Source organism: Phyllostomus discolor, chromosome 4, assembly GCF_004126475.2.
Source record: "Phyllostomus discolor isolate MPI-MPIP mPhyDis1 chromosome 4, mPhyDis1.pri.v3, whole genome shotgun sequence".
NCBI lineage: Eukaryota > Metazoa > Chordata > Mammalia > Chiroptera > Phyllostomidae > Phyllostomus > Phyllostomus discolor.
Window position 1 is genome coordinate 85,785,043 of NC_040906.2, and position 288,358 is coordinate 86,073,400.

General features: G+C 36.6%; 1 long non-coding RNA gene across 1 annotated transcript; it reads right to left on the reverse strand.

Moving 5' to 3' along the window:
- Positions 1-126,743: 126,743 nt before the first annotated feature.
- LOC118499882 lies at positions 126,744-131,827 on the reverse strand. Its single transcript, XR_004902426.1, has 3 exons — positions 131,817-131,827; positions 131,462-131,466; positions 126,744-126,921 (listed from the first exon to the last, which is right to left on the reverse strand). It is a non-coding gene; the product is annotated as an uncharacterized LOC118499882 (long non-coding RNA).
- Between the last annotated feature and the right edge of the window lie 156,531 nt (positions 131,828-288,358).

The window sequence follows — 288,358 nt, forward strand, 5'->3', positions numbered from 1 at the left end:
GAAAGAATAATCTAAAAACAAAACTAGGAGAAGAAAGAAAAAATAAAGATTAGGGTAGAAGCAAATAAAATTGCAAATAGAAAATATGTAGAGAATAATAAGTAGAACCAAAAGTTAGTTCTTCAAAAAGATCAACAAAGTTAACAAGCATTTAGATTGGTTGACTAAGAAAATAAGAAGACACAAAAACCTAAAATAAAAAGCGAATGAAGGAGAATTCTACTCATTTTATTTTTATTTTTAATAATATTTTATTGATTAAGCTATTACAGTTATCTGAATTTCCCACTTTGCATGCCTCCACCCAGCACCCCAATGGCTATTCTGTAACTGTTTGTACTTCTTAATCCCCTCACCTCTTTAACATTTCGCCATACCCTCATTCTATCTAGCAACAATCAGAATGCTCTCCATATCCATGATGTTCTCTCTGTTCTTCTTGTTTGCTTTGTTTGTTTCTTTGATTCAATTATTGACAAGTGTGCATTAGTTATCATTTCATTATTCATAGTTTTATCTTCTTTTTCTTAAATAAGCCCCTTTAACATTTCATAAAATAATGGTTTGGTGATGATGAACTCCTTTAGCTTGTTCTTGTCTGGAAAGCTCTTACTCTGCCCTTTGATTATAAATGATATCTTTGCTGGATAGTGCAAACTTGGCTGTAGTTCCCTGCTATGATTTTGAAGATTTCTTGCCAATCTTTTCTGTCCTACAAAGCTTTTTTGAGAAATCAGCCAACTGTCTTATGAGAACTCCTCTGTAGGTAACATCTTTTCTCTTGCTGCTTTTAAGATTCTCTCTTTATCTTTAACTTTTGGCTTTTTAATTGTGATGTGCCTTGGAGTGGGCCTCTATGCACCCATCATAATTTGCTTCTCGGTATTGCATGTCTATTTCCTTCACAATATTAGGGAAGTTTTCTTTTATTATTTTTTGAAATAGATTTTCAGTTTCTTGCTGTATCTCTTCTCTTCCTGGCACCCCTATGATGCAAATGTTAGAATGCATGAAATAGTGCCAGAGCATTTTTTGGATTATTTTTCTTTTTGTTGCTCTGATTGGTTATTTTTTGCTTTTTTATTTTCCAAATATTGATTTTATTCTCAGCTTCATCCACTCTAGTGTTGTTTCCCTGTAAACTGTTTGCTTCAATTAGGGTATCCTTTGTTTCTGACAGGATCTTCTTTATGCTGTTGAGGTCCTCGCTAAGTTCCTTGAGCATCCTGATTACCAGTGTTTTGAACTCTGCATCTGACAGATTGCTTATCTTCATTTTGTTTAGTTTTTTTTTTTCTGGAGTTTTTATCTATTCTTTCATTTGAGCCATGTTTTATTGTCTCCTCATTTTGGCAACTTGCCTGTGTTTTTTTATATGTCTTAGGGAGACCTGCTACAATTCTCTGTCTTGGTAGTATAGCCTAATATGGTAGATGTTCTGTAGGGTCCAGTGGCTCAGCCTCCCCTATCACCCAAGCTGGGTACTTAGGGTGCACCCATAGTGTGGGATGAGTACACTTTCCTCTTTTAGTTGAGCCTTGGTTGCTGTTAGCAGATCAATGGGAGGGACTTACCCTTACTAGTCAGCTGCAAAAACTGACTCTGACCACTGACCACCAAATTCTGCCATCCATGGAGGATTAGCTGTGCAGGCAGGGGTAGGGTGGTGATGCTCTGACATAGTCTGTAGCTGCCCACTGAAGCTCTGTAGTTTCCCAGGTGGTGCAGGCCAAGTTCAACCTTCACCTGTGTTCTGCCCAGGGCCACCCTACATGAGATATAAAGCAATATGAGATAGCTGCCTCTTGTGCTGCGCTTGGAGATTCCCAAGCAAAGCCACGCTGTGAATCTAGGCTGGTGGCTGTTAGTGCCATGCCTGAGGCCACCTAAGAAGTGGTACAGGGGCTGAGGGTTTACTGAGTTGGGCTCTTCCTTGTTTGATAGAATTTAGGAATTTGTATAGCATGAGCCAAGACCAGCCATTCATATAGAAATCATTAAGTTTGGTAGGAAGGAGTCTCACAGGATCAAAACAGTGTTATCTAGGTTGATGGTTGATGGAGTGTCAGATATGGCATTAGCCTGCCAGCTCTGCAGTTCTGTGGGAGAAAGGCTCAGAAAGGGACAATGGCCTCTACCCACCTTTCTGTCTAAGAGAAAACTGTCCCCAGCTCTCACTTTGATGTCATGCACTTCAGTTCCTCCCTGTATGCCACTGGTGCCTTTCAACCTGCTACCATGGTGCTGTAGCTCAGAGGGTGTAAATCTGAGTAAGTCTGTGTATGGGTTCTATAGTGGGACTACTGGGGACTCCATAAGTTTCTTCCACCAACTCAATCCCTTCTAGTTTTTGTAGCCAGAGGTTATGGGGACTTATCTTCCTAGCACTGGATCCCTGGACTGGTAGGCCTGGTGTGGGGGTGATACTCCTCACTCCAAAGACATTGCTTCTGAATTTTACCCACCACACTTGGATGTGAGACCAGACCATTCTGTATGTCTGCTCCTCCTACCAGTCTGCATGAATGTGGTTTCTTTAATTTTGTAGTTGTCACACTTCCATTCATCTCAATTTATGATAATTCTGAGTGATGGTTGTTTGATATATTAGCTGTAATTTTTATTTTGTTGTACGAGGGTGTGAACCATGTTTGCCTATGCTACCATCTTGACCAGGATGACACACCAGATTTTTCACTACTCATATTAGAGACATAAAATGGATTGTAAAAGAGTAAAGTGAAAAATTACATGACAATAAAATGGATAACATAAGATGAGATGGACAAATTGCTAGAAACACACAACATACCAAGACTGAAACCTGAAGGAAAAGAAACAAATTTTGAACATAATTATAACATTTAAGGAGATTAAATCAGTAATGAAAAACCTCCCCCCAACGGGAAACCCAGTAGAATCTTGCTTCTTGTGAATTTTCCCAAATATATGAAGAAGACTTAATACATTCTTCATAATCTGTCTCACAATGTTGAAGAGAGAATACTTTCAAACTCATTCTGAGTCTAGCATGACTGTGACATAAATGGCAGGCACCACACACACACACACACACACACACACACACAAAGATAAACCATTACCCATTAAGAAATTTGATGCAAAAATCAACAAAGTGCTATTAAGCCAAATTTAGTAATTAAAATACATATTAAATGAGTATACATAATGACTAAGTGGGCTTTATTCCTGGAATCCAAGGATAGTTGAATAAATAAAAATCAATCTTTGTAATGTATTAATATTAACAGAATGAAAGAAAATACATATACGATCATCTTCATTGAATGAGAGAGTTTAAAATATTCAGCACTCTTTCATTTAAAAGAAAACACTTAATACACTAGCAATGCAAAAAATTATCTCAACATAATAAAGTCAATATGTGAAAAAAACAGCACCTAATTACTCAATGGTGAAAGACTGAAAGTTTTTTCCCCTAAGATCATGAAAAGACAAGAATACTGCTTTGATCACTTCTATTCAATGTATTCCTAACAAGAACAATTAGGTAAGAAAAAAAGGCATCCAATTTTGTAAAATCATTTATATAGAAAACCCTAATGATTTCAACACTGAAAAGTGTTATAACTAATAAATTAATTCAGTCATATTGTAGGATACATTATCAACACACAAATTCAGTTATGTTCTTATATACCAACAATGAACAGTCTGAAAGGGAATTTAAAATACAACTCTATTTTTCATATCTCAATTAGAAAAAATGCTTAGGAATAAACATAACTAATAAAGTGAAAGACTTATACACTGAATACTACAAAACATTAATAAAAGAAGCTAAAGGAGACCCAGGTAAATACAAAAACATCTGTGTTCATGAATTGAAGGACTCAATATTGTCAAAGATATAAATACAACCCAGAGTGATTTACAAATTTGGTGTAACTCATATTAAAAGCTTAATGCTTTGTCTTGAACAAATAGAAAAAGCAATCTGCAAACTTATACAGAGTCTCAATGAACCTTGAGTAGCCAAACTGAGCTTGAAAAAGAACAACAAAGTACTGTGAGATTTTTTTTTTTTATTTCAACTTGTAATTCTAAGCAACTGTAATCAAAACAATGTGGTCCTGGCATAGAGACAGAAAAAAAACAACAAATTTATTTATTAAAAATTATATATTTATCCTTACATATTTAAACTTCAGTCACCTTCAATGTACTCTCCATTTGATGCTATACACCTACTGAGACATTGTTTCTACTGCTCAAAACAGTTTTTTTTAAGTTTATTTAAATTAATTTATTGTTGTTCAATTACAATTGTCTTTACTTTTTCCCCACCACTCCTCCCACCCACTCGAAACCCACTTCCGTCCCTTGCTTCCACCACCCCCCTTGGTTTTGTCCATGTGTCCTTTATAGTAGTTCCTTAAAACCCCTCTCTCCACTATCCCCTCCCACCTCCCCTCCATCTATTGTTAGGTTGTTCTTAATTTCAATGACTCTGGTTATATTTTGTTTGTTTTTTTCTTAGGTTGATTGTGTTCCAGTTAAAGGTGAGATCATATGGTAGTTGTCCCTCAACATCTGGCTTATTTCACTAGAGCATAATGCTCTCCAGTTCCATCCATGCTGTTGCAAAGGGTATAAGCTCCTTCTTTCTCTCTGCTGTGTAGAATTCTACTGTGTAAATGTGCCAGAGTTATTTTGACCCACTCATTTGCTGATGGGCACTTAGGTTGCTTCCAGCACTTGGCTATTGTAAATTGTCCTGCTATGAACATTGGGGCACATATGTTGTTTTGGATTGGTGTTTCAGGACTCTTGAGGTATAATCCCAGCAGAGGAATTGCTGGGTCAAAAGGCAGACCCATTTTTAGTTTTCTGAGGAAATTCCATACTGTTTTCCACAGTGGCTGCACCAGTAACAGAAATCAGGGGGAAAAAATCTCATTTGATATAGCAACAAGAAAAATAAAGTACTTAGGAATAAAAGTAACCAAGGAGGTAAAAGACCTGTACTCAGAAAACTATACAACACTGAAGAAAGAAATTAAGGAAGACACAAACAAATGGAAGCATGCAACATGATCATGGATTGGAAGAATTAACATAATCAAAATGGCCATACTACCCAAACTGATTTATAGATTCAATGCAATCCTTATTAAAGTGCCCATGACGTGTTTCACAGATATAGAACAAACATTTCAGAAATTTATATGGAACCATAAACAACCCCGAATAGCTGCAGTAATTTCTTGTTTCCTGCATTTTTTATTGTTGTTCAAGTACAGTTGTCTCCATTTTCCTCCCACCAATCCCCCCAACCCTAGCTATCCCCATTTCCCACCTTTGACCCTACCCCCCTTTGGTTTTGTCCATGTGTCATTTATACATGTTCTTAGTAATTTCTTACAATCCTTTGTATTTCTGTGGTATCAGTTTTAACCTCTTCTCTTTCACTTCTGACTATGTTTATTTGGGCCTTCTCTCTTTTTTATTAATGAGTCTATTTAAAGACTTGTCATTTTTTTATCGTTTGAAAGAATGAACTCCTGAATTTATTGATCCTTTGGAATTTTCTTATTCTCTTGACATTTTATTCTGCTATGCTCTAGGTTATTTCCTTTCTTCCACTTTTTTTGGCCTTTGTTTGCTGTTGTTCCTCCACTTCCTGTAGCTGTAGGATTAGGTTCTTTATTTGAAATGTTTCTATCTTTTTTAGGTAGACCTCTATTGCTATGAACTTCCCTCTCATGACTGCTTTCCCTGTGTCCCATAAGTTTTAGACTGCTGTGTGTTTGTTTTCATTCTTTTCCAGAAACTCTTTGCTTTCTTATTTGATCTTGTTATTAACCTTTTCATTGTTTCTTATGGTGCTATTCAATCTCCATGAATTTGAGCGTTAGTTCCTTTCAGCTGGTTTCTACCTTCAGGCCCTTGTGGCCCAACAAAATGGTTAATATAATTTCAATTTTCTTGAATTTGCTGAGTCTTGTTTTGTGTCCCATTATGTGATCTATCTTTGAAAATGTCCCATGTGCATTTGAAAATAGTGTATGTTTTGTTTCTTTGGAATGAAAAGTTTTATATACATGTCAGTTAAATCCATTTGATCTAAGGCATTATTCAATGCCACAATATCCTTGTTGATATTTTGTTTATAATATCTATCCATTTTTGACTGAAGGGTGTTAAAACTCCCTAGTATAAGTTTGTTGCTGTCTATATATTTTTTGAAACCTTCCAAGATTTTCCTTATATATTTGGGTGCTCCTATGTTGGGTACATATATGTTTACAGTGTATTTGTCTTCTTGATGGATTCTTCCCTTACATATTATGAAGTAAACTTCAGTGTCTCTTTTTATGGCCTTTGTTTTGAAGTCTATTTTGTCTGATAAATGTATTGCTATCCCAGCTTTTTTCCCTGTCCATTTGCTTGGAATGTTTTCCCAACCCTTTCTTTTCAGTCTGTGTAGATCTTTTGTTCTTAGTTGAATCTCTTGTAGGCTGCATATGCACAGGTTATGAATTCTTATCCATTTATCTACCATATGCCTTTTGATTGGAGCATTTAATCCATTTACATTTAAGGTTATTATTGGTAGGTATTTGTACATTGACATTTTACTCCCTTCATACCACTGTTCCTCTCTCTCTCACTCTTTTTCTTCCTATTCTTAATGTAATTCCTTTATCATATCTTGCAGTGATGGCTTGATGGAGGTGTATCCTTTCATCCTTCTTTTTTCTTGGAAATTTCTTATTTCACTTTCCATTTTAATTTAGAGCCTTGCTGGGTAGAGTAGTCTTGGTTGCAGCTCTTTGCTTTTCATTCCTGGGAATTTTTCTTGCCATTCTCTCCTGGCTTATAGGCCGGGTTTCTGTTGACAAATCAATTGCTAGTCTTATGGGAACTCCTTTGTATGTTACTTCTTGTTTCTGCCTTGCTGGTTTTGCAATTCTCTCTTTGTTTGTAATTTGGCATTCTAATTATGATGTGCCTTAGAGTAGGCCTGTTGGGGTTCATCTTGACTGAGACCTTATGTGCTTCCTGAACTTGCATGGTATTTCCCTTCTCCAAGTTCAGAAAGTTTTCTGCCATTATTTTTTCAAACAGGGTTTCTACCCCTTGCTCCTTTTCTTTTCATTCTGGTATTCCTATGATTCAAATATTGTTGCATTTCATGTTGCCTTGCAGTTCTCTTAAGCTATCCTCATATTTTTTTAGTCCTTTTTCATGCATCTGCTCTACCTGGGTATTTCTTTGTACTTTGTCTTTCATGTGATCTTCAGTCCTCTGCTTCATCCAGCCTGCTTGTAATCCCTTCTAGTGTGTTTTTTATTTCATAAATTATATTCTTCATTTATTCCTGTTTTTTATTATAGTTCAATTTTCTTTTTCATACTGTTGTAGTTCTCACTGAGTTCTTTGTAGTTGTCTGTGAGTTACTTGAGTAACCTTACAACCATTCTTTTTTATTCTGAATCTGGTAGTTTGCTTGCCTCCATTTCATTTAGCTCTTTTAGTGGGGAGTCTTCCATTCCTTTTGGATGCAGATTCTTTCTTGCTCTCCCCATTATATGTGGCTCTTTTTGTTTGTTTCTTCAATTCCTGATGCTCTGCTTTGTTAGTTGTCTTTGGAGGATGAACTTCTATGGTAAGAGTTCTGTGAGATTAGGTGGTATGGTCTCTTTGACCCCTTTGTCTGGATGCTCTAGGGTTGCCCTTTTTTTCTATTTGAATGGGCTCTCTTGTTGTAGCTGGGTTTTACCCATTGGCAGCTCCATTGTTGCTGGTTTCTCTCTTCCAGGGAGTTTATTGGTATTTACAACTCCCACTTTATCCTGTATGTGATCTGGGGCAGTACAAAGTGGAGAGGATTATGATATTGGGAGAGTATTCTATGAGATTTTAAGTATCAACAAGTAGGAAAGAGATAGAAGATCCTTTGGAGAAGTACAACAATAACTGTGATATTTCAAAAATCTAGCCACTTTTTATGAAATATGAAAAAGAGATAAGACTCTTATTAGAGGGGAAAAGGGATGTGAGCTGACTCCAGAAAGCAGAGTGCTTATGCTAAGTTGGATGTTGAGATATAGTGAGAGTAAGGGATAGAAACTTGGCATAGTGTGCAAGAGAATGAAGTTAACCACAATAGTAATACAGCTCAGGAAGGTAGTAAAATGGACCAAGACCAGGATAGACCAAGACCAAGATAGTAAAATGGACGAGGGTTAGGATGCTGTGTGAGATGGGAACAACAATGATATGAAAAGACATATATGATCTGAATAAAAAGAATAAAAAGTAAGAGGCCAAGAGTAGTGTGTTTTTGAAATACAAGTGGAGTGAAGGAAATTAAAATTCAATATGGAAAGGAAAACAAAACTCATCAAACAATGAAATCAAACAAGCAAAACAAATAAAACTAAATGGGAAGAAGAGAAATAAAATAATAAAAATAATAACAAAAACAAAAATGAAAATAAAAAGTAAAAAATAAAATGCAAATTCTGTAGGGTAGCAAAGTAAATTTTGTCTCAGTTGTTGTTGTCAGCCTTCTGATCTCTCTCTAGATCTGTCTTTGATCCTTTCACAGCTTTAAGTCTTTTTTAAAAAGCCTCCTCCTGACTTTAAACCAGCCAAGTGGGTTCTGCTGATCTTCCTGGATGCTGCAGACAGAGGGGGCTAGGATTCCATTGTTTTCCCTTTTCTGTGTTTCTGAATTGGGGGCTCCATCTGGGCTCCAATATTCAGAAGTGCTCAGCCTCCAGCCAGAGAAAGCCCTTAGAGTGCTGTGCAATTCCCACTCTTCATACATGCCAGGCCAGTGCCTTTAATCCACCTCATTGTGCCACCCTTTGATTAGTCCATGAGGTGCACTGAGAGTAACTGGAACTTTTCCTCCCTCTTTGCTGGTCTGGGTGATGCCCAGGCACCAAGTCTTTTCAGGGTAGTTTAATTCCCGTATTTAGTGCTCTATGAGGACTGCTACTCCTCTGAGCTCCTGCTTCCCGACTTCGATCAGTCCATGAGGCACTCTGATTTGGAACAAATAGCACCCCTTCTCCTCCCTTTTTTGCTGGCCTAGCTGCAGCAGGTGAGAGTTCCTTAGACAGTGAAAAAGAACACATATTAACAGCTGATGAACACATGAAAAATTGCTCAACATCACTAGTCATTAGATAAAGTCAAGTTAAAATTGCAAAAAGTTAGGCTATTATTAAAAGAGAAAATAATAAGTATGAATGAAGATGTAAAGAAAGTAAATCTTTGTTCATTGTTGGTTTCAATGTAAAAGGATACAGCCACTATGGAAAACAGTACAGTTGTTATTCAAAGAAGTAAATGTAAAATTGCCATATTAATAAATATAAACAGAATTACCAGAAATTCCATTTTTCTTATGTATTCAAAGGAATTGAAAGCAGACTCAAACAGATATCTGCATACCCATGTTAATAGTAGCATTTTGCACAATATCCAAGAAATTAAAGCAACCCAACTCTCTAACAGTGAGTGAATAAAAAACAAAATTTAATAAATACATACACTGCAATATTATTCAGTCTTAAAAAAGAAATTCCGGCATATGCTGCAACATAAATCAGACTTGAAGACATTACATTAAATAGAATAAATCAGTCAGTAAATGGCAAAAACTGTGTAATTCCACTTATAGGATGAACAATCAGTAACCAAGAGTAAGTCTTCAGCAAGGCTACTTATTTTAGAAATGTTCTATGGTTTTAAGGTCAAAGGAGTGGGACTATGTCAGTTCCTGGTCACCTTGTGTTGGAGTTTTCTCAGGAGAGGCAGACAATTGAAGCCAGAACAAGTAAAAAAGTGGATAGAGCAAATAAATCCTTTCTCACCTCTGGGTGTATGACTATGTGCTTAGGTTTGGATAAAGAAATATGAGAAAACAATAATACATGTCAGTTGCATGCCAAAGCATTTTTCTGTGCTTAACTCTCCAGCTGTGAATGCTATCATGACTTTTCACCCTTATTCTGAGAAAATAACATGATAAGGATGGTGGTGCCTTTGTCTACCATTCTGAGGGTATTGGGAAGCAGTTTCCTTTGTCAACTTTTTTTGGACACTAAACATCAATAGGAATAATCCTATGATTTTGTTAAACTACTAAAATCTGGAGGTTTTATTTTATGGCAGTATAAGTTAGATGAATTTTAATAATACATAATCCACCATTACATTTCTTTTTTTTTAATTTTTAATCATTGTTCAAGTACAGTTTTCTCCCCCCTACTCCCATTCCAGCCCACCCACCCAACCCTCCCCCCTTCCCCCCCATTACCCCCCACCCCTAGTTTTTGTCCATGTGTCCTCCAAATTTGTTCCTGTAAACCCTACCCATTCCACCCTGAAATAGTTTACACTGTCATTACATTTCCATCACAAAAGAAACATTCACAGCAGTGCCTAGTCTCAGGTGCAGATTTTTTTCAGATAGATAATTTGTACTGTGCAATACATTTCACTTTCAATCTTAGAAAAAGAGACAAAGGAGATAGACCACCAATGGCTCCATAAAGATAGAGCTACTCAGCCCTCTGGAGTTCATGAATTTATTTTTTATTTTTTTTTAAGATTTCATTTATTTATTTTTAAAGAGAGAAGGGAGGGAGAAAGAGAGAGAGAGAGAGAAATATCAATGTGCAGTTGCTGGGGGTCATGGCCTGCAACCCAGGCATGTACCCTGACTGGGAATCAAACCTGCAACACTTTGGTTCACAGGCCATGCTCAGTCCACTGAGCTATGCCAGCCAGGGTGAGTTCATAAATTTGTAAAATGTCTCTTGTAAAATGCTCAGAGCTTAATTAACCCTTTTTATTCACAGAAATAGATTACTTTCTCATTTTAATTTATGTAATCATTATTGGATTTCTACCATAGAAATACAGCTCCTTGCATTTTAAGTAGAAGTAAAGGCAGATATGATAACTATGTCTTTGATTTAAAAAAATAACATGAAAAACATTGTTGTTCTGTTTGTAAGCTTATACAAAGCAAAAACTATGAAGATCACAAGAATGTGATTGTCATCTAGAATAACAATCTCCTTGCAGGGAGAATAATTTATTTTTCTGCTGAAGGTTTTATTAATTTGCCAAAGTTTTCTAGTAAGGAGCCAATTATTACATCATTGAAGTTTTACCTCAATGTTCACAGAGAAAATGATGACAAAAAGGTAATATCCTTAATAAATGGAGACTATCGACCAATCTCCAAGAAATTCTTTATGGCTTCATCATGTGTACATTGGGAAGCAAAGAAACTTACCCTACTATACTTCCATGTAGCCAATGGGAAGTTAGCAGAAGTCATTACTAGTTGGAACTTGAGGGACTTCTATAATGAGGCAAATTAACTTAGGCCTTTTGCCTTTCAAATATCACCCTACCCTCTTCTTTCTGAAATCCAGATGTATTTAGAGGAAGAAGCTCTGTGTTGGGACCAGTGGAGAGAAGATTGTAAGATGAGCATAGCAGATCAGGAAAATAGCAATAACCCGAGTCCATGAAGACATCACCAGAATGCTGATCTCAGTTGTGACTTGGGTAGACTAGCTCTCTAATTTAGTAATAACAAATGTGTACCCCTATACTTGTGAAACCACTTTTGGTCACATTTTGTTGCTTGCAGACAAGCACTACTCTAATTGCCCAAAACTTACCATGTAGCTTACTGCTCTAACTCTTTAACATATTTTTCACTTTTAACTTCAAACCACTTAAGACACAGGATGTAATTCACAGATGAGTAAACTGAAATTGAATGGTGAAACCGTTCTTCCACCACATCCATCAGATCACTTTTATAGCTCATTCTTCCCTCCCTGTATCTACCCAAAAGAATCTGGTTTACAGGTTTCCAATTTTCTTTTTCAGCAATGGGCATTTTATTTTTAAACCAGTAATATTATGCTGCCACATTATGGGTAACTTTTCACTAATTACTATTGCTTGTGTGATTTGGGGCAAGTAAATAAATGTCTCTAAGCCTTTGTTTTCTTACAGAGTTGTAATAAGGATGAAATCTAGTACTGTACTTATAGGTCCTGGCAAGTCATAACAGCTAAAACTGATATAGAACACTTACCTGTATACTAGGTACTGTTTTAAACACTTTATACAATGACTCATTTAATCCTGACAGCAGTCTTATGGAATAAATAATATTATAGTCCCAAATATAAAGATGAAAACAGTGACAGGTGGAATGTCAGTGATTTCTCTCAAGTTGTTCTGACGGTGATTAAGCAGAGCTTCGATCCTTGGCGGTTTGGGAACAGCATCCATGCTCAGTCATTTATGCCACACAGGCAAGTCTATTCCCATAGCTTTATCCTGCACTGTATTCTTTGTCATGAATGACTATATACTAATAAGAGACCACATCACCCTCCCATCCCAATGGAACATTCCCATGTGGCTCATTCACTCCTAGTGTTCACATAATCACATTCTGCATGTGTTTCCTATCAGTCTGGCTTCAGTATACATGGCAGCATGATGTCCCTACACCCAAACTAATTATGTTTTTGGTCACATCACTGGTTGTACACTCCAAGACAAATGTCTAATTGCACACTCTCAGCAAGGTATCTAATTACCTCCCCAGAAATTATCTCATTATGGCTTACCATCCAGGCATCTCATTATAGGGCCTAGATACATCTGATTTCCCACAGAAACACCCATCTCATTGAACATTTTTGAGAAACACAGATATGAACCAAAGACTTTAGAGATTCATATCATTAAACCTGTTCTGTCATAACCCATTTACATCAATACTCGACAACCATTCATGTGTGTTTCAGAGAGGCTGGTCTCATCCATTACTGAGTGCCTGGGGATAGAGGTAGAGAAATAATCAGAAGCATGTGTTGGAAATTCTTCATTTGCTAAACATGGAAAACCCATACATTTTTTTAGTTTTAAAAATGAAAATACACACAGGTAACATATTTACTTAACTAAAAATTAAAAATTAATGAACAGAAATCACCAATACTATCATCATTCAAATACAATAAGCTTCAGATTGTATATTGTTTTAGCTATATGTGATAACATGTGATAGGCAGAATTATGGCTCCCAAGAATATTCTGTACCCCAATTCTATGACAAAATACATTACCCTATGGCAAAAAGACCTTTGAAATGTAATTAAAAGTATTAATCAGTTGAATTTATGATGGGGCAATTGTCCTGAATTTTGGGGGTGAGCTCAATATAAACCATACAAGCCTTTTGAAGCAGCAAAAGAAGGAAGAATAGTAAATTCAGAGAGATTAGAAGCATTAGAATGACTTAACTGGTGATTAATATATTAAAGATAAAGGGAGCCATGCATTAAGAAAATGAAGACCTCGGTCCTAAAACCACAAATAATTGTATTCTGTCCAAAATGAAAATGAGTGCAGGAATGAGATCTTCAGAGCCTTCCTAAAATATATGCACATCTTTGAAACTTTGATTTTAGGCTTGTAAGACCTTAAGCAGAGAATCCAGTCACCTTGAGTTAAAATTCTGACCTATATGACTATAATATGATAAGTAGGTATCATTACATATGATAAAGTTCAGTTTATATGTTATACATTATTAATAAAAACTAATAAAATGTATATAGCTTTATAAATTGAAATTATACTATGGATTATATTTTGAAGTCCATTTATGTGAAAAGGTATCAAAAATGTTTTTCATATCAACAATGGACGTTGATACTCTGGCTGGTGTGGCTCAGTTGGTTGGAGCATGGTCCCATAAGCCAAAAGGTTGTGGGTTCAATTCTTGTTCAGGGCACATGCCAAAGTTGCAGGTTCTGTTTCTAGTCAGGGCATATGTGAGAGCCAACTGATTAATGTTTTTCTCTTGCATTGACATTTGTCTCCCTTCTTCTCCTCTTCCTCTCAGTCTAAAATCAATAAGCATATCCTCAGGTGAAGAAAGAAAAATGTATACATTGTATTTAATGTCTTCATATTTCTTTCATTACTGAATTATAACATATAAATAATCATGTATTTGTGTAAATATAGATGATTGTTATTTTGCTATTAAGAATCAACATTATTATTAGCATAAGTCACTAGATACCAATAAAGTAAGAAAACAAAGGTTATCAGACATTATTAGGCATAATCAACTAAGGAATATAGGCTTATACCCCTAGGAAGTTACACTTTTACACAGTCCTCAGGGAACCATTGGCCTGTTCCCTTCTGATCACTGCGGGAAGAAATAGAAAATAAAGGGAGAGGTAAGGACATGTACAGTAGGAGCCATATTGGCAACCACACTGGCCTGTCAGTCTAACCCAGGGAAAGGATCAGGTTGGATAAAAAACACCACCCCATAAGATCTAGCAAAGGGGTTAATTAGAAGGTGAACTCATCAGAAGTCCATAAAAGCCTGGGAAATTGATCGGTTAGTTTCAAAAAGGAACCTCATCCTTCTAGCCCAAGATAATATAATCACCTTAATAAAGATTTCTCTCTCTCTCTCTGTCCTTCCCTACTCCTTCCCTCTCTCACACACACACATCCTGTTTGTTCGTATGTTATCTATGTAGCAGCCATGTAGGACAAGCAGCTTCCTGTAGCTAAGATGGCCAATTGTAAGTAAGACCAGGTTGGACTAACCTTGGTATGGTGCAAAATGTCTGGACCCTGGCCCTATTTCTGGGCCTGATGAAGGCAAAATTGGTCTTTTTCCATGGTGGGACAGAAGATGAGACATTGGAAACCCAGGAGAATTCCTTTGATTTTGCATCTGGTTCCACAAAGAAATCTTATCACCAGACCTCATCATCCCTTTTGCACAACTGAAATGCTTTTCTTGTGACACCTCAAGGACTCTACTTCTACTGGCAACATTATGATTTATCAATTGTGTTCTTGTGGATTTTACAGGATACAAGTAACAGCATTTCCTTACCTGGTACAAGGTCACTTATCAATGAGCATACTATATAATTGCAAACAAAAAAAAATAGCAAACAAGAAGTAATTATGGATCAATTAGTTGCTAAATTTGGGGGTAAGTTAGACTGATAATCCTTACAACCACAGTTGAAAAATAATCAGAGGGTTATTATTTAGCAGCATAACACAAGAATTTTAATCATCCATTCTACAAATATCTACTAACACCTCTTCTCTGCTAGGCTCTGTGCTGGCTTTCAGAAATACAGGGATGATGAAACAGTTAAGATTGTGTCCAGTAGCCACAATTTGACTGAGGGATATAGGTAACAATCAAACTTTAACACTCTAGAAATTTATAGGTATCATTGGAAAATAATATTTTATACCTTAGTTTATTAATCTATTTTTTCAGAGATAAACTGTTTGAGACTCAAAATAAAAAAGAAATTAAAATATATATATGAGCCTGGTAGTGAATCCAAAAATGAACACTAAAGAATCTTCATAAACAAAGCCTGGGAATAGCAATGAATATTTTCTAATTGAAAAAATCTTGTCTCATTTTGTGGGTGAATGTTGTAAAGAAATGGTATAAAAACTTCAATATATCAGGATTGTTATTTGTTGCTCCTATTACCATGTAATTTTTGTCAGAAATATTTTTTTAAGATTTTATTTATTTATTTTTAGAGAGGGAAGGGAGGGAGAAAGAGAGAGAGAGAAACATCAATGTGCTGTTGCTGGGGGCCGTGGCCTGCAACCCAGGCATGTACCCTGACTGGGAATCGAACCTGCGACACTGGTTCGCAGCCTGTTGGAAATATTTTTATTGAAGTTCCTATAGTGCTATTATGTAAATTACAATTTAAATATATAAAATGAATATGCATGTACTATGAATATGATTATATATCTTAAAAGCTAAAGTAATGAGTAAAAAACCTACCCTATCTACGAAGTGTATGAGACATTTTTTCTATTGTTGTCCAAGTACAATTGTCTCTTTTCCCCCCACCACCCCCACCCACCCCTATCCACACCTCATAACCTCAATCCTACTCCCTTTATCTTTTCCATGTGACCTTTATATATGTTCCTTGATGGCCCTTCCCATTCTTTCCTCTGTATACCCTTCCTCCACTTCTGCCTACTGTCAGTTTTTTCTCTATTTCAATGCCTCTGGTCATATTCTGCTTGCTTGTTTGTTTGATTGATTAAGTTCCACTTATAGGTGAGATCAGGGAAGGGGACAATGAAGGGAGGGGTTTTCGGGGACTACTATAAAGGACACATAGACAAAACCAAGGGGGAGGATGGAAGCAAGGGAGGGAAATGGGTTTGGCTGGGGTTAGGGGGAGCAGTGGGAGGAAAATGCCGATGACTGTAATTGAATGACAATAAAATAAAATAAAATAAAATAAAATAAAATAAAATAAAATAAAATAAAATAAAATAAAATAAAATAAAATAAAATAATAAAATAAAATAAAATAAAAATTCCACTTATAAGTAGGATTGTATGATATTTCCGTTTCACCACCTGGCTTATTTCACTTAGCATAATGCTCTCCAGACCCATCCATACATTGTGAAGCATAGGAGCTCCTTTGTTTCTGCTGCATAGCATTTCATTGCATAAATGTACCATAGTTTTTTGATCTACTCATTTGCTGACAGGCACTTAGGTCGCTACCAACACTTGGCTGTTGTAAATTCTGCTGCTATGAACATTGGCATGGACAGGTTCTTTTGAACTGCTGTTTCAGGATTCTTAGGGTATAATCTCAGCAGTGGAATTAGCAGTCAGATCAAAAGGCAGTTCCATTTTTAGTTTTTTGAGGAAATTCCATACTGTTTTCCACAGTGACTGCACCAGTTTGCATTCCCACCAACAGTGTACTAGGGTTACCTTTTCTCCACAAACTCACCAGCACTTATTGTTTGTTGATTTGTTTATGATGGCCATTCTGAGTGGTGTGCAGTGGTACCTCATTGTGGTTTACAATTGCATCTATCAAATGGCTAGTGATGTTTAGCATGCTTTCATATGTTTCTGGGCTCTCTGTATGTCCTCCTTGGAGAAGCATCTGTTCAGGTCCTTTGCCCATTATTTAACTGCATTGTTTGTCTTCCTGGAGTGCTGTTCTGTAAGTTCACTATATATTTTGGAGATCAAACCCTTATCTAAGGTATCATTGGTAAATATATTTTCCCAAATGATTGATTCCTTTTTAATTTTGCTGATGTTTTCTTTAGCCAGGCAAAAGCTTTTTATTTTGATGAAGTCTCATTTGTTTATTCTTTTCTGTATGCCCCTTGTTTTAGGGGCATATCGGAGAAAATATTGCTGGGTGGAATATCTGAGATTTTCCTGCTTATGTTCTCTCCTAGGACTTTTATAGTTTCATGGTTTATATTAAAGTCTTGTATCCATCTTGAGTTTATTTTGGTGCATGGCATAAGTTGGTGGTTGAGTTTTATATTTTTTGCATGTAGCTGTCCAAATCCCCCAATGCCATTTGCTGAAGAGGCTACTTTTACTACATTTTATGCTTCTTCTCTTTTTTGTCAAATATTAATTGATCATGGAGACTTGGGCTTATTTCTGGGCTCTCTATCATTTTTCATTTATCTATGTGTCTGTTCTTATGCCAGTATCACAATTTTGATTACCATGCCTTATAATATAGTTTTATATCAGGTATGGTGATCCCTCCTACGTTTTCCTTCTTTCTCAAAATTGCTGAGGCTATTCAAGGTCATTTATGGTTCCATATAAATTTTTGAAGTGTTTGTTTTATATATGGGAAATATATCATTGGTATTTTATTTATTTATTTATTTTTAGGATTTTATTTATTTTTAGAGAGGGAAGGGAGGGAGAAAGAGAGAGAGAGAGAGAGAAACATCAATGTGCAGTTGCTGGGGGCCATGGCCTGCAATCCAGGCATGTGCCCTGACTGGGAATCAAACCTGTGATGCTTTGGTTCACAGCCCATGCTCAGTCCACTGAACTATACCAGCCAGGGTTGTTGGACATTTTTTGAGAGTACTAAAGAAGCCACTAATTATTTTGAAAATTGGAAATTAAAACAGAAGATTCAAGTGTTTGTCCAGCTTTTCCTGTTTCATCTGGACCTTATAGTAAATGAATAGCTGATGAGAAGTTTCTTAAGGGATTATTCTAGCTAAATAATGAAAAAAGAACATTAAAATTACAATATTACAACTTTCAACCTTAATCATATAAATGTCACTAATAATTGGCTAGTATAAAAAGTCAAACATGCATTATGCATTTCCTGAAAATATTATCAATAACTTTGCAGTAGTCTTACCAATGAATGAATAAATAAATCATTTAATTATATAATTAATCTGGCTACCTATATTCAGGAAATAAAGGAAGCAGAGGAATATATGAAACAGTGTTGTGAATACAAACCCTTCAATATCCTAACTTTTGGCAATCCTAAAAAAACAAATAAACTGGTTTCTTCAAAAAATATTACATTAAAGAAACTGTTAATGAGTGGGCATTTGTTACATTTATATGTAAAGGCACAAAGTTAACACTAAATATTTAATAATACAAAGCACACATTAATTTTGTTTTGTTTTGATAATACTATTGTGGTTTTATGTACAAAATAAATTCCTATCTACTAGAAATACATAGTTAAATATTTATGGGTAAAATAATATGTCTGGAATTTTTTTTCATAGTAATCCTGTGGACTGGAGTGAAACTATAGAAAAGTAAGATTGGTCATTATTGAATTGGTCCTTTTTGAAACTGGGTATGTGGAGAACCATTGGGTCATTTTATTTTCTTTTGCATGTTTGAAATTTCTGAACTAAATTTTTATCAGAAGTCTTTCAATGAATTAAAATACTCATTGTTTTAAAGGTTATGGTAAAACATAGTTGGATGTGCTGTTTGTTAAGGTATAAACCTTTGTATACATTTAGGAAATTATTTTGTTATTATAACTATGTTAGTTAAAAGTTTAAAAATGTATGCCATTGACCTAGTAATTTCAAAATCAGGAATCTAGTGTAAATATGTAGTTATAATACAAATAAGAGCATATGCCTAAAATTATTTACTAAAGTAAAATACGGTGGCAAGTGAGATATTTAATACTATAAATAAGTAAAATATACTTATACAGTTCAATATCACATATATATGCCTGATGTTTCTTTTTTATTGTTTATTCTATTACAGCTGTCCCATCTTTTCCTTTTGTCTCTCTCCACTCAGCCTGCTCCTCTCCATCCAACCCACCCCTCTTACCCACAGTCAATCCTTTCTCCACTGTCCATGTCCATTAGTCACTCAGAGTTTTAGTGTTAAGGGAAGCTCAAGACATGAGGTAATACAAATTGAAATAAGCTAGATTTAACATGATAGTGTGTGATTGCACCCATGTAGGAAATACATGCATATTCAATCATCCAGCCATGATAATTCAGCTCACATTTCTTAAGGTCTTCTATAAGCTGAAGACTAGAAAACCTGCCAGGATACCATGGTTTAAAAATTTCGTTTAGCCCTGGCTGGTGTGCCTCAGTGGATTGAGGACTGGCCTGTGAACCAAAGCATCACGGGTTCAATTCCTACTCAGGGAACATGCCTGGGTTGCTGCCAGGTCCCCAGCAAGGGGTGCATGAGAGGCAACCACACATCAATGTTTCTTTCCCTCTCTTTAACCCTTCCAACCTTTCTCTCTAAAAATTAAGAAATAAAATCTTTAAAAATTTTCTTGTTTAAAAATTAAAGATAGATATGGTCTGTACCCTCAAAGCTTTGACAGGTTTTGGTTGGGTTGTTACCTTAATTATGTGGCACAAGATTAGGTGTATTAACCAGTAATACACAGGCCTTTCAATTGAGGTATTCACAAATATTCACAAGTAATGGACAGAAGATTACAAATAATAAGTTCTATGAAAAGTTTTAGCTTTAAACAACCAAAGAAATATGAGAAATATGTTCTCAACTCTTCCAGAATGGCAGCAATGAGGTCTAATGTTGGGACTTAATAAATTAATACGATTAATAAACAGTATGGAATGTAGAGTGAGAAAAGAGGCAAAATACCTAGGAAAAAATTAGAATAAGCAAGAAGAATGGTGTCATGTCAACATAAGTGAAAACAATTTAATGTAGTAAGAATGTAGTTTGCAACCCAGTATTGGCAAAAAAAAAAAAAAGGCGAGCCTGGGAAGGCTATGTTATGATGTGTGATGAGAAGCATCTGACTGGCATCCTAGGGAAATGAAACCCATGGGATTAGGGATGTCTTGAAAATTTGGTGGATTCAAATTTTGCTCTTCATATTCTGCAGGTGGAAAACTTAAACAAAAATATAAGTGGAGAAATTTATAGGTTACAGGCATTGTGGATTACTCACTGGAGGTAACAAATAAGGAAAATAGCATTTAAGGAAGATTAAACAAACATTGGGGAAGGGACAGTAGCAGAGAAGAAAAATAAAGGCAGAAAAGGAAGCTTATAGTAGACAATTACCATAATTTAAACAAGAGTTATGCAGGCTCTGCATAAAGAAGCTTACTAGGAGGCAAAAGAATTGATGCATTTGAGACCCTTTGAAGAAAGATGTGACAAGACTAGAAAATAAAGTGTAAGTGAACAAAGAAGAATGATAGTTCCAAATGTGTAGGCTGAGACAAGGAGAGTATGATGCTGTCATTTTTTAGAAGTAGAGAACTGTTTTGACAATTAGCCACTTGGAAGTCACAAGCTTTATAGCTTATTTTTGAGCAGCATCAAAATGATTTTTGGCTCAAAACAAAGCCCCCACACACCTATAATGCTATATTTGTAATATATTTGTTCATTTACATATATGGTAAACATCAATGTGGGAGCCTAGCACTCCATAATTGTAAGGGCTTTCACATAGATGAAGAACTAGTAAAGCATATTATTTTGAGGATTGAAGTGTCCATTTCTAAAACAATGTGGCAAATAATTAAGTTATATGTGGTATTCTCAACGAATACTCATTCTGCAGCCATACACTTCTCTCAAAAACACAACACACAAAAACAGTTGTTAGTTGATATCATTCCAATGCATTTTATCTATAAAGCAGCTCCATTTAATAGTTAAAGTAGAACTCTTTATCATAAATGGAAATGCTATCATAATGAATTAGAATCATTATTGTTGTAAAGATAAAGGAGCTACATTATTCCAGAGCAGATATTGGTGGGTCTGGACATTAGTGCACTTAACTTATGTTCACCAGTCTTCTCCTACATTTTACATAGACAGGTGTCAAATTACTTGCTTATGCTGAACTCAAATGGTTGTACATTAGTTAGTGAATCAACAATTCAGGCCATTCCAGATTAGCACTCTATTGTCCACTGAGTAATTTGATGGTTATTTTCACATGTATTAGCACAGAACTGTTTTGTAAATGTTGTTGCATCCTGCCTTATAACTAAAAAAAAATGGAATCATAAAAGTGCTGATATAAGTGATAAGAACTTTGTGTCTCTTAAACTAATGCAATTGAAAGTAAAAATCATCTTTTATGCTGATCAAGCAATTCCTTGGCTTCTGTAAGTTCAACATCTGTAAACTTAGGCCATTAAAGGGGAAAAAAGACACAGAAAGGTGTAATAATAGCAATATTCAAAATTGATTTGTCCTTAAATGCATTATTGTCAGCTTCTTGTTACTGAAAGTCATGCATATAACAAATGACAGTAGTTCACACTTCTCCATTTGATGATTGTGCACCTTTACAGAAATGTATTTTTATGTAGTGAAGGATAGAATTGTATGTTCAGAATTTCAGGTTCTGAATATATTTTTATTCATTAATGAATTTTAGACTCGCAGCAGTACTGTGAGGGGATTATGGTCACCCCTATGTCATTGATGACTGGAACTTATCGAGATTATTAAATTGACCACATTAGATATTTTATGAATGGTAGAGGTGAGACTCAAATCGCTTACCAACTACATATCTAAATCCACATAAAAATTTAGCTGATCGAACTAAAAAGTTTCCTGAATACATGTATTTTAAAAAATCAGAAAATTCTTTTTATGGAAAATTGTAGTATAAAGAGGATTTATCTAACAAAATCTTCAATTGCTTTTCTCTATTGTGACCATTAGTAACTGTTTTAGTATAGGTTCCCCCCAAACCAGAGTATGTGACAATAGCACAGGTCTGATGGAAAATGTAATTCTCAGAAACAGAAGTGAGAAATAGAAAGTGATTGAGAGAGAACAAATATAAGAATGAATTACATACCAGTACCATGCTTTTTTTATTACTATGACCTTATATTATAATTTGATATTAGGTAACATGATTCCTCTAACTTGTTGTTTCTCAGGATCACTGTTGCTATGTGGGGGTTCTTTTGTGGTTCCACATAAATTTTTGAAATATTTGATATAGTTCTATGAGATGTGTCATTGGAATTTTAATAGGAATTGTATTGCACCTATAGATTGCTTTGGATAGTATGGACATTTTAATGATGTTAATTCTTTCTATCCATGAACACAGTATGTGCTTCCACTTGTTTGTATTTTCTTTGATTTCTTTCTTCAATAACTTATAATTTTCTGAGTACAGGTCTTTTACATCCTTGGTTAGGTTTATTCCTAGGTACTTCATTATTTTTGAAGCAATTGCAAATGTGATTGTTTTCTTAAACCCTTTTGCACTGTTGGTGGGAATGCATTTTGGTGCAACCACTTTGGAAAACAGTATAGAGATAGCTCAAAATATTAAAAATGGTTCTCACTTTTGACCTAGTGATCCCACTTCTAGAAATATATCTGAAGGAACTCAAAACACTAATTCAGAATAACATAAGCACCCCTACATTCATTGCAGTGCTATTTACAATTACCAAGATATGGAAACAGGCCAAGTGTCCATCAGTAGATGAATGAATAAAACAACTATGGGACATTTACACAAGGGAATACTATTTGGCTATAAAAAAGATGAAAATTTTACCTTTTGTGACTATGTGGATGGAACTGGAGGACATTATGCTAATTGTAACAAACCACTCGGAGAAAGAAAAATACCACATGATTTTACTCCTATGTGTAATCTAATGGATAAATGGAACTAAAAAGGAAAAACAGGATGACAGCTAGTGAGGGTTGGGGAAGTTAAGGGATAGAGGGATTGAGCAAAAAGAAAAAAAGGATTCATGGACATGAACAACAGAGTTTTGATTTCTGGGGGGCAGAGAAATGTAAAGGGGATAAATGGTAATGGAAAAAAGTACAATAAAGTATAAATGAAAAAAAAATGAGATAAAGGTATGACCAGCACTGCAGGCATCATGACCTTCAGAGAAGACACATGAAATGAAGTATAGGAGATAAATCCCAGATGCAGAAAAGGGACACATTTATCAATGGGATCCCATCCCCATTGGCCAAATATTTTTCCCTGTGAGGACTTAAGTTGCCCTCCCACTTCCAAGTAGTGGATGCACTGGTATAGGTGCCCAGCAGCTTCCACAGTATGAGACAAGAGTAGCTTAGCCAATCCTGAGGCAAGGACTTTGTAGATTGTTTCTGTCTGAAGTTACTCAGGGCCTCTCAGAAGTGCTATCTGCTGTGATGGCTGGAGTAACAGACAGGAGAAGCCAAGATGAGATGAACCAGTAGAGATTACTGATACATTCAGTTATATGCATGCACATAATATAATGTTTGTGTGTGAGTGGATACACATGATCATCCATTAACCCATTCATCCAAAAGCAATTTTTGAAAACCTACAGTATGACAAATTTTGTGCTAGAAAATGGGAAACATATGTACACACACATAGAGTCTCAGTCATTAAAAACATCATACACCCAAGAAAGGAGGCAGACACACAGAGGCCAGGGCTCAAGTGTTGCCAGTGCTCTATTATAATCACATGTGTGATCGTCAAGGCACAATGGAGGTTTATTTTCCCTGCAGGGACATTCAAGAAAAGAGAGCTGGTGTTTCCAGGCAAAGGAGACTTAACAAGAGTTCAGATTTGACATTACAACAAAGCTCTGTCTTGCTGATGTGAGAAACTGAACTGAACCCAAAACTCTGAACTGAAGTTTTTAGGTGAGCACATGAAATAATTTCTTTCTTTCTCTCTCTCTCTCTTTCTCTTTCTCTTTCTCTTTCTCTTTCTCTTTCCCTTTCCCTTTCCATTTCTCTTTCTCTTTCTCTTCACTGTGGTACAAAATAATTCTTACAGTAAGTGAGATGGTAGATAGGGAAACTATTAGGAAGTAATGATCATTTAGGCAAGATACAACATAGATCTGCAGTGAGATAGTGACTAAGGTTTTGTGTGGGATTTGAGAGGACGAGAGACTTCAAGAGATATTTCAGTCAATGAATAAACAGAAAATGGGACAGATAGAAAATGGGAGGAAGGCAGAGGGAGAAGTTAGGACTACTTGCCAGGTGTTTATCTTAGCTAACTACATAAATAGTGATACTATTCAACAAAGCTGGCACACAGTTAGAAGGTAAGGATGAGGGAATTAACAACTTTTATTTTTGTGTGTGGTGTTTGAGGTACTCTTCATATGTGGTGTGTGTGTGCGTGTGCATGTGTGAATGTGTGAATATTTCCCAAGTGCAGATAGTAGAGTAGCAATTGCACAATGTCCCCCAGATTCAAGTAACAAATCTGGGTCCATTGAAGCCTGAAACAAGATACATGAATGCAACAAAAAGACAGCAAAAATGATTAAAAATATGGGAAATCAGTACTTAGGGCAGAGAAATGGTCCTGTAGTGCCTTTAGAGAAGAATCAGAACCATGAGCACTCTTCCCTACATCTTTCTCTGAGAAGACTTAGGTAAGAGTGCTCATGGAAAATTAAGAATGACTTAAGATGAACATAATCAGCAGTCCCAGCAATGTCATATAGAGATCCAGAAAGAATATACAAATATGTTCTTGGCTTTTTGTTAATGACCACTGAGGACCATGAAATAGTAGTCAGGGATGTGACAGAGAATGGACCCAGTAACTTAGGTGTTGAGTGTGTGTCAGTAGGGGTGGAGTGGGAGAGAGTGAGCACAATGTAGAAGTAGAAAGCAGTGAGTTAAGGAAAAAACATTGATAGAATAGAGTTAGTGGGGAAGGATACAGGTGAAGGTTGTTTTTCTTAAAAAACATTTTAATATATAAGAATTCTGAACAGTTTTAAGCACAAAGGGAGACATTCACAAATTTTTAAAAATGAAACATTATTAACACAGCAAGTTTCCAAAATAAGTTTAAGGAAGTGTTGCTTGTGTTTTGTTAGTAGGTTGTTTATTTTTCTGTCTCATCTGGGTCATGAATTATCTGTGTGCATTTTGACTTGTCTACCAAATGTCTTTAATGTTTAATTATTTTTTATTGTTTTCAATTACAGCTGTCCCCATATTCACCATTACCCTCCCCAGCCCTACCCACCTTCCACCTACTACATACAATCCTTCCCTCCATTGTCTTTGTCCATAGGATTTTTATAAATGTTCCTTGACCTGACCGAATGTCTTTATAAAACAGAAGTCTGAATAATATTCTGGATCTGAATAAAGTTATATACTCTAAGCATGCAAGATTCTTACACCTCATGAGAAACTGTTCAGCTTTGCTCTAACTGGCATTTATATCCAGTCAATTGTGGTTGTTTTGATTGTGACATGGGCAGTGAGAGTCCACTAGGACCTTAATAAACTGCCTGAATTAAAAACAGCTGCCACATCCTGGATCTTTTTATCTTAATATTCATTCTCTGATGACCTCCCTTCCCATTCACTAGGAGACACATCCAGAAAATCACTTTTGTTGAAATTTAATAGAGAATGTATTGCTTCAAAACACACCCATCCTGTTTATAAAAGTGGAAAGGTGTTCATATTCTAAGGCAAGCAAGCATGTCCATTGCATAGGAAAAAAAAAGAACGCTCTCTGAAAGATTAAGTACAACACAAAATGGACTGTGGACAACTGCATGTGATCTATGGGCAGGAGGCTAATTAGTACAGAAGGGTTACAGAAGGTAATTATTTCCTCCATCTTCCCTTGGCACCTGCTGACAACTCAGTAGCAACACTTTGCTACTTTGCTCCTCTATCATCTGAGAATTTGCAGTCTCATATTTCCCCCTTCAAAAATATAGACTGGAGAGACAACTACCATGTTAGATCACTTTTAACAAGCTTTCATCAAAAACTTGCTGCAGAAATTCTAATGACTTCCCCATTGCATATGCTTAACAGAATGGATTTGAGTATGGCAGAGAAAGCAGTTTGAAAATTAAAATATTCACATTTTTAGTGCCTACATTTATTTTGTAGACCACATTAAGGGATATCTCACAAGTTATAATAAGATTGTGGTGATTTTATCAGTAGTGACATAGGGAATTCTTAGAACCATACTGTTCATCATATATACTTTGATTTAACCATCAGTGTGGTAAAGACAATGCTCCTTTAATTCTTTTTCTATTTCAGAAAAGTGTATAAGACAAGGCTCCAACCAAACTAACCACCTGGCCAGGGCATAAATAGCTAATTTTAGACTTTGAAATACTGAAAGCTAGAAACATAAGAATAAATGTATTTAATAAAATAGTATAATAGCCATGATACAGGTCCACACAGAAGGCTGTCCCGAGTATTCTGCTTGTTTTTAAAGAAACACAACTCAAACTAGCTTACTTTGGAAAAGGAAAATAACAAATTTGGAAAAGTCATGTAACAAAACATGAAAAGGAATAGACATTGGAGTCAAGGGCAAAAGTTGACTTGTGATTCTATCTGCATCTTTTCTCTGTTTCTTTCTCAGGAAGTTTCATTCCTTAACATCTACTTAATCCACAAATACTAGCTCCCAGCACATCCAACCCACATTATTCCAGATTCCCCTCAGTCACAGCTCTTATTTTAAAACAAAAATGTAGTAATAACACTGAACAGCAATGGTTCACCTACTGATTCACTGGACTAATGATTTTGGTCAACAAGAGGCAATAGTGCCTAGGCTATGAGGAGATCCTAAATCCCAGTACCCATTAGCAACAGCTAGTGTCATGGATTTGAAATGTCTCAATGAGGAAAGAGTGTACAGGACAAAAAAAAAAAGAATGATAAATGTCTATTGCAGAGGGTAAGGACAGGAGGGAAAGAGTAATTTTAATCAAGATATTTGGGAAATAACATCAGCAATTAAATGATACTTGTATTGAGCCTGGAAAGACAAGACAAGTATGGTCTGAGGAGGAAAATGTCCAATAGTCCTCCACACAGATTTTTTTTTAAAAGGCAGTCATGAAACTTTATGGGAAATACATCTAGTTCAGCACAATATTTATTAGGTTAGGTATAGGGGTAATTGGTTCCAGGCTGGAGAGAGAACCAGCACCCTGTCCTGGGACCCTTGCATGCCATGCTCAGGAATTTAGTGTCTTCCTCAGTGAGAAAACATTGAAGAAATTCATTCACATTGCCCCTTATATTTTTTCCTTTTTAAAATATATTTTATTGATTATATTATAGTTATCTTAATTTTTATCTCCTTTATCCCACTCTGCCTTGTATGCCCCCTCCCACTATCATTCCCTTACCTTAGGTTACATCCGTAGGTCATACATATAAGGTCTTTGGCTTCTCCATTTCCTATACTATGCTTAACCTCCCCCGGTCTATTTTGTATCTACCATTTATGCTTCTTAATCCCTGTACCTTTTCCTCCATTCTTCCCACTTCTCTTCCTTGCTGATAACCCTCCATATGATCTCTATTTCTGTGAATTGGTTCCTGTTCTAGTTGTTTGCTTAGTTCATTTCTGTTTTTGTTTTTCCAAGTCCAGTGATTGATAGTTGTGAGTTTGTTGTCATTTTACTGTTTGTGTTTTTTTCTTCTTTTTCTTAGATAAGTCCCTTTAACATTTCATATAATAAAGGCTTGGTGATGATCAACTCCTTTAACTTGACCTTACCTGGGAAGCACTTGATCTGCCCCACTAAATGATAGCTTTGCTGGATAGAGTAATCTTGAATGTACATCCTTGCTTTTCATGACTTTGAATGCTTATTTCCAGCCTCTTCTTGCCTGCAAGGTTTCTTCTGAGAAATCAACTAAGTCTTATGGGAATTCCTTTGTAGGTAACTGTCTCCTTTTCCCTTGTGGCTTTTAAGATTCTCTCTGCATCTTTAATCTTGGCTAACGTAATTGTGATGTGCCTTGGTGTGTGCTTCCTTGGGTCCAACTTTTTTAAGACTCTCTGAACACCCTGGACTTCCTGGAAGACTATTTCCTTTGCCAGATTAAGGAAGTTCTCCTTGATTATGTTTTCAAAAATGTTTTCAATTTCTTGCTCTCCCTCTTCTTCTGGCACCCCTATGATTCATATGTTGGGACCTTTAAAGTTGTCCTGGAGGTTCCTAAGCCTCTACTTAATTTTTTTTTGAATTCTTGTTTCTTCATTCTGTCCTGGTTGAATGTTTATTTCTACCTTCTGCTCCAAACAGTTGATGTGAGTCTTGGTTTCCTTCCGGTCACTGTTGGTTCCCTGTACATTTTCATTTATTTCACTTTTCGTAGCCTTCACTTTTTCCTCTATTTTACAACCACACTCAGTCATTTCTGTGAGCACCCTGATTACCAGTGTTTTGAACTGTGCATCTGATAGGTTGGCTATCTCTTCATTGCTTAGTTGTATTTTCTCTGGAGCTTTGATCTGTTCTTTCATTTGGGCCATATATTTTGGTGTCTGCCCACCTGTTGCATAGTAAGGGGAAGAGTTCTAAGCATTCATCAGGGCAGGCCAATCTACATCACTGTTTGGAGGAGCTGTATGTGGGAGAGGGGTCCAAAAGGGAACAAGGCTGCTTACTCAGTTCTCAGTAGGATTTCAGACACTTCCTTATCTACTCAGAAGAAAATTGTGCCCTTCTGGTGATGATTCCCAGGGATGGGGGAGTGGTTTTATGTGTGTTCTAGGACCCTGTGGGTCTCTCCAGTGAACTCTTCTGTGAGGATGGAGTTTTCTCTTGCTGCTTCAACCCCCCACAGATTTTTTCAGTCAGAGATTTTGAGGGTTTATTTCCCTGCACTAGAACCTTGGTTGTGCGGTCTGTCTCACTCCCCAGCTGTTCCTCCCAGTTTATCTGCACACAAATGTGGGACTGCCTGCTCTGCCAGCTGCCTCCTTGCTGTAAGTCCTCTCTGTCCTGGCTGCCTATGTCCACCCTTCCTACTGGTCTGGATGAATGTTTCTTCTTTAACTCTTTTTTAGCATATATTTTTTAAAGATTTTATGTATTTATTTTTAGAGAGAGGGGAAGGGAAGGAGAAAGAGAGGGAGGGGAACATCAATGTCTGGTTGCTGGTTGTCTCTGGTGTGCCTCATACTGGGGACCTGGCCCGCAACCCAGGCATGTGCTCTGACTGGGAATCGAACCAGCGACCCTTTGGTTTGCAGGCTCATACTCAGTCCACTGAACCACACCAGCCAGGGCTCTGCTTTAACTCTTTAGTTGTTGGACTTTCATACAGTTTGATCTTATGGAAGTTCTGGTTATTTTTTTGTTTTTAAATTTGTTGTCGTCCTTCTTTTGGATGTGTGAGGAAACAAATGTATCTACCTACACCTCCATCTTGTTCAGAAGTGCTTTTACTCTAGCAACTTCACTGTAAAATAACTGGAGTACTGGTAAAGGACAGTGGGACGTAGTAGGAAGGTTTTTGGAATTTGATTTCATCATCAAGTAATAGGGTTTTTTGTTTGTTTGTTTTGTATTTTTTTAATATTTTATTTATTTATTTTTAGAGAGGGAAGGGAGGGAGATAGAGGGAGAGAGAGAGAGAAACATCAATGTGCAGTTTCTGGGGGTTATGGCCTGCAACCCAGGAATGTACCCTAGCTGGGAATCGAACTTGGGACACTTTGGTTCCCAGCCCACGCTCAATCCACTGAGCTATGCCAGCCAGGGCTTAAGTAATAGTTTTTTAAATAAAAAATAATGTGATTAATTTAAAACATATATTTCATTGTATAACTTCTTTTGGCCAAATTGTTGTGAACCATGCAAAACACTTGTGTAGTTTAAGTGGTTTAAATTTTGTTTTCTGTTCAGATGTTTTTTATTAGGAGTGTTAATGATCATGGCCCTCTTAATGCCTTAAAAATTCAAACATTACCAGCAAGAATGTAAAGTTCAGAATATGGGCATCATCAAACTCTCCATGTTTAGGGGGGACCAACAGCATATCATAACAGAAGAAGTATATTAAAATTTAGCTTTTAGTAAGAATTTTAAATTAGCTCATCTAGGAGTCACAGTTAGACTCCCTTAAAAAAAAAAAAAAACACTATTGTGTAGTATCCCATTGTGTTAATGTACCACAATTTTTTTTTTTTTTACCAATCATTTACTGATGGGCACTTGGGCTGCTTCCAAGTCTTGGCTATATAAATACCACTCTAATTAACATAAGGGTGCATATACTCTTTTGAATTAGTGTTTTAGGTTTCTTCTGATATATCCCCAAAGTAGAATTGCTGAGTCAGACATAAACCATCTTTCTGCAAGCCCATTTTTTTTGAAAAAAAGCCTCATTCCAGATAGTGCCATTAATGAGATTATTTTAAGTATGTCAGCCTGCATTCTTTTTCCCTGCAAACTATAAGCTATTATTATATTTTGTGTTTGTTTTTTTTAGTTTGTTTCTAAATCATGGCTTTATTTCCAGTGTTTACTGAAGAAACCCTTAAAATGATACTATCTACAATTTTGTTGCTTCATCACTCAAACTCAGTGGATGGCTTTGTAGTAAATTTTCCTGCGTCACAAACTATTTTTCAAAAAACATAATAATAAGAAAGCTCAACATGCTTAAGCCAAACATATTGTTCAATAGGGGAAATGACCAGACAGACTATCACTATATTCTTCTCAGGTAAAAATCCCATATCCTTTCCATTTACAAGACCATATCAACTGTCCCACTCTGTGATTTCTGTTCAAATCCCAGATCCAATCTCCATTTACCATACAGTTCTCCCAGCAACATCTTCTGAAATTCAAACTGGTCAGATGCAATGTAACTTATAAGTAAAATAATTGCAAATTAAAATATAATAAATTTTATTTGTATATTTTGTATTAATCTTGGCATGTTTATTAATTGAGGCAATATATTTTGTGTTAATCTTGGCATGTTTATTCATCTCAGCAAAGGCTAATTTTGTGGATATAACTAGAAAAATAAACACCCTGCAGCACTATTTTTGTAACTGAAAATTACAACAATCTCTTTACAAGACTTGGCAATACATATTAATATTAATAAAAAATCTATGTGACTCATTAAAGTATATATATACATATATATGTATATATATATGTATATATACATATATATATGTCTGAAAGACACATTCAAATAAAAGAATATATATACACAGGTATAAGAAATAAAGGTATGAGGACAGTTTAAATGACCACCATTTGGTGGTTAGTAACATATTAAAATGCATTATTTAGATAAAATATTAAACACCTACTTTTTATTTTTTAAATCATCACTGAAGGATATATTTACTGATTTTAAACAAGTCTTTTTTTTTCAATTTACTAGATTTTTTTAAGATTTTATTTATTTATTTTTAGAGAGGGAAGGGAGAGAGATAGAGAGAGAGAAACATCAATGTGAGGTTGCTGGGGGTTATGGCCTGCAACCCAGGCATGTACCCTGGCTGGGAATCGAACCTGGGACACTTTAGTTCCCAGCCCGCGCTCCATCCACTGAGCTACGCCAGCCAGGGCTTATATTTACTGATTTTAGAGAGAGACGAAGGTAGAAAGTCGGGGGAGAGAGAGGAAGAGAGAGAAACATACATGCTGAGAAACATTGATATGTTGCCTCCTAAACACAACTAGCCCAGATAACAAACCAACAATTTTTTATCTTTTCTCTCTTTCCTTGCTTTCTCTCTTTCTCTCCCTTTCTTTCTTTCTTCTTTCTTTCTTTCTTTCTTTCTTTCTTTCTTTCTTTCTTTCTTTCTTTCTTTCTTTCTTTCTTTCTCTCTTTCTTTTCTCTCTTTCTTTTCTCTCTTTCTCTCTTTCTTTCCCTTTCTTCCTTTCTTCTTTCTTTTTCTTCTCTTCCCCCTCTCATACAGGAGCACCTCCAACCAACGGAGTCACTTGGCCAAGGGTAAACACCTACTTTTTAAATGAGGTAGATTTATATGTGCTATTTAGGAAACTTCTTTAAGATAAAATCCTGATGCAGAAAGCATGTATTTATTGCATTCTTTTATTGGGATAAATGGAGATAAATTATATATATATAATTTATATATATATAAATTATATTAAATTATATGTATAATATATATACACACACACACAATGCAATGTTTCCAATGCTTTACATGCTTAAACTCTCTCTCTAAAAGACTACAAGGAAAAACCGACAATGGAAGCCAACTCTGAAGAGTGGAACTAGGAGACTACAGGCACAAATAGGACTGTGTGTTTCTATTGTCTAAACTTTTGCTCAGTAAGGGTTTTTCTACAGGAAAATATTACTTTTGTCCCATAAAAACTCACTGTTCTTTAAAATAAAAACAAGATTAAAATAGAAATGGATGTCTCTTTGATCACAGTATCATTTTTGATAATCCTTACAATCTCACACTAGATTACAGTCATTTACAGTAGTGCCCAGAACCTGCCATGCATTTTTTCTTCTCTTTGTACCATCCTTATAGATAACTTTCTCTTGTTTATCAGAATCCAACATAGTCTCAGAGTCTTTATGTGTTTTGGTGCTCATTACTATGAGGATGCTATAGAGAACTTGCTCCATGTCCTTTCCCATTCCTTGTTCTCTGATATCTTTTGCTGCTTCAGAGAATGGGAAGTTAAAAAATGCATTTCTTAGATTTGTTACAGAACAAACAAGGGGGGGCTGGGATGATATACTATTATTGAAAAAAAAGCCCCCTGGTCCATCACGTCCACCGCCAGAAGAATGACATCTCTCAATGCCAGAGATTCGTGAAGAGGAAAGGAAATGTTTATTTAATGCTATACAAACTTAAAGTAGTGACCTAATGTCTTTACCAAAATCCTAAAGTCCCTTTTAAAACCCCCACAGACAGACACCGTCCTTCTTTCCTTCCCCCTTTGCCCAGTCTAGAGTACCGTATCTCAGGAAAGGAAATAGAAGTCCATGGCTCAGGCAGTCCTCTGGCTCTTCCCAGTTAGTACTCCATCTTGACTGGGAGACCTCCCTGGGTTCCCGGCACCCTCCGCTGAGTCACCAGGATCTCTGCTAAAACCAGGTGGTGGTTCCCCCTTCTAAAGCTGCGGGGGTCCCCACTCAGGCAAAGGCACGTTGTCCTCTCTCCCAAGGCTACGGGAGTCTCCACTCTGTCCAGGCTGCGTGGTTCTCCCTCAATGGCTGCTGTGTCTGGGTTTAAATTCCCGCACCAGTCTTCCTCTGCAGCCCCATTTCCAACTCCTCCTACACTCGGGCACAATCTGCTGTCTTCTCCAGCTTTTCTGGTCACCACCGTGGGTCTGGGCAGGTGTGACCCCATGTCCTGGAGCCAATCTTCTCCGAGCTCCCACGCAGGTGCTGTAACTCAGGGGACCTGCCCCCCAGTCACATCTTGGGGGGAGGTCCCTTTCCATCCCCCTGGCCTTGAGCATGGCCAGAGCTATTTAGCATATCTAAGTGACCAGCCAAAGGCTATAGGTATGCTAAATGAGCATGCCATGGATTAGCTGCAAAGCTGCCCTGCATGTTCTTGTTCTGTGTGCCCCTTCCCCCAACTCACACCTGTGAGGGAAGGGGTGAAGACACTTTAAAATCTCCTGGACACCTTGAGTTCTGGACCCCATTTCAAATGCCTATTTGGGTTCCCCCCACTGGGCTGCACCCTGTAACAGATTCTTTTTCCAGTTTCTTGATGTATAAGAGGTAGTGCTGATTAGGTACTCTTGTAAGAGGTTCTAAAGGTATTTTTTGTAACATGGCTGCAGTATTTCAGCATTAATTTTTTGGGAGGGTGTCCAAGAGGCATGGAGGCAGCAGTGATAGTGATCACAGTTTACTGATTTAGCCATATTAATTCCAGGATCACAGCTCCTGGAATTGGTTTTTGGACTCAGTGGTTTTTCCAGGCATACTGATAGCACCCCTCTTGTTTCAGTCTTGCAGCATTTGGGGAGACCTTAGTGAAAGATCTGCTACATGCAAAAACAAAGATGATCTAATAAACATAATGTTTAATGATTGTGCTCAGAAAAAAAGTAAGGGAAGGAGGATGGTGATGTGGTAGGAGGGAGCAGATTCCACATTCCCCTACACACTGTGGAATAATCTAGCTGACCTATGGAGGAACAGAGCAAATGGCCAACAGTACCACAGCATATATGAAAACAAGAGATCAAAAATTATAGTGGACACAAAAAAACTAGATGGTAAGGACACTGCTTCAGGATAATAAGGGCCCAGGGATCAGCCAGGGGACCAGGGAGGTTGCAGCCCCAGGCCCAGCACTCCCAGGTCTGCCTAAGGGCACTGGGGAGAGAGCTGGGTCAACCACTCCCTCCCCAGCCAAACAAGGACTGAAGAATAACCTGAGGAGGCCTGGTTGCTTGAGGGCACAGAGAGGGGAGTGAGGACTGAGTGACAGACACACAGCGGTTATGAGCACTCATGCATAGCCCTGGGAATAGTGTGCATGGGAGCCTGTGCTATCAAGGATGGCCTGGCTGCACGCCCGCAACCAGGGGAGAGTGTGTTTTGTGGAAGGCTCTGAGTCCACAGCCATGAACTGGAGAAGGTGCCAGTGCTCCATAGGATCACTGGAGCCCACAGCCATGAACTTGGGACAGTGTGCTTAGGAGGGCCCAGATCCCACACCCAGGGCCCTGCAGAGAGGCACCAGACTGGCTCTGGGAAGAGTGTGTGGCTAACCCTGGGGAGAGTACACAAGAGGCTGTCTGAGTGCTGAACAGGAAGGGACAAAAGTGATGCAAATCACCCCTCAGCCTGCTGAAGACAGCAAAATAAGAAAAACCTGTTTGGCCAGTTTTAAACCAACCAGAGATTTTTTTTGTTTGTTTGATTGTTTGATTTTTTTAAGTAAATTTTAATTTTTTAATTCTTATTATTTTTATATCTCTCAATTCCTTTTGCTTCTCTTTCCTTCTTTCTAGTGTTATTCCTTCTTCCTTTCTTTCCAATTTTATCTCTTCATCCTTGCATCTTCTGCTTTTTTCCTTCTTTTTTCTTTATTTTTTATTTTCTTTTTTTTGAACCTGCAAGTTATTGCATATTTGTATTATCATTTTGTCATTATTCTTACATTTTTTTTATTTCAATAGTATTTTGGTATTCCTCTTATTTATGTATACTCTTCTTTGCTTGGCTGGTTATATTGTATAGTTTGACAGGTTACCCTGTAATCTCATTCATGATGTGTTGCTAATTTACTGTCCTTCATTCGTGTTCCATTAGTACACTACTCAAAGTTCTATACTCCCTATTCTTGTTATCTAGATCTCATAGATTCTGTCATATGATTGTTGCTCTAGTATTACATTAAATAATAGCTATTCCATACAATTATAAATACCACGCAACACCACTCCCAGATTTTAGCCCACTTCACAGTTTCCTGAACTCTATTATTGTAGAGGTTAATTTTATTCTCTCACACACAACACCTGCTTACTATCCTTTACTCTCACCTTACCTCAGAATCTGACCTCCCACAATGTCACTGCTTTCTAGATCCAATTCACAATACTTCCCTCACCAACAAGAGTCTTCTTTCCATCCTTTCTAAAAAGAGGCTGGTTGGGTGGAAGATCAGAGTTAACACTCTACATAGCCAAAGGATCTCCTATCTCTTTTCTACTGCCCGCTAATGTAAATACCATAGAATACTTTCTTGCTGTCTTAAACCACTCTGCCTTTCCCCTCCAACCGATCACAGAAAAGAGTAGGATGAAGCTGTGAATACCAGGATAGCTGAAGGAGACTGCACCACTGAATCTCACAAGTATTCTACCACAGAAGTTCACACCATAAACCCAGGGAGCCAGAACAGATTAATTTAAGAAACAGAGGTTAATAAGAAAAGTCTCACAAACAATGAGAAAACAAAGAAATAATCCAAAAATGAAGGGAAATGAGGAAGACTCAGAATGCTAAATGAAATAGAGTCAACTCAACTATCAGATAGCGAGTACAAAGAAATGATTATAAGGAAGCTCAACAAGCTCACAATGAGCTACCAGAAACTACAGGGAAGCTACAATGAACACAACTCAAATTATATCAGCATGAAAAAGAAAACAGAAACTATCAACAGAAACTATCAACTAGTCAACAAGGGCCAAGAGGAAATGAAGAATACAATTTCTGAACTGAGGAACACAGTAGAGTCAATCAAAAGCAGGGTCATTGAAGCAGAATATTGGATCAGCAAATTGGAGGACAAAGTAGAGAAAAACAACCATAAGGAGCAAGAAAAGGAAAAGAGGCTCAGAAAGAATGAAGAGGGATTAAGAGAAATGCAAGACAATATGAAATGTAATAATATCCATATTACAGAGATACCAGAAGGAGAAGAAGAACAAAGTATACAAAACCTATTTGAAAAAGTAACGATGGAAAACTTCCCTAATTTGATGAGAGAAAAAGTCACACAAATCCAGGAAACACAGACAGCCCCAATCAAAAAGAACCCAAAGAGGCCCACCTCAAGACACATCATAATTAAAATGGAAAAATGTCAAGAAAAAGAGAGAGTCTTAAAGACAGCAAGGGAAAAACAAGACTAATGTACAAGGGAGCCCCAATAAGGCTAGCAACTGACTTCTCAATGGGAATGCTGCAGGCCACAAGCAAATCACAAGAGATATTCCAAGTAATGAGAACCAGACATCTGCAACCAAGGCTACTTTGCCCAGCAAGGCTCTCAATCAAGATACAAGGCCAAATAAGAAGCTCCACAGACAAAAGAAGTCTAAAGGAATACACCTCCACCAAACCAGGACTGCAACATACTAAAGAGACTGCTTTAAGGAAAGGGAGGAAAACAGAGAGAGAGAGAGAGAGAGAGAGAGAGAAACACAGGTATGAAAATAGCAATGAATAAGTACCTATCAATAATAACCTTAAGCATAAATGGATTAAATGTTCCAAGCAAAATACATAGAACAGCTGAATGGATAAGAAAGCATGACCCACACATATGTTGCCTACAGGAGACCCACATCAGGACAAAAGACCTACACAGGCTGAAACTGAAGCTCCCCAAACAAATTTTCCAAGCAAATGGACAGAAAAGTGAAGCCAAGGTAGCAATACCAGTATCAGACAAAAAAGACTTCTGAAAAAGGGCCATAAAGAGAGACCCAGAAGGTCACTTCATAATACTATTCAGGGGAAGAATCCAAGAAGACATCAATATTATAAACATATATGCACCCCACATAGGAGCACCCAAATACATAAAGAAAATCTTAGAGGACTTCAAGAAAAATATTGACAGCAACACAATCATAGTGGGGGATTTTAACACCCCACTGACAAAAATGGGCAAATCTTCCAAACGAAATATCAACAAAGATATGGTGGCATTGAACAATGCCCTAGATGAAATGGACTTAAGTGATATATACAGAGCCCTCTATCCCAAACAAGCTAAGTACAAATTCTTTTCAAATGCACATGGAACATTTTCAAAGATATATCACATGATAGGACACAAAGCAAGCCTCAACAATTTCAAGAAAATTGAAATCATACCAAGCATTTTCTCAGATCACAAGCAACTGAAACTAGAACCCAAACCAAAGGAAAAAAAAAAACCCTAAAATACCCAAAATCATGGAGATTGAATAGCATGCTATTAAACAATGAATGGGTCAAGAATTAAGTTAGATAATAAATCAAAAAGTTTCTGGAAACAAATGAAAATGAACTCACAATAACCCAAACTTATGGAACACACTGAAGTCAGGCATGAGAGGAAAATTCATAGTGATGCAGGCCTAGCTAAAAAAGATAGAAACATTTCAAACAAACAACCTAACCTTAAGCCTACAAGAACTGGAGGAACAACAACAAAGACAACTCAGAGCAAGTAGAAGGAAGGAAATAACCAAGATCAGAGAAGAATGAAATGACATAGAGAATAAAAGCACAATTCTCAGGATCAATGAATCCAGGACCTGGTTCTTTGAAAAGATAAACAAAATCGACAAGCCTTTAAGCAGGCTCATCAAAAAAAAAAAAAAAAAAAAATGAGATGACCAAAATAATCACAATCGGAAATGAAAGAGATTACAACTGATACTACAGAAATACAAAGGATTGTAAGAAATTACTATGAAGAACTGTATGCCCAGCAATTTGAAAACCTAGGTGAAATGGATGAATTTCTAGAAAAATATAATCTTCCAAAACTCAATGAAGAAGAAGCAGAAGCCTGAACAGACCAGTAACAGCAGATGAAATTGAAGCAGTAATCAAAAAACTCCCAACACACAAAAGCTCTGGACCAGATGGCATCACAGGAGAATTCTACAAAGCATTTAAGGAAGAGCTAACACCTATCCTTCACAGAGTATTCCAAAAAATCCAAAATGATGGAAGACTCCCAAACTCCTTTTTTGAGGCCAACATCATCCTAATCCCAAAACCAGATAAAAACACAACAAAGAAAGAAAACTGCAGGCCAATATTGCTGATGAACATAGACACCAAAATCCTCAACAAAATATTGGCAGACCACATCCAATAATACATTAAAAATCATAAACCATGACTAAATGAGATTCATCCCAGGGATGCAAGGATGGTTCAATATTCACAAATCAGTAAATGTAATGTCACATAAATAAAAGCAAAGACAAAAACCACATGATCATATTAATAGATGCGGAAAAAGCATCTGATAAGGTACAGACACCATTTATGATAGAAACTCTCAGCAAAGTAGGATAAAGGGGGCACTCCTCAACATAATAAAGGCCATATATGAGAGACATACACCCAACATCATACTCAATTGGAAAAAATAAAATCTTTTCCACTAATATGAGGAACAAGACAAGGTTGTTCCTTGTCTTTCACCACTTTCACCACTTCTGTTCAACATAGTATTGGAAGTTTTAGCCACAGTGATCAAACAAGAAAAGGAAATAAAAGGCATCCACATTGGAAAGGAGGAAACAAAACTCTCACTGTTTGCAAATGACATCATAGTGTACCTAAAAAGTCCTATAGATTCGGACAAAAAACTGCTCAACCTCATAAATGAATTTGGCAAAACAGCGGGATATAAAGTCAATATCCAGAAACCGAAGGCATTTTTGTGTACCAACAATGAAACAGCAGAAGCAGATATCAAGAAAAAAATTCCATTCGCTATATCAACAGGAAAAAGAAGATACCTGTGAATAAACCTAACCAAAGAGGTAAAAGGTCTGTATTCAGAAAACTACATAACGCTGAAGAAAGAAATCAAGGAAGACACAAACATATGGAAGCATAAACAGTGTTCATGGATTGGAAGAATTAACATCATCAAAATGTCCATACTACCCAAAGCAATTTACACGTTCAATGTAATATCTATTAAAGTTCCAATGGCATATTTCAAAGACATAGAAGGAACACTTCAAAAATTTATATGGAAGCATAAATGACCCCGAATAGCTCTTACAATTTTGAGAAAGAAGAGTAAAGTGGGAGGGATCAAAATACCTCATATTAAACCAAATTACGAGGCCACTGTAATCAAAACATCCTGGCACTGGCATAAAAAACAGGCACATGCATATCGACCAATGGAACAGAATAGAGAGGCCAGAAATAAACCCATGTCTCTAAGGTTAATTACTGTTTTACAAAGGGGGCAGCAACATAGAATGGAGTGAAAATTGCATCTTCAACAAATGGTGTTGGGAGAACTGGATAGCTACATGGAAAAAAATGAAACTCCATCACCTACTTACACCATAAACAAAAATAAATTCAAGCTGGAGAAAAGATTTAAATATAAACTGCGACACCATTAAAATCCTAGAGGAGAACATAGGCAGGAAAATCTCAGATATTTCATGCAGCAACATTTTTACTGATATATCCCCCAGAGCAAGGGACATAAAGGAAAGAATAAACAAATGGGATCTCATCATAGTAAAAAGCTTCTGCATGGGTAAAGAAAACAGTATTAAAAAGAGAACCAACTGTATGGGAAAACATATTTGCCAATGATACCTCAGACAAGGTTTTAATCTCCAAAATATATAAAGAACTTACATCACTCTACTCTAAGAAGACATGCAACCCAATTAGAAAATGGGCAAAGGACTTGAACAGACATTTCTCCAAGGAAGATACAGAGAGGGTCCAGAGACACATGAAAAGATGCCAATATTGCTAGCTATCAGAGAGATGCAAAGTAAAACCACACTTCACACCACTCAGAATGGCCATCATAAAGAAAGCTACAAACAAGTGTTGGAGAGGTTGTGGAGAAAAGGGAACCCTAGTGCACTGTTGGTGGGATTGAAGGCTGGTACAACTGCTATGGAAAACAGCATGGAATTTCCTTTAGAAAACTAAAAATGGATCTGCCTTTTTACCCAGCAATTCCAATGCTGAGATTATATCCTAAAAACCCTGAAACACCAATACAAGAAAACCTTTGCACCCCAATGTTCATAGCAGCACAACTTAAAATAGCTAAGTGCTGGAAGCAAGCTAGGTGCACATCAGTCAATAAATGGATCATAAAACTATGGTACATTTACACAATGGTATTCTCTGCAGCAGAAAGAAAGAAGGAGCTCCATCCTGTTTGCAACAGCATGGATGGAACTGGTAAGTATTATGCTAAGCAAAATAAGCCAAGCAGTGAAAGACAAATGCCATATGATCTCACCTTTACCAGGAACCTAAACAACAAAACAAACAAACAAGCAAAATATAGTCAAAGACACTGAAATAGAGAACAGGCTGACAGTGACCATAGGAGAGATGGGAGGAAATTTCAGAGGAGAATGGGAAGGGTTTACAGGAACAAATATAAAGGACACATGGACCAAAACTAGGGGGCTGGAAATGGGAGGGAAGTGGAAAGGGATGAGTGGGTGGTCTCGGATGGGAGCAAAGGACAGAAAACTGTACTTGAACAACAATTAAAATAAAAAAAGACAGAAAAAGGCAAAAAATAAGATTAAATATTGTATAATTTCATTGTAGAAAATTGAACGTAATTGAAGTCAGAATAATGTTCTGGACCCTGGGATGTAAGATACCTACTAAGATGGGCTCCTTGTGGCTAACGGGGCTCAAAAGAAAACAAAACAAAACAGAGCCTGGTAGCCATTTGTGCTAAGGATCTGTCATGCAAACTGAATTTCAGGGAGGAGCTTCTGTACTGAACTGTTTTCATGTGTTTCTGACCTCTGAGCCAGCCCTTATAAAGCAGTTCTTGGAATCAACCAATAAGAATGAGGCTTTCCCCATCCAATTGGAGCTGTGCAGCTGTGACCAACAAGATCTACTCTGTTTTGCCTAGTAAGCACAGTGTTTTTGGATTAAACTGAGAAGGACTTGCAGTACTTATTTGCATGAGGATGGACCAAATGGGGACCAGGGAGAGACAGTTCTACTCTGGTTCTGGAAGTGCACTTTCCTTTTCCCCCAGAGACTGAAGAATGCTGGCTGAGCTGAAACAAGGAAAATGACTTCCCAGAACAGAGCAAAGCAGTGAGGAGAAGAGTGGAGCAGAGCTGTCTGGCTAGAGATGGGTCTGGTCCCAGATTTCTGCTAAGGTAGGCATCTACCGTGTTGTTTCCACAGCCATGCTGTATCACGATTGAAATGTTTTACACTAAACAAAGTTTCCTTCTTTACTGCTCCCCAAATTGGGAATTCCCATTGGTGTTGAATTGGCACCAATGAACAACATGTGACAGTGGCTGACTCATGTGTGGGAAGAACATGCCTGGGTGGGTCATAAGGGAGACCACTGGTTTTACTGATGTTATTCCTTTTTTATAACAGAATGGATACTAAAATCAATAATGTGTTCACTAATAATTTAGATACTTTTCTGTAGCATAAATTACACTCCAATTTTAAAAAATTACTTGAAAGTGTAAATTTGATTTTAAAAAATCCCCAAACCCTTTGCTATTTATTTGACTTTACTTATATTGTGTATTGAATTATGTTCCCTTGAAAGATTTATTGAAGTCTTAATTCCTGGTAACTGAGAATCTGACCTTAATTATAAAAAAAAGGTCCTTGAAGATGTAATCATATTAAGTAACATGTAATTATACTGAATTAGTGTTAGCCCTAAATCTAATCATTGGTGTTCTTGCAAGGACAAATTGGAACACAGAGACAAGCAGGGAGGAAAGGTATGTGATGACAGAAGCAGAGATTGATCAGTGCATGTGCAAGAAAGAAAGGCCAAGAACTTCCAACAACCCCCAGAAGCTAGGAAGAGGCAAGGACAGATCCTTGCTTAGAACCTGAAGAGGGAATCAACACCTTAATTTCAGACTTTTACCTACCACAGCTGTGAGAGAATAAATTTCTGTTACCTACCGATTCTGGCTCACTCACTTTTCTACTCTGATGTAGGAAAGAAATGAAAGTCTATCTCTTTTGGAAAATAAAACCTCTTCATGTGTAAAGTACTTAGAGTAAGTTTGTTTCCTGCACTAAACCCAAAATAAGATCAACTCCTTTTGAGAAGGTGACCCCTTAACATACCTGTTGGGGACCACCCTGCCTGGTTTCAGGAAGCTGTAACCCCCCATGACTTAGGCTGAGTGAAAGACCTCCAGATCAGGAGCCACTAAGGAGATGAAACTTATTTCCCTGGCATGAACACTGTCTGTTATAATGCCTGGCTCTGTTTGCATGACTGGCAGTCAATGACAGGTAACAATTCTCTAGGAAAGAGAATAAATCTAAGACAGATGTGATCACATGGGAATGTCCTAAGAGAAGAGACTTGGGCTGTGGATATGAAGGGGTGATGGACATCAACCCCTGCCCCCTTAGCTTTGTCAAAGCCTGAGTCCTTGTTCTTAGAAGTGAGTAATCCAAGTCTCTTGGCTGCCTTTGTTTTCTCTGTTAACTCAGGCCTGCGGAAATAGAAGGGGCGGTGCATCCCAGACCAGAAATGGCAGACCCCTGGGGTAATCAGGCCTGGGACATAGAGTATGCAAGAACCTGTGAGATCTGTTTGCTGGAGGATGTTATTAGATTAGAATTTGAAGGCACAGGCAGGAAACCAAAACTAGCCCTTTAAGCAATATATTAAAACTCCAGCCCAGGCTGGAGTAGCTCAGTGGATTGAGGGTGGACTGAGAACCAAAGCATCGCAGGTTCAATTCCCAGTCAGAGCACATGCCCAGGTTGTAGGCCATGGCCCCCAGCAACCACACATAGGTGTTTCTCTCTCTCTCTCTCCCTCCCTACCCTCTCTAAAAATAAATAAATAAACTCTTTAAAAAATTAAAAACAAAAATTAAAAAACACAAAACTCCAATTTCTGCCCAGAATCACAGCGGGGTTTCTGTCTGCACCTTTGTAAATCACCTACTTCTTTTGATCTTTTCTTCCAGACTGTGAGTCCACAAACTAAGTCTGTATTCTCAATAAAAATCTGCTTGGGAATGGAGATGAGGTGATCCCCACTAGAGAGAGTGGCCATTCCATTCCTATTTCCCCACAGGACCTGGTTGTCTCTGTGTGTGTTTTTCCCGTGTTTTGATGAGCATCCGCAGCAGAGATGGATACTGCTGGCTGGTATCCACCTCACATACCCTCTCAGCTTACTCAGGAGGCCCACGGTGGCCACAAGGACAAGTCACACTGAGAGAGAAACCTGACCAGCCCCTGTGTTCAATGAGGACAACTTCATATGCCTCCAGACCCAGGTGCCATCTAACTTCAAGCAAAAACTGTCCAGCCAAAATCTAAAACTCAGAGGGGTAATAATTAACTGTTTTAAACCATTAAGTTCTGTGGCAGCTCACTATGAAGTAATAGAGATAACCTGAACATAGATGCAATATATTCTCCTTCCTATTTTACTATATTCCTTTTTTTTTTGTTACTGATAACTGTACTGTGTTTATTTACTCAAATTTCTGTTTTTTTCCCTACCAACAGTACATGTTGGAAATTTTTCTCATGTGTTTGGTAGTGCTTAGGTATTCATTTTGAATCCAGAGTGACACTGCAGAATCAGATAGGAACGTCCTCTGGATGGAAGGGGCTTGCTGGTGGATAGGATTTCCTATAAGAGGTTTTAGTAGCTCATCTTTGGTGCTCTGAGTTCACAGGTTTCCTGGTTTAAGGGTCTCTAGATGATAAGTCTTTGTTCCCTTCCATGGCAGAAAAAACCTGGGGCTCTAACTGCTTTCTATTCAGAATAAAATAAAAACAGTCTCCCTATTTTCAGCCTTATCACTATCCTTCCTAATTGCTTAGTGTCTCTGATTCAGGTGGCTCTGCAGGGTGTGTTCTGGAATGCTCCTTAATTCTCTTTAGCATTCTGCTCTTGTTCTTTTACATTTCCCCCCAAACAAGGATATCTTTCATCAGTTGTCATACATCCTATTCTCTTAGTTTATGTGCACTTACATCTTTTCTGTTCTCTTGCTATCATTTTAGCAGGATTTTGGGGGGCATAAATATCAATACATGCATTCTTTAAAATATCTTAGTTACATATGTTTACAGAAAAGTTGTGAGTAAAGTAGAAATAATTTTTCACTGACCTATTAAAATTCAGTTATATATATCATGCTCTATAACCTCTTATACTATCCTAAAATCACGTTCTTCCATATATTTATGACAAACATTAAAAGAAAATTAAATAGTGAGTATTACAATATGAGTCTTCAGATCCCACTGAACTTTCATTTAAATGTATCTATCATTATTATCTTTAATAGGAAAGGGTCCTGCTCAGAAACATGTTTTCTATTTAGTTATTATATCTTTATATTCTCCTTCAATCATCAACAGGGACTGAGTTTTTCATTGACTTTCATGAGCTTGAAAATTTTAACAGTTGCAGGCCAGCTACTTGATAGAAATTCTATTAATTTGCATTTATCTGACATTTTTCATAATTATATTTAAGTTGTCCCTTTTTGGCAGGTTTAACACACCACAGATACTGAGTGTATCCTATCAAATGACACATAATTTTGACCAAGTTGTTATCTGTCAGGCTTCTATACTGTATAATTACACTTTTTCCCCTTCATATTTAGTAAACATTTTATGGAGAGATACTTTTTTCTAGCTTTATTGAAATATAAATGACATTTAACTTTGCATAAGGTTAAGATGTACATGATGATTTAATAAATATTGTGAAATGATTACCACAGTATGGTTAGTTAACACCTTTATCACTTCACATAATTTGTTTTTCCTTTGGTGGTAGGAGCATTAACATCTATTCTCTTAGCAACTTTCAATTTTATGATACACTATACTGTATTTCTCAACCTGTACATTAAAGTTCCAGAAATTATTCATTTTATAAATATATGGTTGTGTCCTTGGACCAATATCTCTCCCTGCTCCCTATGCTGAGCCCTCTCATTTTATTGTGTCTCTGAGTTTTGTTTTTTAGATTCCACATATAAGTGAATGATGCAGTATTTGTCTTTAGCTGTCTGATTTATTTCACTTAGCATCATTCCCTCAAGGCCCATCCATGTTGTTGCCAATGGCAGGGTTTCCCTATTTTACATGGCTGAATAATATTCTACTATATGTACCACATTTTCTTCGCCCATTCTCCTGAGGTGAGGCACTTAGGTTGTTTCCATGTCTTGCCTATTGTAAAAAAAGTGCTGCAGTAAATATGGGAGTGTAGATATCTTTTCAAGATCCTGATTTCACTTCCTATAGGTAAATATCCAGGTGTGGGATTTGTGTATCATATTGTAGTTCTATTTAAGTTTTTGAAGAATTGGATTACTGTTTTCCCATAGAAACTGTTTTCCTGTTTGTTGTAACAATTCACTTCCCACCAACAATACACAAAGGTTTCTTTTTTTCCAGGTTAAGCCCAACATTTCCTTATTTATTTTCTGTGTAAATGGTTTATTGAAATCTGGGTGTTAATGTCTCTTAGTATTATTGTGTTTTATCTATATCTACCTGCAGGTCTGTTAGTATTTGTTTAACATAATCACTTGCTCTGATGTCAGTTGCATATATAGCTTTGATTATTATATTATCTTGAGAAATTGTAATATCCTTTGTAATATTTCTTTATTATCATATAATTATATTCATTGTTTCTTGTTATAACTTTTAAGTCTTTTTTGTCTAATATAGCAAAACTATAAAATAATAGTCATTAAAACTTTTCATCTAGTAAATGTAGGCTATCTGTCATGAATGATCTCATACTAGTAAATATTGTTGGCAGAAAGACCACTAGTGTCATTTCAAAGTTGTTGGACACCTCACTCTTGTTCTGAAAATACTACATGGATGTCACATAAGAGTTAACATCATTTAATTGTTCCTTTCAGAGTACAGAAGTTGGAGTATCCAGTATGAGAAATAAATCCTCATTACAAATGATGAGTACCACCCTGGCTGGCATAGCTCAGTGGACTGAGCATGGGCTGTGAACCAAAGTGTCACAGGTTCGATTCCCAGTCAGGGCACATGCCTGGGTTGCAGGCCATGACCCCCAGCAACCGTACATTGATGTCTCTCTCTCTCTCTGTCTCTCTCTCTCTTTCTCTCTCCCTTCCCTCTCTAAAAAATAAATAAATAAATATATATATATATATTTTAAATGATGAGTACCTCCATCTCTCCAAGTATATCCACCAATTGTGGGGTTTTTTTTTTTTTTTGAAATGAGGATATTGAATTAGAGGAATCAATAGTTTTAGGAAAATCAGTTATTGTTTTGCTTGTTTTGTTTTGGAAGACAGAGGCAAGTGGCTAATAAATCAATTCATCAGTTTTCTCTGTGAAAAATTGTTCAGAATTTCTTTGTTATCCTGGAAGGAACATTATACAAAGATACAGGTAATCAACTTTTGTCAACCTGTCCTTTTCAGTGATACATAATAGTGTGACATTAAGCAAGTTAGTTATCTCCATGGGATTTAAATTTCATTTCTGTAAGATAGAAAAGTCATTCTCTCCTCTTGCATGGAGGACTTTGCACAAGAGGAGCAACTGAAGCACTATTAAATTTCAGTAATTATTATTCCTACATCTGCCATGGCTGTTTCTTTCTGAGGACTTCAAAGAAAGTCTATATGGACATCAATGAAAACTTTCTTTACTTTTTTCTTTATATTTATGTTACATACCTGATAGTTTTATTTTGAAATAATATTTTAAATTTCAATAATACTCTATGAAAATGTTTTAGTACAGTTATTTATCTAAAATGAAAAATGCAGGATTTCTAAACAGAAAAATAAAAATACTGATAATACTTGAACTCAAAATAACTATTTAGAGAGTTCAAATTCTAAGTATTTTTATTCTTTTTAGGTTTTATTTATTTTTAGAGAGGGTAAGGAAGGGAGAAAGTGAGGGAGAGAAACATCAATGTGCAAAAGATACATTGGTCGGTTGCCTCATACCTCTCGCACACCTCCCAACTGGAGACCTGGCCCACAAACCGGTCATGTGCTCTGACTGGGAATTGAACCAATGGCCTTCAGTTCACAGGCTGGCACTCAGTCCACTGAGCCACACCAGCTAGGGTGAATTTCTAAATGTATTTCAATGCACATGTACAAATTATACTCTTACCAAATAATATTGCATCAATCTATCTCTTTTTAACATAACATTATTTTGAACATTATTTGATATCAATAAATTTAATTCTAAAATGGTGTTTTTGTTACATAACATTTCAGTACATGGATTATATCACACTACATGAAATGAATCTGCGATTGCTTGACATTAAAATTGTTCCTAGATTTTCATAATTATAAATGGTATTTTAACATCTTTATTGAGCTATAACTAACATAAAATCAACTACACACATGAAATTTATATAGGATGATAAGGTTCAGTATATGTATATACCTGTGAACATGTCATCACACTCAAGAAAATCAATATATCCATTACCTTTTGAGCTCTTCTCAGGACTCTGGAATTCCTCATCCATTTCTCAGCTCACCTTTCCTTAGTCACTGCAGACTCCTCTCTCTCAATACACAATAGTTTTAATGTGTTTGAGAGTTATGCAAATGGAATCTTATGTTATATATTCATTATTGTCTGGTTTACTTCACTCCACATGATTTATTTGAGATGCATTCACATGGTTAAGTGTAATAATAGTTCAGTTATTTTTATTGCTGAATAGTATCATTTGTAAGCATATACTACATTATATATATTTACACAATTTTAGGCTATTAAAATTTAAAGTGCAATGAATATCTCTGTAAAAGTCATTGTAAGGATATATGCATCTTTTACCTCAAGTAAGTAACTACAAGTGGAATAATTGGATAACATGGTACTTGTATATTTAACTTTAAAAAAAATTGTCAAACTTTTTTCCAAAAGTTGCACATTTGCATATTCCCACCAGGAATATACAAGTATTTGAGTAACTCCACATGCTTGCTGACATTTGATGTAGTCAGGCTTTTTATTTTTAGCAATACTAAGAGGTGTGTAGTGGTATCTCATTGAAGTTTTTTTCCTTTTTTAATTGTCATTCAATTACAGTTGTCCTCATGTTACCTCCATTACTCTCCCCGCCTTACCCACTTCACCTCCAACATTCAATCCAACCCTTCATTTTCTTTGTTCATGGGTCCTTTATACATGTTGCTTGATCACCTTTCCCTTTCTTTGCCCCATTATCTCCCTTCCCTCTGCTTACTGTCACCTTGTTCTTTGTATCCATGTTTCTAGTTACATTTTCTTTGATTGTTTGTTTTGTTCATTAGAAAAGGGAACCAAACATATGAAAAAAATATATTTGCCAATGATACTTCAGACAAGGGTTTGATGTAAAAAATGCATAAAGAACTCACATGACTCCACTCCAGGAAGAAAAAAAAACAATTAAAAAATTGGCAAAGCACCTGAACAAACATTTCTCCAAAAAGGACATACAGAGGTCCCAGAGACATATTAAAGCATGCTCAGGATCACTAACCACCAGAGAGATGCAATTGTAAACCACAGTGAGATACCACTTCACACCAGTTAGAATGACCATCATAAATAAATGAACAAACAACAAGTGTTGGCGAGGCTGTGGAGAGAAGGGAACCCTAGTACTCTGCTGGGGGAAATGTAGACTGATGCAGCCATTGTGGAAAATAAATGGAATTTCTTCAAAAAGCTACAAATGGAACTGCTTATGACCTGTCAATTCCACTGCTGGGATTATACCCTAAAAATCCTGGAACACTAATTCAAAAGAACCTGTGCACCCCAATGTTCATTGAAGTTTTAATTTGCATTTCTCTTTTGAACATTTTTCATGTGCTTATTTGCCATAAAGAGACTTCTTTCACTGTGCTGCATAGTATGCCATTGTGTAAGTGTGCCATAGTTTTTTAATCCACTCATTTACTGATGGGCACTTAGGTGGCTTCCAGAACTTAGCTATTGTAAATTGTGCTGCTATGAACATTAGGGTGCATAGATTCTTTTGAATTAGTGTTTCAGGATTCTTAGGATATAATACCAGCAGTGGAATTGCCTGATCAAAAGGTAGTTCCATTTTTAGTTTTCTGAAGAAACTGCATAGTTTTCCACAGTGACTGTGCCAGTCTGCAATCCCACCAACAGTTTACAAGGGTTCCCTTTTCTCCACATCCTCTCCAACACTTGTTGTTTGTTGCTTTGTTTATGATGGTCATTCTCACCAGGGTGAAGTGGTATCTCATTGTGATTTTAATTTGCATTTCTGTGATGGCTAGCAATGCTGAGCATGCTTTCATATGTCTCTGGGCCCTCTGTATGCCCTTCTTTGAGAAGTGTGTGTTCAAGTCTTTTGCCCATTTTTTTTTTTGTCTTCCTGGAGTGAAGTTGTGTGAGTTCTTTATATATTTCAGAGATCAAACCCTTGTCTTAAGTATCATTGGCAAATATGTGTTCCCATATAGTTGGTTCTGTTTTCATTTTAATGTCATTTTCTTTAGCCATGAAGAAGCTTTTTAATTTGATGAGGTCCCATTTGTTTATTTAGAGAGAAAGAAGGAGCTCCTACCCTTTGCAACAGCATGGCTGGAACTGGAAAGCATTATGCTAAGTGAAATAAGCCAGGCAGTGAGGAACAAATACCATATGATCTCACCTGTCACTGGAACATAATCAGCCAAAGAAAAAAAGCAAACAACATATAACCAGAGACATTGAAATGAAGAACAATCTGACAGTAAGCAGAGGGGAGGTGAGAGGGGACAATGAGGGGGAAGGTTTTTCAGGAACTACTGTAAAGGTCACATGGACAAAACCAAGGTGGAGGGTGGAAGCAAGGGGTGTACTTGAGTTTGGCTGGCTTGTGGGGGAGTGGTGATGAGGGGGAATGCAGACAACTGTAATTGAACAATAATAAAATATATTTTTAAAAGAGACTTCTTTCAATATTTCTTGTAGTGTAGGCATAATAGTATTGATTTTTTCAGCCCTTATTATGTCTGAAAGAGTCTATTGCCCTTAGGTTTTGAAAGATACCTTTCTTGAATAGAACTATAGGTTATCAAGGTTTTTTCATTGTTGTTTCACTAAGTACATAAAATGTACTGCTCTAATGTCTTCTCACTCTCATGATTTCTGGCCAGAAGAGTGCTGTCATGTATTTTCCCTGTGTATAATGTCTTGCCTTCCCAGTGACTCCTTTAAGATTTAGCACTCATCATGTTTATGAGCAGTCTGATTATGATATACCTTGTTGTGCTTTTACTCATATTTATTGAAATTGTAATTCATTTCACTTATTGAACCTTGGGTCTATAGTTTTCACCAAAATTGGAAAGGTTCATTCAATATTTCTTGGAAGTTCTTTTGCCATCTTCTCTATCTTAAATTCTAATTGCATGTGCATTAGAACACTTGAATTGTTATCCACAGGTCACTGATGCTTTCTTTTTTAATTATTTTCCCTTTTTGCTTTATCATATATTTTTAGAAAGTTCTTGAATTATAACTAAAATGAAAGTTTAACTATTTTTTTCATTTTAATTATATTTTATTGATTATGCTATTGCAGTTGTTCCAATTTCCCCTTTGCTTCCCTCTACCCAGTCCTGCCCCCACTCCCTCAGGCAATCTCCACACCATTGTCTGTGTCCATGGGTCATGAATGTATGTTCTTTAGCTACTCTATTCTCTATGCTGTACTTTATACCCCAATGACTATTAACTACCAATTTGTATTTCTTAATCTCTGCACTTTTTGCTCCCATCTCCCTGACTACCCCTCCCATCTGGCAATCATCAAAACATTCTCTGTATCTATGATTCCATTTCTATTCTCTGAGTTTTATTTTTAGATTCACTTGATGGCAGACATGTATTTATTGCCATTTTATTGTTAATATTTTTTATTTTTATCTTCTTAAAGGAGATCCTTTAATATTGTATTTCACAAAATACTGCAATGATGATGATGAAGCCCTTTAGCTTTTTCTTGTATGGGAAGCTCCTTTTCCTGTACTTTGATTCTAAACAGTAGCTTTGGTGGATAGAGCTATCTTGGTTGTAGGTCCTTGCTTTTCATCACTTTGAATATTTCTTGCCAATCCCTTCTAGCCTACAAAGTTTCTTTGGAAAAAGAGCTGGCAGTCTTATGGGGCTCCCATGTAGGTAAGTAACTGCTTTTCTCTGGCTGCTTTTAAGGTCCTCTCTTTGTCTTTAACCTTCAGTATTTTACTTATGATGTATCCTGGTGTAGGCCTCTTTGGGTTTATCTTGTTTGGGACTCTGTGTTTTTTGGAGTTGTATGCCTACTGTCTTCACCAGGTTAATGAAGTTTTCTGTCATTATTTTTTCAAATAGGTTTCCAATTTCGTGCTCCCTTCTCCTCTGGTACTACCATGATGTGAGGGTTGGTACTTTTTAAGTTGTCCCAGAGGCTCCTCACACTATGAGGACTTTTTTTCAATTTTTTTTCTTCTTATTGTTCTGACTGGGTTTTTTTTTTTTTTTGCCTCCTATGTTCCAAATTGTTGATTTGATTCTCAGCTTCATCCACTCTAATTTTGATTCACTGTAAATTGTTCTTTATTTTAATTAGCATATCCTTTTCTCTGACTGGAGGGATTTTTTTTTTTTTTTTTGGCTATTTAGGTTCTCACCAAGTTCTTTGAGCACCATTATAACCAGTTTTCTTTTTTTAAGATTGTATTTATTTATTTTTTAGAGAAGGAAGGGAAGGAGAAAGAGAGAAAGAAACATTAATGTGCAGTTGCCAGGGGTCATGGTCTGCAACCCATGCATGTACCCTGACTGGGAGTTGAACCTGCGACACTTTGGTTCACAGCCCAGGCTCAATCCACTGACCTACACCAGCCAGAGATAACCAGTGTTTTGAATTCTGTACATAACAGGCTGCTTTTCTTCATTTTCTGTAGATTTTATCTGGAATTTTGTTCTGTTCTTTTATTTGGGCAATGTTTCTTTGTCTCATCATTTTTGGAGCCTCCCTGTGTATTAGGTAGAGCTGCTACATTTCCCAGATTTGGTGGACTGGTCTAATGTAGTAGGTGTCCTGTAGGGTCCAGTAGCACAGCCTCCCCTATTGTCCAAGCCAGGTGCTCGAGGTTCACTCACTGTGTGGGCTATGTATGCCTTCTACTTATAGTAGAGACTTGATGACATGTTAGCACATTCAAGGTCAACCACCACTTGTATTTCATCCAGGGTCAGCCACCACTTGTGTTCACAGAATTAGTTACAAAGCAATGTGCTGATGGCTGCTAGTTTTGTGGGGCTTGGAGGTACCTAGGTGAGGTCAAGCTGTGAACCAAGGCTGGCTGCTGTTAGTGCTGGGCCTGGAGCAACTTAATGAGGTACACCAGAGTCTCTGAAGCCAGGTGCTGCTTGTTGAAGAAAAATTAGGAAAATTCAAAACATGAGCTAAATTTTAAGGAAAGCCATTCATAAGGAAAACCCACTGGAAGCAGCTTAGGTGGACCCAAATGTTGGGTGGGGCAGGCCTCAAGAAATCACCAGGGGTGGAGGGTGGCAGCATGAGCCAGGTGAGTGGAGTCTCAGACATAGTGCCCACCTGCCAGCTCTTTGTCTTTGTTGAGGGGAGTCTCAGAAAAGCAACAGTGACTTCTGCCATCATTTCTGTTTGGGAGAAAGCTACCTCCAGTTTTTGCCCTAATGCCGGACAATTTGGTTTCTCCAAGGATGTATCTGGTGTCTTTCAATTTGTTACCACCATGCTGTAGCTCAAAGGGAGTCACTCTGAATAAGTCTGGGCATGCCATTTACGAACTGCTAGAGAGTCCAGCAGTTTCTATCTTCCATAGCCTCAACCCCAACTAGTTATTACAACCAGGAGTTATGGATATTTATTCTCCTGGCATTGAAATCCTAGGCTGGTGGGGGATGGTTTGTGCCTGGACCCCCTCATTCCTAAGATATCTCTCCCTATTTTTTATCTGCCACAGGTAGGTGTGGGACCAGCCTGTTCTATGTCTCTGCCCCTCCTAGAAGTCTTGATGTGGTTTCTTCTTTAATTGTATAGTAGTAGGACTTCTATGCAGCTCAATTTCTGATGGTTCTGAATGATGGTTGTTTTATAGTTTAGTTGAAAATTTGATGTGGTTGTGTAAGGGGGCAAGCCATGTTTATCTATGCTGCCATCTTGACAAGGAGTTTTGTTGTTGTTGTTGCTGCTGCTGCTATTTTGAGTCTGTTTAAAAATATCTTCTTTGTCTCCAATTAACTTTGAAACATATGGAGTAAAATTATTATTGCTTTAATATCTTTGTCTGCTATTTTAACATTTGTGTCAGCTCTGGTTTGGTTTTACTCTTTAATATGAAGTATATTTTCCTGCTCCTTTGCATGTCAGTTTATATTTGAATACAAAATATTGTTACTTGTTGCATTTTTGTATGGGTATTGTCTTTTTTTGTATTTCTAGAAGTATTCTTGAGCTTTATTAAATTATTTGAAAACATTTTGATCTTCCTTTGAAGATGTTTTAGAAAGACCACAGATGTGTTTAATGTATAACAAATTATTCCTGTCTTCTGAGTAGTGCTGAGACATGGGTGAGGCAAGTGAAGCATCCATAGTGCAAACATAGGGAAGCATTCATGCTCTGGTTCCTGCATGCACCTTCCCTGGCATAAGTAGCTACTCATTAATAAGTTCCAGGTTGTAAAATGAAAACACAAAGTACTCACTCTTATGTGCCAGTCCTGTACTTGTAGGAACTTGAAAGTGTGTGCTTCTTTAAATTTGTTCCCTGGGTGCTTTATTTTTGTCACTCTAATTCCACCATGTTTCTATGAACCTTATGCCCCAATAATGGTATAATTTTTCATTTGACCTACTAGGAACCATCACTATTCCTAGAGCTCTTAAGCACTGGCCATTGTTATTTCTAACCTCTTAGATGACTATTTTGAAGTGCTTTACAGTTTCTCCATGAATGTACTAATCAGCATTCTGTTGAATACTGAACAGAGACCCACCAGTGGTTTTCTAGAGTTGTTTTCTGAGCAACCCTTTCCTCAGCTGCACTCTGTCTTATAAACTCTGGCCAATTAGATCTCCTAAACTGTTAGTTTCATCCCCTTAATTCAATTTATCATCTGAAGTTTGCTTCATTACCTTTTCTGAACCAAAGTATGGAGACCTTCTAAGCTGTGGCAATCATTCAGTTCACATTATTTGTTTCACAGACCTAAACAATTACTACCTGTCATTGCCTTATCTCTAATGTCTTAAAAATCATTTATATTTACCCACTATTTACTATTGTTTTCGTGTTGGAGGGAAAATATGGTTCCTGCTACTTCATTTAAGACAAAAGTAAAATATCCTATAAATAGTGTTCTGGGAAACAAATTATATATATATATATATTAAATATATATATATATATATATATATATAGAGAGAGAGAGAGAGAGAGAGAGCTATACACACACACACACACATATATAATTTATATATAAATATATTATATATATAATTATATAATCTGTTTATATATAGCGGTCATATATATATTGATAACCATTACATATATTGTTTTTTTTCTGGAGGGTATCTGTGCCACTGAGTGCTTGCCATGCATAGAACATTCTTCTGAAAAAAGTTTAATGTCTGTGCTATGTACTGGGAAGCCCTTGTGAAGCCTAGATGAGAGACTTGGTTAAATTAGGATTCTAACCCTTACCATTTAGCTAGGTTGATTGGGCATCATCCCACAAAGTGAAAGGCTGCTGGTTCAATTCCTAGTCATGGCACATGCCTGGGCTGCAGGTTAGGTTTCTGGTCAGGTACATATGACAGGCAACTGAGTGATGTTTCTCTCTCACATCAATGTTTCTCTCTCTCTCTCTTTTCCCTCCCCTCCTTTCTATCTAAAAATAAATAAATAAAATATTTTAAAAATAAAATTAGCGCTATAAAATAAATATTTAGTATAAGTTACTATTGTTCTTAGAAAAACACACCAACCTATTTCAGGCTGAATGATGTCAAGTGAACATGGTTCCATATGTCTATACAATTCCTTATGGGAAAGGAGGTTGTGCTGGTGCTGTTGGCCATAACCATCAGTAATTAAAGAAACCCCAAGGGAGATTTATAAAATGAATTTTATTTTTTACTATTTCACCCTGAATTACTAGCATAATTACCCTTTATGGTTTCACAATTAGCTTTAACATGCATGGTAGCACAACCATGCAAGGGTCAGAAATCTTTTTGTCCTTTACCATCAGCACCAATCTTTTCACGATGACCACAGATTATGCAGTAATGCCAAGGTGACAAATTATACAAGTGTAATCACAATGAAATTATGAAGTAATAGTGGATCTTTGGATGAAACCAATGAGTTCAATGTCAAGGACAGACAGAGCAGATGCTGCTGCTCATAAAAGACTAGTCCAAGAAACCAAACTTATCTGAATGGCCACCACATGGAAGAAGGGAGTGTTTATCTCACTGCTTGCTTGTCATGAGAAAATTGCTCAACACAACACAGATACCAAAGCAATGGGTCATGCCAATGAGATTCTTGCTTAGGACTTTGAATGTGATTCACACAGATTTGGCAGTTGCATAAATAAAGACAAAAACAAAGTAATGATCTTAGCCCAATGACCCATTGTGAGAACAGAAGCATAGGAGCCCAACTGATGAATAGACAGAGCAATGATTGGGAGACTAGAGCTAAAGGTATTGTAGATTCTATTCCTAGCTGGGCGAGGTTTGAACTATTTTCAGTAATGAAGAAATTTCTTACTTTTCTGCATATCTTTAATAAATGTATAATAAATGTAATGAATTGCCAATATTAATCATGGTGTGTTTACCTTGAAATATTTATAAGTTTAATGCCTGCTCTTTTCATTTAACTCTCTCATATGCAAGAGGTTGACCTCATTATAGTTCCTGCTTTATGGTGCACAGTCATCATAGGTCCATGTCACATCACATTCTTGAATTTTCTCAACTTCATCCTGACCTCCATTCCTATTTCTCTTGTGCTGCATAAAGACTTAATGTATGTTCTATATGTCTGTGAATACATATATAATTTTTAACCTCATTAGAATGGTCTTGTGAATTTATTTTTAATTTATCTAAATGATATTGACTATAGGACTCCTTCAGTTTATCACATTTTCACCTATCATGTATTTAAACCATACACATTTTGCACCATGTGCATTTAGATTATTGCTTCCAAGTGCTACGTACTATACTAAAATATTTATTATATCTTCTATAATTATCCCTACTCTAGGTTGTATTCAACCTTCACACAAATAAGTGAAGCTTTATTAATTTTGGAGCAGTTCCCTTTATAGATTTCTTATGCATAATTGGGATTTATTTTCAGAAATGGAATTGTTGAGTCGGGTTATAAGCATAGTTAACAAAATGAACTATATTGACTGTATCAAATTTCTTTCCCACCAGCATTGCACAAAATGCTCACATCCTCTGGAATCATTGGTTTACCTGATTATCACTAATACCAATTTAGTGATGTGGCATCTCATTGTATTAGTTATTAGTGTATTTTTCTCTCATTCTTAGCAAATTTATAAGAAAAAACTCACACTCTTATTGCTCTTTCTATACCCTTATTAAAAAGTGCTTGTTAAAGTGTTGTTTTAAAAAAGGACACTCTTATTCAAGATAGTCCTAGAAGTCCTAGTCAGAGCAATCAAGAAAGAAATAGAAATAAAAAAAAACATCTGAACTGAGAAAAAAGGAATAAAGTTGTCACATTTTACAGATGATATGATTCTGTATATAGAAACCCCCTAAAGACTCTACCAAAAATATATTGAAAACAATAAACAAATAAAGTTACAAGATACAAAATTAATGTACAAAAATCCACTGCTTTCCTACATACTAACAATGGGATTTCATAGAAATGAAAAAAAAAAAAAAAACTATTTCTTTTACAAAGGCAACCAAGAAAAGAAAATACCTAAGAATAAACTTTTAAAAGGATGTGGGGAAACTATATATACTGAAAACTACAAGTCATTGTAGAGACTGAAAGTAAAATAAAATGGAAAGATATTTCATGTTCATGTATAGGAAGAATCAACCATTAAAATGACTATATTACACAAAGCAATATGCAGATTAAATATAATCCTCATCAAAATCCCAATGTCCTTTTTTAAAGAAGTAGAACAACAAATCATCAGATTTGTATGGAACCTCAAGATACTCCTAATAGCCAAAGCAGTCCTCAGAAGAAAAAAAAATGAAGCCAAAGATATCATACTACCTGACTTAAAATTTTCCACAGAACTATGGTATTCAAAACAACATAATATTGGCAAAAAAACACAGACCAATGGAACAGAATTCAGAGGCCAGAAATAAAACCACATGTACATGGGCAAATAATTTTTGACAAAGTAGCCAAATCACAAAATGGAGAAAAGAAAGCTTCTTCAATAAATGGGACTGGGATAATTAGAATGCCACATACAAAAATAAAAATAGATTACAATTTTTCACCATGTACAAAATTAATTAAAAATGGATCAAAGACCTAAACATAAAAACTGATTCAATAAATAACATAGAAGAAAACATAGGAACTAAACTTATGGACCTTGATCATAGAGAACATTTTATGAATTTGACCCAAAAGGCAAGAGAAATAAAGATTAAAAAAAGAAGAGAGAAAAAGGAAACCAGAGCCATATCAAACTAAAAAAACTCCTACACAGGAAAAGAAAAGAACAACAAAAGAATCAACCAAATGGAAGAAGACATTTGCAAACAAAAGCGTCAACAAAGAATTATACCCAAAATGTATAAGGAACTTATATAACTCATCACCAAAAAAGTGTAATTTGAAAAATGGGCAGAAGACCTGAACAGACACTTCTCCCCAGAATAGCCAACAGATGCATGAAAAGATGTTCAACTTTACTAGCTGTTAGAGAAATGCAACTCAAAACTACAATAAGATACCACCTCATACCTATTAGAATGGCTACTATAAACAAGACAAATAATAATAAGTGTTGAAGAGGTTGTGGGGGTAAAAAAGGAACACTCATTCAAAGCTGACTGAAATGTAAACTGGTACAGCCACTATGGAAAACAGTATGGCAGTTCCTCAAAAAATTAAGAATAGAGTTACCATATGACCCAGGATTTCCTATTCAAAAATATTGAAAACACTTATTCACAGAGATATATCCACCCCTATGTTCACTGCATCAACATTCATGGTAGCCAACACATAGAGACAACCATAGTGTCTTTCAATAAAGAATTGGATAAAGATGCAGAACATATATGCAATGGAATACTACTCAGCCATAAAAAGATGCAATACCGTCACTTGTGACAACATGGAAGGACCTCGACAATATTATGTTAGGTAAAACAAATCACTCAAAAAAAGCCAAGAACCATATGATTTTAGTCATATGTAGGATAAAACACTGAGATTCACAGACAAAAACAATAGTATTTTAATTACCAGAAGGAAAAGGTTGTAGGGTAGCAAAGGATAATGGGGGCCAAGTATATGATGATAAAAGATGATTTTACTTTGTGTGATAGGAACATAAAGCAATATACAGATCATATATCATAGAAATGTGCACTTGAAACCTACATGATCTTATTAACCAATGTCAGCCCAATACATTTAATAAAAATAAAAACCACAGTGTTTCTACATTTTTTTTCTTACACAGAAAGGTATTACATGTTTTGGTTGTTAACTCATTTCAAAATTATTAATTTTAGTCAACATGGAATAAGAAATATAACTTCTGGCCCAGCTATTTGTTCAGTTACTTTCTGATATACACAATATACAAACACACATGTGATCTGTTTTTAAGTTACTTTTACCTGCTATATTTTTCTGCAACTGACCTATTATTTTGTTTGTTTTTTCCCTTACTTACTTTATTCCTATTAAAATGTTTAGCCTTCAATTGAAGCCATGATTTTCTTTATTCATGGGGAGAGTGGTTCTACTGAGAATTTATTCACTTTATACTTGTGTATTATTAAACTTTTCTAAATAAATATTAAGGCTGGACATATTCTTTCCATTTTGTGTGTCTATCCATGTGATGTAAAGATAATCATGCTAAATCATATGCAATTACAAAATAAAACTCGACTTCTGTGGAAACATAAAAATTTGTAGAAAAGCTGTTAAGAGCCAACCACACCTGGCTAGCAATATTTGTAGAACAGCACACATCCTTATCTAATCTTTGCAGTACATTTCTTGGGAATCTCCAATCCAGCCTCCCAACACTGGGCTTAAAATACCTCCCTGGGCTGAGATGGTGCCTGGCATATAGTTCTCATTCTATCAATATTTCTTGAATGAATGGATGAGGACAAATTCTCTCCTGATTCTTCATACTTAAAGCACTAAATGTATGAGCTGAAGCCATATATTTATTTCACTGTCTTTATGGGAGCATGCCCTTATTTTTTTAAAAGATTTTATTTATTTATTTTCAGAGAGGGAAGGGGGGGAGAAAGAGAAAGAGAGAGAAACATCAATGTGCGGTTGCTGGGGGCCATGGCCTGCAACCCAGGCATGTGCCCTGACAGGGAATCGAACCTGGGACACTTTGGCTCACAGCTTATGTTCAATCCACTGACCTACGCCAGCCAGGGTGGAGCATGCCCTTATTTATTCAATAACTTATTTACTCTTGTCTCACTAAAAGTCTATATAAGGTACTGCCAGTTCTTAGTTCCACATGTAAGAATCTTAGAAGCCTCCACTTGGTCCTAACATGTGAAAAAGTATATAATCTGAAAAATCAACAACTCTTCTGGAATCAGCAAGGAAAGTGAGAAATAGAGCAAATTCCTGCTCTATTCCCAAGACTGGAGAGAAAGGCAGACAGATACACTTAGCCATGTATCACCAGAGCAGAGACTTGCCAGCAGAAACATCTGTTAGAATAGCATTAGATCAGGAAATATGAACTGTGGCTGATGAACTGCTGAAGGCTCAGTGTGAACTCTTGAGAGTTAAAAACTACAGGGGGACTTGGTCATGGGGCCTCCCATAATTTTGTGATATTTGTATCCAAGAGCTCAAACAGAGTCTCACAATACATATCAGAGAAAAATCCTTCATGATTTTGAGAGGGAAAGGGAGGAAAGAACAATTTAAAATATGTCAAATATAATGTTCTTCTTAAGAAGACTTGGCCTCAAAAGAAACTAGTTAACCAGATCCAAACCAGCTGGGGTATTATCAGAGCCTAAGTGACGTGGAAGAAAGAAAATATCCAACTCTGGACACCTCTAGCCTTCCATATGGATAAAAGAAAATACATAGCTATATCCCACTTGAGCCAACCTCTTCCCTAAAAGGGGAAAACAAAGTGAGAAATACTTGTGAAGATTATAGTCTAGACACACAAGGTCACTAAAAGCCAAAAAAAATTATCATAAAAGTATGAACATTTCCCTCCTTTTATACCTCACCATAACATTATTAAAGTATATTTATAGCAGTTTCTGTTATTTGATATATTGTGTCTGACTATCAAAAACTGTTATAAGGGAAAAATCACAACTTGAAGAGAGAACAGCATCAGAAGTAGACAAGGTTTTATTGTAAGAGTTACCATACCAGAATTTCAAAACATCTATGACAAATATACTAAAAGCTTTAACAGATAAAATAGACAGCATGCAAAAACAGATGAATGATGTAAACAGAGAGTTAGACAACCTAAAAAAGAACCAATAATAAATGCTAGAGTTTGGAGATCAAAGATGAGGGTAGTGTACATGGAAGGTGCACACACCTCCTGCCAGGACTAAACTGGAATTACAATTCAAATATAAAACAACCAACCTGAAGAACCAACTGAAAACTAGCTGAAAAGAAGTCATATAACCAAGTGTCTACAGAAGAAACAACACTGAAACTGTTAGGAAGAGCAGAGAAGTAAAAAGGACTGACCCCACTCCCTCAGGCAGCACTTGAGATTCTGGAAGTATCTCAGCTACAAAGTTTCTCACAGAGGAGCGTTGAGTCTCAAACCCATATGAGCTCCCTATCCCAGAGCACCAGAGACAAGGAGAATCATTCATATAACATTTAGCTGTGGAAATTAGTGGGATTTTGTTCCAAGAAGATACAGACATCTGGTAGAGACACAGATTCCCTCTTAAAAGTTAAAAGCACAAAATCTCCTTCTAAGACATCCACCATGGGCTCTTGTGGAGGAAGAGTGGAGAGATAGTAGAGAAAGGGCAGAGATGACTAGAGTTATGTGAGGAAAGAGGGAGTTTCTGACTCTGGAGAAAGAGCTGAAGGGACAGCCACCAGGACCCTTGTGCTGAATTCCTCTCTAACACCACAGACATCATCTTTCTTAGGTGGAGCCACTCCCCTTCATACAGCATTATCCTGGGGGAATGCAACAGCCCCAACCTCTGGAATACCTGTCATCTCACCCTGCAGAGCTAGTTACCTACTAAAAAAGCTGCCTAGGGCAAGGTGTAGAGGTTCAGGAAGCCTCAGATATTGTCAGTGACTTAGTTGCATGGCTTTCATGTGGTGGCCATTCCCCCCATTTTTCAGTGAATCTGACCAGTGCTTTCTCCTCAAGGGATACCCAATAGCCCCACACTTCTAATTCCTGGTGGGGTCCCCAGGAAGCTTGGGCAAGATCCAAAACAGAATGCGTTGTGTGGCTCTGGAGAGGTGGTCACTCCCCGCATCTTTCCCCAAGCCTGATCCATGCTTCTTCCTTACAAGATACCCACTAATCCCACCTTTCAAGTCTAAAAGGCCCCACTCACTTAATAGGTAATGGATTTCCCAGGAGTTCTGGGCAGAATCCAAGAAAGACTGAGTTTTGTGACTCTGGGTTGAGGGTCACTTACCCCAATTCCTCCCAAGTTTGATGGATTCCTTCCCCTCATAGAACATCCACTAACTACACCCTCCCAACTCCTGGTGACATTATCTGAAATAGACTTTTTCTTAATTGTACTTTACTTATTTTAATTTTTATTATTTTCTTTTACCTTATTTAAATATTTTAATTGTATTCCCATCGCTATTTATTCCCTCTACACCCTCTTTTACTTCTACCCACCCAATTTCCCCATAATCACCACATTGTTGGATCAGTCTGAGTTGTGTGGCTTTAGGACTGGAGCCATTTTTTTCCCTTGCACAACCAACTGGTGCAGAGCCTTCCATTTCCACAAATATATAGTCATCTGTTTTGGCCTAATAACTCTACTGGCTTTACCTTGATGACTCCTTTGGGAAACCACTCCACCACTTAGGTCTGTGGGCACTGGGCAGGGGCAGCTAGACTTGGTATACAATAGGGCTTATTCTGAGTGGCCTTAGACACAGCAATGACACTAAATTTGAACCTGTATCCATCTGGTTAACATCATTATCCTTGTCTGGTGACTCACTGAGAACCTACCTCATACAAATCTAATGCCACCAGAAGGTGTTTCAGTGACTGAGCCTAACAGCAGCTGGCAAGTAGAGGAAGATGGCAGATCTCAGAGTGCCTTGGACCTTTTGCTGAATAGCTTTCTGTCTTGGTGTTGGTTAAAACTGGTTTTGGTATATAGCTTGGGACTCCCCTCGTACACACCAAGAACCAGCAGAGGCAGCCACCAACTGTGGATGGCTTCATAGTTCAAGACATTGCCCAGGGCCAGTCACAGGCAGTGTCTGATATTCACATCACCAGAGTTCTCCACAAGAAACTCCAGAATAGACACATCCAGTGGGCAGCTTCAGTTAACATCAGAGTAGAATCAAATTAGCTTCACAGGTGGCATATTCAAATTACGATCTTGGCAGGTATCAGAATCTCCTGAGACAGTCTGCTTTTTTTCAGCAAGCTCCTGAAACACAGCTCATACATGTGCTTCAATCTTCAGACTGAGGGTCAACTGCAAAAATGAATGGGTCAATAGCAACCAAAGATAAATTTCAACAGGAAGTCTCATGTAACCCACACAAGGCACATTCCTGGAGCACCTAGCTCAGGTCATCAACGGACTGTGTCACTGGGTCTCACAGGAAACCAATGATATAAGGCCGCCATACAAAGACTGGGAGACATAGTAGATCTACCTAATCTTCATAGAAAAAAAAAAAAACATAAAAAGGCAGCCAAAATGGGGAAACAAAGAAAAAAATCTCAAATAAAGAAGCAAGGGAAATCTCAAAAAAAAAAAAAAAAGAGCTAAATGAAATAGAAGGGAGCTATTTGCCAGATATAAAATAATGAAAAATGGTACAAGTATGCCGAAGGGACTTAGTGAGAACTTTACAGAACTTAGTGACACCTTAAAAAATTTGAAAAGGGATATAGAAACCATCAAATAGAATCAGTAAAAAATGAAGAACACAATATCTGAAATGAAGAACACACTAGATGGAATAAACAGCAAGCTGGATGAAGCAGAGGATAGAATCAGTGATTTGGAGGACAAGGTAGCAAAAACACTCAATCAGAGCAACAAAAAAATAATTTTAAAAATGTGGATAGTTTAAGGGACTTTGGGGACAATGTGAAGTGTAAAAGCACCCACATCCTAGGAGTAACATAAGAAGGAGAGAGAGAGCAAAGTTTTGAAACTCTCAGAAGAAAAAGTGATTGATAATTTCCCAAACCTGCTGAAGAAAATAGATGCAGAAATCCAGGAAGTGCAGAGAGTCCTAAACAAGATGAACCAAAAGAGGCCCACAACAAGACATATCATAAATAAAATGTCAATTGTTATGATAAAGAGGGAATTGTAAAAGAAGCAAAAAAAAAATGCAGTTAATAAAGGAGCTCCCATAAGACTCCCAGATGGTTTCTTAACAGAAACATTACAAACCAGATGGGAATGGCAAGAATATTCAAAGTGATAAAAAGCAAACACCTACAACCAAAGTATTTAACCCAGCAAGAAAATATTTTTTTTAAATTGAAGGAGATATAAAGATCTTCCCAGACAAGAAAAAGCTCAGGAAGTTCTATACGACCAGGCCAATATTATGAGAAATGTTAAAGGGTCTTCTAATGAAGAATAATGAGTAGAAGGGGAAGGGGAAGGAGAAGGGGAGAGGGAGAAGGAGAAGGAAGAAGAAGAAGAGAAGAAGGAGGAGGAGGAGAAGAAAGAAGGAAGAAGAGCAGGACAGGGAGAAGAAAAACAAGAAAGAAAGAATAAGAGAAAGATGGAAAAGAAGAACAACAGAGGAACATAGTTATAAATAACTAAATGGCAATAAATACATACCTATCAGTAATTGGTTTAAATGTAAATGACTCAAACCCTCCAATTAAAAGGCATAGAGTAACTAAATGGATAAGAAAAGAAGACCCATATATATGCTGTCTTAAAGAGACACATCTCACATCAAAAGATACAGAATAAAAGTAAAGGGATGGAAAAAAATAAATATTTCATGCAAATGGAACAGCAATATTTATATCAGGAAAATAGACTTTAAGACAAAGAATTAATAAAAAACAAAGAAAGGCACTGTATTATAATAAAGGGATCAATTCAACAAGTGTATATAACCTTTGTAAACATTTATGCACCCAACATAGGAGCTCTGTGGGAAACCATTTTGCATGCCATGGAAATGTAGTTCAACCCTTACGTGGAAAACCAGTGGGGTGCATGTCGGCACATAGGACCATGCTTGAGGATAGGTTTTCCTGTGGGGAATCAGGCCTCTATTGTACCTAGCCTGTTATGAGGCTTGCTTTTGCTAAAACCCCCTCAACCTGAATTGAGGCAGTAAGGGCTTACTGCAACTTCCTAAAACCTGAGCTAAACCTCTCAAGTATGGAGTGTTAACAATCCAACTGCTTTTCCCTTTACATTTGCAAATATTCTTCTTTGATGCAATTAGCAACATCCTCTCCTTTGTTGTCTGTAAAAGGTAACCACGTAATGCAAACCTGTGCATAGTATATGAAGACTACCCTTTTTGTAATGCACCCAGGACAACAATAAAAGCCTGTCCAGGCAGGGGTTGAAGCCCTCTCTCTCTGACTTAGAGTGCATCCATGCCATCCTTTTTTTCCCACAGGATTCCTGTAGTCCATGTGTATTTGTTCACGAGCAGTCACAACATACATGGATCCTTCTGGCCAGGATCCACCACAGAGCTCCTAAATATATAAAGAAAATATTGATGGAAATAAAGGGAGATATTGATAGTAATATAGTCATAGTAAGGGTACTAACACCTCATTTACACTAATGGATAGGTCTCGTGGACAACAAGGGAAAGCAGCTTTAAGTGACACATGAGAGCAGACAGATTTAATCAACTTCAGAGCTTTTCACCCCAAAGCAGCAGACTATATATTCTTTTTAAGTGGACATGGGACATTCTCTAGGAGAGACCATATGTTAGAACACATAAGTCTGAATAAGAACAAAGTAAGTCTAAATAAATGTAAGAAAACTGTAATCTTATGAAGCATCTTCCCTGAACATAATGTTATAAAACCATAATCAATCATAAGAAAAAAAATTAAAAACACACTGAGACATGTAGGCTAAATAACATCTTACTAAACAATAAATAGGTTAACAATGAGATCAAATAAATAATCAAACGATACCTTGAAACAAATGAAAATGAAAACACAATAATCCAAAATGTATGGGCATTGCACATTCAGTTTTAAGAGGAAAATTCATAGTGTTACAAACCTACTTCTAGAAACAGGAAAGATTTCAAACAATCTAACTTTACACATAAACTAGAAAAAAACAAAGCCCGAAGTGAGTAAAATAAAGGAAATAGTAAAGATAAGAGCAGACATATACAAAATAGAGTACAAAAACAGTACAAAATATAAATGAAATAAAAAGCTGGTGTTTGAAAAGATAAACAAGGTTGAGGAGAAATACAACTTCCCAGAAATACAAGAAATTCTAAGAAAATATTATTATAAAAAAACTAAATGACAACAAATAGGACAATCTAGATGAACTAGATATGTTCCTAGAAACATATAATCTTTTGAAACTGAATAAGGAAGACTAGCAAACTGCAAGTGATGCATGGTGGGTGGAGAATTGAGAAAGAAAAATAAAGAGGAAAAGAGAGACAGGGGGGGGAAGGAAGGAAGGAAGAAGGAAGGAAGGGAGGAAGGAAGGGAGGAAGGAGGGAAGGAAGGAGGGAAGGAAGGAAGAGGAGGGGGGGGGGGGGGGAAGGGAGGAAGGGAGGGAAGAAGAAAGAACTCATCGACACAGATAACTGTGGATGACTGTCAATGGATGGGGAGGATGGCTGGTGAAGTTTGAAGAAGGTACAAGGAGGATAAATGGTAATGAAGGCAAATACAATAAAATATAAACTATTAAAAAAAACTCTGAATAGATTGCAACTAATGAATTCGAAGCAGCAATTTAAAAACACCCAACAAATAAAAGCCCTGAACCAAATGGTTTCACAGGTCAAATTTTACCAAACATTTAAGGGAGAACTAACACCTCTCCTTCTCAAACTATTTCAAAACTTTTAAGAGAAGGGAAAACTCTCAACCTGATTTTATGAGTACAGAATTATCTTAATTCCAAAACTACATAAAGACATTACAAAAAATAATAGACCAATATCCCTGATGAACATAGATGCTAATATCTTTAACTAAGTAGTAGCAAACCATATTCAGAAATATGTTAGTTTATAAACCAAGCCCTGGCTGGTGTAGCTCAGTGGGTTGAGTGTGGGCTGCGAACCAAAGTGTCTCAGGTTCGACTCCCAGGCAGGGTATATGCCTGGGTTGCAGGCCATGACCCCCAGCAACTGCACATTGATGTTTCTCTCTCTCTCTCTCTTTCTCCCTCCCTTCCCTCTCTAAAATAAATAAATAAAATCTTAAAAAATGTTTATAAACCAAAATCAAGTGGGATTTATTGAGATGCAAGTTTAGTACAATATTTGCAAATCAATAAACATGATATATCACATAACAAAATTAAGGCTAACAGTCATATGATTATATGAATAGATGCAGAACAAATATTTAATTATATACAGCAGCCACTTGTTACATAAACTTTCAGCAAAGTTGAAACAAAAAAAACCTCAAAATAATAAAGGCAACATATGGTAGACTCTACACAAACTTAATAATCAGTAGAAAAATTAAGTTATTCCCTTAAGATCAAGAACAGGACAAGGATGTTTACTCTCCCCACTCTTATTCAATGTAGCAATGGTGATTTAGCCACAGAAATCAGACAAGTAAGAGTAATAAAAGTCATTCAAATTGGAAAGAAAGAAATAAAGCTGTCATAATTTGCAAAGACATGGTCCTGTATATAGAGAATCATAAAGATTTCACCAGTTATCTACTAGAACTGATAGATAAATTCAGGAAAGTAGCAGGATACAAAATAAATATCCAGAAATCAGTTGCATTTTTTTATATACAGAAAATGAACTATCAGAAAGGGAAACTAAGAAAATAATCTCAAATAATATTTTGTAATTATTTAACCAAGGATGTAAAGACCTGTACTAGGGATATTATAATACATACAAAAAAGAAGTTGAAGAATACACAGGGAAGTGGAAGTATATAGTATGTTCATGGATAGAAAAAAATAACATAATTAAAATATTCATACTACCCAAAGCAATGTATAGATTCACTTAAATTCCTACCAAAATACCAATGGCATATTTCACGGAACTAGAACAAATATTCCAAAAATTTATATGGAACTACAATAGGCTCCAAATAATGTCAGTAATCTTGAAAAAGAACAAAGTTGGAGTTATTATGCTATGTGATATCAAACTATGCTCCAAAGCCATAATAATGAAAACAACATGGTACTGGCACAAAAAAAAGACATATAGATAAAACAACACAGAGAGCCCAGAAATAAATGCATGCCTTTATGGTCAACTAATATTTGACAAAAGAGGCAAGAATATACAATTGTCTACAGACAGTCCATTAAGTAAATATTGTTGGGAAAATTGGACAGATACATTCACAAAATGGAACTTGACTACCTCTTTAAAACATGCAGAAAAATAAACTTAAAATGAATTACAGACTTAAATGTAAAACTTGAAACTGTAAAAATTCTAGAAGTAAAACATAGGCACTATAATCTTGGACGTTTTTCAAAGCAATATTTTCTTCTGATATAGCTCATAAGGCAAGGAAAACAAACAAACAAATAAGCAAATGGGAGTACATCATACTCAAAAGTTTTTGCACAACAAAGGAAACCATCAACAAAATGAAAAAGCAACCCACTGAATTTGAGGACATATTTTCCAATGTTATATCTGCTAAGGGGTTAATATCCAAAATTTATATAGAACTTTTATAACTCAATACCAAAGAAACAAACATTCCAATTAAAAAATGGGCAAAGGACATGAATAGGCACTTCTTTGAAGAGGACATACAGATTGCCAATGGACATATGAAAAATGCTCAATGTCACTAATCGCAGTAAATGCAAATTCAAACCATAATGATATACCATTTTATACCTGTTAGAAGGCTATTATAAATAAGTCCACAAACAAGTGCTAGAGAAGATATGAGAAAAGGGGACCATAGTGCATTGTTGGTGGGAATGCAGATTCGTGCAGCCACTGTTGAAAACAGTATGAAATGTCCTCAAAAAATTCAAAATGAAACTACATTCTGACCCAGTGATTCCACTTCTGGGAACATACCCAGAGAAACCCTAAATACTGAAATGAATGAATATATGAACACTTATGTTCATTTTAGCATTATTTACAATAAACAAGACTTGGAAGCAGCTCCAGGGCCCATCAGAAGATGAGATGGGATGGAATACTATTCAACTGCAAAAAGAAGGAAATTTTATATTTTGTATCAGTATGGATAAACCTGATGAGTATTATCCTAAGTGAAATAGTCCATAGAAAGACAAGTACATATGATTTCATTTATATGTGAAATCTAGTGAAGAAAATACACTGACAAAGAAAATGGAAACACTCATAGATAGAAAAGACTGACAGCTGTCAGATGACAGAGAGGTTGCAGGACTGGATGAGAAAGGTGAAGGAATTAAGCAAAGGAAAAAAATGTAATACACATAATATGGTGATTACCTGAGGTAAACAGATGGTGGGGAAGGTAGAAGAGGGTAAATGGGGGATAAATGGTGATGAAAGGAGTCTTGACTTGGGGTGGCCAACACACAATACAATTTACAGATGATGTGTTATAAAATTGTTTAACTGAAACTTATAATTTTATTAACCAATGATACTACAATAAATTCAATAAATCTTTTTAAATAAAAATAAAAACACTAGGAGATATGACAAATAAAAAAATAAATTCTTTAGATCTAAAACACTTTAAAAGAAGTGAAGGATACCTTTGATGTGATAGTTTACATAATGCACATGGCTAAGGAAACAATATATGATATTGAAGATATTTCAGTAGAAATCTCCAAAACAAACAAAAAAAATGAACACTGTTAAAAAATAACACATTATTGAAAGATTACAGTGCAACTACCAAAGATGTAAGATATACAAAATGAGAATACTAAAAAGAGAAGAAAGATATAAAGAAGCAAGTGATATTGTAAACAACAATGACTATTTCATGTCATACCTCAAACTAAAGATCCAGTGAATTCAGAGCTAATCTTCCCTATTAATTTCCTTTTCACCACTATTTCCCACCATGGTACTGGACATTCCAGCTAATTCAATACGTCATACAAAAAGAAGGAAGTAAAAAGAATATGAATTGGTAAGGAAGACATAAACTTTCTTTGTTACAGAAATATAATTGTCTATACAAGAAAAAAATCCAAAATACTCAACAAAAAACTCCTGGAACTAAGTCGTGATAGCCAGGTACTAGATTGAACAGTTAATGTACAAAAGTCAATGTATTTCCTGTATAAAAACAATGAAGAAGTGGAATTTGAAATTAAACACATATTATCATTTATATAAGCAGCACAAAAATAAATAGTTATAAATCTAACAAAATCAATTCACAATTTATATGAGAAAAACTACAAACTCTGATGAGTGAAATAAAAGAAGAACTAAGAAAGTGGAGATATACTCCATGTTCATGGATAATAAGATTCAACATTATCAGCTGTCAGTTCTTCTTAACTCAGTCTATATAGACTGAGTTGACCTTATCAAAATTCTAGCAAGCCACTTTATAGATAGCAGTAAACTAATTCTAAAGTTTATCTGGACAGACAAAATCCCCCAAAATGTCAATAACTTTTTAATTTTTTTATTTGTCAATTACAGTTGACACTATATTAGTTTCATGTGTACAGAATAATGGTTAGACATTTATATATTTATAAAGTAATTTCTCAATAAACCTAGTACCTACCTAGTAATAACATTGTAATATTATTGACTATATTCCTTGTGCTGCATTTTATAGCCTGTGACTATTTTGTAACTATCAATTTGCACTTTCTAATTTTTTAAAAGATTTCATTCATCTTTAAAGGGGAAGGAAAGGAGAGAGGGAGAGAAACATCAATGTATGGTTGCCTCTCACGCGCCCCCTGCTGGGAACCGGCCTGCAACCTAGGCACGTGCCCTGATTGGGAATTGAACTGAGGCCCTTTGGTTTGCAGGCCTGAGCTCAGTCCACTGAGCTACACCAGCCAGGGCTCAACTTGCACTTCTTAATTCCTTCAAATTTTCACCCATCCCCCCAACCTGTCTTTCATTTGACAACCATTAGTATGTTTTGTATATCTGAACCTGTTTCTGTTTTGTTTACTTGTATACTTTTATTTAGTTCTCACACAAAAGTGAAATAATGTAGCATTTGTGTTTTCTCTGTCTGATACTTCATTCAGCATAATATTCTATAGGTCCATTGGTGTTGTTACAAATAGTAAGATTTCATTTTATTTTTATGGCTGAATAAATACAATATTCCATTGTATGTATGTACCATTTCTTTATCCAATTATCTATCAAAGGACATTTAGTTTGCTGCCCAGCTTGCATATTGTAATACTGAAATGAACTTAAAAGTCATATATATTTTCTAATTAGTGTTTTGGGCTTCTCTGAATTAATACCTAGATGTGGAATTGCTGGGTTATAAGGTAGTTCTATTTTTAAGTTTTTGAGGAGCCTCCATATTGTTTTCTTTTTTGTTGTTTTTTTGTTTGTTTGTTTTCACAGTAGCTGCATCAATTTCCAATCTCATCAAGCATGCAAAAAGATTCTCTTTTCCCTATCTTCTCTAACAGTTGTTGTTTCTTGATTTAGTAATGATAGTCATTCTGGCACATGTAAGATGATATCTCATTGTGGTTTTAATCTGCATTTCTCTGATGATTAGTAATGAAGAGCATATCTTTTTATGTTTATTGGCCATCTTCTACTTTGCTGAATTTAGGAACAAAACACACATATTTGTTTTTCAAAAGCTTTACTTTCAAGGTACTATTTTATGGAAATCCTTCTTTTTCTATTATTCTTGTTTATTCTATTACAGTTGCCCAATTTTTCCCCCTTTTCCCTCAAAACCTAGAGGTCAAGTTTTGATGAAGCACTCATTTCTGAAGTCACAGTGTTTAGCTATTTTTTAAATTTTATTTATTGATTGATATTTAGAGAGAAAGAAGGGGAGAGAGAGGAAAGCAAACATTGATTTATTGTTCCACTTATTTATGCATTCATCGGTTGATTCTTATATGTGCCCCAATCAGAAATAAAACCTGCAACCTTAACATATGGGAATGACCCTCTAACCAACTGAGCTACCAGCCAGGGCAAGTGCCGCAGTTTTAATCCCCAAATCCTCTTCTGACTATATTGTACCTTAGAATATTTAATTATTTTATCTAGGCTTATATCATGGAAGTTATTGTCTTTTTATTTTTTATTTATTGATTGATTTGAGAGATAAAGATTGATTTGTTCCACTTATTCATTAATTCATTGGTTGATATCATATGTGCCCTTATCAGGAATGAAACCTGCAACTTTGAAATATAGAGACAACACTCTAGCTAACTGAGTTACCCACCCAGGGCCTTATTATTATTCTTGTTACTATTTCACTATTGCTATCATCATCATGTTCATCTTTCTCTCCAAAGAAAGAAAAAAAAACATTGACATTGGTTGAGGGCTGATATGCAAACCTCTCAAGTTCTCTGATGTTTTTGTTGCCCTACCTACACTCTCTCCCATAAACTCTAGACATGTAGTTGGTCATCTCTCTTCTTAGACAAACCAACAGGTTTCTCTGACATTTCTTTTTTTGTCGTTCATCCATTATAAATATATATAACATATATTTAATATATAAATGCATAATATATTATATATTTCTATAAATATATAAATATTTTATGTTGATGCAAAATGTTATATGAATATATAATGTTAATGTATATAATATATTATATATAAATATATATTCTTTTAAGTTGTTTTTTTTTTTTGCCTGCAAAGAGTGATTTGATGCCTGGCCCTGGAATTCTACTTCCATGGAAGGCTATGCAAATATGTGTTATCATAAAGTGAGAGTGCCTGCTCTGAATTAATTTCTGTTTATTTAGAGTCACTGTATGCAGAGAAACAACAATTTGGTACCTGAAAGGACAAATCAGAAAGCTACCTTGGAATTTACCATTGCTAAATCGAACATGCTTCAGGATAACTCATTCAAAAGCATTCTATGGCATCCACCAGTTTGACAGAAAGTTAAATGCTTGATCAGCAAGACCGAAAGCAATATTTGTTATTGGTACACCTTTATTTCACAGAAAGCAGTGGTAAACCAGAGATTGTTGTTTCTTTTCTATTTTTACTATTTTTTATTGTTCAAGTACAGTTTTATGCCTTTTCTCCCCACCCTACCCCACCACTCCAGCTCTGCCCACCTTCTTCCTCTGTTTCCACCACCCCCGTTGTTATTGTCCATACGTCCTTTATGATTATTCCTGCAAACCCGTCACCCTTTCCCCCCATCTTTCCTCTGGTCACTGTCAGCCTGTTCTCAATTTCAATATCTTTGGCTACACTTTGCTGGTTTGTTTTGTTGATTAGGTTCCTGTTAATGGTGAGATCATATGGTATTTGTCTGTCATCACCTGGCTTGTTTCACTAGAGCATAATGATCTCCAGTTCCATCCATGCTGTCACAAAGGGTAGGAGCTCCTTTTTTCTCTCTGCATCAGAGAATTCCATTGTGTAAATTCACCATAGTTTTCTGACCCATTCATTTATTGATGGGCACTTAGGTTGCTTCCAGCACTTCACTATTGTAAATTGTGCTGCTATGTACATTGGAGTCCATAGGTTCTTTTGGATTTGTGTTTCAGGGTTCTTAGGATATAATCCCAGCAGTGGAATTGGCAGATCAAAAGGCAGTTCCATTTTTAGTTTCCTGAGGAAATCTCATATTGTTTTCCATAGTGGTTGCACCAGTCTGCAATTCCACCAACAATGTACTAGAGATCCTTTTTCTCCACAACCTCTCCAATATCTGTTGTATGTTGCTTTGTTTATGATGGCCATTGTGAAGTGGTATTTCATTGTGGTTTTATTTGCATCTCTCTGATACCTAGCGATACTGAGCATCCTTTCACATATCTCTGGACCCTCTGTATATCCTCCTTGGAGAAGTGTCTGTTCAAGTACTCTGTCCATTTTTTAATTGGATTGCCTATCTTCCTGGAGTGGAGTCATTTGACTTCTCCATATAGTTGAAGACCAAACACTTGTGTGAGGTATCATTGGACAATATGTTTCCCCATAAGGTTTGTTCCCTTTTAATTTCAATGCTGTTTTCTTCAGCCATACAGAAGTTTTTATGTTGATGAGATCCCATGTGTTTATTCTTTCCTTTATGTCCCTTGCTCTAGGGGACATACCAGTAAAAATAATGCTGTGAGGAATATCTGAGATTTCCCTGCTTATGTTCTCCTCTAGGATTTTAATGGTGTCATGACTTATATTTAAACCTTTTAACCACCTTGAATTCATTTTTTTATGTATGGTGTAAGTTCGTGCTCAAGTTTCATTATTTTTCATGTAGCTGTCCAGATCTCCCAACACCATTTGTTGAAGAGGCTATTTTCACTGTATTTTATGCTGCTGACCACTTTGTCAAATATTAATTCATCATAGAGAATTGGGTTTATTTCTTGCCTATTTATTTTGTTCCATTGATCCATGTGTCTGTTCATATGCCAGTACCAGGCTGTTTTGATTACAGTGGCCTTGTAATTCATTTTGATATCAGATATTGTGATCCCTCCTACTATTCTCTTTTTTTCTCAAAATTGCTGCAGCTATTCAGGGTAGTTTATGGTTCCATTTAAGTTTTTGAAGTGTTTGTTCTATATCTGTGAAATAGATACTTTAATAAGTATTGTGTTGAATCTATAAATTTCTTTGGGTACTATGGACATTTTGATGATTTAATTCTTTAAATCCATGAGCATGATATATGCTTCCTTATGTTTGTGTCTTCTTTAATTTCTTCACTTTTGTGTAGTTTTCTGAGTATAAGTCTCTTACCTTCTTGGTTAGGTTTATTCCTAGGTATTTTATTTTTCTTGTTGCTATATCAAATGGGAATTTTTTCCTGATTTCTGTTTCTGATGTTTGATTGTTGGTATACAAAAATGCCTTTGATTTTTAGATATTGACTTTATATCCTGCTGTTTTGCAAAATTCTTTTATTGGGTCGCTTTTTTGTTGGAGTCTATAGGGTTTTCTATGTATACTTTCATGTCATCTGAAATGATAATAGTTTTATTTCCTCTTTTCCAATTTGGGGCCTTCATTTTCTTTTCTTGTCTGACTGCTGGGGCTAGGACTTCTAATACTATATTGAATAGCAGTGGTGAAAACAGACAGTCTTGTCTTGTTCCTGATTTTAGTGGGAAAATTTTCAGTTTTTTCCCATTGAGTATGATCTTCACTGTAGGTCTCTCATATATGGCCTTTATTATGTTGAGGGATGTCCCTCTATTGCCACTTTGTTGAGTGTTTTTATCATAAATGGGTGTTATATTTTATCAAATGCTTTTTCTGCATCATAGACACGATCATGTGATCTTTGTCTTTGCTTTTGTTTATGTGATGTATTACTTTTATTAATTTGCAAATATTGTACCACCCTTGCACCCCTGGGAAGATTCCCACTCGCTCATGGTATATGATCTTTTAAATGTATTGTTGGATGCAGTTTGCCAATATATTTTTGAGGATTTTAGTATCTATGTCTTCAGCAATATTGGCTTGAATTTTCCTTCTTTGTTATGTCTCTATCTGGTTCCGTGACTAGGATGATGCTGACTTCATAAAAAGTGTTTGGGAGTCCTCCATCTTCTTGGATTTTTTGGAATAGTCTGTGAAGGATAGGGGTTAGCTCTTCCTTAAATGCTTTGTAGAATTTTCCCATTAAGCTTGTTAGATCCAGGGGTTTTGTGTGTTGGGAGTTTTTTTATTACTCCTTCAATTTTGTCTGCTGTTATTGATCTGCTCAGGCTTTCTGCTTTTTCTTCATTCACTTTTGGAAGATTATATTTTCTACAAATTGGTCCATTTCACCCAGGTTTTCAAATTTCTTGGCACACTGTTTTTTGTAGTAATTTCTTACAATCCTTTGTATTTCTGTGGTGTCAGTTGTAATCTCTCCTCTTTCATTTCTGATTGTGTTTATTTGGGTCCTCTCTTTTTTTCTTGATGAGTCTGCTTAAAGGCTTGTCAATTTTGTTTATCTTTTCAAAGAACCAGCTCCTGGTTTCCTTGATCCTTAGAATTGTGCTTTTAGTCTCTATGTTATTGAATTCTGCTGTAATCTTGGTTATTTCCTTCCTTCTACTTGCTCTGGACTGTTTTTTGTTGTTGTTGTTGTTGTTGTTGTTGTTGTTTTGTTTTGTTTTTGTTCTTGCAGTTCCTGTAGGTGTAAGGTTAGGTTGTTTATTTGAAATAATTCTATCTTTTTTAGTTAGACCTGTATTGCTATGAACTCCCCTCTCAGGACTGCCTTTATTGTGTCCCATAAGTTTGGGGTTATTGTGAGTTAATTTTCATTTGTTGCCAGGAACTTTTTTATTTCCTCGATTGCCTTCTTGACCCATTCATTCTTTAATAGCATGTTATTCAATTTCCATGAGGTTGAGAGTTTTTTAGTTCTTTCCTGGTGTTTGGCTTCTAGTTTCAGTCCCTTCTGGTTAGAAAAAATGCTTGATATGATTTCAATTTTCTTGAATTTGTTGATACTTGTTTTGTGCCCTATCATGTGATCAATCTTTGAAAATGTTCTATGTGCATTTGCAAAGAATGTAGATTTTGCTTCTTTGGGATGAAAGGATTTATATATATATATATATATATATATATATATATATATATATATATATAATCAGTTAAGTTCATTTGATCTAGGACATTGTTCAGTGCCATAATATCTTTGTTGGTATTTTGTTTGGAATATTTGTCCATTCTTGACAATGGGGTGTTGAAATCCCCTACTGTAATTGTATTGCTGTCAATATTTTTCTGAAGTCCTCCAACATTTTCTTTATGTATTTGGGGGCTCCTATGTTGGGTGCATATATATTTACAATATTGATGTCTTCTTGGTGGATTCTCCCCTTGAGTATTATGATGTGACCTTTTGGGTCTCTTTTTATGGCTCTTTTTTTGAAGTCTCTTTTGTCCGATATGAGTAGTGCTACTCCAGCTTTTTTTCCCCGTTTGTTTGCTTGCAACATTTGTTTCCAGTTCTTCACTATCAGTCTGTGTAGGTCTTTTGTCCTCAGATGGGTCTCTTGTAGGCAGCATATGTGGTGGTCATGATTTCTTAACCATTCTGCTACTGTATGTCTTTTGATTGGAGCATTTAATCTGTTTATGTTTAAGGTTATTGTTGATATGTAATTATTCATTGCCATTTTATCATACCTGTGTTCCTGTCTCTCTCAGCCTTTTTCTTCTTTTTCATAAAGCAGTCCCTTTAGCATCTCTTGCAGAGCTTGTTTGGTGGAGGTGTATTCTTTTAGACTTCTTTTTTTCTGGGAAGCTCCTTATCTGGCCCTCCATTTTAATTGAGTGCCTTGCTGGGTAGAGTAATCTTGGTTGCAGGCTTTCGGTTTTCATTACTGGCAGTGTTTGTTGCCATCCTGTTCTGGCTTGGAGCATTTCCACTGAGAAATCAGCTGCTAGCCTTATTGGGACACATTTGTGTGTTACTTCCTGTTTCTTCCTTACCACCTTTAAGATTCTCTTTGTCTTGGTATTTGTTATTTTAATGGTGATGTGTCTTGAACTGGCTCTTTTTGGATTCCTCTTGATTGGGACTCTGTATTTCCTGGATTTGTGTGACTTTTTGTCTCATCAAATTAGGGACGTTTTACATCATTCCTTCTTTAAACAGGTTTTCTATCTCTTGCTCTTCTTCTGTTTCTGGTATCCTTATCATATGGGTATTATTATGTTTCATGTCAAGTTGCAGCTCCCTTACCACTTGCTCCTTCTGAGTCTCTTTTCTTTTTCTTACTCTATCTGGGTGTTTTTTCTACCTTGACTTCCAACTCACTGATTCAATCCTCTGCTTCAAGCCTGCTTGTAATTCCTTCTAATGTGTTTTTTATTTCTAAGATTTTATTATTCATTTTTTCCTGGTGTTTGTTTTTAGTTTGTATTTCCTTTTTCATGTTGATATAGTTTTCATTCAGTTCCTTGTAATTGTCTGTGAACTCCTTGAGCATCTTTATAAACATTGTTTTGAATTCTATATCAAGTAATTTTATTACCTCCATTTTGTTGAGCTTTTTTAGTGGGGATGCTTCTATTCTTTTTTATTGCATGTTTATTTTTTGTATTGCCATTTTAGGTGACTCTTTGTTTGTTTCTGTGCTTGCTGATATTTCACTTTGCTAGCTGTCTTTGTAGGGTAAATTTCTATGGTAGAATTTCTTTGGAGTTCAGTGGTGTGGTCTCTTTGATCTTTTTGCCTGGGCATTCTGGGTTTGCCCTTTCTTCTGTTTGTGTGGGCTCTCTTCTTGTACTTGGTTTTTTACCTTCTAGTGGTAGCTTTTTTGGTGGTTTCTCTCCCCTAGTAGGTATAGTGATGTTTGCAGCCCCCACCTATTCTTGTATGTGATCAGTGGCAGGGGATAGGCAAATGTTTGGAACCACCCTGCCTTGTTTCAGAAGCTGTAACCACTCCCATGGTTAAGGCTGAGTGAGCAACCTTTGGACCATAAGCCACTAAGGAGACAAAGTTTAGCTCCCTGACAGGAGTGCTTATGCTCCTTTTACTTCATTCATAACTGGCCGCCAAATTCTTGACCAGTTAGGCAATGATGGGTAAGATTCCCTAAGGGGGGAATGACCTAAGACAGGCACAATCATGGGGAAGCCCCAGGGAAGGACTTGGTGGGCTATAGCAAAAGGGGATGATGGGCCCTTACCCGTTGGCTTTGACATAGCCTGAGTCCTCATACTGTCTGCAACAAGTCCCCTAATCACTTGGCTCCCTTACTTCCCCTGCCTGACTTAGGCCTGAAACAATGACAGAGGGCAGTGGAGCCCTGTGCTGGAAAGTGCGGGTTCCCCGAGTGATCAGGCCCATGAAAGATAAATAAAATCCTGTAAAACCTGCTTTGCTAAGAATGCTCTAAAGTAAATGGTAAGGGTAAGAGCAGGAAATGAGTCTGTTTACCAAAGTTTTGTAGCCCTTTAGCTAACAGACCCTGACTCAGAATAAACCCTCATAGTTTTTTGTATGCTATCTATTGTTTGATCCTTACTGCCTGACAATGATTAATGAGATTTACCTGTATTCCTGTGCAAATTGAAAGCCAATAAAAACTTGTCAAGGCAAGGGTCAGGGCACTCTCCTCTAAGAGAGTAGCCGTGCCATCCCTTTTCCTCCACAGAACTCGGTAGTCTGTGTGAATGTATCTCGTCTTATGCAAAACACCTCGGACACTGCGGGCCAGTGTCTGTGACAGGCAAAATGGATTAAAACAGCAGGAGAGTAATTTTATGAGATTTAAAGTACTAGCAATTAAAAAGAAGAGATTGACTCTTTGGATAAGTATAGAGTTAACTGTGATATTTCACCCAACTAGCCACTTTTTATAAAAGGTGAAAGAGAGATAGAACTCTTGTTAGAGAGGAGGATGATTGTGAGCTGAATCCAGAAAACAGAGTGCTTATGCAAGGTTAGATGATGAAATATAGTGAGTTTAAATGGTAGAAAGTAGGCGTAGTGTGAGAGAGAATAGAGTTATCCACAACAAAAATAATGATAAGGATTAAAGTGAAGTGAGGAAGATCATGGAGGGCCGCTGTGTAGTATGTACAATTGTATGGAACAAAAATGATTTACTATAGTACTGGAACAACAAAAATATGACAAGAAATATATGATTTGGATAACCAGAAGATAGAGTACTCTATCAAGAGTTGTGTGATACTGGAACATGGATGAAGTGAAAGAAGGAAAATTAAAATACAATGAAGTGATAATATGGAAAACAAGTCAAACAATGCAATTAAACAGGGAAATAAAACGAGGAAAACTAAACATAAGAAAGGGAAATAAAAATACTAAAAATAAAAGTGGTAAAAAATAATGACAAGATAATAATAATACACATACACAATAAAATGCCACCTATGTGGGATAACAAAATGACATTTGTCTCAGTTTCTCAGTTTCAGGGGTCAGTCTTGTGCTCCCCCTTTTGATCTGTCTCTAGACCCTTTGTAACTCCATGTCTTATTGTCTCACTTGGGGGAAGAAAAAAAGGGAAAAAAAGAGAGAGAACTCAAAAAGAAAAAAAAACTATAATAATAAGCCTCCTGCTGACTTTAAACCTGTTCAACGAGTTTTGCTGGTCCTCCTAGATGCCACAGGAAGACAGGGGCTGGGCTTTGCTTTTCTCCTTTCATTGTGTTCTGAGAGGATAAGGGTCCAGGTCTGGGTGGCAATATTCATAGTTTCCTGGCCTCTGGCCCAGGTCTTCTGTGAGTTGCCAGGCTCAAATCAGCCACTCAGCTGCTTACAGCATGAGACAATCTCTGGCATGGAACCCAAGATAAGTGGGACACACAGTTCTGCACAGCCCCTCACTCTGTGGCACAGTGTGAGACAGTCAGGGCACACTGTTCTGCTCAACTATCGTCTCTGGGCCAGCAGTGCCAGATAATCAAGGGGCAAGGTTCTGCATAGCCACTCACTCTGGGTGCTCACAGCTGAAATCTCCCTTGGGGCATGCCAGCCACTACTGAGGGTTCCTTACAAAGCAGCTGCCCACAGTTCCCAATAAGTGCATGGCTTTTCACACAGCCCCACTTTCCAACCAGTCCGGAGACTATGAGAGTCAGGGCCCAACACAGCCCAACTGCTCCCTTCTCTAGGTGTTGCCTGGCTCCTCAGTTTCTCTGGTGCCGGCATCTACAGTCTCAGTGGATGTATACCACCTCTGTGAGTCTCACACTTTGTCTCTATTCCCCCCAGTGACTTCCAGCATCTAGGTCCCTCCTGGTGCGGCATGCCCTCCCTACCCTGGTAGGGGAGGGAGCTGGTGATCTAACTCCCCTCCCCATATCCTGCAACAGGCACCAGGCACGGGTTACAGCAGCCTTGGTCCCATGCGGATCCCAGAGACCTTATCATCCCATCAAAATTTCCTCACCATCTGTTTTTCAATGTCCTTTGCAATTTTTGGCGTCCAAACTTCATATAAGCTAGATTCCATGGGCTGTTTACTCTGTTCCTTGGAAGATTAGCTAGGTGTTCCAGCTGGGAAAAGAAAGAACTGGGCTCTGCTCCCACCTGCCTAGCCACCATCCTCCATTCTCTCTGTTTCTTTTAAATTTCAGTATTTTTAAATTTTATTTTTAAAAAGCTGTACCATGTAAACATGAGTGCAGTGGTAACTTAGATAATTAAAAATTCACTTATGAGAAAAAAATCAGATGTATTGGTATAATAATGTTAAGCCTAACTACTTAGTATTCCCCAAAGTCAGTGTGCTGATATGAATATAAGGACAAATATGATGGTAAACTATTAAGGATTATTAAGCATGGAAAGTGTAAAATTACTTCTGTAATGTATGTTTCCCTCAAAATCAGAGTTATCTTGAATGTTCAAGCATTAAGACACTAATAAAAATACATTTATCTTGAACATCAAACTGTCAAACACGACTGCCTCACACACACACACAAAAAAAACCCTTAACAAAGAGGATACTGCTGCCACCTGTCCATATTCTCTGTGCATATTCTTTGGAGTAAAACTCATATAGACCTAGCTGTCTTCCAGGTTTGAAGAAGGCCTTAGAGAGCTTCCAGAATGGTTGCTGAAGACAAGGCTGATCCTTCAAAGAGGATATGGAATTGCTTGTATACCCCATTGTGTGACCTGTATGTTGGTTATTATGAAGGGCAGTCAAAATGGCACTCTCTAAAAGTAGAATATAGTTGATTGCCAGACATTTACTGCTATCCTCATTTTCAAAGGATGCATACAAAAAAAGATTTCTATACTACAAGGATGAATTCGCAGAGGGGAAGTTGTTTCTAGGAGAATGAAAATTGAGGAGAAATTTAAGCCGAATGTCTTTTCTTCACCAATATTTGTGACCTAGTTCAACAATCTAACTTTTTATTACTACCCCATTTCTATTGTTTCTTAAGCTACTATAGTGCTAATAAGTGAAAAGGACAGAAAAACAGATTTTGCCTTGAGATAAGGAATGACTCTCTGGTGAAGATAACTGTTGCTCATTGAAATTTATACCTCAGAGCTAGAGATGTTATTAATCATTGGAAAAATACAAATTGGGCAAAGTTTATATAAAAAAGGAGTAACAGGATCAGGTACAATGTAACCAGAGATTTTAAATTTATCTCAAGTAAATGCCACAGCCACCCTGGGTGGTAGATATTATTATCCTCAGTTTATAAATGAGCAACCTGGGGTGCAGAGTAGTGAAATGATTGTCTCCAAATCCTACAGCTCATGATTGGGAAGAGTATTTGAGGCCAGCTCATCACATTCCAACATATATTTTGCCCCCACTGCACAAAGATGTTACATATTGGGGTTCTAATATCAAACAAGGCTATACATGACTAATGGGAACTTCTTGCAACTTATTAATGTAGGATTTATTTTGTGCTAGCCCTCAGTTCCAGTTTCTATATAATCTCAGAGCCCTCCACCCACCCATTTTACCTTTACACATTACATCCCATGCCTCCTTAGTTTCTTCTCTTGAAACTATGGCCTTTTTTGCTTCTCAATCACATCAAACAAGATGCAAAGATCTCCACTTTCTGTTTTCCAAAACACATCAGGCCAAATCTCACTCAGAGTTTGCTACTTAGCAGCTTTATTAAAGACCATGAAGAAAGCAGGGAGCACACTATTCTCTACCCTGTTCTCCCATTTTACCTGCTACTGTGTGCTTCTCCTACAGTTCTTTGGAATTTCAATTCAGCCTACCTCCCACCATTACCACTCTCTTACAAGATAGGATGTTGAAGTAGCATATATTCTTTAGACCCCTTGAAATCTAGGGATACAATAATTTTCTTTATCTCTTCATAAAAATTATCTCAATCAGAGGCTGAAGTTTTAAAGAGTTTGTGATGTGAACTCTGACAAAATATACTGTTTGCTATTTTACAACAATAATTCTGGCATCAGTTTGGCATAGGGAATAACATAGATATATCAAGTCAGGAAAACAAGTTAAGTTCATTTTAATAGTTCGGGGTGGGGAATGAAAAGCTTAAGTCAATTTATTGGTTGGGTTCTTAGTCCTCAAATAATTATGTGGGCCTACTTGATAGTCAGTGTTTTCTCTTCCCTTCATCTTGCCCTTCATCTTCCCCAGGGATACAGTGAGGTTTGGGAGAGGTTAATGAACTAATAGTCACAACCAAAATATGCCCTTGTAACAATAGAAATAGAAAAGATTGAAATCTGCCATAGAGATTATTGCTGGAAGAAAGGTAAGAAAAGGGAAGCAAGTTTAGATCCATAAAGAGAGATGAAGATTGAAAACAAGACAGTAGATGAAATGGAGAAATAGTACAAGATTGTGCAACAAAAGAGAGAATAAAATGACAGACAGTATGTGGCAAGTGCACCCACTTACAGTCCTAAAAACAGAACAAAAATTCATTAGGGATTTGAATTTAAAATATAGGTCTAAGGACTTTGATGTTCTAGTTGTCTTTTCGGGAATAAATAGAAAGGTACAAGCAATTAATAACAGTCTGTTCTATACTATAATCCATGTTTCTTGATAATAAAGGAGGTGTAGACTAAAGTGTTGGGAGCATCTAAAAAACAATGTTTTGTTAGGGAGATAAGCTACTTCATGAAATCCAAAGAATGTACACCACCAGGGCAGAAAAAAGTCCCAGCCATCAGTAGGTGAGAACAAAGTCAAAGAAGAAGAAATAGATATAAAATATGTGATGGGACCATAAAACTGAAGTCAAAGGAAATACATACATACACACACACACACACACACACACACCAAATTTCAAATTTCAAGGGCATGTGTATGCATGTATGTGTGTGTATATACATATATATTTCCTTTGAATATATATATATATATATAGAGAGAGAGAGAGAGAGAGAGAGAGAGAGAATGAGAGAGAGAGATTAATACATCAAAGACATGTAGGACAGGCCTAGGAAAAATATCCTAACATCAGAGCAATGACTTCACTGTATAGACAGAAAAGGAGATAAGGAAAATGTTGCAAAATCCTGTGGTATCACCTCTCATAAATATCTCTCCATTTACCTCCTCTCCATCCCCACTGCAACAGCTACCCTATTTTACTCCTAGATGATCACATCAAATTCCTCACTGTCACCCCTGTCTCTGCTTTCAGCCTCCTTTTGAAATTCACTCTATAGCTAGAGTGATCTCCCAAAGGCAAATAAAGCCAACATAAACAAGATGATAAACTGAGTTCACATATCTTCCTTGTTTGTTTTGCTATTATCTGAATACAACAGTAATAAAGAGGCACAAGTTGTTGTACTTATAAAAGCAAAGAAAATGGACCAAACCATCTACAAGAGAATTCTACAACTTTCTAACAGCTGGAAAGTAAATGGAAGAATACTGATTGATGAAACACCAGAGTCAGTCTCATTCTCAAATATTCCTAGAGGGATGGAAAGCTGAAATGAGTCAGACTTTAAATGGAACTGTGAGGAGGGATTTCAGTCTTGGTAAGTATAGACATCATAGAAAACAATAAGGAGAAATCGAGATTTGTTAAAACAGCGGTAATATTGAAGACCTTTATATCAAGGAATAAACTACACTGTTCTTCTGGGTAAACGAAGAGAAACATTTACTTTCTGAAAAAAAATAAAGTACTGATATTTTCAAATATTTAAATGAATTATTTAGATGCAACTAAAGCATATAATATAGAAAACAGTCTAGGCTGAAATCAACTTTTTGATATATCATTAATACATATATCAGGTAAATCAAGAAGCATCATATATCTGAGGGAAAATTGTACCAAGACAAATAATAAGAAAAAACTTACATTAATAAGTAGGTTGAATCATAATTATAATGTGTTGCTTTTAGCCTTGGCTGGTGTGGCTTAGTGAATTGAGCACCAGCCTGCGAAACAAAATGTCACAAATTCTATTCCCAGTTAAGGCAAATGCCTGGGTTGTGGGCCAGGTCTCCAGTTGGGGGCATGCAAGAGGCAACTAATCAAAGTATCTTCACACATTGATGTTTCTCTTACTCTCTTTCTCCATCCCTTCCAAACTTTTAAAAATAAATAAATAAAATCTTGAAAGAAAAAGACAAACTGAGAAACACGAGGGGCAGGGTTGGAGGAGCAAGAGACTGGCTGAAGCCTGTTTCATTATACCCACTCAGAAATGAAGGGATAGTGTGTTGAAAGGTAGAGAAAATTGGGATTGATATATATTATTCAAAGTTAAACAGTTAATTAAAGTAAACTAGAAACAGTGGCATGCCTTTCAAAAATTTAGAGCACAGTAGAGAGGTAAATGTGGAACTATCATTTACAGAACATGATTTCTAGTACACAAAGTTGACAAATCTTAATATAAATGTATAACCACATTATTTAGAGATAAGTAGGTAAACACCAGAGAGATCAAGAAAGAGGCAAGGAGGGGAAGAGAAAAGGAAAGAGAAAGGGAGAAGAGAGAGAGAAGAGAAAGGGAAAGGATGGAGGGAAGGAGAAAAGGAGAAGAAAGGAAAGAAGCCTAAATGCAGAACTAATTAAAACTTGTGTTTGGGTGTTATCTTGGGGGGATCAAAAGCCTGTCATCCTAATATCCTGGGGATAAATGGATGAAGAAATGTTTGAAACAATGAACTCTTGATTTGCATTTTAAACATACTTTTTCCAACTTATTTGAAAGGGTTAACATATAACATGAATAAAAATAAGATGAGTATTGATTTTTTGGCAGGTGTTGGAGAGAAGAGTGAGAGGAGGGACAGAGTAAGGAACCAGTTTGGATTTAAGTTAAATTTTCTATGCTAACGTAATGAATTAGTGCCACAAGTGATAGAGACCCAGTATTCAGATTCCTATTTCTGTTTTCTGTATATTCCATGCACTGCCTCCCATTGATTTAGAACTATATGATTTTGGAAAGTGGTCCAAGTACTTTTGATTAACATTTACAAATTCATTTTGTAAAAATGAATTTACAAAATTTATTTTGTAAGTCATAACCAAATGACACTTTCTTCCATACTGTGACCTGGTGGCTGAGGGATGTCAGTGTTTGTGGAGCTTTTGAATGAAGTTGCCATGGTCTCTTGTTCTGCATACAGAACTAGTGTCCATTAAGCTCATTAATCTCTGAACACTCTTTATATTAACACTTATAGGGCACCACAACATTTAGGTCACCTTTAGTTTCAAGCTGATATTTACCTCACACTGAAATTAACGAACATTCAAAGACAGTTCCGCAAATGCAAGAATCCCTTGAAAATGAAAAATGCTTTAGAGTCCAGAGAAGGGTTACATTATCTTTTACACAAAAGGTCTGGTTTATGCAATATGCATTCAATCAAATAAATAGCATACTGTCAAGGGATCATTGGGGAAGATTCTTTATTTGTGGTAGAACCTTCTTCGTTCCTGCTTAGTGGTCTTTTAGCAGATTATAGGGTTCAGGATCTATAGAATAACATCTCCCATCCTAACTAAGGAGCGATATTTATCTCTCACTTTCAAAATTCACAGAATATGTAGCAAAGAAAATTTTTGTAGAAGTTTTATGGTGATTGACACTGTTTTCTTTGTCAATAACTTAATTGGGTCCAAATTTGGCACAAGCAGAAATACAACCTCTTGTATTTCTTACACTTCCCAGAGCTTTTAACATCCAATGTTCAGGCTTGTACCAATACAGCAAGTTCATAAGGGAAGATATCCACCTCATTAAAAAAAAAGAAAAAAAACTGAAAAATAGTTGTAGGACTATGGTGAGCATTTCTATAAAATATTGCGATGTTTTCTTTCATTCTTTGAGATGAAACATAGGGCTGAGGAATCCCTTTGAGCAGTGTTTTCCTTATTTAGTGCTTGCTGTCTGGAAAGTAAACCATTGGGGTGTTTTTGGTCTTCTTCAGCTTATACTTAACAATATTTACTTACCTGATCTGCTTACCTAGGAGTGCATTTAGAATCACTGAGAACATTTACATTCAGTCATTCACTTGGGTCCAGGACTCCAGAGTCCTCATGAAACAGAGAATGTCTTTCTCTATCAGTGTAGAAGGAAAACAATGTTTGCTTTGATCAAAACACAACAAGAGCACATCTGAATCAGTACACAGTAAATTTAACACCACAGGCTGTCAAAATCACAAAGAAAATGTTAATGACAGAAGAAAAAAAAAGCATGTTTATTATGGAAAAGTTATAATGAAAGTCCTACTTAGCTCTCTAAGAAAAGGCAAAGGATAGCATTACCCATGATCTTAAGTTTTGTCATTGATTCTTTTCATAAAATTCTAAACCATAATATTTAGTACATCAAGTTTTGAAATCTGAAAGAGTATAGTCAAAAAAATATGACAAAGTCTACACATATCTAAAATATATTTTTAAAGTACACTTAAATATATACACATTTTTCAATGTATTTAAAAATATATGTAAAAATTGGCAAAAAACACGTAAGAGAAAAAATACAATGAATCTCAATTAATTTATCAACTAGATATAAAATAAAGATCATGATTTTAGTACTTTAACTTTATAGAGTATTTTGTTTTTCTACTTCCATTATTTTATTTTTGAGAAAGTATTTAAAACATAGGCATAAATCCATCACTACTAAATGTTTCAGTAAAAATATTTTTAAAAGCATAGACTCTTACAAAGTCGCAATGCCATTATTTTCCTGATATAATTAAGTATAATTTTCTGATGTCATGTCATATTTAGTACATAAAAAGCCTCAAATATATTCTTATTTTAATTATGTTTCAAAAATGATTATGCAAAAAGTTAAAATGATAAAATAACAAATGGTTTGAATAAAAACTCAAATAAAACAATATATTAAAATTTTAAAAGGTGTCATCAAATGATCAATTCCTGCAAATATTAATGTTTAATTAAAATAACATTAATGTAATATTAATGTTATTAATTTAAAGCTTATTTTATTGAGGTAACAAATTTTAATACTTGTTTGAAAACAAAATATTTATAGTATTTAACCTTGGTAAAGCTTGGGATAGTTAAATACAGTTTTGCATTGACAAAAGTGTAGTGAATCAGATCAACTGTCTTTGACACTGGAGTATTGTGAGGTAATAGAAGTCAAAAGACAAAGTTTTTAAGTCAGTTCCATTTTTAATTTTTTTTAGGAAACTCCATGCTCTTTTCCACAGAGGCTGCCCCAGTCTGCACTCCCATCAACAGTGCACAAGGGTTCCCTTTTCTCCACATCTTTGCTCACACGTGTTTGTTGCTTTATTGATAATAGCCATTCCAACAGGTGTGAGGTGATATTTTAGTGTAGTTTTAATTTGCATTTCTCTGTTTACTAAGGAATTCCACTTCTTGGAATATATTTAAATAAACCCAAAATACTAATTTAAAAAAATGCATGCACTTCTATGTTCATTTCAGTGTCATTTACACTTGCCAAAATTTGGAATCAGCCAAATGTCCATCAGTGATGAACTGAAAACTAAGCTGTGGTAAATTTACATAATGAAATACTACTCAGCCCCCCAAAAAGAAGGAAATCTTACCTTTTGTGAGAACATGTATATACCTGAAATGTATTATGCTAAGCAAAATAAGCCAGTCAGAGAAAGAAAAGTACCATATGATTTGACTCATATAATCTAATGAACAAAATAAACGAACATACAAAAGAGAAACAGACTCATAGATACAAAGAACAGATTGATAGATATCAGAGGGGAGAAGAGTTGTGAGACTGTGTGAAAAATATAAAAGTATTAACCAAAAAAAAACAACCAAACAAACAAACAAAACTCATAGACACAGGCAACAGTATGATGATTGCCAGAGGGAAAGAGGGAAGAAGGGGAGTAGATGAGGGTCAAATGGAATAAATGGCCATAAAAGGAGGCTCAACTTAGGTTGATGAGTATACAGTGCAATATATAGATGATGTATTATAGAATTTTATACCTGAAACATATAAAATTTTATTAACCAGTGTCAACCAAAAAAATCATATATATACATATATATATTTAAAGACAATGTTCTTTCATTTGAACGTCATTGAATCACTCTTGGAGATTTATCTAAGAACAGAATTCACACAAAGTGAAATAATTTGTATGTACATAGGTTTTTTCAGCAGTGTAATTTTTAAGGGCAAACATATAATGATAAAATGGGTAAACTTAGAGTATTATACATTAAGTCTTTATATAGGACTTAATAATACCCTATATTAAATTCAAGGTGGCATCATGTAGTCATAAAAGTGATAAATATATGGTTAAAATTCAACATGAAGAATGTAAAATATATATAGTAAGTGAAAAGCTCCCACAAAAGAGATATACTTTAATCATAACAAAACTATGTAGGAACATAGATTATTGAAAGAAAACACAAGGAAATGAAAAAAAGAGAGAGAGACATGATGGTGGAGGAATGAATGAGGTTAGTCTCACTAACCTCCCTAGAGGTTAGCCACACTAACCTCCTCCCAGGAACAATCTGAAATTACAATTAAATTGCAGAGAAATCACCTGGAACAAACAACTGAACAATAGCAAGAGCCTTATAACCTCGGACAGAGGAATCATCTTCATCACTAACTGATTGCTGCTTCCCCAGGGTTCCAGCAAAGGTGGAGGCAGAGTGGGCTAGAGGCACCTGAGGAAAGAATGAGGATGGAATCTTTGGGGAGAGAGCTAAGAGAATACACTAGGATCCAAGTTCTGAGTCATCCCCCATACCACAGCAGCCATAGTACTCAGGCAGACCACTCCCCTCTGAGCAGTAGCAGATTGAGGATAAACAACAGCCCCAACCCCAGGAGAGACCTTGTCCCAGCTCTATGATGCTTAACACTGATTTCTGAGTGCAAAGCAACCATATTAATAACTGAAAAAGACAGCCACAGACAGTAGATCCCTGGCAAAGGGTAGGGGCAAGTGAACTAGAGATGCTTGAGGAGAGACTGGGGATAGAGGCTTTGGGGAGAATACTGAGAGAGTAACTGCAAGGATCCTGGCACTGAGTCATACCCCATACAACAGCAGCCATCCTGCTCAGGCAGACCACTCCCCTTAGAGTGGCAGCAGCCTAAAGGGAAACAATAGTCCCAACCCCAGGAAGGATTCTGCCATGTGCTATAGAGCTTAAGCCAGACTGCTGCCAGAGTGTAGGGTGACTAGATTAACAACTGAAGGTGACTGCCACAGAAGGCAGATTTCTGGCAGTCTCAGAGCAGGCTGCCAAAGGTCAGATGGGGTCAACACCTGACATCACCAGAGGTAGATCTAGAAAAAAAGTAGTAAATACTAGAGGCTACCAAGATGAAATCAACTGTGGCCTTCTCAGTGATTAGCAATATTTTCCTTCCTACATAGCTTTTCAACGTTCATTTCCTGTCCAGCAGTTTTTTGCATATTAAGTCACTACATTTTATACTATAGTTTGTTTCTCTCTTTCCTTATAATAGCCTTAATCTTTTTACACCATTATTAATACTAATTAACTTGCTGTTGATAGTGGGATTGCAGGGGGAAGATATTTTTGCCGATGTGGGTTTGTTCCCTGAGCTTTGTGGTCTTGTTTTGGCAGCACCTGCAAAATAGCATATAAGATGTGGTATGTGGAGTAACCCTCAATCACCCAGCTGGAGGGAAGGATCCACCAAAGAACAACCCAACAAAAACCAATACCCAAATACATCCAGAGAGCCAACATAAATAGCATAACGGGAATCCCAAGAACATAAGTTCAGGACAACAAGGAGGCTGAACCACAGAATCTCACAGGTCTCCTACTGTAGAAGTTCACACCACAAACACAGGGAGTCAAAACAGATTAATTTAAGAAGCAGAGGCTAGCAAGAAAAGTCTTACAAACAATGGGAAGACAAAGAAACAAGCCCCAGATTAAAGGAAAGGAGGAAGCCTCAGAAAAAGTGCTAAATTAAATGCAGGTGAGTCAACTATCAGGTATTGAGTTCAAAACAATGGTTATAAGGAAGCTCAAAGAACACACTGGGAATTACCAAAACTTACAATGAAGCTAAAAGGAATTTACTCTGAATTACAACAGCATGAAAAAGGACATAGAAACTATTAACAGCAACCAAGAGGAGATGAGAATACAATTGAATCAAAAGCAGACTAGATGAAGTAGAGAAGCAAAACAGTCAGCTGGAGGACAAGGGAGAAAAAAATTCCCAAAAAAGAGAAAGGAAATGGAAAAAAGACACAAAAAGAATGAAGAAGGGTTAAGAGAAGTACAGGAAAATATGGAATGTAATAATATCCATATAATAGGGATACAAGAAGGAGAAGAAGAAGAGTAAGGGATAGAAAACCTATTTGAAAAAGTAATGATGGAAAACTTCCCTAATTTGATTAGTGAAAATGTCATACAAATTCAGGAAGTACAGAAGGTCCCAGTCAAGAGGAACCCAAAGAGGCCCACTCCAAGACATATCACAATTAAAATGGCAAAATTAAAAGACAAAGAGAAAATCTTAAAGCCAGCAAGGGAGAAAAAGGAAGTAACATACAAGGAAGCTACAACAACACCAGCAGCTGACATCTCAATAGAAACAGTATAAACAAAAAGGAAATGGCAAGAAACATTCCAAGTAAATGAAAAGCAAAGACCTGCAACCAAAACTACTCTATCTAGCAAGGATCTCAATTAAATTAGAAGGTGAAATAAGGAGTTTCCCAGACAAAAGAAGGCTGAAAGAATACAACTCTACCAATCTAGGACTGCAATATATACTAAAGGGACTGCTTTAAGAAAAGGAAGAAAAAGAATAAGATACAGAAAGAGGAACACGGATATGAAGGGAATAAAATGGCAATGTATAAGTATCTATCAATAATAACCTTAATTGCAAATGGATTAAATGCTCCAATCAAAAGACATAGGGTAGCTGAATGGATAAGAAAATACAACCTGCATATATGCTGCCTGCAAGACACATACCTCAGAACAAAAGACCTAAACAGACTGAAAAGGTAGAGTTGGAAAAAAATATTTCAAGGAAACAGATAGGAAAAAAAAGGCTGAGGTAGCAATACATAAATTAGACAAAATAGACTTCAAAACAAAGGCCATCAGGAAAGACACAGGGATACACTACATAATACTCAAGGGAGGAATTAATGAAAAAGACATAAATATTATAAACATATATGCACCCAACATAGGACCACCCAGATATATAAGGAAAATTGTGGAGGACTTCAAGAAAGATAAAGAGAACAACACACTTATACTAGGGGATTTTGACACTCCACTGTGAAAAATGGATAGATCTTCCAAACAAAATACCAACAAAGATATTGCAGTATTGAACAATCCCATATTCAAATGGGTTTAAAGCACATACGTAGAAAGTTTCATCCCAAAAAGGCAAAATGCACATCTTTTCAAATGTACATAGAACATTATCAAAGATAGACCACATGATAGGGCACTAAAAAAGTCTCATCAAATTCAAGAAAATTGAAATCATACTAACCATATTCTTGGACCACAATGGCCTGAAACTAGAAACTGACTTCAAGGAAAAAACTCAAAAACACTCTAATTTGTGGAGCTTGAATAACACACTATTAAACAATTAGTGTGTTAAGAATGATACAAGGGAGAAATAAAAAAGTTTCTGAAAACAAAAGAAAATGAACTCACAAAAGTCCAGGACTTATGAGACACAGTGAAGGTAGTCCTAAGAGGAAAGTTCATAGTGATACAGGCCTAACTAAAAAAGATTGAAACATTTCAGATAAACAGCTTAACCCTATATTGACAAGAACTGGAGGAACAACAACATCCAAAGTCCAAAATGAGTAGAGGAAGGAAATAACCAAGATCACAGCAGAATTAAATGTCATAGAGACTAAAAGAACAATTCAAAGGATCAATAAATCCAAGAGATGGTTCTTTGAACAGATAAACAAAATCAACAAGATTTTCAGAAGATTCATCTAGAAAAAGAAGCGACAGGGCCCAAATGAACAAAATCAGAAATGAAAGAGAGGAGAGGTTACAACTAATAATACAGAAATGCAAAGGATTATAAGAAATAACTACAGACAATTACAAGCCAAGAAATTTGAAAACCTGAGTGAAATGGACAAATTTATAGAAAAATGTAATCTTCCAAAACTGAATCAATAAGAAGCTGAAAGCCTGAACAGATCCATAAAATCTGAAGAAATCAAAGCAGTAATCAAAAAACTCCTGGCACACAAAAGCCATGGATTGGACAGTTTTACAAGAGAATTTTACAAAACATTTAATGATGAGCTAACCATATCCTTCACAGACTACTCCAAAAAATCCAAGAAGACAGAAGACTTTCAAACTCTTTGTATGAAGCCAACATCATCCTAATCCCAAAACCAGATAAAGACACAACAAAGAAAGAAAACTTCAGGCCAATATCACTGATGAACATAAACACTAAAATCCTCAACACAATATTGGCAAATCATGTTCAGCAATACATTAAAAAGATCACACACCATGATAAGCTGGTAGTCATCCCTCATCATCCCAGGGATGTGAGGATGGTACAATATTCACAAATCAGTAAATGTAATACATCACATACACTAAAGGAAAGACAAAAATCACATGATCATATCAATAGAGGCAGAAGAAACATTTGGTAAGGTACAGCACTCATTTATGATAAAAACACTTGGGGAAGTGGAAGTAAAGGGAGCACACCTCAACATTATAAAGGACATATATGGAAAATCTACAGCCAACATTATACTCAACAGACAAAAGCTAAAAGTTTTCCCACTGATATCAGGAACAAGAAAAAGACATCTGCTTTCACCACTTCTATTCAGTATAGTATTGGAAGTCCTAGCCACAGCAATCAGACAAGAAAAAAAAGGCATTCAAATTGGAAAGGAGGAAGTAAAACTGTCATCATGTGCAGATGACAGGATAGTGTATATAGAAAACCCTATAGACGCCACCAAAAAAACTACTTGACCTAATAAGTGAATTTGGCAAAGTAGTGGGATACAAAATCAATTCTCAGAAAACGAAGGCATTTTTGTACACTAACAATAAAATATCAGAAATGGACATCAGGAACAAAATCCTGTTTGATATAGCAACAAAAAAAGTATTTAGGAATTAGCCTAACCAAGGAAATAAAAGACCTGTACTCAGAAAACTGCATAACATTGAAGAAAGAAATTAAGGAAACACAAATAAATTAAAGCATATGCCATATTCATGGACTGGAAGAATAAACATCATCAAAATCCTCATACTACTCAAAGCAATTTATAGATTCAACAAAGTCCTTGTTAAAATATGAATGACATATTTTACAGATATAGAACAAATACTTTTATATTAGCAGTGATTTATATTTGTAGTAACTATTCTTACTGATACCATTATACATGCCATCTTCAATGACAAAACATGTATATTAGATCTAAACTATTTGAATTTTGGTTAATAGTACAATGGAGAGGTATGTGCTGTGTAATTGTAGGGAAGCAGTCAGATCTGGGTTCAAGCTCTGGTCAGCTTCAATCAGCAATAATAGATGCTAAGTGCCTGGCACAATGGAACCACTTAATAATTTCTTCTCCCATCTTTTTACAGTGGAAATGACATATTTGAATTAAATTAGCCATTTAAAATGTAAAATGAGCCATTAACAGTTAAGGAACTTTAAACTGAAGGATTCAAATATTATTCTAGTTACAGCTTCTAAAATATGTTTAAATATAAATTGCAGTTTAAATGCTAACCAATAGAAGCACTGGCACTACTAACAGTGATTTATTTTTCAGAATATTATTTACCTTAAATAGGAGACCTAATATTTACTGGAGACAAGAGAAGGTGTGAATTTTATCACAGTCAGAAAAGTGGTTTGTTTGATGCTATCAAAATGTTTAAATCTATAAAATTCACATTATTAATTAAGTAGTTTAGATTTTCTATAGTTCTTCTAACTTACTGGCTATTGAATCTCTCTTGGAGGATGTTTGAAAGCGTTCCATTGAGTTTTGATTCTGGTTGTTCTCTAATATTTTTTTATTTGTAAAAGCTGTTGCTGTGTTAATTGGATTCATAAATATGAATATGGTTATTACTTAATGGTAAATGTTTGATTTAAGCATTATGAAACACCCTTATTTTTTAATGCCCTGTGCTCTTAATTCTACAATAACAGATATCAATACTGATATTGTCTCTCCAGTTTTCTTTCTGTGTAAGACCTGTTATATCTTTCCTAGATTTTCTTTTTTTAAACCTTATAAATTTGTTTCTCCCCACTGCATATTGTTTATTTTGTAATTATGCAGGATGGGAAAAAGTAAACTTATAGTTGTAAGTATTCAAAATACAGTTTATTCTTATTTTATTAATTATTGTATTATTTTCCATATGACCAACTATAAACCTATCTTTGCCTACCCTGTAAGTGAATTGAAATCATTAACCATAGTCTAGCTTTCATTCTTTCAAAATTTTTATGTGATGTGAGGGATATGTAGATGCTATTTATATAGTTTTCCAAAATTCAGTCTATCAGTGTGTGATCATTTTGATTTAACACTCAATTTTTAAAATATCTCTTTTGTTTTATTTTGTGTTCTCAGTTACTTTGCATACAAAACTATAAATTAACCAAGGTTCTTTTATGGAGAAATGGCCTATATTCTATCGGCTGCCTACTATGAGAAAGAGTGAAATCAGCTAATAACTTCTATTTTCCATTTTTCTCTATTAACATCTAATTTAAAGTAACATTCTATATCTCCAGTTAATTCCTGTAATGCAATCTGGTACAACTTTACCTTTTTACTTTGCTACAAGTTACAACCATTAAAAGTCTTTAATCCATTGTAATTGCAATTTATCTAATTTACATACAAAGATATATATTTAATGCTAAGTGAAAGTCCTATTGTTAACATTACTACTGTCATTTTTGTTGGCCTTATTTTTTAGCAGATCCTTTAGAAGTGTTTCAACAAACATATTTTCAAAGTCCTTACATGTTCAAGGAGTTTTCTGTGCCCTTCAAGCATAATGATTCATTTACCAGATATATAAATGTTGGCTTTCATTTCCAGTTCCTGAATATTGTACACTATATTACTGCACTGTCTTAGAGAACAAAACATTGCTATGAAAATGTTACCAAAGAGCTTGGTGCTGCTGCCCAAGAACCAGAGGGGCCCTACACTTGTTACCCACAGGCAAAAAGTCTGGAGGCAGAAACCAGTGGAAAGGAAAATGAATACTTTATTTACAGTATATACAGTTTGAAATAATGGTAGGTTTCTGCCTCAAAGCCTGTTTCCTTTAAAACCCCTAAAAGAAAATCACCCTGCCACCCTCAGCAAGCTCAGTTCAAGGTTGTACCAGGAACCTCTCCTACAACCAAAGTGCCCCTGTTTTCATCTTCCGTAGTCCCTATGTCCAGGCATCCAGACATCCTACTCACAGTGTGCTGTCCTCTTCCTTCAGCAGTTGCCCCTCCAGTGGTCTGAGCCTGGTCCTGTAATGGATCCAAGATCCTGTCAGGGCTACAACTGGAGGAGTGGCAATAATGGCAGGAGCTGATGTTTTTGGGATCCCTGCTGGACGAACACGCAGGTAGCAGGCGGACAGTTGCTGTGGCAGCTTCTGGGCATTGAGGCTGCTATGCTGGAGCTGCTGCTGATGGTGGGAGAGTCACTGAGGAGCCCACTGCAACAGGCAGGTTGGTGGCTACTGAGGCAGCTTCCCATGGCTTCCTGTGCAGTGAAGGGGCATAAAGCTTGTCTTGAAGCCATGCTGGAGATGGCAGTTGGGCAGCAGCTACCACAGCTTCCTGTGTAGAGGAGGGACACGGGGCTTGCCACCCAGCCACACTTCCCTAACCCACCAGCCTGATCCCCCTCCTCTGCCCTCTACATGGAGCCTGCAGTGCTCCAGGCAGACCCAAGAATGCTCAGGGAAATGCCCTGGAATGTTACTGGAATTACCCAGTCCCCAAAGCTCAGGCCCCAGGGATTGCAGCTCCTGGAGGCCAGGAAAGAGGGGGAAATCCAAGGGAGTGGAATTTCCACACTCTCTTCTTTTAAAGGCTTCCCCAGAATGCCCTACATGGACAGCATGTGTCACTGTGGTTGCCAGTGTGACCTGTGCGGTTCCACAGTGTAGTGTCACAAGGAATGTCCCAAGCCCTCCCTGATTTCCAGGACTAGGGGGTGACCCCCTGTTACAAAAAGTCTGGTATTTTTTTTTCATTTTAGGCCCTAATAATTTTAGAAAAGTGTATCTTGGCTTTGAGTCATCTGGTTGAATTTCTAAGATATCAAATGTACCATTTTGTGTTATTTATTTTGTATGTATTTATTTTTTTATTATTTTTATTCATAATAGTCAATACAATATTATATTGGATATATTAATTTCAGCTACACAATACTGTGATTTGGCAATTATATCATTTACAATGTGATTACACCACTAATTCTAGTAATCACCTGCTACTGTGAAAACTTTTCACACTATTATTGACTCTATTCCTTATCACCAATCCTACACACAGCCTTCCTTCTAGTAATCATCCCTATATTCTCTTTCCATAACCCTTTGTTTTTTTTGTTATCTTATTTTTAGATTGCACATATAAGTGAAACCATATGGTGTTTTTCTCTCTCTGTCAGACTTATTTCACTTAGCATAATACCCTCTGGATCCATCTATATCTTCACAAGTGGCAACATTTTATTTTTATTTATTTAAATTATTTTTCATTGATTGATTCTAAGAAAAGGGAAGGGAGAGAGAAAGGAGAAATATCTCCCTTACATTGATATTTTGCTCACTTGTATGTTTTGTTGATTAGCTTCCACTTATAGGTGAGATCATATGGTATATGTCTTTCACCATCTGGCTTGTTTCAGTTAGCATAATGCTTTCCAGATCAATCCATGCCATTGTGAAGGGTAGGAGCTCCTCTTTTCTTTCTGTTACACAGTATTGCATTGTTTTAATGTGCCATACTTTTTTAATCCACTCATTTACTGGTGGGCACTTAAGATGCTTCCAGCACTAAGCTATTGTTAATTATGCTGCTATGAACATTGGGGTGCATAGGTTCTTTTGAATTGGTGTTTCAGGATTCTTAGGGTATAATCTCAGCAGTGTTATTGATGGGTCAAAAGCCAGTTCCAGTTTTAGTTTTTTGAGGAAATTCCATCCTATTTTTTTACAGTGACTGTACAAGTCTGCATTCCCACCAATAGTGCACTAAGGTTCCCTTTTCTCCACCATGTCTCCAGCACTTATGTGTCACTTTGTTTATGATGGCCATACTGACCAGTGTGAAGTCTTATATCATTGTGGTTTTCATTTGCATCTCTCCCATGGCAAATGCTGCTGAGCATCTGTTCATGTATTTCTGTGCCCTCTGTATAGCCTCCTTGGAGAAGTATCTGTTCAGGCCCTTTGCCCATTTTTTCTTGGGTTGTTTGTCTTCTTGGAGTAGAGTCATGTCAGTTCTTTATATATTTTTCTTGAATCTCATTGACCATCTGGAACCTCTTCCCTTTCAAAGGTGATTTTAGTTTTGGGAAAAGCCAAGTTATAGGGCACCAAATATAGGCTTATGTGGGCTGATTCACCTGGGTGATTTGATGTTCCACCAAGAAATTCTGCATGAGACATGAGTGGGCACATTGTCATGGTGAAGCAGCCTATCACCAGTTGCCCATAACTGCAGCCTTCTGAATCACCCAAAAATTTCTGCAGAGAAATGTTGAAGCTTAACACAAACTTTGATTCCAATTCATTGTTCTACTGGTTCAGTCATTTTCAAAGCAATGGCCACACTGCACACATGTTCACTCAAGGGTGGCTATGGCTGCCACTGACTGGCCCAGTGAAGTCATCATTGTTCATACCTGGGCATTCCAGTCCACCCTCCCTTGCTGCCAAGTTATATCTGTGTCATGTGAACCACTCATATATTAACAATGATTGGACTTTTTCTGGACAGGTGTTTTATAGCCTTTTGAATTAGTGTTTTCATTTTTTTTAAATATCCAGATTGCATTTGCTGTATTATAAGCTATGTCAATTTTTAGTTTTTGAGGAAACATTGTACTCTTTTCCACAGTGTCTGCATCAATGTTTGTTCCCACCAATAGTGCATGAGGGTTCCCTTTATTCCACATCCTTTCCAACACTTGTAGTTTGTTGATTTTTTGATGATTGACATTCTGCCTAGTATGAGGTGGTACCTCACTATGATTTTGATTTGCATTTCTCAGATGAAAATAAAGACATTTATTGGAGAAGATTAAAGATAAGAAACATTGTAAATAGGACAATGATGCTTCAGTCCTCTTCAAAGTAGGCACCTTGGGACCTCATACAGTTGTCCCAAATCACCATCAGCTGCCCTGTCATATTTTCCTGAATCTCATCAATGGTCTGAAATTTCTTCCCTTTCAAAGATGATTTTACTTTAGGGAAAAGCCAGAAGTTGCAGGGTGCCAAATCTGGGCTGTAGGATGCTGAGTCATTTGGTTGATTTGATGTTTTACTAAAAAATTCTGCATGGGACGTGATGCATGAGTGGGTATTGTTATGATGAAGATGCCAATCACCAGTTGCCCACAGTTGTGGCTCTTTTCATTGTATTTTATGTCTTAGCCTATGAAGAACATTGTGGTAGTACTCCTTATTAATTGTTTGGCCTGGAAGGGCATACTTATAATGGACAACACCCTTCCAACAAAAAATACAGTTAATATGGCCTTGATATTGCTAAGCCTTTGCCATGTCTTCTTCCCTACCATCTTTGAATCGTTTGAAACTTGTTTGCTCATTTTTTCATAATTGATATTCTCACTGGTTTGAGGTGGTATCTCAATGTGGTTATGATTTGTTTTTCTCCAATGACTAGTGATGTTGAACATATTTTATTTCTGTTGGTAATTTGTGTGTCTTCTTCGGAGAAATATATCCTATTAATTCATATTTTTATTAATCACTTTTAATCACCATAAAATATTCTTACATTATTGAAACACATATGCATATTACTTCATGTCTATTTTTCATTTATTTTTCATTTTAAAAAAGCTTTTTTCCTTTTTCTATTTCTTTTAAGATATTTTCTAAATTTATATGATACTTGCATTTTATTTTTTATTTCTGAACTTAAATTAATAATTATATTCCAACATATTTATCTTTCTTTTCAAATCCATATGATTTATGCTTTGAAAACATTTTTCTTTTAATTTTGATTTATTTTGTTGTTCTTTAGTTTCTATTATTTTCTTTATTCTATTTGGCTTGTTCTGAATTATTTGATTAAAGTTTTCAATTCTCTTTTTGAGTTACTTTCATAATCCATACTTGAGTTATTCTGCTTTTTGTTTATTTATAACTTAAATATAACTTGGAAGAATATTGTGTGATATTTATTTTAGGTAAAACAAATTTTGTTGTACCTTTAGGATGAAATGGGCCAAGAAAACTTTTATAATTTAACATTTTCTATCTAACTTTTCTGTCATTTTCAAAAATTATAACAGTTTAATTTTCCTTCGTTTCCTCCTCGCTTCCACCTTGTCTTCCTCTCCTTTTTATCTGTTGCCCTTTCCAAACCCATTTTATATTGGACAGCTAATTAGGAGGTTTTCAAGCCCTCTGGGCTGACATAAACTCTTGTACTTTCTCTCCTCCTTTCCACACAATTTATAATACCAGTTGTATTGCATGGCTATGCCTGTTCTGTCTTCATCCACTCATATTTTAGGCTTTATAAGAATATATTATATGCAGTTTTTTTTTTTTTTGCAAATTTTGTTCTGATTTTCTGGCCTCTAAATTAATTTGAAAAAGATGAAAATCAGGAAGAATCCACAACTACTATGCTTAGAATTCTTAGAAATCTTCTTAGAATTCTTTCATTTCATTATGTTAAGTGAAATAAACCAGGTGGTGAAAGACAAATACCATATGATCTCACTTATAAGAGGAACTTATGCCCTGGCTGGTTGGTGTAGCTCAGTGGATTGAGCACGGGCTGCGAACCAGGCATTGCAGGTTCGATTCTCAGTCAGGGCACATGCCTAGGTTGCAGGCCATGGCCCCCAGCAACCGTACATTGATGTTTCTCTCTCTCTCTCTTTCTCTCTCCCTTCCCTCTCTATAAATAAATAAATTAAATCTTAAAATAAAAAGATTCTCTCCTTATTTAAAAAAAAACAACAGGAACTTAACAAACAAGTAAAACCGAACCAGAGACATGGAAATAAAAAAATAAAACTGACAGTAACCAGAGAGGAGGTTGGAGGGTGATAACAGGGGAACGAATGGGAAGGGTAGTTAGGAACATATATAAGGGTCTATGAACAAAGACAATGGGGAGGGAATGATTGAATATGGGAGGTGAGGGTGGAGGTGGCAGGGGGTGAGTAATGCCAGGGAAATGGGGACAACTGTAATTGAACAACAATAAAAAATTTAAAACACCTCTAACATGCTCTTTTTGAAGTTAATATTTAAAGTAAAATTACAGGGTCTAAATAAAAACAAGCAAGTCAATGGCGTAATTCTTTTTTTCCTTTTTCTACTTAGGGTCTACCCTTAAATTAAAGATAGAGTCAAAACTTTTAATCTTCCTTGAACCACATGGATTGTGAGAATAGCTTGTGGAAACAAAGAAATACAAATTCTGTTAAGAAGACTAACAGATACATGAATATTGTGTGAAGTCCTTGGATGATCCTATAGCAGTATATAAATGGTGTGATTCTTTGCTATGTGATCATATTTCTTTGTTTTTACTAGGAAAGTGAGGTTTAGATTGTTCCTTTCCCTTAAAGCAATTTAAATACCTTAAAAATGTTTAAATAAGAGATACAGTGTTTTCTTCTATTTGTACTTCTTGTTCTTTGTAGTGATAATTATTCCATGACTGGTACTTTTTAGTATCTCAGTGTCTGTCAGTTCAAGAAATAAAAAAGAAAAAAATATATAATTACCAGTGACCACTGTTGATCATCTGTGGAGAAGCATCAAGCAGACCATACCAATAAATTTGCATGTATCTCTTTCAGTCACTCTTCCTGTGAGCCCTGACCAGAAGTCTGAGAATCATGTGTGAGTAATAAATATTTTAACGTTAGCTTGAAAAGATAATAGGAGATACTATCAGAAATAATCACTATATTGTATAGGTTTTATTTGATTTTTTTCATTGCCATTTAGTCCTCTTAGTCCCTTTGTACTCAATCTGTGTCCTGAAAAGGGGAAGGGAATTTCTTAACCTTTAACCAAAATTTTTTTCCTAAAACAAATATATATTACAAGACACAAATAATTAGGAAATACTTAGAAACTCCAATATGTATACAATAGTTATAAATAAAAAAGGACTCAGTCTATGAAGTAATACAGAATAATTTAAACAATAATATTAAATGACTTTCCAATGTGACTGCAGAGAAGGTGGAAGCTACCTCACCTATTCCCAATGCTAAACTAGATTTACAGATAAATTATAGATTAATCAACTTAAATAACCAACTGAGGGATAGCTGACCTAGAATATTATAACCAAGAATTTACATAAGAAGCTCTATAGAAACTGATAAAAAGGGTGGAGACACAGAGAGGCACACACAGTGGTTGAAGAGTTATAGGGTTATATCCCAGCTTCAAAAGTGCCCATAGGGAGTGTGAAGTCTCTGCTCCACACCAGGGTCTCCAATGAACAGTACTGGGGCTGGGAAAGAGCCAGAGTGGCATCAGGAAGAGAACATCAGTGGGGACTTTGTCCACTTGGAAGAGGTGGGATTCTGCTAGAAATCCAATGGCTCTCTTAAAGGGCCAACACACAGAATCTGGCTCTCAAGCACTCACCAAGAGTTATAGTATTGGGAAGGCAACTCAGGGCATACAAAAGTTATGAAAAAGAGATACAGGTGTCATGGCACCAAAGAGAGACATGGAGGGTCGTCCACTGAGGTTCCAGTCCTAAGTTAGTATCTCAAACAACCTTCAGGTTCCATCTTCCCAGGGCCAAGTATTCTTATTCTTACAGCACCAGCCTGGGGAATAAACTAACCTGAACCTCCAACTACTGGCAGCACCACTCTGCCAAGCTCAAGTCCTGAAAAAAGGGGCAGTTAGCTACATTTGGGTCATTTGTTGAACTCATTTTCTGGAGAAGCTTTAGGTAGTCCCTCTGTCATTTAGATGTATAGTTATAGAACAAGGGCAAGTCTTTCCTCTCATCTAAAGATTCAACCAACACCACCCTCAACAGGACTGATCTGTCCTCTCAAGCCCTGGTGGTCCCACCTTGCTGAGCTCAGTTCCATTGGGGGAGACAAAGTACTTCTTAGAGCTGTAAACTTTGGAGCATGACTCCCTCACAGTGTCTTTTATAGGACTTAGATGGGCACAGCTGTAAAGCTGGGGAGAGACTTAGTGATTTGCTCCCTTCCTGTGGGCTCTACCAGCATCACCACCAAAAGAAGTATCTTTTGATGTGCACTCCCAAGTCCTACAGCTTTTCCCTGAGCTTTCTCCTGCAGTAGGGATGGCTGGCTAAACACAGCTTGAACCATGTTACGATCCTCTTGGAGGAGCTAGACTTGGAGACTCCGGCAGAGAGTGAGTAATATTTCTCTGGAATATGAGTAAATATTCTTTCTATCGCATGCCTGACCACACTGTCCTAACGAGGATACACAGTAGCACTGTCCTCCTGATTCCAATAGCCTTGCCCTACTGATATTGTGTCTTGTGGAAGGGTCTGTGAGTTGTGGAAAACTTGAGCCCACTTTACAATGTTTCTTCAGAAGTCAACCTTAGGGATGGCAAAGTAGCTGATAGCTGGATGCCTACCTCAGGGAGCCTTGCATCTTTTATTGATCTGCTCCAGTTCAGAAATACAGGAAGCCAAACCTTGTATACAACTTGGCACTCCCACATACACCTAGCCCCAATAGACACAGACACAAACAGTGGATAATGTGGTAGCTCCAGAAAGGTAGCCCAAGACTGGTTACACACAATATCTGACATCAACCTGCAAGGGAACCCCACCCAAGTGAGAACAGAAACAACACAACCAGTGGTGGACTTCAGACCACACCAGAGCTCAATCTAATTAGTTACTCAAGTGGAACACACACAGAAGAGGATTATTCCTGCGGGCCTCAGACACTTGTGAACAACTCTGCCAAGGGGGAAACTACATCAGAGTGACACATACACGATGAAGGAGGTGTAACATTATAATCAGTAAGCCTGAGGATTAACTCTATCCGCAAACCAGCCAAGTCCTTCAAGACTCAACAACAACAGGAGGGAACACATGATCACACAGAAAACATTCACAGAGCACCTAGCTCAGGTGACCTGTAAGATTGTGCCACTAAGACCCACAAGACACCTACATCAGTAAGCCATCATCACAAGTTTGGAAATCATAGAAGATCAGTTTATTAACAGAGACAAACACTAAAAAAATTGAGCAAATGGGGGGACAAAGAAATATGCCCCAAATGAAAGACCAAGAGAAATTTCCAGAAAAGGGATTGTATGAAATGGAAGCAACCATGAAATCAGATGGAGAGTTTAAAACAATGTTTATAGGGATGCTCAAGGACCTTAAAAGAAGAATTAATGATCTCTGTGAAAACTTAAACACAGAGGAGGTACAAAAGAAAAAGGACATTGGTGCCATAAAAATGAAAAAGTCAGAAATGAAGAATACAGTTTCTCAAATAAAGGATACACTAGAAGAAATCAGCAGCAGGTTAGATGAATCAGATAATCAAATCAGATATTTAGAGAACAATATAACAGAAAACACCCAAGCAGAGCAACAAAAATAAGAAAGAATTTTTTTACTGCTTAACAAGGCTTTTTTAATATTATTTTAAACATTGTTCAAGTACAGTTTTCTACCTTTTATTCCCACTCCATCCCACCCACCCATCCCTCCCCACTTCCCTCCCATTACCACACCACCCCTAGTTTTTGTCCAAGTGTCCTTTAAATTTGTCCCTGTAAACCCTTCCCATTCTCCCCTGAAATTCCCTCTTCTCTCCCCTCTGGTCAATGTCAGCATGTTCTTTATTTCCGTGTCTTTGACTATATATTGCTTGTTTGTTTGTTTTGTGGTTTAGGTTCTTGTTAAAGGTGAGATCATATGGTATTTGTCTTTTACTGCTTGGCTTATTTTGCTTAGCATAATACTTTCCAGCTCCATGCATGCTGTTGCAAAGGGTAAGAGCTCTTTCTTTCTTTCTGCTGCATAGAATTCCATTGTGTAAATGTACCATAGTTTTTTGATCCATTCATTTACTGATGGGCACCTAGGTTACTTCCAGCACTTGGTTATTGTAAATTGTGCTGCTATGAATATTGGAGTGCATAGGTTCTTTTGGATTGGTGTTTCAGGGTTCTTAGGATATAATCCTAGTAGTGGAATTGCTGGGTCAAAAGGCAGATCCATTTTTAGTTTTCTGAGAAAATTCCGTACTGTTTTCCATAGAGGTTGTGTCAGTCTGCAGTCCCACCAAAAGTGCACTAGGGTCCCCTTTTCTCTACAACCTCTCCAACAGTTGTTGTTTGTTGCTTTATTAATGATGGTGATTCTGATGCGTGTGAAGGGGTATCTCGTTGTGGTTTTAACTTGCACCTTTCTGATAGCTAGCGATACTGAACATTGTTTCATGTGCTTTTGGATCCTCTATAGGTCTTCCTTAGAGAAGCGTCTGTTCAAGTCGTTTGCCCATTTTTAAATTGGGCTGCTTGTCTTCTTAGAGTGGAGTTGTGTAAGTTCTTTATATATTTTGGAGATTAGACCCTTGTCTGAGGTGTCATTGGCAAACATGTTTTCCCATACAGTTGGTTTTCTTTTTATTTTGATACTGTTTTCTTTAGCTGTGCAGAAACTTTTTATTTTGATGAGGTCCCATATATTTTTTGTTTTCTTTATGTCCCCTAATGGTCTAGCGGACATGTCAATAAAAAAGTTTTTATATGAAATATCTGAGATTTTTCTACCTACGTTCTCTTCTGGGACTTCAGTGGTGTCACGGTTTATAGTTAAGTCTTTTATCCACCTTGAATTTATTTTTGTGTAAGGTGTAAGCTGGTGCTCGAGTTTCATTTTTTTTTAAATGTAGCTGTCCAGTTTTCCCAACACCATTTGTTGAAGAGTCTATATTTACTCCATTTTATGTTTCTGCCCTCTTTCTCAAATATTAATTGACCATAGAGACTTGGGTTTATTTCTGGGCTGTCTGTTCTGTTCCATTGGTTCATGTGCCTTTTTTTATGCCAGTACCAGGCTGTTTGGATTACAGTGGCCTTGTAGTGTAGTTTAGTGTCAGGTATTGTGATCCCTCCTGCTTTACTCTTCTTTCACAAAATTGCAGCAACTATTGAGGGTCATTTATGGTTCCATATAAATTTTTGAAGTATTTGTTCTATGTCTGTGAAATATGCTATTGGTACCTTAATAAGTATTGCATTGAATGGTAAATTGTTTTGGGTAGTATGGACATTTTGATGATATTAATTCTTCCAATCCATGAACATGGTATATGTTTCCATTTGTTTGTGTCTTTCATGATTTATTTCCTCAGTGTTATGTAGTTTTCTGAATACAGGTCTTTTACTTCTTTGGTTAAATTTATTCTGAGGTATTTTAGTTTTCTTTTTGTTATTTCAAATGGGATTTTTTTCTTGATTTCTGCTTCTGCTGTTTCATTGTTGGTGTACAGAAATGCCTTTGATTTCTGGATATTGACTTTGTATCCCGCTGTTTTGCCAAATTCATTTATTAGGTAAATCGCCTTTTTGCCTGAGTCTATAGGGTATTCTGTGTACATTATCATGTCATCTGCAAACAGTGGCAGTTTTGTTTCCTCCTTTCTGACTTGGATGCCTTTATTTATTTTTCTAGTCTGATCACTGTACTTCCAGTGCTAATACTTCCAGTACTATATTGAATAGAAGTGGTGAAAGTGGATAGCCTTGTCTTGTCACTGATGTTAGTGGAAAGGATTTTAATTGTTGCCCATTGAGTATGAAGTAGGCTGTAGGTCTCTCATATATGGCCCTCATTATGTTGAGGGATGCTCCCTCTATTCCCACTTTGCAGAGTGTTTTTATCAAAAATGGGTGCTGTACCTTATCAAATGCTTTTTTCTGCATCTATTGATATGATCATGTGGTTTTTGTCTTTGCTTTTGTTTACGTGATGCATTACATGTTCTTATTTGTGAAGATTGTACCATCCTCGCATCCCTGGGATGAATCTCACCTGGTCATGGTGTATAATCTTTTTAATGTATTGTTGGATGCACTTTGCCAATATTTGGTTGAGCATTTTAGTGTCTATGTTTATCAACAACATTGGCCTGAAGTTTTCTTTCTTTGTTTTGTCTTTATCTGATTTTGGAATTAGGATGATGTTGGTCTCATAAAATGAGTATGGGAGTCTCCCATCTTCTCGAATTTTTTGGAACAGTCTGTGAAGAATAAAGGCTAACTCTTTCTTAAATGCTTTGTAGAATTCTCCTGTGAAACCATCTGGTCCAGAGCTTTTGTGTGTTGGGAGTTTTTTGATTACCGCTTCAATTTATTTTGCTGTTATGGGTCTGTTCAGGCTTTCTGCTTCTTTTTCATTGAGTTTTGGAAGATTATATTTTTATAGGAATTTGTCCATTTCATCTAGGTTTTCAAATCACTTGGCATACAGTTCTTTGTAGTAATTTCTTACAATCCTTAGTATTTCTGTGGTATCAGTTGTAATCTCTTCTCTTTCACTTCTGATTGTGTTTATTTGGATCCTTTCTCATTTTTCTTGATGAGTCTGCTTAAAGGTTTGTCAATTTTTTTTTATCTTTTCAAAGAACCAGCTCCTGGCTTCATTGATCCTTAGGATTGTGCTTTTATTCTCTATGTCATTTAATTCTACTCTGATATTGGTTATTCCCCTCCTTCTGCTTTCTCTGTGCTGTCTTTGTTGTCATTCCTCCAGTTCTTGTAGATGTAAGCTTAGGTTGTTTGTTTGAAACATTTATGTCTTTTTCTGGTATGCTTGTATTGCAATGAACTTCCCTCTCAGTGCTGTATTCACTGTGTCTTATCAGTTTTCGGTTGTTGTGAGTTCATTTTCATTTGTTTCCAGAAACCTTTTGATTTGTTCCCTAATATCATTCTTGGCGCACTCATTGTGTTTAATAGCATGCTATTTAATCTCCATGATTTTGAGTGTTTTGGATTTTTCCCCCCTTGGGGTTGGTTTCTAGTTTCAGTCCCTTGTGATGTGAGAAAACGCTTGGTATGATTTCAATTTTCTTGAAATTGTTGAGGCTTGATTTGAGATCTATCATGTGTTCTATCTTTGAAAATGTTCAATGTGAATTTGAAGAGAATGTGTATTTAGCTTCTTTGGGATAGAGGGCTCTGTATATACCACTTAAGTCCAATTGATCTAGGGTCTTGTTCAATGCCACAACGTCTTTGTTGATATTTTGTTTGGAAGATCTGTCCATTTTTGACAGTGTGGTGTTAAAATCCCCCAATACAAGTGTGTTGCTGTCAATATTTTTCTTGAAGTCCTCTAAGATTTTCTTTATGTATTTGGTTGCTACTGTGTTGGGTGCATTTATATTTACAATATTTATGTCTTCTTGGTGGATTCTTCCCTTGAGTATTATGAAGGGACCTTCTGGGTCTCTCTTTATGCCCCTTTTTTGGAAGTCTATTTTGTCTGATATGAGGATTGCTACCCCAGCTTTTTTTTTTTTCCTGTCTGTTTGCTTGGAAAATTTGTTTCCAGCCCTTCACTTTAAACCTGTGCAAGTCTTTTATCCTGAGGTGGGTCTCTTGTAGACAGCATATGTGTGGGTCATGTTTTCTTATCCAATCAGCTATTCTATGTCTTTTGATTGGAGCATTTAATCCATTTATGTTTAAGGTTATTATTGATAGGTACTTATTCATTGCCTTTTATGTACGTGTGATCCTCTCTCTCTCTCTCTTTTCCTTCTTTTCCTTAAAGCAATCCTTTTAGCATCCCTTGCAAAGCTGGTTTTGTGGAGGTGTATTCTTTCAGACTTCTTTTGTCTGGGAAGCTTCTTATTTGGTGTTCTATCTTGATTACGAGCCTGGCTGGGTAATGTAGCATTGATTTCAGACTTCTGGTTCTCATTACTTGAAATATTTCTTGCCATTCTCTTCTGGCTTGGAGTGTTTCCATTGAGAAGTCAGCTGTTAGCCTTATTTGGGCTCCCTTGTATGTTAATTCCTGTTTATCCCTTGCTGCCTTTAAGATTCTTTCTTTATCTTGGTATTTTGCCATTTTAATTTTGATGTTTCTTCAAGTGGCCTGTTTGGTTTCCTCTTGATTGGGACTCTCTGTGTTTCCTGGATTTGTGTGACATTTTCTCTCATCAAATTAGGGAAGTTTTCCATCATTGCATTTTCAAATAGGTTTTCTATCCCTTGCTCTTCTTCTTCTTTTTCTGGTATCCCTATTATACGGATATTATTACATTTCATATTGTCTTTCATTTCTCTTAATCCCTCTTCATTCTTTCTGAGCCTCTTTTCCTCTTCTTGCTCTTTCTGGGTGTTTTTTGCTACTTTGTCTTCCAATTTGCTGATCCAGTCTTCTGCTTCATCGATCCTGCTTTTCATTCCTTCTACTGTGTTCTTCAGTTCAGAAACTGTATTCTTCATTCCTCTTCTCCTTGTTGATAGTTTCTATTTCCTATTTCATGTTGAGATAGTTTGCAGTGAGTTCATTGCAGCTTCCCTGTAGTTTCTGGTAGCTCATTGTGAGTCCATTGAGCATCCTGATAATCATTTCTTTGATCTCAGTATCTGATAGTTGAGTTGCCTCTATTTCATTTAGCATTCTTTCTGAGGCTTCCTCCTTTCCCTTCATTTGGAGATAGTTTCTTTGTCTTCTCATTGTTTGCGAGACTCTTCTTGTTAGCCTCTGTTTCTTAAATTGATGTGTGTTGTTTCCCTGTGTTTATGGTGTGAAGTTCTGTGGTAGAATACCTGTAAGATTCATTGATGCAGTCTCCTTTGGGTATCCTGGTGTTCATAGCCTCCCCATACTCTTTTTTTTGTGATCAGTTGGAGGGGTAAGTTAAAATGGTTCAAGATAGAAAGACAGTATTTCATAATATTTACAGTAGCAGCCAGTAGAGAAGAAATTGCAGATCCTCTGGCAATGTATAGTGTTAGCCATGATCTTCCACCCCACTAGCCATGTTTTATAAAGGATGAGAAGAAGATAAGACTCTTTTGGGGGAGGAAAGGATTGTTAGTTGGATCTAGAAAGCTGTGAGGCTGTGGGAGGTCAGATTCTGAGGTAAGGTGGGAATAAAGAATAGTAAATAGGAGTAGTGTGTGAAAGAATAGAAATAACCCCTACAATAATATAGTTCAGGAAAATGCAAAGTCGGCTGAGATCTGGGAGACGTGTTGTGTAGTATTTGCAATTGTATGAAATAGGTGTTAATTACAGTAATATTAAAGCAACAATCATGTGGCAGAATCTATCATATCTAGATAACAAGAATAAGGAGTACAGAACCTTGAGAGGTGTACTAATGGAACACAAATGAAGGACAGTAAATTAGCAACACACTATTAATGAGATAACAGGGGGAACTTATCAAATGACAGTATAACCAGCAAAGCAAAGAAGATTATACAGAAAGAAAAAGAATACCAAAATACTATTAAAATTAAAAAATTTTGAAAAATGTAATACAAATTTTCAGTAACTTGCAGGCTCAAAAAAAAAGGGGAAAAAAAAGCAGAAGAGTGAATGCAGGAGAGATAAATTTGGAGTGAAAGGAATGACACTAGGATGAAAGGAAGAGAAACAAGGAATTGAGATATATAAAAATAATAAGAATTAAAAAGTAAAGTTACTTAAAAAACAAGATGAAATCAAACAAACAACAGCCAAAAATAAAAACAACAACAACAAAAAACAAAGAAGCAAACAATCAAACAAAAAACAAAAACCTCTTGTTCTTTCTAACTGGCCAAACCAAGACCATATTTTATGAAATGGTAAAGGGACTCATCTAAGAAAAAGAGAAAGATGAAAAGTATGAACAGTAAAATGACAACAAACTTACAATTATCAACACTTGAACCTAAAAAAAAAAACAAACAGAAAATAACTAAGCAAACTATTAGAAAAGGAAAGATTCTCAGAAATAGAGATCATATGGTGGGTTATCACTGGAGAAGTAGAGGGGAAATAATGGAAGAAAAGAAATAGAGAATAAGAAGAATAAATTGTAGGTATAAAATAGACATGGGGAGGTTAAAAATAGTGTGGGAAATGAAGAAGCCAAAGAACTTATATGTATGACCCATGGACATGAACTAAGGTGGGAGAATGATGGTGGGAAGGGCAGTGCATGGCACTGGGAAATAAAGTGAGGAAATAATGGGACAACTATAATGGCATTATTAAAATATGTTTAAAAGAAGAAGAGGAAGAAAAGCATGAGAGAGAGAGAGGAACACAGATAGAAAGGGAGTAAAATGACAATGAGTAAGTACCTATAAATAACAACCTTAAGTGTAAATGTACTAAATGCTCTAATCATAAGACATGGGGTAGCTGAATGGATAACAAAACATATCCCTCACACATAATGTGGCTACAAGATGGATACAAGAGCCATCTCAGAACTAAAGATCTACACAGACTGAAAGTGAAAGGTTGGAAAAAAAATATTACAAGCAAATGTGTAGGGAAGTATTACAAGCAAATGCCAGGGTAGCGATATTTATATCATACAAAATAGCTTTTGAAACAAAGGCCATAAGGAGACACAGAGGGGTACTTCATACTTCTCAAGGGAAGAATTCATCAAGAAGACATAAATATTGTAAACATATGTGCACCCAACATAGGTACACCCAAATATATAAAGGAAATCTTGGAGGACAACAAGAATGCTATAGACAGCAAAATAATAATAGTACGGGATTTTAAGACCCAACTGTGAACAATAGGAACACAAATGAAGGACAGTAAAGGAAAATGAATAGCATGCTCTTAAACAATGAATATGTTGATAATGAAATCAAGAAATGAATCAAAAAGTTTCTGGAAACAAATGAAAATGAACATGCAACAATCAAAAACCTATGGGACACAGCAAAGGCAATCTTGACAGGGAAATTCATAGCAATACAGTGCTAACTAAAAAATATTGAAACATTTCAAATAAACAACCTAACCCTACATCTACAAGAACTGTAGGAAAAACACCAAAGATGAGAGTGAATAGAAGGAAGGAAATAATCAAGATCAAAGCAGAATTATATGACATAAAGACTATACAATTCAAAGGATCAATAAACCTATGAGCTGGTTAGGTGAAAAGATAAACAAAATTGACAACCCTTTAACCAGACTCGCCAGGAAAAATAGGAAAGGACACAAATATGAAATCAGAAATGAAAGAGGACAAATTACAACTGATACCACAGAAATACAAAGAACTGCTAGAAATTGCTATGAACAACTATATGCAAGAAATTAGAAAACCTAGGGGAAACGGACAAATTTCTAGAAAAGTATAATCTTCCAAAACTGAATAAAGAAGAAGCAGAAAGCAGAAAGAGACCAATAACAGCTGGTGAAATAGAAGCAGTAATCAAAAAATTCCTGTCACACAAAAGTCCTGGAGCAGATGGTTTCACAGGAGAATTCTACAAAGGATTTAAGAAAGAGATAACTCCTATCCTTCTCAGGTTATTCAAAAAAAATCCAAAAAGGGGGAAGACTCCCAAACTCTTTTTATGAGGCCAGCATCATCCTAATCCCAAAACCAGACAGAGACACCACCACCACAACAACAACAAAATAGTAAAACTACAGGCTAATATTGCTGATGTGCATAGACGTTAAAATCTTCAACAAAATATTAGTAAACTACATCCAGCAATACATCAAAAGATCATACACCATGATAAAGTAGGATTCATCCCAGGAATGCAAGGATGGTACAATATTCACAAATCAATGAATGTACTACATCACATCAACAAAAGGAAAGACAAAAATCACATCATCACACCAATATATGCATTTGATAAGGTACAGCACTCATTTATGATAAAAACACTCAGAAAAGTGGAAGTAGAGGGAGCACACCTCAACATTATAAAGGACATATATGGAAAATCTACAGCCAACGTTATACTCAACAGACAAAAGCTAAACGTTTTCCCACTGATATCAGGAACAAGAAAAAGACATCTGCTTTCACCACTTCTATTCAGTATAGTATTGGAAGTCCTAGCCACAGCAATCAGACAAGAAAAAAAAAGGCATTCAAATTGGAAAGGAGGAAATAAAACTGTCATCATGTGCAGATGACAGGATTGTGTACATAGAAAACCCTATAGACTCCACCAAAAATCTGCTTGACCTAATAAGTGAATTTGGCAAAGTAGTGGTATACAAAGTCAATTCTCAGAAAACAAAGACATTTTTGTACACTAACAATGAAATATCAGAAATGGACATCAGGAACAAAATACCATTTGATACAGCAACAAAAAAAATAACGTATCTAGGAATAAACCTAAGAAGGAAATAAAAGACCTGTACTCAGAAAACTGCACAACACTGAAGAAAGAAATTAAGGAAACACAAATAAATTAAAGCACATGCCATATTCATGGACTGGAAGAATAAATATCATCAAAATCTTCATACTACTCAAAGCAATTTATAGATTCAACACAGTCCTTGTTAAAATACCAATGACATATTTCACAGACATAAAACAAACACTCCAGAAATTTATATGGAAACATAAATGACCACGAATAGCCTCAGCAATTTTGAGAAAGACTAACAAAGCAGGAGGGATCACCATAATTAACATAAAACTATATACAAGGCCATGGTAATCACATCTGCCTGGTATTGACATAAGAATAGACACATAGATCAACAGAACAGAATAGAGAGCCCAGAAATAAACCCAAGTCTCTGTGGTCAATTAATATTTGACCAAGGGTTCAGGGACATAAAATGCAATAAAGGTGGCCTCTTTAACAAATGGTGTTGGGATATCTGAACAGCTACATGCAAAAAAAAAAAAAAGGAAAAAACAAATTTGACCATCAACTTACACAACCATACACAAAAACAAACTCAACATGGATAAAAGATTTAAATATAAGTAGTGATACCATAAAAGTCCTAGAGGAGAACATCAGAAGAATAACTCCGATAGCCCACGCAGCAGTATTTTCACTGATATGTCCCCTAGAGAAAGGGACATATAGGAAAAAATAAACAAATGGGAGTTAATGAAAATTAAAAAAAAAATCTATCTGTCCATTAAAGAAAACATCACCAAAATGAAAGAGGAAATAACCATATGGGAAAAAAATATATTTCCAAATGATAACAACTCAGATAAGGGTTTGATCTCCAAAATATATAAAGTATTCACACAACTCTACTCCAGACAAACAACCCAATTAAAAAATGAGCAAAGGACTTGAATAGACACTTCTCCAAGGAGGACATACAGAGAGTCCAGAGACATATGAAAGGATATTAAACATCACTAGCTATCAGAGAGATGCAGATTAAAACCACAGTGAAATACCATTTCACAATGGTCAGAATAGACATAATAAACAAATAAACAATTAGTGCTGGGGACTCTGTGGAGAAAAGAGAACCTTAGTATACTGTAGGAGGGGATTCAGACTGGTGCAGCCACTGTGGAAAACAGTATGGAATTTCTTCAAAAAATAAAAATGGAACTGCCTTTTGACACATCAATTCCACTGTTGTGATTAGACCCTAAGAAACCTGTAACATTAATTCAAAAGAACCTGTGCACCCCAATGTTCATAGCAACACAATTCATATTAGCCAAGTGTTGGAAGCAACCTAGGTGCCTATCAGTGAATGAGAAAATCAAAGTATGATGGTACCATCAGTTTGTTCTTAATTTCAATGTCTCTGATTACATTTTGCTTACTTATTTGTTTTATTGATTAGATTCCACTTATAATTGAGTGGATGGGAAATGGAAGGGGATAATGGGAGGTGAAGGGAGAAGGGTTTTCAGGAATATGTATAAAGGATATATGGACAAAACCAAATGGGGGTAGTATCAAGGGTAGAAAGTGGGAATGGCTAGGGTGGGGGGAAATGGAGACAATGGTACTTGAACAACGATAAAAATATTCAGAAGAAAAAAAAAGGTGTTGTATTTATACAATGGAATATCACACAGCAGGAAGAAAGACGGTTCTCCTACCTTCACAACAACATAGATGGAACTGGAGGGCATTATGCTAAATGAAGTAATATAGGTGGTAAAAGACAAATACCATCTGATCTCACCTATTATCAGAACCTAATCAACAAAACAAACAAGCAAGCAAAATATAACTAGAGACATTGAAATTAAGGACAAACTGACAGTATCCTGAGGGGATGATGGAGGGGAATAATGGGGGAAAGAAGGGAAAGGGTCATCAAGGAACATGCATAAAGGACACCTGGACAAAGCCAAAGGGTGTTAGAATTGAGGGTGAGAGTTGAGGATAGCTGGGATGAGTGGGAGTGGTGGCAGAAAATGGAGACAACTGTACTTGAAAAACAGTGAAAGAAAAAAGAAAAAAACAAACAAAGCTTCCCTTAAGCAAAGCTCCCTTTTCCTGTAAACATCAGAACTTTTTTACTTGATTCTGGTGAGGATTGTTATGTTTTCTATTTATTTTCTTCACCTGAATATGAACTGGGTAATGTACACTTGGAAAGCACCACATCTTTCATAGGTACCACCATTGTTTTATGTGACATAGTAGTCCCTCATCAGATGTCACCGTTTTTTCATTCACTGGGTATCACAATATGGATTTAAAGCCACTGTCTCCTGCTTGAGTTACCATTATGTTTAATGGATACTTTCATCATCCTGCTAGGCATTATCCCTACTGCATTGGCATAATGGTCTAGTCTACGACTAAGAAACTTGGAATGGCACTGTGTAGATGAGTGGGTGTGCATGTGCACATATGTGTGTTGGTGTGTCAAATTCTGCTAGAAATATCTATTAGAAGTCCTTGATTCTTTGTAAATAATACTGATGCTAGCAAACAGTAATTTTTTTTTTTTTACTTTTTGCCTAATTACTTTATGTAGGACTCAGGTATGAGTATAGGCAGTTTCCATTAGGAAGCATAAATAAGAGAAAAATTGCTCTCCTCAAAATCTTTACTTCCCTTTGATCTCTGAGTTTGTTTATAGATCACACACCACCTTTCTCAAGATAAAACCTCCTTGTAGGACATTCTTCATAAATAGACTTTTGAGAGGTCACCACTCCACTTCCTTTCCACAACTTCCCAATTCCTCCAGAATCACACCAAAAGGGTTGTGAATAGTTGTGTAAAACTGCACTCATTTTAGGACCATGTTAAATAGGTCAGTTTCAATCACAGGGTCTAAAATCCAAAGCAACATTTGAAGTTGATTATTTTGACTAGTAAATAAATAAACTTTGTTCTTTAAAAATTTTTAACTGCTCATCACTATTTAACTCTATTTAAAATGTATTTTAAGAACAATTTTGATTATTATGTGGCACAACTTTAATACCTTCATCAATGATTACTAATCACTCTTTATGACATTCCTTTGAAAAAATGGTTTTGGAATAAATAGTTAGAAAACCACCATAAAATCCAAAACAATATTAACTGAATTAGTTGGAATCTGAAATTTACAATGTTAATGAATGTAATACCACTGTGGAGTCCTTTAATCACACTGAAACTCAATAATTTATTTACTCATATAAAAATATGCATTAGACAATTTTCTATTTGCCAGGCATTATTTGATGAACATGAGATACATCACTAAGAATAAATGAATACATAAGTAATTAAATCACATTCTTTCTTTGTGAATCTATGGAAGAAAAAATATATAAAGCAGGATAAGGGAGACTGTCAATTCCAAGTGATAGAAACGGGGGAAATTGTCAAGGTTGGTCTGTCTTAGAAAATCTTATCTAAACAGATACTTGCAGATGGGGATGACAGATGTGTGGCTCTAAAGAAAGAGTACTGCAAGCCTAGCATGTGTGAGGAACAACGAGAGTGGTATGGCAAAGATTCAATGAGCCAAGGAATGTATGAGAGAAGTAAATTTACAGAGAAGTCAAGAAAAACAACAGGGTCAGATGAAAAGTCGAATCATTATAGGGTTTAAACAGAAGAATGATGTCCTTCAACCTCCATTTTAAAAGGAAGTTTAGTTGACAATGACTGTAAGGGGAAGGATAAATGAAAGTAGAGACATAAGCTAGATAGCTTTTGCAATGATTTATGCAGGAAAAGGTGGCGTGGTGACTAAGAAATGCAGAAGATCCTGTCACCCATATCTGATATACTTACTTTATCCCTAACATTTAATACTTGATTTGATCATCTTCATGTCTGTCAGATACACAACCTAATTTTATTCTCATTTTGCCTTCTACTTTCTTGTTTAACATCATTTGTTTTTTTGAATGAACATAATTTACTAAATCCTTATTTCAGTTATTTCCAGTGTTTTGGTCTTGTAGACAATGCTGAAGTAAACAATTATATATACATACATATATATGTGTGTATATATATATATATATATATATATATATATATATTTGCAAACACTAGCATTTCTGTAAAACACACCTGTAAAAGTGAAATGTTGAAACAAAGTATATGTGACTTTGTGTTCTGTTTGTATGTTTGTTTTATTTCTGTCTCTTATTTTTACTTTTCTTAGAACAACAAATATTTTTTTATCTCACAATTTCTGTTGGATAGGAATTTTGGTATCTACTAGCTCAGGAACTCACATGAGGTTGCAGTAATGGTGTTGACCTGAAATGTAATTCCTTCATCTTCATCTGAAAGTTTGGCGAAGGCTAGATCTGCTTTCAATATAGTTTGCTCATTTGACTGTTGGTAGGAAATCGCAGTTCATCCACATGGGCTACATGGACTACATGAATTGAATTCTTCAGGGCAAGTGATTTAAAAGAGCAAGGCAGAGCCACTGTGTCATTTATAACATATGTAGACACTGTTTCTGATCATTTTTCTCTTTTTTTATGTAGATTCAGATTTCAATTTGGTTTTATTTTTCCATCTGCATAAAATATAGAGTCTGGCACAAATAACACCCCTTTGTATCACAAAGTCTTTTATTACAAAATCAGAAGCATATAATTCTGTAACATAACAATATCACACTCAAGCACACCATGTGATATTTTAGGTGAAATGTTCAAATTAAAACTATAAATTATTACACCCATATTATTACCCTACCAACCACACTAAAGCAGGCCTTACTTCTACTGGACCCTGTATGTTAAGGAACTTTTTTTTTAATACATTCATGAATATTTTTCAGTTTTTATGTGTCAGAGAAAGTCATTATTCTCTCTGTATGTTTTAAAGACATTATCACTGAGTATAGAATTCTGGGTTAACAGTATTTTCTTTCAGAACTTAAAAGATGGTGATCCACTATCATTTGCTTGCAGATTTATTTTTCTCTCTTTTTTTTATTGTTCAAGCACAGTTAAATGAGTGGATCAAAAAAATTATGGTATATTTACACAATGAAATACTATGTAGCAGAAAGAAAGGAGTTTCTACCCTTTGTGACAGCATAGATGGAACTGGAGAGTATTATGCTAAGTGAAATAAGCCAGGTGGTGAAAGACAAATACCATATGTTTGCAGGATTTTTAACAGAAATTGGCTGTTAATCTACCTTTGTTCTTCTTTATATAGCTTGTCTTTTTGTTTAAAATCTATTTGGTTTTGGTGCACTTTTCTTCATTTTTCTGAGCTTGTGGTTAATTGAGGTGCTTAACTTTATGAATATATGGAACACAATTATAGTAAATTTTTAAAATGTTGGTTAAACTTGATATCTGTGTCTGTTCTGTATTTTTGTCAGTTGATTGCTTCTTTCTTGATTGTGGGTCATATTTTCTTGCTTTGATGCATCCCTAATAATCTTTGATTGGGTACCAGAGAGTATGAATTTTTGCTTCCTGAATATCCAGTATTTTTGTGTTACTAAAAATCTTGATATTGGTCATGAGGTGCACTCGGTGTACTCAGAAACAATTAACACTTTCAGACCTTGCTTTATGTTATGATTTAGTGGGACTACAGCAGTGCTCATTGTAAGGGTAAATATTACCACGACTGAGATAAAACTGTTCCATGTGCTCTGCCCAGTGACCTAGGATTCATGAGAGTTTCTAGTCTAACTTTTGGAAACTGGCACTCTTTCTGATCCTGGGCCACATGAGATAGTTTTTTCCTCTATTCTATTCAGTTTGGTCTTGTTCTGGCCTCAAGTAGCCTCACATGTATGTGCTAAATGTTGCATAGCTAAATATGTAGTGAGGACTCTCCGTACATGTCTAGAAATTTCTCTTTATAAAAATTATTTTCTCAGTACTCTGTTCTGAAAACAGTTAATGCCTTGGTCTATGCATACTCTGAGATTCATACTCTCAACTCAGAGAGTCCACTGGACTTTTCCTAGCTGGGATCACCCAATCTGTGCCATGGCCTAGAATATCTCAAGGCAGCTAGCTGGGACAATCACAGAGTTTACCCCATTCGTTTCCCTTCTCTCATTGATCAGTGTCCTTCATTGACTGATGCACATTGTCTTTTTTTTTTCTTTCACATTTTTAATTGTATTTTTTAAATAATGTAGTTCCATATATATATATATATTTTTTTTTATTTGTGGTTGTTTCAATGAGAAGGATAAATTAGTTCTTATAACTGTATCTTGGACTGAAGCAAAATATTCATCACTTCTTATTTGAATTTTCAATTTCCTTCATTGATTTCCTTCTCTCCGCAACAATCTATTCCAAATTACTACAGGTGGGAATCACCTTCCTAAAGCACAGACCTTATCTATCACATTATATGTGAACCTGAAACTGTTCAAAGGCTCTCCTTTCTTTTAAAATAGAATTCAAACATTGGTATAAAATACACACTAGTGATTTGACTTCATCCACCTTCACAGGAACTTTAAACTGACCCCTCTACATGAGTCCCACTGAAATAATTGAAATATCAGCATACCAAGCTCTGAGAAACCCCTCTTCACTTTAGCTTCCCTAGCTTAGAAAGATCTTCTCTTTTCCCCTGTTCATACCTATGCATCCTTCCAATAGCATGGTGATCAATTTATCAATAACTTCACAGTCTAAATAGATAATTATTCACCCTGGCTGGTGTGGCTCAGTGGACTGAGTGCCGGGGTGTGAACCAAAGGGTTTCTGGTTCAATTCCCAGTTGGGACACATGACTGGGTCCCCAAAGGGGAAACTGGAGAGGCAACCACACATTTATGTTTCTCTCCCTTTCTTTCACCCTCTCTTTCCCTCTCTCTAAAAATAAATAAGTAAGTAAATAAATAAATAAATAAAATCTTTTTAAAAAATAGAGATTTTCTTGGTCTTCTCAGCAATGGCATAGTTTTTTCTCATAATGGATAATTCATAAATCTATAAGTATTTGCTGAATAAGTGAATAAATAATTAAATGGATGAATGAATAAAATGAGATTCGAGAAGTTTAATCATGAAATGTGTTATGTAAATTTGGCATAGAAAAGAATACAACCTAAGCTGTCAATGTCTTATGTGCTATATTGAATTCCAGCCATGTAGCATCTGTCATTTTTGTTTCAGAAAGAAAATATTTACCAGTGAAACCACTTCATTTTATCAGTGGTTTAACTTTGATGATTACTGTAGCAACATCTTTTAGTCAGAGAGCCACACTGACTAACTTTTTGCAAAATAAGGAGAGCATGTGATTTAATTGAGACTAGCTCATTTGAATGACGAGAAATTGTGTTGGTTTCATTTCCATAGTTTCAGTCAAATAGAAAATAGCAAAGACTAATGCTGTGCTGTAAGATCAGATAACCAAAGTTCAAATCCCCACTGCACACATAACTTTTTTATGACTTTGAACATTGCCTACCTATCTAAGTTTATTCCCTGCCAAAAACTACTTTGTACCTTACTTTCTAATTATTTAGAATGAGGGATACCATAGATGTCATCTCATAAAATTATTATTAACTTCAAATAAAACAATACTTGTAATGTACCTCACCCAGTACCAGCACCCTATAAATAATCAGTATGTATTATTTAGCATCATTTTGTTTCAACTTCATATGGAGTCACTGAGACAGCAATTTAAGCTATACATCACAAAGATTTAGTTTGCAACAGATATAAATTATAATCTCAAATTAGCAATATATAATAGAGTTTGATTTTTTGTAAAAGTTTTAAAAATCATATTATTGAGAATTCTAAGTGTAATAACCCTAAAGATACAAAATATACTTGGTGAAAGAAAGATACCAGGGAAGAAATAAAGTTGCTAGTTGTGTCATTTTAGTGTCTTGATGATATTTTTATCCATTGCCAACATTAGTGGAAGTCATTTTAGAGCTACAAAAATTCTGGTGGCTCTCTAGTTTGCACACTTCCCTTTCAAACATCAGATGGGATACATCCTAGAAGGTGAGGTGATCCTAGAAGGCTCTGGTGATCCTAGAAGGGGTGAGGTAAGGACCAGGAAAGTTCTTAAACCTCCCCCTCTCTTTCCTGCACAACAAAGTGGTGATGAACAGAAAAGGACATTTACCAAGGTAAATCAAAACCCTCTGGTAGCAAAGGAAATTAAGCAACTGAGACACAGACCGTTTTCTGCTGACTCTACGTGCTAATTTTTCTGGATGGTGTCTTGCATGGATATGAGACAAGATAGAGCTCTGGATGCACATCTATAGCCCTTCCACAGTCTCTCTCTAGTGGCAGGTGTCTATGTGCCCTTACATAGCAGGACCATACCCAGAAGATTCATGGGAGCCAGCCAGCAACTGCAGGCATCTCCTTTCAGGATTTATTCTGGGCTCACAGGACCCTTCAGGATTCTCACATCTGTCATACTAACATGAGGAAAAACAGCATCCCTTTTCTGAATAGCTCTGCCTTTCTTTCTCTCTCAGTTCCTCTCACCATGCAGTGGTAGCAGTGAGAAATAAGCACAAGGACTGCAGCTCAGCCCACCATCTGGCAAAGATCGAGATGCAGCCATCTCATTCTTGTAGAAATCTTGGTTTTCATAAGCAATTTTCCCTCCACCCAGACTTGAGAGAAACAAATGACTTATAATTTTACTACCATAGCCCTTTCATGAAAGAGGGAGGATTACATGTCATTCAAAGGCTCTACTATGCACCCAAATAATTATCTTCTCTCAACTCTTTTTTGTATGGACAATGAGATACTGGCTGTTACATGTTGTGTGTTTGTGTATGTGTTGTTCTTTTTTTAAATTACCCCACTTGCAGAAAAAAAACATATTTTTTTCTCCCAGCTCTTAACTGTTGACAACACTTTCTAGTATCATGTTTCATACATAAAAAATTTAAATCTTTTGAAAAAGTCATGAAGATTTGTTTTGAATACATATTCTTTACATTTAAACTTCATTCTCTCAGTATTCCACTCACCTCAATTTTCAGACTTTATTTTTTCTGTATTGTTTTCTATTCCACTACACTCTGAGCAGTTTTCCAGTGAATTCCACGTATTAAACTTTCCTTTCAATTATATTCACCTCTGATGACTTTTAAATACACCTACGATCTTATAGATCAAATTCCCTAAATATAAGGATAAAACATATTTTTAAATCTAGTCTATTGATAACAAATTTAATATAGAGGTTATCCAGTACAAAAATTGACTCAATATAAAGGAAATATTTTTTTAAGTTTAATCTATTCAAAGAAATAATGTGACATTATGTGAAATGAGTCCTTCCACTCTAAAGTGAGGTCTTAACTGAGAGATGGATAATCACTACTCAGACACCTTGTATCAGCAATGACTCCTGCACTGGGAGAAAGAAGGATGCCATATTAGCCTATACATTTACTTGTGCTTCACAATTAGGAAAGTATGGGCGTGTACTGTAGTCACAGATACTGAGGTTTTTGGTAGCTTTAACATAATCCATAAATTCTTTTAAGATGCTTACCTTTCAGAGTTGAACTTTAATTCCCCTCTCCTTGAGTGTGAACTAGAATCAGTAACCCAATTCTAAAGAGTAGAATCTAGTGGAATGATGGTGTATGACTGAAGACTAGGTGTGTCTTTGTTCTCTTTCTAGGACCACTTGTTCTGGGGGTAGCCAGCTGTCAAGTCATGAAGCACTCGGACACCATATGGAAGAGCTCTATTAAGGAATCATGGCTTTCATTTAATGGCCAGGAAGGAAGTGTCCATTGATGTCAAAGAGGTGTTAAAATCCCCAACAATGACTGTATTTCTGTTTACCTCTCTCTTTATGTCATCAAGATTTCAGTCAGGGGTCATATGAGCAAATGCCCTTGGAGTGGGTATCCAATCCAAACACACCTTTAGGTAATTAGCCGAGCTAACAAACTGACCAACCAGTTTAGCTTACCCACAGAGTAGACTGTAAGATAATAAAATTTATTGTTTTAAAATATAACTGTTGTGCAGTTATAGGTGTCCTCATTTTCCCCAATTACTCTCCCCAGAGTCTTGAGGTGGTCCTCTTTGGGTTCCTCTATATTGGGACTCTCTGTGTTTCCTGGATTTGTGTGACATTTTCTCTCATCAAATTAGGGAAGTTTTCCATCATTGCGTTTTCAAATAGGTTTTCTATCCCTTGCTCTTCTTCTTCTTTTTCTGGTATCCCTATTATACGGATATTATTACATTTCATATTGTCTTTCATTTCTCTTAATCCCTCTTCATTCTTTCTGAGCCTCTTTTCCTCTTCTTGCTCTTTCTGGGTGTTTTTTGCTACTTTGTCTTCCAATTTGCTGATCCAATCTTCTGCTTCATCGATCCTGCTTTTCATTCCTTCTACTGTGTTCTTCAGTTCAGAAACTGTATTCTTCATTCCTCTTCTCCTTGTTGATAGTTTCTATTTCTTATTTCATGTTGAGATAGTTTGCAGTGAGTTCATTGCAGCTTCCCTGTAGTTTCTGGTAGCTCATTGTGAGTCCATTGAGCTTTCTGATAACCATTTCTTTGATCTCAGTATCTGATAGTTGAGTTGCCTTTATTTCATTTAGCATTCTTTCTGAGGCTTCTTCCTTTCCCTTCATTTGGAGATAGTTTCTTTGTCTTCTCATTGTTTGTGAGATTCTTCTTGTTAGCCTCTGTTTCTTAAATTGATCTGTTCTGGTTCCCTGTGTTTGTGGTGTGAACTTCTGTGGTGGAATGCCTGTGAGATTCAATGGTGCTATCTCCTTTGGGTATCCTGGTGTTCACAGCTTCCCCATACTCTTTTTTTGTGATCAGTTGGAGGAGTAAGGCAACATTGTTAAAGACAGCAAGAGAGTATTCTATGATATTTACAGTAGTAGCCAGTGGAGAAGAGATAGGAGATCCTTTGGCTATGCATAATGTCAACTGTGATCTTTCACCCCACTAGCCAACTTTTAGAAAGAATGGAATGAATATAAGACTCTTGTTGTGGAGGGAAGGATTGTGAGTTGGATTTAGAAAGCAGTGAGGTTGTGGGAGGTCAGATTCTGAGGTACGGTGAAAGTAAAGAATAGTAAATAGGTGTAGTGTGTGAGAAAATAGAGTTAATAGAGTTCAGGAAACCATGAAATCGGCTAAGATCTGGGAGTGTTTTTGTGTAGTATTTATAATTATTTGGAATAGCTATTATTTATAGTAATATTACAGCAACAATCATGTGGCAGAATCTATGAGATCTAGATAACAAGAATAGGGAGTATTGAATCTTGAGTAGTGTATAATGGAACACAAATGAAGGATAGTAAATTAGCAATACACTATGAATGATATAACAGGGGAAACCTGTCAAACTATATAATATAACCAGACAAGCAAAGAAGATGATAGAGAAAAAAGAGGAATACCAAAATACTATTAAAATAAAAAATGTAAGAATAAAATTGTAATACAAATATACAATATCTTGCCGGTTCAAAAAAAAAAAAAAGCAGAAGATCAAAGGAAGAAGAGATAAATTTGGAAAGAGAGGAAGAAGGAATAACACTAGAAAGAAGAAAGAAGCATAAGGAGTTGACAGATATAAAAATAATAAGAATTAAAAAATAAAGAGTTACTTTAAAAAAAAGACAATATCAAACAATCAAACAAACAAACAAAAAAAACCCTTGTTGGTTTCAAAGTGGCCAGACGGGTTATTTTGGTCATGCTGGCTTCAGCAGGCTGAGGGACAATTTGTATCACTTTTCTCCCTTCCTGTTCAGCACTCAGACAGCCCCTTGTGTACTCTCCCAAGGGTTAGCCACACGCTCTCCCCAGAGCCAGTCTGGTGCCTCTCTGCAGGCCCTGGGTGTGGGATCTGAGCCCTCCTAACCATGCTCTGCAGAGCTCATGGCCATGAGCTCCCGGGATCCTGCGGAGTGTGTTTGCCTTCCCAGTGTTCATGGCTGTGAGCTCTGTGGCTCCTGCGGAGTGCCTGTGCCTTTTCCAGGTCCATGGGTGTGGTCTCTGGGATCCTGAGGGGCACACACATCCCCTGAGTTCATGTGTGTGGGTTCAGAGGTCCTGAGGGGCGCACACTTCCCCCGTGTTCACAGCTGTGGGCTCCAGGTCTTCCACAAAATCACACTCTCTCGGGTTTCCGGGCCCAGGCTCGCAGCCAGGCCACCCTTGGTGGCGCAGGCTGGGGCATACCCTCTTCCCAGAGGTATGTATCAGTGCTCACAGACCCTGTGTGATTGCCTCTCGGTCCCCACTCCCCTCTCTGTGTCTTCAAGCAACCAAGCCTCCCGAGGTGCTACTCAATCCCTGTTTGGCTGGGGAGGGAGCGGTTGACCCAGCTCTCTCCCGAGTGCCCTAGGCAGTCCCGGTAGTGCCAGGTCTGGGGCTGCAACCTCCCTGGTCCCCTGGCTGATCCCTGGACCCTTATTATCCCAAAGCACTCTCCTTACCATCTGGTTTTTCAATGTCTGCTATAATTTTTGATCTCCTATTTTCATATATGTTGTGATATTGTTGGCTGTTTTCTCTGTTCCTCTGTAGATTAGCTAGGTTTTTCTCCAGTATGTAGGGAAAAGTGGAATCTGCTTCCTCCTATCACACCACCATCTTCTCTTCTTTTTTTCTTGATGAATTTCCTTAAAGGCTTGTTGATTTTGTTTATCTTTTCAAAGAACCAGCTCCTGGATTCAATGATCCTTAGAATTGTGCTTTCAGTCTCTATGTGCTTTAATTCTGCACTGATCTTGCTTATTTCCTTCCTTTTACTTGCTCTGGGCTGTCTTTGTTGTTGTTACTCCCGTTTTTGTAGGTGTAGGGTTAGGTTGTTTATTTGAAATGTTTCTATATTTTTTAGATAGGCCTATGTCACTATGAACTTCCCTTTCAGGAATGCCTTCGCTGTGTCCCATAAGTTTTGGATTTCCAGAAACTTTTTATTTCTTCCTTGATCTTATTCTTGATCCATTCATTGTTTAACAGTGTGCTATTCAATCTTCGAGTCTGAGTGTGTTTGAGTTTTTTCCTTGGGCTTGGTTTCTAGTTTCAGTCCCTTGTGGTCATAGAAAATGCTTGATATAATTTTAATTTTCTTTTTTTATTGTTGTTTTGTTTGTTTTTTTATTTATTAAATTGTTCTTCAAGTACAATTTTCTGCCCTTTACCCCGATCCCAGCCCACAACCCCAGCCTTCCCTTCCTGCTTCTTGTCTCCACCCCCCTTGTTATTGTCCATGTGTCCTTTATACTAGTTCCTGCAAACCCTTCCCCGCTTCCCCTGAAATTCCCTTCCCTCTCCCCCTCCCCTCTGGTCACTGTCAGCCTGTTCTTGATTTCAGTGTCTTTGGTCATATTTTGCTTGTTTGTTTGTTTTGTTGATTTCAATTTTCTTGAATTTTTTGAGGCTTATTTTGTGTCCTATCTTGTGGTCCATCTTTGAAAATGCCCCATGTGCATTTGAAAAGAGTGTGTATTTTGCTTCTTTGGGATGAAAGTTTCGAGATTATATATATATATTTATAATGTATGTATCAGTTACTTCCATTTGTTTTTCCATGAATCAGAGCCTTTATATCCTTGTTGATATTTTATTTGGAAAATCTATCCATTGTTGACAGTAGGATGTTAAATTCTCCTACTAAATGTGTGTTGCTGTCTATATTTCCTTATAATCCTCCAAAATTTTCATGATGTATTTGGATGCTCCTAAGTTGAGTGCATATATGTTTACAATGTTTATGTACTCTTGATCGATTCTTCCTTTGTGTATTATGAAGTGTCCTCTGTGTCTCTTTTTATGGCCTTTGTTTTTAACTTTATTTTATGCGATAAAAGTATTGCCAACCCTCATTTCTTTCCTGTTCATTTGCTTGGAACAATTTTTTTTCCAACCCTTCACTTCAGTCTGTGTAGGTCTTTTGTTTTGGTGGGTCTCTTGCAGGCAGCATGTTTGTGGGTCATGTTTTTTTTTTTTAATACATTCAGCTACCATATATTTTTGATTGGAGCATTTAATCCATGTACATCTAGGGTCATTATTAATAGTTAATTATTCATCACCATTGTTCCCCTTTGCACCTGTATTCTGCACTTTCACACTCTTTTCCCCCATCTTCTTAAAGCAGTTTATTTAGCATATCTTGCAGTGCTGGATTGATAGAGGGTATTCTTTTAACCTTTTTTTGTCTTGGAAACTCCTTATTTTGTCTTCCATTTAAAATAATATCCTTCCTGGGTAGAATAGTCTTGGTTGCAGGCTTTTGCTTTTCACTACTTGACATATTTCCTGCCATTCCTTTCTGGCTTGTAGTGTTTCTGTTGAAAACTCAGCTGCTAGCCTTATTCAATCTCCCTCATATATTACTATCTGTTTTTCTTTGGCTGCTTTTAAGATTCTCTCTTTGTCTTTAAAATTTGGTATTTTAATTATGATGTGCCTTGGAGTGAGCCTTTGTGTGTTCATCTTCCTTGGTATCCTCTGGACTTTCTGCACTTGCATTGCTTTTGCCCCTCTGTGAGTTAGGGAAGCTTTCTGTCATTTTTTAAAATAGGTTTTCCTTCCCTTGCTTCTTTTCTTCTTCTGGTATTCCTGTTATTTGAATACTATTTGTTTTATGTTGTCCTGAATTTCCCTTAAACTCTCCTCATACTTTTTGAGCCCTTTTTCATGCTGATGCTGTTCCTGGGTATTTTTTTCCACCTTGTCTTCCAGTTTACTAATTCAGTCTTTTGCTTCATTCACCCTGCTTGTAATTCCTTCTAGTGTATTTTATTTCAGAAATTGTATTCTTTATTTTTTCCTAGTTCTTGTTTATATTTTCTATTTCCTTTTTCATATTGTTGCAGTTCCTACTCAGTTCCTTATAGTTATTTCTGAGTTCCTTAAGCTTCCTTATAACCATGTTTTTGAATTCTATGACTGATAGATTACTTGCCTCAAAATCATTTAGCTCTTTTACTGAGGATTCTTACATTACTTTCAGTGAGGGGTTCTTTCTTTATCTCCTCATTTTAGGTGGCTATTTTTTTTTTCTGTAACCCAGGATATTCTACTTTGTCAACTGTCTTCTTGCAGTGGTCTTCTGTGGTAGGAGTTCTGTGTGACTGGGTGGTGCAGTCTCTTTGATCTCCTTGTCTGGATATTATAGGGTTGCCCTTTCTTCTGTTTATGTGAATTTTCTTGGGCTTTACTTGCTAGTGGGATTCCCCTTTAGCAGGTTTACTACTATTTACAACTCCTGCTTTGTCTTATGTTTTGTTGTATAGGTGTTGGTTAACAAAGCAGTACTACCAGGCAACTGAACCTATGCCAGTAAATGGGACCACCCTACCATGTAAGCAATCTCAGCTACACTTGAGCAGATATTGAGAAATGTGATAAGAGATTACAGATATTAAAAGACATTACAAAGGGAATATGAGATTATTAAAAAAGGAGAAAATATTATTGAATAGTAAGAGGGAGGAGAATTGATAAGAGTGTGGATAGAACTGAGGTGGAGACAGGGAGAGAACAAAAATTTAAATGTAAGTAAAACATATATGGGCAATGGAAACAATGGGGTAAGAAAAAAGAAAAGTATAGTATGAGGTATGAGGTACAGTTAAAAAGTTATTGTACCAATAGGGGCAATATTAGTGAAAAAATGCAATAGGTCATTAGGAATGACAGCTGAAAGAAGTTTAATAAAGGTGGAATGGGAATAAGAATATTACACTAAAGTGAAAATTTAATATGAGGTGTCTTCCATATAGTAAATGATTTTAAGAGGATGAAGGGTACAAGATAATAAGAGTAAGCAGTAAAGCCCAGTTTGGGAAAGGGGGGAGCAAAACGAATATAAAAACATGAAATAGTTTTCCTCAATCCACTGATCAGGGTTAAGGGGAAGATGAAATGGAGTAAGACAGTGGGGTAGTTTTCTATGAGGTATAAAGAATCAACAAATAGTGAACACCTATGAATTCTGTTAGAGCAATATAGCAATAACTGTGGTCTTTTGCCTAACTAGCCACTGTTTATATAAGGAGGAAAAAAACAAGATTCTTATCAGAAGGGAAGAAGAATGTGTGCTGACTTAAGAAAGAGGAGCACTTATGTGAGGTTAGATGGAAGAGCAATAGTGAAAGAAGGCAACAGGAAGTCAGCATAGTGTGAAAGCAAATAAGTCCATCATGACAGTAATAAAGTTCACAAAGATGGTAAAATGAGTAAAGACGGGGGGGTGCTACATGGTCTTTAGAATAATAATAATATGATAAAAATATAATTTAAATTAAAAGAATAAAAAGTAAAAGGCCAAGATTAGTGAGTTATTTGGAATACAAGTGAAGTAAAAGAAGAAAAGATACAATATGACAGGGAGAAAAACAAGCCACAATAAAACAAAAAGAGAAAAAAATAACAATAACCTATATAAATAAAAAGAGGAAGAGAAATTAAATTTAAAAAAATGCAAGTTCCAATGAAAGGTAAAGTGAACTTTGTTTCAGGTGTTGCTTTTTGCCTTCTCACTTCTTTCTGGAACTCTCTCTTGTCTTCTCCCAGCTCACCATCCTACTGCTTGTTGCTGAGTGTGCCTGGCCAGTTTTGCAGATCCTTCAAGCTCCTGAAAGCAATGGGGCTCGGGGTCCATTTTTATTTTGTGGTGGTTCTTCTTGGAAGTGGGCTCACCTTGGGCTGCAATAATCACAGTTGCCCAGTTTCCACTCCATGCCCTTGGAGTGCCATGTGATCTGCTCTCCACTTTGCACCTTTGCATGTGTATAAATCACTTCACTTTTCACCCTGTTGATCAATCCATGAGGTAAGTCCAGAGTCTATCTCAGACACACCCAGTAGTGGCCCTCCTCTTTTTCCAGCTCCAGGTGCAGTGAGGTTCTCAACCACTCTCTGGCACTGTCCCAGATGACTGGCTACTACTGCCCCAATTTGGGTGCACTGTGTGTGTGCTTGTGAGCCTTTGGTTTCCACAGCAGTAACTTTGCATATTTAAGACTCCCTGAGCCTTCCCTGGTCTGGGCCTTGCTCTCCTGGGAGGGGTGGGAGCTGCTAGCCTACTATCACAGACCAGCTCTCCTCCAAAGTCCAATGTTATCTGTGTGGAAACTGTGCCCTAAGGCACCATGCTGGGGATTTTCCCCGTCTGCCTATAACACCCCCTTACCACATAGTTTAAAACTTCCTCTCCTTGCTTTGCTTTCCAGACTTCACATCAGCTCAGAGTCTGTTGGTGTTTCTCTTTGTTCTTCAGAAGGACAGCTAAAAGTCCCAATTGGGCTCAACTCTCACCTATTTCACCACCATCTTCCTTCCATCAAATTTATTGTTATAAGCAGCTAAGTGTTGGTGTAATTTGTTACACAGCATACTAATTGACACTAGTAGTAACTAATTAAAACTCATGTCTGGAATCTGTGACTCAATGGGCTTGAGGCAAAACTTAGAATATATATGAGGATCCAAGATGGCAGAGGAATAACTGGAAGCTACACTAACCTCATCCCAGGACCTATCTGGAATTACAACTGAATGGTGGAAAAATCGTCCCAAATAAGTAATTGAACATTAGCTGGGGAGAAACCTCATAACCACAGACAGACAAAATAAACCACTTCACCAGAACAAGACTGGTAGGTAGTGTGGAGAAGGTGCAAGAGGGCTTTCTGGGTTCCCACTGGCAGAAGCTGAAGTACCAGAAGGATATTTCTGAAGCTAGAGTGTTCCCCCTGAGAAGTGTGGAGTGTAACCCCAAGCTGAGCTCCCCAGCCTAAAGCACCAGAGCAGAGAAAGGAACCCAGAAAATATCCAGCTATAAAAAGTAGCAGGGTTTCTGTCTGCCAGGGTGAGATGGCTGAAGATGCAGAGAGCCTCTTAAAAGGACAACGTAGAAAATTTTGTTTGAAGTCCCTTTCCTTGGGCTATAGGAAAGGGAGGGCAGAGCAAACTAAAGATGCTTGAAAAGAGTTTTGGGCTGGTGGCTCTGAGGAGAGAACTGAAGGAACTCCGCCAATATCCCTTTGGCGAGTCATTCCCCATACTTCAGGAGACATCTTTCTCATATAGAGCAGCTCTCTCTGATTAGCATCAGCCTGTGAGGAAGCAATAGCCCCACCATCAGAAATTACTTAGCCCCACCCTGTGATGTTTAAGCTGAGATGCTGATTACAGCTTGAGCCTATATCACTGACTAGTTTAACCAGTAAGGCAGAAAATACAAAAAAAGCAGCCAAAATGTGAAGACAAAGAAACAGACACCAAGTTCAAGAACAAGAGAATTCTCCAGAAGAACTACGTGAAATGGAGGCAAACAATTTATCAGATAAAAACTTTAGAGTAGTGATTATAAGGATACTCAGCGTGAAAAAAGACATAGAAAACATAGAATAAGACCAGTCAGAAATAAAGAATGAAATATCTGAAATAACTAATGCACTAGAAGGAATAAACAGCAGGTTAGACAAAAAAGAGGATTGAATCAGTGATTTCATAGACAAGGTAGAAGAAAACACCCAAGCAGGGCAGCAAAAAATAATAATAATAATAAAAAATGAAGATCCTAAGAAACATTTTGGACAAAATGAAGTTGAACAACATCTGTACCATGAGAATACCAGATGAAGAAGAAAGAAGCAAGAGGCCCAGAAATTGTTTAAAAAAATAATGACTGAAAATGTCCATCTGTGAAGGAGAAAGACTCACAAGCCCAGGAAGGTCAGGGAGTCCCAAACAAGTTGGACCTAAAGTGGCTTATACTGAGGCACATCATATTTAAAATGACAAGGCTTAAAAACTAGGAGAGAATCCTAAAAGCTTCAAGAGAAAAGAAGTTAGTTACCTACAAGGGAGCACCAATTAGATTATCATCTGACTTCTCAACAGAAACAACTTTCAGGACAGAAGTGAATGGTGTGAAATAATCAAGGTAATAAAAAGCAAGGACCTACAACCAAGACTACTTTACCCAGCATGGCTATCATTTGCAAGCAAAGGAGAAATGAGGAGCTTCCCAGACAAGAAAAAGCTAAAGGAATTTGTTAACACCAAACTAGTACTGTAACAAATGTTAAAGGGCTTGCTTTAAGAATAAGAAGAAAAAAAGAGAGAGGAAAAAAAAAAAAACAGAGGAAAATAGCCTAACAGTAAAACAGGACTAAATATGTATCTATCAACAATCACCTTAAATGTAAATGGCTCAAATGCTCCAACATAAGGTAGCTGAATGGATAAGAGAACAAGACCCATACATATGCTGCCTCCAAGAGGCCCATCTCAGATAGAAAGATATACACAAACTAAAAGTAAATAAGAAAGGAAATTTTTTTTGGAAAAATATTTCATGTAAATACAAAAGGAAAAAAAGCTGGAATAACACTACTTATATCCAACAAAATAGACTTTAAAACTAAGGCTATGGTAAGAGATAAAGAAAGACACTACATAATGATAAAGGGAACAATCCAACAAGAGGATATAATCCTAGTAAACATTCATGCACCCAATATAGGAGCACCTAAATACATGAAGCAAACTTCAATGGACATAAAGGGAGAGGCTGACAGAAATACAGTCATATTTGGGTATTTAAACACCTCATTGACTTCATTGGATATGTCTTCCAGAAAGAAAATTAGCAAAGAGTCAGTGGCCTTAAATGACACACTAGATCAAATGCATTTGAAATCTTGAGAGCATTTCACCCCAAAACAGAATATACATACTTTTCAAATGTACATGTACTTTTTCTAGGTTAGATCACATTAGGACACAAAACAAATTTCAATAAATTTAAGATTAGAATCATATTAAGGATTTTATTTGACCATAATACTATGAAACTAGAAATCAATGACAAGAAGAACAAGGAAAAACACACAAAAACGTGGAAGCTAAATAACATATTATTAAATAATGAATGGGTCAACAAGAAGATCAAGGGAGAAATCAAAAGATACATTGAAACAAATGAAAATGAGGACAGAGCAATCCAAAAATCTGTGGGACCCTGTGAAATTAATCCTAACAGGAAATTTCATAGCATTATAGTCCTGCCAAAAAAAATAATAATAATAAAGCTCAAATAAGCAATCTAATCTCACACATAAAGGGACTTGAAGGAGAACAAGCAAGACTCAAAGTGAGTAAAGGGAAGGAAATTATAAAGGTACAAGCAGAAATAAAGGAAATAGAGTTAAGACATATATAAAATATCAAAGAATCCAAGAGCTGAATCTTTGGAAAGATAAGCAAGATTGACAAATCTTTAACCAGACTCATCAGGAATAACACAGAAAAGACCCAAATAAATAAAATCAGAAATGAAAGAAGAGAAATAACAACTGAAACCAAAGAAACACAAAGGATTCTAAGAAAATATTTTGAATAAATATAGGCCAACAAACTGGACAATCTGGACAAAATGGATAAATTCTTAGAAACATGTATTTTTCTAGACAAAATCAGGAAGAATCAGAGAATCTGAATAGAGAGGTTGCACCTAATGAAATGAAGCAGTAATCAAAAAACTCCCAACAGACCAAAGTCCTGGACCAGATGGCATCAGAGGTGAATTTTACCAAACATTCTGAGAAAAAACTAACACCTCTCCTCAAATTTCTTCATGCAGTTCAAGAGGAGAGAAGGCTAACAAACTCAATTTACAAAGCAAGCATTATGTTTAATTCCAAAACTAGATAAAGACACTACAAACAAAGGAAAGTATATACCCAAAGAACATCGATGCTAAAATTCTCAACAAAATATTAGCAAACCAAACACAGTAATGCATCAAAAAGATCATACACCATGATCAAGTGGGATTCATTCTAGGAATGCAAGATTGGCACATTCACAAATCAATAAATGTGATTCACCACATAAACAAAATGAAGGCTAAAAACCATGTGATCATATAAAGAGATGCAGACAAAGCATTTGATAAAACCAAGTACCCATTTATCATAAGAAACTCTCAGCAAAGTGGGAATAGAGGGACTGAAACTAAACATAATAAAGGTCATATATGGGAAACCCACTGCCAGCTCAATGAGCAAAAACTACAAGTGTTTCCCTTAAGATATGGAACAAGACAGGGATGTCTGTGCTCACCTCTTTTATTCAACATAATACTGTAAGTCCTAGCCACAACAAACAGATAAGAAGAAGAAATAAAAAGCATCAAAATTGGAAAGGAAAAAGTAAGACTCTCATTATTTTCAAATGACATGATACTGTACATATAGAACTCCAAAGATTCCACCAAGAAACTACTAGAACTGAAAAACTGAATTTATCAATGTACCAGGATATGAAATTAATATCCAGAAATCAGTTGCATTTTATGTGCCAAAAATGAACTAATAGGAGGGGAAATCAAGAAAACAATCTCATTCACAATTCCTACAAAAAGAATAAAATACCTAGGAATAAACCTAACTGAAGATGTAAAAGACCTGTACTTGGAAATTTTTAAGACACTGAAGAAAGAAATTGAAGAAGATACAAATAAGTGTAAGCACACACCATGTTCATGGATAGGAAGAAGTTAGTGTCCATGCTACCCAAAGCAATCTATAGATTCAGTGAAATTCCTATTAAGATTCCAATTATGTTTTTCACAAAACCAGAACAAATATTTCAAAAATGTGTATGGAACCACAAAAGACTCTGCATAGCAACAGTGATCCTGAGAAAGAAGAACAAAATTGGAGGAATCACAATACCTAATATGAAACTGCACTAATCAAAATATGGTTTGGCCATAGTAATAAAAATAGCATAGTACTGGCATAAGAATAGACACATAGATCAATGAAAAAGAATAAAGAGCCCAGATATAAATCTATACTTTTATAGTCAGTTAATATTTGACAGAGGAAACAAGCACATACAATGGGCTGCAGATAGGTTATTCAATAAATGTGTTTGCGAAAATTGGACAGAGACATTCAGAAAAGTGAAACTGGATGACCTTTCTTGCACCACACATAAGAATTAGCACAGAATGGATCAAAGGCTCAAATGTTAGATCCAACATCATAAAAACCACAGAAGAAAACATAGGCAGTAAACTTGCCAATATCTCATGGCAATATTTTATTGGATATTTTCCCCAGACAAGGGAAACAAAGGAAAACATAAACAAATGGGACATCATCAAACTAAAAGGTTATTGCACAGTAAAGGAAATCATAAGCAAAATAAAGAAGACAACCCACAGAATGAGAGAACATATTCTCTGATACATCTGATAAGGGGAAAATATAAAAAAAATGTATAACAACCTTACAAAACTCAACACAAACAAACAATAAAAAAATGAGGAAAGGATCTGAATAGACATTTCTCCAAAGAGCACATATAGGCATCCAACAGACATATGAAAAGATGCCCATTGTCACTGATCATCAGAGAAATGTAAATTAAAACCACAATAAGATATCATATCACACCTGTCAGAATGTCCATCAACAATAAATCAACAAACAATAGGTGGCAAGAATGTGGAGAAAGAGGAACACTTTAGCATTGTTGTAGATTGCTGCAGCCACTGCAGAAAATAGTATGGAGATACCTCAAAATATTAAACATGGATCTGCTTTTTGACTCAGCAATCCCACTTCTGGGAATATATCCAAATGAATGCAAAACACTAATTCAAAAGAATATAAGCACCCCTAAGTTCATTACAGTATTATTTACAACCACCAAGATATGGAAGCAACCTAAGTGTCCATCTGTAGATGAGTGGAAAAAAAAAACTCTCAAATATTTACCTAATGGAATACTACTTGACCATGAAAAAGAAGAAGGGGAAAAAAATCACCCTTTGCAACAGTGTGGATGGACCTGGAGAACAGTGCATTATGTTAAGTGAAATAAGCCAGTCAGATAAAAACAAATACCATATTATTTCACTTATATGTGGAATCTAATGAACAAACTGAATTAACAAGGAAAATGGGTTCAGACTCAAAGATGGAGAGCAGGATGACAGCTAGTAGGTGGGCAGAAGTAAGGAGGTGGAAAAATTGAGCAAAAAGGGAAAATGGACTTGTAGACCTGAACAACAGTGTGGGGATTGTTAGGGTGTGGGATATATATGGAAACTAAATGGTAAGAGAAAAAATACAATGAAGATTAAATTTTAAAAAACACAATATATATTTAATATAATCATCCTCTTGAGCCTGATGCAGTTATTCTATCACGAGGTATTTGGGAACTGTTACAAGTTTCCAATCCAGACATCTTAGCTTGATATTACCTACACTTGAGGCCCAGTCAATATTACTGTTATCATCCTAGCTACTGTTATCTCTTTCACTCTACCTGGACATCAAGAACATGGAGAAAAAGTTGTTACCTGCTAAGTACTGTACTTTTAAAACAAGTGGTTGACTTTTTTTTATTATAAAGGTAGTGCATACTTATTATAAAACATGCAATATTTTAGTTATTTATTTTTTAAAAGATTTTATTTATTTCTTTTTAGAGAGGGGAAGGGAGGGAGAAAGAGAGAGAGAGAAATATCAACGTGTGGTTGCCTCTCACATGGCCCCCACTGGCCTGCAACCCAGGGATGTGCCCCGATGGGGAATCGAACCTGTGATGCTTTGGTTCGCAGCCCGCACTCAATCCACTGAGCTACGCCAGCCAGGGCTTACGTGTAATATTTTTTAAAACATAAAGCATACTCATAGATTTTTCCAAAAATCTTTATCATTCTATTTTGAAATAGTTTCTTTATATTTAATTGCAAATAATTGTGACAATATTGTCATGCAATTTCTCATCAAACTTTCGCTTACCAAAGAAATGGTGCCTGGCATATAATGAAGCTCAATAAATATTTGTTGAATAACTATCTTTTAAGCATTTCCTAAAATATTTAAAATTCTCTAAGAGAAAAAAATAAGAAAACAATATTGCATTATGTGTATGTACAATTGTTAATTTAAAAATGACTAGATAAAATCATAAACATTATTAAGGCATCTTATGCATTTTGCTGCATTGCTTCCTCAGAAAGCAAAAACATTCTTATTTTGAAAGTGATTTTATTTATTTATGTATTTATTTATGTATTTATTTCATAAATTGAATCATACTGAGCTCATTGATAAATGAGTTAATTTTTTCCTTTTTATTGAATTTATTGGAGTGACACTGGTTAACAAAATTATGCAGGTTTCAGGCACACAATTCTACAACACATCATCTGTACACTGCATTGTGTGTTCATTACCCCAAAACAAGTCTCTATCACCATTTATTCCTCTATCCTCTTTTCTAAAGCTAATTTAAATGGCTAAAATGTTCTATGAGAAAGCACAAATTCCGTAATAAAATGAAACAAACATGAAAGAAGAAAGCCAGTGAATTGTGTGGGTTTTATATACAAAAGATCAAAACTATACACCAAAATCTGATGCTCTACTAATCTGACAATTTGGAAAAACAAAAACTTATTTTACAAGAGGATAGAAAAAGGGGAAATTGCAGAAAAGACAGGATGAGATGATGAAATGTGTGGCTTATAGATCACAGACTGAACCCAGACGTCTTCAGACTGAAATTGGAGAGCAACCAGGTCCAGGGCTTTTGCTGCCTGTCATCACTCAGCCAAAAAGCAGAAACAGGGACTGGATTAAAATTGTACTTTTATTAATATTAGAAGCCCTCAATTTGAGAAGATGGCAGGTTGAAACCTTAACACCCACCGTCCCTTGAACTTTGAGAAGTAAATTTATATAAGGGAAAAGTAGGGATTTGGGAGGAGGAGTATTCCTATGGGGAGTGGACACAGACATGCTATTTCTGAAAGGAGTTGTGCAGCTTCTTCCCAAGTTCATTCCTTTTGTTCCTGCATTATCTCTCCCTTGGTAATAGCATTCCCCTCTTCCCTGACAACTGTGGTTTATGGCCAAAGAAACTATGTATTCTCTGGTTAGGGAGAAGAGGTATAAACTATTTACCCTCAAATGTCTTTGGTTAGAGGAGATAAGGTCTTGCAATTTACCAGCTGGCTGTAAACTGCTCAAACTGTTTGACTTTTTTTTTAATTTTCTGGTCTCAATTTTTCCATTCCACTTGCTCAGGAATTTTTCTAGCTTGTTACTATCCTGTCACAAGACATCTAACCAATACTTATTGAACTCATAAGAAATAACACTTGGGAGAACAGAGCCTGGTAGCAGATTCTTCTCTCACACTATATCTCATTAGGATATGTCTTATTAGAACATGACTTTGAATAAAAGGATGATATGGTGAAACCTACAGTCAATGAGTCTAACTCAAGTAGGGCAGAAGAGCAACTATTATAAAAAATTTAGGACACACAATATTACCCTTAAGAGAATATTTATTTAAAGAAAAACAAGGGTTTAATCTCCAAAATATATAAAGAACTTACAAGACTGTACTCTAAGAAGACAAGTAACCCAATTAAAAAATGAGCAAAGGACTTGAACAGATACTTCTCCAAGGAAGACATACAGAAAATCCAAAGACACATGAAACGATGTTCAATGTCGCTAGCTATCAGAGAGATGCAAATTAAAACCACAATGAGATACCACTTCACACCAGTCAGAATGGCCATCATAAACAAAGCAACAAACAACAAGTGTTGGAGAGGTTGTGGAGAAAAGGGGACCCTAGTGCACTGCTGGTGGGACTGCAGACTGGTACAACCACTATGGAAAGCAGTATGGAACTTCCTCAGGAAAATAAAAATGGATCTGCCTTTTGACCCAGCAATTCCACTGCTGGGACTCTATCCTAAGAATACTAAAACACCAATTCAAAAGAACCTATGCATCCCAATGTTCATAGCAGCACAATTTACAATAGCTAGATGCTGGAAGCAACCAAGATGCCCATCAGTAAATGAATGGATCAAAAAGCTATGGTACATTTACACAATGGAATTCTATGCAGCAGAAAGAAAGAAGGAGCTCCTGCCCTTTGCAACAGCTTGGATGGAGCTGGAAAACATTATGCTTAGCGAAACAAGCCAGGCAGTGAAAGACAAATACCATATGACCTCACCTTTAACAGGAACCTAAATAACAAAACAAAGAAGCAAGCAAAATGCAACCAAAGACACTGAAATAGAGGACAGGCTCACGGTGACGGGAGGGGAGAGAAGAGGGAATTTAAGGGGTCAGTGGGAAGGGTTCACAGGAACAAACTTAAAGGGCACATGGTCATAAACTAAGGGGAGGGTGGTAATGGGAGGGAAGTGGGGAGGGTGGGAGGGGGGAAAGGATTGGGATTAAAAAAGAGAAAACTGTATTTGAACAATGATTAAAATATAATAAAAAAATAAAATAAAATAAAAATAACATCATAAAAAAAAAGAAAAACAATGTAAAGCAATTGATACAAATGAAGGAAATAGCTTTATATGGTAAACTGGAGGAAAAGCAACCTGAAATATACCTTGAGGATATGCAACACTGTTTTATTTATAATGGTATTTATAAGTTCAGGAGAGTGATCTCAAGGTAAAATATAGATCATGTATGCATGAAAATCAGGAAAGTCTGAGTTCATGTTAATTGAGACACAGGACACATCAAATGGTTATGAATGTTATGTGTTAAGGGGCATTAGAAATCTTAGTGAATGATGAAACAAAGTCTTATTGTGGAAATAGTCTATACCTGCTGGAAAGGGTGATGAACAATGGAGTATGTTATGTTTTGAGTATTACTATTATATGGATTCTAAATAATAATGATGATGATAATAATGATGATGAAATAATAATTTTCTAAGGGATGTAAAAGAAATTCCTTATTGGTTAGTGCCCCAATTATTGTTCTCGGGCATTTTTCCCCCAAGCTTTCATTATTTTGAAGAATACGACTGTAATGAGTGTGAAGAATAAGGAGAAATATCAGAATAGCTCATTGTTAAAAGCCAAAGTCATGGCTCTCATTCATAAAAATATGTGAAGATCAATTGGAAATTTTTATAATAATGCATATATATTATTATTTTAAAACATGATAAATTGTTAAACTTAAAAAAAAACAAACTGAAAAATTTTCTTCCCTAAGATTCTAGTAAGCCAATTTAAAAATCATTATAGAAATAAGAGGCAAAAAATGGAGACCCACTTAAATACCACATACTTTTGTGGAAAAGAAAAACAGGTAAGAAAGTTCCTAAATTCTTTATGTTTGTAATGTTCCATTCAGGTATATAGTCCTGTTCGAACACATTAATAAAAGACTCTTGGTCAGTAGTTGAAAAGAAATGGAATTCTGGACTTTTCAAGTTTTTATTTAATGTTCAGGGAAAAAATTATCAACTTTCTTTCTTTTCTTTTTTTCTCCCCAAGGAACACTAACAAACTGCCATGACAAACAAAATATGCATAGCCCCAGCTCCCTCCAAGCCTCTCAGACACTGGCCAGTAAGTCAATGAAAGAGTTGATTTTCCATATCCAAGTATTTGTGGGGCTCATGCAGGTGCTGGTAACACTCAATGTACCAATAATTTTAAGGCTCTGCTTGTTTAGTAGCAACAGTATTTGGGAAAAAATGATCCATCTGGTTTCAATGGCTATGCTGATGACCAAATTGAATTAACCACCCAGCTGAACTGATCAACTACACTAAGAGTGACCATTAATATAGCTGGATACACCATTTCCAAAGAAAAATCACCACTTCAGAGGCTGCACATGACTTTCAAGTCAGTCTATGACAACATAAATGTGACAGACTGGATGCTTTGAAGCATGGGTTTGTAATTTGGGGAAGTCATACAGCTTTCACATACATAGATGTTACAGAAATGAATCATTTTCCCAAGTTTTATTTTCTTATTTGTAAAATGTAATTGACTAGGTTCTGCACTTGGTTTAGACAGCTGAGCAGACAAACATTGCACAGAAGGTAGTTGGGGCAAGCAAGAGAAATCAAGATGTAGGATTGTACAATACTAAGCCCTGAGTGGACCTCTACAACTTTCTTGATTTTTTTAGTTGTCCTCATCACTAAAGTTAATGCTATAATTTCTATGTTGCCCATTATTTTTAGAATTCTATGAGATAATATATAAGAATCCAGTACAGAGCTGTTATAGCACAACTATTCAATAAATATTTTTGAATGAATGAATGATTCTGGAAAGAGATAATTGATTAGTAAATGAATAATTAAGGTTACATATAGGTTTCTTAAAGCTAAGAAGTAGAAAAATATTTAAATCTAATTGATTACCTTACTCCTACCTGACTTTGTCATATTGACTAAATTGAAATATAAAACAAACAGGACTAAAATGAAATTCAAATGAGAGCACTATTAGGAGCTGTCATTAATGGAAATTTACTACATGCCAAACATTTACATGTTATTAAGTAACAATGAGGATAATAGTAGTAGATATTATAACATTTACTATGTGCCAAGAACTGTGCTAAACACTTTGCATATATTCACTCATTTATAATTTTTTGAAATCTTATAAAGTAGATACTATATTTACTTTCATATCTAGCATAAAGTTATTATCTTCATCCACACATGAAAAACTAAAAAATTAGATTGACTAAGACTCAGACGCATACCGACTATTTGACTTTATAGTCTGCAGATTCCATTGCATCAATTGACTCACCATGGAAGAGTCCCTCAGGAAAGGTAAGATGCCTGTGAAAGGAACAATGGCATCAGAAAAATACATAAAAGCTAAGGTGCTGAAAAGAAAAGGCATGTTCAGCAGATGACAAGTTTTGGCAAGAGAATCAAAAGTTGATACTTATCACTGGCATATTGCCTCCCAGTCTGCTGAGGGATAAAGCTGAATTGTGCCTGGTTCAGGTAATCTCCTAGGTTATAACACATGTCAATATGCAATCATTCTACAGGAGTGTTATCAACCTTTTGTATAGAGAAAAAGACTTGGAATGATATCTGGGACTAACATGGATTGACTGATGATAGTTTCTAAAAACATTTACATTAGCATTCTAATCATTATGCATATATTTTAGAGAAACTGGAAATTATTTGTCACAATGGGCTGTAAATATAGGATTAATTAAAATGTAAAAATATCATCTTGTCTCATTTTCAGGGTCTGCCAAGATATGTATTGAATTAACCAATCCATATTTCATGTCCTGGAATTTTATTTAAAGCATGCTGTATTTAACAGAAAATTTTCTTTATAAGAAAGGAGTTCTCATTGGAATTATGAAGATACCCAACAGTAAATTTAACCTTCTTCCATTTTTCACTTTACTGGAATTGAGTAGCACATTCAATGCATGACTTTTGATATCTAGTTTCTTAGTCACTCCTAAATTATTTAGCTCACTGCCTGATTTGTTGTGAAGCCATGTTTAGTTATATTTATATTACTCACCTCCCTGTTACTCAGCTTCCTGTCTGATTCCTCTCAAAAAAAGAGACAGTGCTGAGTCTCCTAGGATGAGATTCATTTCAAATCAGAGCTGTGATTCTCAGGAGGCCCCATCCCATTGGATGCTCTGAAGCTCTGGTCTGCTGGTGTCCTCATGTTCAGCTTTTTGAGAAATTTATCACAGCTTCCCAGAGCCGAGGCATTAAAGGTTTAAAAGCAACTTCATTTTTTCTCTCTTTCTTCACTTTATCTAACCCGATCTTACCACTTGATCTTCTCTTGAAGTTCCATTCTCCTGTGAAGGGGGCTGGAGATCCACACTCTGTAATATCACCCTGACATTCATATGGCTGTGTCAAGAGCACAAGGTGAGCTGCATTTTCTGTATGTCCAAATATTTAAATATTATAAATCAAGATAATAGTTAAAACATGTTCTATAATCTTAATTTAAAATAAACTTTTAATTTCTAAAATCGTATTAAAATTTATAAAGCTAAGGTTTTTAATGTGACTAAAATTTGGCAAAATATTAGCATAATTATTTCTAAAATTATTTTTAAAAATTAAGAGCTTCATTTAAAGCATATAATGCACAGCACTTATACACTGATTTTCCTTATTTCTTAAAGCAACACCAAGAGCCACATTGTGAGTGCTTGTGCATAGTACTATAAAGAACCTTTAAAGTAGGTGTATGGCTCAGTTTGTTAGTCTGTGTTTTAACTTTACTGGAATTGTACCTTCATACATAAAAGGCATGATTAAATATAAATTAAATTCTCAAACTTGGCAAAGAAGAATTCTGAGGAGATCTGGTATGATCTTCTGCAGAGTAGAAGGAGATCAATTTCTCATATGCCACAGCTCTAAGCACTATAGATAATAAGTTGTTGTTCACTGTTAATTAAATGGTGTTTATTTTAATGTAACTTATTCTAGAAGACTCGATTATGTATTCCAGGAACTCAGTGTGATGAGATTAAATATATGTAACAACATAGACAAGAATGGCCTCACAAAGAAATGTGCATCCTTATTTTTCCTTAGTATCCTTTAGATTCCCACATTGCCTTCAGGTTTTAGCACTTATGTCAGACCTGGGCCTCCAGAGATCAAGCTGACAACAAAACGCCAGGGTGAAGCTTGCATATGGTCTCAGTACTTTTGCTCATGTAACATGTACTCAAATATTTAGCAATGGCTGATAACATTAACTATAACATTTTTGAGGGCATTGGTTAAAAGTCTGACTTTCAAATTGACATATTCTCAGGGCCTATCAGAAGGTCCAGGGCTCAGTAAACTCAAAATAATTGTGTGCTGAATACTTAATTTCAGTTAAAGGATCTTTTACAGAATAAAGTTGAAATACTCTATTAATAACCAAATATAATGAATCTACCCTCTTTCATCATTCTAATGGAACAAAGTCATTTTCATGTGGAATGGTTTCCAAATCTTGGTTCTGAAGATTTTACATTCAGTTTATGCATATGAGAATGAGACATATAGATCCTTAATAAACTAAAGAAAATATTTAAAAGCTGAATTGTTGGCATGGAGAGTATGTACCGTGCAAATTCAGGGAAGGGTGACTAGTGAGACTGGAACTGCCAGGGAGGTGAGAGTGAATTGAATTGGATCCCAAATGATGATTGAAGATTTCAGTGGTTGAAAAAGAGAGATAAGATAGTCTCAGTAGAGCAAAGAGGTGAAGGAAAATATTAATAATATTACTTGAGACAGTAGAGATATGAAGACAGAATAGGAGATTATTGGTAGAGAAGTCACATAAAGTAAGGTTGCATGGATCAAATCAAATCATATAGATTATTCAAAGTCTTGAGCCTAAGCAAAGAATTTGAATTTCATGTGAAGTAGGCTATTAAATATTTTGAAAACAAAAAGATTATTTTTATTTATATAAGCATCCACTATAGTTAGCTGTGATTGCTGTAGAAGTCACCTTTCAAACAGAAAAGTGGTGTGTGTGTGGAGGGGGGGCATGCACACATTTTTTGACTCAGTAAAATGAAGGGATTAAACAAAAAATAATCTATATCTATCTATTTAATCAATCATCTATCTATCATCTACCTATCATAACACACATAAAGATAATAACAGATAGAAAGTGGGTGGGGGGAGGTTGGAGAGGGTAAAGGGAGGTTAAATGGGGATGGAAAGTGACTTTACTTTGGGCAATGTGCACCTGATGCATTATGTCAAAGATGTTTTGTTAAGTTGTACACTTGAAACCTGCATGATTTTGCCAACCAATATCACTCCAATAAACTAAATGTAAATAAATAAATAAATAAACAAAAAAATAAATAAATTTACACTTTAAAGAAAAGATTCAGTGAGGGTAAAGAAGTGGAAATTATTGGATTATGATAAGCCCTTTACCCCATAAACTCTTAGCTTCTCAAACAATGTATTCTTCTGAACTCTACGACAAAATATTGCTTCCCTATATGTTATGCATCCCAAGCACATGGAATTGGCAGTTAAAAGTACTTCAAGGGCACTTTATATAATAGCTTCTTTTTCTCTAGTATGGTGACATGTAGTAACATAAAAATGTCAGAATATGACAAACTCAAACTTAAACCAAAACAGATGAAGAACTTGAAACTGTAAATCATTGGAGGCAATTTTAAATGAGCTCAATTCAATGTCTTAGTGTTTTATATCAGTCAGCCTATATATGATAAAGTGATGGTTTATTCAAATTTTCTGATAAGTGCTGAGCATTTTCAAGTTTCTGGAAAATAATGAATAATATTTTAGCTTATATTTTATGTAAATATGAGAATTATTTTAAATTTTTAATCTAATGATGTTTATTTAAATAATCAGAAACAGAAAAATCAGACACATATTTTTATAGAATTCCTTTAAATATTGTGTCCAAACTGTAGGACAGCAAGAGTCACTGCAATTATTCATTTATTTGAAGGAAACATATCTGATTTAGTTCAGAAATTATTTTTTCACTATATTTTCACTGTTTTTTATGAAATACTTTTGAATTTTATTGTTCTAGTAGTTTTCTGCCTTTTCTCCCCACCCTTCCCCACCACCCCAGCCATCCCCCCCCTCCCTCCCCAGTTTCCACCTCGCTCTTGTTTTTATCCATGTGTCCTTTATGGGGGGAAAAGGGTAAAGGGTTTACAGGAGAATGATTTTAAAATAACATATTAAAAACAGTACATTTTTACCATTCTTTTAAGTATACAAATCACATTTTAGTACTATTGTTTAAATATTTCTTATAATTTCATTATAACAAAAAGTGTGTGTGCATGTATGTTTACAAAAAAAAAAAGTCCCTGAGAACAGGAGACTTTCTGCATAGCAGAGAATTAACATGGCTGTTAGAGAGGGCTCATTCACTAAATGCCTCACCTTGGTCTAAAGGCTCTTGAGAATCTCAATTAATGGTTACTACTATTATAGGTGATAGTTTTTTAATTAGATTTTTTTTTGTTTTATTGATCCCATTGAACACTCTCATTGAATGCATAGGGGGACTGTAGTACAAGATGGTTAAGCAATTTGACAAAGTTGAACAACTGCAACTGGTGATCCTGAAATCAGACAACATGACTACAAAGCTTACATGTTAAGCCATATGGGCAGTATGCTTTAGGAGTGCTTGAAAAATCAGTTAAGCTTTAGTATTACAACTTTAATAGTATAATAATTAAAAATGACAAAATTTAAAAAAAAATAACAGCAGGAACAAATCCACAAGCCTCAACATGTACTGCAAATTATAATGCTTGTTATCCTTTAGAGAACTTCCTTATTTCTTTTATAATAAAAATTAGTATTAAGTTTTAATTATGTAGGAGACATGTGAGAGGATTCCTTTTACTAAAATTAAAACATTACAGACAAGTAAAATTTTCCTTTCCTATATCCCTCAAACATCCCATTCTCCCCTCTGCCTCCTTAAGATTGTGTTATTAATTTATAGATGATCTTCTCAACACTTTATAATGCAGACATTTATTTAATACACACATATATAAAACATATAGTAATTAATTACATTAACTACATTATTCAGTATATAATTTTACATGCTTTCATTGGGCAATAATAATTTTTTACTTCAACCATTTAAAATATAATATTCCAAAGTACAAATATGTTAGTTTATCAGTCACCTTTTTAATAACTTGTTTTTGTTTTATTTTGTTTCAATAAAAATTCCTTTTCACACTTTGTTTTATATAGGTGGGAATAATTTTCCAAAGAGGTTGCCTTGAAAATTTTCATGCAGTATTTGTATTTGTATTTCAATAGCAATTCCAAATTGCCATTCAATTTCTTTGTGCCAATTTATTTTCCCACAGCAGTGTACAGGAGTTTTAATTTCTCAACAAATTCACCAAGTCTTGATACTATCAAACCTTTTAAGATCTGCCTTCTAATACATAAAAATACTATTGTTTATATGACTTCTATATGACTTCTCTGATTGCTAGTAACTTTGAAAATCTTATTCCATGTAATATTATGATATTTTTATTTTTTTCTAATTTGTTTTTTATCATCACTCATTTTTCTAGATATTTGATTTCTTTTTCTTTAATGTTTTGTAATTCTTGAAGTATCTTTTGACTGATATAATTTTATTCACTGATTATAAGTTTTAGAAGTTAAATTATTGTATTTTTCTCTTTTTGTTTCTTCTGACTTCACATTTTGGAAAATAAAATCACAAATAGGTCTTTAAGGAAGCTGGTATTAACCACCAATACACTTTTGAATAGAATCTTACTTAAAAAAGTTATCAATTAAAAAATTTATGAAATTTGCATATTTGAAATATCAGGTAGTATATTTGATTTCAAATCAGAAGTTATGACAGAAAGAAGTATAGGCTAATATTAGGGGGGTGATTAGGTCCTGGTATTTTGCTGTTTTGAATTGTCAAATGCAAACATTATTAGTTTTTAGTAAGGGAGTGTTGACATTGTTTTTATTGAGTTTGGGCAACCAAAGTCCAACATAAAGCCCAAGGTTGAAATCAAAAGGCAGATAGAAGGTAGGTGAGGCACAACTGGAGACAGGTACATAGTGATGGAGAGAAACAGATGTGGTATAACACACCCAACTGATAAAACCAAATGGAAGAACAAAGATCTGTACTTTATAATGGGTAGCAGTGCACATAATGAAGGTATTTGCTTACTCAGTTAACTAAAAGTGGACTCAGATTCATAATACCCTGAATTCTGTTAGTTGTGTCAATATGATTTTAATAAATGATAACTCAGCACATACTAATAATATTGTTTAAGGAAGTAAAGTAATGGCATTAATAGAATAAACATTTCATTTTATCTCAGTATTATGTTTGGACTTAAGAGAGAATGTAAATTACCATACGGCATAGCCATTGACAATGCTTAGTTTGTGCCCTATAGGGATCCTAAATGTTACTTCAAAAATAATTGTTTTATATAGAGCATATAATATGCTACTAGATTCTGTGATTCCTAAAATGTTTTCGAGACTCTAAAAATATTCCATCTATAAGATACCAAATACCTGGATAGTCATAGAGCCTTTCGTTCAAAACAGTGTTTTTAGTAAAGTTTGCAAATATGTGAATGATGTGATCTCCTGCCCACCAGAGGAACCAGGCTAGATTGCTCTTGCCAGCCAGAGTGAAATAGAATTGGGAGAGGTGGAGTGCATGTTATCAGAAATTGGCTACATGAAATGGGAAAGATAATAAATATCAAATTAACAGAAGGGTCAAGGTGAAGCTGCCCTATTAAAGCCAAGGAACACATTTCATTGTAAATCATAGCAATGAACTAGAAAAGATAGTAAATAGTTTACAAGGTGCCTTTAAATACAATCACTGTGTTTCTCAAAATCATTCTATGTGAAATTCTTAATAGCAACACTACCTTCTTTTTGTTTCTTCTCACAAGTAAAATGTAAGGGTTTTAGAATAAGAGGAAATGTAAATAAGTAAGATGTCTAAGATAATGTCTCACACATTATAAATGTTTGATTATGTTTTTTTTTATTTCTGTTTTCCATGTGCATATGTGCTACTGCAACAAAATATAACAGCATAGGCTATAAGTGTGGTTTGCAAGGCCACATGCCCCATTTTGGTTCTTACAGATGATACTATAGCAATATTTCATGATCTTAAGCTTAATTAATATATGTGCCTTCATGGTCCTTAAATGTTTCTCTCCTCTAGAAACCATATGAACTCCCAATACAATGCTAATTATTACAAAGAGAGATATCAAATATGGCATCAAATACCTAAAGATGTAAGTAATTGGGGATGTGCGGAGTCAGAAAAGAAGACTGTGTCTTATTCTTTTTAAATAAAGTCTCTTAAGAATTTAACTTCCCATGGAAATTTCCACAAAATGTAAATTTAGTTCATTAAGTAATTGCCTATATTTCACTCAGCTGCAGTGATAAAAGGCCTTATAGGGAATGGATCCTAGAACATTGTCACTTAGAATAAATTAACATCTGTCTTTAAGATACAACTTTAGGTACATTTCAAAAGACACTTCACCAAAATTATTTGTTTTACTTTCATTACTGAGAGAAGTTACTGACATGGGAATATAGAATTCTACTCAGAGCAACAATTCCATCATTTTAGATCACTATTAAATAGATATTCTTCATGGGTAGTTAAAATCTATTCGAATAAATAACTACTCTAACTCTGTTTAACAATGTCTGTATTCTTATTAATTTCATTTGAGTAAAATGAGAATGCCTTTCAAGTAGTTAACTCTTATATATATTGCTAGATCACCGGTCTTATAGAATCATAGAATTATAAATAATTAAATTTAGAATGGACCATTAAATTATCTAATATAGTGGAGTTGTATAAGTTCTTTATATATTTTGGAGATTAAACCCTTGTCTGAGGTATCATTGGCAAATATGTTTTCCCATACAGTTGATTCTGTTTTTATTTTAATACTGTTTTCTTCAGCTGTGCAGAAGCTTTTTATTTTGATGAGGTCCCATTTGTTTATTCTTTCTTTTATGTCCCTTGCTGGAGGGGACATATCAGCAAAAATGTTTCGGTGTGAAATATCTGAGATTTTCCTGCCTATGTTCTCCTCTAGGACTTGAATGGTATCACTGCTTATATTTAAATCTTTTATGCACCTTGGATTTATTCTTCTTTATGGTGTAAGGTGGTGTTCGAGTTTCTTTCTTTCTTTTTTTTTTTTGCATGCAGCAGTCCAGTTCTCCCAACGCCATTTGTTGAAGAGGCTATTTTAATTCCATTTTATGTTGCTTCCCCCTTTGTCAGATATTAATTGACCATGGAGACTCGACCCTGAAACACCAATCCAAAAGAACCTATACACCCCAATGTTCATAGCAGCACAATTTACAATAGCCAAGTGTTGGAAGCAAGCTAGGTGCCCATCAGTAAATGAATGGGTCAAAAGACTATGGTACATTTACATAATGAATTCTATGCAGCAGAAAGAAAGAAGGAGCTCCTACCCTTTTAAACAGCATGGGTGGAAATGGAAAGCATTTCACTAAGTGAAATGAGCCAGGAGGTGAAAGACAAATGCCATATGATCTCACCTTTATCAGAAACCTAAACAACAAAACAAATAAACAAGCAAAATATAACCAGAGACACTGAAATAGAGAACAGGCTGACAATGACCAGAGGGGAGAGGGGAGGGAATTTCAGGGGAAAAGGGGAAGGGTTTATAGGAACAAGTATAAAGAACACATGGACAAAAACTAGGGGTGGGGGTTGAAATGGGAGGGAGGTGGGGAGGGCTGGGTGAGTGGTTGGGATGGGAGTAAAAGAAAACTGTACTTGAACAACAATAAAATAAAATTTTTAAAAGAGGTAAGTGGAAAAGAAGATGTGATATCATATAGATATCATATATATATGTGTGTGTGTAAATATATATATGCATTTATGTATAAACTTGGCTATATAAAAGAATAAAATGGAGACAACAGGAAAAAATAATCTAATATAGGAGAGGATAATGACAATATATTGGATTTTACTTTTGTGTCAGATAGTGTTAAATTCTCTACCAGCATCATTTTATTCACTAGAGTAATAGTTCTTAAACAGGTTTATATCTGAGTCAGATGGGAAAGTTGTACTTCGTTGATCCTGGGTCTTTATATAAATAATTCTAAAATTTATCTTTTGCATGATAAAGTTTAAGATATTCTGCTTTTGGAGCTGGAAACTATTGAGGCTTCATTTTGTATTCTGAGAAATCTGGTGTGTAGGCAGCAAGTTGCTGGAGGTCACAGAGCCATTCAGTATTAGAGTCAGTATCTAAACCTTCATTGGCTGAAATTGACAGGGAAGTCCATTTTGTGGCTCTGGTCTATGTGACAGAAATCCAACTGGCCATACAAGGTGAACCAGTGATGGCTGCTTGGACTGTTGCTTAGAGAAAATGATGAGGTCACACAGTGGCCCAAGAAATGGTTGACCAACTACTGATATCTGCCATGAATGCAAGAAAAGTCACCCCGTTCATTTTTTTTTAATTTAAAAACAGCTTAAGATCAATTTTTATATAAATTGTCATATCCATTTATCATTCTTAACAGCTTCCATTTTCTTTTTTTTTAAGATTTTATTTATTCATTTTTAGAGACAGAAGGGAGGGAGATAGATAGGGGGAGAGAGAGAGAGAGAGAGAGAGAGAGAGAGAGAGAGAGATATCAATGTGTGGTTGCTGGGGGTTATGGCCTGCAACCCAGGAATGTACCCTGGCTGGGAATTGAACCTGGGACACTAAGATCAATTCTTTTAGTTAAATCTCCTATTGTCCTTAGCAGTTTCTGGTGAAATACTCCAAGTCTCAGAAATTTCTTATATGTTCCTCAGGGGGTATTAAAGGTAAAAAGAAGTTCAGTGAATCAACAGGCAGGATAGAAGTTCCAGTCCCTGCCCTAAAATGAATGTGTTGTGAACTTAGCCAAGATAGCTCTTTGCTAAAGGTAGAGGTTCTCTTGTTACAAAATTGAATTTTTTGAATTTAGTAATGTGGAACTTTTTTTCCCTAGTGTAACATAGTCAACACTCTATATTTTGACAACAATGGGGACGAGTGTGTGAGTATGGGGATACCCTGAAAATGCCTGCCAGAGTAGCACAATTATCAGAGAGGAGTAAGAGAGATAAATGGAAGGTGTATATAGTGGCCACTGTAGCCTGGTCGTAACTTTGTGCTTAGAGGTTTTCTTGGGAAAAGGCATCAGCTCTGGCCACTGGGAATCAACGGATAAAATGTGATCTCTGATTAGAAAGGGAAGCCCATTGGGCACAGATGGCTACAAATGAAGGGCTTGCATAACATTTGCCAGAAAGTGATGAGTAAGTAGATACCTTAGCCTCAACATAAAATGGGTGCCAGGCTGCCAAGTCTGGGCAATTACAGTTAAGGTCAACTGAGATCCAAAGACCTAGAATCCATCAAAAGATCCATCCCTCCCTCCGTCCTTGTCTGATAAGGATGAAATGATTGACATCCCTCAGGGCTCCCTGGAGTCCCACTTGATCATGATAACTAAAATAAAAACAGAACAACCATGGTGGCAGAGTGTGAATCTTGCAATCTTCCCAGCACCAGAAAGATGCCAGTTCATGTCCATGAGAGAATATACCTGTCATATGTCCATGGAATTGGGAGAATTGGGGAATATGTACCAACATATGAGAAAGAGTCAGTGTCAGGCTGACTGCTTTGCCTATGGAATTCAGGCACCAAGGGAGTTATTTTGACTTGGAGGAGAAATTTCCAAGCTTGCCTCAGTAACTACTCAGCCAACCTTATGACAGCAGTTACACAATGCAGTGAATGAAGATCAGGTAGTTTCTTTACTAGTCTAAGTACAGGGGGTATGTAAAGGTACAAAGCCAAATATTGTCAATCTGCCCTTTTCTCCACCCTTCCAGAAGACCATAAAAGAACTTCAGGAAATAATTAGAGAGTTAAGAATGAGAAATGTTATTTATGCTCAGAATTTTCAGGATCAGATAATGAGATCTTTACCTCTGGCATGAAGGACATTATTCTTGTCTTCTCCTAATAGTATGGACCCTTAGTCTCCATCCTGAACACTATGCTTGGGCAGCCAGTCAATCAAGTAGCCGAGGATATAGCTGATTTAGGAGAAACATAAAATACTCAAAGAAAGGAAGATAGCCGGGCTACTGAGAAGAAAGGAAGAAAGAAGCGGAAAAAGAGGTCCTGTTAACGTCTATTGGAATCAATTGTGGTTTGATCTCATGAAGTGGGGACACCATTAGAAAAGACTGATAAACAGCCAAACACCATGTTGGTGCAATTGTGGTAGAAACTAAAGTCTAAAAAGAAATTTCAGAAACTGCTACCTAAGAGTAGACCCATCATAGACTGGAATTAGGTTATGCCACCCAGTCCTTATTTATGGGAGGGACCTGAGCCATTGGCTTAGGAAACTGGCTGACATTTCTTAACAAAGATAGTATAGGGTTACAAGAGACCCCATGTAGAGCTAATCATCTAACATCTGCTCTGGTAGATGCTGGAGCAGAATGCAGTGATCTTGGTAATACCCATAAGTTTGTGGACTATGTTACTGATACAGATGGCTATGGGTGTAGTTCCATAAAGGTAAAGGAAGTCTCACTCTGCATGCAGATTGGTTGGTTGTTCCTGAGGTTCTATCAGGTGTTCATTTTGCCCCTGCTTAAATACATATTAGACATTGACATCATTAGCTCAATTAAGCCAAATATTCATCATGATAAGAGAGTTTCATTTGTGCTTATAAGCAAGCAATCCCACATTCAGGGGAAAGGCAAAATGGGCACCCATGAAGCTCCTTGCACCTAAGTGGATAGTATCAGTGAGACAGTATTGTTTACCTGGGGGGGGGGGCATGCAGAGATCACTAATATGGTTAAAGAGTTATGCAGAGTGGGTATAATTTGTTCCACTCAAAGTCCTTTTAACAGTCCTGTTTTGCCAGTCCACAAGCCAGGTGGCTCATGGAGAATGACAGCGAACTACTGGAAGTTTAGTAAAGTAGTTCTCCCAACCCATGCTGCAGTTCCTAATATCACCCAATTACTAAATGAAGTCATCGAGTCTCTGGGAACATATTATTTTGTATTAGATATTACTTTAGTATTGCTATAGACCCTAAAAGCCATGATCAATTTTATTTCAGTTGGAATGGGGAATACTGGATATTTCAGGTGTTGTCACATGCATAGCCTCACAATTTGTCATGGTTTAGTAGCAAAAGATATATCTGTGTGGAGAGGTGGGGAAGGGTGGCATTACATTATTATATCTATGGCATTATGCTACCTGGTAATTACCTTTCTATTTTACATCAGGTAGCAGAGGGTCACTAGAGTACCTGAAAGGTGGGAATGGGTCATAAACTGCAACAATGTACAAGGGCTTGGGTGTTTGGTCAAATTTTGGGGAGTTGTCTAGTCTGGTAGTATGAAAATCACTCCCACTGCTGTGTTGGATAAAATTTGAAATTATCCTATGCCAGAACCAGTGGAGATCTTGTATTCCCCTTCTAGCTTAGCTGTTATATCCCTTGTATAGATTAGTAAAGAAAAGAGTAACTTGGTATTGGAGATAAGAACACACGGATGTCTTTACCAATGCAAAGTTGGCAGTGAGACAAATGCAAGAATCGAGGATAGTGGATGCCCAACCCTTGTGAATTAGATGTTTTGGTCCATCCAAAGGACTTTGGGTGGAGCTTCTGGAAAAAGTAAAATGGGAGGAAGGTGCACCTAGGTTTCTGGTCCCAATTTAGAAGGGAACTAAACAGAGGAATAGTCCTATGGGGAAACAACTTTTGGCAGCGTACCTTAGTCTACAGCCAGTAGAGAGCTTCATGAAAGCTTTGCCAGTAACACTAAGGAAACAATATCCAATTGCAGGATGGAAGCAGGAGTTTTCCAAACCTTAATTGGGAGTGGCCAGTCTACTACCCTGCACAAGTGGTATGCCAACCCCGGCAGTGACAATGTGCTCTATTGATCAGTCCACTTAGTGCTGAGCTGCATGTCATCTTGGACCCAGTCATGTATTTTGGTGAAATGCCTGTGGACACTGGCATGGTTTGTGGACACACCAACCATTAGAGTAGTATAGTAAGGGAAGTCAGTTACCAATCACCATGACTGCATGATATACCAATGGGTCTGCTAAGGGCAATCTGCTCTTTGGACTGCAGTGGTCATAGAGTATAGTAAAGACACTATATGACTGGATGGAGGAAGCCAGCAAAGCAGTCAATGGGCAGAACTGAGAGTGGCTTGGATGGTACTGGTGCATGAACTGAGTCCTATTGCTCTGGTGACTGAGAGCTATGCTGTCTCACTCTACAGATGGGAAAATGGAAAAAAATACAACTAGTAACTTCAGCACTGTCCCTTGTTGGGAGATGAAATATGGAATAAAATCTGAGAAAGGATAAAAATCTTGGAGGTCACATTATGCCATGTACCAGCCCACAGGGTTATATCCCCTCTTGGAAATAGGGAAGCAGATCCATTGGCCCAATTCTGAAACATAGAGGAAAGCAAGAAATGGTGCACTGGCTATATAGAGAGACTGTAAACAAAGGGATGCATGCCCTTTGGGAAACTGTCAAAAAGATGGACATAAACTCATTCACTCATGTCCATATTAAGGAGGCATGCCAGAAGTATACCACTTGTCCACTTGAACAAAAGAGATAGTTATCATGGCATCTTGGACAGATAGCAAAGGCAGAAACATAGGCCATGAGGTGGCAGGTGGATTACATTTTGCCCTTGCTGTTATCTCAGAATTGTAAATATGCTTTGATAAGCATAGACACTGCCACTGATCTGTTACAAGCATACTGTAGACATGAAGCAACCCAGAGGGCTACCAGACAAGGACTTAGCCAATTGTGTGCCCATGAACACTGAAAGTGACCAAAGGACTTGTTTCACTCATCACCAGGTATAGGAATGGGCCGGCAAGAACAATATAATGTGGCACTTTTGTTTGCCCTACAATTCTAAATCCACTGGATTGATTGAGAGGATAAAGGGACTATTGATACAAGCTCTTTGAAGAGAAACCCACTCTTTAAAAAGGTGAACACATAGGTTACCAGAATCTCTGATGGAACTCAAAGCTACACCAGACAACCACATTCCAGTGCATATCACCTCTTAACCAGTGGACCACTAACAGTGATGAGGATTCAGCTGGAGAGCTTGGCTGCTGAAAGGACTTTGCAAATGGGGCCATACAGTGGCAAATTATTGACAGCTCTACAAGATTTTGCACCAGGGACCAGTCATCTACAGGTACCTTCAGTATGTCAGATTCCCCTACGGATGGTCTGGGCTCATTAAATCCTTCAGGGAGAGACAAAAATTCTTAACTTACAAATAATTCCTTGGTTGCTTCTAACACCCTCTCAGTGGCTTGTGGTGCAAAACCTAAAAGACCAAACACTAACGGCAGTAACTTGGAATGTTATCATTCCTCACTTTACATTAGTAACCACAGCAATCCCATTGTTTGCTAGGAACTTGGTCTAGTACTGCAAACCATGGTAGAAAACAACTCCAAGCTACAGTGATTTATTTTTATTTGTGCTCATTTTTTATTGTTGTTCAATTACTGTTGTCCCCATTTTTCATTCATTATTCTCCCCTTCCCTACCCACACCCACCTCCCACATTCAATTCCCCTCATTGTCTTTGTTCATGGGTTCTTTATACATGTTCCTTGTCTTGACCCTTCCCTTTATCCCCCTCCTCCTTCCTCTCTGGTCACTGTTACTTTATTCTTTATTTCAATGTCTCTAGTTTTATTGTGTTTGCTTGTTTGTTTTGTTGATTAAGTTCTACTTATAGGTGATATCATATGGTATTTGTCTTTCACTTAACATAATACCCTCCAGTTCCATCCATGCTGTCACAAAGGGTAAGAATTCCTTCTTTCTTTCTGCTGCATAGTCATCCACTGTGTTCATGTACCACAGTTTTTTGATCCACTAATTTACTGATGGGCACTTAGGCTGTTAACAGCACTAGGCTTTTGCAAATTGCATTGCTATGAACATTGGGGTGCATAGGTTCTTTTGAACTGGTGTTTAAGGATTCTTAAGGTATACTCCCAGCAGTGGAATCACCAGGTCAAAAAGTAGTTTCATTTTTAGTTTTTTGAGGAAATTCCATACTCTTTTCCACAGTGGTTGTACAAGTCTGCATTCCCAACAGTGTACTAGGGTTCCCTTTTCTCCACAACTTCGCCAGCACTTATTGTTTGTCAATTTATGATGGTTATTCTGACTGGTGTGAAGTGGTATCTCATTGTGGTTTTCTAAAACATATATTTTATTAATTATGCTATTATAGTTGTCCCATCTTTTTCTCCCTTTTGTTCCCCTCCACCCTGTAATGCCCTCTCACCATCATTCCCCCAACTTAGTTCATGTCCATAGGTCATACATATGAGTTCTTTAACTTCTCCATTTCCCATACTATTCTTAACCTCCCCCTGTCTATTTCGTACCTGCCATTTATGCTTTTTGTATCCTGTACATTTCCCCCATTTTCCCCTCCTTTACCCTGCTGATAACCATCCATGTGATCTCTATTTTTGTGAATCTGTTGCTCCTGTTGTAGTTGTGTGTATCGTTTGTTTGCTTGTTTTCGGTTCAGTGTTTGATAGTTGTGAGTTTGTTGTCATCTCACTGTTTGTGGTTTTGATCTTATTCTTTTCCTTAAATAAGTCTCCTTAACATTTCATATAATAAAGTCTTGGTGATGATGAACTCCTTTAACTTGACATTATCTGGGAAGCACTTTATCTGCCCCTCCATTCTAAATGATAGCTTTTCTGGGTAGAGTAATCTTGGATGTAGGCACTTGACTTTCATGACTTCAAATACTTATTTCCTGCCCCTTCTTGCCTGCAAGGTTTCTTATGAGAAATTAACAATGAGTCTTATGGGAAAGTCCTTTGTAAATAACTGTCTCCTCTTCTCTTGCTGCTTTTAAGCTTCTCTCCTTCTCTTTAATCTTAGGTAATGTAATTTTATGTGTTTTGTTGTCTGTTTCCTTGGGGAGAACTTCTTTGGGACTCCTTGAGCTTCCTGGACTTCCTGGAAGAATATTTCCTTTGACCGATTGGGGAAGTTCTCCATTAGTTTTTCAAAAATGTTTTCAATTTCTTACTCTTCCTCTTCTCCTTCTGGCACCCCAATGATTTGGATGTTGGAACATTTAATGTTTCCCTGGAGGTTCCTAACTCTCTCCTTATTTTTCTGGAATTGTTGTTTCTTCATTCTTTTCTATTTGACTCTGTACTTCTTCCTTCTGGTCCAAACTGTTGATGTGAATCCCGGTTTCCTTCCCATCACTGTTGGTTCCTTGTATTTTTTTCCTTTATTTCCCTTTGCATATCCTTCACTTTTTCCTCTATTTTTGACCATACTCAATCAAGTCTATGAGTATCCTGATTACCAGTATTTTGAACTGTGCATCTAACACGTTAGCTATCTCTTCAACACCTAGTTGTATTTTTTTGAAGCCTTGATCTATTCTTTCATTTGAGCCATATATATATATATATACATATATATAAATATATATATTTTTGTCTTGGCATGCCTGTTACATAGTAAGGAGTGGAGCCTTAGGTATTCACCAGGTCAAGGCAACCCATGCCGCTGCGTTGTGGTGCTGTACATGGGGGAGCAGTCAGAGAGGGAACAATCCTGCTCAGCTCTCTGCTGTCTGTCAGTCACTCCCTTCTCTACCCAAAAGTAAATTGAACCCTTCTGTTGCTAATTCCTGGATGGGTGGTTTTGTGTATTCTCTAAGACCCTGTGGGTCTCTCCACAGAACTCTCCTGTGAGGCTGGGAGTTTCTCCTGCCACCTCAACTCCCACAGTTTTTTTTTTTTTTTTTTTTTTTCAGTCAGAGGTTTTGAGGCTGTATTTTCCCACATTGGTACCCTGGGTTGTGTGGTCTCTCTCACTCCCCAGTTGTTCCTCCTGGTTTATCTGCACTCAAATGTGGGACCACCCACTCCACCAGCCATGGCCTTGCCACAAATCCATTCCGCCATGGCTGCTTGTCTCTGTCCCTCCTACCAGTCTGGATGAATGTTTCATCTTTAAGTCCTTGGTTGTCCAACTTCCATACAGTTTGATTTTCTGTCAGTTTTGGTTATTTTTGTTTTTAAATTTGTAGTTGCCCTTCTTTCGGTTGTGTATGGAGGCAAAGTGTATCTATGTATACTTCCATTTTGGCCAGAAGTTCCTCATTGTGGTTTTAATTTATATCTCTCTGGTGTCTAGTGATGCTGAGCATCCTTTCATATAGTACAGATGACCAAGTGGTTTGTGTTTTGCCTGAAGCTTATGATTTACCATTGCTTCTGCTTATAACTTCTTTGTCTTTCCAGCTATAGCATACAAGGTAACCTATTTGTCACCTAGGCTCACACACTGGTGGCACTTCAGAATGAGAGCAACTGCTGGGTCTGTGGAGAAACAACCTTTTCTGTTGCCAATGAACTTCCACGCAAAAATCTATCCTACCAACCTTACTACTTGATGTGTGCTTGCTACCTGGAGACCCACAGAGATCACTGTGGGGTTTGTCTGTCCTATAATGATACCCCTGTCCCCTTATTCTCTCTTTCACAGAATAAGACTCTTAGTACTATTATATATCCCCTTGGGTGGAAGCAGATCATTAATTCTCATCCGGTTATGTACACTAGCATTTGGGATTGCTTAGAGTAGCTATTCCCAGTTAATGTAGTTTTTGCCCATCACACTTCCTACTTCATTACTACTTATAATAGGAGCTGCTTTATGGGTGATTAAAACCCTGTTGATTGCTTAATTAATATAACCTTAAATTCTATTCAGTGGCTCCAACCCCAGACACCTAATAGAAGTGGAGCATCTGCAGGGTTGCTGTGGACATGTGGCATTTATCTCTAGACCTACCTGCAGGTACATGCATGCTAGAACAGCTCTACTTGTTCTGGTATATCTAGAATACTCTGGACACACACCCAGCTAATTGTCCTCCCATGAATGCCTGTTGGGGGAGAAACAAGCCTATGGCATTTTGAATGTATTCTTTACCATTCTTCTCCTCACCTGTAAACCATTGTTAGTCTAGAGTGGCAAATCACTGCATTATATAATCATTCTGTCCAAGCTCTTAATAGTTGTATCTCTTCTGTAGCTCTTTTAGATCAAGAAACTACACAAATGATACAAGTGATGTTGCAGAATCACATGGCTTTGAGTATACTGACTGCTGCTCAAGGAGGAACTTCATCCTTATACATACTGATTTTTTATTATGTAATCCTGATCATCATCAAAATAAATCCTTTTCTCTGACCAAAATGGCTACCCAAATCTCAACTATTCAACTGTTTGGAACTGATCCTTTATCCATTCGGTTTCAATCAATACTGCTATTGTGAAAGGGAGCTCCATTGGGCATTATTATCATCTATTTGTTAATTATGATGGGCATTTGCATAGTACACTGTTGTGCCCTCAGATTCCAAACCATTATGGTGCAAAAAGTCTAAGGGAAATTACAGAAGATTGTTGAATAGAATGAAAGGACCCATATTACATCTGGAATGGAGTGCAGGGGGCCTCGCTTTAGAAATGCAATATGACTCCAGCAACAAAAGCATCTGGGAAATTTTGAACTCTCTGTAAATGTTGAACTCTTTGCAACTCCACACTTGGCCAACCTCCCAGAGAGATGGAATTCCACCCAAAGACAAATGGCATGCCCCCAGAAGAAGGATAATAAATGTATACCATGTAACAACTACCTGATATTATGGTTGAACTTTTCTTTTTACTTAATTATGTATTGTCCTCTTAAGAGGTCTGAAAACCCGCCCATAACCTAGTTTCACTATTAACTCCTGTTATTGACCCCCTTTAAAAAGAGATCCTGTCTTGGAAGTGGTGTGGATTCCTCCTGGCTTGCCACCACTGGGAGCAGCTGCTTTGCTAGTACATAGAACTTCCTCTGGTCATTAAAGTTATTAATTTGAATGAGGTTATGGGTCAGTTCTTTGGAGTTACTCCTGAATTTAGACTCTTGAAGCTCTCTCCCCACAATGTATTTATAAATATATGATGTATTCAAAGCAGGAAACAGCATCTCAGAGAGGCTAAATAGAATGGCAAAGATTGCAATAACTTAAGTGGTAAACCAGAGATAAAAATCCACTTTCTTCAGATGCCCAGTTCAACACCCTTTCTGATTTATGAAATTACTTTTTTTTTTCCTTGGGTGCCTGGTGTGGACCAAAAAAGGGTTCTTTGGAAAGTAATCTCACAGGGTTATCTGACCATAAATTCCTAACTGTCCAGGTCATGGTGCATAGTCATGCCCCATGCTTATAACTTCTGTACTTTAAGGAAGCCTGCTAATTGTTGCTGTGCATCTAGATTAACACACTTTTGAAATACCTCCTTTTAGACCCCTCCTTTTAATACATGAACCACTCATTCAGACCCCTCCTTTGAAGATATAATCATTCTCAAGAGGACAAATTTTCTCAACTATCCTATAATGCAATCTTTGCCTTGCTTTCTCCCTTTATATATTCTTCCTTCTATCCCCTCAATTTCAAATATATCAAAGAAGCTGCAAACCATTATTCTGTGGAGCATTTGAGATCTTGGTCCCTGGAATATGTCATCAGTTTGGATCAAATAAACTTGTAATAATTCTCTACTGGTTTGGACATTTCTTGTTTATATTCTGGGGAACTCTCACCATAGAAAAAAGCTGAATGTGATATAGAACCAGAAGCTGCTTAACCTTCAGGGCACTTAACACAGAAGGCTAAAATTGACTCACTATACAGAGACCAGGAAACTATTCTGTCTTCATATGTTCTTCATTCACAGTTTCCTGTGTCTGGTCTCCTTTTTTTCATTAAAGCCAAGATTACTAGAAAAATACTGCCCCTACCCCAAGCATTATACATTATTTCCCAGCCTATCATATACCACCCCCTGCAATCTGCACCCTAAATGCTATTTTCCAAGTTAACAACCCAGGTCTGTGAATCTTGGCTGTGTTACTATGTAGCCCACCTCTTTCTAGTCTCTAATTGTCCCCATTGTTTTTTTTCTCAGAGTGCATCTCATTGCAGATTCAATTCTTTGCCTTTCTCTGCCATCAACATCTGTCTCCCATTCTGTCAGGGGGAAGTAACCCTGCCCATCCAATCGAGCTGCCACTAAGCTTAAATCAGGGAGACCAAACAAAGCAGACAATTACTAAAAAACCAATATCCTGAACAGTCATCACTTCTCAATGTAGCTATATCTCCAGTCTACAAAGGCAGCATTCTGTGATTACTATCATCAAAACCCCATTACTCTAAAATAGATAAGACATATTTTGAATGATGCTATTAAACAGTTTTTGTGGCTCAGATTGCTAAATATTGAGTACTTTACCCTTACCCAGTCATGCAGGGAACATTGAAATATTTAAAATATGAAGCAATCAGTCACTCAACCTAATATTTACTCTCTGCATCACTTAGCTATATTTTATCCACTTTCCTGGTCTTCTGAATTTTCATGTAGAGAACATACACTATGAAATCATCTAGTGAGGGGGAAGGTCGCAACAACAACTTTCAGTGACTTCCATGGTGATGGCATTAAAATGTGAAGATCCCTTCATTTTCTGAGATATGCTTTTCTCTTGTAAAATGAGGATAGACCAAGAGTTCACCCTGAAGAAATCAGACCAATCATTTGTCTCTGTTCTTAAATCAAGCAGCTCTTGTCACAGCATTTGTGTTCACTTGGCATAGTACTATTCTCTTTTCTTCTCCCACATCTCCACTCCCTACCACATCCACTGCACTCATATAATTGTCAAACAGGATAAATACCTCAGTACATATCTTTAAAAACATGAATGTGCTAATTTCTTTTAAAACACTGGGTTTATTTCTAGTAATAGGTAATTCTCCCAGAAATGAAGCTTCACTGAGCTTATCACATAAAGGACATAGGTAGAGGTGACGCATACAGGGACACAGAAGTTCCATGGGAAATGACCCAACATAGTGAGGCTAAATTTTGAGATTCAGGTATGCCACTTTGATACTCTGAGACATTGGCAAACCATTTAATCCATCAGAGCCTTAGATTCCTTATTTGCAAACTTAGGGTTATTGAAAATAAAAGGTAACATTTGATAATGTATACAAATGTCCAAAATTATCATTATTACAGTTGTAATCCTAGACATTATGCTTTTTTATATTAACTAACACTTATTTAAATTAAATACACTTATTAAGAGTAATGGTGATATAATTACTTTTGTATTTTTTGAATATAAGCATTGGCTGATGAATGTAATTTATTATTAATGTTGGCGTTAGAAAACATTTCAAATGTTATTCTGTTATCTCTCCACTACAGTTTCTACACAAGTCAGCACACATTTTTAGCTTTGTTATTTTTTAAAAAAGTGGAACTAATAATACCTACTTTGCAGGTATAAAATACACAGGAAATAAAACTAATTTATGAAAATGAATATCAAGTGTCTAGCACATGGTAGTGATATTTTTAATGAAAATCTACTTTTTACTTTTGTAATGGCTGTAGATAAATTTATTACTATAGAAATAAAAGTATTTAAAAATATGCTAGATTTAGCTCTGGCTGGATAGTTCAGTTGGTTAGAATATCATCCTGGTACTCAAAGGTTGCAGGTTCATTCCCTGGTCAGGGCACATACAAGAATGAACCAATGATTGCATGAATAAGTGGAACAAGATATCAATGTTCATTTCTCTTTCTCTCTCTCCTTTCACACTTGCTCTTGTGCTCCCTTCCTCTATCTCTCTAAAATCAATCAATAACAATTATTAAAAATATGTTAAATATCAAAAATACAGAATAAATGGGAAAAGTGGCAATTTCAATTCAGATGACTTTTATCTCTAAGTACAACCAATATAGAATATACAATATCAACAAAAACACAGTCTAAATTCACATAAAGCCCTGATACGTACATATCACCTTAGTTTTAAAAACTCCTTTGCCCTTTGAATTACAAGGATGACTTTTAGTATAGACAAATTCTTAAATAATTTTATCCTTTTTCTATTTCTTAAATTATGCACTAAAGACAAGTGTTGTTTTTGTAAACTTTAGGGAAGTAGGTCAATGGCAAAATTAATTTTGATCAAGTTTTGAAATAATAGACATTTTAATAAGTCAAATCTCAATCTCACAATTATGTAGTAGAAATTGTTCCTATTGCAAAATTCTCAGGAAATATGGTTCTACAAAGCACTAATTCCTTGTAGTGATAATAAATGTTATACAAGGAAAGTGACAATAGGAAATGCTGTTTAAAAGAACCAGCCCTCTGTACTCTAGAAACATAGTATTTTTGATGTGCTGACATGACAATAATATAATTGTAATGGTGAGAAAACTCTATAATGTAGATCTGTAGATAGCTGCTCAAATTAACTTACTATTCTTGTCACTGTTGCTCACAAAATTTCACCTACCTTGGCCTTCCAACTCTTCCAACCCCATACCCATGTCCATCATGCTATACCTTCACGTCTTGCATCTGTTGTTTTGTCTTCTCCCATTTGTATCCATTTCCTTCTGTTGTTTTAATCACATTGCTGTCAAATGTCCCATCTTCAGAGAAACTTCACTCTCCAGGTCTCCATGCAGTATGAAATGGCTTCTACAGTTACTCTGTATCACTTCCCTGACTTGACTCTTCCTCCCTCCCTCTCTCCCTTCCTCCCTCCCTCCCTCCCTTCCTCCCTCTCTCCCTCCCTTCCTTCTTTCCTTCCTCTCTCTTTTTTTCCTTTTTGAAAAATGGAAAGCCCTGGCTGGCATAGCTCAGTGGATTGAGCATGCGCTGTGAACCAAAGTGTTCGATTCCCACTTGGGGTACATGCCTGGGTTGCAGGCCATGAACCCCAGCAACTGCACATTGATGTTTCTCTCTCTCTTTCTCCCTCCCTTCCCTCTCTAAAAATAAATAAATAAAATCTTCTTTTAAAAAAGAAAAGAAAAATGTAGGTAGCATTTAATCTTTGTCATTGGAATATTCACATGTGTTGTGTTTTTACTTCCTTGTCTTATTCTTCAGCTTGGCCCATATAAGGACAGGGCCTTTGTTTCTTTGGTTCACCACTGAATCCCAAAGAACAACACTGTTTCAGTGTCATTACATAGTAGATAATTGTTAAATCATTATTAAATGAATACTCATTAAGATAAGAGAAAAAGTGCTCATTAGAAGGCCATAAATGTTTACATGTGTTGAAAAATTTCTAAATTTAAAAAGTTATGAGCTATATACACAGACAGGTAAATTCAGGAAATAGCACATCCTGAAACACAGTAAAGAGAAGTCCTGGGGAACTTCTCAGCATTACAGAGAAGTCAAGAAGCTAAAGATTAGTACTCAGAGAAGATAAATGTGCCTGCTCTTACCATCTTGCTCATTCAAAAATGCTGTCTGAAAGGGCTTTTGCCTACAAGTCAAATCAGGTAATTGTTCACTCAGCTACCTTCTCAAGGTGGGAGGAGGTCAGGATATTCCTAAAACTCATAGAAAATCTTTACTGTTCCCTGCAGCATATGTCTGGTTACCACTACTCAGTAGGCAGGATTTAGTAGAAAACACAGGTAGTTAAGCAAGAATTTGCCAAAACAGAATAATTAAAACTTGCTAAGATTTGAAATTCAACCAACATTGTGAAAGAAAACAAAATCAATAAAAAAGGATACACAGTAGCTGAGAAATTCATATCTTCAAAGATATGCAGACAATATCACACCTGGTATACAAATTATGAAATAAAGCCATTAGAAAATAATATGTTTCCAAAATTAAGATTTAAAAAACTTAACAGATGGGATGTTGAATAGAATGGATATAACTGAAGAGTTAGTTATTAAGTTGGAAAATGAATCAAAGTAATTCTCTCTAGAATGTGATACAAAGTGCTTCAGATATGATATGTATAACAGCAAATTTAGAAAGAATAAAAAAATTGGAAAGCCACATACAAAAATTGAAACTAGATTATGGTTCGTCCCTATGTACAAAATTAATTCAAAATGGATCAAAGACCTAAATATGAGATATTAAAAAAAATAAATTACATTAAAAAATAGAGGTAATAAACTTATGAACATTGGTTGTTGAAAACACTTTATGAATTTGACCCCAAAAGCAAGGGAAGTAAAGCCAAAAGTAAATGAATTGAACTATATCAAACTAAAAAGCTTCTGCATAGCAAAAGAAACTGACAACAAAACAGAAAGGCAATCAAATTTACCAATCAAATGGTAAATTATATTTGCAAATAACAACTTGTAAAATGGTTAATATCCAAAATATATAAAGAATTCGCACAAGCCAACACCAAAAAAACAAACCTTTTAAAAAATGGGCAGAGGACCTGAACAGACACTTCTCCCAAGAAAACATACAAATGGCCAAGAGCTATATGAAAAAATGTTTAACTTTACTGGCTATTGAGGACATGCAAATAATAATTTCAATGAGATACCATTTCATACATGTTAGAATGACTATTATCAACAAGACAAGTAATTACAAGTGTAAATGAACAAGTCTCTATCAATAATATCCTTAAATGTAAATGGATTAACGGCTCCAATCAAAAAACAAAGGATAACTAAATGCATAGGAAAACATGACCCACATGGATGCTGCCTACAAGAGACCCACCTCAGACAAAAGACCTAAACAGACTGAAAGTGAAGGGTTGAAAAAAAAATATTCCAAGCAAATGGACAGGAAAAAAAAGCCAGTGCAGTAATACTATCAGACAAAATAGATTTCAAAACAAATGCCATAAAAAGAGACAAAGGTCACTTCATAATTCTATAAGGAAGAATCCACCAGGAGGTATAAACATTGTAAACACATATACACCCAACATAGGAGCACACAAACATAAAAGAAAAATCTTGGAGGACTTCAAGAAAGAGATATACATCAACACACTTATAGTAGGGGATTTTAACACCAAGCTGCCAACAATGGATAGGTCTTCCAAAGAATCAACAAAGACATTGTGGCAGTGAATGACACTCTAGATCAAATGGACTTAACAGGTGTATATAGAATCTTCACCCTAAGCAAGAAAAATGTACATTCTTTTCACATGAACACGGAATATTTTCAAAGAAAGATCACGTGATAGAAACAAAACAAGTCTCAAAAGCAAATTGAAATCATATTAAGCATTTCCTCAGACTGCATGCGATTAAAACTAGAAACCCACCTCAAAGAAAAAAACTCAAAAATATTCAAATATATGGATATTGACCATCCTTTAACCAGACTCACCAAGGGAAAAAGAGAAATGACCCAAATAAATAAAATCAGAAATAAAAGAGGCAAAATTACAACCAATACCACAGAAATACAAAATATTGTTAGATATTACTATGAATAAGTATATGCCAAGAAATTTAAAAACATGGGTGAAATGAACAAATTTCTAGAAACGTATAATTCTCCAAAACTGAGTCAAGAAGAAGGAGAAAACCATAGGACTGATACCAGCTAGTGAAATTGAAGCACTACAAAAAAACAAAAACAAACAAACAAACAAACAAAACCCTCCAGCACACAAAAAACTGAGTTGGATGGATTCACAAAAGAATGTACCAAACATGTAGGGAAGAGCTAACCCTAATTCTTCTCAATATCTTCCAAAAAATCCAAGAATAGGGAAGACTCCAAAATTCTTTTTATGAAGCCAGTAGTATCCTAATTCCAAAACCAGATAAAGACACAACAAAGAAAACTACAGGCCCATATCACTGATGAGCATCCATGCTAACATTCATGCCAAAAAATATTGACAAACCAGATTCAACTATACACTAAAATGATCAATACACCATGATAATGTGGGTTTCAACCTATGGATGCAAGGGTGGTAAAGTACATGCAAATCAACAGATGTAGTATATGACATAAGCAATACAAAAGACAAAAACTGCATGATTGTATCAATAGCTGCTGAAAAAGCATTTGGTAAATTACAGCACCCATCTGTGATAAATAAACATTCAGTAAAGTGGGAGTAGAAGTAGCATACCTCAACATAATAAAGGCCATATATAGGAAAACTACACCCAACATCATATCCACCAGGGAAAATCTAAAAGATTTTCCCCTATGAGCAGACACAAGACAAGGGTATCTACTTTCACCACTTTTAATCAACATGGCATTGGAAGTTCTAGCCACAGCAGACAAGAAAAAGAAATAAAGGACATCCAAACTGGAAAGAAAGAAGCATAACTATCACTGTTTGCAGATGACATAATACTGTACATAGAAAACCCTATAGACTCCTCCAAAAAACTACTCAATAAACTAATTTGGCAAAACAGTGAGATGGAAAGTCAACACTCAGAAATTGAAGGCATTTTTATATACCAAAAATGATATATCAGAGACAGAAATTGGGAATAAAATACCATTTACTATAGCAACAAAAAAAAATAAAGAACCTAGGAACAAACTTAACTAAGGAAGTAAAAGACCTATACTCAGAAAACTACACATTTATCTGTGTCTTCCTTATACTGTATTCATGGATTGGAAGAATTAACATCATCAAAATATTCATACTACCCAAACCAATTTATAGATTCAACTCAAACCCTATCAAAATACCAATGACATATTTCACAGATGTAGAACAAAGATTTCAAAAATTTACATGGAACCATAAAAGGCCTTGAATAGCCACAGCAACTTTGAGAAATAAAAACAAAGTAGGAGGGATCACAATACCTGATATCAAACTATATTACAAGACCATGGTAATCAAAAAAGTCTGGCACTGACATAAGAACAGACACATACATCAATGCAATGGAATAGAGATCCCAGAAATAAACCATATACTCTATGTTCAATTAATATTTCACAAAGGGGGAAGAAACATAAAATGGAGTAAAAATAGCTTCTTCAACAAATGGTGTTGGGAAAGCTGGACAGCTACATGAAAAAAAAGAAAGAAAGAAAGAAAGAAAGAAGAAAGAAGAAAGAAAGAAAGAAAGAAAGAAAGAAAGAAAGAAAGAAAGAAAGAAAGAAAGAAAGAAAGAAAGAAGAAGAAGAGAGAGAGAGAAAGAGAGAAAGAAAGAAAGAAAGAAAGAAAGAAAGAAGAGAGAGAGAGAGAAAGAGAGAAAGAAAGAAAGAAAGAAAGAAACAAACAAACAAACAAACTAGACCACCAACTTACACCATACACAAAAGTAAACTCAAGATGGATAAAATACTTAAATATAAGTCCTGATACCATAAAAGTTTTATAGAAGAACATAGGCAGGGAAATTTCAGATATTCCATGCAGCAATATTTTCACCGATATGTTCCCTAGAGCAAGGGAAATAATGGAAAGAATAAACAAAGAGGACTTCATCGAAATACAAACCTTCTGCATAGATAAAGAAAATATCAGCAGTGCTGGCTAGTGTTGCTCAGCAGATTGAGCATGGGCCTCCGAACTGGGGGGTCACCAGTTTGATTCCCAGTCAGGGCACATGCTTAGGTTGTCGGCCAGGTCCCCAGTAGGGGGCTCTCAAGAGGCAACCACACATTGATGTTTCTCTCTCTCTATTTCTCCTTCCCTTCCTCTCTCTCTGAAAATAAATAAACAAAATCTTTTATAAAAACATTAGCAAAATGAAAAGGGAACCAATCATATGGGAAAAAATATTTGCAAATGATACCTCAGACAAGGGTTTTATCATATACACACACACACACACACACACACACACACACATGAGTCCACACCAGGAAGGCAAACAAAAAAAATGAACAAAAACCTGAACAGATACTTCTCCAAGGAGGACATACAGAGGACCCAGGGACATATGAAAGGATGCTCAGCATCATTATCCATCAGAGCGATGCAAATTAAAACTATAATGAGATACCTCTTCACACCAGTCAGAATAGCCATCAAAAACAAATCAACAAAAAAAAAGTGCTGATGAGGTTGTGGAGAAAAGGGAACCCTAGTACACTGTTGATGGGAATGCAGACTGGTGCAGCCACTGTGAAAAACAATATGAGATTTCCTCAAAAAACTAAAAATGGAACCACTTTTTACCTTGCAATTCAACTCCTGAGATTATGTCTTAAGAATCCTGAAACACTAACTCAAAAGAACCTATGCACCGGAGTGTTCATAGCAACATTATTTACAATAGCCAAGTGCTGTAAACAGCCTATGTGCCCATCAGTAAATAAGTGGATCAAAAAACAGTGGTACACTTACAAATGGGATACTATGCAGCAGAAAGAAAGAAGGAGCTCCTACCCTTTATAACAGCATGGATGAAGCTGCAGAGTTATGCTAAGTGAAATAAGCCAGTTGATGAAAGAAAAATAACATATGATCTCACCTATAACTGGAACCTAATCACCAAAACAAACAAGCAAGCCAAATAGAACCAGAAACATGGGGATAAAGAAGAAACTGACAGTGACATGAGGGGGTGAGGAGGGGAATAACAAGGGAAAAATGTGGAAGGGTCAAGTCAAGCAACATGTACAATGGACCCATGGGCAAAGATAACGGAGGTGGGAAAAAGATTGAAAGTGGAGTGTGGGGGATGGGTAGGGCAGATGAGAGTAATAGGGGGAAATGGGGACAACTGTAGTTGAAGAACAATAAAAAATAATATTGTAATAATTTTGTATGGTGTCAGGTGTTTACTAGACTTACTGTGATAATTACATCAGAGGGTTTATAATGTTGCATCACCATGTTTTACACCTCAAACTGATACTGTATTTTATGTTACCTAATACATTCATAAAAAATAAAGTGTGAGAAACACTATGATTTCTACCAGTTCAAATAGACTGTGGGAAAATAGAGAAACTATATCATCACAATTTGGTAATGTTAAGAAATCAGAGAGGAGAAAATACTGAAAATGAATTCTTCGCCAAACTGTAAATAAGTGACAGAACATCCTACAAAAGAGAATAGACACAGCAACAACAGAGATGACAAAAAATTTAAATAGCTCAGATTGGTTTAATAACAAGGTGTAAAATGTATCACAAGAGATGAGACTAGAGGGGGTCACCAGGAGCCTGATTGTGAAGACAAAAAAACACGTAGTAAGGATGTGTATATTGGAGAGGTCACTTTGTCTATGATTCATAAGAAAGATACATGTGAAAGAGATATACTCAGAACTGTGAATCAGCCTATGGGTGATGAACCAATGTAGTAGCTGTGGGGAGTCTGACAAGTCATCAAACAGGTCATAAAATGTAGAAATAACTGACACTTCATTGGATTCTGAATTTTGGAATCATGGCATCATTTACTGAGTTAACGACATCAGTTGGAGAACTAGGTTTAAAGAAAATAAGACCGTTTTACTTTCAGATGTTGAATTTAAGGTAACTGTAGGAAGTTATAGAAGCCCACATTATATCTATACATCTATCTATCATCTATCTATCTACCTATCTATCTATCTATCTAATCTAATCTATCATCTATGTCTACACATACCTAGATATAAAGATATATAGATAGATGTGCATATAAATGATATGTAAATGTGTAATGTATGCATGTTCATTTTACCTACTAAAACATATAAAAATAATTCTAATCTACTGACAATTCTAATAAGTTTATCAGTATTATTCTAATCGCTTTACATACATTAACTTATTTAATCTGTAGGGCAACAACATGTAGTGATAAATGCATTCAAGTGCTGCTGTCAAATAATCTCTTTCCTCTGTGAAGAAGGCAAGTTTATCTGCTAAAAGTGAGGAAGGAGGTAGCTGGAATCCAGGGTAGAAATATTTAGTCTCATCTAAACCTGACATTCTTTCATTATTAAATTTATCATCTCTTGCATTACACAATGCTTTTGGAGTTTCTTTAAAGTATAATGTTGTTTATAATCTATGATTTTACAAATGTTCATCATTCCTAGAAAGGAGAAAGCTTCATTCTTTACTAAACTTGCAATACATGAACCACTTTGTGAAGAAAAGAATCAGGGAAATTTAGTGCAAATCATAAAAGCTGAAGATGGAATTTGGAAACAGGTGGCATATAAACATTCTCTATTGTGCTGATCCAGTATGTATGTATATGAGTAAATTTTGTATTTTAAAAGACAATAGTTTGTGCTTCTGGATTGTCCTTCCTAAATACAGCAGAACTCCATGAGGCTGAAATATTATTTATTCACTTCTTTTATTTCACTCAGTATATTTTTCATAAGACAAATCTTTGAATCAAATTCTTATTCACTGGACTTTAAAAAGTTCTAACAATTAGTGAGGGGTTAATTGAAAAAAAACTGCAATACATAGACAAATATATCTAAAAAGATTTTTTCTGACTTAAAAATATAAATTTTTATGATAGATAAGTTTTAAATATGTTTAAAATTTTCAACAATAATAATAAAATTCTCCATATACACCATGACCAATTCTGGTACATCAAGATCCTGTATCAGCATGGTACATTTGTTACAATTAATAAACCAATACTGATTTATTTTTATTAACTAAAGTCCATACTTCAGATCACCCAGCTTTCATACAAAATTGTTTCTTTGTTCCAAGATCACCTGCAGGATAATGTATTATATTTAATTACTAAGATTCTTTTTTATTGTTATTCTATTACAGTTGTCATAATTTTCCCCCTTTGCCCTCTTCCACCCAGCCAGTGCCCCAGTCCCGCAGTCATTCCCCACCCTGTCATCCATGTCCATGTGCCACTCATACATGTTCTTTGACTAGTCCCTTCCCTTTCTTCCCACCATTATCCCACTCCCTTCTGGTCACTGTTGGCCTGCTCCATGTTTCCATGTCTCTAGTTCTATTTTGCTTGTTTTCTTCATTAGATTCTTCCCATATGTAAGATCATACAGTATTTTTCTTTCACAGACTGGCTTATTTCACTTAATCTAACATTCTCCAGTTCCATTTATGCTGTTGCAAAAAGGAGGAGTTCTATCTTTATTTCTGATGCGTGGTATTCCATTGTGCAAATGTACCACAGTTTTTTGATCCACTCATCTACTGATGGGCACATAGGCTATTTCCAGTACTTGGTTATTGTAAATAACTCTGCTATTAACATAAATGTGCATAAGGTTTTTGGGATTCTTTTGACCTGAATAGACACTTCTTTAAGGAGGATGTACAGATGGTCCACAGACTTATTAAAAGATGCTCTTTTAATTTGCATCTGTCTGATTTATTTTTATTGAATGAGATATCACCTCATACCTGTCAGAATGGCCATAATTAATAAATCAACAAACAACAAGTATTGGCAATGATGTGGAGAAAAGGGAACCCTAGTGCACTGTTTGTATTAATGAAGGCTGGTGCCACCACTGTGGAAAACAATATGGAATTTCCTAAAAAAATTAAGAATGGAACTGCCTTTTTGCCCAGTGATTTCACTTCTGGAAATATGCCTTAAAAATCCCAAAGCACCAAGTCATCAAAATTCTTTAGGTTCCTCTTGGCTATGAAAGTTTATCAAACTTTCCTTGTTTTTGATGACCATGAGAATTTTAAGGAGCACTAGTCAAGTGCTTTACAGAAATTTTATCTCAGTTAAGGTTTATCATATTTGTTCTCATTATTGGACTGTGATAATGTTTTGGGGGAAAAAAGACCACTGAGGTAAGTTGCCATTCCATGACATTATACCAAGTATACCTACTATTACCATGACCCATTTCCATTAGTGTTAACATTGATCACTTGACTAAGGGAATAATGGCCAGTTTTCTTCACTGTATATTCAGTCTTTGCCCCTCTTTCTATGCTGCATTACTTTGAAAAAAGAAAAGTCACCACTTCATGGTTAATCATCTACATAAATCATTTGGAATCCTTCATGAAAGAGTAGACTTTTATTTATTTATTTATTTGTTTGTTTGTTTGTTTATTTATTGGTTTTAAAATCAGTTTGGGCTCATGGAAATTTATTCTCTACTTTGTCTTACAATGCAACACTACCACATTTGTTTCTTTGCTCCTATTTTTCCAAATTTAACCACTGGAAGCTTCTTCAGTTGACTTTTGTTTCTGTTTGACACATCCCTATTATTGGATTTTTGAGCATCACCTTATTTTATGGCACTACAACATGTTCCAGGCTCATTCTATATTCTTCCTTCCCCAAACCTAGAATCAATTATTTCTCCAAGGACACCTGCTTTCTTTAATTAAAGGGTGGTATTAGAAGCTAACATCAGAGAACCAGGTGTGCTCATTGCTCCCGGGATGTTGTCACCTCTAGATCCTCCTAGTTGATCGATCCTCCTAGGAGACATGTGTGTGCACACATACCTAGATCCTTCTAACTGACAGAGCAAGGAGATATGTGTGTGCATATTAACCCAGAAATATACTTGTGACTGTACATATATTTTATCATACTAATGTCCCTAACTCAAATCCACCACTACATGGATCATTCTGGTCTTCTTCCCTTGTGTGATTAAAACTTCAGATTCAAACAGTAGAGAACTTGGTTTTCACCATCCATCTTAATTATTTAATTCCAGTACACATGTATAGCGGTATCAGAATTGTTAACTAGCAATCTCTTGGGAAACAACTTTACAAACTAGAGTTAAATGCTTATGTATAGTTCCTTTTACATTTATACTTACAAACTCCACTCACATACAAAGTTACTTAGGCAAGCACCTTTCCCTTTTACCCCATACAGCGAGATGTTTCATACATTTGTTATACAGTTAGATTATTTCACAACATTCTTGATTCTATCTTAGGATCTTATTATTTCCTATTAGAAAAATAAGGTTTACTTAACTTTATTACTTTTGCTAAAAATTTATATTAATTTTGACCAACACATATGTTATATATTCAGACTCATACAGAACACCGCTCTAAAACTTTACCTGTATTTTACCTAATCAACCCACATCTCTCTTCTCAAAGTCCTGGCAACCACTAGAGTTTTGCCTTTACACAATTGCAATAGGATTCTCTTTTCCAGAATGTCATATAATTGAATTTACACAGATGTAAGTTTTTCATACTTATTTCTTTTACTTAACATATGCGCTTAAGATTCATGTATGTCTTTTTCAGATGTATCGGTGAATATGTTCTCCCATTCCATGGGTTGCCTTTTTATTTTGTTAGTGGTTTCCTTTGCTGTGTAAAAACATTTCAGATTGATGTAGTCTCATTTATTTTTATTTTTTCCCTTGCCAGAAGAGATATATCAGAGAAAACATTGCTACAAATTATGTCCAAGATTTTATTGGTTGTATTTTTGTCTAGGATTTTTATGGTTTTGGGTCTAAATTTAAGTCTTAAATCTATTCTGAATTGATTCTTGTATATGGTGCAGGAAGGTGGTCTAATTTCACTTTTATACAAGTATCTATCCAATTTTTCCAACACTATTTATTGACTAAAATATCTTTAGAAGGAGAAGATGGCAGCCAAATAGGTAAAAGCTGAATCCACTTGCTCTTGCTCCCAACTCAGATTCTCAGCTGATCTTCTAATGAATAACCTGAACAATCAATGGAATCTTAGCTGATATGGATTCTGGAAACCAAGGAGTACAGAAGATGCATTGCAACAGGCAGTAAGGAAATTTTTATAAGTTTTAAAATGGGTTATAAGGAAAAAACAGATTCATGGTGCCTGTAGCTATGGAGACTAGTCAGAAATCATAGCTTTGTGGCCTCCTCCCTTCCCAAAGCAGGAAACCCCAAGACCCAGGCTAAGAGTGAATTGAAAGAATATAGGAAGTCAGGGAGATCCAGACTACACATCCATTGATCTGCATGTCCATAGCTGCATTGCCAAACACCAACTGGGAGGATGAAATGCAGAGAGAGGGACTCTCTCTCCCAAAAGGATCAGGGACTGCAGCTGAGTCAGGTGGAGGCTGGATGCAGTAGTGACTGAGAGACTTTTGGCTTTTTGAAGATGTGGTGTCTGCAGAAATCAGAACATTGACTCTGTACTGCAGTGGACATGACACAGAGAAAGTTTTTCAAAGGGGAGCTGAAGCATGCTGGGCAGGAACCCAGTGCAAATTTGTCCTGTCAGCAAAGAGAAAAGATTGAATTGCAATTTGTTTTTGCTGAATATAATTGGGTGGAAAGGTAAAAAAGTTGCAAAGTAAGGGAATTTCTTGGCCCCAGTCTAGTGCCATTAGCTAGCTGGGGGATGTGCAGAGCAGAGAGTTTGAGACTGTGTCTGCTATGAAGGCAGTGGACTGGGAATTGGACAGGCAAGAGCTGAACACCTGAAATTACTTACAGTCAGGCAGAATGGCCTTCCATGGCAGAGTTAAAACCTCTGGAAATGGAAAGATATACCCAGTCACCACCACTTACTTGCAGGACTATAAGCACAACATGTGACCAGGATGCTTTGCAGAATAGGCAAGACAGGCTCAAGAACCCTCTGAAGGGTGCATATCCACAGGAGAAAGACAGGAAGAGAAATGTCAAAAGGACCCTTTTTTTACTTCTCTCAGAGAAACAAAATACACTGGTTCTTAGGGCCCTATTCCACTGAGGTCAGCAAGGTAGGGCGATCAGAAATTGGTGCAGCAGTTGGAAATTGGGGCCCCACCCAGCCTTGGCTTGAACTCAGAGCTGCTATCAGCACCAAGAAAGAAACAGCTGACACTCTTACATAGATTGCCCCCTCTCTTGAAATGGACTAGTTCATCAGAAACTACGTTATTGGAAATAAGTTGGGGCACACCAAGATGGGTGGTGCAGAGACAGGGAACACACAATTTTCCCAGAATACTGAACAGTGCCTTCCAAGGGAGATCCAGGGATCCCACCCTCCCCTTCACAACAGAAGCTCCCTCTAGATCCCAGTGAAGGTTATACATGTGGTGCTGTCAGAAGTTGGATGACCCACCACTGGACCATGAGTTTACAAAAAGCCAGAGGCAGATCCAGAAGCATAGACAAAAAGCAAACAAACACCAAACCCTGCTGAGATGAATTCCACCTCATTCTTCTTCAGAATTTATATTATTTTTATCTTTGGATAGCATTTTAACATTTCTTATTTTTCTCAATTGTATTCTAATTCACTATTTTTGTCTTTTATTTTTATTCTTTTATTTAGACTTTTATATTTTTATATTTTATTTTTATTTCAAATCTCACATTGTATTCTTCCCCATCTTACTCCATTTTATCTTCTTTCTGTATTTTTATTTTAATTTTAAATTTTATTTTCCCCTTTTGCATCTTCCTATTCTTTATTCTATTTCTCCTGCCTCTATCCTCTCAAAATCAATGTTCCTTCTTTTAAACCACTCCTATTATTTTTCTCTTTTAAGTAATATTCTTATTTTCTTTTTACCTTTATTAATTTTTGCTTGTTAAGCATGAATATTTTGGTTATTGAAGAGTTTTTATAATTGTATTTCTATTTATTCAATATTTTTTATCTCAAATCTCATAGGTTACTCACCTCTTGTCATACTACATTGTACTTTCTTCCTGCCCTTAATTATTTAGGATTTGAATTTTATTTTTTCCATCTCTTAGCTTGGATTCTATTTCTTACTCTTATCATTTCTCCTTCCTCTATTCTCTCAATTTTTTTTCCTTACTCTGGACATCTCATACCCTCTTTTCTCTTTCTTATAATATTTTTATTCTCTGTCCACTTTTAGTTATCTCTGCTCATTTGCCGTTGATATTGCTGATATGATACATGGCTATTTTTTGCTGGTGTGGGTTTAGTTTTCTGAGTGGTTTTGCTTTGTTCTGCCAGGACCTGTACAACAGCATACAATCTGGTGGGGGTTGTTGCTCTCTGTTAGCCAGCTGGAGTGGAGAACCCACCAACGAATGAGCCATCAGGAATCAAAGCCCTAGCACAACAAGAGAATACACATAAACTGGATAAAGACCATCCCTACAACATCTATCTCAGGAATCAAAAACTTGCACCACTGTGTCCCACAGAACTCCTACCACAAAAGGACCACACCACAAAGACAGGGCATCAAAGCAGAGCAATCAGAGACACAGAAACAAACAGAGTCACTTAAAATGGGGAGAAAAAGAAACAATCCACAGTCAAAAGGAAAGGAAGAATCCCCAGAGAAAGAATTAAATGAAATTGAAGCAAGCAAGCTACCAGACATAGAATTCAAAATAATGATTATGTGGATATTCAAGTAACTCAATGAAAAAAAAAATAAGGAAGTTTAGGAGAGCTACAAGAAACTTAGAACTACAACAGCATGGAAAGGAACATAGAAACTATGAATAAGAAACAGTTGGAAATAAGAATACAATTCAGAAATAAAGAATACACTAGAAAGAATAAAAGAGCATCCCTAATACTTGATCTAGCCTAATCAAGCAGAGGACCTAATCAGTGAGCTGGAACACAAGGTAGAAAAAAAACACCTAGTGAGAGTAACAAAATGAAAAAAGACTCAAAAAGAATGAGGACAATTTAGGGGAGCTTCAGGAAAACATGATCTGTAACTATGTCCGCATCCTGGGAATACTGGAAGGAGAAGAAAAGGAGTAATGGATAGAAAACCTGTTTGAAAAAATAATGACAGAAAACTTTCTGTACTTGGTGAGGGGAAAAAAAGTCATCCAAGTTCTGGAAACACAGAGGTTCCCAAGTGAGAAGAACCCAAGGAGGCCCACTCCATGACATTTCATAAATAATGGCAAAATTTAAAGACAAAGAGTGAACTTAAAGGCTGCAATGGAGAAACAATTAGTAACATAAAAGGGAGCTCCAATAATGTTATTAGCTGATTTCTCAACAAAAACACTACATGCCAGATGAGATTGACATGAGATATTCCAAGCAATGAAAAACAGGGAACTGTAACTGAGACTATTCTGTCCAAAAAAGTTCATTCAAAATGGAAGACAAAATAACAGCTTCCCAGACAAAAGAAGGCTAATAGAGCATATCTCCACCAGGCCAGTGCTATAAGAGATGCTAAAAGGACTGCTTTAAGAAGAAATAAAGAGAGAGAGAAAGGCTCACAGGTAAAAAAAGAAATGGCAAAAATGAACAAGTTCCTGTCAATAATAACCTTAAATGTAAATGAATTGCCATTTTCGCCATGTATAATTTGCTCCTGTGTATAATGCACATCAATGTTTTGGGCACATATTTTCAGGAAAAAGATCTTTCATTTTAACTTTTAAATTCAATTCTTTATTTATTTATATTTAGAAACAAAATTGATTATCATATTCTTTGGCACTATTTTGCATACAGATAGTGTTAGTTCTTTCTAGAGTTACACTTTTTTTTTTAAAGATTTTATTTATTTATTTTTAGAGAGGGAAGGAGGAGAGAGAGAGAGACAGACAGACAGACAGACAGACAGACAGACATCAATGTGCGGTTGCTGGGGGTTCTGGCCTGCAACCCAGGAATGTACCCTGGCTGGGAATTGAACCTGGGACACTTTGGTTCCCAGCCCACGCTCAATCCACTGAGCTACACCAGCCAGGGCTAGAGTTACACTTTTAATGTATAAGCATGAATAAAAGAATTAAAAACATTTATATGGGTACAAAATTTGTACTACCCATGTATAATACATGTCCTTATTTTTCCCTTAAAAACTTAGGCAAAAAGGTTTTCATTATACACAGCAAAATATGGTAAAGACACCAATCAAAAGGCACAAGGTAGCTGAATGAATAAGAAAACACAATTTGAAAGAACAGTAAGAAAACTGAATCAAGAGGAGGCAGCAAGCCTAAGTAGACTGATAACAACTATGAAATTGAAGCAGTTCTCAAAAAAAAAAATTCCAGCACACAAGAGCCCTGGAAGGGATGGATTCACAGGCAAATTTCACCAAGTATTCAAAGAAGAACTAACATTTATGCTTCTCAAACTATTCCAAAAATTCAAGAACAAGGTAGACTTCAAAACTCTTTTTATGAGATCAGTATTATCCTAATTCCAAAATTAGGTAAAGAAACAAGAAAGAAAAAAAAATGACAGGCGAGCCCTAGCTGGTGTGGCTCAGTGGACTGAATGCCAGCCCATGAAGGAAAGGGTCACCAGTTCAATTCCCAGTCAGGGAACATGCCTGGGTTTAGGGTCAGATCCCTGGTTGGGAATATGTGAGAAGCAATCACACATTGATGTTTCAATCTCTCTCTTTCCTCTCCCTTTCTCTAAAAAATAAATTAATTAAATCTTAAAAGAGAAAATTATAGGCCAATAACTCTGATAGAACATAGATACTAAACTCCTAAAAAATATTGACAATCTGGATCCAAGATTACATTATGCAGGTCATACACTACAATCAAGTGGGATTTATCTCAGGGATGCAAGGATGGTATTACATTTGCAAATCAATAAACATAATATATGATGAAAATAAAATGAAAGAAAAAATCACATGATCATATCAATAGATGCCTAAAAAGTATTTGACAAAATCCAGCATGACTTTATAATAAAAATACTCATCAAAGTGGGAATAGATGAAGCATATGTAAACATACCAAAGGCCATGTATGGGAAATCTACTACCAACATCATACTCAATGGGCAAAAAATGAAAGCATTCCCCTTAAGATCAGGAACAAAACAAGGGTGCCTGCTTTCATCAGTCTTATTCAACATAGTACTGGAAGTTCTAGCCACAGTGGTTAGACAGGAAAAAGAAATAAATAGCATCCAAATTGAAAAAAAGAAGAAATAAAACTGTCATTATATGCACAAGCCATGGTAGTGTACATAGAAAACCATATAGTCTCCAACTCAATCTAATTAGTGATTTTTGCAAAGTAGTGACACAGACTCAATATTCATAAATTAATGACATTTTGTACATTGACAATGAAACATCAGAAAGGAAAACTAAACCAAAAAAAAAAAAATCCTAATTGCTACAGCAACAAGAAAAATAAACTATCCAGGAATAAATTTAAGTAAAGAAGTAAATGATTGGCACTCAGAAAACTATGGAAAACTGAAGAAAGAAATTGATAAATATACAAATAAATTGAGGCATATACCATGTTTGTGGATTGGAAGAATTACCATCATTAAAATGTGCATACTACCCAAAGCAATCTATAAATTCAACATAATTCTTATTAAAATACCTATGGCATATTTCACAGATCTAGAACAAATATTTAAAAAATTCATATGGGACCAAAAAAGGCTCTGAATAGCTGCATGAATCCTGAGAAAGGAAATCAAAATTGGAGGGATCAGCATACCAGATATTAAACTTTACTACCAGTCCACTGTAATCAAGACAGTCTGGTACTGGCATGACAACAGACACATAGATCAATGGAACTGAATACAGTGCCCAGAAATAAAATCATGTCTCTATGGTCAATTAATATTTTATAAAGGGAGCATGAACACAAAATGGAGTAAAAATAGTCTCTTCAGTAAACATGTTGGGAGAACTGGACTGGTAGATACAAAGAAATGAAACTAGACCACCAACTTAGAAGGACTTAAATATAAATTGTGATACCATAATAGTCCTAGAAGAAAACATAGGCAGTGAAACTTCAGACATCTCACATAGCAATAGGTTTGCCAATATATCTCTCAGGGTAAGGAAAATATAAATAAATAAATAAATAAATAAATATGACTATATCAAATTAAAAAGTTCCTACATGGCTAAAGAAAACATCATCAAGATAAAAAGGGAACTGACCATATGTGAACCATATTTGCCAATGATTCATTGGAAAAGGGTTTAATTTCCAGACTATATAAAGAACTCATATGACTCAACTCCAGGAATATAAACAACCCAATTAAAAAATGAGCAAATGGCCTGAATATACACTTCTCCAAGGAGGACATGCAGATGGCCCATAGACATATAAAAATATACTCAGTATCACTAGTCATCAGAGAGATACAAACTAAAACCACAAAGAGGTATCACCTCATACTTGTCAGAATGACCATCATTAATATATCAAAAACAACAAGTACAGGGAGGATGTGGAGAAAAGGGAACCCTAGTGCACTGTTTATGGGAATGCAGACTGGTCCAGCAACTGTGGGAAACAGTATGGAATTTCCCCTCAAAATTAAAAATTGAACTGCTTTATTACCCAGTGATTATACCGCTGGGAATATACCATAAGAATCCTGAAGCACCAATTCAAAAGAAACTTACGCACCCATATGTTCATAGCTGTGTTATTTAAAATAACTAAGTATTGGAAAAGCCCAAATGTGTCTCAGACTGGTAGCAGACAGAAATTGGCAGCTGGCATAGAGAGGACATGTAACAAGGCTGTGGCTGGTGGACCCAGTTAGCAAATTGGCACTGGCAGACCTGGTGGTCCAACATTTGTGTATGGATAAACCAGGAAGAACAACTGAGGAAGACTCTGTAATCCAGGATTCCAGCACGGGGAAAATAAAGCCTCAAAACCTCTGGCTTTTAAAACTTACAGGGATGATGGTGGCAGAAGAAACTCTGTTTCATAGGGGAGTCAGTCGTGGGGGGGGGGTCCATGGGGTTCTAGAACATACACAAACCCATCCATCTGGCAATCAGCATCAGAAGGGTGCAATTTTCTTGTGGGTAGTGGGGAAAGTGAATGAAAGTGGGGTGAGAGACAAGCAAGCAGCATTGTTCCCTCTCTTACCCCTCCCCCACAGACAGCATCACAAGAAATAGAAGTGACTAATAGAATAGTCACCCCCTGCTGGTGAAAACTAAGGCTCCGCCCCTTACAATGTAGCAGGTATACTGAGACAAAGAATTATGGCCCAAATGAAAGGACAGATCAAAGCTCCAGAAAAAGAATTAAGTGATAAGGAGATAGCCAACCTATCAGATACAGACTTCAAAACACTGGTAATCAAGATGCTCATGGAAATGATTGAGTATGGTTGAAAAATAGAGGAAGAAGAAGTGAAGGCTATGCAAAGTGGAATAAAGAAAAATATACAGGGAACCAAGACTGAAGGGAAGGAAACCCTGGGACTCAAATCAAATATTTGGAACAGAAGGAAGAAATAAACATTCAACCAGAACAGAAAAAAAAAATATTGACTCCTCTCATGTAAAATATTTGATAGATAAATCTCAAATGGGATCTCAGAATTGCTCAACAAATCAAAACACTGTTCCAATGTCTGCAAAAGCTATTTTATGCTATTAATAACTCTGTAAAAGTTCACCACAAATAACCTTTTTTGTTTGTTTTCAATTGTTTATCTTATTTGTTTTCACTGAGAAAAGAAAAAGCAATCAGAAAGTCCTTTCTTTTTCCCCTCACAGCCACATCTTTCCTTATTCTGATTTCCCTATCATACCTCTGTATTCTTTATTCCCATTAAAACACATTCACTATCCAAGGACTAATGTTTCATTTTGCCTGAACACATATTTGTAGCAACATTATCTAAAAATTAGTCAATATTTATTACCTCCATTTGTTCACCTCCCAGTCTCTTTTGGACCTTTATTTCTACCACTACCCTCAGCACTCTATAAGATTCACTAATGACCTCAATGGCAAGCCTAATGGTGAATTCACAAAATGCATTTCATTCACCTTAGGACTCATATTTACCCTCGCTTACAACACTCATTCTTCATACCGTTCTTTCACTCAGGCTCACATGTTCTACATTCCTTTTGTATCTGCACTCCTCACTGTCTTATCCTCTCATGTTTTCCTCTTGCAATCTGCTTTGACTTTCTAGGTGATTATCAGCTAGCTCCATGGAGTTAAAGTCCAGCTAATGGACCACAAATATCCATCATTATCCATAATGCCTTCCTTGAACTTCAGATTTAAAGAAACAACTATCAACCTGACTTTTCCATTGGGATATTTAAGTGTCTCAAGTTTGTTCTGGTCTTACCAAATCTTGGGTTTCTATCTGCAAACTCAGTTTGCTCATAGTGTTCCCTGCCTCACTAAATGACAGCTATATTTACCCAGATGCTCAGATACCACAACTTTGAGTTATCCTAACCTTTCCTTGTCAGGAATCAAGGCACAAGTTAATTGTGGGTTGTTGTGTTTTTTTTTGTTTTGTTTTGTTTTGTTTTTTTGGCTCCAAGTCTTTAGGAAATGACAGTAAAACTGTCTTCCAGAGCTCCCATCAGCTCCAGACTCTACTGGGAGTCAGAGATTTGCTTCAAGACTTAAGTGTGTGTGTGGTTTTTTTTTTTTTTTTTTTGGTAGGTTTCCATTCCTCATGGTCTGTTGGATTGGGGGCCTCAAATCCTTTCCATGTTATTTGAGCTTCTCCATGGGGGCCCTTACAACATGACAGCTAAATGTCCCTAGTATGAGTGATCCAAGAGATGGAGGGGAATTCATACATGTAAAGAGAGACAATGAGAGAATAAGACTGCATGTCCACAATGAAAGTCACAATCTTTTGGCCAACTAATTTCCACTGAAATTTTATCAGTTTTTGCTGCATGCTATTCATAGTCAACTGAAGGGGATTATTCCATCAGGATCACTATACCAGGAGGTGAGGTTCATTGAGTGCCGTATTCAATGCTGCCTACCACAAGTAGTGTGTTGAAATGGTTGGTTATCAACTTGAGAGAGTAGGTTGTGTTAATCTCCTTTGAATTCTGTGTTCTGTGATGTCACATTTATAGCTTAAAATCAGTCATGTTAGAAGTATGCACATGAGCAAAACTGGCAAATGTAACAAATCAGGACTTTCTATTTTCAGAGAATTGATCGTTGAACATTTACCGGGACACTGCATTTTAAAAACCACATCCAACACACCATTGTATATCATGTAAGTACCTTCCAATGTACTTTGAACTGCCCCCTTCCCATCACCTAGCATTTTTACAGAATGCAATCATCTCCCACCTGGCCTAAGTGCAATAGCTTCCTAACTAATTTACTTTCACTTTACTTTCCATCCCCAGATATTTCTTCCTTTTAACAATGAGAGATGTCTGTGAATCAGATACATCACCTATATGTTCAGCACATACTGATTGTTTCCCAATACATTTAGAATAGAACTTAAAGGCAACCCTGAAAGGCTATGCGTAATGTTCCCTAACTTATGTCTCTGAGTTTTTCCTCCTTCTACTGCTCTCCTACTAACTATGCTCAGATTCACTAGACTCTTGACTGTTCCTTTAACAGGTTCAATATGTTAACACCCCAGGGCTTTTGAACGTGTCTAGAATGACTTAATCCTCATATTTTTTAGATAAATATCAGTCACTTTTGTTTCAGCTCATATGTCAAATTACCACTGAGAACTTTGACTATCACATTGAAAATTGCATTCTTTATTTTCCAGCTGCTGTCCATCAATATTGTCTTCATAACTCTTTCAGTTACCTAACATTATATATCAATTTGCTTGTTTGTTTATTTTCTTTCTTCGTTTTAGATTGTGAGAACAGGAACATTGTTCACTGCTGTCCTAGCACATTCACAGATTCCATAAGGAATTGTTGAAAGGATGAATTAACTAAATGTCTTGTATGCTTTTTACAGTATCCCCTTAAATGGATGATATTAACAATTCTTCACTGAAAAATAAGCTCAAAGTATTCTAAGACTAGATATTTAGTGATCCAGAACTTAAATCTAGATCTTTGTGACTCCAAGATTCAAGGCTGTTGAATAAATTTATAATTCACTTTTTATAGGAAGTCATCTACAATTTTGAGTAGTGAGGAAATACTTCCCAAAGAGCCCTGGGTTGCACAGAGGATAACAGGAGACACATAAAAATTTAATCATTGGGTTGACTTGTTCATCGCTAATGCAAAATTATCTGAAGATAGAGATGTTGTGTCATTTATGATTTAATTCCAATTTTAGGATAATGTTTGGCATACAGTATTAATTCAATGTGTGATTGTACATTGATTCATCGTGTCAACTACATGTAAGGTGAATATATGAACAAATAAACAAATGGAAACAAAACTGTCTTCTTAGCAGGAAATACAGTAGGTAATAATAAAAAAATGGAGATTGATCATGGAAGCGGCCTAAAGGTAAAACTGCAAAATTTCACTGCATTTTTTTTAAAGATTTATTTATTTATTTTTAGAGAGGGAAGGGAGGGAGAGAGAGAGAGAGAGAGACAGAGACATCAATCTGATGAGGGCTGTGGCCTGCGACCCAGGCATGTGCCCTGACTAGGAATCGAACCTGCGACACTTTGGGTCGCAGCCCATGCTCAATCCACTGAGCCATGCCAGCTAGGGCATAATTTCACTGCATTTAAGATAATGTACACATAATAACACAGACTCTGAAATTTAAAGAATATGTTATAATATCTCCTTAAAATGTAATTTTACACAGAGTAAAATCTGTTCTGATTTTAAAATAAAGGCTTATTTTTTTTTTAAGTAATGAAGGTGGACTTCACCATTTTCATACTGACATGTTTATGTTTGGAGATCAGACTAAATCTCGTTACTACAAATAAATAAATATATGGATGAGTGATGGGTGAAGATTTTGAATACCTGTTAATATAAGTGAAAGGAAGCAGAGTTTACTACAGGAAAAATTCTCCCAGAGTTGGCATGAAATTGGAATTTCTAGCTGTCAGTTATGTCCCAGAGCTCAAAATGATGAAAAGATGGAAGAAGGAAGTGGAAGATTTTTAGAGGGTTCTTCAATCAACTACAATTTTTCCATTTGACATGAAGGGGTAAGTACTGGGCATTCCTATGGATATGCTGTCATATGGCTTGTTAATAAGGAATTGTTTTCAATTGTTACTCCAATCAAAATTTGATATTCATTTCCAAATGTGGTAAACTGCATAATCTTATTACCACTGGGTATAAAATATGTAATCTGTGGGAGAATTCAAAAGATGAGATAAAGAATGATCAGATAGGAGAATATAGTGTATCTATATATCTGAGCAAGACCCACAATTACTATTAATGTGCTCATTGAGAGAATGGTGTATATGAAAAACTATGGCTAAAATATTTACACTAAACTTTTTATATGTGTACAAAAAATGAACACAGCCCTGACAGATGTGGCTCAATTGGTTAGGTGTCATCCACAAAGTAAAAAGTCACTGGTCAACTTCTAGTCAGGGCATATGCCTGGGTTTCGGGCTCAAGCCCCAGCTGGGGAGCATACAAGAGGCAACACATCAATGTTTCTCTCTCACAGTGATATTTCTCTCCCTCTCTCCTCCCTCCTTTTCTTTTCTTTCTAAAAAATAAATAGATAAAATCATAAATTAAATACTTAGAAGTATTCACTCTTTAAATTTTTATGACCAGTGCTTAAATTCATGTTTCCTTTCAGTTAAGTTTTGTATTTCTAAAGAGCAAAATTCCATGTGTGTGTTTTGTTTTGTTTTGCTTAAGAAATCAGTATTTGAAAAACTCATGACATTGAGGCCTAAAAATTTTTCTTCCAATTCTAATGTGATATTTAGTGACACAAATTTTCTCAACTCTAAATTAGCAAAAATATCTTTTTAAAAATAACAAAATTTATTATTTGCAACATTAATGTAATAAAAAATACAGGTAGTGAATACATCCTCTCTGAAGAGGTATCAGTATGTGAGTTGTTTTCAAAGGCCTCAATTTGAACACGGACATGACACAGTAAGGTAGCTGAGCAAATGTGTCCCTTGTTTTCTCTATACAGAAAGGTCTGAGATGGAGCACAATTGTGTTTGTTTAATATGTTTTCTTTTAAATCAATGAATTTATTCATTTTTATTAAATTTATAGGGTGACATTGCTTAAGAAGATCATATAACTTTCAAGTGTATATTTATATAACATATGAATTGTATATTGCATTGTATGTCCACACCCAAAGTAAAATCATCTTCTGAAATCATTTATTTGGCCCCCTGACTATTATCCCTCTCCCTACAGTAACCACCATAATTTTGTCTATCTGTGACTTTCAGTTTTATATCCTAATATTAGTGAAATCATATGGTCCTTAACTTCTGTCTGACTTATTTTGTTTAGCATAATATTCTCAATGTCCATCCATGTTGTAGCAAATGGAAGTATTTCATCTTTTCTTATGGCTGAGTTGTATTCCATTGTATATATGTACCACATCTTCTCTATTTGTTTTATTGTTTTTGAAGTAATGTTGTCTCCCTTTCCCCGCTCTCCACTCCCATCCACCCAACCCACCCCCACCTCCCACCCTCAATCCTACCCTTTTGGACTTTTTCCATGTGTCCTTTATACATGTTCCTTGATGACCCTTCCCATATTTTCCCCATTACCCCTCTTTTTTATTCATTCATCTATCAAAAGGCACTTTAATAGTTTCCATGTTTTAGCAACCATGAATAATGATGCAATGAACATGGGGTGTATGTATTTTTGTGAATACATGTTTTTGAGTTTTTCAGGTAGATAACCTGGAGAGGAATTGCTTTGTCTTATGGTAACTCCATTCTTAAATATTCAAGGCTCTGTCTTACTGTTTTACATAGTGGCTGTACCAGTTTACATTCCCACCAGCAGTGAGTAAGTGTTCTTTTTTCTTCAAAATATCCCCAACACTTGCTTTACACGTCTTGTTGATAATAGCCATTCTAACAGGTGTGAAGTAGTATTACATTGTAGTTTTTATCTGTATTTCCCTAATAGTCAGTGAAGTTGAACATCCTTTCATATTTCCATTGATCATTTGTATGTCTTCTTGGGAGATGTGTCTGTTCAGGTCTCCTTCCCATTTTTTAATTGTTTATTTGTTTGGTGTTAAGTTGTACGAAATCTTTATATTTTGTGGATATTAACCCCTTATCAGAACTGTTTGAAAATATAATTTCTCATTCAGTTCATTGTCTTTTTAGTTTGTTTTTGGTTTCTTTTGCTGTGTATACGGTTTTTAGTTTGATATAGTCCCACTCATTGATTTTTGCCTTTGCTACCATTGCCTTTGGAGTCAAATTCATAAAATGTTCTCTATCACCAAGGTCCATACGTTTAGTACCTATGTTTTTATTGATGTTATTTATTGTAACAGATATTACATTTAGGTATTTGATACACTTTGAATTAATTTTTGTACATGGGGACAAACTATAATCTAATTTTATTCTTTTGCATGTGACTTTCCAATATGTTCAGTACCATTTATTTGAGGCTTTTTATTTTCTTTTATCCATTGTGTTTATAACACTTCATCATAAGTTACTGGCACATATAAATGTGGCTTTATTTCTGGCCTCTAGGTTCTCTTCCATTGATCTGTGTGTCTGTTTTTCTGCCAAAGTTACACTGTTTTGATTTTCAAAACTCTGTTGCATAACTTGAAGTCAGTTCATGTGGTACCTTTGGCATTTTTTTTTCCCTTAAGATTATTTTAGCTATTTGGAGTCACTTATGGTTCCATACAAATCTGAGGGGTTTTGTTCTATTTCTTTAAACAATTACATTGGAATATTTATTGCTGTTATTTACAGTTGTCCCCACTTTACCCCTGTTAGTCTCCCCTGTCCTAGCCATCCCCCATCTCCCACATTCAATCCTCCCCCTCCATGTTGCCTTGGTCCATGGGTCCTTGATGACACTTTACCTTCTTTTGATGATTGTATTACATCTCTATATTTCTTTTAATACTGCTTTTAGTTTTTTTAGCCTCAACTGGGGATATGTTTATTAATATTAGAGAGAGGAAGGAAGAGAGAAAGAGTTAGCAATAACAGTGTGAGAGAGAAAATTGATTAGTTGCCTCCCATACACACCCCAACTGAGGACTGAACCCATAACCCAGGCATTTGCCCTGACCAGGAATCAAAACCACAACCTTTTGGTGTATGAGACCAGGTTCCAACCAACTGAGCCAACTGGGAAGGCAATGCTTTGTAGTTTTCAGTATGTATTTTCTTCAAATCTGTTATTAAGTTTATCCCTAGGTATTTTATTCTTTTGGTTGCAATTGCAAAAGAAATTACATTACAAAAGGAATTTATTTCTTTTTCTGAAATTTCAATTTTACTATATAGGAATGCAGTGGATTTTTATACATTGATTTTGAATTCTGTAACTACTGCATTTGCTTATTGTTTTTAATAGGTTTTGGTGGAGTCATTAGGTTTTTCTTTATACAGAATCATGTCCTCTCCAAAAAGATGACACTTTTACATCTTCATTTCTAATTGTCATACCTTTTATTTCTTTCTCTTGCCTGATTGCTCTGACTAGAACTTCCAGAACTATGTTAAATAAGAGTGGTAAGAGTCAACATCTTCACCTTGTTTAAGAGAAAAAGCTTTCAGATTTTCACTATTGAGCATGATATTTGCTGATAATTATCATATATGGCCTTTATGTGTTGAGGTAATTTTCCTGTATACACATTTTATTATGTGTTTTAATAATAAGTGTATTTGTATTATCAAATATTTTTATGCATTTATTGATGTGATCATGTTATTTTTATCCTTTGTCTTATAAACATGGTTTACTATATTGTTCATTTTGTTTATGTTGAATTATCCTGTCCCCCTGGAATGTAGTTTTTTAAATGTGTTGTTGTAATTGATTTGCTAATATTTTGTTTAGGATTGTTTTGCATCTTTATTTCAGAGTTATTAGTCTGTGTCGTCCTTGCCAGGTTTTGGTATTAAGGTTATATTGGCCTTATAAAATGTGTTAGGAAGTACTGTGGCTTCTTCAATTTGGGGGGAAATATTGAGAAGGATATGTATTAAATCTTATTTGAATTCTTGATATAATTCACTAGTGAACCAAATAGTCTTGAACTTCCATATTTTTCGTAGGTTTTTGATGGTTGTTTCAATTATCTTACTTTTTATCAGTCTATGTAGATTTTCCAAGTTTTCATTAATCAATATAAGAAGGATATATATTTATAGGAACTTATCAATTTCTTCTAGGCTACTGAATTTGGTGACATATAGTCTTTCATAGTATTGTAGTATGATTCTTTGTATGTCTATGGTGTCTGTTGTAACTACATCTTTCATTTCTGATTTTTTTTAGATTTTATGTATTTATTTATTTATTTTTAGAGAGGGAAGGGAGGGAGAAAGAGAGAGAGAGAAACATCAATGTGTGGTTGCTGGGGGCCGTGGCCTGCAACCCAGGGATGTGCCCCGACGGGGAATCAAACCTGTGATGCTTTGGTTCGCAGCCCGCGCTCAGTCCACTGAGCTATGCCAGCCAGGGTTATTTCTGAGTTTTTATGAGTCTTTTATCTTTTTTCCTTAGTGAGTGCAGCCAGAGGTATGTCAATTTTATAAATATTCTAAAAGAAGTAACTTTTTGTTTCATTAATTTTCATATAGTCTTTTTGTTCTCTATTAACTTCTGCTATAATTTGGTCATTTCCTTTCTTCCTCTGACTTTATGTCGCCTTTGTTCTTCTTTTTCTAGTCCTTTAAGATGTAATGTTAGGTTGTTTATTTGGAATTTATCTTGTTTCCTGATGAGGCTTATAATAATATAAACTTCTCTTTTATTACTGCCTTTATTGTATCCCACAAGTCTTTATATGCCATATTTTTATTTTCATTTATCTTTATATACCTTTTGATTTTATCATTTTTTGACCTTCTCATTTTTTATAGAAATGTTTAATCTCCACAGATTTGTATGTTTCTTTACTTTCTTTCTGTAGTTGATTTTTAATTTCAAAGCTTTTTGGTCAGAGAATATGCTTAATTTAAATTCAATTTTCTTGAATTTATTGTGGCTTGTATTATGATACAATATATGGTCTGTCATTGAGAATGCTCTTTGTGCCCTGGAAATAAATGTATAATCTGATGCTCTGAGATAAAAGGCTCTATAAATGTCAGTTATGACTATTTGATCTAATGTATCATTTAAGGTTGATATTTCTTCATTGATTTCCTGTTTTAATGATCTATCTAGAGCTGTCATTTAGAGAATTAAGGTCACAAATATGATTGTGTTTTTGTCTCTTTCTCCTTTTTTTCTGCTAGTAGTTGCTTTATGTATTTTGGTGCTCCATAATTGGGTATGTTTTGAGAAGTACTAATGTCTTCTTGATGTAGTGTCACCTTTAACAATAAAAAATGTCCATTTTGTCTCTTTTTACCATTGTTATCTTGAAATCTACTTTATCAGATATAAGTATGGTTACACCTGCTTTTTTGGGGGGTTCTATTTGCTCAGGGAATCATTTTCCATCCCTTCACTTTGAGTCTTTGTCTTTTCAGTTTAGATGTGTCTCCTTAAGGCAGCATGTTTTTTTTTTTATTGATCCAGTCTGCTACTTGGTAATTTTTTTTTATTGGTGAATTCAGTCCTTTTATATTTAGGGTAATTACTGATGAATAATGATTTTTCACAACCATTTTATCTTTTATTTTCTAGTACCTCTATGCCTGCATTGATTCTTTTTTTAATTTAATCCTTTTTTATTTTTTTAAAGATTTTACTTATTAATCTTTTAGAGAGATGAGGGAGAGAGAAAGAGAGAGAGAGAAACATCAAATGTGCGGTTGCTGGGGGTCATGGCCTGCAACCCAGGCATATACCCTGACTGGCAATCGAACCTGCGACACTTTGGTTCGCAGCCCACGCTCAATCCACTGAGCCACACCAGCCAGGGCTTAATTTAATATTTATTTTACTATTTTACATTACCATTTAGTTACTTTATACCCATTAACCCCAGCAATCACCACAATGTTGTCCATGTCCATAAGCCTTCTTTCCTTTTTGCTCATTCTCTCTACCCCCTGAACTTCCTCCCCAGCTTTCATCATGCTTTCCATCTATGAGTCTGTCCCAATTTTCCTTGCTATTTCAGTTTGTTCATTAGATTCCACAAGTGAGTGAAATTATATGGTGTTTGTCTTTCTCTAACTGGCTTATTTTACTTAGCATAATGTTTTCTATCATCTATACTGTCACAAAAGGGTAAAATTTTCTTTTCTTTTCTTTTCTTTTCTTTTCTTTAGTTTTCTTTTCTTTTTTTTTCTTTTCTTTTTTCTTCTTTTTTACAGCTAGGTAGTATTCTATCATGTAAATATCCCAGAGTTGTTTTATCCACTGGAAGACACTTGGGATGTTTCCATATCTTGGTAATTGTAAATATTGCTGCAATGAACATAGGAGTGCATATATTCTTTCAGATTAGTGTTTGGGATTCCTTCAGATATATTCACAGAAGTTGGGAAATGGAGCCAAAAAGCAAACCCATTTTTAAATTTTTGAGGTATCTCCATACCACTTTCCACAGTGGCTGTACCAGTTGGCATTCCTACCAACAGTGCAAAAGTGTTCTCCTTTCTCCATATCCTCAGCAGCATTTGTTTGTTGATTTATTGATGATAGCCAGTCTGACGTATGTAAGATGATATCTAACTGTGGCTTTAATTTGCATTTCACTGATGATTGGTGCTACTGAGCCCCTTTTCACATGTCTAATGGTCACCTGTATGTCCTCTTTGGAGAAGTGTCTGTTCAGATCCTTTGCCCATTTTTTAATTGGGTTGATTGTTTTCATGGTGTTGACTATTGTCAGTTCTTCATACATTTTTTTTTTTCATTTTAACCCCTTATTAAATATATTGGTGAATGTTCCCTTCTAGCATGTGGGTTGTCCTTTTATTTCGTTGATGGTTTCCTCTGTTGTGCAAAAACTTTGTAGTTTGATGTAGTTCCCACTTATTTTTTCTTTGCTTCCCTTGCCTGGGAAGATATGTATAAAAAATATGAGTAAGATTGACAGACTTTAATCCAAACTCATCAATATCAAAAGAGAGATGACGGAAATATAAAAATCAGAAATGAAAGGGGACAAATAATAAAAGACACCAAAGAAATACAATGGATTGTAAGAAAATATTTTGAGGAACTATATGCCAACAAACTGGACAAACTAGCTGGATAAAATGAATACATTCCTAGAAACACACAATCTTCTGAAACTAAATAAGGAAGAATCAGATCATCTGAGTAGAGAGACTACATCTAGTGAAACTGGAGCAGTAATAAAAAAAAACTCCTAACAAACTAGACCCCTAGATTGGATGGCTTCATAGGTAAATGTTACCAAAAATTCTGAGAATTTACCAAACACCTCTCTTTCTCAAAATATTGCAAAAAACTCAAGAAGAAGGAAGTTTCCCAAACTTATTACAGGGCAAGCATGATTCCAAAGCCAGATAAAGACACTACAGAGAGAGAAAATTATAGACCAATATCTCTGGTGAACATAGACACTGAAAAACTCAACAAAATATTAGCAGCCCTGGCTGGCATAGCTCAGTGGATAGAGCATGGGCTGCGAACCAAAGTGTCGCAGGTTTTATTCCCAGCCAGGGTACATGCCTGAGTTGCAGGCCATAACCCCCAGCAACTGCACATTGATGTTTCTCTCTCTCTCTATCTCCCTCCTTTCCCTCTCTAAAAATAAATAAATAAAATCTTTAAAAAAAGATTAGCAAACCAAATGCAGAAATGTATCAAAAAGATCATAACCATGATCAAGTGAGATTTATCCCAGGGAAACAGGTTTGTACAACATTCACAAATCAATAATTGTGATTTACCACATAAACAAAATGAAAGATAAAAACCACATAATCAAATCAATAGTTGCAGGAAAAATTTTTGATAAAATCTAGCACCCATTCATAAAACTCTCAGCAAAGTGGGATTACAGGGACCACACCTAAACACAGTAAAGGCCATATGTGACAAACCCACTGCCAGCATCTTATTCAAGGGGCAAAAACTACCAGTGTTCCTCTTAAGATTGGGAACGAGATGGGATATCTGCTTTCACCTCTCTCAATCACCATAGAACTGGAAGTCTTAACCACAACAATTAGAGAAAAAGAAGAAAAAAAAGGCATTCAAATTGGAAAGAAAAAAGTAAAACTGTCATCATTTTTAGATAATGTGTTACTGTACATAGAGAACTCCAAAGATTCCACCAAGAAACTATGAGAATTAATAAATGAATTAAGCAAGGTAGTAGGACACCAAATGAATACCCAGAAAGCAGTTGCATTTTTACATGCCACTAACAAACTAACATAAAGGCAAATGAAGAAACAATCCCAATAATAATTGCTACCAAAAGAATAAAATACCTAGGAATAAACCTAACCAAGGATATAAAAGACCCGTACTTGGAAAATTATAGGATACTGAAGAAAGAAATTGAAGAAGATACAAATAAGTGGAAACACATTCCTTCTTCATGGATCAGAAGAATTAATATCATTAGAATGCACATACTTCTTAAAGCAATCTGTAGACTCAATAAAATTCTTATCAAGATTTCAATGATGTATTTCACAGGACTATAACAAATATTTCAAAAAATGTATATGGAACTACAAAAAGGCCCACATAGCAACTATAATCCTGAGAAAGAAAAAAAAAATAAAGTGGGAGGAATCACACTATGTAATGTGAAACTATACTATAAGTTAATAATAATCAAAACAGCATGGCACTGGCATAAAAGCAGACACATACATCAATTGAACAGAATAGAGAGCCCAGAAATAAACCCACACCATTATAGTTTATTAATATTTGACAGAGGAAATACATACAATGAGCTAAACACAGCTTATTTAATATGTTATGTTGGTAACATTGGACATATTTGTGCAAAAAGTGAAACTAGACCACCTTCATACTCCACATGCAAAAATAAATTCGAAATGAAACAAAGACTTAAATATTAGACTCTAAACTATAAAAGTCATAGAAGAAAACATAGGCAGCAAAATCCATTGGTTCTTTTCCTTTGTGTTTCTGCCTGTTGATTTTGTTTTGGTGGTATTCCATACCTCTTTCTTTCTTCTGTTTCCTTTTTTTTAGGTTATGTATATCAGTTTTTGTTTGTTTCTTTGCTTGTTTTTGGTTTGGTTATCATTAGTTTTATAAAAATAAATGTTATGTATATAGTAGGTTTATGAAAAAGGAATTTCATGTATACATCCTTTTGAATGTTTGGATCTCTATTCTCCTTTTCAAATTCTTACATTTACTTGCTCCTTTTTTATGCTTTTATTGTCACACATCATTCCTATATATGCTGTAAATTTGTTGGTGATCAAACCCGTAATTTCATGACCTTTTGTTCTTTATTTCAGGCATAATAACCACCTTGGGTACTTAATGCAGTGAAAGTCTTTTGATAATAAATTCCCTAGCTTTTGTATGTTTGGAAAAGTATTTCTCCTTCATACATAAAGGATAACTTTCCTTGATATATTATTCTTAGCTGGTAACTTCTCTTTGTAAGTTATTTAAATATTTAGTTCCACTCTTCTCTGGCTTGTAGAGTTTCTGATGAGAAGTCTGAGGATAACCTAATGAGATTTCCTTTAGAGGTTACTTTCTTCTATTTCCTGCTCCCTGGAGAATTTTTTCTTTGTAATTAATTTTTGACAGTTGTAATACAATATTCCTTACAGTAGTCTTTTTTGGGGTTGAAGTAATAAGGAATTATATTTTCTTCTTGGATTCAAGGATCTAGCTCCTTTTATAAGTTTGGAAAATTCTTATCAACTCTTTGCTTGACTAGGTTCTCTGTTTCCTTATTCCCCTTATTTTCTTCTGGTATATCTGTCATTTATATATTGCTTTTTTCTGATGAACTTGGATGATTCTTGAAGACTTCTTTCATATTTTTATGCTCAACTCTTTTTCTTCTTTCTGCATCATTTCTAGATTCTATCTTAAATATTATTAATCATTTTCTCCATCTGGTCTTTTTATTTCCTTTGCTTCCTAGTTCACTATTTTCTCTTTTATTACATTCTTAATCTCTAGAATTTTTGTTTGGATCTTTTTTAAAACTTTAAATCTCCTTAGTGATATATTATTTTTTTTCACTGATTTGTTTTCTGAGCTTATTAAACTGCCTATCTGTATATTCTTGCATCTTGTTGTATTTTTTCTTTTTTTTTAACTTTTTAAAAATTTTAATCATTGTTCAAGTACAGTTTTCTGCCTTTTACTCCCATTCCAGCCCACACACCCATCCCTCCCTCCCACTACCCCCCTTGTTTATGTCCATGTGTCCTTTAAATTTGTTTCTGTAAACCCTTCCCATTCTCACCTGAAATTTCCTCTTCTCTCCCCTCTGGTCACTGTCAGCCTGTCCTCTATTCCAGTGTCTTTGATTATGTTTTGCTTGTTTCTTTGTTTTGTGGTTTAGGTTCCTGCTAAAGGTGAGATCATATGGTATTTGTCTTTCACTTCCTGGCTTATTTCACTTAGCATAATAAGATGGATACCGAGCCAGTGGTACCAATCACTGCAGATGCTCATCAAAACATGAGAAAAACATACACATGGACAACTGAGTCCTGTGGGGAAATAGGTACGAAACAGACACGCTCTCTACTGGAGAGTGCTCTGAGTCCATGACTGTAGGATTTTATTAAGAATATAGACACAGTTTGTGGATTACAGTCTGGCAGGGAAGATCAAAAGGAATAGGTAGCTTTCAAAGGTGCTGATAGATCTCCCACTGAGATTCTGGGCAGAGTTTGGGGTTTTATCACTTAAAAAGACTACAGGACCTAGAAGGCTAGTTTCGTTCCCTGCCCATGCCTTCATATTCTAATTCAAGAGCATCCTCCAGCAAGCAGATCTCACAGGATCTTGCATATTCTGTATCCCAGGCCTGATTACCCCAGAGGTCTGCCAAATCTGGTCTGGACTGCACCACCCCTCTTATTTCCTCAGGCCAGAATGGGGCAGAGGAGAAAAAGGCAGCCAGGAGACTTGGATTTCTCACAACTAACAACAAGGACACAGGCTTTGACAAAGCCAAGGGGGAAGGGGTCAATGTCGATCACCCCTTCATTTCCACAGCCCCGAGTCTATTCCTTGAGACCTCCTCATGATCATGCCTGTCTTAGGCAATTCCCCCCTTGGGAAATCTTACCTGCCATTGGCTAACTGATCAAGCATTATAGGACAGGCACAGCACAGGCAGTGTTTATGCCAGGAAAATATGTTTTGTCTCCTTAGTGCCTCCTGGTTCAGAGGTCTCTCACTCAGCCTCAGTCACAGGGAGTTACAGATTCCTGAGACCAGGCAGGGCAGACCATGACAGCATAATGCTTTCCAGTTCCATCATGCTGTTGCAGAGTAGGAGCTCCTTCTTTCTTTCTGTTGCATAAAATTCCATTGTATAAATGTACCATAGATTTTTGATCCATTCATTTACTAATGGTCATCTAGGTTGCTTCTAGCACTTAGCTATTGTAAATTGTGCTGCTATGATCATTGGGGTGCAAAGGATCTTTCGTATTGGTGTTTCACAGTTCTTAGCATATAGTCACAGCAGCGGAATTGCTGGGTCAAAACGCAAATCCATTTTTAGTTTTCTGAGAAAATTCCCTACTGTTTTCTATGGTAGTTGTACTAGTCTGCAGTCCCACCAACAGTGCACTAGGGTCCCCTTTTCTCTACAACCTCTCCAACACTAGTTGTTTGTTGCTTTGGTTATGATGGCCATCCTGACTGGTGTGAATTGGTATCTCATTGTGATTTTAATTTGCATCTCTCTGATAGCTAGTGATATTGAGCATCATTTCATGTGTTTCTGGATCCTCTGTATGTCCTCCTTGGAGAAGTGTTTGTTCAAGGCTTTTACCCATTTTTTAATTGGGTTGCTTGTCTTCTAAGACTGGAGTCATATAAGTTCTTTATATATTTTGGAGATTAAACCCTTGTCTGAGGTATCATTGGCAAATAAGTTTTCCCATACAGTTGGTTCCCTTTTTATTTTGATACTGTTTTCTTTAGACATGCAGAAACTTTATTTTGATGAGGACCCATTTGCTTATTCTTTCCTTTATGTCCCTTGCTCTGGCGGACATGTCAGTAAAAATGTTTCTGAGTGAAATATCTGAGATTTTCCTACCTACATTCTCCTTTAGAACTTTAATTGTGTCCGTTTGTATTTAAGGCTTTTATCCACATTCAATTTATTTCTGTGTAACATGTAAGTTGGTGCTCTAGTTTCACTTTTTTTTTTCACATAGTTGTCCAGTTCTCCCAACACCATTTGTTGAAGAGGCCATATTTACTCCATTTCATGTTTCTGCCCCCTTTATCAAATATTAATTGACCATACACACATGGGTTTATTTCTGGGCTGTCTGTTCTGTTCCATTGGTTCATGTGTCTGTTTTTTATGCCAGTACCAGGCTGTTTGGATTACAGTGGCCTTGTAGTATAGTTTAGTGTCAGGTATTGTGATCCCTCCTACTTTACTCTTCTTCCTCAAAATTGCAGCAGCTATTCGGAGTCATTTATGATTCCATATAAATTTTTGAAGTGTTTGTTCTATGTCTGTGAAATATGCCATTGGTACTTTAATAGGTATTGCGTTGAATGTGTAAATTGCTTTGGGTAGTATGGACATTTTGATGATATTAGTTCTTCCAATCCATGAATACTGTATATGCATCCATTTGTTTGTGTCTTCCTTGATTTCTTTCCTCAGTGTTATGTAGTTTTCTGAATACAGGTCTTTTACCTCTTTGGTTAGGTTTATTCATAGGTATTTTATTTTTCTTTTTGCCATTTCAAATGGGATTTTTTTCTTCATTTCTGCTTCTGCTGTTTCATTGTTGGTGTACAGAAATGCCTTTGATTTCTGGATATTGACTTTGTATCCCACTGTTTTTCCAAATTCATTTATTAGGTCAAGCAGTTTTTTGGCCAAGTCTATAGGATTTCCTATGTACACTATCATGTCATCTGCAAACAGAGGCAGTTTTGTTTCTTCCTTTCTGATTTGGATGCCTTTTATTTCTGTTTCTTGTCTGGTCACTGTAGCTAAAACTTCCAGTACTATATAGAATGAAAGTGGTGAAAGTGGACAGCCTTGTCTTGTTCCTGATGTTAGTGGAAAAGAATTTAATTTTTGCCCATTGAGAATGATGTAGGCTGTAGGTCTTTCATATATGGCCTATATTATTTTGAGGAATGCTTCCTGTATTCCCACTTTGCTGAGTGTTTTTATCATAAATTTGTGCTGTACTTTATCAAATGCTTTTACTGCATCTATTGATATAGTCATCTGTTTTTTGCCTTTGTTTTTGTTTATGTTATGTATTACATCTATTGATTTGCGAATATTGAAACATCCTTGTATCCTTGGAATGAATCCCACTTGGTCATGGTGTATGATTTTTTAAATGTACTGTTGGATTCAGTTTGTCAATATTTGGTTGAGCATTTTAGCATCTATATTCATCTATAATAGTGGCCTAAAGTTTTCTTTCTTTGTTGAGTCTTTATCTGGTTTTGGGTTTAGGATGATGTTGGCCTCAAAAAAGGAGTTTGGGAGTCTTCCATTATTTTGGATTTTTTGGAATAGTCTATGAAGGATAGGAGTTAGCTTTTCTTTAAATGCTTTGTAGAATTCTGTGAAACCCTCTGGTCCAGGGCTTTTGTTTGTCGGGAATTTTTTGGTTACTGCTTCAATTTCTTGTGCTGTTATTGGTCTTATCAGGCTTTCTGCTTCTTCTTCATTGAGTTTTGGATGATTATATTTTTCTACAAATGTGTCCACTTCACCTAGGTTTTCAAATTTCTTGGCATACAGTTCTTCATAATAATTTCTTACAATCCTTTGCATTTCTGTGGTATCAGTTGTCATCTCTCCTCTTTCACTTCTGATTGTTTTTATTTGGATCCTTCCTCTTTTTTTCTTGATGAGTCTGCTTAAGGCCTTGTCAGTTTTGTTTATCTTTTCAAATAACCAGCTCCTGGATTCATTGATACTTAGAATTATGCTTTTAGTCTCTATGTCATTTTATTCTGCTCTGATCTTGGTAATTTCTTTCCTTCTACTTGCTCTGGGCTGCCTTCGTTGTTGTTTCTCCAGTTCTTGTGGATGTAGGGTTAGGTTGTTTGTTTGAAACATTTCAATCTTTTTTAGGTATGCCTGTATCACTATGATCTTCCCTCTGAGGACTGCCTTAGCTGTGTCCCATAAGTTTTGGGTTGTTGTGAGTTCATTTTCATTTGTTTCCAGAAACCTTTTGATTTCTCCTCTTATTTCATTCTTGGTCCCGTTCATTGTTTAATAGCATGCTTTTTAATCTCCATGATTTTGAGTGTTTTTGTTTTTTCCTTTGGGGTTGGTTGCTAGTTTCAGTCCCTTGTGATCTGAGAAAATGTTTGATGTGATTTCAATTTTCTTGAAATTAGTGAGGCTCATTTTGTGTCCTATCATATGTTCTATCTTTGAAAATGATCCATGTGCATTTGAAAAGAATGTATATTTAGCTTCTTTTGGATGGAGGGCTCTGTATATATCACTTAAGTCCATTTCTTCCAGGGTGTTGTTCAATGCCTCAATATCTTTGTTGATATTTTGTTTGGAAGTTATGTCCACTTTTGAGAGTGGGGTGTTAAAATCCCCCAATATAAGTGTATTGTTGTCAATATCTTTCTTGAAGTCCTCTAAGATTTTTTTTATGTATTTGGGTGCTCCTATGTTGGGTGCATATATATTTACAATATTTATGTCTTCTTGGTGGATTCTTCCCTTGAGTATTATGAAATGACCTTCTGGGTCTCACTTTATGGCCCTTTTTTGGAAGTCTATTTTGTTTGATATGAGGATTGCTATCCTGGCTTTTTTCCCTGCCCGTTTGCTTGGAAAATTTGTTTCCAGCTCTTCATTTTCAGCCTGTGCAGCTGTTTTGTCCTGAGGTGGATCTCTTGTAGGCAACATATGTGTGGGTCATGCTTTCTTATCCATTCAGTTATTCTATGTCTTCTGATTGGAATATTTAATCCATTGAAGTTTAAGGTTATTATTGATAGGTACTTATTCATTGCCATTTTCATACCTGTGTTCCTCTATTTCTCTATCTCTTTTCCTTCTTTTCCTTAAAGCAGGACCTTTGGCATCTCTTGCAGAGCTGGTTTGGTGGAGGTGTATTCTTTTAGACTTCTTTTGTCTGGGAAGCTTCTTATTTGGCCTTCTATCTTGATTGAGAGCCTTGCTTGGTAAAGTAGCCTTGGTTGCAGATCTCTCATTCTCATTACTTGGAATATGTCTTGCCATTCTCTTCTGGCTTGGATTGTTTCTATTGCAAAGTCATCTGTTAGCTTTATTGTGGCTCCCTTGTATGTTACTTCCTATTTCTCCCTTGCTGCTTTTAAGAATCTCTCTTTGTCTTGAAATTTTTGCCATTTTAGTTACGCCATGTCTTGAGGTGGGCCTCTTCTGGTTCTTCTTGATTGGGTCTCTCTGTGTTTCCTGGATTTGTGTGACTGTTTCTCTCATCAAATTAGGAATGTTTTCCATCATTACTTTCAAGAAGAGCAAAGGTTTTCTATCCCTTGCTCTTCTCCTCCTTCTGGTATCCCTATTATATGTATATTATTGTGTTTCTTATTGTCTTGCATTTCTCTTAATCCCTCTTCATTCTTTCTGAGCCTCTTTTCATTTTCTTGCTGTTTCTGGGTGTTTTTTTTCAACTTTGTCCTCCAATTCACTAATCCAATCTTCTGCTTCATTGATCCTGCTTTTCATTTCTTCTACTCTGTTTTTCAGTTTAAAAATTGTATTCTCCATTTCCTCTTTGCCCTTGTTGATAGTTTCTATTTCCTTTGTCATGTTGATGTAGTTTTCAGTGAGTTCATTGTAGCTTCCCTGTGGTTTCTGGTAGCTCATTTTGAGGTAATGGAGCTTCCTGATAATCATTGCTTTGAACTCAATATCTAATAATTGAGTTGCCTCTATTTCATTTAGCATTCTTTCTGAGGCTTCCTCTTTCCCTTCATTTGGCGATTGTTTCTTTGTCTTCTCACTGTTTGTGAGACTCGTCTTGTTAGCCTCTGTTTCTTAAATTGAGGTTTTCTGGTTCCCTGTGTTTATGGTGTGAAGTTCTGTGGTAGAATACCTGTGAGATTCAGTGGTGCAGTCTCCTTCAGGTGTCCTGGTGTTCCCAGCTCCCCACTACTCTTTTTTTGTGATCAGTTGGAGGAGTAAGGCAAAGTGGTTTAAGACAGCAAGAGAGTATTCTATGATATTTACAGTAGCAGCCAGTAGAGAAGAGATAAAAGGTCCTTTCACTACTATAGTGTTAACCATGATCTTCCACCCCATAAGCTACGTTTTAGAAAGGATGGAAAGAAGATATGCCTCTTATTGGGGAGGAAAGGATTTTGATTTGTATCTAGAAAGCAATGAGACTGTTGGAGGTCAGATTCTGAGGTAAGGTGGGGCTAGAGAATAGTCAATAGGAGTAGTGTTTAAAAGAATAGAGATAACCAGTACAATAATAGAGTTCAGGAAATCACGAAGTAGGCTGAGATCTAGGAGGGTTCTTGTGTAGTATTTGCAATTTTATATAATAAGTCTTATTTACAGTAATATTAGAGCAACAATCATATGGCAGAATCTATGAGATCTAGATAACAAGAATAAGGAGTATAGAACCTTGAATGGTGTACTAATGGATCACAAATGAAGGACAGTAAATTAGTAACACACTATCAATGAGATAACAGGGGAAACTTATCAAATGATACAGTGTAACCAGGCAAGCAAATAAGATTGTACGGAAAGAAAATTAATACCAAAATAGTATTAAAATTAAAAAAATGTCAGAATAATGAGAAAAAGATAATACAAATTTGTAGTGATTTCCAGATTCCAAAGGAAAAAAAAAAGGAAAAAAAAGCAGAAGTTGGAATACAGGAGAGACAAATTTCGAATGGAAGGAATAACATGTCTGGTTTTTCAATGTCCACTATAATTTTTGATGTCCTATTTTCATAAGTGTTGTGATATTGTTGGCCCCTTGCTCTGTTACTGTGCACATTGCCCAGTTTCTCTCCCATGCAGAGGGGAAGGAAATATGTTCCCTTCTACCACACCACCCTCTTCCCACTGCCATAATATTTTTTTTTTCCAGAATTGTAATTTGTCCTTTGAATCATACATTTCCATGTCTTTGTTTGGGGGAGGTTTTTCATTTTTTCTTAGTTGCTGCAATATTTACATTATTCATGGTATTTAACAGATTTCTTTTCTGCCTAGGCATCTATGTATGATTGGTACTTCTCCAACAGATTGATACAAAGAAGTCTTTCTACTATTTTCCAGTCATTGGCACTGAATCACAAGTATTTTTAGCTTTCTTACACTTATCTGGCTTTTCAGATCTCTATAAGCTCATGAAAATAAAAAAAGTGAGTGTCTTTTCTGAGATCCAGTTGCCCCTGTTTCAGGGGACCAATCCCCTAAGGGAACATGATGGATAATGGGTCTCCAAACTTATGAAATTTTTGTTCTGTCCCCTGCAGCCAGATGCTGCAGTCAGTATAGTTCAGTGTGCCAGTGTTGGGTAAGCTATAGTAACCCAGTTGCCTTCTAAGTTGCCTTGCCTTCCTGATGATGGCGACCTTGGATCTCCACAAAGACCCTCTGGGCCCTTGATCTCAGGACACTTTGCTCAGGAAAAAATGCACTCTATAGTACCAGTACTCGGGTTTGCAGATGTGTTTCACATCCCAACACCAAAGGAGAAAGGAGACATGTTCCAAGCTTATGGGGCAGTCAGGCCCTGCCTCTGTCTGGAATGTTGACCACCAGATAATCATGGTCTTACCTCTGTGCTGTGTTCTTATGTCCAGGCCACTGGGATCAACTGCAGCTTGTACTGCTCACTCCTGCAGAAATGGCCACAAAATTGCTTTGCTTTGCCTGGCTGAAGGAAGCATCAGCCACAAACAGATTCCCCTCTCAAGGCTGAGCCCTGCCATGAACTTTCAGTTGTAAGACTGTATCATGGCTTGTCTCAGCTCTCCTCCCTTCTTGCCTTCCCTTTCTGTTCTCATTTGCCCACCTTTAGGTATTTCAATGCACAAATATCTCAGGTGTATTAAGCAAGAAATCATTTGTTGAATTATAGGTGTAATATTGTCAAAACTTCAAGGGGAGACCAAGGGGATTTCTCACACTGCCAATCTTCTGACATCACTATAACTGGGGTTTTAAATGCATTTTGTTTAAAAACATGAAAGAGAAGGTTAAATTGGGAGATAATTAAAATGCATGTACTTGAGGGTCCAGAGCCTCTTTATAGAGCTGTTGCCTCCACCAGAGGTAAAGCTTTGCCACCATGTGTGTGTTACAGAAGTCGTGGGGGGGGGGGCGGCAAGGGCAATGTACTATTACTGAAAGGAACCCCCCAGGTTTGTATGTCCGCCGCCTTACAGGAAAAACATCTCTCAATGCCAGAGATTCGTGAAAAGGTAAGGAAATGTTTATTTAATGCTATACAGACTTAAAGTAGTCACCTAATGTCTTCATCAAAATCCCTAAGTCCCTTAAAATACCCACAAACACACACAGTTATTCCTTTTCCCCGTTGCCCAGTCTGGGGTACCGTATCTCAGGAAAAGAAATAGAAGTCCATGGCTTAGGCAGCCCCCAGTTCTTCCCAGTAATCCATCTTGGCTTGTAGGCCTCCCTCAGTTCCTGGCACCATCAGCTGTGTCGGCAGGATCTCTGCTAAAGCTGGGTAGTGGTTCCCCTTTCTAAAGCTGTGTCTCCCCACTCTGGCAAAGCCACATCGTTCCCCTTCAGTGGCTGCTGCATATGGGTTTAAATCCTCACACCGATCTTCCTCTATAGCCCCATTTCTGACTCCTCCCACAATTGGCTACACGTGCCAGCACACTCATATCCTTCCAGCTTTACTGGGCTGCCATTGTGAGTCTTGGCAGGCATGGCCCAATGTCATAGAGCCAATCTTCTCCAGGCTCCCACACAGGTGCTGTAACTTGGAGGACTTGCTCCCCAGGTACCTCTTGGTGGGGAAGTTACTTCCATACCCCTGGCTCAGAGCATGGCCACAGCTATTTAACATATCTGTGTAACCAGTTAAAGATTATAGATGTGTTAAATGACCACACCCGAGGTTAGCTGCAAAGCTGTTGCTATGCAAAACAGCTCTTAATGGCCCTGCTCCATTTGTCCCTTTCCCCAAACCACACCTGTGGAGAGGGGTAAGGACATCCTAATATTTCCTGGACACCTTGAGTTCTGGACCCTATTCCAAATCCCTTTTTGGGGACCTCCTTTTGGCTGTACCCTGTAACATGTGGGCCTTTTCACAACATCTACGCACAGTATCTTTTCTTTTCACTTTTTCAACCCCCCCCCCCCACTGTGTTTTCCCATTGCCATGGTGTGAGCTTACTTTTCACAAGAGATTTGATTATTGTCTTGGTGTCACACAGAATTCTCCCCAGGGTAGGATGCCCTTTGTGTTTTTCATTATTCCACCAGATTTTCTGTCACCAAGCTTTCCAATGAGCAGACATTTATTTACTGTCTTCCAGAGAAGTTTAGTTGATGATGATAAAGAATTTTAGTGTATAAAAATGTAAGATAAATTTTAAAAATGTGTTTTCACTTACATTAAGGTGTAAAAATGGTCAAATGATCTTCCTTTACATAATGATCAAGAAAAAGTGTTTTGTTTTGTTTGGTTTGTTTTTAAGGTTCTGAAAAGCCCCTGCAACATTAAGTTATACTTTAAAATACTATATTAACTGTGAATGGTTTAGATTTTCTGTTTCTGACATGAAGTATTCCTGTTTCAGTGCTGACAGAGGCAGCATACAGAAAGATTTCCTTTTCATTTGCCATCTTTAAAGTGTTTGCTCTTTTTATTTAAGTGTCTGAATATTTCAATTAGATGGTGAGAGGGATATTTGTGTATATCATGTAATATTAAATTTTCCTATGAATTTATTTTTATATTTTATTTTACATTCTTTATTTAAATTTGACACAAATAATTGGTCAAAATATTTTTAAATGTCTATTATATTTATATGTGTTTTAAGTCAGCTATGCTACAGAAACTGTACTTTGAAAAAAAAATTCATTTGTAAATTACCAACTTTTTCACTATTTTTGAAGAGTATAGCAACATTAAGACTGCTGTTAGTACCAACATTGTTAGAATTTACTCTCTACAATGTCAAGTGTCTCTTAGCTACATTTAAGGCATTACTGTTAGACTGATAAAATTAAACAAAATTTAAAAGCTTCACCATTTGAAGTTTTACAAATATTATAAGTATGAGGTTTTGCAAAAATATCGCACTCTCTTGCTAACCAGATAGGTTGTTGGAAATGACGTCTAAAATTTACAGTCTGCTGTTGGTCCCATTTACTCTTTATTTCTTTTTTATTGGGGTGGCATGACATAAATATTATATTACTTATCACTTTCAGGTGTACAATATAATAATTTAATATTTGTATATATTGTGAAATGATCATAATAAATTAACATCTGTTACCAAACATTAATACAATTTTTTTCTTGTGATAATTTGCTCTTTTAAGATTTTTCTTGTGATGATTTTTTCTTTTAAGATTTGCTCTTTTAACAACTTTGAAATAGGCAACATAGTGTTATTAGGTGGTATTTTTTACATCTGACTTTACAAATAATTGAAACCAATAGTGTGAGAACCACTAATTCACTAGAACAAAAAAAAAACAGGTTTTGTTGTTACTCTGTGGCTCAATATCTGAGACTGCCATTTAATGTTTAATTATCAGATATTTTTATGTGAAAACTTTCAAATGGTTTCCTTTCATTCTTTATTTTTAAGAGTTTAAATTTGTTTTAGTTTTTAATTATAGTTTACTGAAATGTTATATTAGTTTCAGGTGTAAAATGTTGTGATTAGACATACAATGTATGAAGTGCTTGCCCCAATAAGTTTAGCACCCATATGACACTATACATTGTTCTTAAAATACTATTGACTACATGCTTGATGCTATAATTTACATCTCTGTGATTGTTGATAATTGTCAATTTTTACTTCTTAATCCCTTTCCTTTTTTTACCAGTCCTCCTTACACCCTTCCTGTCTGGCAACCATCAAAATGTTCTCTGTTTCTATAAGTTTATTAATGTTTTTATTTGTTTATTTTGAATTTTAGATTCCATATATAAGTGAAATCATACAGTATTTGGTTTTCTCTGTGTGATTTGTTTCACATAGCAGAATACCCTTTTGGTTATTCCATGTTGTCACAAATGGTAAGTTATCACTCTTCCTTAAGTCTTTATAATATTCCATATTATATATGTACCACTTCTATATTTATTCATTAGTCAATGAACACGTAACTTGCTTTTATATATAAATAATGCTAAAGTGAGAATATGGATGTATATATCTTTCAAATTTGTGTTTTGAGTTTCTTCAGATAAATCCAGAAGTAGAATTAGCTTGATCCTTTTTTGTCTCTTATTATAGCTTCTGTTTTAAACTCTATTTGGTTTGGTATAAGTATGAGTACCCCAGATTTATTTTTCATTTCCAATTGAATACAATTTGTTTTTCCATTTTTTCCTTTCAGTCTACATGTGTCTTTTGATCAAAAGTGTTTCTCTTGTAGACAGCATATGTATGGGTTTTTTTTCTTATGTATTCGTCCACCTTTGATTGGAGCATTTAATTAATTTACGTTGAAAGTTGTTATTGGTAAAATGAAATAACTACATATTGGTAAGTAGGCATTTTATTATTTATATTTTTTTATTTTTCCTTCATAAAGAGGTCCCTTCAACATTTCTTATAATACTGGTTTAGTGGTTATAAAATCCATTAGCTTTTCTTTTGTCTGGGAAGTTCGTTATCTATCCTATGATTTTAAATAATAGCCTTTCTGGGTAGAGTGATCCTGGTTGTAGGTTCTTGCTTTTCATTACATTGAATAGTTTATCTAATCCCTCTACCTCTAAAGTTTCTCTTCATAAATTAGTGGATATTCTTATAGGAGCTTTTTTTGTAGGTAATTAACAGTTTTTATTTTGCCTCTTTTAAAATTCTCTCTCTCTCTCTTTTGGCATTTTATTTGGATATGTCCAGGTGTTGTGGGCCTCTTTGAGTTCATTTTGTTTGGGACTCCCTATTTTCTTCAGTAGGTTATGGAAATTTTTCATCATTATTTCCTCAAGTTTTCAAACCATTGTTCTCTTTCCTTCTCTTTTGTACCCTTATGATGTGAATGTTGGTATGCTTGACATTTTCCCAGAGGACCCTAAAGCTGTTTTTTTTTTTCTCTTTACTGCTCTGATTGGTTGTCTTCTACTACTTTGTCTTCCAAATCATTAATTTGATCCTCTGCTTTATCTAATCCACTGTTGATTCCTTCTCATGCATTTTTCATTTTAGTCATTGTACTCTTCATTTTTTAACAAATCTCTTACTGTTTTCTACCTCATTTTAATGTTTTTTAATCTCTTTCTTATTGAATATTATATTGTTGTTCTATTACAGTTGTCCTAAATTTCCCCTGTGGCTCCCCACTGCCCTGCCCAACCCTTACTCTATTCATGCCAATCCCTTCTGGCTTGTAGTGTTGCTGTTAAGAGATCAGCAACTGATAGCCTTATCAGAGCTCCCTTTTATGTTACTAGCTCTTTCTCCTTTGCTGACTTTAAGATATCCCATTAAATTTTACTATTTTAAATATGATGTGTCTTGGAGTTGAACTCTTTGGGTTTATCTTGATTTGACCCTCTACACTTCCTGGACTTCTGAGACTTTTTCTCTCAACAAGTTATAGAAGTTTTCTCTCGTTACTTTTTCAAAACAGTTTTCTATCCTTTTTCCCCTTCTTCCTCTTCTAATATCCTTGTGGTATGAATATTATTATGAATCATGTTGTCCTGCAGCTCCCTTAAACCCTCTTCATTCTTTTTTGCATTTTGTTTTGTTGCTTTTTCTGGGAATTTTTTTCTACCTTGTCCTAAAGTTTACTGATTCAATCTCCTGCTTTGTCTAGCCTACTTTTAAATCCTCTCAATGTATTTATTTATCATTTCAGATATTGTATTCTTCATTTCCTCCCAGCTCTTATTGATTATGTCTATGTCTTTCTTCATGCTGGTATAACTTGCAGTAAATTTCTTGTAGCTTCCATGGAGTTCCTTATAGTTCTCACTGAGTTCCTTGAGTATCCTTACAACCATTATTTTGAACTCAATGTCAAATAATTTGCTTGCCTCAATTTCATTTAGCATTCTTTGTGGGGATTCCTCCTTTCCTTTTGATTGGGGGTTGTTTCTTTGTCTCCTTATTTTAGGTGACTCTTCTTGTTTGTTTCTGCATGTTAAATTGATCTACTTTGACTCACTGTCTGTGTTGTGATCTTCTGTGGTAACAGTTCTGTGGGACTCAGTGGCACAGTCTCCTTGATCATCTGAACTTGATGTTCTTGGGATACCCTGTATGTCACTTATGTGGGCTCTCTTGTGGGTCATCGTTGAGTCTTTCTTTGTTGGGTCTCCAACTGGCTGACTGAGAGTCACACGACTCACCATGTGTTGTATGCTGTTATACAGGTGCTGCCAGAACAAAACCAAACAACTCACAAAATAAACTCATACCTACATAAATAACCCTGACCCACAACCATACTATTAATATCAAAGGAGCAAATATTAATAAAAGTGTCAAGAGATTAAGACTATTATGAGAATGGAAAAATGAATATGAAATGATTAACTGAAAGAAAAGTGATTTTGAGAGGGTAAAGGGAGGAGGAATAATAAGATTAGGGAATAGAGTCAAGGTGAAGAGAGGAAGAAAATAAAATTTACATCATAAATGAAAAAGGGAGGGAAGAGGCAGAATAGAGTAAGAAAAGGGAAGCATATAGCATTAGGTTTAAACAAAAAATAATAAAATGTAGTGAAAAAAAATAGGAACTAAATTTGAGAAAAAGATCCACCAAAGCTGCATCAACAACAAATGACCAAATATTAATATAGATGGGATGGGAAATAAGAAGGAAAAAAGAAGGAAAGAGAAGCTTAAGAAATATTTACAGGAAATAAACAATTTTAAGAGGACAGAGAGAGAAGTAATACTAAGAATGAGGAATGAAATCCAAGTTAAGACAGGGAAAAATTAAAATTTAAAACAAAAAAAGAGAGAAAGGGCAATAGGAAGGCAAAGTGAAGTAGTAGAGTAAACAGTAAAATTTCAAATTTGAAATACAAAAAATAATAAAGATCTAGAAATAAAATTGAAGAAATGCAACAACAACTACCATATCCACAACCAATGAGTAAAGACTAATAGAAGCCGAGAGAGAGAATAAAGGTATTTTAAGAATGGGAAAAAAAATGTGAGATGACTAATGACAAAAAAATTGTTTTGAGAGACTGGAGGAGGGGCAAATACAAAGAGTACAGAATAGAAACAAGTCATAGCAAGAGGAAAATAAAAATCAAAACAAAACTAAGAAGAGGACGGAAGAAGGTAAAATGAACAAGAGAAGAGAGGAGCAAAATTTGAGATTTGAAATGAACTAAAATATAACAACTAGTGACATAATAGGCACAGATTTGAGGAAAAATAAATGAATGTTAAAAAGCTATGGAGGAGAGAAAATAACACAAATCATGAAGAACCATGGTAGAATGGTTCATCTCAGTAGAATCTGTTGTTTAGCACTGTTTTCTCTTTCTAAATCTGCCTCTGGTAATGTCAGATAGTGTTCTAGTCTTGCCCTAGGCAGCCTGTTGGAGACTATAAGTGGTCTATAGTCTGTGGCTGTCTCCTTCAGTTTTGGCTGGTCCCCACTGTTCTGACTTGCCAACATTCAATCAGCCCTGGGCCCAGGAGTGGTTCATTTAATTACCTGAGAGGACTGCCAGTACCTTCTCTACCTGCCTCCAGAGGGGGGACCTCTGGTATGGTCAAAAGGGTGGAAACCATGGGTCAACCCAAGGAAAATTCAGTCCAGGAAAAATGGTGGGAGAATTTCCCCTTCCCTTTGCCACATGTCTTGATCTGTCCCAGATTCTTTTCAGTAATGCATGGTTACTGGTGAATAGCTATCCATTTCAGGTGAGGGAGCTATCTGTGTAAAAGGGGCAACTTTTTCTGCCTTGGTGTAGAGGGCAGTTCTGTCTAGGTGCTCATACTGGGTGGGGCCCTGAACACCCCTTGTTGCACCTGTCTCTAATCTGTCTGCTCTGCTGGGTTTATTGGATCAGGGCCTGAGGAACAGTGTAGCTTCTAATGTCTGGTAAAAAGCCCTTTCAGAGCTTTTTCTTCTTTCCCCTCACAGGAAGTCCACTTGGCAGGGGGCTTCTGAGCCTGGCCTCACTGACCTGCATAGCATGTAATCCTGAAAGTAAGGGTTGGGCTTTCCTATCTGTGAGGAGGTCTGCCTGGCTGCAGCAAAACTCAGGTGTTCAGCTACTTGCTATGCAGCCCCCAGCCTGCTGCTCTCTTACAGGAGGCTTAGCCCAAATTTTTCACTCAGAACAGTCCTCTGCTCTCTAGCTCTCCTGGGTTGTGTCCCATAGTCCCTTCAGTGTCACTCTGTTTCTTCAAGTTCTTTGTTGTCAGAGCTGTTGCACATGCGTGCACATGCACATGAGCACTAGGTCCCTGGTGAGTCTCAAGTGTCACCTCAGCTCCTCTTTTAAGTGAGTTTTTATGTGGCCTCCATGCTACAGCACTAATCCCTGGGGGTTCTGCTCTCCACATGCACCCCTTCCCAAAATCAGAGTCTCCTTAGGTTAGGACTGGCGATACCTGCCAGAGCCTCTAACAGTTTTAGATAAAATTTCTCTCTGGATCTCTTCAGGATGGCATAGGGAAGAGTTCCACAGTGATACTGTAACACCAGGTGGTGTCAGGGTGCTATCCACTCCCTGTAGAGATTTTCAGCCTCAGGTAAGCCTGTACCCACCATGCTGTTTCTGGAGCCAGCACCTCCCCAGCTGTCTCTCTTCACCCCTGGATCTAATGGCTCCTAAGCCTATCTGCAGTCGCCTCCACTATGCACAGCTAGAAGTGCTGGGGTGGGTAACAGTGGCAGCAGTTGCTCTGCTTGGAGAGCCTAGGCCACCTGCTGCCAGGTGCCGTGCAGCAGGCAGTCTATTGCCCACTCACACATACTCTCTGCACTCTCGTCTGCATACACATTCATACACTCTCACTCTCTGCTGGGTTTTTGAATGGATTGCTCTGCAGTTTAGCTGCAATACTGGTCTGAGTCTGGGAGTAAGTGTATGGAGCTTCCAGGTACTCTGCAGCCATCTTGGATCTTGGTTTTTATTGCTTTTTTAAAGTACTTGCTAAGTCCATCAATTTTCTTAAGTATATTGGGCAACCATGCAACTAGCTTTTCTAACTCTGCATGTGGTAAATTGTTTCTCTCTATTCTGTTTAGTTTTTTTCTGGAGTTTTGTTCTGAAGGCAGGTTTCTTTAGTCTTCATTTCGACAGGCTTTCTGCATTTTGTTTTATGCACTAGACATATTTGCTAGGTCTAGTGCATACCAGTCTTGGTGTGTGCATACCAGTCTTGGTAGAGTGGCACTATTTAGTAGATGTCTTGTGGGGTACAGTGATCCATTGTTCCTTATCACCTGAACTGGGTACTCCAGGTATATCCCTTGTGTGTGTACCCCCCTGTTGTGGTTGATCATTTATTGCTATTAACACAATAATAAGAGAGATTGACACTCTGCAGATGGTCGCCACTTGTGCTGAGCTTGTAGGTACCTGGAGAAAAACTAATCTTCAAACTGAAGTCAGGTTCCACAATTACTGCACTTAGGACCTTTTAGCAGGAGGCACAGAGCATGTGGAGGCCACTTGTTGCTTGTTTGGGGACTTATGACCCTTTGGGAAAATTTAGAAAATTATAGTTTAAACCAAGACAGACTGCTTGTATGGAAAGGCCGATGGAAGTGGCTTGGGTAAGCCTGCAAATTGTGTTGAGCAGGGTTCCAGGGAATCACTGGGGCAGGGAAAAGGGTATTAGATAGGTTGGTGAAGACTCAGAAATGTTGCCCACCTGAATTTGTTGGAGGAGGGCTCAACAGTGGACCAACAATATCTTCTAACATTTCTGTCTTGGAGAAAGCTGCTTCTCTAGTCCTCACTCTGAAGGTAGACAATTCAATTCATCCCCATATATCTCGGGTGCTTTTCAAGCTAGAGCCTAAGCTCTGAATCTAAAAGTGAATGAATCCATCAGGCAGTAAATCTGTATGTGGCCCCTTTAGGAGAACAACTGGGACTCCAGAAGACCTCTGTTTTAGCCAACATTCAAGTAGGTTTTCAAAGCCAGAAGTTATGGGGATTTCTCTGCCTAGCACTGGAGCCTTGAGATGGGGAGCCTTCTATGGGGCTGGGATGCCTTAATTCCCAGGTAGAATTCTGTAGCCAAGATATCCTTCTTATTTCTTAACCACAACAGAACGGGTGTGGGGACCGCTCATTCCATGTCTCCACCCACAACTTTCAACATGGCTTTTTCTATATATCTTTATATGTAAAACTTCAGTTCAGCTAGACTTTAAGTAGTGTTCAATGATAGTTGTTTTGTAGCTTACTTCTAATTTTTATCTGGTTATGAGAGGGCTAAGCACCCTATTTACCTATGCTGCCACCTTAACTGGGAATTGACAAGTGGTTGCTATGATATGCAGGAAGTGCTCTGATATACAGTAAAGTACCCAAACTCAAGAGAAACCACCTAATGCTAACATCCTGGCTCTTCCACTTAACTAGTGTTGTGACCTTGAGCTAGTTATTGACTTTCTCTAAAATGTGTGAAGAAGAGAATGTTAGTAATAGATCATGATTATTGAGACTTAATGAATTAACAAATGCTTTTAAATAATGCTGACACAGTAAGTATATAAGAATATATTTGCTATGCTTGTTGTTATCAATTTGCTTAAGCCAGAGAAAGTTAGCGATAAATATCATGGAATTTTGGAGGCATGGGCTTTGGAATCAGACACATCAGCATTTTATTCTAACTAAATATAGCTAATAGTCACATGCTAAAACAGTATCTAATCTTAGTTTACCCATTTTTTCCATGTTTGAAAAAAGGATATAAGTATAAATTACTTTAAAATATTACAAGGAATAATAAGGCATGCAAAAGACACAGTTCTCAATTAAACCATAAATACATGTATGTGTGTAGATATGTATGCAGACATGAATTAGCAGGTAAGTAATATGCATGTCACCAGATTGTCAGTGAAATTCTTTAGCCCTCAAGCTTAAAATGGGCTCAGAAGGCCATTAAGTAAACATTCTTTTGGGAGAGAATGTTTGTAGGAGACTCAGAGCCCTTCTACAAATTCAGCACAATTCTAGGCATCTTTCATTAATTGTTCTTCCAAGTTTCAAGCTACTTTTCATTGTTAGGGTGCTCTCTTCATCTCATGCTAAACTTACCCAGATAATTCAGTTCTTTCATTAATGTTAATTCAAAATTATGATCAGATGGAGATGAAGACAGGAAAGCAAGACAAGCAACTTCAAGTGAAGCATACGCCCATATTTTGCTAAAAAAGCACTTGGCAATCCCATTGTGGATCATCATTTCTCCTTTTCACTTTGCCTTTCTTCTGGCTTTCCTCCACTTTTAAGTTCCTCTCATCCCTTCTCTTTACTTTTCTTCAAAATTGAAATAAGTAATCTCACCTTATTTCATACAAATTTGGACCAGCTTTTACTGTCTTGAAGAGTTTTGATGGGAAAATATAAAAATGAAATTATGTTTTCATCTTAATTTCTATTCATTTGTTACCTCATGAGATGATAATAGATTAATAATTCTAACTAAAGTTGGAGGAAAATTTAGAATGGTATGACAAAAATATTTGTAATATACCAAACTACAAATTAATTTTTTCATTCATTCTTTTTTTTTTTTTTTTTTTTAGTTGGGTAACATTTTGTTTATTTTCTTTATTTATTTTTTTTTATTTTTTTATTTCAATCATTGTTCAAGTACAGTTTTCTCCCCCCTACTCCTGTTCCAGCCCCTCCACCCAACCCTCCCCCCTTCCCCCCATTACCCCCCACCCTTAGTTTTTGTCCATGTGTCCTCCAAATTTGTTCCTGTAATCCCTACCCATTCCCCCCTGAAATTCCCTCTTCTCTCCCCTCTGGCCACTGTCAGACTATCCCCTATTTCAGTGTCTTTGGTTATATTTTGCTAGTTTTTTGTTTTGTTTTGTTTTGTTGTTTAGATTCCTGTTAAAGGTGATATCATGTGGTATTTGTCTTTCACTGCCTGGCTTGTTTCACTTAGCATAATGCTTTCCAGCTCCATCCATGCTGTTGCAAAGGGTATGAGCTCCTTCTTTCTTTCTGCTGTATAGAATTCCATTGTGTAAATGTACCATAGTTTTTTGATCCATTCATTTACTGATGGGCATCTAGGTTGCTTCCAGCACCTAGCTATCGTAAATTGTGCTGCTATGAACATTGGGGTGCAAAGGTTCTTTTGTATTGGTGTTTTAGTGTTCTCAGGATAGAGTCCCAGCAATGGAATTGCTGGGTTAAAAGGCAGATCCATTTTTAGTTTTCTGAGGAAGTTCCAAACTGCTTTCCATAATGGTTGTACCAGTCTGCAGTCCCACCAACAGTGCACTAGGGACCCCGTTTCTCCACAACCTCTCCAACACTTGTTTGTTGCTTTGTTTATGATGGCCATTCTGACTGGTGTGAAGTGGTATCTCATTGTGGTTTTAATCTGCATCTCTCTGATGGCTAGCGATATTGAACATCGCTTCATGTGTCTTTGGATTTTCCGTATGTCCTCCTTGGAGAATTGTCTGTTCAAGTCCTTTGCCCATTTTTTAATTGGGTTACTTGTCTTCTTAGAGTGGAGTCGCGTAAGTCCTTTATATATTTTGGAGATTAAACCCTTGTCTGAGGTATCATTAGCAAATATGTTTTCCCATACAGTTGGTTCTCTTTTTATTTTGATACTGTTTTCCTTAGCTGTGCAAAAGCTTTTCATTCATTCTTAATACTGAGTCACTTAATCCTATTTTAAGAACAGAATTTAGATCATTACATTTAAAAAAGAAAATTAGCATAATCTGATTAATAGAAAATGTTCAGTCAATGATTTTTGATTTTTCTGTACTGAATACACATTAGAAGTGATAAGGCCATTGTGACCCAAATATGATTGTCTATGAAAGACTAGAAAATTCTAAAAATTAGAATTTTGAGAGTCCTAACTAGTGTGACAACAATTAGCTACATGCAAATGAGTGTTTTATCCCCCATGCAAAAAGTGAGCACCATTGTCACTGTTAGGAAAATACAAACTCTTGCATGCATAAACACAAAGTGCAATGTGGATAAAGCTGTGTACTTGAGGGGATATATGATCCTCTTTCAGAATTTAAGTACAGCTAAAATTAAAATATATATTACTGAAGAGCATTATGTTAAGTGAAATAAGCCAGGCGGTGAGGGGCAAATATCATATGATCTCACCTTTAACTGGAACATAATCAACAAAAGAAAAGAGCAAGTGAAATATAACCAGAGTCACTGAAAATAAGAACAATCCAACAATAGCCAGAGGGCTATTGGGAGGGGAGGGGACAGAGGGGAGAAGGGTTTTCAGGAACTACTATAAAGGACACGTGGACAAAACCAAGGGGGAGGGTGGAAGCAAGAGCGGGAGCTGGCTTTGGAGGGGGTGGGAAACAGAGGTGGGGAGAAAATACAGACAACTGTAATTGAACAATAATAAAATTATATATATATATATATAAAATTACTGAACCTGATGCTGGCTATTTGTAAGTGGGCATAACACTCACTACCATGCAGAATTGTTATGAGTATCAGCAAGATAATGTCAACAAGCCATAGAGAACAAGTTGGTGTATTCTGGTTGCACAATTACTCAACATCCCTTTGGGTTTTTCTCTCCCCATATATTTTCCATTAGTTTCTGGAAACACTCATTTTTGATCCTTACTGTAACTTTCCTCTCTAATGGTCCTCTGCTCCGAAAGTAAATTGAGCATGTTGATTTTATTCTATTTTGTTTTCATATATAAAAATATTACCTAGGCTAATTTTCCTTACCCCTTTTTACCCCCACCTTGGTAACCCATGGTACTGTGCACGACTGAGGTACTCTGCAACAATAAATACATTGTTGGTGGGAAAGTCTGACCAAATGCAGTAGCTTTGAAATTTTTTGAATTATTTTGGTTAGTATTTAAATTCTGTTTTTCCTAAGCAAAGTAGTCTAGCAGAGAATATTTTTGTTGAACACTTTTTCTTTTTTTTAATTTTTAAATATACATTATTGATTATGCTACTACAGTTATCCCATTTGTTCTCCCTTTTATTCCCTTCCACCCTGTACCATCATTCCCCTATCTTAGTTCATGTCCATGGATCATATATACAAGTTCTTTGGCTTCTCCATTTCCCATACCATTCTTAACTTCCCCTGGCCTATTTTGTACCTACCATTTATGCTTTTTATTCCCTGTACCTTTCCCCCATCCTCCCCTCTCCCTCCCCACTTATAAGCCTCCATGTGATCTCTATTTCTGTGAATCTGTTCCTGTTCTAGTTTGGTTAGTTTTTGTCTTTGTATCTGTTTTTTTTGTGTGTGTGTGTGTGTGTTCTGTTGTTGATAGTTGTGAGTGCATTATCATTTTACTGTTTATATATTTTTTTATTTTATTTTTCTTAGATAAGATCCTTCAACATTTCATATAATAAGAGCTGGGTGATGATGATCTCCTTTGACTTGACCTTATCTGGGAAGCACTTTATCTGCCCTTCCATTCTAAATGATAGCTTTGCTTGATAGAGTCATCTTGAATATAGATCCTTGCCTTTCATGACTCAAATACTTCTTTGCCTGTCCTTTCTTGCTTGCAAGGTTTCTTTTGAGAAATCAACTGATAGACTTATGAGGATTCCTTGGTAGGTAATACTTTTTAGTATCAAATCTTGAAGTGCTCAGTTCAACAAGGGATGTGGAGTATTTCTGGCATTAACTTCTTAGCATAGAATATTGGAGGCACCACCAATATTTCAACAGCAATTTTCATAGGCTGTTTTTGAAAGCACCACCTCCAGGAACAAAAGGAAGTTCCCAATGACAGCTTATTTCCACCTGTCCCATTTAGGGTAAAGTTAAGTCAGCCTCAAAATCATTGAAATCAAGGTACAAATAAATACCAACCTGAAATGAAGCATCTACTTTAAAAGTTCATAAGTATTTATGTGGTTCTAGAGCCCAACTCTGTGTGTCAAGCTCTTTTAAGGGCAAACGGATCTTCCCCTCTAAGGTTGTTGTCTAATTTTGTTTTGTTACAAACATTTTCTTAACATTATTTTAATGCCCTGGCTGCCAGTTACATATGTGGGTTTATTGTTACTGCCTTTGATCTACACATTTGCACTTGTTTAGAGTTTTCCAGTATGCCAAACTTGACCCAGGGCTCTTCTGGCATTTCCTCCAGCAGGGTTTAAGAATACACCTGTAACTCAGGAGTAAAAAGCCAAGGCACAAGCTCTGGGTGGGGTGGAATGAGAGAAGTGCTTTGGGATTTGTAGCCCAGTTTTATTTCTTAAAAAGACAAATAAAACTGACAGTTATGGCATACACATCCCTACTAATTTATGTATTTTATACAAGTAATGTATTTTGTCAAAATATACTATTAGTAACATGAGTGTTCCTACTCTAAAGCAAGTCTTTTATTATTCTCTTTTTATTTTTTTAATTTTTATCTATTCAATCATTGATTCTCTCTAAATTATTCTCTTTTTTTCCATAAATTATTCTTTTTTTTCTTTTCTTTTTAAATATATATTTTATTGATTATGCTATTACAGTTGTCCCATTTCCCCCCTTCTCTCCCCTCCACCCTGTACCCCCCTCCCACCCACATTTCCCCCTTTAGTTCATGTCCATGTGTCATACTTATGAGTTCTTTAGTTTCTACATTTCCCATACTATTCTTGCCCTCCCCCTATCTATTTTCAACCTACATTCTATGCTACTTATTCTCTATACCTTTTCCCCCCTCTCTCCTCCTCCCACCCCCCTGCTGCTAACCCTCCATGTACCCTCCATTTCTGTGGTTCTGTTCCTGTTCTAATTGTTTACTTAGTTTCTTTTGGTTTTTCTTTAGGTGTGGTTGTTAATATTTGTGAGTTTGCTGTCCTTTTACTATACATGTCTTTTCTTTATTTTCTTTTCTTAGATAAGTCCCTTTAGCATTTCATAAAATAAGGGCTTGGTGATGATGAACTCCTTTAACTTGACCTTATCTGAGAAGCACTTTATCTGCCCTTCCATTCTAAATGAGAGCTTTGCTGGATAGAGCAATCTGGGATGTAGGTCCTTGTCTTTCATGACTTGGAATATTTCTTTCCAGCCCCTTCTTGCCTGTAAGGTCTCTTGTGAAAAATCAGCTGACAGTCTGATGGGAACTCCTTTGTAGGTTACCGTCCCCTTATGTCTTGCTGCTTCTAGGATGCTCTCCTTCGTTTTTACCTTGGCTAATGTAATTATGATGTGCCTTGGTGTGTTTCTTCTTGGATCCAACTTCTTTGGGGCTCTCTGAGCTTCTTGGATTTCTTGGAAGACTGTTCCCTTTGCCAGATTGGGGGAGTTCTCCTTTATTATTTGTTCAAATACGTGCTCCATCTGTTGCTTTTCCCCTTCCGATTCTGGTACCCCTATAATTCGGATATTGGAACGTTTTAAAGGTGTCTTGGATGCTCTTAATCTTTTCCTCAATTTTTTGAATTCTTATTTCATCATGCTTTCCTGCTTGGTTGATTCTATCTTCCTTCTGGTCCACTGTATTGTTTTGAGACTCATATTCCTTCCTTTCACTATTGACTCTCCTCCGCGTGTCTTCCTGCATCTGTTTTATGGTAATCTGCATTCTTTCATCTAAATTTTGTCCAAAATCAACCAGTTCCGTGAGCTTTCTGATCACCAGTGTTTTGAACTGCGCATCTGACAGATTGGCTAATTCTTGGTCGCTCAAAAGGATGAGTCCTGGGGGACTGATCTGCTCTGTTGAAAACATTCCCCCCCCCCCCCCCCGTCTCTCCTTTTTTTTTTTCCTGGTCTGGTGGCTCTTGTTACGGTGGGGGGCGGAGCCTTAGGTGCTCACCGGGGCTGGGCACCCCAGTCGCTAGATTGTGACGTTATATGTGGGGGCGGGGCGGGCACGGGAGCGGGGCGGGAGAAAACAATGGCGGTAGTTCTGTTCTCCTGGACTCAGACCCTTGTCTGGGCTTCTGGGCCGCGAGTTCTGTCCTGGTCCACAATCGCTACCCCTCTGGGTCTGCCAGCCGCAGCTTGCGTACTCAGTGATCGCCGCTGCCTTCTTGCGCCCCCGGATGGCTTTTGCGCCGATTTCGTGCCAAACCTTCCCCCGACCTCCACGCACCGCCGACCCGAGCCAGCCCGGCGCCTGCCCAGCTGGTCTTCTCCTACCAGTCCGGATGAACGCGTCTACTTCAACTTCTTGGCTGCCCGACTTCCATTCAGATAAATCCTCTGCCGGATCTGGGTGTTATTCTGATAGTAAATTATTGTTGTAAATTATTGTTTTTCTAATCTTGGTTGTACGAGGAGTTACGGTGCGTCCACCTGTTCCTCCATCTTGCCGGAAGTCCTATAAATTATTTTTCATTTGAGTTAGTGTATCCTTTGTTTCTGACTGGTCATTTTTTTATGATATTGAGATTCTCACTAAGTTTATTGGGCATCTTTAAAACCATTTTGTTTAGCTCTTTTCATAGAGTTTTTTCTGATATTTTATTTGGGCCATGTTTCTTTGTCTCCTCATTTTGGCAGCTTCCCTGTGTTTGTTTCTATGTATTAGGTAAAGCTGCTATGTCTCCTAGGGTTGGTAGAACAGCCTAATGTAGTAGGTATTCTGTAGGGTCCAGTGGCACAGCTTCCCCATTAACCAAGCTGGGTACTCAGGATGCACCTCACCAGGTGGGCCAAGTATACCCTCCTTCCTTTGTTGAGCCTTGATTGTTATTTACACATCAATGGGAGGGATTTACCCAGACTGATTAGCTTCAAGGACCGGCTGTGACCACCTACCACTGACCTTCAACCACTGTAGAGGTTCAGATAGTCAGGGGTTCATCCCACAGAGCAGGACTTGCTTCAGTGGAGATCTGGTAACCCTTGAGCTGGCCACTTAAGTGTGTTGCTTTTGGAGGTGGTTGGGTGGTGATGCTTTGACATGGTATGAAGCTGTCCCCTAGGTGGACTGGCTTTGGGGACTCCTGGGAGGTGCAGACCAAGGTCAGCTTCCACCTATGGTCTACCCAGGGCCACCCAGCATGAGCTATGAACAATCATCAGAAGGCTGCTTTTTGTGTTGGTCTTGGGAAGTGCCTATGGGAGGCCAAGCTATAAACCAGGTCAGCTGCTGCTAGCTCCAGGGCTGGGGCCACTTAGCAAGAGGTATGGAGCACACTGAGGCTAGATGCTACTTGTTTGAAAATTTTATGAAAATCTGAAGCATGAACCTTCATATGGAAAAGTAATTAGATACAACTTGGGTCAGCCCGAAAGTTGGGTAAGCCAGGACCTCAGGAAATCCCTGGGGCAGGTCAAACACTGTGAGCCATGTTGATGGATTGCCTCTTGGATATGGTGCCTGCATACCAGCTCTGTTTAGGGAGACCTCATTAAAAGAACAGTGGTCTACACCAGCACTTCTGTCTGGGGGAAAACTGTCTTGGTATATCTAATGCCTTTCACATTCTTGCCTCAATGCTGGAATTCAGTTGTATTGAGTCCAAGTAAGTCCATTTGTGAACCCTATAAGAAGAACTACCTTGGAATCCAGAAGCCTTGCATTTTCCTCAGCCTGAATCCTCACTGTTTTTTATAGCCAGAAGCCATGGGGACTTCTCTGCCTATTTGTAGAAACTAGGATGTGGGGCCTGGTATATAACTGGGGCACCTCACTCCTCAGTGGGGACCTTTGCCACTGAGATACCCCTACAAATTTTTATCTGCCACAGGTGGCTGTGGGATCAGCATGTTCCTTGTCTCCACCCTATCATACTAGTATTAATATGGCTTCTTTAATTCCCTAGTTGTAGGACTCCCATTCAGCTAGATTTCAGACTGTTCTGAATAATGGTTTTTCTGTAGTTTAGATGTTATTATGGTGTTGTTGTGAAAGGAAGACAGTACCATGTTTACCTATGAGGCCATCTTGCCTGAAATACCCCCCCCTTTTATTCTAAAAAAACATTAGTAGTTCACATGTTTCTCTTTAGGTAGACCAAATACTTTTAAATCTTTCTCAGATAAAACAAAAGCAAAACAATCTTTCTTTTAACTGTATTATGCATCTTCTTTATACCCCCATATAATTCAGGTGCCAAGATGCTTGTTCATCCCAATGCCTGCACTTTATGGTTCTTATGATACATTTTATTTGTGACTCCTGAAAGTGGATTAAAATGCAAACAGAAGACATGAGATTCATTTAAAATAAAATTCAAGTTTGGCAATATGTTTATCTGGATTAATATTTTTAGACAGGTATCAATTCGGAAAAGATTAATATAAGCTCTAAAACAAATTCATAGACAATTTTATCTGACATTTATTTACCTTTTTATTTCTTTCATTATTGTTCAGAATTGTAAAGGTTTGACAAAATTGTATGTTGATTTTTTAAATTGTAGACATTATTATAATATTCAAGTCCTCTTCTTAAAAACAACTTTAAATTCCCAACTTTTATATAACTCAGGCCTTCTGTAATTACACACTCTAGATAATAAACAGAAAATGCTTCACTGAAATTGTTTGTAATACCTCTCATAATTTTTGAATAATAAAAATATCATACTTTAATCTTCATAATGAGTTTTCATTTCTTTTTTACTATCACTAATATAGTGGAAACCAAGGTCTTAAAGTAGATTCATAGTTTATAGTCTAGCCTTAAGACATAGAATAATATTAAGTGGGAAGTTGTATGAAAAGCAAGGAGTATTATATAAAATAATAAGTTTGCCCAAAACTATACTTCTGACTAAATTACAAGACTTTGGGGAACATTATTCATTTGATTCACTATCCCTTTAGGGTGGTATTAACTGGCCAAGAACCAACTTTAAATATAATGTCTTTATTATATAAGTGTGGACACGAAAAAAAAGAGCCATGAAAGGTAACCAAAGGTAATTATCACTAGACTGTATTGTAAAAACAATTCTACCCTTATAGAATTGTATTCTCAAGGTTGGTTGTCTTTTTTTTTTTTTCAGAGCAACATATAAGGAGATATCTTAAAAAAAAGTTTACATTAAAATTAGATTTTTTTTTATTTTAGAGGCTATTAACCTTTAAACTAGAGCATTATATTTATAAAGCTTAGTGAACTCATCTGGAAGAGAGACATGAAAAATAAATCTACCTTGTGTGGTCACTTGATGAGTAAATAAAGTCCTTCATGTAACTTTGTTGCTATTCCCTAGAATGGAGGACAAGGTATATTGGCTAATTCCTTCAGTAGTATCAAAAAAAAACCCAAAAATGGATTGTAATAAAGAATAAAAAACATTTGTTTCAACAAAGGGATTGCAATCCATAAGAGGTAAATGCAGACAGCAACTGCACTCTGGAAAGAACAAAAAAGGCAGGGTTTATAAAGGCACAAATGACAATTTAGAGTAAAATAAACACATTTTTCCTCTTGTCTACCTAACATGGTGTGATCGCAAGTTCAAAAAGCATTGATCAGATTGGGTGATAAAACTCTCGGTAGTTCTTGTCATGGAAACAAGAGTGGTGGTGTGGTGGTGTGGTGGTGATGGCGGGTCAGGGGTGGGAAGTTCCAGGTTGTACCTCTATGGCAAGCAGGAAAATTGAAAAGACCAAACCTCATCTGGGTTCTTATGTGTATATTTCTGACTTTCCTAATGACCTCTTAGTTTCATTTTAGGGCCTCCCGGTACCAACACACAGTTTTATATAGTTTGGCTCACAGTAGAAAGAATCCAAGTTTATTTCTTAGCAGGTAAGATGTCCAGGCCATGGTGGAATCATTTTTATTGCTACCAGTCAGTGGCCTTTCAATTAGCATCATGTTTGTTCAGCATGGGCACTAAAATTAGTGCCTTCTCTCTTATTTTTCTTCCTGTATTGTTCTGTCATCCCTGTAAGCTATGAATCTGGCTTCATCATGTTTTTGCATAGAATTTCATCTGGACTGGACATTTTTAGTGTACATCAACTGCACACAAGTAAGTTTTGTGTGCTCTCTTGCTGAAGTAGGTTGCCTCTTTTAGCATTACCAACGGAAGGAGATGGGAACAAAGGTGAAAGGGATGGAACATTTAAGTTAACTGATGAGGATAGAGCAAAACAAGTGGGGGAGGAAGGTGAAATACCTAGTTTTAAATCTGTGATCCCTCTGTTAAAAACTGTGATATTAAGTATGTCCTTTAATTCTCTGTGGCTCAGTTTCTACATGTGTAAAATAGCAAATAATTTAGGAGTTGCTATAGCGACAAGGCTGTTAGGAGCATTAAATGAATTAATACTCACAAAACACTTAGAACAGTATCTATAAATATTACTAAATAAAAAATATGCAAAATAATAATTGAATTATTTTTATTATGCAAGTCCATTGCCCATATTGAAATTTGTCTTGAATTCATTAACTAGGAATTGTTTTTTTTTTTCTGATTAACAATTTTAAAATTGATTTGACAAATTTTCCTAACATGATGTAGGAAATAGACATACAAGGGCAGAGCCCCAAACAAGATGAACTCAAAAAGGCCCACATTAAGACACATCATAGTGAAAATGCAAAAGCTTAAATAAAAAGAATAAATCTTAAAAGTGTGAAAAAAAACAGTTAGTTACCTACAAGGGAGCTCGCATAAGAATGTCAGCTGATTCAACAGAAATTTTGCAGACTAGAAGGGATTTGCGAGTATTAAAATGCTGAAAAGCAAGGACCTATAACCAACATCACCCAACAAAGCTATCATTTAGAATCAAAGGATAAATACAGAGTTTCACAGACAAGAACAAAAACTAAAGGACTTCATCACCAGAAAACCAGTATTATGTAAAATATTAAAGGGTCTTTTTTACAAAGAAGAAAAAACAGATAAAATATGTATAATAAATTACAACAAATATATATCTATCAACAATTTAATCTAAAGAACAAGATAAATGAACAAGCAGAAAGAAACAGACTCATAAGTACAAAGAATGTTTTGATGGTAGCCAGATGGGAAGAGGATAGGGGAATGGGTGAAAAAGGTGAAGAGATTAAGAAGTACCAATTTTTGTTACACAGTACTCATGGGAGATGTAAAGTACAGCATAGGTAACATAGTCAATAATATTCTAATAAATATGTATAATGTCAGATGGGATGATCACTTAGTGAGTTATGTAATGTCTAATCATTGAAGTGTCTACCTGCAACTAGTATAATATTGTATGTCAACTGTAATGGAAAATTAAAAATGATAAAATAAAAAAGCTGTGCATTTCACTATACATAATTATACTTTAATAAGTAAATACCCAACAACAAATACTAAAATTGATTTGATTGCTGCCAGCTTTATTACAATGAGCATACAAATGAATGATGCCATTTTCCCTTGAATAACCTAATTAAAACAAGAAAAAGCAAGAATAAGCTGTCCTCAGTCTTTTTAGTCATTAAGAGGTACTCTTTAGAGAGACCACATGAAATGAAATTTACCCCAGGCAGATATTTGATCCAGTTAGTGATGGAGACACATTCAAGGCCTCATAGGTAGAACAGCTGTGGGATGTCTCTTAGGATGATGAAGACCAACATAGAACTGGAGGAAAATTATACAGATATCCAGTAGCCACATGGGAAAAGACTGGCCATTTCAAGACAAGAATCCTCAAATTATTAGACTATCACTTTTAGGTATTATTTTCAAAAACGTCTTCAAGCTCCACCCACTGAAAGAAAAATGAAATTGGTATTTGCAGTTTTTATTTTCTGACTTCCTTTAGATATTGTGAAAGTTTTTTTCAGTTTATTATTTTTATTTACTTCTGAGCAATCTGATTGTTACTACACTGTAAGTTTTATTTGTGGAATTTTAACAGTAGGAGAGCTCCATTGGATTTTGAAAGAGAATAGTTTAAAGTAGATTAAAATGTAATATGACAAAGCATGTTGACAAAGAACATGAGACTTGGCCTAAGAAAGGAATTCTCTTGGAATTCCTTTGGAATCCTGATGCTACCCTTGTGGGGCATTTTCCCTCTGTGAACCTGTCTGCTATCTGTAATGTTAGAACACATTGAGCTGTAAAACAGATTAGATGAAGTGTCTCATGGACATTTAGTAGGTACCTAAAAATATGTATTCCCTTCCCTTTATTACCATAAAAGCTAGGCTATATATATGAATAAGTAATGGGTACAAAGAAAAGCTTCACAACTTCTTGATAAAATTAACTGTTAATGCTGAGGTTTGCATACATCTTTGACATTTTCATATGATGATAGTGGTGCATGTATGTTGCCCTTTCCTCCTGTCCCAACATGCTTTACCTTAAAAATATTTCAGGCAAAATTTTGGATTGTGTGAACTATCAGATTTTCAACTTTCCTCATTGACATACCAAAAATACATTAAAGACTTTTCTGTTATCTCTATACTTAATTATCCCATAAGCCAAACATTAAGCTATGGTATTTAGACATTTTATGAACTTTAGAAATACCCACTTTTCTGTTTGTGGATTTAATTAAGGCTAAGTAGAATAATCTGCTTCAAAACTGCCAACTTATTAAAAAATGAGAAGACACACAAAGGCAGATATTTGTATTCTGAGATCAAATTCATGGAAAACATGCTGAAGTGGAAGATGTATAGTACATCTCAGGATGGAGACTGTTCTACTTGGTGGATTATCATATGTTGCCTAGAAAATAAGCAACACCCTTTTTCAGAAGAGAAAATTTCAAAGAGCATGTGAACATACCAGTTCATACCTCTCTTTAGTCACTCATGGTTTCTCCTACAAAACACCAGACACTTTAGCATACAGATACCTTTATATGTTTGTTTCTTTCATTGACCATAAGTTCTTTGAAAGTGAAAACTCTGTATTAGTTCTTACTTTCATAACTCAGAACATTAGATACTTCCATTTTAAAACAAACAAACAAAAAACAATGTTCAGGTAATATTCTGACTAAATTAATAATCAAATAAAAGGATGAATGGGCACATGGATGAACAAATAAATAAATGTAATTTATTTAAGAGAAATGTAGAGATGAACCTATAATAACACTTTCTACTTGATTTCCACTTCTTCATGGTTCTGATCCAGATATAACTATTGCTTATTGATGACTTTATCCTACCATAGGTATGGGAGTTGGTTAAGCAGATGCAGTTTGATACAGGGAGCTCTTAAGTATAAGTTGCACCAGAGTTGTACCAAATTGGGGAAAGAATGCAAAGGTTTTGTACCTGATCTATGCATTGGCTGAGGTCATTCCATGTGTGGAATAGCATTGTGAGAAAGAGAAATCTGTGAGTTCTAATGAGACAATATTCATAACACCTGGAAGGTAGGGCAACCAACTACTAAGATGTTTAATAATATGTGAATCTTAAACCATTTAATGAGAAAATACGACACATTTATATACATGAGATGCATGGGTATTCCTCAAGAATAACTCTATTAAAAGCTGCCTTACTGTGTGCTAATGAAGTATCAGATCTAGTTTGACTGTTTTACTTCCAACTATGCACCACCTCCTTACACACAGAAACAGAGACACAGCAACCACCAGTCTTAATGTATTTATTCAATATGTTTTTATAGTTGAGCAATTGTGAATAGGAAGTATTGTGACAGGACATAGCTGAGCAGTAGCTATTCTTAGGTAGGAGCTCACCAGCAGTTCCTAGACATCAGCCATTCCCAGATAAGCAGTTATCTCAAGGTCATACACTAAACCCCATTTTAGTAGCTGCACTCCTTCCCCTCCTCCTGCCTGTGTAACAAGCATATAAAGAAGCCTCCAGCTTCAGCTCATTGCCCAGAATTTGGATTTTTTAACTCCTCTGGGTCCGCATGCGTGAATAAACCCCACTTCGCAAACTCCAAGGCCATCTAAGTTGTCTTTTCCATAACATTTTGGTTCCCTGACTGGGGAGCGACTCACACTAGCAGGCTGTTGCCTCTGGTGAAGGCGGCCTTGGGGCAGCTGGTGGGGCCTGGCGGTGATAGGGAGGTGACCGCCTCGGCGATTTCAGGTCCTGAACATCCCAGGCTCTGCAGGCTCGGCCCCCAGGCAACTCTTTGACCCAGGCTGGCGGGGTGCAAACTGGTGGTATCTGGGAAGGCACCAATCTAGTAAGTGCCCCTGGGACCAGGAGCCTGAAAACCAGGCCCACTCTTGGAGTGGAAAGAGAGACTGACCACCCCTCCGGTCAGAAGGCCCAAACAGGGTTCCCATAGTTCGAGCCGGTGGGAACGTAACAAAGCTGGTGTGTTTGTGTGAATGACTATGTTTGTTGCTCCATGGGTGCAAGCCTACAGAGTGTGAGTGAGCCCTAACCTGTGGTTCCTCGGTCTGTCATACTGCATAACGGCTGGGAGTTTAACCCGAATTCTACACGTGCAGCCTTAGCTAAGATGGAACCTAAGTACCCCGAGAGGGGAGAGGCCAGGAGGGTGACCTGAGAGTCCCTTCCCTTGTCTGTCAGCACCAAATGGGAGAATTCAACGGGGGTGGTCCTGCCACAGTACTTTAATTGGGCCTTCCAACTCTTTCCAAATCTGTCATCTCCAGAATATGACCAGGATGCCAACAGTCCAGTAATGCCAGTCTTTGGACACCAAACCTGCGACTTTCTGGTGACAGCCAACTCACCAGGATTCCGTAAGGTCCTTCCCCTTACAGGAAGGACTCCCTCCGTGCTGCAACTCCCTGCACCCCTTTCAGGGCACCCCTGACCCATGGGTAGGTAGGACAATGTCCATTTTCAGCTGGAAGTAGTTACAAGAAAATAAGACCTTCATCCATTGTCCTTTAAAAGAATTTAAAGTGGGTGTATATCTGAAATGAGAGATTGTTACAAGGTGCAGCCAAGAGAGGGGACACCAAATGGTCATTTAAAACGGGGTCCAGAACTCAAGCCATCCAAGAGATTTTAAGATATCTTCATCCCTTCCCCCATAGGTGTGAGTTGGGGGGCGGGGCACACAGAGCAAGAACATGCAGGGCTGTTTTGTACAGCAACAACTTTACAGCTAATCCATGGCATAGGCATTTGATATACCTATAGCCTTTGGCCCATGCTCTGGGCCAGGGAGATAAAGAAAGCCCCCCCCCCCCCACCCAAGATGTGACTGGGAGGCAGGTCCCCCGAGTTACAGCACCTGTGTGGGAATTCAGAGAAGATTAGTGCCATAACATGAGGCCACACCTCCCAGACCCATATGATGGCAGCCTGATGGGAGCGGGTACCAGCCCGCCCAGGATCTGCGGGCCATCAACGAAGCAGCCGTCACCCTCCACTGGTTGTCCTGAACCCGTACACCCTCCTGAGCAAGCTTCCCCCAACAACAACGTGGTTTACCTACTTTGATCTGAAGAATGCCTTCTCTTGCATTCTTGTGGCACCTTCTATCCAACCCATTTTTGCCTTCGAATGGAAAGATCTGTACACAGCTGTCAAGACTCAGTTAACCTGGACTAGACTGCCCAGGGGGTTTAAGAACTCCCCAACTTTATTTGGAGAATCCCTAGCAGGAGACCTGAAGGCCCTCTCTAAGGGGGGGGAAGACTTGATGATTCTGCAGCACATGAATGACCTCCTCCTGGTGGCCCCATCCCAGGAACAGTGCTGGGAGGGAACGCACATGCTGCTGAAGCACCTGGCTGAATTAAGGAAAGAACACCAGAAGCGCATCCTGAATACACTCCTACCCTTCACGTCGAGTTGCAGAGGACACTTGCTGTGTATCTGAAGTGACCCCACAGCCGTCTGCACAGTCCTCTGTCATGGCCCTTCAAGGTGCTCCAGGGGGTTCACCTGCTCCAGCAGCCTACCAGCTCCCTCGGGGTTCTGGTGCATCACCCGGCGCAGCGCTCAGCAACCAGACTTGTCAGAAGTAGCCCTAAATGGAACCTTAGCTAAATTCTACCAGGAAACTGGACTGCCTGGACAGACTTGCTGCCGCTAGCATTGCCTAGGTTGCAGGAGTCACCCCTTGGATCCACTACAGCCGGGCCAAAACAGCAGCAGATCCCAAGGACCCGAGGACTAGGCCTACACCTAGAATACCCACGCTGAGGCACTGGAGGACGCCAGCCAGTAAAGAAGACACCAAGGAATGGACCATTGTTCTGCAGGGTACCTGACTTCAGTTGGCATCTTCGCAGGAGCATTGGGAATTGGACTAGTGACTGTGACCCCTGCGGAATGGAATCCCGAGGAGCAGATCGCCCTAGGAATAGTTTATCTCTTTTTGGACTCTGCATTTGAGTTTATTGTATGCTTCCCTTAACAAATGTGGCCCCTGTCTCAGCCCCAGCCTGCAAATGTAATACCCCCGGGTGTAGGATTATGCTCGGTGGTAGAGCAGTCTCTTACTATCTCCCAGGGTCAGGTTTCAGCTCCTCCACTGACATGCCATCGGGTTGCATTCAGCCACAGCAACCCCTCTGCACTTGGGGAGGGAAGGTATACTGGACTAGAGTGATATCCAGGACCATAGGATACCAGACCCGAAGGTGTCAGGCATATGGAACCCTGCATCCTCCGGACTTTGGTCCAACACCTGGGGCCACAGTGACTCATAGGGCAGCCACCAAAGTGTTAGCCCTCCAGCGGTACCAACACCAGTATCAGCAGTTGCAACCCTCACAAGGACCTTAGCCATCTAGCCAGGTATACAGTGATGCTAAAAGGATAAAAACACCTTATAGCATCAAAGGGAGGATTGTGACAGGACATAGGTGAGCAGTAGCTATTCTTAGGTGGGAGCTTACCAGCAGTTTCCAAACAGCAGCCATTCCTCAAAAAGCAGTTATCTCAAGGTCGTACACTAACCCCCATTTTAGCAGTTGCACTCCTTCCCCTCCTCCTTCTGCCTGTGTAACAAGCATATAAAGAAGCCTCCAGCTTCAGCTCATTGCCCAGAATTTGGATTTTTTTATCTCCACTGGGTCCACATGCATGAATAAACCTCACTTCGAAAACTCTGAGGCCTTCTGAGTCGTCTTCTCCAGTATTAAATGTTTAATGCTAATACAACGCTGATTGAAATCTTATGTGCATTACTAATATGTATGTTCTGTATTCTTAGTTAAATTGCTGAGTATTTAAGAACCTCAATCTTTCCATCTGTATAATTTAAATAAAAATGTTTTGTTATTTTGAATTAATAATTTATCAAGGAGGAATTTATATGACATTTAAATTTATTAACATCTTATTTTCATCATTATTGTGGTTATTGTTATTTCATCTGTGCTAATATTACTTAGGAGTAAAAGGTGTTGAAAAATAACATATGGTCTGGTAAACTCCCTTCATATTTGCCTTAATACATTAATTCTGAAGGGGTATTATAACTGTAATACATCGGATGTAATACAACTGGAATACATCGGAAAGAAATTTGGTCAAAAATAAACTTGTTGAGTTGATATTTCATTGACAACATAAGTAATTATTGATCATTGTAATTATTGATAATTATTGATACCCCTTTTTTTTTCAATAGCCACAACCCCAGGAGGAATTCTTCCCCACTCTATGGAGCTTAAACCTGATGGCTAAGTGCAAAGTGACTAATTAACAACTGAAATAGACAACTATAAACAGCAGATTTCTGGTAATTACAAAGCAGCCTGTCTAATGTGAGACAGGGTCAAAATCTGACACCACTAAAGGCAGACCCAGAAAGAAAATAACAGTACTAAATACTGAAAGATACTGAGATGAAATCAACTATGGTCTTCTCAATTATTAGTGATATTTTCTTTCTTTTTCAACTTCATATTTTTTTCATTTGAATTGTTATTGAGACAGTTTTCTGTTTTTTATATCCCATCCCAGCCCACCACCCCTAGCCCTACCCACCTCCCTCACATTTCTACCCTGTCCTTGTTTGTGTCCAATGTGTCCTTTATACTTGTTCCTGTAAACCCTTCCCCTTTTCCCCTGAAATTCCTTCCCCTCACTCCTCTGCTCACTGTCAGCCTTTTCTCTATTTCAGTGTCTTTTGTTATATTTTGCTTGTTTGTGTGTTTTCTTGATTAGGTTCCTGTTAAAGGTCAGATCATATGGTATTTGTCTTACTGTCTGGCTTATTTCACTTAGCATAATGCTTTCCAGTTCCATCCATGCTGTCACAAAAGGTAGGAGTTCCTTCTTTCTTTCTGCTGCATAGAATTCCATTGTGTAAATGTACCATAGTTTTTTGATCCATTAATTTACTGATTAGCACCTGGGTTGCTTACAGCACTTGGCTATTGTAAATTGTGCTGCTATGGTCATTGGGGTGCATATGTTCTTTTGGATTGTTGTTTCAGGGTTCTTAGGACATAATTCTAGCAATGGAATTGCTGGATCAAAAGGCAGATACATTTTTAGTTTTCTGAGAAAATCCCATACCGTTTTCCATAGTGGTTGTACCAGCCTGCAGTCCCACCAACAGTGCACTAGGGTTCCCTTTGCTCCACAACCTCTCCAACACTTGTTGTTTGTTGCTTTGTTCATGATGACCATTCTGACTGGTGTGAACTCGTATATCATTGTGATTTTAATATGGATCTCTCTGATAGCTAGTGATATTGAGCATCTTTTCATGTCTCCGGAACCTCTCTATGTCCTCCTTGGAGAAGTGTCTGTTCAAGTCCTTTGCCCATTTTTAATTGGGTTGCTCGTCTTTTTAGAGTGGAGTCCTGTAAGTTCTTTATATATTTTGGAGATTAAACCCTTTTCTGAGGTATGATTGGCATATATGTTTTCCCATATGGTTGGTTCTCTTTTTATTTTAATACTGTTTTCTTTAGCCATGCAGAAGGTTTTCATTTTGATGAGATCCCATTTGTTTATTCTTTCCTTTATGTCCCTTGCTCTGGAGTTAATGTTGCTGCATGAAATATCAGAGAATTTTCTGCCCATGTTCTCCTATAGGATATAATAGTGTCAGGGTTTATATTTAAATCTTTTATTTACCTGGAATTTATTTTTACATATGGTGTAAGTTGGTGCTTGAGATTCATTTTTTTTTTTTTTTGGATGTAGCTGTCTAGTTCTCCCAACACCATTTGCTGAAGAGGCTATTTTTACTCCATTTTATGTTGCTGCCTGCTTTGTCGAATATTAATTGACCATAGAGACTGGAGTTTACTTCTGGGCTGTCTGTTCTGTTCCATTGGTTCATGTGCCTATTTTTTATGCCAGTACCAGGCTGTTTGGATTACAGTGGCCTTGTAATACAGTTTGGTATCAGGTATTGCGATCCCTCCTACTTTGTTCTTCTTCCTCAAAATTGCAGCAGGTATTCGGGGTCATTTATGATTCTATATAAATTTTTAAAGTGTTTGTTTTATGTCTGTGAAATATGCAATTGGTACTTTAATAGGTATTTTATTGAATATGTAAATTGCTTTGGGTGGTATGGACATTTTGATGATGTTAATTCTCCCAATCCATGAACACTGTATATGCATCCATTTGTGTCTTCCTTGATTTCTTTCTTCAGTGTTGTCTAGTTTTCTGCATACAGGTCTTTTACTTCTTTGTTTAGATTTATTCATAGGTATTTTAGTTTTCTTTTTGCTATTTTGAATAAACTTTTATTCTTGATTTTGCTTCTGTTGTTTCATTGTTGGTATACAGAAATGCCTTTGATTTCTGGATATTGAATTTGTATCCCACTGTTTTGCTAAATTTGTTTATCAGGTTCAGCAGTTTTTTGGCCAAGTCTATAGGATTTTTTAGGTACACTATGATGTCATCTGCAGACAGTGACAATTTTGTTTCCTCCTTTCTGATTTGGATGCCTTTTATTTCATTTTCTTGTCTGATTACTGTGCTAAAACTTCTAATACTATATTGAATAGAAGTAGGGAAAGTGGACATCCTTATCTTATTCCTGATTTTAGTGGAAAAGATTTTAGTTGTTTCCCACAGAGTATGATATTGGCTGTAGGTCTCTCATATATGGCCTTTATTATGTTGACAAATGCTCCTTCCATTCCCACTCTGCTGAGTGATTTATCATAAATGGGTGCTGACCTTATCAAAGGGTTTTTCCACATCTTTTGATATGATCATATGATCTTGTCTTTGTTTTTGTTTATGTGATGTATTACACGTATTGATTTGGGAATATTGAACCATCCTTGCATCCCCGGGATGAATCCCACTTGGTCATGGTGTATGATCTTTTTAATGTATTGTTGGATGCATTTTTCCAATACTTTGTTGAGGATTTTACTGTCTATATTTATCAGTGATATTGGCCTGAAGTTTTCTTTGTTTCCTATGTCTTTGTTTGGTTTTGGGATTTGGATGATGCTGGCTTCATAATAAGAGTTTGGGAGTCTTTCATCTTCTTGGATTTTTTGGAATAGTCTCTGAAGGATAAGGGTTACCTCTTCCTTAAATGCTTTGTAGAATTCTCCTGTGATACCATCTGGTCCAGGGCTTCTGTTTGTTGGGTGTATTTGGATTACTGCTTCAATTTCATTTGCTGTTACTGGTCTGTTCAGGCTTTCTGCTTATTTACCATTGAGTTTTGGAAGATTATATTTTTCTAGAAATTTGTCCATTTCCCCTAGGTTTTCAAACTTCTTGTCACAGAATTCTTGCCAGCAATTTCTTACAATCCTTTGAATTTCTGTGGTATCAGTTGTTGTCTCTCATATTTCATTTCTGATTGTGTTTATTTGGGTCTTCTTTTTTTTTCTTTTCTTTTTCCACTTATACCTACACATGGGAGAAAATCCTAGCTGATCTACAAAGGAACAGAGCAAACAATCTACATACCTCAACAAATGTGAAAATAAGGGGACAAAAGTTGTAGCAGAACAGAAAAAAAACAGATGGTAAGATGAGTGCTTTAGGACAATAAGACCCCAGGGACCTGTAGGGGTCCAGGGGGACTACAGCTCCATGCCCGGCGCTCGCTGTGGGGTTTGCCAAAGAGTCCTTGGCAGAGAGCCAGGAAAACTGCTCCCTCCCCAGCCAAACAAGTCTGAACAGCACCGGGAGAAACCCAGTTGCTAGCAAACACACGGGGGCTGTGAGCACCTTCGGACTGTGTGGACACCAGCAGATTTGAGAGTCACGCAACGGGCCCTGACCCCCATTGTCACTGGTCTGGCTGGAGAATTGGGCTGGGGGAGAGGCCAGGAAATGGTATGGAGAAGCAGGCTTGAATAAGAGGAATTTCTCAAAAAGAAAAAGTGAAAAGACAGACACTGTTTGGGGAATTCTCCTACAGCGATTGCTCAGGCTGCCCTATCACCCAGTCAGGCAGGGATCCCAAGGCTGCGAGGAAGGTTGTGCTTGTGTGGAAGGCCCTGCGCACCCCCATAGCACTTGGGTGAAGCAGCATGGCAGAGGGCAAGCATGGGAGCACACCCCCGTATCTCAGCCCACAGCAGTAACTGTAGGAAAATCCCTGGTTCCCACACCCAAGGCACAGGGGAGAGGTGCCACAGTAGTTCCCCAGAAAGACTGAGTGCAGATCTGGAAGGAAGAAAAGCCATACCAATCACCCCTGAACCTGCTGCAGCCAGGAAGACCAAAAAAACTGGTTTGGCCACTTTGAAACCAAGAGGATTTTTAATTTTATTCTATTTTTTTCAACAATTTTTAATTTTTAAATTTTTATTATTTTTTTTTCTCTTTCAATTATGCTTTCCATTTCCTTCATTCTTGCTTTATTCCTTCTTCCTTTTTTTCCTCCAGTTTTATTTTTTCTTCCTTCATCTGCTTTTTAATACCTACAAGTGAGACAAAAAAAAAAAAAACCTGGAACTGTGAAAAGACCAGAGGTGAACCCAAAAAAGGGGCATCACAACAGCTGCGGCAGTGAGACAAATTTCACTCTGCTATTACAGAGAACCTGCAAGTTATTGCATATTTGTATTATTATTATTTTTTCCATTATTATTACATATTTTATTTTAACAGTATTTTTGTATTCCTCTTTTTCCTGTATAGTCTGCTGTGCTAGGCTGGTTATATTGTATCACTTGACAGGTTTCCCCTGATATCTCTTTCATAGTGTATTGCTAATTTACTGTCCTGCACTTCACTTGTGTTCCATTAGCACACTAGTCTAGGTCCTATACTCCCTATTCTTGTTATCTAGATCACATACATTCTATCATATGATTGTTGCTCCATTATTATTGTAAATAAGTGCTGTTCCATGCAATTGTAAATACTAAACAACACACTTCCCAGATCTTAGCTCACTTTACGGTTTCCTGAACTCTATTACTGTAGGAGTTAACTCTATTCTCTCAAACACTACACCTAATTTACTAACCTTTACTCTCACCTTACCTCAGAATCTGACCTACCATAACCTCACTGCTTTCTAGATGCAACTAATAATCCTTCCTTCCCCAACAAGAGTCTTATCTTCTTTCCAACCTTTCTAAAAATCAGCTAGTTGGGTGGAAGATCAGAGTTAACACTATACATAGCCAAAGGATCTCCTATCTCTTCTCTACTGGCTGCTACTGTAAGTATCATAGAATACTCTCTAGCTGTATTAAACCATTTTGCCTTCCACCTCCAATAGATCACAAAAAAACAGTAGGTGGAGGAGGTGAACACCAGGATACCCACTGGAAGAGGAAACCCAACAACAAAGGAACCACTAACAGATAACAACAGAAGAAGGTGAAGAAGGGAGTGGAAACCACACAAACCTCAATCCAGGACCTATCTGGAAATAAAATAGCAGTGGAGACACTACCTAGTATGAACAACTGAATAAGAGCAAGAGAGAATCCTCAAAACCTTATACACATGGAAGAACCAGCTTCAACACAACCTGTCCTTACCAGCAAAATAAAATACAAAAGGTGGTGGACAGAGTGATCCTCATTTAAGCAGCTGGAGGAAAGGAACCACCAAAGAAACACCCAAAGACAATCAAAACACAAAGACAAACAGAGAGCCAAGTTAAATGACAACCCAAAGCTAGGGAGATCAAGGGGAGTGCACCACTCAATCTCACAGGTATTCCACCACAGAGTTCACACCATAAACCCAGGGAGCCAGAACAAATTAATGTAAAAAGTGGAGGCTAACAAGAAGAGTCTCAAAAACAATGGGAAGACAAAGAAACGATCCCCAAATGAAAGGAAAGGAAGAAGCCTCAGAAAGAATGCTAAATGAAATAAAGTCAACTCAACTATCAGATACTGAGTTCAAAGCAATGATTGTCAGGAAGCTCAATGACCTCACAATGAGCTACCAGAAACTACAGGGAAGCTACAATGAACTCACTGAAAATTATACCAACATGAAAACAGAAATAGAAACTATCAACAAGGGCCAAGAGGAAAAGAAGAATATAATTTCTGAATTGAAGAATATAGTACAAGGAATGAAAAGCAGGATTGATGAAGCAGAAGATCACATCAGCAAACTGGAGGACAAAGTAGAATAAAACACACAGAAAGAGCAAGAAAAGCAAAAGAGGCTCAGAAAGAATGAAGAGGGATTAAGAGAAATGCAAAACAATATGAAACATAATAATATTTGTATAATAGTGATACCACAAGGAGAAGAAGAAGAGCAAGGGATAGAAAACCTGTTTGAAAAACTAATGATGAAAAGCGTTCCTAATTTGATGAGAGAAAAAGTCACACAAATCCAGGAAACACAGAGAGTCCCAATCAAGAAGAACCCAAAGAGGCCACTTGGAGACAGATCATAACTAAAATGGCAAAATACCAAGATAAAAAGAGAATCTTAAAAGCAGCAAGGGAGGAACAGGAAGTAAAATACAAGGGAGCCTTCATAAGGTTAGCAGCTGACTTCTGAATGGAGAAACTCCAAGCCAGAAGAGAATGGCAAGAAATATTCCAAGTAATGAGAAACAGAGGCCTGCAACCAGGGCTACTTTACCTAGCAAGGCTCTCAATCAGGACAGAAGGCCAAATAAGAAGCTTCCCATACAAAAGAAGTCTAAATGAATACACCTCCACCAAACCAGCTCTGCAAGAGATTGTAAAGGAACTGCTTTAAGGAAAGGAAGATAAAGAGAGAGAGATGAACACAGGTACAAAAATGGCAATGAATAAGTACCTATCAATAATAACCTTAAACATTAATGAATTAAATGCTCCAATCAAAAGACATAAGATAGCTGAGTGGATAAGAAAGCATGACCCACACATATGTTGCCGAAAGAGACCCACCTCAGGACAAAAGATCTACAAAGATTATAAGTGAAGGGCTGGAAAAAAAATATTCCAAGCAAATGAACACAGAAAAAAAGCTGGGGTAGCAATAGTCATATCAGACAAAATAGACTTCCAAAAAAGGACCATAAAGAGAGACCCAGAAGGTCACTACCTAATAATCAAGGGAAGAATCCACCAAGAAGACATAAACATTGTAAATATAAATGCACCCAACATAGGAGCACCCAAACACATAAAGAAAATTTTAGAGGATTTCAAGAGAGACATTGACAGCAACAATAACACAGTAGGGAATTTTAACACCCCACTGTCAAACATGGATAGATCTTCCAAACAAAATATCAATAAAGATATTGTGGCATTGAACAATGCCGTAGAGGAAATGAACTTAGCTGATATATTTGAGCCCTTCATCCCAAAGAAGCAAAATACACATTCTTTGCAAATGCACATAGAATGTTTTCAAAGATGGACCATATGATAGGACACAAAGCAATCCTCATCAAATTTAAGAAAATTGAAATTATACCAACCATTTTCTCTGACCACAAGGGACTGAAACTAGAAACCAACCCCAGGGAAGAAACCTGAAACACTCAAAATGATGGAGATTGAATAGCATGTTATTAAACAATGAATTGGTCAAGAATGAAATAAGGGAGGAAATTGAAAACTTTCAGGAAACAAATGAAAGGGAACTCACGACAACCCAAAAATTATGGGACACAGCAAAGGCATTCCTGAGGAGGAAGTTCACATTAATACAGGTATTCCTAAAAAAACTAGAAACATTTCAAATAAACAACCTAATCCTATGTGTAGAAGAACTTGAGGAGCAACAAGAAAGGCAGCCCAGAGCAAGTAGAAGGAAGGAAATAACCAATAAGATAAAACTGACAAGCCTTTAAGCAACCTCATCAAGAAAAAAAGAGAAATGATCCAAATAAACACAATCAGAAATGAAAGAGGAGAGATTACAACTGATACCACAGAAATACAAAGGATTGTAAGAAATTAGTATGAAGAATTGTATGGCAAGAAATTTGAAAACCTAGATGAAATGGACAAATTTCTAGAAAAATATAATCTTTCAAAACTCAATGAAGAAGAAGCAGAAATCGTGAATAGACCAATAACAGTAAATGAAATTGACGCAGTAATCAAAAAAATTACTGACACACAAAAGTCCGGATCTGGATGGTTTCACAGAGAATTCTACAAAGCATTTAAGGAAGAGGTAACCCTTATCCTTAACAAACAATTCCAAAAATTCCAGAATGATGGAAGACTCCCAAACTCTTATTATGAAGCCAGCATCATCCTAATCCCAAAACCAGATAAAGACACAACAAACAAAGAAAACTTCAGGCCAATATTACTCATGAATATAGATGCTAAAATCCTCAACAAAATATTGGCAAACTGCATCCAACAATACATTGAAAAGGTCATACACCATGACCAAGTGGGATTCATCCCAGGGATGCAAGGATAGTTCAATATTTTCAAATCAGTACATATAATACGTCACTTAAACAAAAGCAAAGCCAAAAACCACATGATCATATCAATAGATGTGGAAAAACCTTTGATAAGGTACAGCACCCATTCATGATAAAAACACTCAGCAAAGTTTGAATAGAGGAAATATTTCTCAATGCAATAAAGGCCATATATGAGAGACCTACAGCCAACATCATACTCAATGGTCAAAAACTAAAATATTTTCTACGAAGATCAGAATCAAGACAAAGTTGACCACTTTCACCACTTCTATTCAACATAGTACTGGAAGTTTTAGCCACAGCAATTAGACAAGAAAATGAAATAAAAGGCATCCAAATCAGAAAAGAGGAAACAATATTGTCACTGTCTGCAGATGACATGATAGTGTACCTAAAAAATCCTATAGATTCAGCCAAAAAATTTCTCAACCTAATAAATGAACTTGGCAAAACAGTGGGATACAAAGTCAATATCCAGAAATCAAAGGCATTTTTGTATACCAACGATGAAACAGCAGAAGTAGAATTCAAGAAAAAAAATCTCATTTGATATAGCAAAAGGAAAAATAAAATACCTAGGAGTAAATCCAACCAAGTATATGAAAGACCTGTATGCAGAAAACTACACAACACTGAAGAAAGAAATCAAGGAAGACACAAACAAATGGAAGCATATACCATGTTCATGGATTGGAAGAATTAACATCATCAAAATGTCCATACTATCCAAAGCAATTTACAGATTCAATGCAATATCTATTAATGTACCAATGGCATATTTCACAGACATAAAACAAACACTTCAAAAATTTATATGGAACCATAAATGACCCTGAGTAGCTGCTTCAATTTTGAGAGAGAAAAGCAAAGTATGAGGGATCACAGTACTTGATTCCAAACTGTATTACAAGGCTTATGTAATCAAAACAGCCTGACACTGTCATAAAAACAGGCACATGGACCAATAGAACAGAACAGAGAGCCCAGAAATAAACCCAAGTCTCTATGGTCAATTAATACTTGACAAAGGGGGCAGAAACATAAAATGGAGTAAAAATAGCCTCTTCAACAAATGGTGTTGGGAGAACTGGACCGCTATGTGCAAGAAAATGAATCTCAAGCACCAACTTACACCATATGCAAAAATAAATTCAAGGTGGATAAAAGACTTAAATATAAGCAATGTCACCATTCAAGTCCTAGAGAAGAACATAGGCAGGGAAATCTCAGATATTTCATGCAGTAATATTTTTACTGACATGTCCCCCAGAGCAACGGACATAAAGGAAAGAATAAACAAATGGGATCTCATCAAAATGAAAACCTTCCTGATGGCTGAAGAAAACAGTATTAAAATAAAAAGTGAACCAACCGTATGGGAAAACATATATGCCAATCATACCTCAGAAAAGGGTTTAATCTCCAAAATACATATAGAACTTACACGCCCCCACTCTAAGAAGACAAGCAACCGAATTAAAAATTGGTTAGAGGGCTTGAACAGACACTTCTCGAAGGAGTGCATACAGAGACAAATGAAAAGATGCTCAATATCACTAGCTATCAGAGAGATCCATATTAAAATCATAGGAAGAGACCACTTCACACCAATCAGAATGGCCATCATAAACAAAGCAACAAACAACAAGTGTTGGAGACGTTGTGGAGAAAAGGGAACCCTAGTGCACTGTTGGTGGGATTGCTGACTGGTACAACCACTATGGAAAACAGTATGGAATTTTCTCAGAAAACTAAAAATGGATCTTTCTTGTGACCCAGCAATTCCACTGCTAAGAATCCTGAAATAACAATCCAAAGAACCTATGCACCCCAATGTTCATAGCAGCACAATTTACAATAGGCAAGTATTGGAAGCAACCTAGGTGTCCATCAGTAAATGAATGGATCAAAAAACTATGGTACATTTACACAATGGAATTCTATGCAGCAGAAAGAAAGAAGGAGCTCCTACCTTTTGTGACAGCATGGATGGAACTGCGAAGCATTATGCTAAGCAGAATAAGCCAGGCGGTGAAAGACAAATACCATATAATCTCACCTTTACAGTAACGTAAACAACAAAACAAAGAAACAACAAAATATAACCAAAGACAGTCAAATAGAGAACAAGCTGACAGTGTTCAAAGGTGAGAGTGGAGGGAATTTCAGGGTAATTTCAGGCGAAAAGGGGAAGGGTTTACAGGAGCAAGTAAAAAGGACACACGGATAAAAAAACCAGGGGTGGGTAGAAATGGGAGGGAGGAGAGGAGGGCTGGGTGGGTCGGCTGGGATGGGAGTAAAAGATAGAAAATTGTACTTCAACAGCAATCAAAATAAAATTTTCAAAAAGGAAAAAATGACAAAAATACTATTAAAATAAAAGTTGTAAGAATAATGAAAAATAATAATACAAATATACAATAACTTCCAGTTTCTCTGTAAGAGCAAAGTGAAATTTGTCTCACTGTCTCAGTTGTTGGGATGACCTCTCATTGGGTCTAATTCTCGTGTTTTCACAGTGCCAGGTTTGGTTGTTTTTTTTGTTTTTTGTTTTTTTTTGTCTCACTGGTGGGAATTTAAAAACATAAAAATACAAAAGAAGAAGAAGATGGAAGGAAGAAGAGATAAAATTCAAAAGAAAGGAAGAAGGAATAAAACAAGAAATAAGGAAAGGACAAAAAAGGAGTAGAAAGATAAAAAATAATAAAAATAAAGAATTACTTTTAAAAAAAGTCTCTTACTTGTTTCAAATTGGTCAAACAGGTTTTGCTGGTCTTGCTGGCTGCAGCAAGTTAAGGGGCAAATGGTTTTGCTTTTCTTCCTTCCTGATCAGCAGTCAGCCTAGGGCACACACTCTCCCCAGGGCTAGTCTTGTGCCTCTCCCTAGGGTTACAGGTGTGGCCTCCATGCCTTCTGCAGAGCACACTCTCCCTGGGTGTGGGCATGCACACTCGGCCAGGCTGCCTCTGGTCCCTCAGTTGAGTGTGTGTGCTCTTCCCAGGGCTATGGGGGTGCATGGTACCTTCCGTGCTACCTTGTGAGCACTGCCCTGCTGGGTTGGGAGGAGGCCATAGTCACTGCTGCAGGAGAATTCACTGAACAGCATGCCTTTTTTCACTTTTTCTTTTTGAGAAATTCCTCCTACTCAAGTCTGCCACTCTGTACAGAGGCCAGGCCTCTCACACTGCCCAATTCTCCAACCAGACCAGGAACTGTCTAGGTCAGGGCCCATCAGGATCCAATTTTCCCCAGCCAGCATCCACAGACCCCATGGGTGTTCACAGTCCCTGTTTGTTTGCCACTTAATCCTTATTCTTTTCTCTGTGACTTCAAACAACCAGATGTCTACTGGTGCTGTTCAAACCTCATTTGGCAAGGAGGGATCCATTGACCCGGCCCTCTCCTAAGAACCCTGTGGCAGACCTGGCCAGTACCAGGACTGGTGCTGTAGCCATCCTGGCCCCCAAGCTGGTCCCAGGGACCTTATTGTTCTGAAGCATTCTCCTTACTGTCTGATTTTTCAATATCCACTATAATTTTTGGTCTCCTATCTTCATATATGCTGGGGTACTATTGGCTGTTTGCTCTGTTCCTCCACAGATCAGCTAGGTTTTTCTCCCATGTGTAGGGAGAAGTGGAATACTCTCCCTCCTACCTTGCCACCATCTCCTTCAGTCGTCTCTCCATTTCTCATTTTTTGTTTAATTTAAATTTTAATTTATTAAGGACAATTTTTCTTAAAAATATTTTAGCACTTTATTCTACATTTTAGTAATTTTTGATTTTCATTTTTAGTTAAAACATTTGTTTTATTTTATCAAAAATTAAAATGTGGATGATAAAATAAGCATAAAATGTAATTAAATAAATCAAGACATACCAATTTTGTGAATATAGAATATATTAAAATTATATTGCTGTATAAATATATTAAATGGGATAGAAAAATAATGACAATATTAAGAAAAAGTATGTGGCCTAGGACATAGTATATTCAGCATAATCCCATATACGTTGGTGGAGGGAAAGGTCTGAAAATAATTTCACCAAAATATTGTGTAAGATAGACATTACTGATGAATTTTATTTTTTGTCATATTTTCTAAATTAAATACATAGACTATATTGTTTCAGTAGAAATTCTTAAAAATGAGAGATATCTGTGGATATTAATTTTCAATGCATTTACTATTTAAAACATTTTTCAGCAAACAAAATTAATTCAAACTAAGTTAAACCAGCCATGAAGATCTAGAGCCTTTATGTAATAGTTACCTTTAAGTTATATTTTTGCCATATTTTATACATTTTTTCTCAAGTCTCTTGTCAAATTATCTAACTCAATTCTTTCATACTCATCACCTACATAAACGTTATATACCTATGGAGATGTTACCAGTCTCTACCTTTCTGCCTTCTATCACAGCCCATCATAAACAGTACCAATCATCCAGGCTTAAAGGATATGCTTTACTTTTAATTTCTAAGTCACTAACTCTGGCCTGTTTGGACTCAATATCATTTAGACCAGAATTGAATTCCAGATGTTGAACTGTGTGATTATGGAAAAGTGTCTTTATCTATCTAAAGCACAGTTTTATTTTTTATCATAATGGAATAATAATTGCATTTATCTTCTAGAATAGTCATAGAAATAGTAAGATTATACTTACAGATCCATTATGGTGATTTTTTGCCTATAATAAGTAATTATTACATTTTAACTTTTTTTTACCCTCTTCTATCATTGTACTCATATTCAGCAATGAATCCTTATATTGGTTAGCATTTTATAATTGCTTCTAATGTGTTGTTTGTTCTATTTATTGCTTCTTTTTTAAAAAAAAATATTCAATTTTACTTGGAAGAGCAAGCATGAAGCCGTTGTAAGTTTATATCAAGGCAAAAATATATGGAGAAAAACTCAATCATCAATACTGATTCTTTCCTCCTGTGAATCAACCAATGAACTTAGTTCATGTTAAGTTAGATTATATACTTTTCCAATTATCTCCAAGCACAAGCAAATAAAATTAAAGAAATCTGATATATCCATTGTTGTTTCTGTTTCTTTTTTACAACTTTCTTTTCTCAAATTTAGACATCCTTTTAGAACAAAATGTATAAATATCTATATTTTTAATAATTTAATAATACTTAACTATATTTTTACATGGGAGTTTAATCATTATGTGTTTGACAAGCATTTATTTTCTCGCTTTTAATTGCCTAAGAAAGCGTCAGTTTACATATTCTTCATTGTTAACATAACCTTAATTTCCTCCCCCACCTTCAAAGAATGAATTATGATTGACCAAAATAATAGCTACTCACTTCTCCTTTGCCAATGATTGGTCCATGAAGGAGTCTACTGGGTATTTACTTTCCCTCCCAGATTAAAACACCATACATTTGTCCGAAGAAAACTTTTTGGCCTTATCTCTTCTGTACTACTTAGGATACCATTATTTGAGACTTGTGACCATGAGCAAATGACCAAAAATTTCATCAACTGAAATTAATGAGCTGAATCGACCATGAGACCATTAAACATTAAAGTTCATGTTGCTTAAACAATAGGCACCCTAAAGATAGAAATTCTAATTGAACATTCTCTTAATTGCAAGCAAAAACTTTCTGATGTGTTCACATGTAGAAGAAAGTAGTATTAATATTTTGATTGATCAATTGAGCATGTAATACTATGAAAATATGATGATCATTGCCTTCTTCATTTCTAATTATCAGAACATTTTATCAGCCAATGTATGTAGCCAATGTATGTAAGGAGCCCAGCTCCTTAGGTAATGCATTAGTCAGTATGGCAAAGCTATAATTCAATTTGTAATCTCCTACAGTCTATGTCTAGATTTAAACAGACATTAAGCCTCAAACTTGAAAACTGACATGAAATAACCAAACATGTTGTGATTAAGTTGTTGTAGAAATCTATTACGACATTAAATTATCATTTAAAAATATTAGCTGATTTTCCCTGAAGATAGATTTTAATTGGCTTTTATTTATCTCCTTAGCCAAGTTTGAGCCCCTTTTTTCTTGAGGATCTTGATAGATGATCATAATAGAAGTGTGAAATGTTGGTGATTTGGTCGGGGGGGGGGGGTCTCTTTGAAGAATCCTTAAAGAATCCTGTGCAAAGTAATCCTGGAGAAATGATCACTGCATAATAAAGAGGGATGAGTGATGACATTTTAATTACTGATATTTAATTTTTATAATTTCTTTTTGTCTGAATCTGGCCACAAAACCTTCAGAAAATTAAATTTAAAATTCTGATACTGCTTCTGGTTTTATTTCTATAAAGGTATTATTCTCTCTAGACATAATTTTTTATTCCCTTATGAGAAGAATCTGTATCATAACCTTTGGTTTGAAATGACTCTACAATGCATTGTGTCAACTAAAGCCAAATATTTTAGGGGACTTGTAGTGAAGCCACATCACCATGGCTAGAAGCCACTCATTGTGGGGAAGCTTTGCTCACAGCGACCCCCATCTGTCATGGATGAGAATGAGTCTACAAAGACATGATCTGCTTGGGGAGGAAAGGTGGCCAGTCTCTCACAGGAGGAGGGCCAAGAGCCTTTTCCTCAATGGCTTTTATTGGGTTCCTTTAAACAGGAGTTCAGGTAAAGCTCATTACTCATTGCCAGGAAGTAAGGATCAAATAACAAGGAACTCTGAGGGCCTAGTTTGAGTCAGGGTCAGATAGCCAAAGAGCTGTAAAAAACTTTAAGGAACAAACTTACTTCTTGTTTGGACCCTTATCAGTTAATTGAGAGCATTCTAAACAAAGAAGGTTTCACAGGATTTTACATATTCTTTCATCCAGGGATCCTGCCCTTCCCAGCACAGGGCTGCACCACCCTCTGTCATTGTTTCAGGCTTAGGTGGAGCAAGGGAAGTAAGGCAACCAAGAGATTAGGAGATTTCTCACAGGCAATGAGGACTCAGGCTATGTCAAAGCTGAGGGGCAAGGGTCCATCACCCTCTTTTGCTGTAGCCCCCAAAGTTCTTCCTTGGGGGCTTCCCATGTGTTTGTGCCTATCTTAGATCATCCCCCCCTTGGGGAATCTTATCCATCATTGGCTAACCAACCAAACATTGGGGGCCAGGCAGGGTGAAGTAAAAGGAGCAGAAGTAGTGCTCCTGCCAAGGAGATAAGCTTTTGTCTCCTTGGTGGCTTATGGTCCAAGGTCATTCCCTTAGCCTTAGCCTTGGCGGGGGTTGGGGGGGGGGGGGCGGGTTACGGCTTTTGATACCGCAGGGCGGTTCCCTACAACTCATGGAATATGCGGTCCTATAAGAAGTACTGTGAGTGGAACACTTTGGATCTTCCAGGAATTACAGAGTAGACATAGGCATGGATACTGTTTCAGGATTCCCATTAAGAGACTTGAAGCATTTTCTGAATGAAGAATGGGGAGAAATTATGAAAAAATAAGTGAAAATAAATGTCAGGGAAACATGATTTTGTAGCTACTTTTCTTATCTTTTATTTTCTATAGATGGTAATGTCATGCAAATTGTTTCAGCATGAAGAGAAAGGAAGAGAAAACTGAAAACATTTTGCAATTTTTGAAAATCAGGAGAGTAATTTTCTGAAGTTTGTTTATAAACCAGAGAGATCTTTAGCTACATTATTTGATTCATTCATTCTTCATTAATTATTCTGTCTTTTTTTAAATTCCAGGCAAGCCTTATTGGGGGACTATATCATCATTCTGTAAAAAAATGAGACAGAATTATAAGTATGGAATTTCCTTAAAAAATAAAAATGCAGCTGCCTTTTGACCCAGTGATCCCACTTCTGGGAATATGTCCCAAAATTCTGAAATACTAATTCAAAAGCATGAATGCGCTCCTATATTCTTTACAATACTCAAGAAGTTGAAGCAGCTTGAATGCCAATCAGTAGATGGGTAGACAAAAAAGAAAAAAAAAACTGTGGTACATTTACACAATGGAATACTATGTGGCTGTAAAAAAAAAAGAAGGAACTGTTTTTGCAATAGCACAGATGAACCTGGAGATTATTATGTTAACAAACCAATCAGAGAAAGACAAATACCATATGATCTCACTTATATGTGGAATCTAATGAACAAAATAAACCGACAAATAGAAGCATGGATACATGGAACAGACTGACAGCTGTCAGAGGGGAGGGGGGATTAGATAAAAGAAGGTGAAAGGGTTAGCCAAAGACCATATATGCACAATCCACAGACATGAACAAAGGTGTGGTGATACCCAGAATGAGGGGAAAAGGTGGGATCGGGTGGAGGTGTACAAATGGGGAAAATAGGGACATCTGTAATAGTGTCAACAGTAAAAATAAAGTTAAAAATTTATAATATATTATTAATGAAAATTGTCAAATCAAATATTAACTTTAACAATTCTTAGTACTTATTTTGGTAAGAATGTCTTATTATATGTTAGGGATACACACAGGTATAAGGAATTGTCCTCCATAAATTAATTAAATAATTTATTCAACAATATTCCTTCAGTATCTTCTTATGATAGCCCCATGTCAGATTCTTAAATAAGTGTTGAATGAAAAGTCAGTGAATTTATAGGTAAGTGGGTATTACTGATAACTTGATGGGAATACATGAAAGAAGTTAAAAAAGTAGGGATGCATTTTAGGAGAGAGAAATTGTATCAGCAAAGCCAAAGAACTGGGAATGAGAAGTTGGCAAATATAAACTGGAAAGTTTGAAAGGCACATGCTGAATGTGAGCAGAATACTAGGAACAGTATTCAGACAACACATCCTGGTTTTCGCCACATAATCATGCTATGCAAGTAATGACTGCAGAAGGGATCCTAGTCTGAAAGATCTTTCTAGATAGGCCTTAGCTTAGTGGGAAGGCTCTCTTAAAGCACTAAGAAGAAGGAATCCCTGGCTGGTGTGGCTCAGTGGATTGAGTGCCAACTTACAAATCAAAGGGTCTCTGGTTCAATTCCCAGTCAGGGCACATGCTCGGTCCCCAGAAGAGGGTGCTTGAGATGCAATCACACATTGATGTTTCTCTTCCTCTCTTTTTCCTTCTCTTCCCCTCTCTCTAAGAATAAATAAATAAAATCTTTAAAAAACAAAGAAAAATGCTAAGAAGAAGGAAAACTCTCTAAAAGGAGGAAAACAATTTCTTTCTTTATTATTTATTGTAAAGACAATTACCTGTATTTTTGGACTATAAGATGCACTTCCTCCCCACCAAATTTGGGAGGAATAATGGTTGTTAATGCTGCTGTTGAATTCTGTTTACATTTCCATTGGTGAAATATTATGTTACTTATGTTATTAAATATTTTACCACATTTTTTGCTTCAAATTTTTTTCCTATTTTCCTCCTTTAAAACTTAGGTGCATCTTATGGTCCAAAAATATGTCAAGAATTATGCAATGTGCCAGACACAATATACAAATATAAATAAAATAGCCCTCTTCTCTTTATTCATGAGATGATGACAGTCTACTGAGGGAGTGCTGGAAACAGGTCTGAGTAGTAACCATAAGAACAAAATTAAAGGAAGTAGACAGAAATTGAGAGGCCTCTATCATCAGGTTGTTTCTGAGAGGCCTCTAACAACATCCGGTTGTTTCTGGTAGATTAACTACCAAGATTTTTAATGATATGAGATTGTGGATAATACAGGGCAGGCTTCTGCACACCACAGCAGATGGATAGAATCAAGCTTATCACTTGTTTTTGTATGGCCCTTGAGCTGAAAATTGTTTTTAACTTTTTAAGTGTTTGGAAAAAAATCAAAATTAGAATAATTTTAACAGCATAAAAATTAGATGGTAGTCAAATTTTAGTCTTAATTAGGCTTTACTGCAAAATAGATATGCCCATTGCTTTATGTATTATGTGGAAGAAAGGGGGCTACATGGAAAACCTGGCAAACTCAAGGAAGGCCTGTGTGGAAGCCTTACAAACTCAGAGACCTAAAGCAACCACAGTGAATGGTCTGAAACTAAAACATTATAACAAAAAGCGGTTCATGCTGGGTAGTCATGTCCTAGGCTAGTATTTTTCCCTAGCAAAGGTCCATATTCACCTTAACTAAGCCTGTCTATTGCCTTTGCATCTAGAGTAACATACCTTCTAAACATGCCTTTGCAATAACAAAGCAGTTTCCCTTTTTCTGGACCACTCAAAGCAAGTCACCACACCACAGCAGAGACCACAAATCCCCTCATTTTTATTATCATTGTGTTAATTGTTGATTGTTAGCTATCTGGTACCCATATGTATAGATGTATGAGTCTATCATTGTAGTTTTTATCCAATCCCACAGGTTTCCCCACTTTGCTTCCTCCCACCTCCCTAATCTATCACCAGCAGGTCCCATGGCCCACTTAAGCCTTCTCTTTTGATTATAATATACAAAATAAAGTGCAAAATTGCCATTCTCCAGGGCATTTGATCAACTCATTGAGGTTTTACTTCCTGGTAATTATCATCAGTTTAGCTCAAATAAACTAAAAACAAAATCATTTACAGGTTTGGATGTTTCTTAGGTCGACAGTTATCTATGGCTATTTTTACATTAGAATGATGGAGTTCATGACAGCCTAGATGTATCTGGAGAGCATTGTGCTAAGTGAAATAAGCCAGGTGGTGATAGACAAATACCCTATGATTTCACCTACTAGTGGAACATAATCAACAAAACAAACAGGCAAGCAAAATATAGCTAGAGGCGATGAAATGAAGAACAAACAATAAACCAGAGGGGAAGTAGGAGGGGATAATGGGGGGGGAGGGGGATACGTTGTCAGGAACATGTATAAAGGACACATGGACATAAACAAAGGGGTATAGGATCAACAGTGGGAAGTAGGGTTGACTGGGGTGGAGGGGAGTGGTGGGGGGGAATGGAGACAACAATAAATTGAACAACAATTTAATTTTTATTGAACAACAATAAAAATACAGAAAAAGTAAAAACAAAGAATGATGGAGTTTAATAACTGTGATGGCCTGTTTAGACTGAAAAGCTGAACATAGTATACTTTGTATTAGGCCCTTTATATAAAATATTTACCTGTTTCAAATAGAGAGTAATCATCAACTAGCTAGGTTGGTTCTGAAGTTTCAAAGGTGACTGTCCAGACAGGGGTGGGGTGGGGGCCTTGCCTTCAGGTCCCCATGCTGCTCATCCTCAGGGAACCTGAGCACTCCATGTGGGTGACAGCTCCAGCTGCTCCTCTTCACTGCTGGTCTCCTGCCCTTTCACTCACTCAGACTAAAGCCCAGGCTCTCCTAGTCCTCTGGAGGTGCCTTTCCTTTCAAAATAAATGATCAATTCCTACCTATGTGTTAAAATTATATTCTTATATGGAGAATTAACTCAAGCTGAAGGAAATAAGTGTTTTGCTTTAGGTCTCCCATGTGTGGACAGTTCTTTTGTCCCCACTGTGCATACAACAGGCTGGGTGACAATGGAAACTGGATGGAGATGAATGAGCAAACTGCCACCATTGTCTTCTGCAACCGCCCAAGGCCATGCAAATTTTATGTCCTGTTTCTGAATTTAGATCATCATTCTAAACTGTTTCTTTTATTTGGATAATTTCTCCCTCATATCAGACCCTTTTTACAAGTGTTCTGTTGTCAGTGGGGATCCCTGGCCTCAGTTTCATTTTACTCACTGCCAGTAGCCTTTTCTGTATTCACAGTTTAGGTTGCCTTCTTGGGAGATTCCCAGACCTTCATTCATGTCACTCACCAAATAAACATACATATAGGGAGCTGAGGTCTCCTAATTTCACGCCCGCCCCCAACACAGTGACTTAGGTAAATTTGTTTTTCATAACTTTAAAATTAAAAGAATTAAAACTGCATTTTCTTTAAAAATAAAGATAAAAATAAAAATTTCCTGCTCAAAAATTGAAAGTATTAAGTATGGTTCTCATAGAAAAGAAAGAAAAGCATGTTTCATGAGAAGACATTTCCTTCAATAAAGATTCAGGTGATGTATGGCTAATCTGGTTCTTTCAGTAGGAATTTATTTTTGAAAAAATACTTAATAATAGCAACCTTTTTTTTAGAGAGTGACAATTGTACTAAGCAAATTTTAGTCACACACTGGCTAAACAAATATGGCTTGAAATCAAAAATAAATTGCACAAATTCCTGTGACCATCACCATTATCATTTTATATTGAATGTCATCCTGCTAGATGAGGTATGAGTGAATGGTACAAGATGATGGATAGCATGAATGGTTATTCACCTGGAGTGTCTGGTAAAAACTCTCAACTCTGGAGGTTGGGCCTTAGAGATTATTCTTTCCCATTGCCTAAAACGCATATGGCCAAGACAAATTTGAATTCCTTTTGCTGCCCATTTGTTCTTGTTTGAATTCTGTATATTACAGAGTTAGGATTTATTTCTAACCAGTGTTTCTGCTATCTCTTTGGTTACCTACTATTATATTTCAAATCAAAGTGAAGTTTTTACTATTTGAAACATTGATCTCCTAAGGATTTATCACTGTGAAAGAAAATATTCTTACAGAAGTTGGAACTATACTATACCTCTTCTGCCCTGTCAGATGTGAAGGAAAAGGATCTTTAAAATTGTTTCCCTTTTAACCAGTGCCTGTATAGTGAAAGAAAAAAGCAGGTGAGTGCCCTGTTCCTCATTCCCTCAGTGAGTCAAGCTTGAAAAGGTTTCTGGGTTCATTTTAGAGAAATGAGGTTCTGGGAGAGTACAGAAAACACCCTCGATAATGTCAGAACTATGTAAGACACCATGTGGGGCTTTGCAGATATTTACTGTGCATATTTAATCCACCTGATGAGGAAGATATTATTAGTTTCACTTGATTTACATCTGATGCACAGACTAGTAGGTAACTTGCCTTAGGTTGTACAGCTTTTTGAAACTTGAACTAGAGTTGACCCCAACTCAGTGTGTTTCTCTCCACCCTCCACCTCTCCAGTCCCTAAATTTTTCCTGGCAGTCTAACACAGCAGGGCAGTGCATGGCTAGGTCCTCCATAAAATCTTCAGTTCTAACACTGACTTCACCCTACACCCACTCTTGATTAGATGTGTTGAGGGTCTGAGGACCTCCAAAATCATAAGCCAAAGCCATCTCATCAGGCTGCTCCTATGTCCTGCTTTCTGTAAAATCCACATTTTAATAGAGCTAAGATTCATCTTATCTGACAGCCATTGGTTATTTACCTACCTCTTAGAATTTTCTAATCTTTGATTTTATTGTAGGTTCACAACTATCCTTCTATATGGTTGTGGAAGGTATAATTTTTGTTTCCATTTGGCAAGTAAGGAAACCAAAGATTAGAAAATTGTAGTTTACTCAGTATAATATAGCCTCTAAAATGCATTCTTCCTCATTATCAAATGCAGACTCATTTATAATGGACTAGATTTTGTAAATGAATAAATCTTTAGTGATGGTAATGGTATGAACCAAGGTACTAGAGAAATGATTACAAAGAAAGGACATGGTCCATTCACATCTACTTCATATCTACTAGTAGTTATTGAGCATTAGCCATGCTTTGCTGTGTAACAGATCCATAGGATGCAGTTAAGGTTGAGTCTTGATTTCTGTCCTCCTAGACTATACAGTGAGAAGAATAAAACCATCCCATGACATTTTTATGGAATTTAAGTAAATTAATGCATTTTAAATTCCTTGATCAACCCATGGCAGATTGACAGTCTTCAGGCTTCAGTTCTTCTTGCGGACACATGCAAGTGAGACTTCTCTATCTGTCATCAAAGTGATGGCTCCTTGTGCACTCATGATTGTTGATAAGACCATTAATCCTTTGCGTATAGCCTGCTCTGTCACTTGCTCAGTGACCGCTCCCTCAGGAGGGAACCTCGGCCCTCAGGTTCTTTTCCCAGCCTTCTCTTGAACCTCATCATCTAATCTCTCTCAGATTCCCACACAGAAATAGTAGGGCTCTCAAATTAGAGTTATTAAAGAAGGCTTAACTACAAGGGATTGATTTACAAAGATGTAGACAGAATGTCTATAAACAGTCTTTTTTATAGACATTGTATATGCAGAATGTCTATAAAAAATAGTGCAATAATTCAAGGTTAGACACAGCAGAGAGGAAACAATTATTGTGACCTGGAAGGATAGTTGGATAGATCGAGCTGCCAAGATAGAAACTATCATCTTTGACATAGTAAGCCCGGAATAACCTCCAAAAGTGAAAGCAGATGCACCCTGATCTCATTTGCCTTCTTTCTATGACCTACTTCTGGGATTCTGCTGGTTAAACCCACAGAAACAATTAGATATCATCTGCACAAATCAGCCTCTGATGACAGAGCAGAGAGAGAAAGTGTGATCTGGAGGGGAAATTGGAAGATAACAGGTATGAATCTATTTCCTTTCACACTCTCATCTTGTCTTGATAACCCGAACAGCCATACACAAACAGGGGCTTCTGACCCCCTTTCATTCCTTGATCATGAAGAGATATTTTGCTGTCTTGATTCTGTCCTTTAACTGCACTATTTGGATCTGCATTTGTCCATAGAGACAGCCTGACTTTAGCCAGTCTTACTCATGTTTTAGGCCCTTTTCCATGGCCCATGGTTCTGCCCCATATGCACCCACCATGTCAGCAAAAATGAAGACCCTCCTTGTCTGTCAACATTTTATAATTTCCTCTGCCTTTAATATAGACAAATATTTCTTGAGCCTGTGTGTTAAGTGCTAGCTGAGGTGACTATCAGCTTTGTAGATGAATATAAAGTCTTTGCCCTCCAATATTTTTTTATTCTAAAAGGGAGGATAGTACAACCACAGGTTGTGCTATCACTAATAATGCTAAATATAGATACCATTTATTATTCACTTTGTGCAAATGAGATATATCATTTATTAATTATTTAAACAACATTGTGATGTAGCTATGCACATTTTCATGCTCTAGAAGAGAAAACAGAACATTGATAAACATAAGCAACACAGTGAACTTCACACCTGTCAATGTCAAAAGTAGAATTTGAATTTATGGCTAACTGAGGTCAGCAATTTTCCTCTGTTCCAAGATGATTATAGTCTAATTCAGAATATAATTTTTAAAAAGGTATAAAAAGAACCTGGCTGGTATGGCTCATTTGGCTGGACCATTGTCCCATAAATCAAAAGTTTGCAGGTTCAATATGCCCAGTCAAGGCATATGCCTAGGTTATGGGTTTAGTCCTTTTTTATGGAATGTACGAGAGACAACCTATCAATGCTTTTCTTTCTCTTTTCCCCCCTCCCCTCTGCTTTCTTGAAAAATCAATACGCATGTCCTCAAGGAGAGGATTTATGAAAAAGGCACAAAAGAGAACATATGTTTGGTAGCAAAAAGTAGAATGTAACTTTGAACTTGAAAATTTTATGTCCTTTTAGTTTTGTGTCTTCCCTCACAAAATTATTTATTTAAGCCCTAATGACCAATGTGATGGTATTTGGAGATGAGGCCTTTGGTAGATAATTGGAGTTAGATGAAGTCATGAGGGCAGGTCTCTGAATGATTATATTAGTGACCTTAAAAAAGAAACACTAAAATGTTTACTCTCTCTTTTTCCTGGCCCTGTGAGGAGACAGCGAGAGGTGATTGTTTCCAATCTAGGAGGAGAGCTCTCTCTAGACTCATTCATGCTGCCATCTTGATCTTGGACTCCTCAGACTCCAAAGCTGAAAAAATAAGGTTTATATTGTGTAACTAATCCAACCTATAGTATTTTGTTATGGCAGCTAGCTGATTAAGATAGACTTCAGTACAGAGAAATGAGATGCTGTTGTAATAAATTACCAAACATGTGAAAATAGCTTTGGAAACAGGTAGTGAGTAGAAGCTGCAAGAATTTTCAGATTCATGCTAAAAATATACACACTAGAAGTAATTTTGCTGATATAACATGTAAATGTCATTGAAAACTGGAGGAAAAGCAATTCTTTTTGGAAAGTGATGAAGGACATTGCTGAACTATGTTCTAGTGTTTTGTAGAAGGCAGGATTTGTAAGCAAACAAATTGAGTATTTAGCTGAGATTTCTAGGTATATTGTTGAAGGAGTGGATTTGACCCTCCTGTCTACTTACACAAAATGCAAAAGAGGAGAAATGAATTGAAGAAAAATGTGTTAAGCAAACAAGAACCAAAACTTGAGAAGTTAGAAAATTCTTAGCCTACCCAAACAAACAAACAAACAAAAAACCTGGTGAAGAAACTAAGTGCATGGCTGAACAATCTGCAGAAGTCAGGAATCGAGATGTGATCATGCTAGCAGAAACGCTGCCAATCTGAGCTAAATGGTACAGGAAAAGTGGGATAGAATGATGATTGCTGGACATCTTGGATTTTATGGGATGAGGTTATAAACCTATTAGGCTGTGAAAGTGCATTTTCCCTCAAGAAAAGAAAAGAAGGACCCCAAATGTAATGAAAAATTCATAAGAAGACCAGAGACCCAGAGTGCACAGGCTTGGGGATAAGGGCTCTGTCCACCTTGGTTTTAAATTTTGAGATTGTTCAATAGAAGATCTGCTAGGAATAGGCCCAAAGTATGAACTTCATTGATGTTTGTAAGTAAGTGGCATGTTTACACAATGGAATACTACACAGCAGAAAGAAAGATGGAACGTTTACCTTTTGTGACAACATAGAAAGAACTGGAGAGTTGATGTGGACCCTGGGCTTGTGGGGTCCACCACATTGTGGATGTGGATGAGAAATTCACATGAACTACTGAGTTCTGTGAAGGAAAAGTGACAGCATGGCTTTTCTTTCAGGAGGAGAAAAAACCTCTGCCCTCCCTTGCCTTGGCCGGCCTTTATTTCTTTCCTGGGCACATTACATAATGGTTCCCGTTTACTATGCACTGGTTCACTTTAGGTGGTTACCTTTTACGAAAACAAAGGAGATGATGCTGATAATCACATCACAAAAGAAGGATATTTGCAAAGGCAAAGAGAAAAGTGGTTGAACCAGTTACACTCATCCTTGGAAGGTTTATCATGGATTTTAGGAAGTTACAGTAAGCACTTGCTGTCTCAACTCAGGGTTAGGGAGTTTTAGCAAAAGAAAGTCTCATAGCAGTCTAGGTACAATGCAGGCCTGATTCCCCATGGGTGAACCAATCTGTGGAAGTGGGTCCTGTGCATCTCTGAGTGGGAGCTGGGCCCACACCAAGCAGAATGGTCTCCTATAGAGAGTATTATGCTAACTGAAATAAGCCAGACAGAAAAAGACAAATACTGTATCATCTCACTTATAAGAGGAACCTAATGAAGAAAACAATGAGCAATATAGAACCAGAGTCATGGAAACAAGAAACAGACTGACTGTGACCAAAGGAGAGGGTTAGGGGGGTAAGGGAGGGAAGAAAAGGAAAGGTGTAGTCAAGGAATAAATGTAAATGATCCATGGAAATGGACAATAGGGTGGGGGTTGACTGTGGGAGAGGGGAGGGAAGGCATGGAAGGGGAGAGCAACAAGGGAAAATCAGGTGAACTGTAATAGAACAATAATAAAAAAAAGACAGTACTGCTTAATTTCTCATAATATTTGTTTAATGCATTATGAAAAACTTGGGAACATTTACCAATTCATCTGTTGTTATTTCCTTGGGTTATGGTAAGGTAGAAAAAACCCTCTGGTCCTCAATTCTCTGGTTAGAAAGTGGATATGATTTGATAAAATTGCTGCCAATTGATTTTGATTCATTCATTAATCCACTGTGAATTAACAAGACTGAGAAGACCACATCCACAGGAAGTCTCTATTATAGATAGGGAAGACAAAAATAAACAAGCATACAAACCAAAAGACTAAATAATGTCACATAGTAAGCAGTGTTTGTAAAGGGTAAAGCAAGATTGTAGGTAAATAATATCACAGGTCATATGGGAAGGAGGAGGAGATTGGTGAACACTGCTTTAGGAAAGTTTCTATTTGAAAGTAAACACCAATTTACTGAAAGCCTGAATGTTCAAAGTAGGAGTGGGAGATGCAAATAAGGCTGAGACTACAAGTAGAAATGCTCCTTTCAAATCTGAGGGAGAAGGAAGAAGGTGTAGCTCTAGTGAGATAAACATCAGGTAAGGCACAATGATATGGAGCAAAAAAGAGCAAGGGCTGCTTTAGGGAAAAACAAAACAAAACAACAACAGAAAAAAAAACAGAAACTATGTAACCAAAGGGAAGATGTGTTCTTTTTTCTGTGTGTATGTGTGTGTGTGTGTGTGTGTGAGATGTAAAGGGCAAGACTTTAATAAGTGGAATCTAATCAACAAAACAAATAAGCAAGCAAAATATAACCAGAGACACTGAAACTAAGAACAAACTGACAGTAACCAGAGGGGAGGTGGGAAAGGATAATGGAGCGGGGAAGGGGGAAGGGTTGTCAGAAACATGTATAAAGGACACACAGATAAAGGCAAAGGGGGTAAGATCAAGGGTGGTGAGTGGGGATGGCTGGGGTTGGGGAGAGTGGTGAGGAGGAAATGGAGAAAACTGTACTTGAACAACAATTTAAAAATGTGAAAAAAACACAAAATTTTATTTTATTTACTGCCAGTATATTTATTTATTCATTTTTTTCATTCAACATGATTTTGTATTAGTTTTGGTAGACAGCGCAGTGGATAGACATTCACATATTTAACCTTTATCTCATTTTTTCAGAGCACTCAGTAGAGTAAATGAAGATAGCACTCAGTTTATTTCCATTGCTTCTTTGCACACTGGAAGTTATACTGAACTGGAATAACTAAAACAACAAGAGTTGTCTACACCGGAAAGACTCTCCATGCTGGTCAGTCTACATGCAACATGTCTTCCAATCTCAATGGGAGAGCATACTTTTACCAACATGCTTTTCAATTGGGTTTTTCTGTGCCTTTGTTAATTATTTCCTAGGTATGAAATAATTTATTCACTACTCCATAGAAAATGTTCTACTTATCTCTTAGCTGAATAGCCAATTCTTTTGTAAAATCTACTCTATTCCTAGAATTCAATTGCGATTCTGAATTTCCCTATTATTACTTCATATTCCCTTGATTAGCATCACTGTGCTTATTTTATTCTTCTTGTTATTATAGTTACTTTCTTTAACTTTGTTTTATCTTCATTAAGAAATCCAGGGGACATGAGACTCTATGGCTTCTATGGTCATTATCCCCAATTTCTCCAAAAAGTCTCTCTTGAATCTTGAAGATGGCAGGAACACCCACATTGCAGCTATCAGAGAACTTGACACACTATACTATGTTTTTCTACTCTCTACTTGGACAAGAGAACTGAATACAGAACCTGTGACTCATTCATATTTATTCCCCTGAGGTCAAATTGAATTCCTAAAACTACGTAAATGCTCAATAAATAATGAATAAAAAATAAATGAATAGAGGTATGGATTTAATAATACTTCAGTAATTGAATTTAGCTTATAAATTCAATTATAGTCAAGAATGATTTTTGAATACACAGTTTGTAAATTTACCAGGTACTGAAAGCTATAAACCATTATTTTTCTCTAATTTTCTGGAATAGATTATGTAGAAAATTGAAGTATCTATTCTCTAAAAGCTCCTAAACATAATAATATTATTTGGGTTTGATCCCACCAATAAAATGAGATGTAGCTTGAATATATAAAAGTATTATATGATGTAGATTATAATTTTTACATCAACATTTTTAATAAAATAAAGCCGGCAGTGCTAAATATCTATCATAATTGTTCACCTATATCATACATAATTATAATTTATACTTTAATTTTCTAGGTTTCTGGATAGTTTAAAACTTTATTAAGAAAAAGTAGTCTCTACATTGATACTATTATGAAGTGTGTTATAATTTGTATTTCTGTTCAATCAAATGACTTTACAGACAAACTACATTGAATATTGATGTTTACAATATCAACAAATTATTGGATGCTTTAAATATACAAAAATAAAATTCCTCCAGGCCTATAATTAAAAACTGCTAGCTTTTGGATAAATCTCAAGATAATTGTCAGTTTCAAATGATCTCTCAGAATTGGGAAATGTAGCTAACTGTTGGAGACACGTTAAGAAGGAAAGTGACACCACACTGACAGCTATGACACATTTGTCCAAACATAAAAACATTATAGCAGGTGAAAGTAGGTTCATATGTATTATAACCATGAAATATATTGTGAGGATATGGATGTATGGTTTTGTTTGCCTCAACATTATTCTTTATAAAATGATCACTGTCTTCCCTCTGCCTCCCTGTTTTAAATCATTGGAAATGATTATTTTTGATGTGCCTAATGGCAGAATATGTGTTTGCTTTACAATCACATTTGTCCTCAAGGCATTTTATATCAGTCCTTTCAACCACCATACACAAATTCTTTCATGGAAGAAGTGGAGAAGCCAGGTTGGAACCCCAGCTGACAGCACCAGATGCTTCTGAAAGTTGTTTGGTATCAATACTGTCAGCATTAGGCTATTTCTCTCTTTGCTTAATCATGTATTTTCCCTTGGAAGATTATTGATAGATAAGTATCTGTAAATGTGTTTCTATCCCTTAAGATATCAGCTCATAATATATAATAAAATGTGTTGGAAGCCACCCTGCCTGGTATCAGAAGCTGTAACCCCCCATCTAAGGCTAAAGTTGAGAGAATGACCTTGGACCATAAGCCACCAAGGAGACAAAAGCTTATCTCCTTGGCAGGAGCAGTGCTTCTGCTCCTTTTACTTCACCCTGCCTGGCCTCCAATGCTTGGTCCATTAACCAATGATGGGTAGGATTCCCCAAGGGAGGGATGATCTAAGACAGGCACGATCACATGGGAGGCTCCCAAGGCAGAACTTTGGGGGCTATAGCAAAAGGGGGTGATGGACCCTTGCCCCTCGGCTTTGACATAGCCTGAGTCCTCATTGTCTGTGAGAAATCTCCTAATCTCTTGTTGTCTTACTTCCCTTGCTCCACCTAAGCCTGAAACAATGACAGAGGGTGGTGCAGCCCTGTGCTGGAAAGGGAAGGATCCCTGGATGGTCAGGCCTAAGAAAGAAAATGTAAAATCCTGTGAAACCTGCTTTGTTTAGAATGCTCTCAATGAACTGATAAGGGTCCAAACAAGAAGTAAGTTTGTTCCTTAAAGTTTTTAGCAGCTCTTTAGCTATCTGACCCTGACTCAAAATAGGCCCTCAGACTTCCTTGTTATCTACTGTTTGATCCTTACTTCCTGGCAATGATTAATGAGCTTTTCCTGAATTCCTGTGTAAACGAACCCAATAAAAGCCTGCTCGGGCAGGAGAACAGGGCGCTCTCCCCTAGAGAGGGTCGCCAAGGCACTCTCCACTAGAGAGAATGGCTGTTTTGTACCTATTTCCCCACAGGACTCAGTTGTCCATGTGTATGTTTTTCTCTTGTTTTGATGAACATCCGCAGCCGCAATGGATACCACTGGCCTGGCATCCATCACAGAAATGTTTATGTTTTCTTTCCATAAGATTAAAATGTTTTCTTTGCCTTCCTTTACAGAAAATGAATTCAGATTCAATGAAAAAGACTTCTCAGATCTTCTCATTGCTCAGAAAAGCCACATAGAAACACATACAATAATAGTATAATACAGTTTATAATGGAGTATGAACCATATTTCTATACCAAAAAGAGAGATTTGAAATTTTGAGATGAAGTCCACAAAGCTGATGCTAAATAAATTTCTGTAAACGGAAATATATTTCCTTAATCATATCTTTTATAGCTTTGAGGATATGCTTGTATGGTAAAAATGTTATAGTCAATAAAGATGAAATTTAGCTAAATGTGGTATTGAAGCTTGCACTTGGCTTGGAGTATTACGATAATGCGAGATTTTAGTGCATTTTTCTTACTTTGTGAACCTCTTTTCTTTATTATCAACTTTTCCCCATGACATTTTCAAATGAAATTCCTTTATTTTCATCAGCCTCATGAAAGACTTTGTAGTTATTCCCACAACTCTCAGAACTCTACCTACCTGGAGAAATGATCACTAAAACTAAATCATCTGCATAAAAGCACATCCTATATTTCAGGCTCCATCTAGGTATATACAAAGACCAGAACTTTGATTTACCAAATAATAAAGTCTCATGTGTGTGTGTAAAGTAGAGAAACATGGCCATAAATTTTAGGACTCAAAGAGGCCATGTTATTATGTCTTAGAACTGCGATGGGAAGAGACTACATAGCTGGATTTTAGTACCATATCTACTCTAGAGTTTCTGAGCAGCCTTGATTACATCATTGAAACTTTGTGTCAGTTTCCTCTCCACTTATAAAATTGTAGATTCAAAGCTAAAAAAACAATCCAAAAATTTTGCTGACCTGATCAAGGTATCACCAAAACAGACTATCAACAATGTTTATTTTGCAAGTATCCCAGTGGATGGGAATTGGGGGTGGGGGACATTAACAATTGTTAAAGAGTATAACACTGTTTGGATGGGGAATTTTTCACAGATGCAGCCACCCAGGTAAACAGGCAGTTTTGCAGAACACACTATTTAAATTATTTTCCATTCCCACATCAAAATCACCCATAAAAAGTAGTTCCTACAAATAAAAAATTCAGCAGAAAAGAAGTAATTCTGAGAATGGTTTCTGATATTTGTTTTGACTTGCCAATGTGTATGACTGTGCTAAGATTATGGTTGAATAGTTTGCAGATTTTTTTCTTTTTAATGGCTTGATATTTTTATAAAACAATAACAAAAGCCCCCAAAATTTCTTACATGGTTCCACTGTTTAAAAAACACATATTCTCAACTTTTATTTTTATGACCAGGCAACTAAGAGCTCATGCTAAATATTGTAAAACATTCTGCAGTTATATTCATTGTAGTGCTGGTGTTTATTACTTGAATTTTAAGAAATACTTTTAAGCAACTAGAACCCTACTTCTTTTTTCTTGTAAAAAGTTGACAAAATGCACCTTTAAAATGGGTGATTGGAATCAAGGTTCTGGCCAAGTTTAAATAAAGGAGTGAGAGTAAGTGTAACTTGGCTTCACTCTACTGTATTAAACTTATCACTGGACCAACCACCATTTCAAGACACCAGTGATTTTTTTTTAGTTTTTAATTTTTTAAATATGTTTGTTGATTTTTTGAGAGAGAGGAAGGGGGAGAGAAAGGGGGAAATATCGATGTGAGAAAGAAACATCAAGTAGCTGCCTCCCATATGCTTCACTCTGACTGGGAATAAACTGGCAACCTAAGTCATGTGCCCTGACTGAGTGTCATGAGCATAGATTCATGATGTAGTCTTTCCTATAAGTCAGTGGGTAGCTGCCTGCTGAACAGCCTGGCACCAAGGAAGAGTTATATAGAGTAGGTATGCCATTCACTCAGCTTTATTTGAAGGCAGATTCACTCAAAGTAGAACATCAACATATATTAATATCCTACTTACACTCTGACAGTCTGAGAGAATTATAACACACACAGCAAACAATGGGGTATAACAAAACCCAGGGCCAGAGTCTCAGCCTGCAGGTCCAGGAGACATCACAGTGGGCAAGGGAGTTGTCAGTGCCTTGAAAGGAAGTGTCTCCATAACCAGGTGGACAGCAGGGCAGATGAAGTCCCCAGTCCATCAGGGCAGAGTCTCCAGTGGCTGATGCTAAGGGAAATCAGCATGGCATGGAGCAGCACTCTGCTGTGTGGAGCTCAGCTCTCAGCAGTTGTCTGGAATTGGCCTCAGTTATACCTTGAAAGTTGTATACACTCTTCTGGGTCTTTCTTATAAATGTCTTGGCATTCCTGATGTCAAGTGGGGAATTTCCCCAGGAACCCTATCTATGGGTAGTCTCACTCTGCAGATCTGGATGTTCTGATCACTGGTACAGAAATCTTGGGTGTGTCTCCTTGCCAGGTGTGTCTTAACGTGACTTAGGTAGTTTTGTTGTAGAACAGGGCTAAGGTGGGTACCATATACTATTACTGAAAGGACCCCCACTAGGTTTGCATTGTCCATCACCAGAGGAAAGATGTCTCTCAATGCCAGAGATCTGTGAAAAAAAAAGGGACTATTTATTTAAAGCTACACAGACTTAGAGTAGTGACTTCATGTCTTCATTAAAATATTAAAGTCCTTTAGGATACCCCCAGAGACACACAGTACTTCCTTCTCCCTCTGCCCTAATCTGGGGTACTGTCTCTCAGGAAAAGAAGTAGAAGTCCATGGTTCAGGCTCCTGGCACCATTAGCTGTGGCGCCACCAGGATCTCAAGTTAATCCAGTCTCGTGGCACCTTCTCGTGGCCCACCAGAAAGAGTCCCTTCACCCCTTTTCTTCCAGGCAAAGTCTCTTCTGCTTTCTAAGCCATGTGGCAAAAGGGTGCACCCCAAAGCCACATTGTCCTCACTCTTGCCAAAGCTGCAAGGGTCCCCACTCTGCCAAAGCCCTGTGGTTCTTCCCCTGTGCATGGCTGCCAAGTCTGGGTTTAAATCCCTGTGCCAACCTTCCTCTGCACCCCCATTTCCGACTCCTCCTACAATCAGTTACACCTGCCAGCATTCCTGTATTATTCCAGCTTTATTGGGCTGCCATAGTGAGTCTGGGCAGGTGTGGCCCCATGGCATGAAGCCAATCTTCTCCAAGCTCTCATGCAGGCACTGTAACCAGGGGGACCTGCCACCTCAGTTACATCTTGGGTGGAAGTCCTTTCCATCCCTTTGGCTCAAGGCATGGCCACAGCTAGTTAACATAGCTATGCAACCAGCTAAATGTTACGGGTATGTGAAATGACCATGTCAGAGGTTAGCTGAAAAACTGTTTCTGTACAAAACAGCTCTGTAGTTTCCTGCTCCATGTGTCCCTTCCCCCAACTCACACCTGTGGGAGGAAGGGGTATGGACATCTTACATATCTTTCTAATATTTCCTGGGCACCTTGAGTTCTGGACTCCATTCCAAATCCCTATTTGGAACCCCCCTCTTGGCTGCACCCTGTTATAGGTTCCCTCTTGAACCAAAGTATCATGGCTAACTGGAAGCCATATAGGTTGACATGACTGACTCCATTTTGTTTTATACACTTTATGCTATCTTGACAGGACCATTGCCATTTTATTGGTCTTGCTCTCCACACTGAGAATCAAATTTGAAACCTTTTGGTGTGGAGGGCAATGCTCCAACTGAGCCACACTGGCCAGGGCAGCAACAACTGATTTTAAAACTTAATATGCATCTACTTTTGGCCCCCACAATGTTTAATGTTATCCTATGCTCCAATAGTCATACTTTTAATTTCTGTATGTTAATTTAAAAAAAAATATCAGATTAGCAGAAACTGGGGATTTGAAATATGGCAGTAGATGATGTTTCACTCTTTTGAAGAGGCAATGAGAAATTACAATTTATTTGACCCTTTGTATTTGTGTCTTTATGGAATTTGAGGAATATTGTTTAAAAGAGATTAGATAAAACAAACCCCCAATTTATTAAAAAAATAATAATGCGCCCTGGCTGGCATAGCTCAGTGGATGGAGCTCGGGCTGGGAACCAAAGTGTCCCAGGTTCGATCCCCAGCCAGGGTACATGCCTGGGTTGTAGGCCATAACCCCCAGCAACCGCACATTGATGTCTCTCTCTCTCTCTCTCTCTCTCTCTCTCTCTCTCTCTCTCTCTCTCCCTTCCCTCTCTAAAAAAATAAATAAATAAAATCTTTAAAAAAAAAGAAAAAAATAATAATAATGCTTGCAGATTATCTCACTGTTATGAGAAGAAACTCAAAGTCATAGATGAAAAAATTCATTAATCAAAGAATGTGACACACTCTTCATGACACAGGATAGATATGAGGAAAAAATTTTTGTAAAGAGAAAAGTCAGTGTTCAGAACTGGAGAAGCCAATGCATTGTTAAAATGAGATTGCAAGGGAGTTTAATCTTTTGGAGAGAGCAATTGAGACGGGACTCAAGAGTTGGAAAATTTTAGCTTAAGGTAAAAAGTTGTAAGTTTAGCAAGTAATGTGTATGGTAAAGCTTTTGTTTCAGAAACTACAGATAAGGCCCATCCTGGCTCTTGGGGAAACAGCTGACCTCCTGGGGCACTGCTAAAGATTGCAGCCTTGGGGACAACTGGAGGCATCTGGGCATTTGTGTTCCAAGGAGAGACAGAAGACTACCTGCCCCTGGGAACAGCTAACTGCCCGGGACAGGAATGTTGCAGCTTCTTTCACCTAATAATTGCTGAATCTCAAAGCTCTCACCAGACCTTGTTTATTCCCTGGTATAAAAAGCCTGGCCTGGAAAGAGACGGCAAGATGCTCTGATAGGGTATGAAGCCACCTTCTTCACAGATCACTGGCCATCTGAATAAAGTGCCCGTAAAGATTCAATCACTGTCAGTGCGTACTGGATTTGGTAGTGACAGGCAGTCCAAATGCCAGTGTCTTTTCTGGTTTCACAATGACCACCCAAGATTGAGAGGAACCCTAAGCTTTGTGTGTGAGCACAAATTCAGACCCAATATTCCTTTTAATATCAACAAATATTCTCACCAAACTTTGCTGAATTAGTGTTTTTTTGTTGTTGTTTTTTCAGTTAGTTTCACATATCCATTATTCAGTTTTGTTCAATTAAAAAGCATGAAATAAGAAAATATGAAATTAAACACAAAAAATAACCACAAACAATGCTGCATCTACCTATTCATTTATTATAGTTAGTTGAATACATACTATAATTAATCTTTGTATCAGATTTTATTGCCAAGAGATATAGTCACAAGGCTTTTTATTTTAAAATTAGATCTCTTTGAGCCTCATAACACTCTCTGAAAGATGCTTTCCTTCTCTCTTTGAAATTCTTACTTTGATATAAAATGGTCTTTGGGAGGCTGATCAAAGGATTTAGCACCAGTCAGTATGCTTGGAAAAGGAAGATGCAAAGCAGCCTTTCGGCTGTGGCCAAGCCTTCCAAATTGCAGTTGTTTTCCCTGCCAGAATGTGTCTATAGTAAAATGTAGTGAAACAGGGTGCAGCCCAGAGGTGGGGCCCAAATACGGATTTGGAATGGGGTCCAAAACTCAGGGTGTCCAGGAAATATTAGAAAGATGTATAAGGTGTTCTCACCTCTTACCTCACAGGTGTGAGTTGGGGGAAGGACACATGGAGCAGGAAACTACAGAGCTGTTTTGTACAGAAACAGTTTTTCAGCTAACCTCTGGCATGGTCATTTCACATACCCGTAACATTTAGCTGGTTGCATAGCTATGTTAACTAGCTGTGGCCATGCCTTGAGCCAAAGGGATGGAAAGGACTTCCACCCAAGATGTAACTGAGGTGGCAGGTCCCCCTGGTTACAGTGCCTGCATGAGAGCTTGGAGAAGATTGGCTCCATGCCATGGGGCCACACCTAACCAGACTCACTATGGCAGCGCAATAAAGTTGGAAGGATACAGGAGTTCTGGCAAGTGTAGCCAATTGTGGGAGGAGTCAGAAATGGGGCTGCAGAGAAAGATTGGTGCAGGGATTTAAACCCAGGCTCCACAGCCATTGGAGAGAGAACTACTTGGCTTTGGCCAGAGTGGGGACCCCTGCAGCAGTGTGAGGGAGGATCACCATGCAGCTTTAGCAGAGAACTGCCACTTGGTTTTGGTAGAGTGATGATGCCCCCCTCTCCAGCCCCTGTGGCTTTGCAGAGAGAACTACCGGGTTTTGCCAGAGTGGGGACCCCTGCAGCTTGGATGGAAGGACCCCCATGGCTTTGGAGTGAATGAGGACCCTGTGGCTTTGGGGTGCACCCATTGGCCACATGGCCTAGGAAGCAGGAGAGACCCTTGTTTGGAAGAAGAGTGCAAGGATTTTTGTTGGTGGGCCATGAGAAGGTGCCACATGACTTTGGATTAATTGGAGATCCTGACTGGACAGCGACACAGATGATGGTGCCGAGAACTTGAATCATGGACTTCTACTTCTTTTCCTGAGAGACAGTACCCCAGATTAGGGCAGAAGGAGAAGGAAGAACTGTGTGCATCTGTGGGTACCCTAAAGGACTTTGATATTTTAATGAAGACATTAGGTCACTACTTTAAGTCTGTATAACTTTAAATAAACATTTCCTTTCCTTTTCACAGATCTCTGGCATTGAGAGACATCTTTCCTCTGGTGATGGACAATGCGAACCTAGTTGGAGGTCCTTTTGGTAATAGTATATCATATCCCCCCTTGGCCCTGTTCTGCAACGGTAGGACATGCAACCCTCAGGGGTCTGGTCACCATATCTGTGGTCTAACAGCCCTTAACATTCCGGGTTTAACTGTGATAGCCTGAATATCCCTGTTTTGAGTCCTGTGGACATGTCAGTGTCTGGTTACTGTGATTCAAGAAAAGTGTTCTGAAGATTTAGGATAGCTATCACCTTCAAGAAAGAGATCATCTATCTTCCCAGAGTGCTTTTAAGCAGGGGCCCACTATAGTAAATAGATCAGTTAATTAATTAATAACAATTGCTATTATAACTAATTTTTATGTAAAATTTACTATGTGCTAGAAAGAATTTAATACAATTCACATATATTAACTTAACTCTCACAATGCTTGGAGGTTATTCTCACGTCCCTCATTGTACAGGTAAGTACAGTAAGGCACATAAAGGCTTGTGATTTGCCCATAGCTGCTTGTGAGTATAAAAGCTGGGATTGAAGCCAGGCAGTCTGACATTAGAGGCCATGCACTTACCTATGCAAGGCAGTTTTTTCCACTGGTGTGAAGACATTTTGGAAGGCTGGCAGGCTGTGGAAGTGTTTCCTGTCTATCATCTTCCACTGGGTCCTGATAGGGAGAAAGCCCTGTCTCAGGCCCCAGGGCAAACCTCTGATTCTAATCCAAAAGCAAAGGTGAGAGTATGTGGGAGATACCACCTTTGAACAGTGACCTCTGATGCTTACTTGAATCCAGGGTTGTTTTCTTCCCAGGGTATAGGGGACCTTAGTGTCCCATTCAGATGCATCTAAGCAAGTTCACATGACAAAGTCTGTGGAAGTAACTGTTGTTATTTTGCGCTGAAATATTTGCAAGTGATGATTCTCTAACATTCTGTTACCCACCATGAACTCTGAGGATGTCATGAGTTTCTGATAGTGCAGCCAAGATATGGTTGGACCTCATCAGACAAGATGCTGAGTGATTGAGTGGCACCCAGCCTCCCAACCCTACTCCACCTTCACACAGGATCATAACTGGTGAAGGAGCTAAAAATAAATAAATCTATATGGTGTTAAGGGATATTTAGTTTAACTATTTCTAGTTTAGCCTATCTTGATCACTTAGGTAGTTACATGTGCACAGCCCCAACAGGTTTTAGGAATGTCCCATTTATTGTATGTGACTACCTTCAGTAAAACATGAATGTCTGTTCAATGGCAGACTTAGACAGAAAAAGGAAGGAATTTAACTGCCATAAACAGGTTAGAAAATGAAGAAGATGGGGTTTATGACTATGATTTAGATAGCTAAGAAAGCAGAGAGCTCAGTCTGTGTGGCTCAGCTGGTTGGTTTTTGTCCCATGCAGCAAAGGGCTGTGGGTTGAATTCCCTATCAGGGCACATACCTAGGTTGATGGTTTGGTCCCAAGTTGGGGCACTTGGGGGAGGCAACCAATCAATGTTTCTCTTACTGATGTTTCTCTCTCTCTCTCTTTGTCTCTCTCTCCCCATTTCTCTCTATCTCTGGATTCTATAATATATTAAAAAACAAAGAAAGAAAAAGCAGAAAGACTGCTCTTAGACAGTTGTAGAGGGCCAGGGAGCAAATAGAGTGCTCAGAAACCACAGGTAAAATCTGACTTGCTGAACTAGGTTTCATGTATAAGGCCTTTGATACTGAGTGGGCTATACCACCTGGAGTCTCTTGGACACAGAGACAATTACCTTGTTTGGATTACATCCAAGACCTCTTGAGAAAGGAAATACCATGACATGTGCTTGGGAATGGTCATCCCAGATGGAAGATGGACTCCTGTCACAGCCAGGGGAATAACACTCCCTATGCAAGCTGAAGACATGTGAACATGGGGTCGGCACCCTTCCCGAGTGCCCTCAGATCCATAAAATCTATTATTAGATTCTTCAGTATGGGAGAAATTATATAAAAGGTTTTATATTATGGGTACTGTTCCATGCTTTAAAAAAATTATTTATCTAAAATATCTTGTATATTTGCTAAATTAGAACAGCTTAATAGTATTTCATTGTAATTATGTGATACTTTCAGGAACATATTTATTCACAATATAATAATTTTCAGGTTTCTGCTGTTGTACATAGTGCTGTAATAACCACGTCTTATATAACACATTGGTAATGTGTACAGTGAATTGAAAACATGCATTATGTGTTACTGGGTCAAAGTATCTGTGCATTTTTTATTGAAAAACATTGCCAAATTGGCCAAACTTTGCACTAATTTACACTCCCATCAATTTTATGAGAGATCTTGTCTTCCCACATATACACTGGTACTGGAAATCACTAAGCTTTTTTATTTTTATTTTTATGATAGGAGAAAAATTATTATATTATTGTTTTTCTGATTTCATTTCCTTAGTGGTTTTTTTCATATGCTTATTGGCCATTGTTCTATAAAATGAGAAACTGTTTACATTTTTTGCCCATATGTTAATATGGGTTGTTTACATTTTTTCTTGGTGAGTTATGTAAGTTATGTTAAAATAATAAAATTAGCCTTTTATATACCATTGTGTTTTGATTACAATTTCCAACTTTGTCTTCAGTCATTTGATTTTGTTTATACTGATTGTTTTGTGCCATAAAAATATTTGATAGATAATATAGTGTTACCTGTCAGATCATGTAGATTTGAATTACAATTCTGCTGTTTCACTAGCATTATGATCTTGAAAAAGTTATTTAACTTGTCAGTGCCTCAGTTTTCTCATCTTTAAAGTGGGTATAATAAAAGAGTAAGTCCATAGGGTTCCATGAGAATATATAACTTTATATGCGTAAAACTGTAGTACAATATAATTTATAATTTATAGTAGTTGTTTGGTAACTCACATATTATTTTTAAATTTATCAATCATTTCCTTTATGTATTCTGAGAAATAAATTTTGATTAGAAATTAGAAAAAATAAAAGATAAATTCAAAAGATTTTTGAAAAACAAGTAACAGGAACAAGTAACAATTCTCAGATGAATTTGGTCCTGGATTTTACTCAAAGCTAATTTATTAAAAGTCTGAGTGCATGCATGGACATCTATGATGTCCCAGGAACTTGAAATGTTTCAGATTTTACACATGTATTTTTTTAAAAGGGAAAAATTATTTAGAAATTCATATTCCCAGTAATTTTTGTTCTCAGTAGGCTCATGTTTTGTTTTTTTAAACTGGGCCTGAAATTTTAAGAGACCCTCTTGCCCATGAAGTCCTCCCAGTGACTGGTCCCAAATACTAGGTGAAAAATGCCTAGCCCTACTTGGAATTTACCTTGATATTTTTCCTTTCAAAAGTTTCACCTACTATCCAGACACGCCCTTTTCCTTCCCCCTATATTCACCTCTGGATTGCAGAAGCTCCTTCATGAAGTTTGGGTATTTTGTATAAGACACACAAGTGAAGGAAAGAAGTGCCTGAGTTTTAGATAGATTGCATATATGTTTGGCAGGGAACAAAAGTAGAAGTTCCAGTGTCCAGGGAGAACCAATGTGTCAAGAACAAGAACCGCCTAGTTCCTAGTCTTTCTATGCAAATTATGACTGTGCCATGAAAAGGGCAAGACTTAATATACAGACTGTCAGTGATTCACAGTGGTTTGTCTTATGATGTTTTGACTTTACCATGGTGTGAAAGTCATAAACAGGTAGTAGAAACTGTACTTAGTATTTTAAATTTTGATGCTTGCTTGAGCTAGCAATATACAGTTAGGTTCTCTCTTGTGAAAGTGAGTATGGTTTTGCCCATCTCTAGGCTGTTAGTGTTCTGAAAACATTTAGGGTAGGGTATGCCAAAATAGGATGTCTGACAGATTAAGTGTATTCAATGTGTTTTTGACTTAAAATATTTTCAGCTTATCATGTGTTCATTGGGATATAAATCTTATCATAAATCAAGGAACATATGTATTATTAATGCGTGTATTACTGGTTTTAAATTCTGAAAAAGTTCCAAATGGGAAGAACACAGCCTTTGCTGTCTTTCACCTCAGCCCCAGGTTTTTCTCAGAAGCATGAACATAAAAGTCAACATAGAAACAGACTCAAATTCTCATTCCATCATTTAACCCTAAGTTTTTTTCCCAAGAAATGTGAGTGTTAATACAAAATAATCCAGATTATTAATGGGATACAAAAGTGACATGTGAGTGACCATAGCTTATAGTCTACCTACTAGTGTTCCTGTGTTGTTAGTAATTCTTTTTAGTATCAAAAATAATCACATCATAGATGTAAAAATTGAGGAGCTCACCTTTATGGCATTTATGGCATTATGGTTTCAAAAAAATTTTTTAAAGGGTGTCACCAGGTCACAATCATTATGCAATTCCACATGCTGTTGTTATCTTCAGGAAAAATTAAAACTCTCCAACATGAAAGCAGAGTAGTAGATGGTTGACATGTGCTTTTTTGAGCCCTCATTTTGACTGACTCTTTGCTACCACTCCAGTCCCATCTGCAACAGGAAATCAAATCTTTGTAAGTCATGTACCCTGAAGCTGTTATGTTCAACTTTTGAAGTAGTACTGCTATAAAGTACTCAAGGATTAGAAAGTAATCCTTGAGATATTTTATAATGACACACTGTAAAAATATGAAAATGGTGAGAGCCGGTCTTTAGATGGTATCCTAGCACTTTCAGTAACTGATTTAGCAAATATATATTGAGCACGTAATATGTTTGTGGCTCTGTGCTAATAAACTCTGTCACTCACTAACTTTATGATGTTGAGCAAATTAAAGATTTTTACCTACACATCAAATCATAATAGTTATATTAAATAAGATAATGTTAAAACCTGTTGTTTGGCATATAGTAAGTGCTCATCAAATGTCAAGCAGATATTGTTAACATCATCTGCAATAAAAAAGTAAATAATACTCTGGCTGGTGTAGCTCAGTGGATTGAGCACAGCCCTGTGAACCAAAGGGTCACCATTTCAATTCCCAGTCAGGGCACATGCCTGCACTGTGGGCCTGGTCCCCAGTAGGGGGCACGAGAGCGGCAAACACACATTGAAGTTTCTCTCCTTCTTTCTCTCTCTCCTTCCCCCCTCTCTAAATAAATAAATAAATAAATAAATAAATGAAAACCTTTTTTCAAATAAATAATATCTATTAAAGCAGTTAATATTGAGTTGGTCTACTGTGTGTCCTGTATGTGTTTAGATTCAGCGTGGAAACCATTGGATGTTAATGTGTTGTCAACCTTTTACATGGCAAAGCTTAATAACAATAGACCTTTAACTACAAAGCAACCTCATTTTTTAGCATGACACAGTACTTAAAGTTTAATAAAATTGTTATTTTTAACTCATATTTACCCACTCAAATATCACTGGCATTAGAAGATAGTTTAAAAAAAGGTTTAATAAGAATGTTGGAAAATGAAATTCTATACATAAAAACAAATGAAGAACAAATATTTCAAAATTAAATTTCTCATAAACTTACTGGAAATCTGCATATTTAACTCATAAAATCTTTTAAAATGGATACTATATTTTTCACATAAAAAATGAAGATTAGACACACAAGATAACTCTCAACTGGTGAATAGATAAACAAATAGTGCCACACCCATAAAATAGAATATTTTCAGTGATAAAAAATTAGACATCAAACCATAAGAAGACACACATGTATCTCTTCATGGTATTTTATTGTATTTTTTACTTTACCATTTATCCCCCTTATACCTTTCCACTTGCATTTGCCACACTGTTGTCCATGGCCATGGCTCCTTTTTCATTTTTGTTCGATCTCTCCATCCCCTAAACTCTCCGCCACATAGCTGTCATCCTGCTCTCTATGACACTGTCTCTATTTTTCTTGTTAGTTCACTTTATTCATTAGATTCTGCATATGAATGAAATCATATGTTATTTGTCTTTCTCATATGGGCTTATTTCACTTAGCATGTTTTCAAGGTCAATCCATACTGTCAAAAGAATTAAATTTTCTTCTTTTTTATGGCCAAATAATATCCCATTGCATAAATGCCCCATATGTTTTTACCTACTTATCAATTGACAGGCACTTGAACTGCTTCCATATTTTGGTGATTGTAAGTAATTCTGCAATGAACATAGGGATGCTGAAGTTCAATCGAATTAGTATTTTGGGTTTCTTCAGGTATATTCCCAGAAGTGGGATCACTGGGTCAAAGAATAAAATACCCAGGAGTAAATCTAACCAAACATGTAACAGATATGTATTTGGAAAATTATAAGACATTGAAGAAAGAAATAGAAGATATAAATAAGTGAAAACACATTCTGTGTTCATGGACAGGCTGAATTAACTTCTTTAAAATATCTACACTACCCAAAGCAATCAGTAGAAAAAATGCAATTCCTATCAAGATTCCAATGATGTATTTCACAGAACTAGAACAAATATTTCAAAAATTTATATGGAACCACAAAAGGCCTCACATAGCAACAGCGATTCTGAGAAAGAAGAACTAAGTTGGAGGAATCATGCTACCTAATTTAAAACTATACTATTAGGCAATAGTAATAAAAATAGCATGGAACTGGCATAAAAACTGTCACATAGTTTGATGGAACAGAATAGAGAGAGCCCAGAACTAATCCCACACCTTTTATAGTTAGTTAATGTTCAACAAAGGAAGCAAGCAAATACAATTGGCTAAAGATGTTTTTTATTGTAAATTATTTTATTTTTATTGTTTACTCTATTACAATTGTCCCAATTTCTTTTTTCCCTTTTGCTCTGCACTCCTCTTTCCTGCAGTCATTTCTCCCTCCATTGTCCATGTCCATGAGTCATTCACAAATAATCTTTGACTAGTTCCTTCCCCTTCCTTCACTCATTTCCCCCCTCCTCCCTTCCTGCAGCTATCAATCTGTTCCATGTTCCCATGTTCTTGTTCTGTTTTTCTCATTAGAAAATGAGTTTATTTTGTTCATTAGATTCCAGTCTGAGTAAGATCATATGGTATTTGTCTTTTACTGGCTGACTTATTAGACCTAGAAAAATAGTCTCCACTTCCATCGATGGTGCTGCAAAAGGTAGGACTTCTTTCTTTCTGCTGCGTAGTATTTCATTGTGTAAATGTAAGACAGTTTTCTAACTGGGCACTTGGGGTGTTTTCTATTAGCTATTGAATTGGTTTTTCAGGATTCTTAGTGTATATTCTCAGCAGTGGAATCACTGGGTCATAAGGGAGTTCCATTTTTAATTTTGGGGGGGAAATTCTGTACTGTTTTTCACAGTGGCTGCACCAGTATGCATTCCCACCAATGGTGCACTAGGGTTCACTTTTCTCCGTATCCTCTCAAGTACTTATTTGTTCAATTATTGATAGCCATTCCAATGAGTGTGAGGTGATACCTCATTGTGGTTTAAATTTGCACTTATTTGATGATTATTGACATTGAGAATCTTTTCACATGTTTATTAACCATCTGTATGTTCTCCTTGGAGAAATGACTATTCGGGCTATCTGCCCATTCTTTAGTTGTTTTTGTTTTTGTCTTCTTACTTTTGAGTCTTCTGAATTCTTTATACATTTTGGAGATTAAACCCTTGTTTGATGAATCATTGTCTGATTAAACCTTGTCTGATGTATCATTGTACTCCCATAGATTTACTTCTCTTTTTATTTTAATGGTGGTTCCTTTAACCATGAGGAAAATTTTTGATTTGATATAGTCCCATTTTTTTTATTTTTTTCCTCTAATTCCTTGCCCTGGAAGAAATATCAGCAAAAATATTGCTATGTGGGATGTCTGAACTTTCACCTCCTGTGTTTTCCACTAGGACCTTTATGGTATCACAACTTATATTTAAGTCCTTTATCCTATTTGAGTTTATTCTGGTGTATGGTATAAGTTGATAGTATTTTAATTTTTTGTATGTACTAATCCAGTTCTCCCAATGCCATTTATTGAAGAGACTGTTTATACACCATTTTATGCTTGTGCTCCCGTTGTTGAATATTGATTGAGCGTAGAAACATGATTTTATTTCTAGGCTCTCTATTGTGTTGCATTGATCTATGTGTCCATTCTTATGCTGGTACCAGACTGCCTTGATTACAGTGGCCTTGTAATATAGTTTAACATCTATGTTAAACCAGGTATGGTGATCCCTCCAGTTTTATTCTTCCTTAGGATTGCTGCCTTTTTTTATTCTATATATTTTTTGAATATTTGTTCTAGGTCTGTGAAATATGCCATAGCTATTTTAATAAGAATTGTGTTGAATCTATAGATTGCTTCAGATAGTATGTACATTTTACTGATGTTATTTTTTTCCAATATATGAGCACAGTATATGCATCCATATATTTGTATATTTATCAGGTTCTTTCTTCAGTGTTCTACATGTTTCTATGTATAGGTCTTTTACCTCCTTGGTGAAATTTATTGCTAGGTATATTATTTTTCTTGTTGCTATATTAAATGGGACTTTTTTCTTAGTTTCTCTTTCTGATACTTCATTTTTGGTGGACAAGAATGCCATCAATTTCTGAACATTGACTTTGTATCCTGCCACTATGACAAATTCACTTATTATTTTGAGTAGTTTTGGTGGAGATTGTAGGATTTTCTAGGTATACTGTCATGTAGCCTGCAAAAATGACAGGTTTACTTTGTTCCAATTTGGATGCCTTTTATTTTTTATGTCTGGTCACTGTGGTTAGAACTTCCAGTACTATGTTGAATAAGTGTGGTAAAAGCAGGCGCACCTGTCTTGTTCCTAAGCTCTAGGGAAATGATTTCAGTTTTTGCCTATTGAGTATGATATTGGCAGTAGGGTTTTTATATACAGCTTTTATTATGTTGAAGTATGCTCTATCTATTTCCACTTTGCTCAGTATTTTTATCATAAATGGGTGCAGGATTTTTTTCAAAAAAATTTTTTTTCAGAATTTATTTTGTCAGGGAAATTTCTTATTTTACCTTCTGTTTTAAATGAGAGACATTCTGGATAGAGTTGTCTTGGTTACAGGTCCTTGCTTTTCATTACTTAGAATATTTCATGCCACTCTCATCTGCACTGTAGTGTTTATGTTGAGAAATAAGCTGATAGCCTTATTCTGGCCTTTGCATGTTACTATTTCTCCTTGATGCCTTTAAGATTCCCTCTTTATCATTAAATTTTGCCATTTTAATTATGTGCCTTGGAGTGGTCCATTTTGGGTTCATATTGAATGGGAAACTCTTTGCTTCCTGAACTTTCATGACTCTTTCCCTCATTAAGTTAGGGAAACTTTTTGTCATTATTCTTTCAAACAGGTTTTCTACCCCTTACTCCTTTTCTTCTCCTTCTAATATTCCTATGATACAGATACAGTTATGTTTCCTATTGTCCTCAACTCCCTTAAACTACCCTCATTCTTTTTTAGTCTTTTTTTCATTTTGTTGTTCTCACTAGATGTTTTTTTCTACCTTGTGTTCCAGCTCACTGATTAGGTCCTCTACTTGATCTAGCCTACTTTTTTCCTTTTAGTGTATTCTTTATTTCTGATATTGTATTCTCATTTCCTACTGTTTCTTATTCATAGTTCCAATGTCTCTTTTCATTCTGTTATAGTTCCCACTAAGTTCCTTGTAGCTCTCCTAACCTTCCTTATTTTTTCACTGAGTTACTTGTGCATATATATAACCAATACTTTGAACTCCACATCTGATAGATTACTTGCCTCAGTTTCATTTAACTCTTTCTCTAAAGGTTCCTCCTTTCCTTTTGATTGGGAATTGTTTATTTGTCTCTCCATTTTAAGTGACTATTTTTGTTTGTTTCTGCAACTCGGATAGCTCTGTTTTGATGCCCTATTTTTGTGGCATTGTCCTTTGTAGAAAGAATTCTGTTGAACTCAGTGGTGCAATCTCTTTGATTCCTGAGGTAGATGCTCCAGGGATGCTCTTTATTTAATTTATGTAGGGTTTTTGTTGTTGTTGTTGTTGTTGTTGTTGTTGTACTTGGGCTTTGATTCCTGATGGTTCACTCATTGGTGGCTTCTCCCCTACAGCTGGCTAACAGTGAGTAATAATCTCCACCACATCTCATATACTGTTGCACAGGTGCTGGCAGAACAAAGTAAAATCACTCAGAAAAGTAAACCTACACCAGCAAAAATACTCCTCTACCACATCAGCAATATCACTTGTAAATGAGCAAAGATTAATAAATGTATAAAGAGATTAAGATTATAAGATAGGAAAAAGAACTAAAGGCAACTGAGCTAACTAAAGGCAAGAACAATGATTTTGATGTGGAAGAGAGAGGAGAAATAATAACAATATGGAATAGAAAAGTGGCAAAGAAAAGGATAAGAAATTTAAAACATAAGTAAACAAGGGAAGAGTGATGGCAAAGTGTAGTAAGACAAGGGAAGAGTATGATATGAGGTTTGAAATAAAATTTAAATAGTGAACCAATAGAAACAAAATTGAAGAAAAACCTCAACTTGTTCAATAACAATGACAGATGAATAAAGTTTAATAAAAGCAGAAAGAGAATAAAATAATATAAGAAAGAGAATAGAGAATATAAGATGTGTACAGTGAAAAATGATTTTGAGAGGATAGAGGGAGAAGAAATAATAACAGTAAGGAATAGAATTCAAGCTGAGAGGTGGGAAATAATAAAATTCCAAACTCAAATAAGAAAGGGCAGGGGGAAGGCACAATGTAGTAGGACAGGGTGAGCATAACCTGTGAGATGTGAGATAAAAAAAGTGAACATATTGGAATAAAATTGAAGAAAAACAGTAACAACCAAAATATCCATTTCAAACAAGCAATGATGATAAGAATGGAAAGAAAATACGATTATCATAAAAAAGAGGAAAAGAATGTGAGCTGTCTAACAGAAAGAAAAAATGATTTTGAGAGAATATAGGGAGTAGAAATAGAATAAGGAATAAGAACAAAGAATAGGAAAGGGAAACCTAACATTTAAAATGAAAGTAAGAAAGGGCAAGAAGAAGGCAAAATGGAGTAGGATAAGGAAAGTACAATGTAAGATTTGAAATAAAAATAAAAATAGAAAGTAAAATAAACCTAAAAATCTAAATAAATCTAATGAAATCTAAAAGACAAAAGGTAGTGAATTATTTGGAATACAATTGAAGAAAAAGAACAAATGTTAAAAGTCTATGCATGAGACTAAAATAATGCAAATTCTGAAGAAGAGCAAGGTAGAATTCACCTCAGCAGAGTTTGCTCTTTGTCTTCTGTGTTCTGCTTCTGGATCCACCTCTGGCTTTTTATCAGTTCATAGTCCAGAGGTGGGTCATCCAATTTCTGGCAGCATCATGTACATCACCTTCACCTGCCCCTAGAGGGGGCTTCTTTTGCAGTCAGGAGCGTGGGACTTCTGGGTCTCCTCTGTAAGACACTGTTCAGTCTTTTGGGAAAATTGTGGGTGTGTTTCCCTTGCTTGTGGGAGGAATTCCACTTGGTCATGGTGTATGATCTTTTTAATGTATTAGTGGATGTGGTTTACCAATATTTTGTTAGGGATTTTAGTGTCTTTGTTCATCAGTGATATTGGCCTGAAGTTTTATTTGTTTGTTGTGTCTTTATCTGGTTTTGGGATTAGGATGATACTGGCTTCATAAAAAGAGTTTGGGACTCTTCCATCATTCTGGATATTTTGGATAGTCTGTGAAGGATAGGGATTAGCTCTTCCTTAAATGCTTTGTAGAATTCACCAGTGAAACCATCTGGACCCAGATTTTATGTGTTGGTTTTTTTTTTTGTTTTTTTTGTTTTTTTTATTACAGCTTCAAATTCATCGGCTGTTATTGGCCTGTTCAGGCTTTCTGCTTCTTTTCATTGAGTTTTGGGAGATTACGTTTTTCTAGAAATTTTTCCATTTCACCTAGGTTTTCAAATTTCTTGGCATACAGTTCTTCATAGTAATTTCTTACAACCCTTTGTATTTTCATGGTGTCAGTTGTAATCTCTCCTCTTTCATTTCTGATTGTGTTTATTGGATCCTTCCTCTTTTTCTTGATGAGTCTGCTTAAAAGCTTGTCAATTTTGTTTATCTTTTCAAAGAACCAGCTTCTGAATTCATTGATCCTTAGAATTATGCTTATGCTTTTAGTCTCGATGTCATTTACTTCTGCTCTGATATTGGTTATTTCCTTCCTTCTGCTTTCTCTGGGCTGTCTTTGTTGTTTTTGCTTGAGTTCTAGTAGATGTAGGGTTAGGTTGTTTGAAATGTTTCTAGCTTTTTTAGGTAGGCCGATATCACTATGAACTTCCCTCTCAGGACTGCCTTGGCTTTGTCCCATACAATTTTTGTTGTTGTGAGTTCATTTTCATTTGTTTCCAGAAACTTTTTGATTTCTTCCATAATTTCATTCTTGACCCATTCATGGTTTAATAGCATGCTATTCAATTTCCATGATTTTGAGTGGTATGGGTTTCTTCCCTTGGGGAAATGCTTGGTATAATTTCAATTTTCTTGAAATTGTTGAGGCTTGTTTTGTGTCCTGTCATGTGGTCTATCTTTGAAAATGTTCTGTGTACATTTGAAAAGAATGTGTATTTTGCTTCTTTGGGGTGAAGGGCTCTAAATATATCTCTTAAGTCCATTTCATCTAGGGTGTTATTCAATGCCTCAGTATCTTTGTTGATATTTTGTTTTGAAAGTTATGTCCATTTTTGACAGTGGGGTGTTAAAATTCCCTACTATAATTTTGTTGCTGCCAATATTCTTCTTAAAGTCCTCTAAGATTTTCTTTATGTATTTGGGCACTCCTATGTTGGGTGCATATATATTTACAATGTTTACATCTTCTTGGTGGATTCTTCCCTTGAGTATTATGAACTGACCTTCTGGGTCTCTTTTTATGGTCCTCTTTTGGAAGTCTATTTTGTCTGATATGAGTATTGGTACCCCAGCTTTTTTTTCCTGCTTGGAAAATTTCTCTCCAGCCCTTCACTTGTAGTCTGTGTAGATCTTTTGTCCTGAGGTGGGTCTCTTGTAGGCAACATATGTGTGGGTCATGCTTTCTTATCCAATCAGCTATTCTATGTCTTCTGATTGGAGCATTTAATCTATTGAAGTTTAAGGTTATTATTGGTAGGTACTTATTCATTGCCATTTTCATACCTGTGTTCCTCTGTTTCTCTTTCTCTCTCTCTTTTCCTTCTTTTCCTTAGAGCAGGCCCTTTAGCATCTCTTGAAGTGCTGGTTTGGTGAAGGTGTATTCTTTTAGACTACTTTTGTCTCTGAAGCTTCTTATTTTACCTTCTATCTTGATTGAGAGCCTTGCTGGGTAAAGTAGCCTTGGTTGTAGACCTCTCGTTCTCATTACTTGGAATATTTCTTGCCAATCTCTTCTGGCTTGGAGTGTTTCCATTGAGAAGTCAGTTGCTAACTGACTTCCCTGTTATTGAGGCTCCCTTGTGTGTTACTTCCTGTTTCTCCCTTGCTGCTTTTAAGATTCTCTCTTTGTCTTGGTATTTTGCCATTTTAATTATGATATGTCTTGATGTGACCCTCTTTTGGTTTCTCTTAATTGGAACTCTCTGTATTTCCTGGATTTGTGTGACTTTCTCTCTCATCAAATTAGGGAAGTTTTCCATCATTACTTTTTCAAATAGGTGTTCTATCCCTTGATCTTCTTCTTCTCCTTCTGGTATCCCTATTATACGGATATTATTATGTTTTATATTGTCTTGTATTTCTCTTAATCCCTGTTCATTCTTTCTGAGCCTCTTTTGTTTTTCTTGCTCTTTCTGAGTGTTTTCTTCTACTTTGTCTTCTAGCTCTCTGATCTGATCTTCTGCTTCATCAACTCTGCTTTTCATTTCTTCTACTTTATTCTTCAGTTCAGAAATCGTATTCTTCATTTCCTCTTGGCCCATGTTGATAGTTTCTATTTCCTTTGTCATGTTGATGTAGTTTTCAGTGAGTTCATTGTAGCTTCCCTGTAGTTTCTGGTAGCTCATTGTGAGCTCATTGAGCTTCCTGACAATCATTGCTTTGAACTCAATATCTGATAGTTGAATTGCCTCTATTTCATTTAGCATTCTTTCTGAGGCTCCCTCCTTTCCTTTCATTTGGGGATTGTTTCTTTGTCTTCTCACTGTTTGTGAGACTCTTTTTGTTAGCCTCAGCTTCTTAAATTTTTCTGTTCTGGCTTTGTGGGTTTGTGGTATGAACTTCTTTAGTAGAATAGCAGTGAGTTTCAGTGGTGCAGTTTGCTTGATCTCCCAAGCTCACTGGTCTTGGGCTGTCATTTAAGTTGGCTTTGTGTTTGCCTTTGGGTTTTGATTGTTGTTGGGCCTTTCTTCAGTGGTTCTTTCCTCCCAGCTGGTTAAATGTTGGTCACTCTGTCCACCACCTGTCATCTTTTGTTGTGCTGGTGAGGGCAGGTTGTGTTGAAGCTGGTTCTTCCATGTGTATAAGGTTTTAAGGATTCTCTCTTGCTCTTGTTCAGTTGTTTGTATTGGGTACTGTCTCTACTGTTTAGTTGTATTTCCAGACATGTCCTGGATTGATGTTTTTGTGGTTACCACTCCCACCTTCACCTTCTTCCATTGTTATCTCTTAGTGGTTCCTTTGTTCTTGGGTTTTCTCTTCCAGTAGGTATGCTGGTGTTTTTTGTGATCAGTTGGAGGGGGAAGGCAAAATGGTTTAAGACAGCAAGAGAGTAGTCTATGATATTTACAGTAGCAGCAAGTAGAGAAGAGATAGGAGATCCTTTGACTATGTATAGTGTTAACCATGATATTCCACCCAGCTAGCTGATTTTTAGAAAGGGTGGAAAGAAGATAAGTCTCTTGTTGGGGAAGGAAGGATTACGAGTTGGATCTATAAAGCAGTGAGGTTGTGGGAGGTCGGATTCTGAGATAAGGTGAGTGTATAGGATAGTAAATAGGTATAGTGTTTGAGAGAATATAGTTAACCACTACAGTAATAGTTCAGGAAACTTTGAAATGGGCTAAGATCTGGGAGGGGTGTTGTGAACTAATTACAATTGCATGGAACAGCAATTATTTATAATAATATTATGGCAACAACCATATGACAGAATCTATGAGAGCTAGGTAACACGAATAGGGAGTACAGAACCTCGAGTAGTGTGCTAATGGGACACAGGTGAGTTAAAGGAGAGTAGATTAGCAATACAGTATGGAAAGGGATATCAGGGGAAAGCTGTCAGGTCATACAACATATCCAGCCTAGCAAAGCAGACTATACAAAAAGAAGAGGGATACAAAAATACTATTAAAAAAAGATGTAGGAATACTGGAAAAATAATAATAATAATATAAATATGCAAATAACTTGCAAGTTCTCTGTAATAGCAGAGTGAAATATGTCTCACTGTCCCAGCTGTTGTGATGTCCCTTCTTTGAGTTCAACTTTGGTGTTTGCACAGATCCAGGATTTTGTTGTTTTTGTCGATTTTGTTGTTTCAAATACCTCACTTGTAGGTATTTAAAAATTAAAAATAGAAAAGGCAGATGAAGGAAGGAAGAAGAGATAAAATTGGAGGAAAGAAAGGAGGAAAGAATAAAACAAAAAAAAAAACAGGAAAGAGGAAAAAGAAATTAAAAGAGAATAAAAATAATAAAAATTTAAAAAATTAAGAATTGTTAAAAAATAGAATAAAATTAAAAAGTCTCTTGGTTTCAAAGTGGCCAAACCGGTTTTTCTGCTCTTCCTGGCTGCAGTAGGCTGAGGGGTGATTGGTATGGCTTTTCTTCCAGGGTCAGTGGTGTGGCGCTCACTGGCTTCCCCACTGTCTGGGAAGCTAACATGGCTCCTTGCTCCCTGGGTGTGGGAATCAGGTCTTTCCCCAGGGTTACTGCTGTGGACTGGGGTGCAGGGATGCTCTCCCTGTGAACACATGCCCGCACACCCTTGGCTGGGTGGCAGGGAGGCTGGAGCCATTGATCACTTTAGGAGAATTCCCCAAACAGTGTCTGTCTTTTCACTCCTTCCTCTTGAGAAATTCCTCCTGTTCAAGCCTGCCGCTCCACACAATGGCCTGGCTTCTCCCGAAGCCAAACTCTGCAGCCAGACTGGTGACTGTGGGGATCGGGGCCCACTGTGTGACCTAGCCCCTCCGGTGTCCACAGCCTCCAAAGGTGCTCACAACCCTTGTGTGTTTGCTAGCACCTGGATTCCTCCCAGTGCTGCTCAGACCTTGTTTGGCTGGGGAGGGACCAGTTGTCCTGGCTCTCTCCCAAGGACTCTGTGGAAAACCCAGCAGCGGGCACTGGGCCTGGGGCTGTAGCCCCTGGACCCCACACTGGTCCCTGGGCCCCTACCTTGTTTCAGAACTCTTCTTAGGGTCTGGTTTTCCAGTTCTGCAACAATCCTTGGTCCCCTATTTTCTGAAGTATGTTGGTTGCTTGCTTCTCTACTCCATAGATCGGCCAGGATTTTCTTCCCTGAGGAGAGGGAAGCCAAATCTGCTCCTTTCTACTCCAATGCCATCTTAGCCCCTCCACACACCACTTCTCTGAATATCCATAAGTCTGTCACAGTCATGTCTGTGTCCAGCCCCCACCTGACCCAGATTCAGCCCCTGATCCTTTTGTAGAATAGAGTCCCTCTCTCTCTGTCACTCTTCTGTTTGTCACTCTCCTGGTTGGCAATTGACTTGCTACTAGCTTTATGTGTGTAGCCTGCCTCTCCCCAACATCCTATATCCTCCCAAGTCACTCCTGCCCTGTGTCTGGGGGTTTCCTGCCCTGGGAGGGGAGGGAGCTTCAAAGATGTGATTTCTGACTAGTATCTCTGCAGCTGCAGGTACCATGCATGGGGTATTTTCCATTCAACCTATCAAATCGCCATAGGACCACACATTGTGAAGTGTCTTCTACACACCTTGGCTTCCAGACTTCATATCAGCTAAGACTCCATTGATGTTCAGGTTATTTGTTGGAAAATCAGCTGAAAATCCATATTAGGGGCAAGAGCAAGTGGACTCAGCTTCCAACTACTTGGCTGCCATCTTATTCCCTTCTATTTGTTATGCCTTAATCAATATGCTGTGCTTCTTTGTCAAAGAATATGATAGTAAACACATAACCCCAAGAGAAAGGATACCTCCCCATAGGAAGTGATGATAAAATATATCTCTGATGAAGTTTATATTTTCACTGAGATCTGAAGAATGTAAACAGCCCTTTATAGAAAAAGAAGAACAAAGGAATTTCCAAAAGGTGAGAACCACACATTGCCTGCTGCCTGGTGGAGCACAGGTAGAATAAGGCAGATGGTATTGCAAAGGTTGCATATGTAAAACTTCACAGTCCATGACAAGGAGTGGGAATTTACTAAATATGCAAAGGAAGTAAATGAAAGTTTTAGGCAGGAAAGTAACATGATCTTATTTATATGTCCCAATGTATGTTTGGAATGGCAGTTTTCCTAGCAAACTTCCATCACCATATATGTTAGCACATGTGTTTAGATTCAGAATGATGAGTTACAGTCCTCAGTTTCAATACTTGCCTGTAAATTATTTGATTGTAGATATGTTATCTGTAGAAAGGAAATAATGATAACTTTTGGTGTTGTTTAAGTGGCTAAGAGCATTGGAACACAACATAATACTGGCACAAAATAGACACTCAAGTTGTGAATTTTCTGTAAATTTTATTATTGGTATTAGCTAATTCTAGCTTTGAAAGAATGTAAATAAATAATGAATGCATAGGACATTTTATCTCACTTAGGGATGAGAGTAAAGCAAATATGCACAGTTTTTTAACTACTACCACAATCAAAATATAAAGCAACCCCATCACATTAAAGACATTACCTCATGCCCCTTTTTAATTAACCCCTTTTCTACACCTGAGAGGTGTCCATGGCAATCTTAATTCTGTTTCTATTGTTTTGCCTTTTCTAACAGGTCTTCTCAATGAAATCATGTAATACTCTCTCTTTTATGAGAGGGGAAACATATAATAAAATAATAAATATGTAAATTATTGAAATTATCAGGAGGTGGTATATATGGAAAAGAAAATGGGGATCATTGGGAGCAGGGCAGGTATACCACCAATATAATAATAAGATATATGACTAACAATGTTTACTGAAGCAAGATTTCATCTGGCCCACCAAGTGAAATTTATCTCACCCCTCCCAACACCATCATTACCTATGTCAAAACGATTACAGTTGACCCCTTCCCTACTCTGGATAGAAGGCTAAATTGAAACATCATTATGTTCTGTGTAAGTAATTACATAACCCTCATGCATCCCAGCACCTCATGGCTATAGGGTGGTTTTATTTTTATGATAAGTTGTAAAAAGTGAAACTGTGGGTTCAAAGGAAATTAAGAGTTTTAAAAATTTTTGATGCAATATACCAATTGCCCA